Source organism: Topomyia yanbarensis, chromosome 2, assembly GCF_030247195.1.
Source record: "Topomyia yanbarensis strain Yona2022 chromosome 2, ASM3024719v1, whole genome shotgun sequence".
NCBI classification, from domain to species: domain Eukaryota; kingdom Metazoa; phylum Arthropoda; class Insecta; order Diptera; family Culicidae; genus Topomyia; species Topomyia yanbarensis.
In genome coordinates this window covers 179,465,362-179,701,341 of record NC_080671.1, presented here as the reverse complement: position 1 = coordinate 179,701,341, position 235,980 = coordinate 179,465,362, and the positions used below count along the sequence as shown (strand labels likewise).

At 38.2% G+C, this 235,980-nt stretch overlaps 3 protein-coding genes across 12 annotated transcripts; all 3 read right to left on the bottom strand.

Annotated features, from left to right (window-relative positions):
- Positions 1 to 14,667: 14,667 nt before the first annotated feature.
- On the bottom strand, positions 14,668 to 168,887 carry LOC131682281 (uncharacterized protein DDB_G0283357). 10 transcript variants are annotated; one of them, XM_058963654.1, is made up of 8 exons: positions 168,182 to 168,887; positions 164,997 to 165,396; positions 33,414 to 33,602; positions 32,493 to 33,163; positions 25,406 to 25,981; positions 18,933 to 19,148; positions 18,529 to 18,875; positions 14,668 to 18,467 (listed from the first exon to the last, which is right to left on the bottom strand). In XM_058963654.1, the coding sequence occupies exons 2-8, from the start codon at positions 165,158 to 165,160 to the stop codon at positions 18,417 to 18,419; spliced, it is 2,214 nt and encodes a 737-aa protein (XP_058819637.1). In that variant the 5' UTR covers positions 165,161 to 165,396; positions 168,182 to 168,887; the 3' UTR covers positions 14,668 to 18,416. The 10 variants fall into 10 exon arrangements, with proteins under 10 accessions (XP_058819637.1, XP_058819640.1, XP_058819636.1 ...); XM_058963657.1 differs by having other exon boundaries at positions 164,997 to 165,509; positions 168,665 to 168,887; XM_058963653.1 differs by having other exon boundaries at positions 164,997 to 165,434; positions 168,665 to 168,887.
- A 5,702-nt stretch (positions 168,888 to 174,589) lies between these two features.
- On the bottom strand, positions 174,590 to 209,124 carry LOC131682280 (monocarboxylate transporter 10). Its single transcript, XM_058963649.1, has 5 exons — positions 208,301 to 209,124; positions 202,376 to 203,199; positions 181,886 to 183,019; positions 181,746 to 181,823; positions 174,590 to 175,849 (listed from the first exon to the last, which is right to left on the bottom strand). The coding sequence occupies exons 2-5, from the start codon at positions 202,653 to 202,655 to the stop codon at positions 175,824 to 175,826; spliced, it is 1,518 nt and encodes a 505-aa protein (XP_058819632.1). The 5' UTR covers positions 202,656 to 203,199; positions 208,301 to 209,124; the 3' UTR covers positions 174,590 to 175,823.
- Positions 209,125 to 222,456: 13,332 nt separating this feature from the next.
- LOC131682278 (E3 UFM1-protein ligase 1 homolog) lies at positions 222,457 to 229,687 on the bottom strand. Its single transcript, XM_058963648.1, has 5 exons — positions 229,467 to 229,687; positions 227,962 to 229,407; positions 227,444 to 227,905; positions 226,750 to 226,961; positions 222,457 to 222,638 (listed from the first exon to the last, which is right to left on the bottom strand). The coding sequence occupies exons 1-5, from the start codon at positions 229,541 to 229,543 to the stop codon at positions 222,487 to 222,489; spliced, it is 2,349 nt and encodes a 782-aa protein (XP_058819631.1). The 5' UTR covers positions 229,544 to 229,687; the 3' UTR covers positions 222,457 to 222,486.
- Positions 229,688 to 235,980: the final 6,293 nt, after the last annotated feature.

The following is a 235,980-nucleotide window of genomic DNA, read 5'->3' as shown; positions in this document are numbered from 1 at the left end:
ATGAATAAGTTTTCATGTTTCGAATCACAGGGCACGGTTTCTGCTTGATGTCCCTGGGGTCGTCGTAATTTCACTTATCAGGTGTCTTCTATGTGAACATATTGTGGGTGTAAAGATGTGTTATCATCGTTCCTGAAACTTGCTACTGGACTATCTTGAATTCACAGGACTGGATTTTCGCATTCCGCAGTTATAAGTGGCTCAACAGGCCAACAGAGGTGAAAGGTTATCGTTCAACTTGTCAGTTTTTCAACAATATGCAGACAATGTTGTTGTGGCTGTCGAAGTTGGTGTTACGAGTTTCCGATTTCCTGCGCCGTGCCTCTGGCACGTTGGTTGTACTCTGGATTCACGATTGCTGTGATTATAACTATTTTACGAACAGATTCGTCAACTTACTTTCGATATTCCTGGAGCTATTAATCGGACTATACAGTGTATTACATGCGTTGCAATTTCTGTAAGTTATTTATTTCCTGCCCAGAGTGAATCATCGTTTTTGTACGGTAGGTAATTGCGGTCGTTCCTATGCTACCAGCGCCATGCCGAATCGTCATCGTGAGTTTATTTCCTGCGAATGAGACTTGTATTTCGCACGCACGACGTCGTCTGTGCCGATGATTAACCTGTATACGACTTTTGCTCTTCGAAGTGATCTCTGTCTACGAAGTGGTCGTCGAGGGTTCCGTCAGCAGCATTGATACCGGCATTTCCTCCCCAGACGTAGTGTTTTTGGTTTGAGGCGTAACTGTTGGTGATTGTGATCGGGACGCTTGGCTATTGATAGTTGAGTGACTTTTTAGGCATCATAATTCTGGTCGAGTCGGTACAACTCTGCAAGAGGTTGATTATAGGTTGATTTTTCGAACTGCGGGTATATGCATTATTCTTTGCTGTTGATCTAGTATCGTACGTAAATCGTTCGTGCTGTTTCACCGTTTTTCGTCTCAGTTTACCTTCCGCGCAGCGGTTGCGCTGGCCATTTTCCTATTTTTCGTGGATATTTACCATTTCGTTTGGGTTTAAGTTTTCTATGTTTTCTTTCGGTTTACCGAATTTGACAGCGCGAAGTTCATTTATTTTGATTACAATCGATAATGAACATTGTATCTATATTAACCACTTCATTTGCAGTGTTGTCGATTACGTAATAAAAATTGACAAACCAGTGCTGCCGAAACGGCTATATGGAGTCTCACCATTCTTGCATTGGTGAGAATATTACTCAACATTCTTGCAATTTGCAATTTTCTAAAAACCGTAAAAAATTGAGGAAAGCTTCTAAAAATCTAATTTTGTCGTGAATAGTCTTAGAAATATGAGATCTTTCGATCAAAAATAAGAAAAATAGGGGTTAGGTCTGACAAGAAAGGTCTATTCTCGACGGGTCCACAGGCTTCGGTATCTTCAACGAAAATCTTGCTGCCTCATTCAAACTCAATGATCCTGCTTCAATTTACGTCGCAGAATTAGCTGCCATTCAGTATACTCTCGGGATCATTGACACCCTGCCCTCAGACCATTACTTCATCGTTTCGGATAGTCTCAGCTCCATTGAGGCCATCCGTGCGGCGAAGCCTGGAAAGCACTCACCGTATTTCCTGGGGAAAATACGGGAATATCTGAGTGCTTTATCTGAAAAATCTTACCAGATTACCTTGGTTTGGGTCCCGTAACATTGTTCTATTGCGGGCAATGAGAAGGCGGACTCTTTAGCCAAGGTGGGCGCATTAGAAGGCGACACTTACGAAAGACCAATTTGCTTCAACGAATTTTTCAGTATCTCTCGTCAGAGGACGCTCGATAGTTGGCAAACCTCATGGAGCAATGGGCATCTGGGACGGTGGCTACATTCCATTATCCCGAAGGTATCAACGAATGCTTGGTTTAAGGGGTTGGATGTGAACCGGGACTTTATTCGTACGATGTCAAGGATCATGTCCAACCATTACTCGTTTGACGCGCATCTCCGTCGTATAGGGCTTGCTGAAAGTAATCATTGTGTTTGTGAGAACGGCTATCACGACATCGAGCATGTTGTTTGGCTGTGCGCAGAGTACTGTCCCAACTAATAGATTCCCTTCGGGCCCGAGGTAGATCACCCTATGTGCCAGTCCGGGACGTCCTGGCAAGCCGTGACCACCCCTATATTTTTCTTATCTATATCTTTTTGAAAACCATTGATGTCCAAGTTTAATACATTTTCCCCTCTCTCATTCACAGTAGAATCTCACCAACCTATCCCTGCATCTACAATATGGCATTGCTTCACGAGTCTTCGGTGCATACCCTTCTTGATAACCGTGTACCCAGAACATCATGACATACCTCACATGCAGATGATATAGAGAACATCATTACAACACTTTGCTCTAATTTTTCAGTACATATCGCCGACAGTTTTTACTAGAATATTATGCAAAGAGTAGAGTAGTAAATGCTGAATTGGCCGAGTAATGAACAGAAGAGAAAGACCCCAAAGAGAATCTCTCATTGTTACTTACGTCCTATTGAAATTTTTTTCTAGAATTATCCGAAATATCGACCCTCCCCTCGCCCCTGCGATTACAGGCTGGAAACTACAACACTACAACAAAGTGTGCATATCTGCCACAATGATCAATCAGCAAACGACGATGTCAATTACACAATATGTATCCCACTTCCTACCTGTTTCCTTTACTTACATAAGAGGGGAGCAAGTCGCCCCTAAATACGGCTTTCCCTTCCCCCACTAACATGTGACATGTAATTAAAAAAAATGAATTATCGTCCTCGTTAAGCTAAAGCATTTGGGCCTAAATAAACGTATATAAGATAAAAAAAAATATTTCCCGTGTTTTCTGGGTTCTAGTTGTATTTAATGATGCACATTTCTTTAATTTTATTTCATGAAAATTAAAATAAGGATGGGAAATTACTGAGTGCAAATTAACTATTTACAATAACTATCCATCGTATGCGTAGTTACTGTAGTATTCTGCCATCTAACAGCTTTGTGGGAGAAGTCACTTATTCATAAGTATACTATACAGTGGGACTATGAATGAGATTTAGATGTGAAACTTGATTACCTGACTGTTTTTAGCGGACCCTACACGAGCAGAAATCATATATTGATGGCAGGGCCGCAGAGAGAAAATACGGGCCCGGGGGGTCCAACATACGGGCCCCAACCACTGTGTATTGCCTGAGGACAAATAAGTTAATGTTTGAAATCCATTGGAGTTCACTGATATTATGTATAGTGCACTGAAATTTTATATTTATGTACCATTTTTTGCTTTAGTTCTTTGTAGTACCAATGAAGGGAAAAAACGTAGAGTTTTTTATACTTTGGGAGTTTTTATTACCTCTTCGACAGTTTTAGTCTGGTGACTTTGAAAAGCGCCATTTTTGTTAATAGTATTTATAAAAGTAAGCAAATGGCAAGATTAAAAATGTAGTAATCACAATAATTAAAAATATCTAAACGGCTATCAGCAAAAGATATAAAAAACAATAGGAAAACTAAATATTTAAAGAATGCACAAAAAAGCTAAAAACAACAATATCAACCAAATGAACAAATTAATGTCAATTGTCAAAAAAATTTTAATCGAGAAAAACCAAAACAAAACCTATAAAAAATTGATAAAGGATAACAGGAAACCCGAAAAACATATTGCGAAGATTAAAAAAGTCGAACATTATTAAACAAATGGTGAAAATAATGAAAAATCGATAAGAAAGTAGGAAAAAAACGTAGAATCAATGAAAATGAAAAAAAAACTACTGAAAAGAATACAAACATCAATATAAAAAATGCATAAAACTGAAAAACTCGATAAATCAAGAATAATAAAATTTACTTAACATTAAAAACAAGAAATATTTAAAGCAATAGAAAAAATAAATAAAACGATAAGAATGCATAAAACTAAAGGAGTATATATAACAGACGAGAATAAAATAACCATAGATAAATTAAAAAAATGAACGAACCAGAAAATTTTGAAATACTGGAAAATTGAAAAGATGAAAAGACGATGATCAACAGAAAACTTTCAAAATAAGTTAAATGGAAAACATGAAGAAATAACAATAACGAATAAAACCTTAAGAAAAAGGTATAACAAATAAATAAAATTATATTAAATGAACAATTGGAAAAAAATAAAACTACGATAAACGGAAAGCTAAAACTAGAAAATGGGGAAGGAAATAGGAGAAAGTTAAAAAATTAAACAATAAGACAAATCGGAATGAATATGAATAAGCAAAATTGTTTTTGGAAAAGCAAAAAAATATGCAAAAAAAAGGAAATAGAAAAAGGCTATGACAAGAATAAATGTAGTAAATAGACAAATTCTAAAAATTAGATGGAATGACAAAAGATGCAAATAAAAAGCGTGGTATGAAAATATGAAACATTAAGAAAAGAAAATAAAGAAAGCAGAATTTTCTCGAAAAATTGCGAATAAAATTAAATAACAGAGAAAAAACTATTAAGTAAGTGATTGTGGTAGCAATAGAAAAAAGCAAAAGTAAGGAACGTAAAAAGATGGATAAAATAAAAGTATGCAAATAGATAAAACGGCAGAATCTTACAATTGTAGAAATACAAATACAATCCACAATTTGGAAAAAAAATAGATGTAGGAATAAAAAAATGGAAAAAATGAGAAACATGGATCAAATTTCAAATAAAGGTTTTGGTTGGATTTTACGCTATGCTGGTTTTGAAAACATTCATAATCCTATAAAAACATGAATTATTCTTTTATTTGTGTTGGTGTGTTAGCACGCCTTAAAATATTTTACAAGAATGTAGTAACTGATTTCTAGAAAATAGTTCAAAAATAAAATCGTTACGTTCAGGAAGCGACGTTCAAAATCTCACGCTCACTCCTCCAAAACGAAAAGATTTTGTATGCGGATTTAATTTGCTACATTAGTTAGCTAATCTTGCTAACTAGTTGATTTAGTTTGGTAACAGAGTTAAATTTTCTCTTCGAAATCAATCAAACACAATTTAGCAATATAGTTGAACATATACTTCTTAGAATATTTGCAGCTGCAGGATTGTGAACTGAGAGATCTTCTCTTCATGCTCCATGATATATAAAATTCAAAACAAAACTATTAACACTAAAGAGGCTTGTTGTGTACGCAATTTGCTGTTATAATGAAAATGTTCATAAAAGGCCGTATTTGAAAGAATTGTAAAACGTATTTATTTTTTCCATCCCTGGCCTCTTTGCAAGGGGGAATTGGTAGTCGAAAATCGCCGAAAAAAGCTACGTCATTTGAGGATGACCCCTTTACAAAAATGTTTCGGAATCATCTCGTATCTGAATATGATTTTTTATAGATTTTGTATCAATGAACGGCAAACTAAATATATTAAATTTTAAATATATTTTTTTTTCCATGCGTTTATTTGACACGGCATTTGCAAAAGCTTTTTACGCCAGTTTCTTTTTTTACATAGCACGTTACAAAAATCCTTAAGACTTATTTTAACTATACTAGTAATTTGTCTAAAACTAACACTGTTATTGTTTGCTTTTTTCCTTACAATGTTGTATTTCATAATGATCTAGTATTTTCGGATGTATTTATTTACTTTTTTTCTGTTATTGTCTAAATTTGAAAACTGAATATTCTAGGACACTTCAATTGGTGAATGATTAGCCTTGGATGAGAGTATGAGGAGATGAATTTAATTAAATTTTGACAGACGCTGTTTTTAGAAAATGATAGATAAGTTCCATGTATAGAGGATCGCGATACGCCAGGATGTCTCTAACAGGAACATGGATTGGTCTTCCTCGGACTTGTAAAGAATCTACTAATTGTGATCTGGCTTCACGATATTCAGTGAAGGACCAAACAACATGCTCAATGTCATGGTAACCCTCTCCACAAGCACAATGATTACCCTCAGCGAGCCCAATACGACGGAGATGCGCATCTAAAGTATAATGATTGGACATGAGCCTAGACATCACACGGATGAAGTCCCGACTTACATCCAATCCTTTGAACCATGCCTTCGTTGATACTTTAGGGATAATTGAGTGTAGCCATCGTTCCATATCTCCATTGTCCCAAGATGTTTGCCAACTAACAAGTGTCCTCTGTCGAGAAGCGCTATAAAATTCATTGTAAGCGATCGGTCTTTCATATATTTCACCATCTAGTGCACCAATAAATATAAATTTTTGGATTAATTTCGAATTCTTTTGGTATATCAAGAGTTTTTGATGACTCATTTGACCACTTAAGCTCTCAAATAGAGGTAGAGTTACCGCCTCTAGTGGTACTTTGTCCAGCAGAATTTTACTGAGCAGGGGATAGACTTCAAGAGACACATGGGTATGCGTTGAAATCAATTAGAATTTCGAATTAAAGTGATCACTCGACAGAATTTTGGAGCACTTCCATTGCTTTTTATTGTATAAAACGCTTAAGGACATTATACATACGAGCCACAACATAGCTCCTGCGCCGCACACACCCCTCTCCCTTGCCTAACGATGTATCTGACATGAGCAAATATAAAAATACGTTTTTCAATACACTAACCTTGCCGGTGTACCACGAAACTGCTACTTGAGGAAACTAGAACATTTTCCTATACAATCAACCCGAGTTTTTGACGGAAATCCATCTGTAGCTCTTACTTTGTGCGAAAATATCACCCCTCATCACTCGGGGTTTCTTTTCGAAACGCTTTTGTTTTTCTTCTTCTCATTTGCAGAACACTTTTTCAAATGCACTTTAATCACACACAATTAGGGCCTGCAACCCGAGGATGATGTTTATGAGGACTGGGTGCTGGGTGATTCCTGGTAAAGAAAAGGGCAACGCAAAATTGCAAAATAATCCAATGGATTTTTTCGGGCGAATTCGGATTTACCTGAGCGAAGATACGGAATTCGTCTACAAAAACCGGTGGGGCAACCCTAAGCAGTGTTTTTTTTCAATAGTTACTTTCGGTACTAATCCAGCGCTTTCGCAGATTGGAAATTCAATAAATCAAAAAAAAATCGATTTCAAATTGGTGAAATTTGAAAACAACCTCATGACTTCTAATCAAACCATTTAATCGTTTAACCCTTACAAATCTGATCATATTTTTGTTTTGATTATAGATATTTTTACCTTAAGGTTATTCGCTTCTTCATTCAGGTTAGAAATTTTCCTATAACAAATCTCTATTCATATGTGCGGGGTTGGGATTCGAACCCAGGTGAGCTACGTACATGACATTCAATGTACAAATTCCGCCATGCCCGCACGAGTCTGATCTTGTTTCGATGCGAGAATTAGGTTGGTATAAACATAGTTGATATCAAATATGCAGTAGTTTAGAATTTTCGCTATTCTCGTTACCTCATACACAAGATATTGAATTTTTAATTGCATTCTCAAATAAAATTTTGTCGAAAAAGTATTTGCCAAAATTTCAGTTTCTGTTAAAAATCCGGGCCCCCTTCAAAACTCCGGGCCCGGGGGGAAACACCCCGGTCCCCCCCCCCCTCTCGGCGGCCCTGATTGATGGTGCAAGGTCATCTTCAAAGTATTGATTCTGTAGAATTTAATCCTTAAATGCATGGAACTCATTTGTTATTGGTACTCTTTTTTCTGGTTGGATACAATCTATACCTCTTGTTAAGGCTGTTTATATCACAAAATCCGGTATGTTACCAACTTACAACAGTATGCATTTAAGGGTTAAATGGGATTGATGGATTGAATAAATTTATTGACAATATTTCTGTCTCGTGTAGGGTTCGTTTTTTATAAGATTGTGCGACCTTTAGATTTCATCAAATAGTTCCGGTTCGGATATCTCATCGTATCGGCAATAGAGCTGAGAGTGTACGGCCAAGTCCACCTTGGATAGTACTAGACTGACCTGCACAAAATATATTTTTGCTGTGTGCAGTTTGATAAGCTAGAAGCGGATTCCTTTGGGGAGTTTAATATACAGAAGAAATACGTATTGTTTAGTCTAGTAGGATGACGGTTGATGTTTCTTATGGTAAATTAAATAATCTCGGATTAAACGGAATTTTTAATAAGATAGCGACAGGCCCAAGGATTTTTTTGCGGAAATTGCAAGGTTCGGTGCTGGGTATGTGGCCTTCGTCCAGCATGGCCATAATCAGGGCGATGAATATAGCAGGAAGCAGCTGCGTATATTCTACAAGCGAGAGGAGATCGCAGCTCAATATACCGCGCGATACAAGCCCAGCAAAACGGCATCGCGTAACGGAAAAATCATTACTAAAAGCTCTAAATATAGCCATACTACTTGAGTTGGAGTTGAAAGAAGAAAGTTTAGAAAAGCGTGGAATAGGGTCATATGAGCAAGCTTGAAGCACAGAGATCTTAGTGCTTAGAGTTTCCCGGCGACTTAACCTTTTGTCTGCTACCGCAGGAGTCAGGATATTTTGGCATTAGAAATGCGAATCACCTGAGTCTGCGGCATGTCCGGACAAGCGAATAGTAACTTTGTACTTCATGCTGTCGGAAGCGACAGTTTTAATTTTTACATTGAAAACTTTACTTGTATGTCAGTTCTCAGTGTTTTAAGCATGCGTTGTTCTTTTGAGTTTCATTTTGGAAAAAATATTTTTGGAAACACTTTTGAAGCTAAGCAATGTTTATTTATAGACTTTCGAGATAGTGACTCGGATCAAGGTTTCTTATTTGATGTGTTTTATTTATCGTATTCATATAACGGCACAATGATTGAAGACATTTAAGGTTCAAGGACTGTCCCGGTTACAATGAAAATTCCGCTTTTCAAGCCACAGATACAGGAAGCCTGCCAAACCAGATATTTCATGCAGAACTCCAATCACACTCACAGTCTGTTTGTGACATCGGAACGTTTGGGGCTCCGCTTGAAACCGCTAGCCTCGCTTTTTGTCGTCGCTGCGGCTTCCGGCTTTCTATTCCCTCCAATCCAAATCTTTTGGCTATTAATAAACACTTTTATTACGTTGGTAACAGTTAATATGGACACTTATAACGATCTCGCTAACTTGAGGTGGTTGAATAGTTTGTATTTTCGCAAAACGCGAGCGAAAATTTGATACGTTACTTTACTTGCTTGAATACCATTTGTTATAACTGAAGAGCAAATAGTAGGAGTGACCGAGGCTGGTTGTTCGAAGGGACAGGTTGGCCGAGTGCCTTTTGTGAAAAGGCTATAACGCGTAGCAGCGACATCTATAGTTATTTTAGTGCGGTATTAGGTCACCAATGTACCGACGTAATTTCAGATGCTTTGGTGGCATCGTTTGTACAGGAGCACGTTTGTTCTTTTTCCGGCGCAGGTGAGTAAATTTCTGTATCTGTAAAATAATATGTGTAACGCAAATTGTACATCCGATTTCCAATAACTTGATACCGCTGGAAAGGGTATTCAAAACCCAACAAAATAATATAACGGTTACCAGTGTAATCTTATATTTCTTTGTGTAAATCGTGATTGTTCTCGAAAATATGCATTGGGGTACGTTGGCCGAGTTTTGGGCGGGGTTGGTTGGCCGAGTTGTAAATTTAGCGTAAAGCATTGTGCACTTCAATATTTGTGAAATGCCAACCTTTTTCAAAGCGAAATTTGATATGCTAATATTGATGATTATTAGGAAAATATACACGAGAAATATGTAATAAAAATAAATTAAAATTATTACCAAATAGAAATAGGAGATTAGAATCATTAAAATTTGGAAATTGTTTATAAAAGAGTTAATTTCGATATTTTATAAATTAAATGCCAAGCTGGTTTTAGAGTCTCTGGCGTGTGCCCCTTCAATCCTGAAATTTGTCCTGAGGAGTTTCTGGCAGGATTTGTCACAGATCGACCCAACCCTGAATAAAACTCGTCTATTAGCATAGAATCTGCTGGAGATGAAATCCCCTTCTAAAGACGTTAGACCTCTGCACAAGGCGAATGCACGATCTGATTCGAATAAGCGGCACGGTTGTAACTGCCGATCGACTCTAATTTTGACGGATTCCCCAATGAAAGCAGCATTGGAGGAGGAGAAAAATGAAATCAAACGTAAGCGTACGCAGGTGGAGGAAAAAAGCATCGAGAGCTGGTAAAAAGTTTACTAAAGCTGTCGAAACTAAGTTCAAAATAATTAAAAAGACTAAAAAGTGAAAAGTGGGTTTTATTTTCTTTACCTGTATACGAAAAATAATGTTTTTTTAGGTTTCCACTGATACATTTGACGTGTTTAACTTATTTGACCAAACTCAGCCAACCTACCTCAGCCTTGGGGTTGAATAAACCGGGCAGACGAAAAGATCACAAGTTTGTGTGTAGGAGTTGCTTGGCATATAAATTCAAAAAACTACTCAAGTTTGAAAGAAGGAATTAATCCCTATGTTCGAGTAAACCGGTTATATGAGTGAATAACAGGTTTGCTTGCGAGGGGCCGCTTCCAATGGCACATCCTAGGCAGCTTTGCGCCAGTTTTTGAATCAGGTAAGGAACCATCCATAAATGACGTAGCATTTTGAGTTATTTTTAACACCCCTCTCCCCTACCGTAGCATTTCGGCACAAACTACTAAAAACCTCCCCCCCTGGTAACTACGTAGCTTGACGGTAACCCCCCCCCCCTTGTTCACGTAAAAAATAAAAAAACGATGTTAGTTTTATGAAACGGGTAAGACTGTCGTGCCATCAGGTCTATTCCCCTTAAAAAAGCTACGTAGCATGACATGACCCCCTACCCCCTGTCGTCACTCATCATAGCAAAATACAAAACTCCCCCCTCCTCCATATAATGCTACGTCATTTATGGATGCTCCCTAATGCGCAAACTATTGGTGTCATCTCAGCAAATGAATAAAAACATTAACTTTTCCACTCTGCGTCAAATCCACTACTCTGCGTCAAATCCATCTGTATGCAGGCACTCCATTCCACAATATATTGAAAGTACACTTTGTCAAAAACAAATTCAATATCTAGGAATACACCCAAGCTAGATTGCTGAAGCGAGAAGGCTTTCCCGATTAAAATTTTCTACCAATTTCACAGTATATATGCCAAAAAAATTTATCAGCCTGTTAGTCCAGTCACTAAGTTAGTGTCGGATTCTGATGAGACTTAAATGAGAAAAGAATAAAAGTCCTTTAAAAACTTGTGTAAACTTTAAAATTGATAAACGTTGGAAATCCGTGTTTCGCTATTGCCATCTGCGCAACCACTTTTGACAACTGCACTCCAACTACGGTGCATCGCGAGGTGTATACAGGTGTACACATTTTTTTCTATGTGTGCATCAGCTGTCACTTTTTTCGGGCAAACAAGAAGAATGAAGAAGAAAACAGAAGCACGTGGTCTCATACTTCATTCTGATTGGTTAGTGATGTAAACATTTGCTCTTTTGCGATCCTGGACGCCATTCTTATTTTTACGACGTATTTACAAGCTTCGTTTCGATTGGTCGTTTCACACTTAAAATTTATTACCTACCAGTAGGTAATTTCAATTTGCTGTCCTTATTTCACTGCCGGAAAACAAGGGAGAGGGAATGATTTTTTTACTCAAAATTAATGGGATGAAATTTAGTCGGCTTTGGGGAATATCTCATTATTTTTGGGTAAATTTTGACTCCCTCTCTTTCGTTTTTCGTTGGAGGAAGTAGGATGCACAGATTTAAAATTACCTACTGCTAGGTAATGCAAGTTTTCTGTGTTTGTTGATTATATGCTTCGCGGTCCTGGGCCGCCATGATTAATTTCACTAGCAACAAACACACTCAAACTTGACGAATGTGAACACCTATACTATAATGCATCTCGGGTGCATCGATCTCTGCGCCACCTACAAACGTTTGCCAAACGTTTTTCAGACGTCTGATTTATACGAAGTTTCAGTAGCGGGTATTTACACACGTTTCGAATCGAGCCTAAAAGTCTGTTATCTGTGGTTATAGGTTTTGTGCTCTTCACGGGCAAGGATGTCCTCTAAGAACGGTTTGTTTCAAAATCGTTCAATGAAGGACGTTCGTTGGACCAATGTTGGACGACGTCCAAAAAACCGTTCAAAAGATGTCCATCTATGGACCGGTGTTGAACGATTTTGAAACAATTTTTTGGACTTCTCAGTGGGTGGTTTTAAACAATTTATTCATAATGGGGCGTTCTCTTAAATAATTGTGCAAAAAATACCTAATGATTGATAATTTTTTTGAAGAAGTAAAATGACTTAGACATGTGCGCGATTCTGCAAAATGTTTATAAGGGTTTCATCTATAAAATAAAAATTTTCGAGCGTATAGTGTCACAAATGGCGTCCAAAATCCCGGCTTTCTCGAAACAAGATTTTTCGAATCTACCAGTCATCTCGTTTTGAAGCCATTCAACTTCGCGTTTTACCCGCCTAAAAGATAACGACATTCTCCGGCGCTGTAACCTACGAAATCGCAATATTTTGATCATTAACGATTTTTTAGTGGAAAAATCATGCAAAAAAAACGATACTTTATATTCAAGTGGCCACCATTTTGTTTCTATTATGAATTTTTTCATGTTTTTTAGATTGGGCGTCTCTATGGAATATTTTCTTCAGGATCGTTTTGGTTTTCTGCTTGTAGACGACGAATTGCAACCTATACCGTGCCCGCAGATGAGGTCAGTTTTCAAAACATCTTTTGTGGATTTTGGACGTCATTTAAGACACCTTAAGCTCCAAAAGTTTTGATTTTATAGATGCAACCTTAATAAACAGATCGCGAAACACAAATTCCATATCTAATTTAATTTACTTACCATTGAGCATTTGCGTACCATTGTGTATTAGGGTGTCCCAAAATGACATCATGTTAAAAAAGTCATCGGGTTCACTTCTTCAATGAAAGGTTAGGGTATTGGGACCACTTTCTTCTTCGGAGTGAGTTTGCTAAAACGCTTCCTACTGGTGGCGACTTTTGATTTTTTGAAAAATGGGCCGATTTTGGATAAAATTTCAAATTTATGCCTGTTGAAGTGGTCCTGAACTGTCTTAGATTTATTTTCAGCATTTTTAATTTTTCTGGAGATCCAAACGGAGAAGTTTGGTTAGTTAGTTTGTACAAATTTGGAATTATAAGAGCGGCAGGGCCATTAAAACTTAGTAAAAAGTGAAATTTTTGGTGCTTTTCAGTATTTTTTCTTCAAAACTGGGTATCTACAAAATTTTAAAAGTACAGAAAACACTTTATATAGTTGAGCCGAGTTCAGGGGCGTAATTTTGCTGAAGAAAGTGTATAGCTATGGCTAATGGGGTATGAGTTATTTAAGTTTTTGTTAGATAACCTTTGACATTTTTAGCAATTTATCAAAAATAATGCTGTTCTAAAAAGTAAATCAGTTCAAATGTGCTTTGACCACACATTGTTTTTCAAAAAATAGAAGGAAAATCATGAAAAATGACGTTTTCTGTACGTCTTTAGTATGTCAGGACGAGGTTTAATGAGCATCTGATGATTTTTTTTGTAACCTAAATTATAAAAATAACTTTGCTAATGACGCCAAGTCTATAATTATTTTTTGAAGAGTTAATTCTCCATAATTTCTTCTAGGAGGCATCTTCAACAAAACGATTGTGTCAGAAGATGCGCTGTATTCTGTTGTAAAACTTTTTCGAGGATATTTGCCCCAAATTTGACTATTTCGGAATTATGTGATCTAAACAGTAAATATCAGTTTTTCAACACTCACCTCACTCTTCTGCATTTTTCTCCACTTGAAAGTTCCTAACATGAAAATAAGACTTTATATACAAAATGTAAGTACGTTAATCAATTCAGCCTTCAAATATACGCCATAACTTGCCATTAACTCGACATATTTGTTTAATTTTAGTGATTTTCAAACCCGCTAGGTGGCTATTAGTATAGAAAATATTTTTTAAAAAAATCGTCAAATGCTCATGAAAACCGATTCTGATGTACTAGAGACAAGCGAAAAACGCCATTTTTCATCATTTTCCTTCTATTTTCCGAAAAATAATATGCGAACTAAGCCCACTTAAGTTGTTTTATTTTGTAGAACAGTGTTATTTTTTTTGAATATCATAAAATGTCAAAAGGTTATTTAACAAAAACGTAAATAACTTATACCCCATTGGCCATAGCTATACACTTTCTTCAGCAAAATTACGCCCCTGAATTTGGCTCAACTATATAAAGTGTTTTCTGTACTTTTAAAATTTTGTAGATACCCAGTTTTGAAGAAAAAATACTGAAAAGCACCAAAAGTTTCACTTTTTACTTAGTTTTAATGGCCCTGCCGCTCTAATAATTCCAAATTTGTACAAACTAACTAACCAAACTTCTCTGTTTGGATCTCCAGAAAAAATTAAAATGCTGAAAATAAATCTAAGACAGGTCAGGACCACTTCAACAGGCATAAATTTGAAATTTTATCCAAAATCGGCCCATTTTTCAAAAAATCAAAAGTCGCCACCAGTAGGAAGCGTTTTAGCAAACTCACTCCGAAGAAGAAAGTGGTCCCAATACCCTAACCTTTCATTTAAGAAGTGAGCCCGATGACTTTTTTAACATGATGTCATTTTGGGACACCCTATTGTGTTTCCTCTCAACCTATACAAGTGTTCTGAGTTCCAGCTTATTTCGAAGCTCACACATCAAACTACAGCGACTGTATTTATAAATATTAAATATTAACTTTTCTTTATTCAGGACTTTTGATACTTTTTAAAGTTATAATTCAAACTGCTTCGCATAAGTATTATATTAGATAGCATTTCCCCCACTTCGCTTTAATACAGCGAACATCATTCTATCAGATTAATAACACTTGAAACTGTCTAAACTTCATACTAGGTACCAATCATTTGATCGTTCTTTTCAGTTTTGTCATTTCGTGTTGTAATAGGTAATGTTTCGAACGAACTAAATTTAGTGGTATTTGAGTTGCGACATCTGTTATGGATTGTTTATATCGATGGAAAAATAACCATGTATCTAGAAGGAATCACTACATTGTCATTGTTATTCAGAACAAACAGAGCGAACGAGTTACTAAGTTCACTAAGAATTATCCTTGTCTCTCGAATAGAGCAATATTTCTGATCGAATAGTATGAAAAATCCCGCGAATAGCTACTTTATACGCACGCACCACCGTGAATCAAAAGAATTAACATTTCGAAAATTGAATATGGATTCAATAACTACGCTATAACTTCGGCGCTGTTTGCAAAGGAAACAATATCATGATCAGTTAATTTTAAAACTACTCTCTTCAAAGCGCAATAGTTTCAGTTATTTTTTATAAAAGTCATTTTCGAGAGTGACAAAAGGAAGATAAAGACTCTGTAAGATCTATTAACTTTAAACAGTATTTGTAAATGAAAAACTTGACATTTTTTAGAGCATACAGTTTTTGAATCTCAGTTCGTTTGCTATCTGCTAAAACTACTCTTGTTCATTGACATTCTTCTTGTTCTGTAAGGCCTCAAAGCATTTTTTTGCATGAAAGTTAAACTTTTATAACATTCTAACTTGATACATTTAATTTCGATATTTGATCTATCCCATAAAGTTTCCAGTACATAAATGATCTAACGATAGCTAATCAGTTTTGAGTGAAACTCTTGAGCGTTGAGTACATTTCGTTTTGTTTATTAATCAATGTAGTTAGAACAATCTTCACATAGTGTGAAGAGTCCTTAACGTGCAATAACGTTTTGATTGTTTGTTTAAATGTATACGTGAGCAGCACATTGCGTTTTAAGTGTGCAGATCTAAATTTCGAATACTTACTAAATGATAACGCGAATCGTAACGCTGTCCAATTTATTGAAACCTTCGAGCGCGAAATAAAAATTGTTTGTTGATGACGCGACCTCTCATCGATATTCAAGAAAAAGCACGGTTTCTAATGTTGTAGTATTTTGCTGCATTTCTTCAAACTCACTGTGTTGTCTAGTTAGTCTCGGTTACGTATTAAATATCTCTAAAATAAAACACGTGTTAGATAACTTCTATCTCTGAATTACTGTTGCTCAATTTGTTGCTATTTGCTCATTCGATCGTTTTACTCTATACAACCCTTGCTTATGTGTAGGCATGTGTATGTAATTATGGCGACATCATTCTACTATTTTCCTTCCATTTTTGGTTAGTGTATTGTAGGGTTTTTTTTGTTAAAAGCGAAAAACAAAATCTACAAAAATATTCTCAATATGTACACCTACTAATTCGACCGACTGCCTTTCATATGGGACAACAGAAAACATCACACTTCCACAGACTACAAATTCCAAAAAGTTGAAAATGTTTTACAAAAACGTGACATAACTCAATATAAATGCAATTTGTACCAGCAAACGGATTTTGAGTTACTTGTCGTAGAAGTTGATGGATCAAGTGATTGCAAATTTTCTTACAGCAACGAAAATTGGTCACCGGGATTCTAGCATTGAAGAGTTTAAAAGTTGTGCTAAACTATGAATGCATGTATGTATGTAGGTAGCCACCATCCTAGCTTGAGTCTTGCTCTGCATGCGGCTTCTGAGTTCAGCATACCGCTGTATGAAGGGCCAGAAGAGGAGTGGCAGACCCTAGGCAATTACACCTACTCAGTTTCCACGGGAATCAAAGAATTTCCTTCCAACAATACGATCCATCAGATTGAATAACGAATTTCGCGATACTTGTCAAGCTTTCCACGAGATGGTTTGCTTGCGTGAAATTGATTACAAATGTTGGAGAGAAATGTATCTGTCGCGAGCGACAAACACTTTTCCTCTTTGACTCCGATTGGCCATTCACTTCATTGCCCAGTTGTAACTTCAATGATGCCCTGATGCATCCTTCTCACCACGTAAATCATATGCATATAATATAATATATAATTTAAAAGTTGTGCTAAATTATAGGCAAATAAAACCGAGGTGTAAAACTTTTTATAATTCAATCAGCTTTGGCGCAAAAGGATACCGCTTATTAAACAAAAAGAAACCTCAAAGTGACGCTGAGTAATTATGTGTTTAATGAAACGGTTTACATTGTTTTCTGAAACGGCCGTGTTCTTTAGAGGCACTTAGGGAGGAGACAGCAAAAGATCACACATAGTCAATTGAGACAAATTTGTTAACAAATTAAAAGTATCCATTTGCTTATTTCTTGAAGTACCCTGCCTTTGTAAAAACGTACAGTACTTCAGCAATCTTTGCATATTAAAAGTGTTTTATAAGAATTCATCGGCTATGAAATAAGGTTAAACTTTAGGCATAGACATAAGATTTTTATAAAGATGTTTAACCACGAATTACAATTTTTTAAATATTTGTTAGATAATATCGTGTACACTCCCAAAGGACTATCAGAATACTTTTGAAACTGATGCCGAAGGAGCGGCGGAATATTAAAAACGGAAAAAACGCAGCTTCAGAAGTCAATCAAATTCTTATATGAGTTCATTTTATATAGATTATGGAAGAACCCATGATTATTTTCAATCCATAGATTTTATAGATCCACCCTCTTTCTTAGTTGAAACAAAATTACTACTTTATCGGCATACCTTTTCCTCATCCCAAGCCGCTCAAAGCTACGCCATTTCTTCTACCCATTCACTCCTTTCGTTTGTTGTTCTATTTTTCGCCCATTAATTTAAATCAAATGGCATTTAATGACAACATTGTATGTGTTTGAGGATATATATTCGAATTTGAACGTTATTATCGTAGTATTAAGCATAAAATGGCTAATCCAATGCCAAGTTTGCTTAATAAAGCGCAGATTAAGGATTAAACCATAGTGTTGATCCAATAAGTGCACGCGCGTAGAAAAACTGCGCACTTGAGATTCCCTAGAGCAGTCAGTCAGTCTATATCTAAAAACATTTACATCCAGCGGAAATGGACACGAACAATATGTGTCCTCTCGATAATCAATATTTGTAATGGAATCTATCACCTTAATTTTCGGCACATTGGCAATACTCTTGTGACTCTCCTCTTCGTCGTGTATCACACGAAAACGCAACTTTTTTTATTTTCATAAAATCATCTTACTTTCCATAACTGGCTGTATTTTTTTCCTAGCAAATTAAAAACAAACCCACAAATATACAGATACAGACAACCGTATACAACGTATTGCGACGAAAACATCAGTAGTCTCTTTCCTAAAATCGACTCCTCGGCGCTAATAATTGTATTGAAATCCAGTCCAATACATGTCCAGTTAGTGCATTAGAAATAAACTCCTGCTATCTTTGTTCTTGGTACCTTCCAATCTTCTACCGGAAGATAGCTAGTATATACAACATTTTTGTCTTTCGACGTGTTGTTTATATTGGTATGTCACTGAAATCTATACACATATTTCTAATCTATTTAGGAGTTAGGATTAGCCCATGTACGGTTCTACGAAACTACTCATAAGAACGGATTGTTCGAGTTGGACGAAGCGGTCGTGGCACCAGCAGTCTAAAAATGTACAAACAATATTTGTAATCGTAATTTCCAGGCATATTCGTATCTTTCTTACCACAAAAGGATTCCCAAAGTGCCCGAAGTGGTTCAGCGGTTGATGCATGCTAACCGCCGTGACACCGTTAAACTGTGGTGCTACCTGAGAACCGAGGCCGCCCGAGCCGTACGCAGTACTACTCGGCTGGTGGAAGGCATTTGTGAAACTAACTCCGTTGGGCACATTGCCATTGATTAGATTCGCATGCGTAAATCCATTCTGGTACGGTGATGTCGCGTAGAAACCATTTGTAGTCGTTCCAGTCGCCGACGCGGAACCCGGTATGGTCCAGTTAACGCTCTGCTGTTGATGCTGCTGTTGCTGCTGGAACGGATTTGCTGACTTGAAAGGATTCGCCGTAGATGCTGAAAAAAGAGGTGTTTATTATTGTTACCTCTCAAGCCACATTCGAAAGGTCATACTTTGATGAACATCACTGGTATGGTTTCCATTTATCATACCATTGCTCGTACCGTTCACGATGTTGTTATTGTTGTTGTGGTTGTTGTTCGTTTCGCACTCGAGCTTGATCTCTCGGAACTGGTCATCCAAATCTTTCAGTGCAGCATATCTATCTATGGACGGTGCTGCTGCACTGGTAACAGTCACAGACCTTGAGCTGGTTGAAATTGGAACACCTGAAATGAAAAATGTTTGCGTTGTGTAAGTGTTGTACGTTTTACAATTAAGTAAATGCAGTATTAGAAATTTCGAATACTTGAATGGTTATAAAAAACAAGCTAAATAATCTACGAAAAACTTTCCTTTGTGAATTAAATATAAAATTGGAAATAAGAATCAAAAAATGTGTTGAGAGTACTAACCGTCACCTCGTACAATGGCGGGCTGATATCCTTATCTTTTTAAAGATTAAACTATTTCGAATAATCAGCCTCAAACATGATACAAATATACGAATGACCTTCCTACACCTACTAAAGACGTAGAATAGAGTTTGACGATCAAGGGTCGTGTCGGAGCAGTTGCTTAGGAGGGATTTTTCGAACACGCGTATAGCGTGAGTAACACCGTAGCATGCTAACAGCAATGAATTAAAGAAGCTACTAAATATGTTTAGCAGATATTTTCTCATGCATGACAAACGATTCAAGTGTAATTAGCAAGCACATATGACTCAACAATCACTTGAAAAAATGCTGCAAAATTTTGGTTTCAGCTCAGAATAACCTGCTTCCGGTTTCCATACATCTGTAAGCGAATAGCATATAGCATTCTAAAAATTGGCGCTGAGATAAATAAATTTTGCAAAAGTCATCATTCTTAGGTAAACTTTTGAGCTTTGTATTTTTTGAGATTTTCGAATAAATACCTACGAAAATTAATGGTATCAATAGATTGTTACCAGATCCCACATATCAATAAATTGTTAACAAATTCCAGCTCATCTGAACGCATTTCGTACAAAAACGATACTTCTTTTCAATTTGAATAAATGGAATAATATTTTTGGTATTGGAAAAACTGAGTGAAATAAACTTGTAACCAAATCAAGCAAAATTCGTTAAATCCATTACAAATTTTACAGATATTTTACCTGGTGAGTATTCAAAGGATAATAAGCACATTGGACCGTCAATAATTTTGATCATTTTTGGAACCCTGCTAATTCAAATGGTACTAGGCTCCGCAAACCATAACCTTTTTTAGATAGCTCACTTACAAAAGTTTTCAAGTTTCGATAGTAATAGGGGAACCCGGGGCTATTAAGACCGTGGGAGTAATTCAGACCCCACGAGTTCTCAGAAAGACTTTCTGACTGTCGTACATATTCGAGGGAACCGCTATTCTAAAATACTAACTTTGACAGCTGAATCTCATTCTGTAGTTTTTGACGTAGGACTACGTCTTTGTTTTCGATAGGGGGGGGGGGGGCACTCTGCAAATTCTACAAAAATGGTATGTAACGAAAAGTGGTACAATTTTAAACGTATATAATTCAGCCATCTCACGATAAATTTTCAAATTTTTTGCACAAATCGCCCCGAAATACTTCTAAGAATAGATTCCACTAGATAACCCCAAAGATTTTTGATATGATAGCATTGAAAAATTAAATAATATACAACCTTGTCAAAATATCGCGCATTAACACACAGAAGATAGCGCTTCCCGAGCCCTGTACGACGGATTGGTGTACCTAGCGCGCAACGCTTCTATGAATGACGTCATCATCGACTATTTAAAGAACGGACTTGGCCAGACACGCTCAGTTTACTGTTGAACGGCTGGCGAAGCAGATCACTGTGCTGTGTTTTTTACAGCCAGTGTAGCTGAGCTAGAAGTCCGTCACACTGGCTGTGGAGGGACGCTACCCTGTGTCGTCCAACAGGCGACCGCTCTAACTGCTTCCTAAATGCCACTGTAATATTGCTAGTAAATTTTTGGTTTAACTAGCACATGTATTTGCTATTTGCGCTTGAAATTAAGTAATGTAGTGGTAGTAATAAGCTTCCCATTTTGGTTTAAATGCAAGGACAGTTTTTAAAACAGGATTTGATTAATTAGTTTAGCTCATCTAAGCAATTTTATCAGTTCTGTAATTTAAAAGGAATTTTACGGAACTTGGTGAATTTGGCCCCACTTGCAACTGGTATAATCAACCTGCACAAAGTGTTGCACAACGCAGGGCTGTTTTTTGGAACAAAATCATTCAGCCCTTCGCTATGCAAAATCACGATATTATGACAGATTGGCTAAGCGCGGCCGTTCCTTTCAATCGGGAAAGGCCGCGTGGAATTTTGGTGAAACGCGCTAATAGTGTCGTGGTGGTACTAGTTGTCTCTTTCGCTCTACCCATCATCATCAGCGTTGACTCATTTTGCATTGCACGCTTGGGTTCAATGTTTGGGGCGAATGTGTTGGTAGGTAGGGGAACTGGCGGTAAAATGAACACGTTAAGCAAAGTCATTATTTTCCAACTAATAAGTGAATGAGTTATCACCTTATGTTTCTTGTTAGACATGTTTTGTACATATCTGGTAAAAATACTTCGTCAAAAACATATTTTTTCAAACATGATTCTTGATTTCTAAACATGTCCAAAAATGAGACATGTTTATAGCGAGTGAGTAAAATGAACATGTGGCGGTGGTAAAATGAACAGCTTCTGGTGACCTGTAAAATGTCCTGTATGTATGCAATGCGCAGCGTTGGAAAGCATTTTCCGATCAATACTAATATCCCAACAAATCATGAGCTTTGCATACACACAGGGCATTTTGCAGGCAAAAATAATTGTCACGGAAGAATTGAATTTTCATGACGTAATATTAACCATTTTACAATCCTGTGGCATCGAAACACATCTACAAACTTGGGGTTATCCATGGGTGTTTAAACTTTTAGGATATATTTGAGAGCAACTAGAAAGCTTGTTCTATAGATGAGATGTGATTATATTGTCTAAAATTTGATTTTTCTTCATCGGTCCGGGTGTTTTTTCCCACACACTAAGTACTAAGAAAATAAATATTTTACATTAAGTAGTATAGTCCTACGTCTACAGTTCGTGCAACCCCATAGGGCTGCCCCTTGTAGTTTTTTAGAAAAGAGTTAACAAGTGTTTCATTTTTTTTGCTATCCTCAAAACAAAAATCGTTATAGTGGTAAAATCGTGATTAAAGTAACAAATAAAAGTGAAAAAACTAACAGGTAAGTGTTTTGGAAAGTTTGAGGCTCCTATTTTAAGGAACAATCTCGACTGCAACCACCCAAATTGCCTGTAGGCTACAGGGAATTTGGCGCACCGAGCAACAGACGACGGGCACGACTAACTAGTGATTGGTTAGTTGGAGCGAAAAAAGCCGAGCGCAGAAAAGTGAGTGAATGGTCTGTTCATACTGAGGCAGGTTTGGCGCAGCGACTGGCAACCGCGTAAGGGGTAAACCCAGCCACCCCGAAGCAAGCATCTCTATCTTAACGGGTGTTCTATAAAAATGAGAATGATTTCAATACCTTTCTGTAATTAAAGTAAAGAGCGTAATTTTTTTTCTCTCCAAGAAAATTGCTCTCTGGACTCCCTAGAAATGGGTGGCTTTTGTCTTTTCGTTCAGGTGCTGTCAGTTCAATCGAATATGGCGTCGAAACAGCAAGCACTGTTGTACGGTTTCACGAAACGCAAGGTAATCTTGGAAAAAAAGTTTACGGTAGACCACTTTCGGGACGAAAACGTGCCCGTGAGTACAGTTGACCCGATACTGGCATCTCTGAGCGGGGAGCGGAAGGCCAGTAGCGGCCGTTCGGCAAAGATAATGATGAAGAAGAAGGAAACGCTGAAAAAGCTGTTCGACAACAAGGACGGAACGAGTTTGCGTTACGCCGGCCGAAAATATCACTACTCCCACACCTTGATTCACCGAACTCATAAGATGGAGGACATCATCTGTCACGGACACTGACAAGCAGTCGTGAAATCGCAGTGCCGGTGGATGACGAAGAACTACCGCGGGACGTCGTTCATGCTGGACGACGAAAGTTACTTTCCGCTCTCGAGGACCCACATTCCAGGAAATGACAGCTACTATTCCAGCGACAAGTCGGCCACACCCCCTGAAGTAAAATATAAGTTTAAGCATAAATTTGAAAAAGTTATGCTGTTCATCGTCATATCGGACAGAGGAATTTCAAAGCCGTGGCTCCAACCAGGAGGATTGCCTTGAGAAAATTCTTCTGCCGTTCTTAAAGAAGCATCATGCGGATGGGAATTATAAATGAACATCACGCCAAGAAGACGCTGGAGTATCTTGAGCAGAAAAAGATACCGTACGTGCCGAAAGAAAGGAACCCGACCAACTTGCCCCAGTGCCGTCTCATTGAGGATTTTTTCGGCTCCCTCAGTGTCCTACTGTACAAAAATTGGAGGGCCAAGGATACGAAGCAGTTGACCACCAGGATCCGGAATTGTATCCGGAAGATCCAGCACTCTTGTGAGTCCATCGAGATTAAGTTGCGTCGTACGGCTGACCAGGGCCCCTTCTCCTTCATTGACGTTTTTTAGAAGAAAAACATGTTGTTAATAAAAAATACTGAATACGCTGATTTTTTTTTTGTTTTTTAGCTACATGACTGAAAAAATTCTCATCTTTTATTGAACACCCATTATAATAGAATTCGATTATCCCTGTTCTAGTCAATATACGTATTCATTATAGAATGGATTCTCAATTTTTTCTATTATCATTATGCTCAGTAGCTAGATGAGTGAAGACATTTCAGGGTTTCACAAAATAAATCTCTGCTCATTAAGGACATAAGAAATATTTATCCACTATTTCCCATTGCTAGAACCGAATGTCCGCCTGGTTCGACTTGAACAGGCCACACCGACCCGAAAGAGCTGCTTATCATTTCTAAGAGCCGGTGTGCTTGGTCAAGTCTGAATTGCTCCGTAGGGAAGTCCGAATCATCCCTACACTGTAGATAAAAAAAACGTAGTTTTTGCAAATCGTCGTTTAGCGCTGCCATGGAATGGTGCACAAGCATTTTTATGGCTCCAGAATGTAACTGACGTGCGAACTCACTAATAATTAGGACCTTTGACTGATAAATTCTTTCATATCTACCCACCTAAAAGGGCGATTTGCTAAGGTAGGTCCGAATAGCCCGGGTTCCCTTATGGAAAATCGGGAACAAAAACTCAAAATTAAGGATGATGATATAGGAACCCTCCATCAGTGCATGGAATACTCCGTGAACTGCAGATGCTTTTAACAGCAAAGATAGAATTACGTTAGCAACCGACGGATCCACGAACAGAGTCGTTTATGTGCAAACCGAAGGGGAAGAGAATCTTCTTCCAACGATAAGATCCATAAAAATGAATAATGCAATTTCCAATCCTTGTAAAGGCAGTTACAGTTTGTATGAGAAAGGCACGTCAATGTTATTACCGCTTGTCAGATAAGAACGTTAACAGAGACAGCAGGATTCCGAAGAATTTGAAGAATCATTTTGAGATTAAAAGCTCATGCTCCCTCCCAACCCAATTCACAGCAGTCCAGAATGTAAATTTAGCACGAGTTTTAGCTCTTTTGCTGAAACTAGCTATAACAATTGTTTTCGGTGCTATGCATAATATTCAAGCATTCCAAACGACGTTTTGCATCTAGCGGAATAATTAGATACTATACCATTGACAAAATCGACGCTTATGTAACCAAATATAGCATTTAGTGACCCGACCACCGACCGATTTAATTGTTGCTTTAATTTTCATGGCAGTGATGCTGGCTAGACAGAGATGTCTTTCACGATAGGGGGCTTGATACAACCGATCCTCCTAATTAAATCTCCAAATGGTAATCAAACTTTGATGTCAATTTCCATGCTTGAATGGTAGTACATTATACAGTTTTTACTTGATAAGACAGATACTCTGTTATTGACACTTTGTGTGAAGCCAGGTTATCCTAGATTTATCGCCGTTGAGTTAATAATTGGATTTAATGCGTACCTGAAACGTATATTGCCTGACTCACACTTTTATCGTTTTCCAAGAACTCTAATTAGTTTCAAAAACCTTTTTCAGAGTAATCAAATAATTTAACCTATTGGCGAAACTGGGTTCTACTCAAAAAATGACTATTATTATAAAAGCCTAATTCAGAATTTATAAAATCACATCAGTCAAGCGAATGAGCCGATATCATGAATATACATTCGTTCATTATGAAAGATTCAAACAAAAACTAATCAACAGCTACTACAGCTCACGAAAATTCGAAATAAAAACGCAAAAATTAACTATAACAAAAACGCTAATGAATACACTACAGGAATGTAACACAGTGGCATAGGTTGAACAAAATAATTAATAACAACGGCATGCTGGCAGCTAAGCATTTAAGCAAACGAATGACTTGACAACGCAACTTACTCCATCGATTCTGATTTGAGCAATAACGTTGCTGTTGACTCTGCTGCTGCTGTTGTTGTTGTTGGTGATGTCTCAACGAATCGGTCGCTGCCTGTTGACTTTGGCCATTACAACTCAAACTGCTCGCACTACCAAACATGGTGGCTTGCTCGTTGGGAGGCCGCTGATTAAATTGATGCCAAAGATTCCACTGTATATTATTGTTTTGATTGGTGGTGTAGTTGAGACTATTACTTCCACCGCCACCGCCGTTGGGATAATAGTTCTGAAAGCAAACGTAACCATTCGACCGTTGGACAGCTCCATAGTATGGACCAGCAACGTAGGTGTTCGGTTTGTACTCCCCGAAAGCGGTAAATTGAGTGTCGTTACAAGTTGAAGAATCACTGCATGCACCAACCACACCTACAGGGACGGAGGCGGTCGAGCTGGTGCTATTGTTATTGTTCAACAGACTGTAATTGTTGATGAATAGGTCGTTATTCATGCTGTTGACACTGGTGGTACTGCTGCTGCTGTTTGTCGTACTGCTGTCTATATGGTTGCCATTGCTGAAGATGGAGCCATTCAAGTGTTCTATTTTTACCCAGTTTCATCAGAGAAGCCAAACCGGAGTGAAAAAAATAGCAGCAAGTAACACGAAGGGAGAGAGAGAAGAAAATAAACCAGTTAATAGTTAATGTTATTGCACTTGACCGTGTTATGTCGGATATCCGATAAAACATCGAATGACAACAATCAAAAGGATGAAAGTGGGTCGCATGCATAAATCGGTAATTGTCTGATTAAATAGTTGTAACAGGCTTGATCGACTCTTTATGTGTATGCAACATTCATTTATATTACTTATTATTACAAATTACACACATTCAACTTGATGTAAGTGGTTTTTGTATTTGAATATCAACTTTTTTGCGTAGTCCACAAACTATCTGGTGATAAAAAATTTAATCGATTTCAATAACCGATCCAAACTCTTACGTCCTTGAGTAGATTGACAATCTAATAAGGATTGCACAGAAATCAGAATCAGCACGAAAAATGTTCATGGAAACTAACAAAAAGTATGAATTGCAACATGACATGATGTTTGAAGATTTTAGGGTAGTAGTTAGCTCCGTCGAACCTATGGTCATCGCAATACCATTTATATTGAATATTAATAAACCAGTATTTTAAAGCGGATAAATAGTGTGAATTCTCATCAACAGTTTATGGAATGAACAATAATATCAAAAATGAATTGTTCGTATTACATGCAACAATTGATTTACCCATTATACTCACGTTAATCAAATCATGATACTAAACGCAGAAATGCTTGTACCGTAATTGCAAAAGCTATTTTAATTTGTGTTTTGTGTGACAAGCGACCAGGGCTATGAATTGCTTTTCAAATATGTATTCAAACCTCGCACCCGGTTTAATGCATAATCGGTTAGATTTGACTACAGTGCATGTCATAAGTTAAGTGTCATGACTACCGAATTTCGATTTCGATTTGTAATTTATTCATCGTACGGTAGCCTGTTACATGAGTTTGATTTAGGTCAAGGAAGGATCATGATCTAATAGCAGCAGAAAAATCATAAGATTACTAATCACTGTCCGAATATGGCCTCTTTTCCATTCGAAAAAAACACATGTGCTACTTTTAGTATTTAACAAGATGCCGTCGAGAAAAAATGGCCGCCCATTTGTAACTGAATTATTCCATAATGAACGTCACCGCGCACGGATTTCGAACAACGGATTGAAGCCGTAAACAGCTTGCATTGCCGCGAACCCACATGGACCAACATGGCTGTAGCAGCGTTGGCCGTATTATCAAACGATAATGAATGGAAGCGTGGCAAGCACTTGACCAAGGCCTGGGAAGACTTAACCAAGAGAATTTTGAAAAATCATTGCAAAAAATAATTACAAAAGATATACTGTAATTATTTTTTCCATATTGTCGAGATCCTTAGGTAGCAGTAAAAAATTTAGAAAGGTTGCATTTCATAAATTTCGATTTGTTTAATGCATTTCTTTTTAAGGATTAACTGTACTGCTTACATTGCATGTTCACACGTCAAGAAACCAGTCATGTTACTGCTAATTTTGTTGACTAATACTAAAACATATAGACTGATGCTTGAGGTGTGGATTTTTTTGTTTAGACTTTTACAATGTGTAAAAATTAAGATTATTTTTCAACTATTCGTAGGGTCTTGTTGACGCAGCTTGCTGCTGCGTGTTGAGATCCTCTCATTTGGTGGTGAAACATAGGGTGCGCCGTCTGCCACACCTTGGGGGTCATTCGGTCTGTCTTTTCCTGCATTTTCGTTCACGTCCATGTCGTCATCAGTACTGCATTCATAATGTTCACGGTCCGATGCTCTTGTTTGTTTCTTGTACTTACAGGTCGTTGTTGTAAATCCTTCGTCATCGGTATTTGATTCTTTATTGCTGGTGTTGGATGTTGGTTTAGAGGTATTTAGTGTAATCGTTGTTACTTCGCTTTTTGAAATGGCAGTTGGTTTGGTGTTGTTTACTGCCTGGTCCGCAGTCGTTGGTTTAACAACCGGTTGTTGTTTAGCATACGATGATTGCATACCGGTTTTGGTCGTAGCAGATGGAATTTCCTTAGCAGTCTCTGCGCAAGGTTTTCCGTGGTGTAGCGGCTGATCACAATACTGGCATGTAGGAATTTGTCCTGGGTACGTGATTAGGGTTCGTTGAGAATATTGAACACCTAGAGGTGATGTGGATGTGAAAGTCAAGTAAGATAGAATATGTTTTGTCGGACGCATTCTGACCACACGAACGCCGTTCCGGAGTCCTGGGAAGAAGTTCCTCTAAGTATCTTCCGTAACACTATTCACCTCTCCGTATTTTGACATGATTTTTTTGATAACGGAGTCGCTAGTACGTGGTGCCAGGTCATGTATCTTTATTTCAATAGTGTCAACATCTACATACGTCGGGATACTGTATAAAATGTCATTACATTCGACGACGTGTTTCATGTTGTTCTGGGAAGCGAATGATTCTGCTTGACTAATGTTTTTGAACATAATCAGTAGCGCATGACGTAAATGATGGAATTGCACCGCCTTAACTTCTGCTACGTTGAGTTTTATGTTCATTTTCAACATTTGCTCCACTTCACGAATTGACGGTCTTACCGGACATTTCGAGTAGTCAACAGCAACACAGTTTGCCCGCAACGGGACATAGCAGCGGAGCGATTTCTGGCGTCTGGACTGACCGAGATGAGAAACCGAACTCGATTCAACGAACTTGTTAAGAACGAGACTGAAGGCGATTTGTCTTACTTTTTCCCAAGATCTAATTTTACCCCTTTGGAAGTTCGCCTTCCGCTACGAGATGTCAGTTGTTCATTAAGCAATGTGCTGTACGAAAAGGTGCGCTGCGCCCAAGGGATTCGTGCAACATTCCCCCCCGGTAGCCGGATCCTGTTACGAAATACCTACGTTTGCACCGACGTCAAGTACAGCGATGAGTTCGGTTTCTCATCTTGCTCAGTTCACAAGCTATAAATCGCTCCGCTGCTATAGCAGGTCAAGGGATCAAATTTACCAGTGCGCTGCCGCTTTGTCTATTTGCAAAAGCAAAAATTGATTCCTTCTACCTAGTGTGTGAAACGTGAACAAACAATGAGAGATAATACAAAGGAAGAGTATGTCCCCTTGCCGATAAACTCTGTTGGTATTGACTTCTCGAAATGTTCGGTAAGACCATCGATTCGTGAAGTGGAGCAATTGTTGAAGGTGAACATGATGCTCAACGTAGCAGAAATTAGCGGCGTGCAATTCCATCATTTACGTCATGCGGTACTGATTACGTTCAAAAACATTAGCCAAGCAGAATCATTCGCTTCGCAGAACAACTTGAAACACGCCGTCGAATGTAATGACACTTTATACAACATCCCAACGTATATTGATAATGACAGTATTGAAATAAAGCTACATGACCTGGCACCACGTACTAGTTCCGCCGCTATCAAAAAACTCATGTCAAAATACGGAGAGGTGGATAGTGTTAAAGCAGATACTTGGAGGAATTTCTTCCCGGGACTTGGCAACGGCGGTTGTGTAGTGAGAATGCGGCCGACAAAACCTATTCCGACCAAACCTTGCGCAGAGGCTGCTAAAGAAATTCCCCCTGCGACGACCAAATCCGGTATACAGTCGTTGTATGCTAAACCACAACCGGTTGGTAAACCAACGACTGCGGACCGGGCAGTAACAAACACCAGCTCAACAACGATCAGGTCCAGTGCCACTAAACCAACTGCCATTACCAACATCGAAGTAACATCGATTACTGCAAATGTCTCCAAACCAACAACCAACAGCAGCAATAAAGAATCAAACACCGATGAATAAGGATTTCCTGCAGCGACCCGGAAGTACAAGAAACAAACAAGAACATCCGACCATGAGCATCATGAATGCAGTACCGATGACGACATGGACATGAACGAAAACGCGAGAGAAGACGGACCGAATGACCCTCAAGGTGCGGCAGACAACGCACCCAAATTTTCACCACCAAGGAAGAGGATCTCAACACGCAGCAGCAAGCTGCGTCAACAAGATCCTATAAATAGTTGAGTTTATTTTAATTTCTACTTATTGTAAAATTTTTAAAAGACCCACGGCTCAGTTATGCTAGCGCTTTGAGCCGTGTCAAATAGACAAGAAAAAAAAGTACAGCGATGCTTACTGCAGGTCTCTGGTAGATCCCACCTACAATCTGCACCGTGGCTTGGCGAACCTGCCCGTCTTTGGAGAGTACAGTGGCTATCACTCGTCCCTTAGGCCAGCAGTTCATTGGTAGTTTGGGGTCGACGATAACTACTATGTCCCCGACCAAGATTGGTTTAACCGGAGAGAACCACTTTGTCCGCGGGTTATAATGGGAAGGTATACATTTACCCAACGTCTCCAGAAAAAGTTGGCTAGAAGCTGGGAGGTTTTATACGACTGCTTCAAAGTTGCTACATTACCGTCTAACGAAACAAGAGGTTCGAGACCATTGGACGAACTCACCAGAAAGTGATTGGGCGTTAAAACTGGGGATGATTCGTAATCGATTGGCACGTACGTTAACGGTCTACTGTTCACGATGTTCTTGACTTCGATTAGGCTGCGGCAGACGTCTCCGCAAGAATCTTTTTAACGGACTGTATCAGCCTTTTCAAGGAGCCACCCATGTGTGGCGACGATGGAGGATCGAAGACCCATGATGTTGTTGGTGATGTAATTTTTTTCATGATTTTATTTTGATCTACTGCGGCCAATGCTTTTTTCAGCTCTTTCTCCGACCCGATGAATTTCGTCCCTCGATCGCTCATTTCTGGACCGGGACTCCGCGACAGGCAAAACAGTTCCGTAGAGCCATAATGCAGGAATCCGTGTTGAGTAAATGAGCTAACTCGATGTGGATGGCTCTGACTGTTAAGCAGGTTACCAGAACGCCCTACCTTTTCTCGATTCGGCGACCAACTACAACTTAAAGAGGTCCAAAATAATCTATCCCGATGTAGAAAAATGGGCGGACGAATGCTGCCAAGCGTGCTGCAGGAAGGTCACCCACCATCGGTGGTATCGGTTGGACTTGGCGTATTTTACAACGTCGGCAGTTAGAACGGATCTTGCATTCCATTCGAATTCTACGAATGTAGAATTTCTTTATTGCCTTATTCACGACTGTTTCGTTACACTGATTACGATACCTTTCGTGAATGTCTAGTGTAGGTCTCGTAGCATTTAATAACGCCAGGTCATATGCGTAATCATCCCTCTGGGATCGTTTGTAGTGAAACATCTCTGCTCGCAGCAGCTCTTCCTGTGTTAGGGGCCCAGTTAATCGAGCGTCGTCGTCCCTTTTTTCTTGATATTTGCTGGGAGGCGGTATATCAAAGCAGTCACACGAAGCAGTCGTCGCCAATTAGAAAACGTTTCTGGCTGTAAAAAGTCACGAACTGGTACCGCTGTGTACACTTGGGCGCAGTTCTAATTTTGTTGTCCTCTGGCGCGGTGCTTCTACCGGCCAGTCCACTTTTGGGCCTCGTAAGAATGAATTTGCTCTCCTCCAGCGGCTTTCAGCGTCAAGCCTAGGACTACGATACCATTTTGTTCCTTCGTCCGCTACATTTTCTTTACTCGGCACATATCACCATTCGGAAGTTTCAGTCGACTCCAAGATTTCGCTCACACGGAAGCCGATGAAAAGCGAGTAAACGCGGTGATCTGAACGCAGCCAACACAGTACATCAACAGCATCGGTCCACAAGAAGCGACAACGTGTCCTTCTTGAATGCTTTTGGCGAAACGTAGTCCAACCACAACCGTTTGAAGCTCCAGACGAGGAATTAACACGAATTTGAGTGGGGCTACTCTTGTTTTTGCACCTACTAAAACGCACTGGATGCGATCGCCTTGCTCATATCTTAAGTAGGACACCGCACAGTAACCCAGCTCGCTAGCGTCCACAAAGATGTGGAGTTCGATGACCATCTTGTTTCCGGTTGTTTTCGAAAGGTAACCCCGCCCTGTAGTTCATTGCTACCGGAGTTTACGACGCGCCCTTGCAATAGTCTAAAGCAACTTATTACTCCATAGTCCATGCAGTCGGTGCAATCTCGCGCATTCTATTATATTGATCTATTTATCATTTGTCAATAATTTTTACTAAGGTAATACTGAGTTTCGCCTCTATTTATTATTTTCTGTAATGAGATTTCAAACGTGGAAAGCGTAAAATCCGATCGATGAGAAAAGTTTGCCTTATTTTGTGGCATGGGGTCAACCCGATGACTACAGTTTTAAGAATTGGATAATGAATTCTTTTTAAATGTGTCGTTCGAATGTAGGTGCAAAACTTTATTTACTTCGAATTGATGATTAGAGGGGGGATATACTTTGCAATTGTAATGTAAATATGCTTTCGGTCCTACGGAAGTATGTTCGCAGGGCTAAAGCATATTTTAGTATTCATGAGACAATAATCAGCACCAATACACTATTAAAACGGCAAGACAGATCATTATAATTCCATGCTAAACACTTACCGGCAGCATTGTAGATCGCATTATGCTCGAAGTCGGCAAAGTTTTCCATATCGCTATTCGTTCGACCATTACTTAAATCCTCTTTTTCGTTGAACCCATTGCTCAATCTGTTATTGTTATTGCTCCTAAGCCCATTACTACCGTTACTCGTGCCGTCGATATTGACGATGTTCGCGTTACTAAAATCGGCCACGAAATCCGAATCGGGCGTAAATTTGTTGCCGTTGCTGGTGCTCGTCAGTAGCCCATTCCGCTGATTTCGCTCGAAATTGGCTCCATTTACGGTACCATTCAACCGCTGATGGTGATTGCTGGAGTGTTTCTGGGGGGTCGGTGGCAATATTTTTGGTGGTTCACTGAAAAAGTTACCATCATCCGGGGAGAACTGCTGTTGGAACTTTACACTCGTACTAGGGTTTGTGACTGATGACGAGGTGTGGCTTCCGTTGCCGTTGAGTCCGCTACTGGAATTTGAGTTGGTTCTGCTAAGCCGCAACGACGTTGGTGGAGTTAGTGTAATCGTTTTAAGTGGCACTACATTTTCCGAACCGTTTCTACTACTGATATTGCTACTACTGCTGCTGAAACCATTACTGGATGGAAGTGAGCTGGTCGAGTTGGATGTGTTTGTTGAGAGTGATTTCAGGGGACTGGCTGGCTCCAAATAATACCTGAAAAAAGCATGGAGAAAATTGATGTTGATTATACTTTGCAGTATAAAATGAAATAAGTTAAACCTTTGCTACTAGTAGACCAACTTATTAGGCTCGATGGAGTATAGGGGAGAATAGAGTTAGATTAACCTGGCGGCTATCGCAACTAAGAATATCACGTCACATTCTAACTCAGTGTACTACTGACCGACTCATTTAGGAATGTATCGCGAATTAAGATTTTATTATTCCAACCAATTATACCCACCTTTTTCGCTCATACTTGTCAATCATAAAGTCTCGGTGCTCCTGCTTGATGGCCCGCTTTGGATCCCACAGACCCAGCCAGGTTCTGCTGCATGCGTCATTACCGTTCTGACGCACAAAATCAATTTCCTCCTGGGTGAAAGTGGCCATCGAGATCGATTTAACTCGATGTGGTGGAGTCAGACCGCGTCTAGAGGAAGAGAAAAATGGCACAAAATTAATTCGATTATTACTATAAATAGCCAACATACGGCCGTCACCGTATGGGGTAAATATGTAGTTAATTCAAGCCGTCTCGCATTTGTCGGCTTCCCTTTGAAAGATATTCAAGGCATCATGCAGGCAGCTAATCGCCGAGTAGACAAGCAAGTAAACTTTCTAGTCCGTCCGTTACATACTGAGCCGGTTCTTCTGATATTGGGATTAGGATTTTAGCTCAGTATATACAGCATTAGCTAGGTGTAATTCATCTCATTAGTAGCACGTATGTACTAAAGAAATATTGAAAGTTTTATGCATGATTTGTTTGCTAAATATAGTTAAACGATCTGCAACGCTCAAACAATAAAACTTGCTAAAAGTGCCTTAGTTTATTGTAGTTCCCCAATTCGATCTAATTCTTGAAGTGAAAAATTAATAAAGGCCCCGCCGAACCCACACGGAACTTGATCCGGAATTCCATTTGGTTTTCGCCGAAATCCCCGGCTCGAATGAAACAACCGATCCCGAGTCGAAATCGGTTGTAAAAGATGTTTTTTAATTTTTTTTCAAAATGAAATATAACACATAAACAATTGTTGTTTGTTTATTTTGGTAACGTTTGGCATGCAATTTAATGTTTAGGTTACATTTTTTCAAATTGAACAATTGTTATTTGTTGATAGTGGTCGGCATACAATTTAATGTTTTAAAATAATTTCAGGCAAATATCTACTGCGACTACGTTTTACAAATCCGATTCGGTCGGTCTGATTTCACACAACTTGGCCATTTTTCGACAAATAGAGGAGACCGGGGCTAGTTGGCGGTGTTTCAGTGCTAGTTTTCATTTTTTACTGCTTTGATTTTGGTAGATCTTGCAAAATGGAGCACGTTGCATGAAAGGGCAGACTGTTGGCAACACATCTCTGAATGTTATTAGAATTTTTGATACATTGTCCCCATTTCTAGAGACAAAAATATGTGACGCGGAAAAGCCGCCAACTTACCCCAGCCCCGGGGTAAGTTGGCGGTATGTATGGGGTAAGTTGGCAAAATGACAGAAAATAAGTAATTAAATGAAAATTCAATTACATCAGTGGTCCTTATAAAATGTGTCGATTGTCTTTTAAATAAAACTGTATATTATTCGACGCTTTCCATTAAATTCCAGTCTCAATGCCCCGACATTTTGACTTCGACGCGAACTACATATTCAAAAGCAAATTGTAGAAAATCTTCAGTCGATTGGCCGAAGAAAATGTACCCCTGCATTGACGAGACAAAAGAAAAAGATTATCTTACTTTGGTGTGAATTCCAGAAATTAAAATATTTGATGACTATTTTAATTTTTGCATTGAAAATAGTACCGCCAACTTCCTCGCTTGCGTCACCGCCAACTTACCCAACCGCTTATCCATAAAAAACTATTTCAAAAATAACTTTTGCTTGTGGATAAGTGTAATATCATTAAAGATCATTCGGAGAATACAGGGTGCGCCAGCTGGATGTATCCTTTTTCAACATTGAACAACTCCGCCATTTTTCAGCCGATTTTCATAAATAAACAAGTTTTTTAGGATCTTTTATGCCATTTATTATAAACCATGTTTAGAAAATGACCATCGTCGATTAAATGACCACCCCCATTTGATACACAAAAAGCAGCTCTGTTGCATATATTTTGCATGACATTGGACAGCATTTCGGGCTTAATCGCAACAATTCAGGCTCGTATATTAGCTTTAACCATCTAGTGCCCAAATTTTTTTTTGGCTCGAAAAAACTTTTGGAGGTGGGCCTCGTGATGAGAAAAACGAAAATAATGTTGAAAATTCTTGGAAGTAATGAATTTTTCATCAAGGCCTTAAAATAAGTAAACCGCCTAGAGGCGGTGTTGGGCACCTGGGCGAATAAAAAACAAAAACTTTTCTTTCTTCTAGTTACTTCAACATAAGCGAATACAGATGGTTTCTTATATTTTGGACTCCATCAGAACGCAAAATACCTAAGCTGTAAGGAGTATTTCTCTAGTGCTTTGGTTGTTTAATTATTGACTTCTAATTTATAGTAGGGGAGACCAGGGTCTGCTGGCAATGGTTTCACTTATCATGTTTTATGTTTTTAATTTAAGAAGATCGTGTAAAAGTGAATGCGTTGCATAAAAGAGCGGACTATTGTCTGCATTACAGAATTTTAAATATGTGACGCGAAAATCTCGCCAATTTACGACTATACGCACAATGATGCCACCTGGCTACTTTTGATGATAAAGTATGGATCGCGTGAGATGTTTTTTGATTAAAACTGCAAATCAATGATGCTTGTTATTATTTTTCAGCCTCAATGCTCCTGAATTTTAATTTCGGCGCACAATTTGTATTCAAAAGCTAAATTTTCGAATTTTTTAATTTTAAGAAATTCCGAAGTAAAGAAACAAAAAAAAACAAATTTTACTTGAGGTTACGTATATTACATATACGGCCAAGGAAAGTTCTTTTCGCGCGCTATCGAAAAATCTAGTCATTCGTGGAATAGCTTTGAACTCGCCCTAAATAACAAAAATGCTGAAATTTAAAAACGTTACCTAGGGTAATGAGCCTATTTTCGTCATAACCATGTAAAACCGTTGGTTAGAGCGGCGTTAGCCATCTTTGTTCAACGTATTGGTTCAATGGCGATTTTTGATATCATAATGGTTCATAAGAAGAAAGCAAAGATATTGATGCCAATTCATACGCATTGCATTAATTGTATTCCGAGTAATTAATGAAATTGTGAGGCATCCTTCATAATACGACTAAAGTAGGCTCTTCACTCTAATACGCTCGAAAACTCCATATCACTTACAACGTGTACGAAACAGAATTTAATGCAACTTAAACACATTGGAGAATGGATTAAACAGTACTTGAGGTGCAGAACTAGAGACAGCACCATATGTCTAATACTAAAGGAGAAAAAAAGATTCAGCCGACTAGCCCCAGACTCCCCTAAATATTATTAAATGATAAGAATATCCATATTCTAACTGCAACATTCACCCAAAGCTTTTAAAACATAGGTTTTTTCAGGTAAAATTGCACATAATACTAGTTTCGGTACGATAAGTAATCACTAGACTGAAAAAAAATTTCGCTCAGGTGCCCAACACCGCCTCTAGACGGGCAAAGTATTTTACCAAAAAACCTAAACTTCCGAATTATTCCACTAAACCAATTCACATCTACAATGAAATGCTAGCAACAGGCTACTCAAAAATATTTTTTTAGTTACTGAAATTTCCAAAAACAGTTAAAATTTGTTTAATGAAGATTATTACTAAACACAAAATAGTTTTTTTTCCTCGTTTTCCTCGAATTTTCAACTTTGAGCTTCAAATGCCTTTGACAGAAAGCTACGAATATTAAAATAATGTGTGTGTATGAAGGGTGTGAGCGTTGGGAAGAAATGCTAGTGCGGATGACAACATACAATCATGTTTTAGTAGTTTTATTTAGATTTTTATAGAGACCGCCTAGAGGCGGTGTTGGGAACTAGAGGGTTAAGTTTGTCAAGATTCTTAGGTTTGCTAGAATAAACTTTACTTTTCCAATAACCCCACAGAAAAAAGTCTGGTACCGTTAAATCCGGAGAACGAGGAGACCATTCCAATTCATCATTTTTTTTTCTTTATTTACTCCGCCGGAAAGGGTGAAGTGAGCTTCGTCCGTCATCAAAATTTTGTCCCAAAAATAAGGCTCTGCTTCAATCATTCTTGCCACAGCATGTCCATATTCCAAGCGACGTGCCATATCCGTGGCATCATTGCTAAAATGGCACTAAATGACATTTCACAATTGTGTTTATCTGTCAGCGGAGTTGTTCAGTGTTGAAATAGGATACATCCTGATGGCGCACCCTGTAGATTGAAAATCACCTTAAATAACACAAAATGTTTAAAATTAAGAAATTTAAAAAAATGCCCAAGAACGCAATATCGCCCGGAACTTCTACAAAACAAAATGTTTCGCAACAAAAACACATTGGATAATGCGTTGCACACTACTTGAGGTACACAAGGAGAGGCATCGCTTTATATCTAATAGAAACGGAGAAAAAGGGATTCCGACAACTTACACCAACCGCCAACTAGCCCTAGGCTCCCCTACTAGCGAAAATTCTTGAATAACAAGTTCAATGTTGCCCTCTAGCTCATCAGTTGTTTTGCGCCTTTGCGATTTGATGACGTAGAAGAGAGATTTAACAAAGCGCCATAAAAATGTCGAAGGATGTCAAATCGCAAGAATTTTTTTCCTAACATTGCATGGTTGTGTATCGGTACTCGATTCCCACCAACTATTAATTTTTGTGAGTTAATGGTTAGATTTAGCTGAATAATATGTTTAGAAGAAATGTAGTATGTGACACGAGTTATGTTTTGGTTAGAAAATTTTAGTTCCACCTGTTACCGCATAGAGGGCACCACCACTAACTTGTCAACGAAGAGAGATGGAATATCGAGATGTTCAGAAAAATTACTGAAAAATGTCTGTTCTACAACTTTGTAGAAGACATCTTATTCCACGTGTCATAGGTGTGTATTGCTGAGAAAATTTGTATGGCATGTCATAACCGAGCATGGAAAATTTTCCATAGAAATTTTTTTTTAACTTTGATTCATATCATTGGTTTCATTTGGTCTATAAACAATCGGTGAGATGCATTTGTAAGGAAATGAGTCAGAGAATCTAGAAAAAAAAACGTTTTTTTTGGTTACAGTGTTGCCAAATATGCCATACTTTCACTTTAAAACTTGAACTTCATTTTTCTCACAATTTGTGTATTTTTGTTTTGAAAATAATTGTGCCATTCTGTTTCACAGATAGTTTTACACATAAAAAACATCTTATACGTCAAGATAACTTGAGCCAATCCCCAAGCAGAATGTCAAAATTCTGAAAACGCCACTTTGAAGAGATCTTTTAGACAAGTGATGTGGCATATCTTACTCAGTTTACTCCAAAATGGCGTTTGTCATAAGATAGCACAACAGCGACGATTTGGTCACGGTCCTGTTTTCGTTACGATAAAGTTTGATTGTTCCAGAAATCATGGTTAGTTATACACGAATATGAGCATACATTTTCCTGTGCATCAAAGAAGATTTTTTTTTATCCAATGACCAATTAACGTATTATTCTTGAAATAGTATGATACACTGAATCTCGGACAAAATAACCACGAAGCAGATAGTTCAGTCGAGTATAATGAAGAAATTTCCTAGTATATCAACGATGAAATAGTGACAAAGTTTGTTTAATATTTCAACACAAAAAGAGCGTTGGTTTTACTAGCGGAAAGTGTCAAATTGCATGTATAACAGAAGGAAATTTTCTGCTAGCTTTAAAAGATGAGTCGAAAAAATCGTTGAGCAAACGGACGAGACAATGACAGGAATCATTATGATCATAAAACGAGCACAAAGTACGGCATATTGTTATGTCCGCTTAGCAAAGACGTTACACAGAGCTTGGTGAAAGATGAAAAATTAAAACGGATTTAATTAAAATGTTCATTTTATATAACGGAACTTCATACCCGAGGCTTTACATCAGTAACTCGCGGATGGCGCAGTCATTTATGTAATTAGCAAGAGTTGTCATTGTTGGGAACGACATTTTAAAGTACGGGTAACTTAACTAGATTGCAATGTCAAAAGTCTGATATTATATGGAAGTATTTGGGTTGAGTGAACGATTCAGATGGCTTATTTGATAAAACAAAAAACAAATGGTTATCCAATTGATGATATATATGGTATAGTGTAGAAAAAATAAAATTAAAGAATAACCTATGTTTGAATGAGTATAACACCGACTACATCAGCACAGTGTTATATAAAAATCTAAATTATTTCGCTTATCATGATATAGTGCACTTTGCCTGTGTCACTTCGATCCTTGAATCTAAAATCAGCTAAAAAGGTCATTATATTAAGTAATCACGTTATTATTTGACTTGATCTGATTGGCTTCTTTTTCCTCCAAAACCAATTACCAGTTCAATAACTGGAAATCCAGCTACGACCCCGTTGTAACAATAGCGCTGAAAGCTACTGTTGGATAATTCAATGTGAACCCAATGTTTAGTACAGCTGGCAGGATTGCAACAGCTTATAAACAGATTTGCAGCTGAAAAAACTGTTGATGACTTCCTACCATTGAGATTAGTAGACATCCCCTGGGAAATTATCGACAGCTTTTGTGTCAGATGCACACAGTCGTCGGTCGTTTAGAGCTGTTGTTGCAAGTATACATACAGGAACTGTACATTGCGTACTGCCCAATCCAATACCAAGCGGTCACTCGGTTAGATCTGAAGCCATAAAAGCCGAACAAACTACATAACGCTCGGGACGGACGGACCGGTGGAGTCCCCAACGCTACAAATTTCTCCGGCAGCAGCAGCTCAATTAATATTCATTAGTAAAGAGATCCAATTTCACAAATTTAATTACATTAGCAAGATTATTTCGCATGCTCTGGCAAGGGGTGAAACTTCCATTGTGGTTGTTGTTGTATTTAAAACGATGAAAAGCAGTCGAGGAAATGATTACATATGTAGTCGGGTAAACCCCATCCGTACCCGTCTGAATTTATGGCATAGCTTGTAAATAGTTTTGACCTTTCCGTACCCGTAGACTTTGTGAAATTGTTTTATTCCAAATGTACCCGAGCGAAGGTGATTTATCTTCTAGGACTGCTGTAATTTACACTACAATCAATCATTGTCTGGCCAGGATATCTCTCGGAAATAAATAAACGCCTGAAGAATTTCACATTCCATGAAAACTCCTATGTTTAATAGGTTGAGTAAATTCATGTGTATGGGAACGCACGGTAGATCGTTGAGTACAAAGTACCTACACTGTGGCTCACATTCATAGATGCACCCGCTTTTGAGGATATTTTTGCTATTGTATCGAACTCTACATTTTTTTATAGTGGAAGGAGGGATTGAATTACATGGTGAGTTAAATTAGATATTCATTGCTTACTTGTAGCTAATATACACAATAGTGTCAAAAGGTAAGTTAGAAGAAATTTCAAGTTCACTTTCAAAAACCAATTGTTTTCGTGGGGAAACGTAAATAACTTATGAAAAGGTCATAATTTCACAAATTAATTCTTTTTAATGACTACATTTTGGAGAATGGTTGTTATGTACATTTTAGTTTGAAATGACATTAAAATAATCTTTTTTTTTCAAGAGTTGTCTTACTGGAGCTGTAGAGCTAGATTCTCGGAGGGGCTCCCCGTCGGAATCACTTGCAGACGAGACAGGCAATGTCGCCCACTAAAAGACTGCTTTAGGCCGTGATTATGAATGTGATATTCATTATACGGTTCAGATATGTGTAGGCGTAGAGATTTCGAAGATCATCACGAAGGACTCGAGAATTTGTACGTCAATGTGTTCGATCGCAAGGGCGTTTGTATGTCACGTGTGCTAACGTGTACGTAACTACGCGTGTTACATTCTTTTTTTACTTCGATTATAGAGGTTTTAACCTTATGGTCATTCGCCTCTTCGGGTTAGAAAAATCTCTTATGAAAAATTTCTAACCCTATTTGCGGGGTCGGGACTCGAACCCAGGTGCGCTGCGTACAAGGCAATCGATTTTACCAATACGCTACACCCACCCCTGTTAAATTCTGTTTTATAACCGTGTGCCTTTCGCATATTCGAGTGTGTTCCGACCGTTAAACTAATACTTAATTTTTGGTGTGCGGCTCAGATTATAGAAGAAAGTGAGATCTTCCATATCACTAGAGTTCCCGGTCATGTGTTGTCTAGTGGATATGAGCTTTATTTTTTGATTGGTCCAACTGAATGTACGGACCTAAGTTGCTAGGACGGAAGGTAATTATTTCCGGACGTGATCCATGATCGCACTAACACGAACGTTTGTAGGTTCGCGTTTGTAACTTCGTAAGTGCTAAGGCGTTCACCTTATTACCGGGGTGTTTTCAAGTTTGCGCGATCGCGGGCGTATGTTTGCGTTGTTGACCGCGAAGAGCTGAAGCGTTTGTATGTTAACGTGTTTGTCGCGTGTGCTTGCGTGCATGTGACTTCGCGTGAATAAATTCGATTTTGTAATCGTGTGGGCGTTCGCATCTTCACGTGCGTTCTTGGATGGTCACGCGGACCGCCATTATGATACTTAGTTTTTGGTGTACAGTTCACATTCTGACAGGGAGTGAGTTATCCCATGTCTTTAGAGCTCCTTGTCATGTCGCCATGGAATGTGTTGTTCAGTGGATATAAGAGCTTTCTTTTTAATTGGTTCAATTGAAGGTATAGATCAGTACTTCTGGTATCGAGGAAAGAGACCTCCGGACGTGACCGATTCATGATAGCGCGAGCGCGGGAGATTGCAGGTTCACGCTTGAGACCGCGTTTGAACGTTTACAAGTGCCGAGATATTCATATTATCGCCGGAATGTTAACATGCCTGCGAGAACGTGGGCGCAGGATGCGTGGATGTATGTTTGCTGTCGCGTGTATGTGACACTGCGTGTATAAATTTGATTTTTATATCCCCATGGAACGTGTTGTCTAGTGGATATGAGCGTCATCCCTTTGATTGGTCCATCTGAAGGCATTGGACTTATGCTACTAGCACCGAGAATAGGGACTGATCGTTCTCAGCGGTAGGACCCGTTTCCTTCCTTCCAATAAACGGACGAAGCGAACATTGCGCTCTGCCGCAACAGGGACTTCCGGACGAAACCGAGCATTTGGAGGTTCACTCTTGAGACCAAATTTGTGAATTTATAAGTGCTAAACCGTTCACTTAGGGTGTTATTCTGTGTGCGAGATCGTGGGCGTCGGTGTGCGTGGATGATCGCGAAGGATTCGAGCGTTTGTATGTTGACGTTTTTGTCGCGTGAGCTAGTGTGTACGTAATTTCGCATGGAAGCATTATTTTTATAAACGTGTGGCCATTCGCATGTTCGCGTGTTCTTGAATGATCGCGCGCGGACCGTGAATATATTGAATTTTTAGTGTATAGTTTAGATGCTAGAAGAAAGTGGGTTCTCTCATTTCACTATTGTTCCCGGTAATGTCGCCATAGAACACGTTGTCTAGTTTTTTTTATTGGTCCAATTGAAGGCATGTGTCCAGGCCGATGCTTGAGACCGCGTTAGTAAATTCCTAGGTGCTTGCGTCCACTAAATTACCGTAATGTTTGAAAGTTGGCGAGATCGCGGGAGTTCGCGTTTGTAACCAGGTGTGTGTTATTGCGAAGGCCACGTTTGTACGTGTATACGAGAGAATGTGTATAAATAACATAGGGCTTAGATAGGCCACCGCTCTCCTTTTGCTGTTAAATTGGTTGCTGGTTATGCTGCAAGGGCGATGATAGCTACGCACCGAGGCGGTTTGTCGATTTTGTTTTGGTCGAGCGCGAAAGGCGGCCATCAAGAAGGTTAGATAGTGACAGACCACGGTGAAGAAAAGACGTCCTCGATAAACAGTTTCGGGACAGTTGACTGCCACAACAATTTAATGAAGTGCGCGTGTGTGAAGGAAAGTTACCAGTCGTAAAGTGGTGGATCGCCGTCGGGGGAAGCTAATCATTAAGAAGTTTTCGCTTACCCAGCTAACCGCACAGGATCCAGACGCACCAATCCGCCCTCGCTCCAGGCGCACCAATCCGCCCTCGAACGTAGCAGGGTGGACAGCGGCTCCCCCTGGGAAGAACACTGTGGTGTCTTCCGGACTTCTTTGTGGAGAGCAAAGAATCCGGTGATTCGTCACCACCGTCGTTAGGGAGAGTCCAACAAAAGAGCCTTGCTCATCTCCCTGGCTAATTGACAAGGACCGCTGGCCGGAGCAGCTAACAGACCGATCAGGCCGATGTTGTCTCGGCTGTACGAAGGAGCCCGCCCGCCTGTCCGCAAGCAGTAGGCCACAAGGCAACGACGCAGTGTAGTGTGCAGCGAAGGGGATCGGTGGAATAAAAGTTGGTAAATTTAATTTATTTGTTATTTTTGTTGTGTTACGAAAATAAAATCCGAAATTCTGATAAGAAGGGTCCGTCGGGCAAACAAGAACCCGAATAGTGGGTAACCACTACTTACAAGCTTAACCCTAAGCCCACATTGTACATTATTTAATCATACCACAAGTGGGTAATAAAGGTCGCCAAGTTAAGCACTAAATTTGATCACAGTGTAGCTTAACTAAAAAGAAAATAATCGTATCCCAAGTTTCTATGTGATATAATCACTGTAATACTTCTTTGGTGGAAAAGCCCCCGCAGCACATCAAATTACAGTATCATGCCAAGGGCACTTAAAAAAAGCCTTACTTCATGCTCAATACAATTCTTCATTTATTTTCGTAACACAACAAAAATAACAAATAAATTAAATTTACCATGCCCATGTTGTTTGTGGACAACAACGTTTTTAAACAGCTATAGCTTTTGATTGAGACGAGATTTGCTCACAAAAACAAGTAAGGCTCATTAATGTGATTATTGCCTTTAATTTGAGTATTAACTGTTACAAGGATCAGCTCTGGAACTGAAGTTATTGCAATTAATCTGATTGGATTCCGATGGAGCAGTGCTGCCAGGGACAGTTTACGTTGACAATGGAAAATGATTTTTTCATATACCATCGTTATGGTGCAATATTATTGAAAACTGATAAAACTTATCAATTTAGACTGTCGTTGGCTACGTTTTCTACGTAACTGGACTATTGTAATTATTCTAGGAGAATTGTATTGAGCATTAGAAGGTAAAAATTGACCAGCTTCTAGCACTGCCATGGAAGCACCTATCTTTGTGAAAATTGGCTATTCGTGTTTCTTGACTCCACCGTTTTCAAGGAAAAATAGTTTGGAAACCCTACATGCACTAGAAAAAAGTTGGGCATGAAAGGGTTAATAAAAAACGATTTATTCAAAATGAGTAAAATTAGTTATAAAAATAAAACGAATGAAAGTAATGTAAGGAAGCAAATTATGAAAAAATATAACCCTCCGGCCCCCGCGCCGTTGTATTTAGTGCAACACCTTCAGAAACTCTAGTTCTTTCAGCACCAGCGGCTGCTCATTCGGGGAGCCATTCGCGCGAATCCGGAGGGTTAAGATCGTAGAATTAACTAAATAGTGAAGCGCTCTCTCGGATCGAATTCAAACGAACTCGCTTTGCAGCTTTAGACCGTCGCACAGTGGGACGGAATAAAAAAAGCCAGACATTGATATTTGCGACGAAACTATTGGTTATGATATATATAATGTTGGAAAATTTGGATTTAAGAGGGTATAGACGCAGATAAAAAAAATAACTTTGCAAGTTGTTGCCAAAATTGATAGTCATGTGTGGAAAGTTTGTAGACGAAAAGATTTTATGAAACTTTGTTGAAGTAGTGAGTTGCTTAGAATACTCGGTTATATTAATACCTCATTCATCCAATGACGAAGAAGATTTGGCAGGACACTGATGACTTATGAGCATGTTAATAACAAAAAAATTAACTTCAAATGTCGGAATGTATGGAATGAACTATAATATTTCAAATGCTTATTAATTTCGCATAATAGTTTAAAAAACGAAGAGATAGCGAGTTTGTCCTTTCCGCAAAAAGGTGTGTTTTCAAAGCATCTACAACTTTCTAGAACATCGAAAAACTGTAAAAAATCAAATAAAAAAGTTACAATAAAAACACTTTTTAAGGGGGTTTTCCGACATGTACTTCAATTTCACCCAATAACTTTTTTCGCTTAACAGATAGCCATTTCGCTACTTCAATAAAGTTTCATAAAATCATTTCGTCTACAAACTTTCCATACATGACTATCAATTTTGGCAACAACTTTCAAAGTTATTTTTTTTATCTGCGTGTATACTGCCCATGATCGCATATCAGTCCCATAAAGATAGGAAATCCAATAGAAAACGGGACAACTATGCGATCACGGGTAGTATACCCCCTTAAATCAAAATTTTCCAACATTATATTAAACTGCTTAAAAATAAAGAAAGCTTTCCGAAGACATCAAAGTGCCATAGCCAATAGTTTAGTCGCAAATATTAATGTCCGGCTTTTTTTTGATTCCGTCCCACTGTGCGTCGCCCAAATGTAGATAATAGCGCAACTGACGGAGGGTTATAGGAAAAGAACTTTTTGGCGGTGTGTTTTTACAGGACTTATCATTCTTCCATCTTTGCTAAACACAGCATCTCGATCAAACAAGCACGTTTCACGTTATATTTTTGATTATATTTTTTTACATTTTAACGACATTCAATTAGCTAGAGATTACTGGGTAGGGAAAGTTATGAAAATTAAAGCCATAGTACTGAGCAAGGATGTGAAGTAAACAGATCGGAAAACTAGAAGTCATTAGAACAGGCTTAATATCTTACGGGCTTAACTTTTGTCTTCTGCTGATGAGGGTCGAGCTTAGGCAGCATAACTACGAATCACTCGAGTTCACCAGCATGTCCCTTGGCACAGACAGACTTGTCCATCTTTACCGTGGAAACCGACAAAAGAAAAGCCACGCAAGATCACCACTGAATACCTGTCGACGATTAGCATCAATCAATGATGATTACTACTGTTCATCTCTGTTTTGCCTTTCGAATGCCCGGATAGATGTTTTTAGACTATTGTCACTGCGCTCACTGTCGCAGCAGGATTATAATGGGTACCATTTGTACGTAGCAAAATTTGACAGTATTTTAAGACTTAATATGGAATGATGATATCAAAAAAAGCGTCTAACCTAAATTAAATTCAAAATGATCGACCAGTATATACGGAAAAGCTCAATTGACTTCCGACCAATTAGATGTCAGTGCTCAAATCCTTCGGAGACGTGTATGAAATCACATTACGTGTTAAGCAGCCTTTTTAGCACACCCCAGGATTTAAATCTTCGCCTCGACGTACCGTTTACACACGAAAAAGCAACACCGTCGAGTATATGCTATGATACCGTAATGTGTACTGTGAAATACAGCTCGTTTATATTTTGATTGAACCAAAAGCGACGCATTCTGATTTCCCCAACTACGAAGAAAAAATGGAACAAAAGGAAACCATCGCCTATCAAAACAACGGCTTTTACACGAACATAATAAAATCAACGACACTTGTGACGCCCGTCTAGCCGCCAAACACGACAAAATAACAAAAAGAAAAAAATCACGTTTTGGTTCGACGGAAGTCTCCGCACCACGTCAGAAAGAATTCCACACAAATCGCAAATCGTCTTCGAACCCGTTGATAAGTGAATCCCGAACACGAAGAAGTAGTACAACAATGAATAACTTTAATACTGTTGTACTCTAAAAACTCACTATTGTATATTAGAAGGCTCAATGATTTGTTACTAACGTGTGCAACAAATTGATGCGAAGAATGATATTTGAAGCCGAGTAAATAAAACGCTGTAATATATTAAACAGGATTCTGCTAGGCGGCCATTTTTGCCTAGCCAATGTCTGCTTTTGTTAAAATCAAAACAACCCAATGCAATAGCATGGGCGACATGGGCCTAGAGGCGGCTAGGCCCATCATATGTTGACTACTATCAAAGTCTGTATATCTACATAGCGGATGACAGGGATAACACCCCCTGGTATTAAACTAACGACGTAAATAAAACTTACTGAGCAAGTCACATGTTTTATGGAGTGAGTAATTTTGTTTGCAAGATTTTTCAAATTAAATGTATTTTTTGCTTTCACAAAACAAATGTTACTTTGTCGTTCTCGGGAAGGCAATGTTATAATGGTGAGCAAAAAAAGGTTAAAAAATAGCCGGAATTCGTATTGTTGATATTAACGTAACAAAAAATTAGAATTACAAACAAATGATTCTGTGATCAGCAAGCGAAATTTTACTGATTAGCGCGAACCCGCGCCTTCCTGATTGAAACGCTTCGTTGTACAACTGCGCAGTAATTATCAAACAGCTGAACTAGGGGTGATTAATGTTTACAAAACATTCGATCACTAAAGGAACGCCGTCCAGAGTGGCAACGATACGGTTGGCAAGAAGTTTCATCGATCAGTATGATTGAATGCATATTTACGGATAGGTAACATATAACAGCTTATGGCGCTAGGTGCAATGGAAACTATTTGAAATTTAAAAAAGTATTCATGGCGATAGCAAAACGTATCAAAGGGTCGCTGCATGTTTATTTCTTTTTCGTTTGATGTTGCGGTATAAGTATTGTGGTCTCCGATAGGAATGATGATATTTATTATTAATAAGGAATGAATAGGTGTGGATCGATTAGAGCACTTTGTGAACGCAACTCCGATCTTGCAAATGTCGTATTATTATTGATTGCCGACCTAAAAACTGCTTTGGAAAAAATATTCGAACCAAGGACGAAACCCTGCTGCTTTAGTTATCAGCTTCTGTTCTTCGCCGGTATGATAAATCAATGTTTCATGGTTTTCGTAATAATTTTAGAGATAACCAAAAGTCTTCATTTCATACAGCAATAAAATCCGTTCATGCATTATTGCACGTTTACTTCAAATTAATCGTTATAATGACACAATAACAAACCCCACGTCACTTTGTAGTGCGAGTTCTATTCACAGTCCAGACTTCCTACTCAGAATTCGAACTGCACTCTTGACATGCAACGCTTAAGCTCCTTGAATTTTTCGATTGTATCCAGTATATAGGACTGCAAAAAACCAGGATCACTGGAATGTTTCACCGGTGTTGGCATCAATACAATAAAACTAACTCTCCATCTTCCACCGGGACGGGAGATGATCTTCCGGACGGATCTGCATTGTCACTCTGAACATATCCGGAAACATCACTATAGCGGTTTTTCAACGCCACGTGGCTGGGCACAACTTTCACCGTGACTTTTTGGAAGCCATAGTTCAAATTAGTTATTGGAGAGGCGTTTCGAGTTCCTCTCATCAGAATCCGACACTAACTTAGTGGCAGGACTAAACTAGCGCCGGATTGACATCCGGAGGACTACGGGTTTGCTCAGAAGCACAAATTGTGTTTTCGTTTCTTGGAGCTAGCGTCAATCCGGCGCTAGCTTAGTCCCGTCACTAAGTAAGTGTCGGATTCTGAAGAGGAACTCTCCAATAACTAATTTAGTTATAGGTTTTGTACCCGTTACGCGTAAAAGTGGTTTAAAACAATTTTCTCTTTAGTGGAGAAAAATAGTTTTTACCCAAATTTGTCCCCACCAATGAGAAATATAACATAGAGCCATAGTTCATTTTGTAGACCTTTTTCGACACCAATTCCAGAGATTGGTCGTCAATTCTGCCAAAATACTGCTGTATTTACTCTGTAATCGATTTGGTTTTCAGAACTTCCCAGCAAACTGCCCGTGAACATTAAGCCAAGGGGAAGAAAGAGTTTGAGGGGATTAAAAAGAGACACACGTGAAGATCTTTTAACACATCATCCTTCAAGACAATTGAAAAGTGACCTTTTCCAATCTCGATGAGTATTGTGACTCAAAAATACAATAAGCCGAAGCACTATTCGTGTGTTTCTGCGATTAGCATAGCATAGTAGGGTGAAGTGCCTATTTTCACCATACTAAGCAAGGTGCCTCACTAGTTCGATAATTTCTCGCCCTGCAATCAATTGAATTCGTAAAAATTGACCTCAACAGCTTTGCTTCGATGTTAAGAACCAATATAATAACACAAATGCACTGAAAAGAGTAAAATTCTCGTGTTTGAGCGCAACGAAAACTCGAATCGAGTGCCCCTATTGTTGCGCTACCATTTGACTCAATGCGTTGAACAAAGATGGCAGATACTGCTCTAACCAACGGCTTCAAATGGGTAGGGTGATAATAGAAACATGGCGCAAATGGGCTCATCACCCTATAGCAAAAACGACCGCACTCATCATGTGTGGCTGATACAGTGAAATCTTTTTATACGGCCGTATTTTTCACTGCACATCTGGCCATGCCCTTACGATCGCTAAAGGGAGGGAATGTTAGTTGCATACCTAGTGAAGAAGATACGGGGAACCCACGCAATCTCCATAGGTATTACGGATGTTAGATTTTGTTAGTAGGGAAGGAAAATGGGATGTGGGATTGGAGTAATTTTATATATTCAACTAAATGGACAATAACAATTATTATAAATCGGATTGAAATCACCAAATTTATTTAGGTGATGGCACCACCGACAGACTACTTTCTCCGAACATTCCGCTTCCTAGGTTGCCACAGCAATGAAAAGCTTGAGATGTTATTGACGAAGAAGGCATCGATGAGGACCCGGGTGACAATTCCTACTCCAAATCAGTAACAAACCGATACTGATGCTGACGTTTTCACTAAAACCACACTCAAACAAGAATGCTTCACAGCTTTGAACGGTTCATTTCATCAGTATAAAAAGTCAAAACTTGCAGTACCAAGAATTATTTTTCAATTGATGAAAAAACGTGGTACATTAGGAACTCGCATCCAACTTTTAAATTATTCGTGTGTTTCTGCGATTGTACTTTTTTCTTCGCTTTCCATCAATTTTTTTACCCATTCTCAAGGAGCATTCTTCTCGCAACTATCAGTATTCACACCTGATGTTTTGAGAAGCGACTCAATGTGCGACTCGCCGAAAATCCGAAAGGGAGTGGAAATAATCTGCACGCATCAATGGTTTGATTAAAAAGAGAGCAAGAATTTACACTCTAGCAAAGTCCACGCAATTGAATACAATGGTATACTACTACTTATTAAAAATTGAATTATTACACAGTAGAACCGCAAGAGGATGCTACATCCTGATGCTTGAATGATCGAAGACAATGTACTTATGATTAGAAAACGACGGTTCGAGCTGGTTGGGTACGATCTAATTTGCCAACTGATGCGTAATACCGTCAGAGCAGAGAGCATCTAATACCTCCTCTCTGCCAAATCGTGCAAACGTTGGACGATTTCTTACATTAAGTGCAGATTTGTGCTACTTAAGTATTCCATCGACTCGGTGCCTCTCAAATTGATACATGAGCTGCCTTAAATTATATGGTGAGCATTTGCATCACTGCCGATTGTGAGTAGAAACCCATTTCTGCTATAGTATGTACAACCTTTTTCAAATCATCAGAAGGTGATGATTCATTATGCGGCAAATATGCCTAACAATAGACGCATTTCCTGTTTATGTTATCAACAGTCACTGTGACAGCACAAACAGGTGTGAGGTCGGATATAATGTGTCAAGGATACATGCACGCGGCATTTCACGTGGATTTGTCATACCATTATTTTGTTGAAAGCTACGAAGACGTAGGTAGACGTTAAGTAGCTTTCCGACATAGAAGTTTCTTTTATCGAAATACGGTTCTTGAACCAAAGCTATGGAAGCCTTGCTAGCCATTCAGTTCTCGGTACGGAGAAACACCTCGACTTGAGGACTCATGTTTCCAGTTGCCTCTTACGATATGAGAGCAGAAATCCAGTGGATCAATCCTTGGCTGAGATACTTTAATCCCCGCCGGATGCCGCACAGCATCTAGACTGGTATTGTCCGGGAAAAGATAATAGACTGTTATCAATTTCCTAGTGGCCTACAGTTACCTCCTAGTGGACTGTAGCCTGATCATAAATCATAGCTGAGAAAACCGATGACGCATGGTGCGGCAATAATCGATGATCTTCAACTTCTCAGAGCATTGCATTTCAGAAGGTACGGCCCAACTTCTGCCTTAGGTCTTACAAAGCAACTATTTTACATTTTGACTGCGCGGTACTTTAGACATTTGGACAACACTAAGATTTACAAACCGATGGACTATATTATTATCTAAAAATAAATAATAACTAAAAACCGTTCAGAAATATTTCGGGAAAGGTATTTAGTATTTTACAAAGTATTATCTAAGCTAGTTTCACAAGGAGGCTAGTGATTAAGAAGTCAATTTTCACGAGCTTATATCATCTGAGGTATTCCACCAAGATTCGTCCAAAAATCTTTAAAATCGTGACCGATTCCGACGAAATTTTGCACGTTTCACCGGCATAGAAAACTAAACACTTTCCACAGTCAATCAGATCGTTTCGACCCAAGAGCAATTTTTTCAACGGGCGTAGAAGTTTTTACATGCAGCGTTTTCAAAAAAAAGTGTTCATGATAATCGAATAAAGAACACAAAAATTATCCGAAAAAGAGTCACAGGGAATGAATACTTTTGCGTGAAAAAATATGCACTAAAAATGCTGTGATATTTTTCACAGGAACAAAAATTTATGTTAAAAAGTATTTTACAAAAATGTTTTTTTTGTAATTTTACAAAAAAATTGTTTGTTTTGTAATTTAAGTCTAAATTACAAAAAATATTCTTTATTTTTTTTTGTAAACAAAAACCCAAAACGAAAGATTTTTTTAAATGTAATAGCTTTATGAAGAAACTATATGCAAAAAAGTTTTTCTAACGCTGCCTACTAAACATACACTAAAAAAATCTCTCTCGTGTTTAAAACGATAAACATTAGATTGACGTTTATTTAATTTACCATTAATTTTCCTTTTTTTAATAAATTTCACAATTTAGTGTATATTTTTGCGCAGAACTATTTTACTAGGATTCTCTGTTAGGTATATTTTGGAATGTAGACAGTTCACATTCATAGAGTATTCATCGGTACAGTTAAGAAGAATTACCATTTTGTCTCAAAGTTCGTAACTTGCAAAGAACTTTTTTCCGTAAGTACCCTCTCACCAGGGTTGCCACTATTTTTCAAAGAATATCTGACAGATCAACTAAAAATGTCTGGCAAAATCTGTCACTTCACAGCGACCTCAAAGTCATCGAATCTAATCAATCGATTTTTCTTAAATTTAGGAAAATATGCCCCAAATTTCCAAAATGTGTGTGCAATCACTTCTATAATTTAAAAAACTGGCAGAATGAGAAGTTTGTCTTTTTGTCTGGAAGCTGCGAAAAACTCTGGTTGTGCCAGATAAGTCTGGCATAATGGCATCCCTGCCTCTCACAACAAACAACAAACACGATGCATTTAATATTTCAGTTCAATCAATTAAAAACATGCATGACTTGTAAATCACGAAAGTTTTCGTTTACGTCATGATCATAAACTCATCGCAAACAGAAGGAAAAAGCATTACTTGCAGTTTTATCTGTGCGGGTATACGATTGCAAGTATCGCATGTGACATTGATTGATCAGCAAGGGTTCTTAAAGTTCAGCGTCGGAAATTAGAATTCCAGCATCGATTTATGATGAGTGTCGGCAAAAATCACGGGTCTAAACATACGCGGCCTTCGTCAGTAGCTGATTGTATGGAACGCAGGCTTACGTGAATTTTCATTATTCATTTAATTAGCATCTATTTGTGATTGATTGTTTTCAAACTTTGGAATTCGACTAAGTGCAACCCTGAGCGTTGCAAAAGTTTCTGTATAAAAACCATTTTGTTTGTGTAGTACCTAATACCACGCACCTTTAATATTTAAGAAGAATTATCGATACACGTTAGAGTGGCTCGAATATGGCATTTTTCAGCACAGGACTTTTTGAGTTTCTTTTTGTGGTCCTAAATGCCTGTGCAAAGTTTGGGAGCGGTCGGTTGCTCCCCGGGTTTGCGCATTGCATTCAAAGTTTGTATGGGATTTTATATGGGGAAATCAATTATTTTGCATTTACGTTAATAAAGATCGCTATTTCATTCAATTTGAAAAACCAGTCTTATAAACTATAATTCAAACCTTGGTTAACAACTTTGTCGAAGGCGGTAACTAGCTACGAGTTTTCAAAAGATAGTTATAACGATTTTAAAACTTATGGTTCAATCCAAATGTAAAAATTCATTATTTCTTCCAACACTGTCAGTACACCACGCCGCCGATACTTTAAACTTAAATAAATGAGAATATAGCCATCGCACAGACGTGGTACCTTTGAATGAAATGTTCAGAATGAATTGCTGAATAACATAGACGTAGTCAGAAAATAAATAGAAGGGGGTGTGGCTTGTGTACACCCCAGTTCCCTTTTTAGATAGTTTAGTATAACATAAGGAGCACATCTTCAACGCAGGTTTATACCGCCGAATTAAAAATTAATCTTACGTGTTTGAGTGCTACTATTTAAGGGCTCTACTGTTATATCATTTAAAATGGTATAACGGTTTATAAGTTTCACATATTTTAAAACCCTATTTCTTAGCCGTTCACAGCCAGAATTTAAAAAAAATGCATATCCTTAGATTCCTTGAAGACTCGGAATGTTTTCTATTTACGTTTTCGTTTGAGAATCTAGGAACGAAACCAGGATAGTTACTTCAAACAAGCGTTTTTTTATGAAATTTAGTTAGGTTCACGCTAAACAGAGGTGATGTTGGCGAGCCAGAAATGTACTTCAGGATAGAACCCAACGCGATTTCCAGACCTGAGTGCCTCAAGCAAAAACAACACATAAATTTGTAGGTGTAAATCCTAAATATTGTAAATGTTATTTCCCACAACAAAGATTCGTATAAGTAGTATGATTCATATTTGGGTCTATCAAAAAATTAAGAAAGTTCAGTTGTTGACATTTACAAGAACGTAATGATTCTTTGTCTTATACGAAACAATTACAAAGCAATAACAAAAAAGAGACTGTGGAGTACACAAGCCCTCTCCCCTCTGCTTTTCATTTTCTGACTACGTCTATGTTATACAGCATTTCATTCTTAACATTTCATTCAAAGGTACCAGGTCTCTGCGATGAATATATTCTCATTTATTTATGTTTTGCCTTTCTCCTATGGAAAGGCTATGCAATCACTCTGAAAACCGGCTTTGTAACCGAGGGCCGGAGGGTTGAGTCTCTAATACCATTCGACTCAGTTCGTCGAGTTCGGCAAATGTCTGTGTGTGCGCGTATGTATGTGTGTGTATGTATGTATGTAGGTATGTATGTGACCAAAAATATGCACATCGGTTACTCGGAGATGGCTGAACCGATTTTATCAAACTTAGTCACAAACGAAAGGTATAACGTTCCCATAGGCTGCTATTGAATTTCATTTAATTCTGACTTCCAGTTCCGGAGTTACGGGGTAAAGAGTCCGGTCACGCATGAAATTCCCATATATATCGGCATCAGCATGTTACCTAAAAGATGCAAAACTTCATAAAATGTGGCCTAAATTATTTCGATTTGTAGTTTCAGCTCACTGATGTCCAATCAAACTCACGTTGACCAATTTGGACACCTTCGGCGGAACCGGACACTTCGGGAAAATGACCAAGTTCCTGAATTAAATTCACATCTGATTCTTAGAAATGTCTGTCTCAATTTTCTCAAATTTAGTCTCAAATGAAAGCTACTGCATCTTTATTAACTGCTCTTAAATTCCATTGGAATCGGAGTTCTGGTTCCTGTGTTACGGGTTGAAGTATGAGGCCATATGCGAAATTCCCACATAAACCGGTATAATCAATGCATCTAAATTATGTAAAACTAATTGAAATGAATTTTACATTGTTTGAAATTGTTGGTCCTGATCACTTATTGCAAATCAAAGTCTCTATGACCACTTTGGGAACCATCGAGGCTTCCAGAAGGTCCGAAGAAATGGCCAAATTCTGAAATTAGAGTCACACTTGTATCTCATATATTGCTGAACCGATTCTCACAATCTTATTCTTAAATGAAGGGTATAGTATTCACATTGATTCCTACCGATTGTCATTTTAACGAAGTATTGGTTCCGGAGTTATAAATAAAAGAATACGTTCACACCATAAATTTCCCAAATAAACCTTTTTGCCCTTCTCCTATAGAAAAATTATGCAATCACTCTGACAATCGACTTTTCAACAGAGGTCCGGAGAGCCGTAACTCTTATACCATTCAACTCACTTCCTCGAGTTCGGCGAATGTGTGTGTGCGTATGTACATACGTATTTGGCTAACAATCGCACATCGGTTACTCAAGGTAGATAGTATTGCTAGGTTGCTTTTGAATTAAATTCTGATCCGACATCCTGTTTCAGAGTTGCTGGTTGACAAGTGCGATCATACTGTAAATTCCCATATAAACTGGTACTGTCATGATACCTAGAAGATGTAAAACTTATTAAAATGCTTGTTAAATTACTTAGATTCGCTGGCCTGTAGTCACTTTGATCACATTGGTCACCTAGAATGTCTTCATGCCCCGGAAATCTTGCCAATGTTCAGAGTTAATTTCACGCCTATTCCTCAGAGAGCATTCTTGACCGTTTTCCATCATCTTCTATATATGAAGTGATTGGTGCAATGCTTCAATTGGCTGCTATTGAATTTCATTCCGATCTGACTTTCGGCTCCTGAGTTATAGGTTGGTTAGTGCGGTCACATAGGAATTTCCTATATACCTGTACATTACTTAAATGGTTAAAAACCACAAAACGTGATTATTGCAACCACAGCAAATAAATTAATTTCGACCGAAGTTCTGGCAACATTGCCCAGACCGACTGTCAAATGAACTTTTTGTTGCTTTGGTTTTGAGTTAATACTGGATACGCGAAAGTATTGCGAATCTTTTCTAAAATTCACTTTGCGACTTTTCAGCCATGCACCACCAGGTTGAGCGTCAAATTACGCGCTCGTTTAATTTGCACCACTGCGAGTGTAAAAATACTTTGACGTTTCTGCCTTTCTCCTATAGAAAGGTTATGCAATCACTCTGAACATCGTCAAACTAATCCCGGCCTGCAAGGCCGTCTGTCACATACCATTCGAATCAGTTCGTCGAATTTGGCAAATGTCTGTGTGCGTGCGTATGTATGTGTGTGTATGTATGTATGTATGTGACCAAAAATAAGAACATCGGTTACTCGGAGATGGCTCAACCGATTTCACCAAACTTAGTCAAATGAAAGGTACAACGTTTCCATAGGCTGAATTTCATTAAATTCCGAGTTCCGGTTCCGGAGTAACGGGTTTAAGAGTGCGGACACATAGCAAATTCACATTTTTGCCTTTCTCCTATAGAAAGGTCATGCAATCACTCTGAACATCGTCAATCTAATTTTTTTTTACTTAAATAAGTTTTCTGTATTTTAACAGGGTCGTAGTTGGGGGGATACGGTGAGGGGAACCCCCCCCCCCCATATCACTCACCACCCTTCCCTAAACCGCCCTCTACGCGAATAAAATTTTTCACTAAAATAAACTTGTGGGTCTGAAAAACCAGTGAAATTTTTTTTTGAAATGATTTTGAGTTGAGAGACTAATTTAAAATTTCTTAACAATTTGAAAATCTTTGGCGGGGTCCAAACCCCCGAACCTCTTCTTCTGGATCCGCCGCTGGTTTCAAGTGTTTCAGCAACGACACATAGCAACTCAAGTTCGTAGCTGTCGATTCATTGTACGTATGTGTAAATCGCACAGAATATCTAATAGACAGTTCCATCATTATATTAAACATAACCAGCCATGGAATCGTAGTTTGGATAAATGAGAAAGGCACAATTGCACCACTAGGTGGATTAAAACGGGTTTTTAATGTCGATGCCGGTGGTGCACCGACAGTGTTGGAAAAAGTAATAAATTTGGGGCCGTTCATAAACCACGTAGACTCATAGGGGGGACGGGGGGTCTGGCAAAAGTCTATGTTTGTCTACGAGGGGGGAGGGGGGGTCTTTGAAAAAGTCTACGTAGACTTTTATTTTTTGTTATTTTCTTTTTACTAATTATGAATGGGATTTAAAGAGGGTTGTAATTAAAATATCGGTCTATTCAGTATTTATGCAGAAACTTCAAAGCTAGTACACTATTGAGCTAACTACTCATTAAGCGACCACTCAACCCAGAACGCACGATTTTTTTTTGGAAAACCTCACACGTTGTTGTTTCTTGCGTATATTTTGATATAGTTTTGATCTAGGAATAATACAAAATGACGATCGCCCAAAATTACTCTCGACGGAAGATTTTGACAGTGAAATCATCTGAGACACCCCTAGTTAGCAGACATGCATGGACCATTAACCTTCCGGCAGTCGCGCTAGTGCACTTAGTGCATGCTGCTCTGAAAATCTAGCGAAATCGTCTTAGGACACCAGCAGCTGCTCGTTCAGTGGGCCATAAGCGCGACTTCCGAAAGGTTAAATGCATGAACCATAAAAAGTTAAAAAATGATCAAAGTTATGCATTGTAACAACAAAATAACCGATTTTTAACAATAAGTAGATTTTTTTTATTTTTGCCTTTCTCAATAGAAAGGTATTGCAATTGCTCTGAAAACCGACTTTTTAACGGAGGCCCGGAGGGCCGAGTGACATATACCATTCGATTCAGTTCGTCGAGTTCGGCAAATGTCTGTGTGTGTGTATGTATGTGTGTGTGTATGTATGTGTGTGTGTATGTGCGTCTGTGTGTGTGTACGCGAACACAATCTCACTCACTTTTCTCAGAGATGGATGAACCGATTTTTACAAACTTAGTCCCAAATGAAAGGTGCAACGTTTCCATAGGCTGCTATTGAATTTCTAATGGATCCGACTTCCGGTTCCGGAATTACAGGGTGATGAGTACGATCACGCAGAAAATGTCGATTTTAAGAAATTCTGCAATGAATGTATAATGGTGAAAATTTTTCCAAAATGTGACCACAACTGCTTCGATTTGTAGTACTAGGTCATTAACAGCCATTCAAAGTCTCTTTGGTCACATTGGCCACCATCATCGGTTCCGGAAGCCCCGGCGGAAGTATCCAAATTCAGACTAACAGTCACATCGGTTTCTCGGAGGTGGCTAGACCGAATCAACCAAACTTAGTCGCAAATGAAAGATGTTGCGTCCCCGTAAATGGCTATTAAATTTTATCCCCAACCGACTTCCGGTTCCGGAGTTACGGGTTGTGGCGTGCGATCACATAGCAAATTGTGATTCAAACCGATACCCCGATGGAAGCAAAAAAGGTAAAAATTTCGCTAAAATGTCTCTCAAATAACTTAACTTTGCAGTTCTAGGTCACCGACGGCCAAACAAACTTTCGTTGACTACATTGACCACCATAGACGGTTCCGGAAGTGCCCGGGAAAAGCGGCCATCTTTCATAACTAGCAAACTCATATCAGTTTCTCGGAAATGGTTGGGCCGATTTTCACAAACTTAGTCCCAAATGATAGCTATATTATCCCCACAGATGTCTGTAAAATTTCGCACGGACCGCTTGTATGGTTCCGGAAATATAGACTGAACGGGCCGGTCACACATGAAATTCCCATATAAGCCGGAACTCAAAATTTTTTTCAAAGGGGGGCCCCATGAAATTTCAGAAATCGAATTCGTATTTTTGATGCCAAACATCTTTAAAATGCATGAAACGTCGAGATTTTATGTTATCACGAAATTTTTTTTTTTAGAAATCGACTTTTTGGGACTTTGCCGATTTTGCACCTTTTTGCCTTTCTCAATAGAAAGGTATTGCAATTGCTCTGAAAACCGACTTTTCAACGGAGGCCCGGAGGGCCGAGTGACATATACCATTCGATTCAGTTCGTCGAGTTCGGCAAATGTCTGTGTGTGTATGTATGTGTGTGTGTATGTATGTGTGTGTATGTATGTGTGTGTGTATGTGCGTCTGTGTGTGTGTACGCGAACACAATCTCACTCACTTTTCTCAGAGATGGATGAACCGATTTTTACAAACTTAGTCCCAAATGAAAGGTGCAACGTTCCCATAGGCTGCTACTGAATTTCTAATGGATCCGACTTCCGGTTCCGGAATTACAGGGTGATGAGTACGATCACGCAGAAAATGTCGATTTTAAGAAATTCTGCAATGAATGTATAATGGTGAAAATTTTTCCAAAATGTGACCACAACTGCTTCGATCTGAAAACCGACTTTTTAACGGAGGCCCGGAGGGCCGAGTGACATATACCATTCGATTCAGTTCGTCGAGTTCGGCAAATGTCTGTGTGTGTGTATGTATGTGTGTGTGTATGTATGTGTGTGTGTATGTGCGTCTGTGTGTGTGTACGCGAACACAATATCACTCACTTTTCTCAGAGATGGATGAACCGATTTTTACAAACTTAGTCCCAAATGAAAGGTGCAACGTTTCCATAGGCTGCTATTGAATTTCTAATGGATCCGACTTCCGGTTCCGGAATTACAGGGTGATGAGTACGATCACGCAGAAAATGTCGATTTTAAGAAATTCTGCAATGAATGTATAATGGTGAAAATTTTTCCAAAATGTGACCACAACTGCTTCGATTTGTAGTACTAGGTCATTAACAGCCATTCAAAGTCTCTTTGGTCACATTGGCCACCATCATCGGTTCCGGAAGCCCCGGCGGAAGTATCCAAATTCAGACTAACAGTCACATCGGTTTCTCGGAGGTGGCTAGACCGAATCAACCAAACTTAGTCGCAAATGAAAGATGTTGCGTCCCCGTAAATGGCTATTAAATTTTATCCCCAACCGACTTCCGGTTCCGGAGTTACGGGTTGTGGCGTGCGATCACATAGCAAATTGTGATTCAAACCGATACCCCGATGGAAGCAAAAAAGGTAAAAATTTCGCTAAAATGTCTCTCAAATAACTTAACTTTGCAGTTCTAGGTCACCGACGGCCAAACAAACTTTCGTTGACTACATTGACCACCATAGACGGTTCCGGAAGTGCCCGGGAAAAGCGGCCATCTTTCATAACTAGCAAACTCATATCAGTTTCTCGGAAATGGTTGGGCCGATTTTCACAAACTTAGTCCCAAATGATAGCTATATTATCCCCACAGATGTCTGTAAAATTTCGCACGGACCGCTTGTATGGTTCCGGAAATATAGACTGAACGGGCCGGTCACACATGAAATTCCCATATAAGCCGGAACTCAAAATTTTTTTCAAAGGGGGGCCCCATGAAATTTCAGAAATCGAATTCGTATTTTTGATGCCAAACATCTTTAAAATGCATGAAACGTCGAGATTTTATGTTATCACGAAATTTTTTTTTTTAGAAATCGACTTTTTGGGACTTTGCCGATTTTGCACCTTTTTGCCTTTCTCAATAGAAAGGTATTGCAATTGCTCTGAAAACCGACTTTTCAACGGAGGCCCGGAGGGCCGAGTGACATATACCATTCGATTCAGTTCGTCGAGTTCGGCAAATGTCTGTGTGTGTGTATGTATGTGTGTGTGTATGTATGTGTGTGTATGTATGTGTGTGTGTATGTGCGTCTGTGTGTGTGTACGCGAACACAATCTCACTCACTTTTCTCAGAGATGGATGAACCGATTTTTACAAACTTAGTCCCAAATGAAAGGTGCAACGTTCCCATAGGCTGCTACTGAATTTCTAATGGATCCGACTTCCGGTTCCGGAATTACAGGGTGATGAGTACGATCACGCAGAAAATGTCGATTTTAAGAAATTCTGCAATGAATGTATAATGGTGAAAATTTTTCCAAAATGTGACCACAACTGCTTCGATTTGTAGTACTAGGTCATTAACAGCCATTCAAAGTCTCTTTGGTCACATTGGCCACCATCATCGGTTCCGGAAGCCCCGGCGGAAGTATCCAAATTCAGACTAACAATCACATCGGTTTCTCGGAGATGGCTAGACCGAATCAACCAAACTTAGTTTCAAATGAAAGATGTTGCGTCCCCGTAAATGGCTATTAAATTTTATCCCCAACCGACTTCCGGTTCCGGAGTTACGGGTTGTGGCGTGCGATCACATAGCAAATTGTGATTCAAACCGATACCCCGATGGAAGCAAAAAAGGTAAAAATTTCGCTAAAATGTCTCTCAAATAACTTAACTTTGCAGTTCTAGGTCACCGACGGCCAAACAAACTTTCGTTGACTACATTGACCACCATAGACGGTTCCGGAAGTGCCCGGGAAAAGCGGCCATCTTTCAAAATTTACGAACTCACATCAGTTTCCCGAAATGGTTGGGCCGATTTTCACAAACTTAGTCCCAAATGATAGCTATAACATCCCCATAGATGTATATAAAATTTCGCATGGATCGCTTATATGGGTCCGGAAATATAGACTAAATCGTTCGGTCACATATGAAATTCCCATATAAGTCGGAACTCTAATTTTTTTCAAAAAATTTCAGAAATCGAATTCGTATTTTTGATGCCAAACATCTTTAAAATGCATGAAACGTCAAGAGTTTATGTTATCTCGAAAAAAATTTATTTATGAAAATCGACTTTTTGGGACTTTGCCAATTTCGCACCTTTTTTTTTCAGTTCAATATTACCGTGGCTGTTTTTTCTTTTACAAAATTTTAGAACTCGAATAATGATTTATTTTCCTGTATATGGTTGTCATGTGATGTATAATAATAAAATGTAATATATGCATTTAAAAGTTTTTAATGAATATAAACAACGCACACATTCTCGTGATTCATGATTGAGAAAGGCACAATTGCACCGCTAGGTGGATTAAAATAGGTTTTTATTTATTAATTTCGGTGGTTAAAGCAGTAGTGTAGTTAAACTTCTACAACAAAGTGTTTACTCGAGTTAATCAGTTTATCTTGCAGTCATTTACACTGATTTCAAAATCTTTAAACACCCGTTAAATTTTACGTCTTGACCCTATGCAACTCCGTGCAAACCAGCTCTACTATATTTATCTTCGAAAATATTCGGAGTTAAACTTTGATACTTTGCGATAATACTCTAAGGTGATACGGCTATTAATTACATAAGAAATATAAATATTTTTGGGAAGATTTCAATAGCTTCGTTCCCTTAATCAAATAAGGCTAAATTGCCTTATTATCTTATTATCTTAGAAATATTGAAATTTGTTCACGAAAAGTGAAATTTGTGTGCATGTTTGGTTTATTATTTTAGTCTAGATGATAGTACACATTGACAATATTAATTTGTAATTGTTTCTTATAATTTAACAATTTTGAATGCACCAGTAAGGCTCAAAAAGTGTTTAGCAATTCTGCATTGTTGGTGTTTCGCACTTCGGCCAAAATTTAAGCTAGTTATAGCAATATATCTTTTTACATATATTTGAGTGACTAACCTTGAAGGGAAGTATTCCGCTACACAAACGTTGGAAAGCACCTTGAATCGGTATTGATTGATTTGATCAATCATAGACAAAAAACCAATGTGAAAAACCTTTCTTTAATATTCAAAAAGCTTGAAATAAATCTGAACGCTAATTTTTAATTGAACATTATAATGTGCTTCTTGCCAAACTCACATTTCCTGCGAATAAAAAAACAATTAAAAGTCTAGGTCGACTTTTGACGTGGGGGGGAGGGTTGGTAAAAGTCTACTAAGGTCTACTAGGGGGGAGGGGGGGGGGGTTAAAAATTCTCAAATTTCGGTCTACGTGGTTTATGAACGGTCCCTTTCTGCATTTGAATTTTACCATAAGTTTTAAAATCGTTATAACTATTTCTTGAAAACTCGTAGCTAGTTACCGTCTTCGACAAAGTTGTTAACCAAGATTTGAACTATTGTTTTTTTTTCATATTCAGTGAAATAACGATCTTTATTAACGTAAATGCAAAATAATTCATTTCCCCATATAAAATCCCATACAAACTTTGAACGCAATGCGCAAACCCAGGAAGCAACCAACCGCTACCAAATTTTGCACAGGCATTTGGTACCACAAAAGAAACTCAAAAAGTGCTGTGCCCGATAGTTTAAATCATTTTGATGTTTTCCCATACAACCGCGAGCCACTCTAATACACATGTTAGCAACCATATTTATCTTTCCGATAGCTTTCTATTTAACGTTCAGGTCAACGTACTGATAAAATTGATTCGTCATCAACCAATTCGCTGTATTTGAGTTTGCGTCAATTGCTGCCAATGGAAATCGCAAACACAAATAAAATTTGAAACCGCACAGGCAAGAAGCGAAAACCACCACGAAAAAATGTCAGTTTATCAATGCAATTTTTCTCAACGCCTTCCTCAAAAAGTTGGATTTGTGTGAGTGCTGGATTCGCTGTTCATATTAGCGTATTTTATGCGTTCGTGAAATAATGTAGCTGTTTTTTAGGCATTGATAAAAATCAGATTAATTTCTGAATGCATTAGTTTTAACTTAGGTACGTTGCTATTTATCACGACGATATGCTTGGCGAGGCCAAGCTGTCAAAGTAAAAAGCAAAGCCATTGGTGTTACATTCTGTTATATTGACTTATTTGCAGGATTCAGGCTCGGGGATCCTTTTCAAGATTTTAGTGAAAACCAACTCAGTATTGCGATGAAATATTTCTCTGGATTCGTGTTTTGCTCAGGAATAGGATACAATCATTCTCAGGATTTTGAGCAATCTTTCTCATGGTTGTGGTGGCAATCGTTGTCAAGATGGAATTCTTCTCATGTTTATGATTTAATCAGTACGTGCTCATGGTTCTAATGAAATGTTCCCAAATGTTTGATAGAAATCCTTCTCAAAAATAAAATAATCCTTTAAAAGATGTTACTATAAAAAATGAAACCTGCCAAGGAAATATTTTTCATGAACAGATGTTGATAATATTTAACCGTATTTACTTTCACGGTGGACAATATAAATGATATAGTTTTGTTCTATCGGTAAAATTTTGTAGCTCACAAGACTTTTCTATTATTATTAATAGTGGGTGGTCTCAATTTATTAAAATCTGAAAATTAACCTTATAATAATTCGTTTTGAAGTTTTCCGAAAAATTGAAGGAAATCATTTTTTCTCGAGAGTTGTCCTACTGGAGCTGTAAAGCTAGGTTCTCGGAAGTGCTCCTCGTCATAATCACACACCACAATTGCAGATGAGGCAGGCAATGGCGCCCAATAAAACGCTGCTTTAGGCCAATTGTAGCGGGCCGTGATTCTGAATGTGATATTTATTGTACGGTTCAGGTATGTGCGGGCGTAGGGACTTAGCAATCGCGTGTATCATCGCGAAGGGCTCGAGCGTTTGTATATTAACGTGTTCGATCGCGCGTGCGTTTGTATGTCGTTTTTGCTAGAATGGAGGGTAAAGATTTCATGATCGCGCGCGTTTGCGGGTTCGCGTTTGAGACCACGTTTGTAGCTTCGTAAGTACTAAAACGTTCACATTGTTAGCGAAATGTTATAGAGCTTGCGCGATAGGTATGCGTAGATTATCGCGAAGAGCTTATGCTTTCGTATATTGACTAGTTCGTCACGTGTATGTGACTTCGCGTAAATAAATTCGATTTTGTAACCCTGTGGCCATTCACAGATTCGCGTGTGTTCTTGGATGGCCACGCGGATCGTCATTCTAATATTTAGTTTTCGGTGTACGGTTTCGGTTTCGAAATACTTTTAGATATTTCAGATTGCTATTTTTGGTGATGTATAAGACAAAGTATGATAGTCCATATTGCAGCAACGGTATTTACTGTTAAGTACCCTAATCGAAGATTATTTAACGCTCAAAAAGGCAAGCTAAAATTGTGACTTCAAGAAGCGTCTCTCATAAGACTCAATGAAATCAAAAGCCTGATACTTTTATCAGTAAGAGATTCGAAAGCCCGAAAACGTTCGATCAAATTACAAGTTCATTGAAACTGGAGAACTGCACGTAGCTGGGCCTCTGAGACCCCGTGCCTTTTTGAGGGTTAAAAACTTAAATTTTTCATGTAAAGCTTTTCATAACTTAGAAACGAAAATTGTTTAGTAGTTACTGTATATGAACAAATTATGCGCCCTAAAATTAACTTTAAATTGTCCAAAGGTTACTTTAGTGTAAAGTAAAAACTACAAAGGTTATATGAATAATACCGCTTTTTAAAGGGCACACCCTAAAGCTTACATTTCAATTTCTCGTGGAATGGAAAATATGAAAGATAGAGCTTGCGTGTCTTCTGAAAATTTGTCTAACAAGTGTCATACCACTTCATTGAAGGTAGTTATGTTCTGCCTCGATCTGCTGTAAAGTTCAATTTAAGATCTTGTTGAAATTAGAACCACCCTAGCTTCTATTTTAACGAAACCTAAATATATTGTAAGGCTAAATTATTTCGTTATTGAAAAAAGTGAAAATTCGTACTAAATTTCCATTTGGGAGCACTCTGCAATGTGAAAAAAGCCACTAAAATATACTTCAGGACACTGGTTTACTCAAGAAATGCGTTCATTGCTTGTTACAACATAGACACTAAGCAATCCTACAAGCCGTGCATGAAATTCAACAAATCTGACATATCCACTTCCTCCACTGTTTATTAGTACCAGCTTACAAATTGCTATATAAAATAATGTTTAAAAAAAATCAATAAATAAACTAGTCGAAATCGTTATTTTATTAACGATTGTATCGGCAAACAAACGCGGCTACAATTGCACACATAGCGTTTCCAAGTAACACTGTCGCTAGACAGGAACTCCAGATTAAAATTTATGGCCTCTTTTTGTACGTGACTGATAAGTACCCACACACTTTGGATCATATCATATAATAACGAATGGCGAGAAGATGAAGAACGGCTGTGAAATATGATTCCTCATTGTAACACAGCTCGTGCACATTATTACTTCTCATACGCAGCAATATATCCTTCAGGAATCACAGAAAGGCCAAGAATGACCGGCTCGGCAAAACGTGCCACGGACGAATTCGTCAAATTGACAAAATGTACAAATATTAACCATAAATATAATATAATGTAATATTCATTAAAACAGAAAGACAACAGCAAAGATTCTCTAAAAACAAATAAAAGAAATTTATAAATTTTATATAATTTATCAGTCACCATAGGCTAGATAATAGCAATCATATGCAAAAGATGACACATTACTTACACTATCTACGGATAAATTTAAATTCCGCTACTTGAAAACATCACGACTTACCTGAAAGGAAAAAAAGACAGTAGATTAGTTCAATTGTTGCGAAAATTCTCAGTGTTAGCGATGGCATTTAATAAATTCATTTGGGCTGAATCTAACCAATGAATAGATCATGTAAACACCCCCACAGCTATTGATATAGATGTAGCGAAGCCATTAACCTACACGACATTTTGCATCGACATTTTCCCAGTCGATAATAGTGTCGTAGAAATCACGAACAGCTTTACAGCTCGACCAACAGCATCCCACCCTGCTGACATGAATGCACTAAGAGCTCACCCACTTCGACATTTAAACTGCATCCCATAACTTCTCAGAAAGTTCGCCATAGCAGTTTATGTGTTTCTACTCACGATGGCGGCAATACTCGTCCATGGGCGATGGGTAAATATCGACACTGTGCGGCACCGGAGTCATTCGAGCCGTTCGTTAGAGTTGCAACTCGTTTTCAGTCGCAATCTCAGTGGCTCGCACGGTTTACAGTTTCAATGGGCTAACCGTGCAACCAACCGAAACAAACTATCAACCGGCGATAGCTCTTATTCAAGGAAAAAACTAACATTGTGAACTTTAGTAATTTTAAAATTGAGACCCACTAATGCTGCCGTGTTTCCCTGCACTGATGAATGTACGCAAGCTATCACGGGGAGAAATCCAATCATTGAAAGGAGAAATATGATTCATCATTTCCTGAACACAATGCCCGTGAAATCAAAGTTGAGATCTGAAAACTGGACTATCCAAAACAAGAAACGCATGATGTGTTGATGGAAACAGGAATTTCCGTTGCCAAACTTATAAGTACCATGAAGAGTAGGTGCCCGTATAAATGTGTACCATATGTCAACTATATTATCAAACTTTTATCTTACTCGAATAAAACTCATATTTTTAATGTTGTTCAATCAAGAATAGGATGACATTTAGTTGTTTAAGCACTCACTATATCAACATTGGCTTTTTCCATAAATCTTTTGATCATATACTATTAAAGTACCATATAGTATATAGTAACATGAATATTTTAGAGCTAGTGATGCTTAAAATATGATTGTGGAGAAAAACTACAATCCCGTTAGAAAAAAATTCTTTCCATTTACATTTTCAATTCTATCGAATGTTACACTCCGTCGTCTGTCTGTCCGTCGCTTTATCCGATTGAGCTATCGCCGTAATACCGCAAGACGACTTTTCTTCACCATTTCAATCTACAGCGTTTTGGAACACGGTAAATTATCATACGAAAGACAAAAACCGCCAGAGCAGCGATAACCTCTGGTACAAAAGTACAATGTAAGATACAATTTTACAATGTAATGTAGAATACATGAAAATTATTGGAAATGGTAACAAAAATGAGTATGTTTATTGAATATGTAGTTGAATTATAATGAATAGAATATATGAGTAGTATTCCCAATATGAAATGATGAGAATAGTTTGGAAACGGTTCCAAAGATTTATATAATGTTTTTTTACGGGTGAGCCTTAAGTATGGTTTCAATTCGGGTGACGAAATTAATATGAAAATAGGGCAGATGATCTCCTATTAATTTCGTTAGTCACGGTATCACACAATTTTATTTAAGTTATTGTATAACAAAGTGGAAAAATACATTAAACATCATCAAATTTAATTTTTTTTTTAAATTCTTTATAATGTACCCCAAATCTATTCTAGTTTTTCTATATTGTCCTATTTGTTGTTTATGAAATAATATATCAAAATTAGTAAGACATGAAAACAATCCACATGCGAATTGAATCAAACACACCTCGGTATTTGTTGTAAAACAAATTGATATGAATTTCGACATGACATGACATGACTCCTCGATTTTTTCACGTTTTCTTGAACTTATTAATAAAGAATTGGTATTTCATCAAGAAAATCATGAGCGGATATTGGTTGTGTAAGTGAAGGTATTTTATTCATACTAATCCATTTTTATATAAATCTTAGTAATAGTTGCTTTTACTACATTCTCAAAAGTGCCCTCTTCCGCCTACCGTACCCCAACGATGGTTTTATGCGACTCCAAGACGACACAAAACATCTCTGTCGAATGACCCAACAACACGAGACCTACTGCACAACATCCCACGCGCAAAGCGATGTGTTGCCGATCCGTACCTAAGCCGTACTACGAAATCGTCTGGAAGAACCCCTGCCGGCTCGAGGAAGACCGCCCGGCGTCCCAATACATGGTGCATCCGTCCGAATCTGTAATCCTTATCGTTGATTCCCGATGCCGGAAACTGAAAGTTAATCTCTATTTTATTTAAATGTGTAACCCTCTAGTTTTAAGAAATTCAAAATGTAAAACAAAGAAAAAAGGAACCTTTAAACCTTTCATGCCCAACTTTTTTCTAGGGCATGTAGGGTTTCAAAACTATTTTTCCTTGAAGACGGTGGGGTCAAGAAACACGAAAGGCCTATTTTCATAAAGATAGGTGCTTCCATGGCAGTGCTAGAAGCTGGTCAATTTTTACCTTCCAATGGTCGATAAAATTCTCCTAGAATAATTACAATAGTCCAATTACGTGGAAAACGTAGCCAACGACAGCCTAAATTAATAAGCTTTATCAGTTTTCAATAATATTGCACCATAACGAAGATATATGAAAAAATAATTTTCCGTCGTCAACGTAAACTGTCCCTGGCAGCATTGCGCCATCGAAATCCAATCAGACTAATTGCAATAACTTCAGTTCTAGAGCTGATCCTTGTAGCTGTTAATACTCAAATTAAAGGCAATAATCACATTAATGAGCCTTACTTGTTTTTGTGAGCAAATCTCGCCTCAATCAAAAGTTATAGCTGTTTAAAAACGTTGTTGTCCACAAACAACATGGACATGAATGGGTTAAGCTAACGCAATGTGCCTTATCAAATATACGAATTGAATAAAAAAAAGTGCATAGATGGATTTAATTAATTTTTTTTCATATTTTTTTCAATTGCGTCGTAATGAAAAATGGCGCAGTGGGCTTAATCCAACCGCGTTTTTACTATGAAATTGTTTATTTATCAAATTAAAATGTATTTTTATTATGTTTTTAGCACAATCGTTCGTAATTACAAACGAAAGACACAAAAACGAGTAATTGCTCCGATGCAAATGGGAATATCGTTACATGCTACTGCTCGTGATTTTGACATTCCAAGATTGACATAGAATTTCATTTTCTTCATGTTACCATTAAATAACTTAACTTTCATTGATTTATCATTGAAAAATCATGAAATTTTGGTAATATCTGTACTAAATCAACCCAAAACATAGGCGGTCAAGTTTAACCCACCATTTTTTAAAATAGTAATAATGAACTTTTTCGTAAAACGCTTGTATCTCAAAATTTTCCCAAGATGTGCTATGCACGCGCAGAAGCCTAACCTTTAATTTGGTATACATAACGACTTTATCCAGTTGATCCCAAGCAGCCGACGAGGCTGGTACGGCTCTTTACCTCTTTCAAAGAATAGAAACGTGGTGTGTACTCGCAAATGACCAGTAAGTTCAATACAATGGCGAAAAGAACGCATGGTGTAGATTTGCACAATGTGAATCATCAGTTTGTGACAATAACCCTCGAACCGCCAATCGGATTAAATTATATTCGAAAAGTGCTTCTGCTCCTTTTATCGCAATGACCCAATCAAAGTGTTGGACATTTCGAAAACTCTACAGAGTAGATACAAATCTGTAATGGAGATCCGTAAAATGACTGATGAAAAAATAAAAGTTATCATGAATAGTCGCAAAGAAACTAATGATCTTTTGAGGAACCAGAACCATATCTCGACATTCCGTACGACTGTTCCATCTTATTTAGTGGAATCCGATGGTGTCATCGCAGACCCATACATCAGTACGGCTGATGTTATTCGTAACGATGTTGGTGTTTTCAAAAACTCCAACTTATCACCCGTTGTCATCTTGGAAACTCGTCATCTGGCGAAGTATTCTCCAGAAGAAAAACGATTTATGCCATCTCCAGAAATTCGTGTGACATTCTCTGGAACAATATTACCCGATTATATCAAAATTCAGCGTGTGCTGTTCCCAATACGACCATTCTTTCAAAAGCCAATTTTCTGCACATGTTGTAAACAATACGGACACACAGCATTGCTCCCTTAAAATGTCTTGCAAAAATGTGGTGAAAATTATACCAATGATAAATGTGCACTCAACAAAGACGCCTGTTATCAGTGTAATGGTATACATGCAGATATAAGGAAATCTCTAAAACAAAAAGGATTCACGATAATACAAAGAGGATATACCGAAGCAGTCAACAACAATACGAAAGAAGTATCGAGTACTAGTATTGATCAACCTTCAACATCTATTGAACCAGAACCACCTCTAGAGTGATCTTTGCATAGTAATGAACAAATAATTCATCATAGATCATCGAAAAGTGTTCCACGAACGCGATGTCAACAGCAAGAACAATCAAATGATATACCATCTTTAGTCTCAATCCACCAACTAATCAGTAGGGGAGAGAGGGTAACAGTGGATCAGCAGGAACTATGAAACATTCGCAATAAAATCATAACGCATGATCAGAATCGTCTCATTCTCTCATATTTCACGATTTCTAATTCTTTACACGTGTTGCTATATTTTGGAAGAGATCTGATAACTGTATCTCTTTTAATGGATATTTGTTTGTTTTGTGATAGCCAGAGTAAATTTGCAATGAAAAACATTATTCCATCTTTATGAGTTACCATTCATTGAATAAATGTTTAGTCTATTGCTATTTATAGCAAATTTTATGCTCAACATATGCCGCGAACAAAGTTTTTTGGTAACTTCTCATGGTTCTGTGTAATTTCACAATTTTCATGAATAGACCCATTGGGTAACTGTGGAACGAAGGAGTATGGGGAACAGTGATTATTTTTTGTTTTTGTGGTCTGTCTCAAAATGTGAATGGGTTCTGATTTTCAACGGTAAATACTACTCATATAGTGCAAAATTAGTAAATTTGGGCAAGTTTTGTAGAAATTGTCTCTTATTTCAGGATTGCAGCTGATATGCATATATGGTGGTTCAATGTTATAGTGTTATAGTGAATTCTTTCGTAAACAAACGATTTTCGCCTCAATATAACTTAAATTCAAAGCGTTAGGATCATTCTTCGTCAAAACAAAAGAATAAAATTTATAAGTAGAATATTTCCTTATAGACGACATCGTGTTTCATAGTTCCTACCCATGGGGCACACTGATACATTTTACCACCGACTGTTTATTATCCAAAAAATGTTATTTCCCGTGAATTTTACCAGCTGGAAAAAATATATGTATTAGTTAACAACAGAGTGGCACTATGTATCACTTTTGGTTACACAAATAACAAGTATTATCATCAAAATTAAATTGTAGAAAAAATGTGTTTCATTGTTACCCTCTCTCCCCTACAATATGTGACACTCTCAACCAAGGATGCAAAATGCCTACCTTTTCTGCGGCTGTAATTTTTCTGCCTACATTCTCATTTCTCTTTCGACGTTGCTGTCGTTCGCTATTGCAGGACGCCCAGCGCTGTACGGCAGTCTGTAAGCAAAGCAATAACATGACAAAGAAATACTGCCCCCAGTACAGCCACCAGAGGCGAGCGGTACAGCTTCTCTTTCCTTATTTTACACTTTTTAATATTTTTAATCTATTTAATATTTTCAATCACAAGCGACGACAATAAATGCGATTCGTTTATGCTACGACTGGCATCAACGCTTTCGTGTGCGGGCCTCTCCCTTTGAATACGCAGAGAAAAGTGTACAAAGCGAGAGAACAAACTTTACTACGCCACACTCTCACCGAGCAGTCGGAGTACAGCAGCAAAACAAAAATGTATTCTACTGCTCTACGGGAAAATGTACTCGGTTTGGCTACCGTTCTGGCAAGAGCTGTAGTGATGCGTCGCTGTAGCGTGCTGTACGGCTTGTGCAAATGTAAATATACCGAAAAAAATGTAGTTTACCAGTACCTTTGGCATCCCTGCTCTCAACGTAGATGCCAACCTAAGAGTCATTGCTACATCACTAAATCCATTAATTTGTCAATTGAGGAAAGAGATAGTTAAAAACTATCCACTGCATGGTTTTATCATTTCACTTTCGTAAATATACAATGTAACATAAACTAGATTTAAGTTGCAATGTAATGTTAGTATTAGGCTCATTAACACCTTAAAGGCTACCGAGCCAGTCGCAAATAAACAAATTGGAAAAAACAACTTGATCTGATGTAAAATAAGCATTTTAAAGCAAAAACCATTTACTAGGTCGGATGTGCACCACATTACCCTATGTATTGTAATAAAGAACCGAGAAAAAATGAAATGTTTGTTCGTTCTTGAACATTATTCGATTTAATTAAATATTAGCAACAAAGGAAAGCGGCATAAACCGATTTTTTTTTCAAATTATTAAACTAACTTTAAATCATCCAACATAGTCTCAGCAGCCGGTTGCCCAGAGAAATTAATACACGATAACACACGCTTACCACTCAACCACCGGCGTGTTATCGTTTTCAATTTCCCTAGCGTTTCCACCCATTAGGAACATGAAGAAGCAGCATGGAAAGACACAAATCTCCGAATGACATGGAGACCATGTCGCGTGAGCCAATTTATTTTGTTTCCTATGCTACTCATAAATCACCCAGATTTTTTTTACAATCCTTAGTACATATGCACACAAAATAACTCGCATACTAATCTTCCAGTTCGACAATCATTAGTGCGAAAAAATGTGAAATAGAAGAAAAAATAAGTCTATACTATTTATTCTGATTGTTAAATTACCTACGGTAATATGATACCGTTTGCCATAGTTTGCACTGAATCACCGACATTTTCCCATCGAATATTTTGCAGCTGATGATAGGAAAACTAATAAACACGAGCGCGGTGGAATTCGGACGGTTGTTTGCCGTCAATGAATTCCTGCGTGGGATGTTTTCCACAGTCATCATAGTGTAAGTATTGCGTATATAGGGTAGATGTACTAAATGTCGCTCTACTAAAGAAAACTATTATCAATGAAATTATTGAAAAGTTTTCAATAGTGCAATTTTTCAAGCATGCCGGTTTTGTAGTACCATTATTCTAGTTTGATATGTTGAGCCTAAATTTGACAATTTGCATCAGAAATAGGCGTTAAAGTCACTAACACAACTATTAGGTCAGCTACCCTAACGAAGAACGTAAATAAGACGACAAACATTTTATAAAGCATGTAACCTTGGTGAAGTAACAATTCAGACCACGGTCAACTTTAACAATTGCATACTTATTTAAAAAAAATGTACTAATAATCTGTCTCTGAAACGCAGACAAATAAATTGCAACAGAATAAGTGTGCAAACATCGTTTATAATTTAACTTGTCTAGATACATTGCCTGCATGGTAACAGACAGGTGTTGGAAATCGTTGCAATTGAAAGTTTTTCACACATTTGCATTCAATCTGAGAACAATGAAAAAGTACATCTCTAATATTTTATCTCGTTCTCCTGAGTTGATCCAATTACAGTAGGAAGAGGAATGTTTGGAATTCCTACGTGATGTAGTCATGGGAAAGACAGCAGTTCGGTATTTCGATTGCGGAATGATCGTGTCACGCCAGTCAAACTTGTCTTATCTTCAAACAAAACAGGTTCACTCTGATAAAACCACTTGTGGGACAAACTTTTCCAATATATGTGAAAGGTCACTACCTAGAGGTCTTACACAATATCCACTATAGCCTGATGTTCAGCCGAACAGAAAAAAGGAATGTGCTCAACATAAGAAAGGTGGATATGTATGGCGAGTGACCATAACGGTTAAAGAATTAATAAATAACAACAACAACAAAAGAAAGGTTAATTAGGTGTTAGTGAGAAACCATTCAAAACGCCAATACGTAATTATTTATTTGGTTGATGCTATATTCTGCTAGAATCGCATTTTCGACAAGGAACTGTAGATGTAGTGACTTAACTTTTAAATGCATGAATATCATTTTTCTTTGGTACTCATTTCTTTGGATGAATACGATCTATAGTTGAGGCTTTATATCACAAAATTCGGTATCTTTTTTTTTCAATTTGTTTATTTGCGTTAGCTTAAAGGTGCCATTTTTTCATTGTTTTACATTTTGAATTTCTTAAAACTAGGGGGATACACATTTCAATATTATTTTGTTTTATATAATAAAACTAAAAAAAAAACTACAGCTAACTTATACATATAAAAGAGGGTATAATATAATATTCGTAAGATTTGGGGGACGGGTCATTTGTGTGTTCTTTGTATAGTAATTCACTTTATGATTTTTAGAAGGGAGATTATAGAAAAAATAATTATTAACTAAGCGGAAAATTTTACAAGCTTATTAACTAGAGATAACTAGAAAGAGTGGTTCAAGATTAAGGGGAATTAATTAGGACTATTTTACAGTAGTGGTATTGTTGCGCATTTCTTAACGAGATTAAATATTGTTCAACTAAAACTAGAAGATAGGGGGGCACATAAATTTTGGGAAGATATTCAAGGGGAGAAGGGGGTGAAGTCATACATCTGTGTATCAGAGACATGGGAGGGTGGGTGGACAAGGCTGAAGGGGGGGGGGGGGGGGGTGAGATATAAACTTTCAGTTTCCGGCATCAGGAATTAACGGCCAGGATTACAGATTCGAATGGATTGATCAACTAACACTAGAAGATAGGGGGGCACATAAGTTTTGGGAAGATATTCAAGGGCGTAGGGGGTGAAGACATACATCTGTGTATCAGAGACATGGGAGAGAGGGTGGACAAGACTGAACGGGGGGGGGGATATAAACTTCAGTTTCCGGCATCAGGAATCAACGGCCAGGATTACAGATTCGAACGGATGTATCAAGTATTGGGACGCCGGGCGGTTTTCCTCGAGCCGGCAGGGGTTCCTCCAGACGATTTCGTAGTACGGCTCAGATACGGATCGGGAACACACCGCGCTGCGCGTGTGATGTTGTACTGTAGATCTCGTGTTGTTGGTTCATTCGACAGATGTTTTGTCTCGTCTTGGAGTCGTATCAAACCATCGTTGGGGTACGGTAGGCGGAAGAGGGCACTTCTGGGAATGATAAGAGAAAAGATAGGGGCATTTAAATTTGGATATTGATGGTTTTGAGGAACGTGTATATAAGGGACATGTAGAGAATATCGCGGCTTGCTAGTACATCTCGAACCGGGACATTGGGTGATCTTCCTCGGGCCCGAAGGGAATCGAATAGTTGAGATCTGGCAGAACAGTACTCGGCACATGCCCAGACAACATGTTCGATTTCGTGATAACCGTTGCCACAAGCGCAGATACCGCTATCCACGAGCCCAATACGCCGGAGATGTGCGTCCAGCGTGTAGTGATTGGACATGAGCCGAGACATCACGCGAATGAAATCCCGACCCACATCCATCCCTCTGAACCAAGGTTTCGTCGATACCTTAGGGATTATCGAATGTAGCCACCTTCCCAGTTCACCATTGCTCCATGATGTTTGCCAACTTTCGAGGGTTCTCTGATGAGTAATACTGAAAAATTCGCTGAAGCTAATTGGACTTTCATATATGTCACCTTGCAAAGCGCCCGCCTTAGCTAAAGAGTCCGCTTCTTCATTACCTGGAATGGAGCAATGCGAGGGAACCCAAACTAAGGTAATCTTGTACGATCTTGCAGACAAAGCACGCAGGCGCTCCCAGATTTTCCCCAGAAAATATGGAATGTGCTTTCTAGGTTTCATTGAACGGAGAGCCTCGATTGAGCTGAGGCTATCCGAGACAATAAAGTAATGATCGGTGGGCAAAGTATCAATGATCCCAAGGGTATACTGAATAGCAGCAAGTTCTGCGACGTAAACTGAAGCAGGATCATTGAGTTTGAATGAGGCGGTGAGGTTTTGATTGAATATACCGAAGCCAGTGGAGCCGTCGAGGCTTGACCCGTCGGTGTAAAACATCTTGTTGCAGTCGACTTCTCGAAATTTACTATGAAAGATGCTTGGGATCACTTGCGGGCGTATGTGATCCGGGATTCCACGAATCTCGTCTTTCATGGATGTGTCAAAGAAAACAGTTGAATCAGAAGCATGAAAGAGATTGACACGGTTGGGATAGTATGAAGAAGGATTGATATTTTGTGCCATGTAATCGAAGTCCTTGTAGGACATAAATCGGGTTTGAGAATTGAGCTCGATAAGCCTTTCGAAATTTGCAATTACTAACGGGTTCGCATCGGATGAGCAATCGATAGGAGAGTTCCCAAAATCGATTTTTCAGCGGAAGGACGCCCGCCAGCACTTCTAAACTCATCGTATGTGTCGAGTGCATACAACCCAAAGCAATACGCAAACAACAATATTGGATTCGCTCTAGTTTGATGAAATGTATGTTCGCAGCGGAGCGGAAGCAGAAACTCCCGTACTCCATCACCGACAATATTGTTGTTTGGTACAGCCTGATCAGGTCTCCTGGGTGGGCACCCCACCATGTTCCGGTTATTGTACGGAGAAAGTTGATCCTTTGCTGGCACTTCTGTTTCAGATACCTAATGTGACATCCCCAGGTTCCTTTAGAGTCGAACCAGACCCCGAGATATTTGAAAGTTGAAACCTGAGCAATAGTTTGACCCATTAATTGAAGCTGTAGTTGCGCTGGTTCACGCTTCCTTGAAAATACGACTAGCTCAGTTTTCTCTGTGGAGAACTCGATACCTAGCTGGAGGGCCCAAGCAGACAAATTGTCCAAGGTATCTTGCAATGGTCCTTGCAGATCGACGGCTTTGGGACCTGTAATAGAGACCACACCGTCATCTGCAAGCTGCCTTAGCGTGCAGGAATTGACAAGACATTCGTCAATGTCATTCACGTAAAAGTTATAGAGAAGGGGGCTTAGACATGAGCCCTGGGGAAGACCCATGTAGCTAATTCGTGATGTCGATAAATCACCATGCGAAAAATGCATATGTTTTTCAGACAGCAAGTTTAGCAAAAAGTTGTTTAGAGTCGGTGAAAGACCATGCTGGTGCAGCTTCTCAGAAAGAATTTTGATAGAAACTGAGTCAAAAGCCCCCTTTATATCTAGGAAAACTGATGCCATCTGCTCTTTGCTAGCATAAGCCATTTGAATTTCTGTTGAGAGCAACGCAAGACAATCGTTCGTCCCTTTGCCTTTGCGGAAGCCAAATTGTGTATCTGACAGTAAGCCATTTGCTTCAACCCAATTATCGAGGCGAAACAAGATCATTTTCTCGAACAACTTTCGGATACAGGACAGCATCGCAATCGGTCGATACGAGTTGTGGTCGGAGGCTGGTTTTCCTGGTTTTTGAATGGCAATGACCTTCACCTCCAGTCATGAGGGACAATATTACCCTCAAGAAACTTATTAAATAAATTCAACAAGCGTCTCTTGGCAGAGTCTGGCATATTCTTTGACAAGTTAAATTTGATTCTGTCTGGCCCTGGGGCTTTATTGTTACATGATAAGAGAGCAAGTGAGAACTCCACCATCGAAAACGGTGTTTCGTTCGCGTTATTGTGAGGGGACGCGGCGCGGTAGATCTTCTGTGCCGGGGCGGAATCCGGACAAACCTTCTTGGCAAAATCGAATATCCAACGGTTTGAATATTCCACGCTCTCATTGGTACTGTTTCGGTTTCGTAAGCGCCGGGCCGTACTCCAAAGAGTGCTCATCGATGTTTCTCTCGTTAGTCCGTCGACGAACCGGCGCCAGTAGCTACGTTTTTTGGCTTTTATCAAACTCTTCATGCGCGTTTCCGCCATCGCGTACTGTCGGTAGCTAGCTGGCAGCCCGTCGTCCCGGAAGGTCTTATACGCAGCGGCCTTCTCCGCGTACACGTCTGAGCACTCTTTGTCCCACCATGGATTGGGAGGACGCCCGCGTGAATTCGCGTCTGGTACGCGTTTAGTCTGAGCTTGAGTCGCGGTATCGAGAATCAAGCCAGCCAGGAACCCGTACTCTTCCTCCGGAGGAAGCTCTTGTGTCGATTCTACTTTTTCGGATATCGCGGACGCGTAGCTCTTCCAATCAATATTTCGTGTGAGGTCATACGAAACATTGATTGTATTCGGTGGCCCTGAACCGTTAGCAATATTAATTACGATTGGCAGATGGTCGCTGCCGTGGGGATCAGAGACTACCTTCCACATGCAATCTAACCGCAGCGATGTCGAGCAGAGGGACAGATCTAAGGCGCTCGATCGCGCTGGAGGGACAGGAATCCGTGTCATTTCACCCGTATTCAAAATAGTCATATTGAAGTTGTCGCAAAGCTCATGGAGTAGGGTAGATCGATTATCGTCATGAAGGCAACCCCATGCCGTGCCGTGGGAGTTAAAGTCACCTAAAGCCTCGGTGCGGGGAGGAGTTCCGTAATATCGCAAAGCCGTCGGTGGCTAACTGAGGCTCTAGGGGGGATGTAGGTGGAAGCAATGCAAAGTTCTTTGCCTTTAATTCTGGTTTGGCAAGCGACAACTTCAATGCCTGGTGTCGAGGGGAGGTCGATCCGATTGAAAGAATAGCACTTTTTGATCCCCAAAAGTACTCCTCCGTAAGAGTCTTCTCGATCCAAGCGAATAATATTAAAATCGTGGAAGTGTAGGGTTATTTCTGAAGTGAGCCATGTCTCGCATAGGGCAAATGCATCGCATTTCAAATTATTTAGTAAGATTTTAAACGAATCGATTTTCGGGATAATGCTTCTGCAATTCCACTGTAGAACAGTGATTAAATCCTTGACCTCGTTCGATGAATTAGCCATCGAAGGATACAATCGCTGAAAGGAGGGGCCATTTCGCAGTGAACTGCATCAAGAATGTTTTTACTGCGGGGAGAAAGCTTATCAAGATACTTTTAAGGGGGTCAGAAATGTTTAACGCTGTAAGAATACGGTCCACAATGTCAGAGAAATTTATTAAGCCAGCACTGTTTTCTTTCTCTGGCTGAGATATGGGAACACTTGGGGTTTTTGATGTTCCTGGAAGTGCTGGGAACTCCTTTTCTGAGCTCAGGTTACTGAGACCGGGAGCGACTTGCTTCGGTTTTGCACCAGTACTTCCTTGAGTAGTTATTTTAGGGGGACCATGAAGACACACCTTCTGGCCTTTACGACGAAGGTTGGAAGAGGAAATGTTCTTCCTTTTTCTACTACTTCTAGGCACAGCAGAAGATGTTCCCTCCTGGGGTTCATCACAGTCGCCTTCGTCAGTAGACAAGTTGGTAAAGATGTTCGTAGAGACAGGTGGCGTAGCTATCTTAAGCATTTCTGCAAAAGATCGCTTAGAGCGTCCCTGAAGGGAACGCTTAAGATTTTCCTCGCGCTGTTTGTACGCGGGACATGAAGGGAGATCATGTGGGTTTCCCCCACAGTAGAGGCACTTTTCGACATCTCTACCACAGGAATCATCCGCATGATTCCCACCGCATTTCCAACAGCGGGCTTTATTGCTACAATGGGAGGCTGTGTGTCCCAATTGTTTGCAATTAGTACAGTTCATGACCCGCGGCACAAAGAGGCGAACAGGTAGACGAACCTTGTCAAAAAGGAGGTAATTAGGCAGGGCAGAGCCGGCGAAGGTCACCCGATAAGTCTGAGTTGACGTATGTTTTCTTCCCGTCAGCTGCGACTGATGCTGAATGCAAACGTTTGCATTCCAGTATCTTCACTGGCTTAAGCATGGGGTCTTTGAAACAGCCAGTCCCATATTTTAGCAGGTCCTCGCAATTCAGACTCGAATCGGAAACGACCCCACTGACTTCAACCCTGCTAGCTGGAATATACACCCTGTACTCCCTCGTAAAGGGCTCGTATCTAGCAATATCGTTTGCCTGAGTTGAACTGTTAACCACCACCCGAAGCTTATCAGGCCGAATTTTCGATATTTCTGTCACGGCCGAATACCGATCCGTCAGAACTCGAGAAATCTGCAACAGATTCAAACACTTTTTTTCTTTGGTCCGAAAGAAGATCACAAATGGCCCGGTGGCCGAGCTCGGATATACCTTGAGCCGGGGAGCCGATTTTATTTCGACGTCCATCTCACCTTGAGATGAACCGCCGTCAGGGGAAGTCATTTTTGCACGGGCCTATTGCCCAGTGCACGTTATTAAGACAACCAAGAAGGGGAAACGAAAACTAATACTTAGCTTGTGTATGTAACGGTATCCAGACGGCTTACTAGAAGAACACTGTTTCACTTCACTGACCGGCTAACGGTACTCAGAAACAGAAACACAAAAGAAGGGAAAAAATACTGAAACCTCAACTAGGCGCAGAGTGTGTAAATAACCTTGAACGCGGATTAACACTATTTGTCGCTATAGAGTGTACGGACCGATGTCAAAAGACTTCTATCTCGACTGAGTGCTCGATAACGAATGAAATTCGGTATCTTGCCAAATGGCAACAGTATGCATTTAAGGTTTTATGAGATCGATATGTAGCAGGATGACGAACGGCCACTTTATACATGTTGTGGTGGGTATCCAAAATATTGTTCTCAAATTTGGGTGACTGCCGGCAGAGTTCCTCAATTAAACTCTGCCCTTTGTTCTATATACAGGGTCTCAGAGTGTCATTAAAACATAATCGGAAATTTAAAAAAAATGCAACCGAATCCAGCCATTTATATATCATTTAACAGATAAATGAAATAACTTACATTAATTCAGCTCAAATCTATTACCTACTATACTGAGTATCCCATAAATTTGTTTTTTGGTTGTGACATTGTGAAGAATTTTTAAAAATATTTGGACTGACTTATACATATATGGAAACTTTCCGTAACGATTATTCAATATCAAAGGAAAGATGTATCGTGAAATTGACTCAGAGCAATGTTGAATGGAAACAAACAAGAACACATTGATAAGAATAGATTCTCAATAATTCCTTGTAATATAAATTAAAGTACAATAACGTCGATCATAAATTAGATTAAATTTTTGGAGCTAGCGTCAATCCGGTCCGAGCCTTTCACTAAGTTAGTGTTGAATTCTTCTGAGAGGAAATTGAAACGCAAATTCCATAATTAATTTGGCGCAAATGTGGATTAAAACAATTTTCTCCTTCGTGGAGAAAAATAGTTAAATTTTACTGCACTAAGAAGAAATATAGAATAGTGATTTCGTTATTGGAGCAAGCGTAAATCCGGTGCTAGTTCAGTTCAGTCACTAAGTTAGTGTCGGATTCTGATGAAACAGACTCTAAACGCAAATTCCATAACTAATTTATCCAAAGAGAAATTATTCTCCATTTGCATGATTTTTTCAAGAAAAAATAACATTTTGCGAGCAACGAATATTTTTCACCATCTATAGTGAACATAGGAAACTAACATCGATTTGTTTTTTTCTTTTTTCGATTATAGAGGTTTTAACCTTAAGGTCATTTGCCTCATCGGATTAGAAAAACTTTTTATGAAAAATTTCTAACCCTATATGCGGGGTCGGGACTCGAACCCAGGTGCGCTGCGTACAAGGCAATCGATTTACCAACTACGCTACACCCCTCAATTCGATTTGTTTTTTTTTGTAAATAATCGTATACATTTGTGTACATTACATTATCATTATATAACAAATTTGCCCATAGCTGGAAAATATCATGGTCATGACCGATTAGCTGGTTGAATGATTGCATTTGTCTCGCAATATTCACAAATAACGCATTCGTAAGACATATAACACAAATGCTTGTGGTGACACGATACATTTGGCCGTGACATGTCGCAAAAATTGTACATGTTTCAGCACAAAACTGGTTTGTCAAACGAGTGTCAGAACATGCACTGTGACATGTTTGGTTCGTTATGCGACCTGTGGCGAAACTAGAAAACAGGTTAGATTGGCCTGTATTAAATATGGGCAAAACGATGAATACCGTGCAATGTCGGATAACTAGAAAAGGTAGCATGAGCATGAGCATGATGACCGTACAATTCGTAGTTGCTACTCCGTGATTGACCAGAACAAGCGAAATTGCACAGAGAATTAACGAATGGAACCTGGGAGTAGCTATCCATCCTCAATGTGCAAGTTACGAGAGTTCTATACTTTCAAATGTCAATAACGGCGCCGGCCACGTCCTTACAGTCATCGGGGAAGGAAAGGAATGTTAGTGTAGCAGACGGTGTTATGGAGACCGTGTATACCTCTGCATCTCCACGTTTGTCACGGGAAGGAGTTTTTGTTAGTGGGGTGGGGTAAAGTCTTACATAAATCTGGATTCACCTTGATAAGTGATACGGTCTATGCAACTTTCAGAAGTATTATCGTTTGTTTGTTGCTCTGGGCAGCCGGCTGCCGAGAATTTAATAGATTTATCGGTTGCTGAATTAATTCTAAAATGCTCGGTTTGTAAAAAATGTAACTTCAACTCAGGGCAGCCGACTGTCGGGAGTGTTACTTATTTTTAATTGAATCTTTTTTTTCAGGCGGCAGGTGAACGAAAATTACAATAAAATGAAGAAGATAGTATAATAAGCAATGAAACGACAACTATGAATTACATTTTCTCCACTAACAATTGAATGAAATGCCGACTCTAATGCAATCAATATTTGCGCGGGTTATTATGCTGATTGAACTTCACTTTAAACGGTATAAAATAAGCCATACCTTAATACCTAAAACGACCGAGTTTGTGTGTCGGACATACAATCGATGACGCGCGTTTACAGTTTTCATCCATCCAATTTACAAATACATTCTTTGGAAGTCGCTTACTTTGAATAACCTGATGTTTCCGACAGAAAGATTCAACCACGTGTCGTTGAGAGGATAATATATCCTAATGACACTACCCTCCATAAAACTAAAAGCAAGAGAGTCTGTTAAGTCATCTAAAAGTTATAATCACACCTATACATCTATTCGCCCCCGTCGCCGCCATCTCATTCGAAGACCCCAACATCATGAACTATCAATCACAACTATCAATCACAATGCAAACCGCTATGCTAAACAAAGAGAGCATGACCGCAGAAAACGGACATAGTCAGCATGTAAAATAAAGGTCACATTACACCGCAAGGCAAACCAAAGTCATGTGTTCTGCCGGATAACTAGAAAAGCAAATGAGATAAATTGTATTATTTTCCACTGTTCAAAAAAATGCAGAATGTTGTAGCAAGTTACTAGAAGTTGAAAATGAACAGTTATTTTGAACTCAAAATGGGGATGTAAATTCGTCAAAATGAATTTTTTCAACTTTTATAAAGTAGGAGTGGGGTGATACTGAAGGTTACTAGAACTTTAAAATCAATAATTTTGGATAATTAGTCCGCACATATAAATGAAAATACGACAAAATATTTTTTCAACTTTTCAAAGATAACACTAGTTCACAGTGGTTTGTATCCTAACGATATTTTTATAATTTCCGTAGTCAAACGACCCGCTGGAAACGAAAATGCGGTCAGTTTTTTTGCATGGCACAGATTTCATGATTTTTTTTCGTGGGTTGTCCTACTGGAGTAGTAGAGCTAGGGTCTCGGAAGGGGTTCCCGTCAGAATCACTCACTACAATTGCAGACGAGACGGGAAATGTCACCCACTAAATCGCGTGAGAATGTGCGCATAAGTGCTATAACGTTCACTAAATCATCGGAGGCGGGGCGGTGATTATGTTTACAAAATCTTGGGCGTAGTAGTGCGTGGATGATTACGATTGCATATCCGCCTTTATGTATTATTGCGAAGGACTCGAGCGTTTGTTAACGTTAATATTCTCCATAACGTGGGCGTTTGTATGTCGCGTGAACGTTTCTATGTCGCGTGTATGTAACACCGTATGTATAAATTCGATTTTATAACCGTTTGTCCATTCGCATAATCGCGTGTGTTCTTGGATGGTCGCGTGGACCGTCAATTTGATACAAAATTTTCAGTGCACAATTTTTATACTAGAAGAGAGTAAGTTTCCTCATAACACTAAAGTTCTCGGTCATGTCGCCATGGAACGTGTTATCTAGTGGATATGAGCGTCATTTTTGCTGATTGGTCCAACTGAATGCATGGGTCTAGGCTACTAGGGCCGAGAGTAGCGATTTACGAACGTGGCCGATAATTGATCGCGCGAACACGGGCATAGTGAACCTACCTCTTGAGACCACGTTTGTAAACTTATAAGTGCAAAAACATTTACTAAGTCACCGGGGTGTTGTCCTGTTGGCGAGATCGCGGGCTTAGATGTGCGTGGATGATCGCGAAGACTCGAGCGTTTGTATGTTAACGTGTTAGTCGCGTGTGCTAGCGTATGTAACTTCGCGTGCATAAATTCGATTTTATAATCGAGTGACTATTCGCATATTCGCTTCTATACTTCAATGAGTGCGTGCAGATCATGAATCTGATACTTAATTTTTAGTGTATGGTTCATATGCTAGAAAAGAGTAAATTTCCTCATATCACCAAGGCTCTCGGTCATGGCGCCGCACAGTGGGACGAGCCCGGACTTCAGTCCATATATGAAGGTTATGCGATATTCGCACTAGCATTTTTCTCGTATCAGCTGAGCTATCAGAGACATTTTTGCGTGATTTTAGGTAATTTGAATGCAAAATGAATTTTTGACAGCTTTTTGAAGGGAATAACTCAAGTGTTTTTGCATTATTTGACCATAGGAACTACATACGGTTATTCTCGATTTTCAAAGAAACGGATGATTTTATGAATTGCATTACTTCACCAAAATTATCCGTGTGATAAAATTACATAGTAAAATCGCCAAAAATAAGTCACTAGTTGGTTTAGTTAGTGTTTAGATAACTGTTTGTCATGCATTTTTATTGAATTCGAACTTCTAAAACGATAACAACAACGACGCCCGTGAATGCAACGATCACACTATACTCATTCGAATGCTTTTCATTTTCTCTTTAAAATGAGCCTATGCTAGTTTTGAGAAAACTTGCGATAAGCAGTCAAAATTTGAAAAAACTGTGAATGGAGACGCATGGTTATTACTGATATTTAAATTGAATTTTCACTTGATAACTAGAATAATGACACTAATTTATGAACAACTTCCAAATAGCATTTAGAGCATGATCTACAAGGGTTTTACTAGTGATCAAGAGTAAGGAGCCGAGTGAGAAGTATGGTTTTAAGTGGTAAAGGAATTAAGAATGTTCAAAATTCAGTAAATATTCTCAACCATCTGAAATGTGTCATAAAATGTTTCATGAACTATTTTTGCTAACTTACGCAATAACTGTCAAATTTAGTGAACACAGTTGAGTTCTATTCAGTTGCATAGCACTGATATAGCTTAAGGGTATGCGATATTATCCAAATAAAATAAGACCATTTTTAATGAACCATATAAGCGAAAAAAGGATTTTGGATTTATTTTTATTTAAGGTATGAAATATTCAATCTAAATAACTTAAAACACACCTGCGAAAACAAAATCGTTAACCATCTTGTTGATTAGTGAATGTAAATCAATATTCTACTAAGACGCTCAAAATGATTGTTTTGAAAATGAAAGAAAATGTAGTTTTCATACCAAGTAACCCACTAATGAATTAAACGTTCCAAAATAAGTCGATCCCATCTTATTTGATCCTTAAAAATAATATAGTCATTTCTGAAACCCCAAAATGAGATCAATTCGTTTCAATACGGAAAATAAATTCCAAAATTACAATTGAAAGAAATCATTATAAAAGAAAAAATATTTACCTTTGAGCCATTCTAATAAGTAGTAAAGATAGTTTAATCTATTTTTATAACCAACATAGGAATTCAGCGCACAAAAATGTCTTTAAAAAAATTTTGAACTTTCACAACAAAATAATTATTTTTGAGCCACCCTAATGCACAATGAGATTTTTTTTACAAATGTTAATATCAAAAACGATTTAGCACACGAAAATTAATATACACAAATTTTAAGAACGATTTAGAAAAAAAATATTTTTGAGACACCCTAATGAATAGTAAATGTTCATTTTTGAAATGTTTTAATATCGAAAACGAATTCAGCGTACCAAAATTACATAAAAACGTCCTATATGAACCGATACGGAAAATTTTGGACTTTAGTCCACCTTTTGTTCTAAGTCGTGCCACTGTGCGCCGTTGTCCAGTGAATATGAACATCGATTTTTATTGGTCCAACTGAAGGCATGAATCTAGACTGCTAAGGACGAAGGAAGAGATTTCCAGATGCGACCGATGAATTAACGCGCGAACATGGGCATTTCTAGGTTCTCGCCTGAATCCGCGTTTATTAATTCATTAGTGCTACAACATTCACTTGATCACCGGGGTGTTTTCATGTTAGAAAGACCGCGGGCTTCTGTGTGCGTGGATGATTGCGAAGATCTTAAAAGTTTGTATGAATCTATGCTACTAGGGTAATGAACTTTCGAACGCAACCGATTCATGATCGCACAAACACATATGTTTGTAGGTCCGCGCTAGATGATTGCGATTGCATGTCCGCCTTTGTGTATCATCGCGAAAGGCTCGGGCGTTTGTATGTCGCGAGTGCTAGCGTGTATTTAACTTAATGTATATAAATTCGATTTTATTACCGTGTGTCCATATTCGCATATCGCATATTTGCGTGTATTCTTGGATGATCGCGTGGACCGTGAACCCGAGCAAACGAAAAGCCCATAATACCCCCATGCTCATGGGGTTTGTCATGGGTGTTTGAAATGGGTTCAACCCATGAAAACACCATCACCATGGTCCGGTAGATCCCATATAAAACACCATATGTTGGTGTATTTATGGGTTACTGAGACCATTTTATGGTGTTTTGATGGTTGTGAATTTTGGCATGGACCATGTTTAAGGTCTTTTCAAGGGGCTATGTGGTGTTTGAACCCATGAGTATTTGCTCAGGAATCTGATACTTAATTTTCAGTGCACGGTTTAGATACTAGAAGAGAGTATGTTCCCCATATCACTAAAGTTCCTGGTCATGTTGCCACCGATCTGTGTTATCTATTGGATATAAGTGTCATTTTTTTCTGATTGGTCCATCTAAAGGCATGGGCCTAGGCTGCTAGGGCCGAGAGTAGGAATTTATAGACGTGACCGATTAATGATCATGAGACCGCGTTTGAAAATTTATAAGTGCTAAAACGTTTACTAAGTCACCGGGGTATTATCCTGTTGGCGAGATCGCGGGCGTAGGCAACTATAGATGGTAGCAGTTAAAATACGAAAATTTAAAATAAACGAATAAAATTCGTCAAATCGTATGAAATGAACATTACATGGTAATTAATCCATAAGTAAGCTTCGAAATTGTTCAAAGCAAGATCTTCATCATTTTGTGATAAAATTGTGTTAAATTTTTGTTTATTTTTGATAATAAACCAAGACGTGATATGTCATCAACCAAATATACAATATATACAATACAATAAAACTGTTTATTTTTGATTGATTTAACTAATACCTTATTTGCTTTAACAAAAACTGTCAGATAATAAAAATGCGTTATAGTTAAAATAGCGGAAAAGTAGTTTTTGCAGTTTAAGTATAAATATGATAAACACGTTTAACTTCTTACTATTCTTAACATTTGTGATATTATTGATGGTATCTATCGTAGTCCACGCGGTAAACTTTCGAAGCATGCACCATACATTTTGTCCTAAAATCATATTCAGGTGATAGGCATTGACTTGACCGATTGGGAACAAATATGAGCACTGAAATAATCTGGTAGAATTAAGAATGAAGTTCCTATTTAAAATGTATCTCTTTTTCTGAACAGTCGAATGTTCGATTGTGGAATTATTTCCAAAGAATATTCATTCATTTTCAAAAAAGTCCGTTATTCTGTAGCTCTCAATGCATGTCTCACAGGTGAAACACACTAACCGTACGCCAATTGGATGCAACGGTAAACCTTCAAACAAATATACCACAACTGGCAATGATTTCAGGCTGGCTTATAACCACTAAGCTGGCGTGACACTTTGAATTCAGATAGGTTTTTATTGATCAATTGCCATCGAGTCGGTTGTTTGTTTTCGCTTCGCACCTCTCATCCGTGACAATGAGAATACCCGCCGGGTGTTATTTCTCTCACTCACTCACTCTGCATAATGCGTTGCGTTGCGTTGCGTAAGCACGGTATACTTCGTAGATTGCAGACTGATGACTCTCATTTCCAGCCAGACTACTTGAGGAGCATTGTTTGGGAATAACAATTGATCCAGTCCAAGCGAGAATTTCGCCTGAGAGCCACCATTGCGGGCCACGACCATCTTTACCGTAACTTGGGATGAGAAAGGAAGTGTTGATGTGGTACTTACTTAACGGAAGGCCCCGACTCAGTGACACTCCCATAAGTACCACGGATTGGGTAGTGGGTGGGTTGTTAGTCAGGATTCGCTTCAAGCAAGCGATGCGACTGAGAATATACTTTCGTGCATAAGATGTTTGAATAGTTTATTGACTGAAGGATACGTAAATGTTCTAGGCGTTTAAACTCTGGGTAATCGTCTATCGAAATTGTTTCATCGAAAACAACTTGAACTCCGAACAGCCGGCTGTCGGGAGTATTGTCGACAATGTAAAATGGACCGCAAACAATGAGTTTAAAAGTGGTATTGTGGAACATTCATAAATTATGTCACGCAAAGATTACCCAACACTAACTAAGTCTCTGTCATATTACCACGTTATTTTTATCCTTGGTCTAATACGAATCAAATGATTTTAGTTTGTCCTTCATTTTGTAGTAGCACATTAATGCCGCTACTCGCAAAAGTGTTCATGTTCCATGGAATTTCCTATATACATGGCGCAATCGTGCGTAAAACGGCCGATTGCGTCAAAGCACATGACGTGCTTCCCTCCCATTTATGTCACAATTAGTCATATCTCTTCCTCCTAATAGCGTGGCAGAATTTATAAATCGTCCTTAAGCATATTGTGATCCCGTAACTTGAAATTTTCCACCTCGTTCGAGTAAATGCTGCGTTCCTAAACGATATTAATGATGCACGAATCAAACACCCCCCGTTTCCAAATAGTACGTACTTATTCTCAGCTCAGTATAATTAACTGATGAGTTAATGGACTAAAAGTAAACCATTATATATGACCATAAATTTTTTTTTATGTTGAAATGATTGCCGCAAATTGGTAATTGGATTTGAATTGATCTTGCGAATTGTCAATTCTCCACCCCCATACATAATTCAATAGTCATACACTCAGACAAGACCATGCGTATTTCCCACACGCATTAAAGACCCAGTGGATTCGTTACCTAGTTGGTCAAATAAACACTAAACAAACAAATAACTTAGTTTGCTCAGTCTAAAGAAATGTCAGCTCGATTAGCATCAACCGGCGGATACGTGTTCCCTTACAATGCCATCAAATGAAAGTACATTTAAAATTACATACGACAAAATATGTGCAATTCAGAATATAACGAAATGAAGATTGCTTAATTATTTGCATTTAAAAAAAAGACCGGAAAAATTAGTTGCATAACCAAGGTGGTTCATTTTCAAAGATAGCACTGCTGATGAATCACTTTATAAAAATAGGTGATAAGGGACGCGGACGAAAATAGCTGACCACCGCCCACTCACTCACTCTGCATAATATGAATAAAGCCGTTTACCACTTTCCATCGCGTTTGAACTTTCATCGCACGCGTGCTCTCGACGCGGAATGCATGCTTGTCTCGTGTCCTACATTTCGAGTTCCCGCTGCTAGCGTGCATCGTCACAGCTACTGATGCACATTGGTCCGGCGCGGCGGGAGCACTTCTGTGCTATCAAATATTATGGCGATAGCTCTACAAAAGCTGTTGTTTGTATGAGTGAAATACGCGAGGTTCAACTGCATCCCTAATGCATTTTGTATGATAGCAGAAAAAACGGGCAGATTGTTTTTCAAACCCACTGAATTGTGCACACGTGCACAAATCGGTATTCGATCACATCACCTCTGTCCAATCATTGAACTTGTGGAAATTGGAAACTTCTCGGAAACTAGGAACATGCTTATAACGTCAATAACAACGGCAATTCCTTATTTTAGCAGTGAGAATCCTTTACGGGTAATTTAAAATCCCCATTTTAATTGCTAACAGCGATTTCCACGCCGCAATTTCTTTACGCTGTTCACCTTTTATGAGTCATCAAACGAAAGCATTGTTCCGTGTTAGTTATGAATTGCATGAGCTCATTAGGGAGATATGGTTGTCATGGTTTCTCGCTACCTATATATACAATGGATTTGTATGGATCATTTCAAACACAGACAAATCCATTGATAAAAAAAAAACGTCCGTAGTCAGCTGGGCAACATACGTCAGATGACCAATTTGAAACGGTATTTCCAAATTTAGAACAAGTGCACCCTCTACCTTGACCGAATGCCGGTTTGATTTAGGTTTTCCTGCGCAATCTTCAGTGGGTAATAAAGTAAAAATAGCCTTGCTATAATGTGTTAGTGCGCAAATTAGAATATTCGCTTTCACAGTTCATTATTTTGGCAAAATAGACGTACGGTCAAACCGATGTAGTATCTGTGTGTGAAGGGAATGTTGGGTACCTGTTATGGATAGAATTATCCCCACGCTGTTTTCCTTATTTTGGTATTTGGAATATGTGACCTCACTGATGTCGGTTCCATGAGGTCTGGTAGAGAGTGGCAGAGAAGTGGACAGTATATCAAACATTACATATACATTAAATTAAACCTAGTAGAATTATATGTCCCCATTAAAGCAAGTAGTGCTTTACGGATACATAATCGGTATTTACTAGAGGATTTGTCTTTGTCCATATCTCGGAACTATTGCATGTAAACACAATCACTGTGATTGAATCACAAATAGCAGGCCGATTCGGCTGGACTTTGAAATTCCATTCGAGGTTGTAATAATTGTCCAAACTCAATGGCCATCCGATTCCGGAAAGCGTCCTATAATATTAAATTAATTATTATTATTTACTATTCGTTACTAAAGGTTATCCAAGGCTATAAGTTCTACATCGGAGGTCTTTCAAGCGGAGGTATATGCAATTGAGACCTGTGCCAGAAAATGTCTGCTTAGATGCAAATTAAAAGGGCAAAGAGTTGGTCATTGTGTCAGTTTGCGTTAGGCCTTATAGAAAGATTGTACGGATTAGGAGCTCTGGGTTCCTGCAGTCGGTAAATTCTGATAGATCCGACAAGCAAAAGTAAGTTCATTTTGTTTGTCGTAACTAGTTAACTAACGAGCTAACTAACAGAGGAGTAGACTCGTGTTTCACATGTCTTGAGTCAGGCTTTGGATTTGGGCATAGCAACCTTAACCCTCCGGAAGTCGCGTAAATGGCTTAGTGAACGAGCAGCCGCAGCTGCTCTAAGACGATTTCGCAAAATTTTCAGAGCAGCGTGCACTCAGTGCACTAGCGCGACTGTCGGAAGGTTAAAGAAATATTCTATGACTGGGAGCTAGGGATGAAAGTATGATACTCTACCTCTCCGCTCTCAATTATCAAGACTACTTAAGGGGTTACACCACTGTAGAGCACGAAAAATAGACATATTTCGGATATTTTTTTAAGAGGTGAATCGACATTTTGTAAAACGGGATTTATAATAATGCTTCACAACTAGAACAAAAAAAAATTTTAAAGTAATTTTGGCACAAGATGACGGCTGTGAAGCATTTTCCCGTAAACGCATTTTTTTAGAAAGGGGTCCACGGCCGAAAACCTATCTCTCGTAATTTTTAACCTAGAACCTAAAACTAAAGTTTTTTTTCGGTTCCTTATAACAATAGCAAGCGACGATATTTTCCTGTTTTTTGTTATTTTGATTTTTCGCGAGATGGCGCACTTTTAAATGCAAAAACCACTGAAAATGTCAAACAAAAATCCACACAAAATTGTTGATTTAAAAAATTAACTATTAAAAACTTAAATCCTACCTACGTCGCTGGAGAAATCAATGCTGAATATATTCTGGTTGCAGTTGAAAATCGAAATATTGAACTTGCGCCTTTCGCTTTTTTCCCTATTTGCAGAGTGGGCAACTAATGCGCATCTTGTGTACATGTTAGAGAATCAACTTGCGCATCATCTACACCAGTTGCGCTTTAGTTGCACATGTTGAAAATAGGACAAAAACCGAAAGGCGCAAGCTCGCTATTTCGATTTTCAACTGCAACCAGAATATATTCAGCATTGATTTCTCCAGCGACGTAGGTAGGATTTAAGTTTTTAATAGTTAATTTTTTAAATCAACAATTTTGTGTGGATTTTTGTTTGACATTTTCAGTGGTTTTACCGTAAACATTTTAAAGCGATCATCATTTATGCGACATACGTTTCTGGCCACACAGAGAGGGTTTACGAGGAAAATGCGGTGAAAGTTTTTAGTACGCTCGGGGTATATAACTTTCAATACCCCAAAGCACATTTTGGACCAATAAAGAAAAAAAAATTGAAAGACTACAGCGATGTAATCCCTCAATCAGAACTCAAATCAGGAAGACTAGAGGATTTCTCGCCATACGTAAACCTAAACTAAATATAATCACTGACCTATTAAGAGGCCATTGCACAATGGTCCATAATGTAAATTTGATTTTTTTTAGAGCTGTCCCACTGGAGCTGTAGAGCTAAGTTCTCGGAAGGGCTCCCCGTCAGAATCGTGCTCTACAATTGCAGACGACACAGGCAATGGCGACCACTAAAACACTGCTTTAGGACAATTGTAGCGGGCCGTGATTCTCAATGTGATATTCATTGTACGGTACAGGTATGTGCGGGAATAGGGACCTCGCGATCGCGTGTATCATCGCGAAGGGCTCGAGGATTTGTACGTTAACGTGTTCGATCGCGTGTGTGTTTGCATGTCGCGTGTGCTAACGTGTATGTAACTTCGCGTGTATAAATTTTATATTAAAACCGTGTGCCTTTCGCATATTCGCGTGTGTTCTAGAATGATCGCACACGGATCGTGAATCTGATACATTATTTCTCGTATACGGTTCAGATTCTAAAAGAAAGTGGGTTCTTCCATATCACTAGAATTCCCGTTCATGTCGCCGCAGAATGTGTTGCCTTGTGAATATGAGCTTTATTTTTTTATTGGTACAAGTTACTAGAATGGAGGGTAAAGGTTTCCGGACGTAACCGATTGATGATCGCGCGCGTTTGCGGATTCGCGTTTGCAACTTCGTACGTACTAACGTTTACATTATTACCGGAGTGTTAAAAAGTATGCGCGATCGCGAGCATAGGTGTGCGTAGGCGATCGCAAAGGGCTTAAGCCTTCGTATATTGACGTGTTTGTCGCGTGTGCTCGCGTGTATGTGACTTCGCGTGTATAAATTCGATTTTGTAACTCAGTGGCCATTCATATATTCGCGTGTGCTCTTGAATGGCTACGCGGACCATGATTTTGATATTTAGTTTTCGGTATACGGATCACATTCTGACAGGGAGTGAGTTACTCCATATCACTAGAGTTCAAGATCATGTCGCCATGGAACTTGTTGTCTAGTGGATACGAAAGTTATTTTTTCTTAATTTTTCAATTTAATTTTTTTGTTTCTTTTTTGTATTATTTGACATGGACCTAGACTGTTGTAGATTGTAGATTGACGCTTGCAATCGCGTTTGCGAGTTTGAGTGCTGAGACGTTGTGTTTGCGAGATTGTGGACGTATGTTGCTTGGATAATCGCGAGAGGCTCAAACGTTCGTAAGATTACGTGATTTTGTAACATTTTATAAATTTTCGGTGTACGGTTCAGATTCTAGCAGAGAGTGGGTTCCCTTATATAGCTATGGTTCCCGGTCATGTCGTCATGAGACGTGTTATCTAATAGGTATGAGCGTATTTTCTTAATTGGTCCAGCTAATGGTATGGAGCTAAGCTTCTAGGATCGAAGACCGCGTTTGAGAATTTATGAGTGTTAAGACGTTCACTATTACCGAGGCGTAATCATGTTTGCAGGATCGCGAGCATAGGTGTGCGTGGGTGGTCGCGAAGAGCTCAAACGTTTTTTTATGTTAACGTGTTTTTCGCGTGTATACACTCGATTTTGTGACCGTGGTACCATTCACATATTTGCGTGTGGTCCTGAACGATCGCGCGAACTATGAATCTGATACTAAATTTCAGTGTGCGGTTCAGATGCTAGAAGGGAGTGAGTTCTCTCGTATCAACCGTAGTTACCGGTCATGTCGCCATGGAACGTGTTATCTGGTGGATATGAGCGTCATCTTCGACTGACTCAGCTGAAGGTGGCTGTAGAATGGTAGTATAAGAACAGATAAAAGACAATAGATGAGAGATGTAATAGATTAGACAGGTACAAGATACAGCTAAAGTTATGATCATCACATCGTCGCTGTTGTGCTATCTTATGACAAGCGCCATTTTGCACATTTCGAGACAATCGATTTTTAAAGTTTGAGATTGAATATCTCGAAACTTATAAATAGTATAAACAATTGATGCCTCTGTCTATTCTGTGTTAAACACTCAAATATTACGAAGATCAGTTGACTATGTTGCGAGCTTTTAGTATAAATGTAAACAAAAGTCGCTCTCACACGTGTCATAGGTGTGTATTGATGACAAAATTTATATAGCGTGTCATAATCGTGCATGGAAAATTTTCCATAGAAAAAAATCATCAACTATTAACTTTTATTCATATCTTTGGCTTCATTTGGTCTATAAACAATCAGTGAGATGTATTTTGAAGAAAAAAAAATAGTTCAGGGAATCTAACAAAAATAGTTATTTTTAGTTACAGTGTTGCCAAATATGCTATATTTCCAGTTTAAAACTTAAATTGCATTTTTCTCACAATTCATGCATTTTTGTTTTGAAAATGATTATGCCATTGTGTTTCTGAGATAGTTTTACATATAAAAACATCTTATTCATCAAGATAATTTGAGCCAATCCCACTACACAGTCATTTGAAGCAAAAAAATAAAAATTTCTCATCACATTTCTCGTTGTATCGCAGTAACCATGCAGAAAGTCAAAATTCTGTAAACGCCACTTTGTAGAGATTGTTTAGACAAGTAATGTGGCATATCTAACTCAGTTTACCCCAAAATGGCGTTTGTCATAAGATAGCACAACAGCGACGACATGACAAATATACATTAGTACTTCAAACACTACTAATACTTGAATAGCCAACCACCACACGCATCATCCCTAGTAACAATTGAGGTTTTATAATGGTTTTATGGCCACTCATAAAGCTTAGATTGCACTTGTAGCATGCTATAAAACTACAATTGTTACTTGGGATATACTTTCTCAATTATCTATTTCTTTCTTGGTTGATTGTTGGTTGTGAGCTGGTAAAGAGGGAAAAAAGCTCACATCAGCCCTCCCGGCCTCCTCGATACACCACTATGAAGACGTATTGTAATCAACACCTAGAAGCGGGCTTCTTATATGAATCAAATCCTAAGTATTAATGATGATTGGTGGATTATTAACATGAGAATTAATTAACCTCTAGTAGTAGAATTTGGTACAAATAGAAACTAAAAGGAGTGAAGGTCCTTATATTTAGATAACTCTATTGCATCTATTGAGGCTTGATGATGTTTACAATACCGTCAATCCCATCAATCTGCGAGAAGGCTAAATACATGAAAAAACGTTATGAAAACAAAATGGCGGCCACTTGAAGTTAAGTATCGTTCTTTCGCATGATTTTTCCACTTTGGCCAGCTGTAAAAAATCGTTAATGATCAAAAGATTGCAATTTTGTAGGTTGCAGCCCGGAGAATGTTGTATTCTATTAGACGGGCAAAACGCAAAGTTGATTGGTTGAATGGTTCAAAAACGAGAATGCCCACAGATTCCAAAAACACCTTTTGCTAGAGCTTTTGCATTTTGGACACCAACTTGAGTAGTCTAAGTTCACACATTCACAAGTGAAGTAGACGAGAAATGATGAAAAACTACATTTTTGGTTTGCTTTTAGCAGGTCAGGATCGATTTTGATAGCCGTTTGAAGATTTTCTCAATTTTGGCCAAGAAAAAATGGAGATTTACATGAGAAAATGCGAATTTTTACCTTTCAAAACGGTATATCCCTGGATGGGCTCAAATTATATTAAGTTTATAAGTGTTTTTTATGTAAAAATGTCTGAGGAACAAGACGGCATTTGAATTTTCCAAATTAAAATATACGTATTGCAAGCAAAATGAACTTCTAATATTTAACTATGAAAATCGCATAGTTGGCAGTACTGCTGCCAAAAACTAATATTTTCTTCAGACTGCTTTAAATTTTTTTTTAATGACATCTTGGGGTTTGATTCTAGAGTAAATAGAACCGGAGGTATAATCAAAAGAAAAACAAGGGTTTTGGACATTTGTCAAAACGGGGGGGGGGGGGGGGGGGGTGCTTTCATGGCCCGAGGGGTGGTTCAGTTGACACAAAAATTTGGATTTTTATACATTGGCCCTAGGTGCTATATGAAAAATCATTTGTACACCAGTAGTGTTGGCCAAAAAATGATTTTTGGCATTTAATTCCAACTATCGAACTTTGAACAGCTATAACGTTTTGGAGACATTCTAACACCATACATACTTCGGCACAGTTGTTCAGCATATCCTGGGCTATACTTCTATCTATTTAGTTGCATACTGCAGGAAGAATTGTAGTCTGTAGAATTAAAAATGCAAAAAATAGGTTTTGCCATACTAATTTCCATGCAAATTTCAAACGCAATGCGCTACACCGGGTCAAAACCAATCGACCCCAAATTTTGCACAATTATTTGGGACCCCAAATGAAAATAAAAAAAAGTGCTGTGCTGAAAAACGCTCATTTTGCCCCACCCTAATATTTATATTGAATAAAATGGGAGCAAATTGTAAATTGAGTAACACTAGGATGGATATACTTTTTTGCGTCATTTCATTTCATACTACTATATACAATTGCAAAGAATCTCACAAAAAGAAAAATACAAGTATTTCTGTAATGAATTTTATGAGTTAGTCACTAGTGCATTAACAATAAACCATGCAAATCCGGACCTTTGAACAATGTTGTCAAAAATACAAATACCGATTTTACGACGAGGGTGGCTAAATATATTATCTACCTACCCACATCACCTATACACTATACCGAAATCGAATCAGGGAAGTTTTATCGGGTTGATTTTCAGGATATGTTAATTCGTATGTTCACCATGACGGAGTCCAGAAAAACCTAAAAATCTAAATTGTTTTCAAGGTGTGAGAGTTTCGGACTAAGTCATTGTTTGCGGTTTAGAGACGAGTTTCCTATGTTATGGAAACACGACAACGTAATCGCATCACGTCACGTAGAAACCATTTCTTTGTACAGTATACTGCATGATTTTTCCAATGCTGGCAGTTGTTTCTGCTTCCTACGCATGATAAACAATGAACCATAACTCACACATCGTCCATATATTTACCAAAACAAAAACAACCGGCATGCGTCAATGTATAACAAATAGCCGGGAAGCATAAACCGTACACGAGAACAGGGAATGGAGAACAGAACGATACTCACGAAACAGCACCTAATACACCACCGTGTTATTATCTTCAAGCTTGAACTTATGTTTTCCAGGTGAATAATCCGCCGCGGGAAGTACCTATGCATGCCGCACATATTGTTGTTTCCAGAGATAAAGCGCCTAGGATACCTACTTTTTTCCTCCGGTTTACATTTTGCGACGTGCTTGTGAAATGCAAGTCTGTTCGCTATAACTGAACTACCATATTACACAACCACGGCGGCGGCGGCAACTATTCCATTCCGCTGACTCATCGAACAATAGCCTCGCTGTAATAGCATAGTGAGGTTTTCGCGGTGAAGGAAATTTTCACTTTCAACCTAGCCGTGAGACGAAGTTGGAAAAGAAAAGAAAAATTATACTGGTGAAATATAGCTGCGTGTTTTTTTCTGATATGCAAAATACGGACGTGGAAACGGGGTGCAATTTCAGTTGGTGGAGCATTCCTTCCATTCCGAGCGGCATTGCATGGGTGAAAACGATGAATCATACTCACAGCTGCATTCCCAACACAGGAGGCGCACATAAAAATGGCCTGTTCTTGGATATTGAAATTTATCTTGTCACGGCACATAGGGCCAAGAACAATATACAAACAACATGGGAAACCTTTCACAAATTTGATGAAAGCCAAGTATGCATGCAATGGGTATATACATGTATAATCTAGATTGTCGTCGTGGAGAGCAATATTATGTTTATACCTAGCTCCGTAGTCAGCTCAATAAACCGTCCCATAAGTAGAATCATCTGTGATGAAAATCTTTACACACATCTGTTACCTCAACAGAAAATTATTCGTACGAAGAGAGATTAGTTGTATCAGTTTAGGATCCCTCGGGAATTCGGATCTAAGGTTATCTAACAACGAGATACAAAATACATACGGGTCATTCCACGCGAAGTGATCAAAAAAAGATGCAAACTTGAAATCGACCTTCACGGATTTGAACAAAATTTGGAAGAATTGTTCATCCAGGGCCAATATATAAAAACCCAAATTTTTGTATCAATTGAACCACCCCTCGGGTCATGGGAGCACCCCCCGTTTTGGAAAATTGCCAAAACCCTTGATTTTCTTTTGATCATATCTCCGGTTCTATTTACTCTAGAATCAAACCACAAGATGGCTTTTGAAGAAAATTGTTCAAGGAGTCTATAAAAAATATAATTTTTTGCCCACAGTGTTGCCAACTATGCAATTTTTTCAGTTAAATATTAAAAGTTAATTTTTCTCTCAATACGTATATTTTAATTTTGAAAATTTTAATGCCATCGCGTTCCTCAGACATTTTTACAAAAAAACACTTATCGTCCTAATATAATATGAGCGCATCCTGAGATATACCGTTTTGAAGGGAAAAACTCCGATTTTCTCATATAAAAATCCATTTTTATTGGCCAAAATTGAGAAAATCTTCAAACTGTCATAAAAATCGACCCTGATCTGCTAGAAGCAAACCAAATACGTAGTTTTTCATCATTTCTCGTCTACTTCACGAAAAATTATGTTTGAACTCAGAATACTCAAGTTGGTTTTTTAGTGTTGCGCGCTTGCGATTTTATATGGGAAATTGCGGTTTTTTCTCTTCAAAACGGTGTATCTCAGGATGCGCTCATATTATATTGGGATGATGTGTTTTTTATGTAAAAATGTCTGAGGAACGCGATAACATTAAAATTTTCAAAATTAAAATATACGTATTGAGAGAAAAATTAACTTTTAATATTTAACTGAAAAAATTGTATAGTTGGCAACACTGTCGGCAAAAAATAATATTTTTTATAGACTCCTTGAACAATTTTCTTCAAAAGCCATCTTGTGGTTTGATTCTAGAGTAAATACAAACCGGAGATATGGTCAAAAGAAAATCAAGGGTTTTGGCAATTTTCCAAAACGGGGGGTGCTCCCATGACCCGAGGGGTGGTTCAACTGTCACAAAAATTTGGGTTTTTATATATTGGCCCTAGATGAACAATTCCTCTAAATTTTGTTCAAATCCGTGGAGGTCGATTACACGTGCCTTGATCACTTCGCATGGAATGACCCATACACGACTTTCTAATAAACTGTGCAAAAAGAATCAATCAATTCCACAATGTCTAAGCCGTATTATACTTTTAGTAAGCGGGTTGGAGGATAATTGTGGATCGGTAAAAGTGTTCAAGACATGCTGGTATTTATAGTACCAACCCATAAATACAACTGGAAAAAACATTTTATGGGGATGTTTTGGTGTTTATGGGGATGTGGTTTGCTTTGGCTTAATTTATAGAAGATGAAAATTAAGAGATTTCTGAACAAAATTGAAGACGAATAAAATGTTCGATTCGCTGTAAATAAGTGGAATTTGATCGACCACATCACATGTTGTCACCTATCGATATTATCGGTGCATGGTGTTATGTTTTAAAAAGAAATCGAGAGTACTCGGACTAACCATCACTCGACCCATTGCCACTTTGATTAATTGTGTCAGTTTGTCCGGAAACTAGTATTCGAACCTTATAACTAGGGCTCCTAGTACCTGTGTTATCCCTTCTACCACATCTTGAGCACAATTTAGGCCAATGTAGCGGCCTGCTCCTCTCCTCCGTACTCCATGACTACTTCTTCTTGTATATACCACGTCTTCTCTCTCTCACTTGTGCCTTGTTCGCTCATTGGCAACTCAATAATCTCACCAGTAGAAGCGACTCATGCGACTGCCAAATCCAAAATCGGTGTTTGTTCTTTAATAGCTAAAGATTCGGCAAACCGAATACAGACGAGACTTGGGCCACAAAACTAATTATGTCGGCACACAGCGAATAATGTGCAACTAATCCGAACTTAACTTATGAAAAATTCTTAAAAATCATTATGTTCGCCCGTTGTAAATACGTACAAAGCCGTATTAACTATTTTTAACCAAATAGTTAAAACATTCAGTTCAGTGCGATGGGAGCTATTACCATTAATCTTATAAAGTAAGATTCCGTTTTTGGCACGTTCCGTTTTTGGCATGCTCCATTTTTGGCAACAAAAAAGTTCCGTTTTTGGCAACAAATGGGTTCCGTTTTTGGCAACATTATTTTTGTTCATAGTAAATCTTTTGAAAAATGCTCAATAATCATTTTGTTGTAATAATGGATATCGCTTTTGACGTTATTTCTAAACATAGGAGTCATATTTACCATATTTTATGGGGGCGGGCATAGCGAATAAAGTTAAATTTGCTGATTTTTTCTATTGTTTCATTCCATTTCACATATTCTTATATAATTAATGTTCTTGTAACATTTATGATGTCACAAATTGAAAATAAAAGCTTTTAAGGTAAGGTTCCATTTTTGGCATGGTTCCAGTTTTGGCAACTGAAAAAAAATATTGCTGCCAAAAACGAAATCCCACTGTATAAGGGATTATCGTATAGGTTGGGACGCTCTATAGGTTGGGACAGCTCGATATTTTCGTTCCTAGGCAGTGTTACCATCTGTTGTTTTTAGCACATACTAGACTCGGTCGTAGCTCACTTTTTATGCCAAGTTAAAGTTATAGTTCATTCTTGTCACAGCTGCACTGAGCAGTGTCAAAAAAGGGACGAAAAAACTTTTGTGGTGCTGATTTTTGGACCATCTTAAATAGAATCTTTTTCATCGAAATTGCAACGTAAATAATTTTGAAGTGTTAAGAAGTAACTGAAATGTTATTACAGATCCGGGTTTTGCGTTTGCTTCATTGGATTTTTTCTTCGAAAACTAGGTTGGGAAAAACGTGTCGTATAGGTTGGGACACCATGCGTACAAGATTGCGTACAAGTTTTACATGTAAAAACTGAGAGTCAGATTTACTTTGTCAAATGGAAGTAAATAAGTCTTTCAGTTACTTCTTATTCTAAAATGCCAATTAACAAATAAATATAAACCAAAAAATAAATACAATGCATTAATGTTTAAATTGTCTTTAATTATTTAAATTGCTTGAAGTGTCCCAAACTATACGACACAATTTTTTTGGCCATTTTGCCGTCATGCAGAAAATTGATCCTGAGTCTTATTTAAAATTGCAAGTAAACATCTTCCATTCGCTGACATCAAGCCACATAATATATCTACAAAATGGTGTACTACAAGCTAAAAAATATTGTTATGCAAACAAGATATCAGCCTCTAAACAAACCCGTCCCAACCTAGACTACATTTCCTTACCACATTTCTGATCGAGGTTTTGGAATGGGCCTCTGCATTAAAAGATTTGATCAGGAGGAAAAATGCCCCACCAACGAATACCATTGTGTGCTACAGTAAGTCTCCAGCTCTTCTCTTGCGAGTTTACAACAAAACTATTATTAGTAATTAGTAGCATGACAGTTGCATAACTAGTTTTAGGATCCCATCGACACGAAGCAAGCTGCGCAAAACCAGGATAACAAAAGGGATTAGAAACTTATTGAAATTGGTATCAAATTGCTGTCTCCATTACAGATGAACCGTACCCAAGTAACAAATTTAGTTTTATGGTACACTTGAAGATATCTTCAAGATAAGTTTCATAAAACCAAACATAAAACCAATTACTCTACAACACTGCAAGACGACCATAAACCATTCTTAAGATGAAACAGGCCCATACTTAAGAAGGTTCTCAAGAGTATTCTCTAAGGTTTTCTTAAAACTTTTAGGTTTTATCAATACATTTTTATAGTGGTGTTAAAGAGCTGCTTAAAACTAATATAAGACTACCTTAAGTCTTGATAGTTTTATGATTTTCTTCTTCAAGAACACTTCTGGTGAGCTATGAAACTACTTTGCTAGACAGAGGGCTTGGTGTATAGTCGAAAATAATCTGCTTGGGAAAAAATCTATCCATCATGTGACATTCCTTTACCAAAAGGGATACCAATGAAAGTCGATAATATAAGTGACCACCTTTTTAAGCTCATAATTGACAAAAATTGCATGTGATTGCCAGTTTTCCGATGATATGCAATATAAAAGTGCGAAAAATTCAACGCACCGTGAAATAATTTCTAAAATATTAATTTTTATTGGAAATATAAAATCATTTCGAAAATTCAGTAATATATGAAAATGTTCTTAGGGTAATTTCAGGAGAGATGCCGCGTCAGGAGAGATGCCGCACTCTCTATGTCTCGTATATGGGGTCACTTTTATACGGTAATATGATATTGTGAGTTTGTCTTTCGAAGAATTATAACTCTAGAGATGTAAAATAATCCTTTTTAATTACTCACAAAATTTTATTAATAATTTGTGTGTTCAGTTGCATCACGGAGTGCTGAAAATTTTTCAGCACCACATTAAAATTTCGTTTTTTAAAATTGCTCGATTTTTTTTTTGGTAAATCATGTATCGGTTGAATAGCTGGGACCTTTTAGAAGGCATTCTGATCATGAGCACGATCATCCATAATTTTAGAGGAAAATGGCGTCGTGCGGCATTTCTCCCCTACAATTGGGAGAGATGCCGCATCAAAATCGCGGGTGAGATGCCGCACTCAATGGAAGAGGATGCATAGCTAAAATGTATTTTTTTTTCACCCCGGAATGTCATTAAATGATCATTAATATAGTATATCCGCAAACTAACGGACCTAACACAGTGACATATAGGATTATGAGTCTATTTATCTATATATTTAAATGGGCAACATGTATCTAAGTATTAGTTACTTCGGTTTATTCTTTAAAGTTTCAGGCATTAATTTTCGTGAACGCATTGATTTGTAGTGATGTCAATATTGAGATAAAAGCAAAAATTTGAACGAATTGATGCTTTTTCAAAATGAATCTTTCAAGAACAAACCTAAGTTGTATAAATTCATTGGAAGAAACAGCCAAACAGTGCTTTTAAGGAACTGCTACTAACACATAGATATGTATATCGTACAAGCATATAGATAAATAGTGCCCTAAATTAAGCTACTCCAACTTAACCGTTACACAAGGTTGGGAAAGAAAAATATTTTTAAAATATTGAAAAAATGATTCTGGAAATGGTAGAAAAGTGAAGGTGCTAACCGATTTATAGGTGAAATCAAACTTCATGAAACTCAGCTGAAGACACTGAATCACAAAAACATCAATGAGAGCCAAAAAATACTTTTGTTCACCATTTTTCAGTTTGTGACCACGGTGCGGCGTCTCACCCGCACATGCGGCATCTCTCCCGCAATGACCTTTTATTGTAAAATGTTCATGAAAATTTGGTGAATTTTTATTTCATTACAAAACCCATTTCACACTATTTTGGAAACTTGTCGCAATTGGTAAAAATGATTTCATCAATTATTGAATGGTTTACTTTGATGCAGGTCGATTTTTAAAAATGTGCGGCATCTCTCCCCAAATTACCCAAATTGTCATATTTTGGATAAAACGCGTGCATAAACAATTTTCTAGCTCAAAAATGTATTTCGATCAGTGAGAATCAGTTCAGTATATGAAAGAAGGTTATTATTTTAATTCTTATGCTAATTACTACCACTTCGAAGTGATCAAAAATATCCATCCATTTGTCATTGGATTTAACTGAAACTGCCATAAGATCTTATTAAAACTAATTATTCTTGCTTAAGAGTAATAGGAGTTTTTCAAGACCGTAATAAATTCATTTTTATTTACGATACACTTGATGAAGAGTTGTTGGACTTGAATAAAACTAATTGGAATTTTTCAAGACAGAAAGGTTTGATGGAAGATCGTCATAAATCCAGTCCCTTTAATATTAAAAATCTCAATGTCGAAATGAAAATGTCAAAGATTAACTATGGTAATCACAACTCCTTCTAAAAGTTAATGATTTATTTCAACAAGGCATGTTAAATAGAGCTACACGAACAACTAAAGACATATTGCTATATGTACAGCACCTACATATTTGCAAAGTTAAATGATTTATTTATAATCATCGAGTTTTCTGTTTATACGTGATTGAGCTACATTTCACAACTTCTCCGTTGGGATACGTCACATATCTTGTCAGTCGTAATAGTTTGTTTGTTTCTTATAGGACGCTCTTATGCAGGAGTGTTTTTACTTCGTTAAAGCTTTAAGAAGGTTTTATGGTAGCATTCTTAAGATGCATTTAGCTTCAACAAGAATGTCATAAAACTATCTTTAGGTTCCAAGAAGGTTGGAAAACGATGCACAGAGGAGTATTTGACCCAAAAAGCTGGCCAAAAACGAAAACTTCAAATTCGTGCAAAAGGGTCTAATCTAACATGACTGGTTTCCTGGATAGCTACTACACAATGTAGAAGCCTTGTTTGATTTATTTATTTCATTTACAACCAGCATGAGCCGGCAGAGTTGGAATAAAATAAAAGCGATGAATTCTCGTCAAAATAGTCAAGATATTGACTTTGATCTAAGAACCAGTATTATCTATCGGATTGTCCTAAAGTATCTGCCAATTCCATTGGTTTGTGTATTCGAAAATCGAAATTGACCACAATTTTCAATGAATATGACGAGCTGAATATATTGTGCAATATTTCCCAACTATTTTGGTTTTATAAAGTGAAATTTATTGATGTTCTCACCATTACTCTCCTCAAATATCAATATCATTAGATAAATCAGTGTCTGAGTAAGTGAATCAAGAGTAAAATTGTTGCCACTTTGTGTGTAATAGGCATTTTTCAAAACGATGTATTATTCAGTTTCCTACCATTTATTTACGCCATTTTAGAATTGATGGCTTTTTCAATATTTTTAAACAATTAGTCTATTTTCAGAGAATATCTGTGCAAAATTTCAGCGGTTTATTCCAAAGATACAACGTTTTGAACGAAATAGACGGAACACGAATCATGCGCAGCAAAATGGTCTCCTTTGCTCGAAACGACGCGTTCGAGTCATTCGGGCACTGTTACAGAAAGTTGGAATAGCACTTCAAGATGCATAAAAACATAATTACAATATAATTTCATATGAAAACTACTTAGCTTATCTTACTACACTGATTTGCATGCATTGCCGGATCTTATTCGTAGAATAAATTGTATGAATGCTTTTGACCAGCTTTTTGATACGAATACTCATCTGTGCGATGTCTCTTTAGAGCCTCTTACAACTGCTCGTAAGATTATTTACTATTATGAAAAATGTAGTTTTAAGGATATTTCTTCAAGAGTTCTTGAAGCACTCTTAAACCCCGTCAAGCATATAAAACTAAATGTCCTTTCCATAAGCAATGTTAAAACAAGATACACTCAGCAATGCCTTGATAAAACTACCATAAAACTTAAATAAAACCAATTAGAATTTGGATTGTTACGTGGGATAATTTCCAAAATCCAATATTGATTGTAATATTCAATGATAACAATTCCAAGTGAAGTAACTATTTCCAAAGTTACATTAAACAAAACCAGCCATAAAATCATGTTACACTCAGGTTTTTTTTACGCGGGGGATACGAGCCGCGTAAATGAAAACCGCGTAAATTTCAAAATCCGCGTAAATGAAAACCGCGTAAATTTCAAAATCCGCGTAAATTCCAAAATCCGCGTAAATGAAAACCGCGTAAATTTCAAAAACCGCGTAAATGAAAACCGCTTAAATTTCAAAATCCGCGTAAATGAAAACCGCGTAAATTTCAAAATCCGCGTAAAAAAAAACCGCGTAAAAAAATACCGCGCAAAAAAACCGCGTAAAAAACTTGAGTGTATTTATGAGTATATTTACGAGAAAGGCACTAGGTGGATTAGGAGAAGAAAGGATTTTAGCGTGAAAAAAAGTCTTTTTGTGATTTTTTTAGAGCTTTGAGTGAAGCGAATTGAGCAAAACTTTTGTGCATTATAATGTATCATGTCATAAAAATTCTGCAATTTTTTCATGCAAAAATATCGACTCGGTGACAAAGCTTTTTGTAGAACGTCTCTGGAAAAAACACAATTTCAAAAACTACTTAACCGATTTATTTCAAATGTTGCATACACATTCTATGTAAAAAATACGTAATCTACTAGGAAACCTTGTTAAAATACATAAATTTAGCAACAACACATAACACAAACCGTTTATTAGTAAATCATATTAAAAAATGCTTTTCAGCTTAAAAACATTTTTAATGCATATTTTTTTGATTGAATTTCCTAAATTTATTTCGAAATGCACAATTATCGATCATTATGCCAAATCACCCGTGAGTTACGTGGTCTATTCTCCTGATGGAAATAAACAGTTCATCATAACGCTTAACCGGAAAGAGAAACCCCACTTATTGTGAGCCACTAGTGAACGAGAAAATTGATTGAAAGTATGTTACGGCTGGTTATTTTAGTATTCAGTAGCAGAATCAAATCGAAATATTTGATGTGTGCCCGGAAGTAGGATAATCCGAATTAAACAATTCCCCAATCACAAAACCATTCGAAACGGTTCCATCTAGTTAGTCTTGATGTCGGTCCATGAACACTATTCTGCTCCTCGGAGTTCACAAAGCTGGCAGGCACGTGTTAGAAAATCGTACATTAACATATGTATAGTTGTAACCACAGCACATGCAGATCATCATTACCGTAGCGAGGAACGAAGCTTTGCCGTTTATTGCACTCTTGATATTTAATGTTAGCAGTCCTGTTAGTAGGGTAAACGGACATATTTATGAGTATCTATGTTGTATTCACGTGAGCCATATTAAAGATATAGATTAAAGGGTTATATACAAAGTTGAAACTCAAAAAATCGAACTTTTTTTTTTAATATTCTGGAAGTACATACTTTTCCCTCTCCTAGGTTGACGGGTTTGACGGTATCGCAAACATCTTCAAGCATATTTGAGCAGACACCTGCTTTAAGATGGTCATTGCATAACGCCTCGATAGTGGTGCATCGAGGAGACCGAGAGGGCTTATGGGCCTTTTTCATGTTTTGTGTTTTTTCATACTCTGCACCAGCCCAAACTAACAGTCAACTAAGAGCCTGTGCACACTGGCGTAGCCGATTGGCGGGTCGCCGTGGATTGACTTTTTTCTGTGGGCTGTGTTTGCAGATGTTGTTCAACAGCTTAACGGCAGTCTTTGTGAGCACGGCTCGTAGTGGAAGTCATTGTGTGTCGATTTATCGGTCGACCTCGTCAACGTGCACAGGCGCATTAAAAAAATAACAGTAGAACCCTATTAGTTGTGTTTTGTTTTAATAATTGTAGTTTTTGGTACTAGTGTACAATTGTGTGCTAGTCGTGTGTCTATCTGTGTATGTGGGCGTCTGAGTATTTGTGACATATGGACCAGGGAATGGATGCAGAACTGGCTTATATGATGGAATAGTGGGTGATCCTTCTTGGGATTCGTTGGTCACTTTTTACTGGTGTTCAATTCGTGCATTTGATTCGATTTATTCGGATTGGATAAATGAAGGTACCATTAATTTACCGACGCACGTCAATCATACATTCCCGTTCAGCATAGCATGAGAAACTTCTAACGGAATGCAATTGTCGTTAATGGTAAATATATAACATTTTCTGGCATTTAGACGATTCCAAGTAGTTTAATTGCATGGTACATGTGTGTGGTTCAATTAATATTCAATTCGCTAACTGGAAGAACGACCACTTTGTTTTCAACAGATGGAGATGGCTTTTGGTCACGGTTTTAGCCAATATTATTTTATTTGGTCTATCGCCTACGTTTCGAAGGTCTACGCCTTCATCTTCAGGGCAAAACTACAATTAACAACTTGATGACATATAACAATCACAGATTTACAATCAGTACAGAATTACTTACAACGGTTACAATAATATCATAGTCAAGTGATTTTGAACATTGAATCTCAAAACGCAACACGCTACTCTACACTGTAATATTATTAAGTTTGGTTGAAATTAATTTTAAACGGAAATATTTAATTTATCGGAAAGCTTACATAAAGGAACCCCGCGCACATCACTAGCAGACTGAGCAATGAAATGTTTCAATAGAGCAAAAGTATGTGTAATTATCGTCTTGGTACGGAACAGATGGTAGTAGAAACGAAAATTTGACAGATGGGATGAATCCGCAGAGCGAGAGAAACAATGAGAGAAAGAGCAAGTAATGGTTATGCTTAATGCGAGAGAGAATGCAACACACCAGAGTATGCTGCGTTCAAATTATTTGTGTCGGTCCTGAAATTTATCGTCGAACCGTCACTGAAAATATGGCACATTTCTAGAATTTGAAGGGCCGGCAGTCTATTGTCATGATCAAGAATTTTGGTTCTTGACAAATCAAAACTGTGCTCCTTTTCGATCATGTGAACCATTAGCGCCGTCTTTTTGAACTCATCTGCGTTTCCTGTCTCCCGCTCACAGTTTGACGATTTGAAATCGTTGTATCGTTTTATAAGCGAGCGGTGGCCAGCTAGTCGTTGTTTGAGTTGCTGAGTTGTTAAACCAACGTATGAGCTCTCACAATCTGAACACGGAATGCGATAGATCACATTCCGCTTAGATTGTTCTGATGTTGGATCTTTTAATTTTGTGAATAGAGAAGAAATGGTTTTTGTACATTTAAAGCTTAAGGAAACATTTTTGTGGTTTCTTTGAATGATTTTAGAGAGGGCAGGCGTGAGACCATCTACATGGTGGAGCGATCGAAATTCCATTTTTTCGCTCTCGGGGATGCGCTCACTCTCAGCACTCACTTGCTGGTTGATGATTCGGTTTATTAATCTGTTTATCAGGCCGCTGGGGTAATTATTATTGCGTAAATATTCTCGTACCGTCTGCTTCTTTTCGATTTCAGATTTGCAAGTAGACAGCCGAAATACTCTCGCAATGAACCCCATGGCAGTGTTAAGTTAAAACCGTGACCAAAAGCCATCTCCATCTGTTTAATATTCAATAACAGTACTAACTCTACGCTTTATTTCATTTTATTTTATTTATTTTCGGTCTCATGCGTCATATTCCTCTGATGACTTCTCCGAGTTAATTTAACATAAAAGGGCAACATTGCTGTCAACATTGACTATTCGCTGCCATCAGACGTCGCCAGGTTTTAGAAAAATTGAGATGTACTTTCATACTCATTTGAATCAGATAAGTAGGAACGAGCAACAAACTGCAAGTAGAATATTACACATGTCTTATTTTAACATCATGCATATTTGTATTAACATATTATTTACAGAGTTTTAGGCATTTTTCAATGCACGGCTAGCGATCTCCAAAAAAATATAAGAAATCCACTTCAAGATGTTGATTACAATACGCCTCGATAGTGGTGTATCGAGGAGGCCGGGAGGGCTGATATGAGCCTTTTTTCTGTTCTATACCTTTCGTCTATTTACCCTCTCATAGCCGACAAACAACCAGTAACAAATAGATAATTGAGAAAGGGTGTGCTATGTGTGGTGGTAGACTATTCACGTATTGGTAGAGTTTGAAGTACTAATGTATGTCTTTCATGTGATGATCATGAATTCAGCTATATCCTGTACCTATCTAATCTATTACGTCTCTCATATGTTTCCCTTTATTTCTTCTTTTCGAGTCCTATACTGCCATTCTACACCCGCCTTCAGCTGGGTCAGCAAAGATGGTGGTAATGAACGTCTTAACACTCACACATTCTCAAACGCGGTCTCAAGCGGGAACCTACAAAAATGCCCTCGTGCACGCGATTACGAATCGATCACGTCCGGAAGTCTATCCTTGATCCTAGAAGCCTAGGTCCATGCCTTCAGCTGGACCAATTCAGAAAATACGCTCATACCTATTAGACAACACGTCTCATGGCGACATGACCGGGAACCCTATCGATATAGACGACCCCACTCTGCCAGAATTCTAACCGCGCGCCGAAAATTTAATATCAGACTCACGGTTCGCGCGACCATTCAAGAACACACGTTATAAAATCACGTTAGCGCACAAACGTTAGAGCCCCTCGCGATTTTCCACGCCCACGAACTCGCAAACATGATTACACCCCGGTGATAAGGTGAAAATCTCAGCACTCATAAACTTACCAACGCGATCTCAAGCGTCAACCTACAAACTCCCGCGCTCGCGCCATCATGAATCGGGATCGTCCGGAAGTCTCTATCCTCGGTACCAACAATATAGGTCCTTGTTAATAAAAAAAATAATAAAACTGAAAAGTAACTCCCATATCCACTAGACAAAACGTTCCATGGCGACATGACCGGAAACTCTAGTGATATGGGGTAACTCTCTCCCTGTCAGAATGTGATCCGTACACCGAAAACTAAAGATCAGAATGACGGTCCGCGAATATATGAATGGCCGCAGGGTTTCAAAATCGAATTTATACATGCGAAGTCACATACACGCGAGCACACGCGACAAACACGTCAACATACGAACGCTTAAGCCCTTCGCGATCATCTACGTACACCTATGCCCGCGATCGCGTAAACTTGATAACACTCCGGCAATTGTGTAAACGTTTTAGTACTTACGAAGTTACAAACGCGGTCTCAAACGCGAACCCGCAAACGCGCGCGATCATGAATCGGTCACGTTTGGAAATCTTTAGCCTTCATTCTAGCAATTTAGGTCCATACATTCAGTTGGACCAATAAAAAAAATAAAGCTCATATCCACTAGACTACGCGTTCTACGGCGACATGATTGGGAGCTCTAATGATATGGAAGAACCTACTTTCTTCTGGAATCTGAACCGCACACAAAAAAAAAATTAAGTATCAGATTCACGGCCCGCGCGCGATCATTCTAGAACACACGCGAATGTGTGAAAGGCACACGGTTATGAAATAGAATTTATACACGCGAAGTTACATACACGTTAGCACACGAGACATACAAACGCACACGCGATCGAGCACGTTAACGTACAAATGTTCGCGATGATACACGCGATCGCGAGTCCCTGCGCCCGCACATACCTGAACCGTACAATGAATATCACATTCAGAATCACGGCCCGCTACAATTGGCCTAATGCAGTGTTTTATTGGGCGACATTGCCTGTCTCGTCTGTAGTATGTGATTCTGACGGGGAGCCCTTCCGAGAACCTAGCTCTACAGCTCCAGTAGGACAACTCCCGAAAAAAAAATATTCTGGAAGTACATACTTTTGAAAATATCTGTGCGAAAATTCATCCACTAGATTTTAAATTACAGCCGTGCCCTGTTTTCACCGAATTAACACTGCCGTAAAATCGATATAGAAAGATAAAAAACCCACTTTGGATACAATTTACAAAACATTTTCCCGAGATCAGATCACAGGATCTGGATTTGGTACGGAAACCATTTCAACCGACAGGGAAAAATACAACAATAATGTGTCTCAAATGGTTTGATAGAGAACAACAATGCGTTTACTGGATCAGTGATCGAAGCTGCGTCCCGATATTGCCAATCAAAAGCACTAAAAATCTAAATAAAATCTAAATCGGGTCATCACTGTATTTTACTAAATTTTTTTCATCATGCTAGACACGTACAATAATATTAGCGTACGAGTACAGTAATATTAGCGTATGCCCTAGCTTATGTCGTTACCGTATGGCGCTGTATTCAAACACCTAAAACGTAATTTGGCGTTTTGTATTGCAAAGTCCCGTTTGCCATTTGGAGATTATTTAAGCAATTGCTATATTTTAAGAAACGACCACCAAGATTATCATTACACGGATGCAAAGATAGATGATATTGAATCTGCATGATCCCGACTATATATTTGTGTATATGTCACAAATCGGGTTTATTTTGTTAGGAAAGCAAAGAAGTAATTTCAAGTAAGTCTCAAAAAACACATATATAGTTCAAGTACTTACTTCAAATTAAGTAGCTTATTCACTTCTTTAAATATTTTTATCTTGAAGATAAAATTAGGAAGTGAAAACTTGTACTTTGTTCGTCCAACATGTGATATTGAACGCGGGTCTTTCCACATGCATTAAAATATCCTTCTCAAAAAATTGACGTTTTCGCAGAATAGTTTGAGAAAAGTATGTTATTAACTAACTGAAGCGTTTATCTTTTAGATAAATCGCAAAAGTTCCATTGTTATTCCAGCTATGAGCTTCTCGCAACTACACTCAAAAATCGATATGACCAACACATGTCAGCTAGCCTTAGCAAACCACAAGCAGAAGTAATGTACATAAAAAACCAGAAGGCAGTAATTGATCATATAGTTCCGGAGCGATTTATATAAAGAAATTCGAATACTAATTAAATTTCGAACTATCCCATTTAAACGCTCAGCGTCTAACTCGTGTACAGTGCAAAATTACCATACACCCACTTTCAAATTCAACCAAATTTCCGGCCATCGTCACTGGTTAGGCCAAACGACAGTGTCCCCCAAAGTTGCTAATTTTACCTTCATTATTTCCACCAGCGTACATGTTATTTTTTTTAAATATCGTGCTTAGCGTGAAGGGCAATGGAAAACTATTCGTCTTGTGCATTTAACGTAAATCATTCGGGTGGCAAACGTTCGTCAACGATCCGACTGCGACAGACGACGGTGATGAAAACAATATCCATTCTTTCGCTTTTTGCTTTGGAGTCTCCATCGGCGACCCTTGTAGGTCTGTTAGCGAGGGAAACAAAAGCGCAAGAAAATTTCATTCAAATTTTAACCACCCAGCCAGTTGCTTGCAATTTCATTCAGAAGCTTGCTAACTTAGGTAATTATTTTCAATTATATGGTGAAAAAGCCGGATGGAACCTCCAGTTGGTTGGTTCTGGTTCAACCGTTGTACGTTTAGGCATGACACGTTCCAAACACACGAACCGAAACTGCTAAAGCCGCTAGTCGTGAAAAGTCGCTTGATTCCGAAACACAGAGAGTAAGAATAAAATTTTCGTTGGGCAAACTTTCTAGCTGCTCTTGAAAGGTACATGACACTCTGCTAGAGTGTAGGAATAGACACAGATCATGAAATACAACTTTTCAATGAAAAAACTAATTCGCCTCTTTGACGATTGCCACAATGATCATGGAGCTTTAAATGGCAAAATGAAGATGAATAAATTCATGATCAGTAGATACTGCTACTATATTCGCAACTGGCTAACTTACTCTGTATATCAAACAATAGTTTTTTGTACATAGCAACACCAGATATTTTGTTAAAATAAATTACATTTTGTCCCACTGTGTACAGACGAATGAGGAAGGCAGTAGCTAAAAGCTTGATAAATATCTATACAAGAAGTCACGGTTGGTGTGGTAAGGTTCCGTAGCATTGTTTCTCGAAGCGTACGTTCCTGTGCACAATTGAAAAAGAACTTCAAATGTCTCTGTGAAAGTGGTATAGAATCCTAAAAACCTGCAAATCATTATTTTGATAACCACACTAACATAAGTCTATGCGTCCGAATACAAATGATTTCACTGGCCAGCTCATCAACTAAACAATACAGTCTGGGAAATTCCCTTGTTTAAATGATCCTAGACCGAAAGAGATTTTAATCAATCATCACCGAGACACATGTTTGCAATTTATTATACCGAACACGTGTATGTCCGCAAAACAACTGCACTGATTTATTGACACTAATGAAACAAAATGATGAAGTTCTTGTATCTTGTATCTATAGGTATCTTGTTATTGATTTTATATAGAACAACGTTTATAGCTAAATAGATGATACTAAGTTCTTTTGCCCTACAGTCTTCACGATCGACGTCAAGATGGTTCAATCATGAACAATTATATGTTACACAGACACACTGAGCTTGTTGTTTTGTACTTTATACGATGGGCTTAAGCTTCCTGTGGCGGCTTGAATTGATGCGGAAAATGCTGGCGCTATGCCAACATAGAACGTTTTCGTCGATGAGGACAACGCACTGTGGTTCGTTTCAATGCAGGGACTGGCCAAAATCGGAAAAGTTATTGAAACTCTCTGGAAATTTTAGCGAATGAGAAATTTCGGAGCGCTGAGTTCGAAATAAAACGGTAATTTAAATACTCGATGGCCGCTTGTGAGTCCAAATGTATTTTTAATTTACTAAAAAATGCATTTTTCAACGCATACACAGAATTAACAGATGTAAATTTGAATGTAAAAGTTGTCTGTGGTAATTTAATACGATTTCAACTAATTGTTGAGTAGGGGAACATGGGGAGACTTGACCAAGCGCAGAATTCTATTATCGGCTATGACATATTCTATTAAGTTCTTAAAAAAATTTCAAAAATATTTTTATGCTTGTTTCGACCCGTTAAGGTAATTTCAAAAGTTTGGAATGATAAATCCTTTCGTTATAGAAAATATGCCGTAATTAATAAATTTGAGTTAAATGATGTAATTTTTTTTATCAAACTTTGTATGGACATATCTACTCGACTAATAATTACTTTTAAAGTACTTATATCATATTTTATTCCTTATGAAGTAGTGAAACGATTTTACATTAATCGGAACATTGGAATAGTTATTATTAAAATTTGAACGACATTGAACGTAAGAACCCATGTTTGGGAGACTTGAACAAGATTTTATGGGGAGACTTGACCAAGTGGCAATAAGCTGAAGAAAAATAAAAAATTTCTGATATTTACTATGCTATAGTATCTACTACATCGCGTCACACAAAAATCCCGCCTAAAACATCAGTCTATGTCTTTTAGTGTTAGTAATCAAAGTTAGCAGGAAAATTGTTAAGTTCGTAACGTGCAAACATGCAATATAGGCAGCAGTACAGATAATCTTTAGGAAACACATTTAAAAAATTTAAATTTATGAAACGCAACCCTATATTTTTTACTGCTACCTAAGGATCTCGAAATACGAAAAAAAGGATTACAGTATGTTTTAAGTCTTTATTTTTTGTCCTGATAGTTCAAGATTCTCTTGGTCAAGTCTCCCCAGGCCTCGGTCAAGTCTCCCCGCAGTGGAGATCGTTCACAGAAAAACTTTTATAGCTTTTGCAAAAATAAATTAAAAATTCAGCAGAAAATCGTGAACAGGCACAATATCTTTGCACATCATATCTCAATGAGTTTTGAAGGATTGAAAAATTTTTTAGAGAGTTATGCAGGTTTAACGAAAAACCTGGTCAAGTCTCCCCATGTTCCCCTAATGCATGATTAGAGTGTAAAGGTCAACTGTTGAACCTTTACTCCCCGATTAACAAAGGATAAGTTTTCTTATTCATATGCTGATGTGATCTCTGCTATGGCAGTAAGGAGGCGTCCGGAATTTTCGCTAAAAGTGAATTTTGACAGTTGGCTTTCCGAGCTATCTTATGTACCACATTTATAAAAGTTGTCTTTTATTAATAGTCATATTTCCTTTTGCATCAGTGTAATTGGTAAGGTAGCTTTTTCGGCGAATTCGTGCCTGTGGATCACAATTTTAACCCTCAAAAAACGGGCCCGGCGACTAATAATTTTTAGTAACAAAAAATTTTATATGCTGTCAGGGCTTGTACATGGAAATTTCATCAACTGACATTAAAACACTAAAACACACACTGGCTTCACAGGTTCGTATATAGTCTTTACATATGCAAAAACGTAAGGTACGCTGTGCATTTCAACGTCAACTGTACTTAATATGATGCAATTTTATTTCTTAGAATGCATATTTGTGTGCAGAAAGTAGTTTTGATGAAAACATTTCATTTTTTTACAGATATTTTCCAAGTTTTGACAGATTTGTATTAAAATAGTTTAAGTGTCGTTTGACTGCGTCATATATTTTTTCTCGAGGGTCGAACAGTGCACGAATGTCACGAATATCAAGGTTGTGATAAGTGATTGGTTCAAACATAACCTCACATTTTTGCCTTAATAAAATAAGGATGTGGAAATTTTCATAAGAAATTTCACATAAAAAATAATCGCTAATTTTTGTTGTTAAAATAGGACTTTTTTGCATAACGTTTTGTTACATATTATTGAAGGAAGCTTTCAATTCGTAACATGTAGTATAATAATGTAATATAACGGGTGTTTAATAAAAATGGGAATTTTTTCAGTCATGTATTAAAAAATGAAAAATAAATTTCAACGAGTTCAGTATTTTTTATTAATGTTTTTCTTCAAAAAAAACGTCATTGAATATTGCAGAAGGGACCCTGGTCAGCCGTAGGACGCAACTTAGTCGCTATGCTCTCACAAGAGCGCTGGACGGCAATGCGGTCCATCTTCCGGATACAACTCCGGATCCTGGTGGTCAACCGCTTCGTATTCTTGCCTCGCCAATTTTTGTACACTAGGGCACTGAGGAAGCCGAAAAAATCAATGGGACGGCACTGGGGCAAGTTGGTCAGATTCCTTTCTTTCGGCACGTATTTCTGCTCAAGATACTCCAGCGTCTTCTTGGCGTAATGGGATATGGCCTTGTCCAGCCAGCAGACGTACTTTCCATCCGCATGATGCTCCTTTAAAAGCGACAGAAGAATTTTCTCAAGACACTCCTTCTGGTACACTTGTTGATTGATGGCCAGACCACTCGGCTTAAACCACGGCTTTGAAATCCCTCTGTCCGATGACTTTTTTCAAATGTATGCTCAAACTTATATTTTATTTCGAGGGGTGTGGCCGACTTGACGCTGGAATAGTAGCTGTCATTTCCTGGAATGTGGATCTTTGAGAGCGGAAAGTAACTTTCGTCGTCCTGGACGAACGACGTCCCGCGTTAGTTCTTCGTCATCCACTGGACCTGCGATTTCACGATCGCTATCTGCTCGTCCGTGTACTTGGGGGACCGTGTCTTCTTCCGACAAATGATGTCTTCCATTCTGAGGGTTCGGTGAATCAAGGTATGGGAGCAGTGATATTTCCGGCCGGCGTCACGCAAACTCGATCCGTTCTTGTTGTCGAACAGCTTTTTCAACGCTTCCTTCTTCTTATTCGTTATTATCTTTGCCGGACGGCCACTACTGGTCTTCCGCTCTACGCTCAGGGATGCCAGAATTCCGTACACTGTACTCACGGGCACGTTTTCGTCTCGAAAGTGGTCTACCGTAAACTTTTTTCCACGATGACCATGCGTTTCGTAAGACCGTACAATACACTCGCGGAGTTCTTGCTGTTTCGGCACCATCTTCGATTGAACTGACAGCACCCGAGCGAAAAGAAACATTTCTAGGGAGTCCAGAGAGCCATTCTCTTGGAGAGAAAAAATTACGCTCTTTACTTTAATTACAGAAAAATATTGAAATCATTCTCATTTTTTATTGAACACCCGTTATCAGAACTTGAAGCACTTTTTATTTGCACCTGATCGTCTTTACGGTAACTTTTGTCAAAATCGCAAAACATAATAATGGAAAGTACTTTTACCACAAAATAGAGTAAATAGACGTTTCTCAAGGATACAGTTTATCATTTTTAGTCTTGGGGTTAGAAAAAGGCTTCGTTGGTGCTACATGTTTCCCTTAAGTTTTTTTTCAGTTTAGTCTACATTATTCAAATACTTCAAATAGAAAAATCATTCAAACTGTCGAAAGGCTTGTAGTTATAAATAAATTGGATTTTTCATACGTTTCTTGTAAGAGGGGATTAAATTTTACCGAGCCTTAGAGGCCCGGTTTGCCCCTTCAAGGGTTAAGTAATATTGTCAATAGAGCTGGCAATTCCCTGCACTTTTCAATTTCCCGGGATTCGGGAAATAAATAAGTCATTCTCAGGCAAATTCTAGGATCCTGGGAATGCAGCAGAAAATTAAAAAAATCGAATTTTTGAAAACAAAAATTTTTAATGGAAAAGTTAACAAAACTGATTCATAGCATATATTTTTGCTAAAAGAGTTCTCAGAAGATGTCCGTTTGGTGAACTACAGATCATTGGATATTTTGATAACTTGTTACTCAGTTTATACAACGTCAACTTATGTTGGATGATTCCTTGGTTACATAATCTAATTTTGCCCGAAAATGAAATTCATGGCGAAGCATTTCGATGGTATTTGGTCAAGTTAATGCAAAGAATTTTTGTAGGTCGTCTTGCTTCATGAATAAAATTATTCAGCTGTTCCAGATCGATCGAAATCGTTTCCGTTATAGTAGGACCAGTACATCTCCAAATTAAGATTAATTCAAAATTAACCGGATAATCCATAAACTGTTTAGTAAAAGTGATGTCCAAAAATACTGCACTTACGAAAGCGAGTGCATTCGATAATTTCAATATCACCGCATACCTAAATGAAGCCTTAGTACATTGATATTACATTTTTGATTTTATACACATTGCTCAAAATGTGTACAGGCACACTGTTTTAGTCATAGTTGTTGTATGCCACTATATCTAAATCCGAATGTGGCGACGATATTCCCAACCCTTCCCGTATTATCCTTCTGATAGATCAGATAAAAAAATCTAAAAACATTGAGTTCGAAAAACATTAACTTTGCACAAGAAATCAAAACTATAATTTTTGATTGTGGAAGCATTGCAGTAGTTATCTATTTAACACGTGGATGTATTCATGTAGGATTTAATTTATATATATATATATATATATATATATATATATATATATATATATATATATATATATATATATATATATATATATATATATATATATATATATATATATATATATATATATATATATATATATATATATATATATATATATATATATATATATATATATATATATATATATATATATATATATATATATATATATATATATATATATATATATATATATATATATATATATATATATATATATATATATATATATATATATATATATATATATATATATATATATATATATATATATATATATATAGGCAAACTCGGATGTACGTGACATTATTGTGACTGGTTGTTGAATAAACAGTAATGCTATCACCTTCCACCTCCAGGGATAAACTGTTTACAACTATGGAGTATGTGTTAGATTGTGTACACACATATACTTGTGTATCTATTAGCACCAAACTTTCTTGTTATAAATATTAGCACAAATAGTGTTATTTAACAAAAGCGTATACAATGTATACTATACATATTGAATAGGTAAATGAAAATACAATGAAGACCCGATTTTATCATCCCCCGATGTTGTCTACCCCCGATTTGATGAGCTTTTTGACCCGATTTTGTCAGCCTCATATGAAAATTGATAGTAGGTAGCTTGATAGGCTTTAGCAGGCGAACCAAGTTGAATTCGAGTAAATCCTTTCTTGAGCATATTGTTCTTATCTTAGAGATCCGAAATATGCAAAAACAAAAATAATTTTTTTTTTAGATTTTGCGCTGTCAGGCCCACTTAAGTCAAATTTAAACTAAATAATCAGAATGGAGGCTATATCTAGGGACCAAAGAAGAATATTTTAAGAGCTTCGATTTATTAAAAAGAAAGGAAAATAGATGCCCGATTTTGTCCCCGTTCTATCAGCCTAAAATTCGCCAAGGTTCATTATTTTCTCATTTTTCTATGTTGAAATAATGAAAATTGACGGTACACCGAAATTATGTTTTTTCATTGCTATTTTTAGGACTATATAAAAATAGCTAAGTTTTGACCAAAACATATTTGTTTACAATAAAAACGGTATTTTTATGCTTAAACATCTCATCTGATGAAACCAAAATTAATCCATTTTTTGGAGAAATCCACGTCATGTCTGTAACTTATTTTTATTTGCTAAACCCATCATTGGCGTCTAGCTATAAAAGTAGGAAAACTCTTTTTAAAAAAAAACTAGATCAATCCGTTCATCAATTGCAAAGTCATTAATAATAAAATGTTTCAGGGCAATGGTCGACAACTTTATTCATTTTGACATTCATTGATATATTAGACATTGACACTTCAAATATTTGCCGAGACTTTTGGAAACTAGATTATCGTTCGGACTAGAAAAAATGTATAACCCTATATGTCAGGTTTAGAGTCGAACCTAGGTGAGCTGCGTACCAGACAATCGCCTTACCAACTACGCTCTGCCCGCTCCACAAATGATCTATACAAAAATTATTCATTAAAAGCCATGTCCATAGCGAAAAAATCCAAATTCTTTGGATATATTTCAAATTTCGAATTCATATATTATCTTGAAGAACGCTTTAATGTTTGAAGTGTGACCGCCTTTGAACCACTGTGCTCGATTGAAAAAATCGGGCTCAAGATGCAACCAGTCGGGGTGGAGACGTATACTCGTATTCTAGTATTTTCGGTTGGTAAGTATAGGTCATGTGAGGACGCTCTGTGCATTAGCAAAGATCAAACGAACTATAGGAGGGTGTCCCCGATTGAGAAACACGTTTTAATTGTATCGTTCTAAATGATTGTGTTGGGTGATGAATGCAAGGTTCAATGTAGAATGCAGCTAGTGGTTAAGGAAGTTCGACTTCGATGCAACAATGTGACACAAAGTCATAACATTTCATTTCGAGTGTAAGATTATACATATTTTACATTTGATTACATCTTCCTTTGAGCAGTTGTACGACAGTACAGAGGATATCTTCTCATAGACGACGAAACCTATATTAAGATGAATTTCAGACAGGTTTCCGGAAAATAAGTTTTATCTGGTCAAAGCACGGGGCGATGCATTAACCACGCCGAATTTTCGATGTGGATATGCAAGATCAATTTTTTTCTCTCGCCTTTTATCTAGAATAACTTTCAATATGTACTGCCTGTTGCGAGACGAAACTATCACCGCTGAAACACATGTGTTTTCCAACAAATCTTTACCAGAACATTCCAAATCCGACCACTAGAGGCGCTGCTACAGAATAAATAAAGCGTTCGAATTCTAAATGAGACAGACACTATTGAACATTAGGAAAACCACTGAACCAAAATCTGCATTATTGCAATAATTTTGAACTCAACGAAACTGACTTGAAGTTGTACAGAAAAAATTTAAATGATTCTAATTAGCGAGCACAGCACTGTTAGAGATCTTTTTGTGGTCCCAAATGTCCGAGCAAATTATGGAAGCGATTGATTACTAGGAAAATGTACTTTATTGCATCTTTACTCATACGCTATTCCACTGGGTTGACAACTTTGCCGAAAACTGTAACTAGTTAGAATTTTTTTATAGAAATGAAATTACAATTTAAATATATAAGTGTCAAATTAATCACAGAAATTTATTTATTCTGTCAACACTGCAAATGTACCACCAACACCTACGCTTCATTCCTACATATCTCAGGACCTGTTCATCGCAGAAACTTATAATCTTCGAAAGAAGATTTTAGAATAATTTTTTAATTACATAAAGGTAGATAGGAAGTCAAAAATACCGATTCAATTCACCTAACAGCGAGATTGAACTATTCCGATACTATTCATTGTATGTATAATTTGTATTATCGTTTGTTCAATCAATTGCCATGGTACAGGTCTTATAAATAATTCGTTTTTTGTTCGAAATCAAATTGGGAAACATTCCTAGTATCAGTAGAAGCATTGTATTAACCTTGTAATGGCTAAAAATACCCTGAATCATTTTGCGAAAGGAAAATTTTATGCGGTTAAAATAGCCTACCAACTTATTATTAAAAAGGAACCTAAAACATTTCAGAATAATAATTCTAAGGCAAGCTATAAATATTTACACTGGCACAGAAAACCTGATTAAGATTCTAACAAACGGCGGCTTATTTACGTGTCATGTATCGATCATCAGCCAACGCAATAAAAGTGAGAAAAATGATATCAGAATGGTTCAACCTCACTATTAGGTGAAAGAAACTGGTTTTTACGATTTCGACAACTAAGCTCGTGTGATTCAGAAAATCATTCTGAAAAATTCTGTCGAAGACACCAAGCCTTTGTGATGGAGGTATTCTGAGATATTTAGAATTGAAACGTAGGTGTTTCTGGTACATTTGCAGTGTTGACAGAATAACTAAATTTCTGCTATTAATTTAACCCTTCTAAAAATCGGAATACCATTTTTATGAAAAAAAAAATTCTAGCTCGTTACGAATTTCAGCAAAATTTTTAACATTCTGTACAACCTTTTTATAAGGTTAGTTTTCCTGTTTGAATAAATTGCGATTTGAAATTGCCGAAAAATTGTATATGAAATTGCATACTAATTTTCATACAATCTTTAAACGCAATGCTCAAATCCGGGAGCAACCAATCGCCCCCAAAATTTACACAACCATTTAAGACTACAAAAAGAACTCAAAAAGTACTATGCAATATCCTCCCTAAGGAGGAAAAATTGGGTAAACACTAATTTTTCTCCCTAGTGGGAAAATATTCGGTGAAATCACTCTTTGTACGTAAAGGGCCAGGGATATCACGTTAAACCAGTCGTTCGATTGAAATACAATGCGTGTTTCCGTTTTAGGGATTGAGCGTTAAGCCGATGCTAATCTATTCCGACAAGGTTTCTGATGAGACAAAATCGAAACGCACCTATGACTTTGTGTGAAGTCAAAAAGAGCTATGCTGGAAAACGGCATATGTCTAGCCATTCTAGTGTACAGTCGAGCATACTAATAAAGGAACGAAACAACTCATTGAGTACGAATTCTGAAGAGTAACACGAGGTGCAAGCTTCATCGTAACATTTTCTCACGATAACATTTTTTTTGTGTTGTTACGTTTAGAATAGACCGCTTCCTTGCTAATCTTCAAAGTTTTATTTTCCTGCTTATTGCATCCGTGTCCCCTAGGGTGCTGAAAGATGTGAGCGAATGGAACGGATGACATGCTGATCTCACTTCACCTCTTACATGACAACACCCCTAACTACGATTGTTTCTATTCATAAATATCTGTAAACGAAGCTACAAAAAAACCTTTAGAATAAACTTCCTCATGTTGCTTCATTTTATATTTTCATTTTCGTATCATGAAACAAGAATAAGTTACGAATTGCTAATTTGGACCTGCCAGAATATTGCCTTCAAACATGACATACATGAGGCTTACAGGAGGATATTGTTGGACTGTCGAACAAGTTGCCGTGCAAAAATTTAAAAAAAATCAGCTGCTGTGCGAAATCAATGTGTCTCACTGTTGCCATGTCAGTAGGATATCCGTGCCAAACGGATACTCACACCAAGTTGATAGAGTCCAAGTCAAGGCAAAGCTACCGGTGCAGTGTCAAAACATAAATGCGACGGACCGGGACCTTGCCTTGCACACACACAGTTTTCTCCTCTGAAGCTGATCTGTTCGCCTGGTATCTCGAAGCCGGCATCAAAAGATGCCGACAGCAGGACCAATTTTCCTCCCTGAACATCACTTGTTTGGTTGGGTAGGTTTTCGATTCATTTAATGCGATAATAATTGTTACGCTTAAAGCCGAAGGGCGTGCTTGTACCGGCAATTTGGGTCGATTCTCAGACGAGATATAAGAACGGAACATAGACTAGATTTGTTGTCAGCATTTTGACGGAAGACAGAGACACGTCATAGCGGTGAGAGGTGAATTAATGGACTCACATGACAATATATAACATTACTGTTATTATGTAATACGATGGAAAGAATATTTATGACAGAAATAAAACAAACCTTGATTGATTTGGATAAGATCGACGAGTTAACTTACCTGAAAATAGAAGATAGAAAAAAATTAGCAAGCAAGTTATAACTTTCGGTAAAGAGTAGCTACGTTTGTTCCATAAGGGGTGTTTATCCCATGTTTATCATATTATATTTCGTCACTGAAGTGTTGTGAAAATGACGTGTTGGTTTAAACTGAGTTAAATATGCGAAGTTACCCGATTCCAAAATCACTATAATGTAGTATTTCCACGATTACGAAATTATGCTTGATTATTGATGTAATATTGATTGAGCAAAATTCCAGATAGCCTGTCTTCTATCGAATAAAGCTTAAAGTAATAAAGTTTATAACATTTTCATGTGATGTAAGTGATGCTTACTTTATTTCCCTAGGGTAATTAGAAAATGACCAACGGAAAACAGACTGCTAAAAAGTGATCGAATCGGAAAGAAAGAAATACCACAAAAATTCACCTTTTTATTGAACACACTAAAAAAACTATGCCCTCGAACAGGAATCGAACCTGCGTTCTTCAAGTCTCTAGCGTTAACCACGTCACCCTAGAGGAACTGTGAAGATTGTCACCTGTTTCGCAATCACGACACAGCCCAAATAGTATGCCATACTTATCAGCTATTTTCATGTCTCGGAAACAAATGCTTTTTTTTTGCTCATAGGGTTAACTGGTATGCCAAATGATTGAATGCATTTCTATTTGAGATTTTCACTACTTTTGGAAAGTATTTGAAAAAGTTTGAAAGTATTTGAAAGTAAAATTGAATGATGGATTATGAAACAAGAGCATTTTTTCGTGGAGATTTCTTCTCTTTAAACCGATTACGAGCAAACAATTTCTCCATTTTATATGTTCTGAAGACATTCAATTAGCAAAGGATTAAAAGATGCAAAAGGATTATTTTAGTTTTTTTTTTCGACTAATATGTAGTCACATTTTCCTTTTTACTTTTTAGCGACATTCAATTAGTTAGGGATTACTGGGGGAAAGTTATGAAAGTTTAGAACCATAGTACTCAAGGCTTAAAATCTTGCACACTAATCTTTTGTCTTCTACTGGCAGGAGTCCAGCTTAGGCAGCATTACTACGAATCGCTCAAGTCTACCAGCATGTCTCACGGTAAAGACAGACTTGTCCCTCTGTACCATGAGAACCGACATTTAGTTCCATAGTATTCAAGTATAGCAAAGGTTTGAAAAAGAAAATATATAAAGGTAGTTTAAAGCATCAGTTCGGCGAACTGAGTCGATTGACAAAATAAACTAAAGTCGGAATGGTTTCCATTATAAAATACGAAAAATGTGTGATAGCAACGCGTTTCTCCTAGGTACGATTACGTATCCCATGCATAGAGTAAGCGCAAGCAAGTTTATTCATTGATTCGATCTTTTATTTTCTTCGTTGGACATTACTGAAAACTTCAAAAAAAATTAAATTAACGATGAAAAACGCTAATTTTAAGAGATTTTCAAAAGATGCAAACTCATCTCGCAGCACCACCACGTATGCAATGATCAACCAAATAAGTCCACTTTGCGCTTAATGATAGCAGAAACCGGACTATACTTTCACCTTTACCAGCACTAAATGTCTGGAACACTTTCTGTCACCGTCATCATTGCAGCGGTACACCACAACGGGTTTTGATACAGATAAAGCCATGCATGCTATGTTATAGATACCCGTATCACACTCTTTCATCTAAACTGCTGGCCACCAAAGCATCAGCCAGCAATTGGTGAAACCGGCACATTTCGTATGCAAATCAGATTTGCTTCAAAGTTTGCAGCAAATAAAAATGTTAGCACGCTAGCACTTTCTCTACTTTTTGGTCACTCTAATAGTTTTGATGTTGGTCATCAGGTACTGGCAGTATTTCATGAGCTTTGGTTTGTTGCAATTTGACATTTGTCGTCACATGCATGTTAAAACTAGAACTGAGAAAAGGATAATTAAACAAATACGCAACGCATTTGCGAGTTTATAGATACCGTAAACCGGGGTGGCTTGTACCAATTTAACCTATATTTGTAATTATGTTATTTTAATAGTTTGTATGAAATTGAATTCTAACTTTTGTCAAATCATGCATTTTGATAGTCATGATGTTTACAAACAACGTTTTTATACAGTTATTGTTAGCCAAGATAGACCTACAAAAACAAGTTAAGCCAATCAGTGATACTATTTCCTTTTACTTGATCAGTAGTCGCTATTGCAGTTAGTCTGATTGAATTTCGATGGAACAGTGCTGTCAGATTCAGTTAAAGATATAAAATGACGGTTTATATATATTTTCGTGTTCGTGGAATATTTTTGAAAACTGATAAAATCTATTAATTTAACCCACTACGAATACTTTTTCCATGTAATTGCGCTATCATAAATATTCCAGGAGCATTCTATTTAGAATCGAAGCCAGTTTTTTGTGCTCTTTGGCCCAGTTTTAGGGATAAATAGTTTTGGAACCACATACGCGCTAGAAAAAAGTTATTTCCTGAAAGAGTTAAAGCAGACTCAATATAATATCAATAACAAACTAAATCTAATTTAAATACTTATATTTCAAACCAGATTTACTCCAAACAGATGAAATATTTTTCAATACTTTTCAGAGGCTCTTATCATTTGTTATGTTCAAAAACAACAAAAACCAAAATGCTACTTCTGCTCACTTTTCCAATATTCTTCTAGTTCTGAATGTGATACGAATGTACGGTGCAGATACGTGCGGGCGTAAGGACTTTGCGATCGCGTGTATCATCGCGAAGGACTCGAGCGTTTGTACGCCAACCACGTTCGACCACGTGTTCGTTTGTACTTCACGTGTGCTCGCGCGAATGTGACTTCGCGTGCACAGCATTATGACCGTGTGTTCTTTCCCATATTTACGTGTGTTCTGGTATGATCTCTCGCGAACCGTGAATCTGATACCTAATTTTCGGTATACTGCTCAGATGCTAAAAGACAGTAAGTTCTTCCATATCACTAGAGTTCCCAGTCCTGTCGCTATGGAACGTGGTGTCTAGTTAATATGAGCGTTATTATTTTATTTTTATTAATATATGGGTCTACGTTGCTAGGACGGAGAGTAAGCATTGCTGGACGTAACCGATTCACGATCGCGCGAACACGGGTGTTTGTGAGTTCGAAATTTTTCATTGAAGATTTTTCTAACCCGAAGAGGCGGCCCTAAGGTTAAAACCTCTATAATCGAAATAAAAAAAAATGGATGAGCGTAATTTTTTGTTTGGTCCACCTCAAAGTATTGGACCTATGCTACAACCTACAACCTACAACCGATTGCACGAACACGGGCGTTTGTAGGTTCACTCTTGGGACCGTATAGTTGTAAGTGCTAAACCGTTCACTTAGTCACCGGGGTGTTTTTATGTTTGCGATACCGCGGGCGCGATAATTGCGAAGGGCTCAAGCGTTTGTATGATAACGTATTTGCTGCTTGCGCTAGCGTTTATGTAACTTCGCGTACATAAATTCTATTTTATAATCATGTGGCCATTCGCATGTTCGCGTGTATTCTGGAACGATCGCGCGGATCGTGAATCTTATGCTTATTTTTTTGGTGTATGGTGCAGAATCTGTTTCCACATATCGCTAGAGTTCTCGATCGTATCGCCGTGTTGTCTAGTAACTGTGAGCGTTATTTGATTGGTTCAATTGAAGCCATGAGTCTAGGCTGCTAAGACCGAGGGTAGAGATTTCCGGACATGACCGATTCATGATCGCGCGAACGGTGGGTTAATGCTTGAGAGCGCGTTTGTAAGTTTATAGCTGCTACAACGTTCACTTAAATGCCGGGATGTTTTCATGTTGGCGAAATCGCGGGCGTAGTAATGTGTAGATGATTGCAAATGCATGTTCGCGTTTCTGACCAAGGTTGCTAATATGGGTTGTGTTATCGCGAAGGCTATGAGCGTTTGTACGTTTGTACGCATATGAGAGAATACCTAATTAATTGTGTTAAGGAGTGTGTTTTAGTATGAATTTTATTTAGTAAATAGTAATAAAAGGAATCTTAACATGCCGAATAAAGAAAAAAAAGATGCAGAGATTAATTAAAAGTGTATAAATTGACCGTTGCTGATTTTGGTATACATGAGTAGTGGAAAAGCACACTAATAAAAGTACACAAGACAGACTAATGAAGTAAAAGAAAAGAACGCATGTAAAATGCAATCAAACTAGTTTAACTTATTTAAATGCTAGCAAATGATGTTTATTTACCATTAAGTAAAGTTTCATCATGCTATGCTGACCGGGAATGGATGATTCACGTGCGTCGGTAAATTAATTGTACATTAGTTTATCCAATCCGATCTTCCCGAATGAAAGAAATCAAATTGAACACCGGAAGGATTACCCACTATTCTATCATATACGCCAGTTCTACATCCATAGCTATCTCAAATACTAAGACGAACACATACACAGATAGACATACGACTACTTATAGGTCTGTACTTATACATTTATGTAAGGAATTTAATCAAATTATCTTGTGCACGATGACGTGATAAATGGACACACAATGACTCCCACTTTGAGCCTTGTCCACCAGCAATGCCATTAAACTGTGGAACAATGTCTGCGAGCACGGCTCACAGCAAAAGTCAATCCACGTCAACAAACCAAGCTGCCACGCTAGCGCGCACAGGCTAATGGTTGAGCGTTAGTTGGGGCTGGTGCAGAGTATGAAAAAACAAAGCATAAAAAAGACCCATACGCCCTCTCGGTCTCCTCGATGCACCACTATCGAGGTGTATTGCAATAACCATCTAAAAGCAATTGTTTGTCAGAGAATGCATGCACGCAATATGCTTGATGATGTTTTCAATGCTGTCAAAACCCTCACCCTGGGAGAGGGCTCTTCTACGTGAACCTGAAATCGTGACAAAAATTAGAGGAAATGAAGACTTTTTTTCCAATAGGTCCAATCTGCAAAATAGAGCCTCTCTTTGTTTATTTTCTCTTCCGCGAATTACTCGGTCACCTTTATGATTTCCCTTCAACTCTATGTATAATAAGTTAGAAAAAACCTTCATCTTTCGAAACATACTGATAAATGTTTAAAAAGTTTTATGGGTTGGCAGTAATAAGCGAAAGAGAAAGCGAAAAAAGAGAGCTCTGATTTGCAGATTGGACCTAATGAAAAAAAGTCTTCAAATATTCTTATGTAAAATAAAAATCTTTTTGCTTATCATATGCTGAAGTTATTGAATTTTTATTGTTAAAACACACCGTTACACCATTGCATAATTTAAAGTATTAAGCTTGCAAACAAGCATATTGTTTAAAAAATACGCTATTACTACTTCACCCCGGTGTACGGTACATAAATTGCGTTTTTCTTGCCATACCACGTAATGTTAACGACTTTGCTCCCGTTCGACGAGTCCATTATCTCTATTCTGGCGGCGACGTATATTTGTAATCGACGCTGATGCACTGCTTACTGTATGTTGGGCAAGGTCAGGTTCGGTGGTAGGAAAATGAATTAGAAGTGCGGTTATTGATGCTCACTTAGATTTTAGAGTGGTTCCGCGAAGACAACTTAAACATCAACTTAAAATGAAGCAGTGCTAATATGACTGCTTCAGTAACCACTTTACTGTACGAAATCGAACTTTGAAAACGGACCACCCTAGAAAATGTTGGCGTATGAATAGCACAATAAATAATTAAAGGCAGTAACCGCACATAAATACGCGCCAGTACGACTCGACATCCGCATGCAAGGTCTAAATATAAAGAAAAATACACACAGCCCGAGCTCCCGGGCATCCTCGCGCTCAGGACTATGCGATGCTCGGGTGATAGCATGTGCAGGGAAATGCAGTAACCAAGTCACGTTCATCCACGGGAACAGAAGTGCCGTTTCAGACCTCAAATGGTATTGTTGTTTATTTTCAATAGCTTCCGCCATGTGTAGGATGTAACTGCCTGCTCAGTATGGTGCATGTTTTCACTGCCACTTATTTATGTCAGCAAAATCAGAGCAGTGGTCTCCCATCATTGAAGGAGAATTCGTACAGTCTACTGATAACGATATGTATAGGGAAATGCAGTAGCGTGGTCGAGAGGAAACAATTTGATAAAACTCGACTTGCTATTTATTTTTTTGGAGAAGAAAGCGAGACCTCTCTTTAAATAAATAACATACAAGTTTGGCACTACATCCCATTCAAGACCAGATCTCCAATTAAACGCAGTGTTACTTATATTGTTCAAAAGCAGCTATCGCAATTGGCAGATTTCTGTTTCGATCGTAACAATCTTTGCGAATAATTTCTTCGACAAAGTGTGTGATAACCTTGTATTTTGTCCCGTGTCCCGTGTGTGTTACAGTCGTATTTTGTCCCTTTTTTTAAAAGAGAAAAAAATCGTTCCAAAAAACTTTTTATAGTACTGAGTTCATCTATTCCGTTTATGTTCATACAATAATACAACATTTGAAAATTTTCCAAAATTTTTAATGCGAACTGTTGAAAATTAGGCGAGTGATAGTGAATCCACGAAAAAACGGGGTGTATATCATAACTCACAATGTACTGCACAGATTGTTTTGAAATCTTGCGCTGTATTTGTCCCCATAATTCTTTAGGTAACTTCCAGCGCTTTTTGTTTATGATGTTTTTTGAATTTTTCATAGCACTTGCTATAAATAGTCGGTTAACATTAGTGATCAAAAAAGATTTTCGTGCAATTAGACCCCAACTGAATTTTGAAGATATAAGCGAAACCAAGAAATTTAAGCTATTTCTTTCATTAAAATTCCAACCGTAACCACTCGCACTAGTCACTTGATTTTCACACATTTACCAAATTAACAATGTTTTATTCGGTTAAATATATCGTAAAAACCGACTAATTCCACCTAACAGTAAGATGATACATTTCTTATCTATATCACTGTTAGATCTTTAATTAGTGTGCAAAAATCATGCGAAGTAGGTACACAACTAGAGGTGAGATGAGCACAGTTTCGAGTTCTGCACGAATAAAACTTAAAACAAACTGAATAAACTATGAAAAATCTAAAAAAATAAACGAAATTTAAAAAATATTGAGCAAGAAAAGAATAAAAAGTTATTAAATTTATAAAACGATCAATATAAATCAAATCAATTAGATATTATTCGAGACCCACGGCTCCTCTAAGCTAACGCGTTGAGCCGTGTCAAATAAACGAATTAAAAAAGATGAAAAATTAATGAATAAAATATATCAAATTAGTTTGTATCATTAAACAAACAATTAGACAATATAAAAAAACTTATAAAATCAATAAATCGATTGATTCAAGCTAACAAATTATACAAAATGAATAAAAGCATTTACGGAAAAGAATCAATAAAATAAATCAAATGTATAAAATGAATAGAATAAATGTTCATGCATTTCATTTCATTCAAATAAAATTAATTACATAATATGAATAAAATTAATAAAATCATAATAAAATAAAATAAAATCGTGCAATAATATAAGATGAAGTTAATAAAATCATAATAAAATAAACAAAATAAGTAGACCTGATAAAATTAATAAAAAGAAGAGAAATATAAGCACAGTGAATTAAATGATTAAAATGAAAAAATAAGCCAGTTGCGTCAAAAAATGATTTGAATGAAATAAATAAATTCACTGACTGAAAAAATGAGTCAGACTATAATATTATTACATATTATTTTTCTGAATACACAAGGATTTACTTAAACACTCATTACATAATTGATTTAAATTGGAGTTAATGTAGTTTTCGATTTTTGGTCCTTCATCTTCAGGAGAGAGATAGAGAAAGAGAAAGAGAGAGGGAGAGAGAGAAGGACACGAACGGAGTGTGAGGAATGGTAACTGATGATTAGTTTTTTTATCGAGAGTTGTTCTACTGGAGCTGTAGAGCTAGGTTCTCGGAAGGGCTCCCCGTCAGAATCACACACTACAATTGCAGACGAGCAGGCAACGTCGCCCACTAAAACACTGCTTTAGGCCAATTGCAGCGGGCCATGATTCTGAATGTGATATTCAATGTACGGTTGAGATATGAGACTACACGATCGCTTGTGTCATCGCGAAGGTCTCGAGCATTTGTACGTTAACGTGTTCGATCGCGTGTGCTAATGTGTACGTAACTTCGCGTGTATAAATTTCATTTTAGATCCGGGTGCGTTTCGCATATTCGCTTGCGTTCTTAGATTATCGCGCGCGGACCGTGAATTTAATACTTAATGCGCACGAACACGGACATTGTAGGTTCGCGTTTGAAACTTCGTAAGTGCTAAAACGTTCATTTTATTACTGGTATGTTATCAAGTTTGCGCGATCGCGGGCTGAGCTATGCATTGTAGATCGAGTAGGCCTTAAGCGTTCGTATGTTAACGGGTTTATCGCGCGTGCTCGCGTGCATGTAACTTCGCGTGTACAAAACTCGATTTTGTAACCATTCGCGTATTCGCGTGCGTTTCGGTGTACAATCCACTTTCTGACAGGGAGTGAGTTACCACACACGTGCATATCACTAGAGTTCCCGATCATGTTGCCATGGAACGTGTTGTCCAGTGGATATGAGAACCTTCTTTTTTCAATTGATCTAATTAAAGCTATGGACCTAGTCTGCCGATACCAAAGGTAGAAACTTCCGGAAGTGACCGATTCATGATCGTGCGAGCGCGGGAGATTTTAGGTTCACGTTTGAAAATTTATAAGATCTGAGACGTACACCTTATCACCTGGACGTTATCATGTTTGCAGAATCGCGTGTTTAGGTGCCGTGGATGGTCGCGAAGGGATCAAGCAATACTCAACTGCATATTTTGCCTTCCATTTGAGACTTGGTTTGAGAAAATTATTTCAGTCATCACCGAAGAACCGATGTGACTTGAATTGTGGAATATGACCGGGATCCGGGACTTTCGGAATCGTCGATAGCGGACAATATATTCAAAAAATATTTGATTGGCAATCAGCGATCTAGATCTGCGATCAGATGTAATTTGGTGACCATTTCAATAGTTTTTAGCCTCTGTGGCATTACGATTGTAACAGTTTACATGGGAAATTCCAGTGTAACCTTACTAGCCAAGCTGTCACTCTGAACCAACAATCAGAACCGAATGAAATTCATCAGCACTCAATGGAATTACTGTATCTTTCATTTTAAATCAGGTTTGCAAAAATCGGTAGAAAATTGGCTGGGGAATAGGTGTGATAATAGCTTAGAAATTTGTCGAGTTTCCCGGAGGCATCATGAACCATAGGTGGCCAACGTGGTCAAAGCTGCTTTGATTGATCATTAGTGCTCCAGACCCGCAAACTAGAGTAATGTTGCACCCATTTTAATATGTTTTACATCATTTGATGTGGTTGCACCAGTTTATATGGGAATTTCTTCAACCCGTAACTCCGGAACCGGAAGTCGGATCGTTGCGTTGTGACGATGATGTTGGCGGATTGCACACTGACCTTATCATGTTTGACTGCTGGTTATCTAATAAGAGTTGGTTAGGAAGTGGTAAGTAGGAACTCATACCAATCCGACCCATATTAAAACCTCAACAGCATGATAGCCATCATTGCCGGCCGCCCCCATCTCCATCGTTCACGGGAAAGGGTTAGGGATAAGGTAGACGGTAAGTGTTGATGTTCCACCTACTTAACGGAAGGTAGACGACTCATCAGATTCTTCCATATGTGTCGCGGAGTTGGTGGTTTGGAAGCGTATAAGGTCTAGGATTCGCTCCAAGCAAGCGATGCGACATGTAAAGCATGGTTTATTAGGTAGTAGTTTAGTTGGTTTTCGGGGACACGATCATTCGAAAAAGAAAAGATCTTGTTTAGTTTTTGACTTTTTTTAAACTCTGGGTAGCCGGCTACCGAGAGTATCCTATATTTTCTAAACAAAAACAATTTGAACTTCACACAGCCGACCGTGGGAGTATTGCCTAGAAAAGCTAATCTTATCTGCATAATGGGCTGAATCACTATTGCGATAGTATTCAGATAAATTTCGCTATTCCTACTCTACAATATAATTATTGGGTTGAAAACTACCGAGTGCTAATATGTTGTACAGACAAAAAGTTATGATAGCTCGAGATGTTATAAATCAAGTAAAGGATTTGCTATTTTCCATATTGGATTGTTAGACAAATACACGTATACGAACGATAAAATTGAACATTGAAGGGAAATACAAAGGATCGTTAGCGTGATGCAGGGCTTGTTAGCAACAACGGAACGAAATTAGATTCATAAAAACAGACGCGGCGAATTTTCAGTACGAATTAACCCGTGATCATCGATACTAGTCAGATTGAAGTTTTATTGGGACTAATTTCCGAACAACCATTTATTGAGAAAAAATATTAATCGAGGTTTGTATACAAACGGAACCGAAAGGTTCACTCTGCAAGACAAATATACTAGCAGTTCCACGCGCGCGTTGTTTATCCCTCTTCTCTGTCAGCATACGACCACAGATCCTAGCCGATCTTCACTAATGCCACTCCCGTTCGAACCGAAACTTAGACAGGCTCCAATCCGTCAACCTGTCGAAGTGAACGAACTGACAGTGGTTGGGAATAGAACCCGACCCAGTCCCGAGTTTGAGCAAAAAATGGCAAAAGGTGGCCTGTACCCCGGTTGGCACCGCGGGGAGGTAAGGGATCAATTTAGTATATACAGGTATGGCGAATTTGGAATTCGTAAGATGAATCTTACATGAGGGGTAAGTGATCACAGAATAAATCGACTTGCTTTCGTCATACCGTTCGTTCCGCTACCATTGAATCGTGTGAACCCGTTGTGCTTCTGGATTGTTTACATTTTTTGGTTCCCAACACTAGCAAACCATGTGTTCTGCCACACCTCATTGGTAAGGGATAGGAGTTCTGTATTAGAGGTGAATGGCGACAGCGATTGGCCTCATGTTGCACGATAATAAGCTTTGCCAACCTCCGGAACCGGAAAAATTGACTAAAAATTTGAAAGCAGCTTATGGGAGCGTTATACCTTTCAGATGAAACTAAGTTTGTGAAAATCGGTTCAGCCATCTGTGAGAAAATCGAGTGAGTTTAAATGACACATCCACACATACACATACAAACATTTTCGGATCTCGACGAACTGAATCGAATGGTATATGAAACACGTCCCTCCCGGCCTCGATTAAAAAAGTCGATTTTTATAGTGATTGCATAGCCTTTCTTTATATGAGAAAGGCAAAACGTATAAAAACCATACTTAGCTTGCAAAAATTACATAATTTGTGAAATTCCAGCGAAAAAATTTGAATGTGCACATTTATTATTATTTAACACTTTCATCGAAAAGACACTTCGAAATGAATTCGGCTATATGATCTTAAACGAAATGATTTCCAGTGATACACCACTTGGTTGGCGAAACGGCGAAGTAATTTTACAACTGATGCAAGAACTTCCAGCCACTACATACCTTAGCTAATGTGTAAAATGAGAAATAAAAATATGTTTGCAAAGTTCAATGTTTTCTTTCATCAACTGTTCGAACCCACGAAAAGCAACACTGACGCAGTTAAACAACAATGACGCGAACAGTAGACCAGTTTCTGACATTTCCGCCCGACGAGTTTTCGAAGAAAGAAACCACACTCATCCGGCTCTTCAGATCGCATTCGTCCACACCCAATGTACAGCCAAGCCGAACGAAAACAAAGCCAATCGACGGATACCTGACGCGACGGCGGCACCATGAGCCGTAAAACTAGAAAGCGAACTCCGAAAGCAATCAAGCGGTAAATGAGTATCCTCCGCCGGAGTAGTCAGTCATGTGCGAAAACCCTCTCCGCGAGTGACCTGCCATTGGCACCGTGTTGATGTAACTTTGTTGCCTATCTCGCCTTTGAGATGTTCATTATTGTAGTTCGGGTTGGAGAGAGTTTTGAAAGGCAAATTGTGGCTTTATCTTGATAAAGTCAATTATAAATTATTGCCTACTCAAACTGGTGGGATGATCTCTAACCTTTTCATATGCAAACCACATAATGCCTATTTACACTGTCGTTGAACGCGAACTCACCACAAAAATATTAACTCAAGTGTCGTACTCATTAGCACTAATAAATATTAAGAAGAAATAAAAGTATAATTTATAGACTTGAATCAATAAAAGATAAAGAATTTGATTCAATTGAAAAATAATCAAATTTATCATTTTTTATTAACTTACGGTTTTCTTGTGCACCGCGATGAATGAAAGTCATTGATTTTTACAGCAAACGAAGGGTTCCGATTATCCATTCAGTACAGTACTTCAGGTGTAAACCAGTGGATAAATGTGGACCGTCAACGTTAAATGCAATTGGATACATTTTCAAATTTATTATTCAGAGAGAATCTTAAGTCAATTGATTGTATTGGATATTTAAACTATCTGGATAATATAAATAAAGGCAAAAAATCATTAAGGCATTGACATAACCAAAAGTGTTAGGCATTCTAATCGATTGAACGTGGGCGTTTAAAACATAATCAATTGACCAAACAGAGTTTAGTGGAAGAATTTCGATGTCATTTATAGCTTCCGAATAACAAAATATCCGATATGGGACAAGTCGTAAACCGGTTCACGTGTCGTCGATAAAATAGCACATTGCACAAATCGAATCCCCAACCCAATCCAGCATCTAGTCGAAAGAGGTATCACATTTTCCAATCATTCCGCAATCATCGCCACGTCGAACACATGAAAAATTGAAATGCATTGAAGCAGGTGTAAACGGGTGCACGGAAAGCTATAGCCGTCACCCTAAACAGTAGTGCTTTTCACATTTGATGGTCGTTTACTCCGAGTATATCCAACCAACCACCAATGCACTAAATCCCAATCGGGAAGGGTTGTGCAATTTTCCGATCGTCATCGATGCCAAACTGGCATTGCTATAGGCAGCGAACAAAATCGTGCAAAACGAATAGCCACAATCTGATGATTGACGAGTTTGCAAGAATACACACAGACACACTGCGGTAAACACTTAATGTGTTGCTGACATTTCAATACTCAAAACCGATGGGACGCTGACAGTTTACTACTAGAATCAAATCGTTTCGGTGCTATTAGATTTCAATTCACAGCGGCAGTATTCATCATTGCACCATGTAGGAACGATTCTGCGATATTTTAATTAGAGTTGTTGTAAACCAAATAATCGTGAATATGAATTTATATCATGCTCGAGAAGGACACACACACATACACATTAATGGTTATGATGAATGCATCGCAGATTTAAATATAAGTGCCAAATATACAGACGTAAATGTTTGACTTGTGAGAAGAACAAAAAATCACAAGAACCGGGGACAACGGAAATCAACTTGGCCAATTCACGATCGTTATATCAAATTTATTGCAATCCGGCACTTAAAAGTAACATTACGTAAATTTTCGTTCTAATTTGTTAATTGAGAGGTTGAAGGGTGTTATCATATGTTGTCACTAAGCATATCAAAAAACTTGTCACTAAGCATATCAAAAAAGCATGTTGTCACTGAGCATATCAAAAAAATATTAAAGTAGTAACAAACTCAAGCATCGAAACTTCCACTATTCACATTGAGACTTTGCGTACCCAAACAAACCCGCAAGTTTATAGATTACTAAACACAGACCCGTCCCGAATACTCTTTCAAAATATAGAAAATACCCACGACACGAAGCCGTGATTATTCAGACAGTACAATTTTCATCAAACTTATTACTCATCACCAAATCAAGGCTGATAGCAATCTATAGTGTCGATGCACGAACATGTGTAGAGACGAAAACCTTCCTGTACCTTACAGAACTTCTCTGAGTAGCACACAACTTCTCTAAAGTATGTAGAAGTACCCTTGAAACCCATAGAACTGTCATAAAAATAAACGAATTTTTTTCGATGGTAGGTGCACGTACTATCGAGGCAAAATGAACGTATGATGGAGGTATACTGCCCATAAAAACATAAGAGTCCCATATTGAAAAACAGCAAGCCGAGAAAAACACTATTGAAGATTTACATTCTCATTGAGCCTTATGGATAGGACAACCATGTTTTGGTATTTTTTCGGTATTTTCATAACAAACCTGGTAATCTTATTTGTTCATTGTGATTCGGTGGAGACAGAATACAATCCAACGGATAACTCATTTTCGTCAAAAATCCATATGGGACTCTTATGCTTTTATGGGCAGTATACCTGCACCTTAATTCCTTTTGTTCGGATGAGAAAAACAGTTAATTATTAAAAACGACTAGATCAATGCAGCATCAATCCAAGGTATTTCAACTTAAATCCGAATAATTGCACGATTTTAAAATCATACGTCTGTTATGGATTGGAGAGCGATGTGTGCAAAAGGTCATCAAACGGACACTAAGTTAAAAAGGAATGTGTACACCATTTGAAGAAGCATACTACAACAAAGTACGATAAAAGCGAAGACTTCATATTAAGAAGACTGATATCTCTTTCCTTTCCCCATGCAAACGAGAAGCGACAGAGGTTACAGTGCCTCTATTGGAGGAAGGTAGGAAGCTTAATGTAAAAGTGTATATGTGTGTGTGCATCACTATGGGAAGTACCACCTTTACCCGCAAGTGGCGTGGCTGTCACTGTCTTCCGATTCCGGACAGAGTTGCCAGTCTTCTTGATATGCAGTCTTCGATAAAAGCAAATAGATTTAGGCCATCACTGAATGATAAATTCTGCGTTTGAGATGTACCTCCCCTGGTTGCCAGACGAATACTGTCCATGATCGCAAATTTGTCCCATTTTCTATGGGAGTAGCGACTGACTCAAATGGCACGTTCCCCATGTTGATCGTAAATTTGGGCCTTGCCATGATCTGCTTTTTCATCATTTCCCTGATGAGAAGGATTGGGGAAGTGGTAGGATTATGGGTAAGGAAAAGAACGACACAGAACAATTATAGCAGAGCATTCTGCACCCCCGGAAGGATACTGATTGCTGAACGATATACAGGTGCTACAATAGCAGAAATAGAACTTCCAACCCCCGGAGGGATTTTGGAATTTTTATTTAGACAATGAGCGGATATGTCAACACCCCCGAGGGGATATTGAGATAACGGAGCAACAACACCCCCGAAGAGATATTGTCATTCAAATATGACTTAAACTATAGCACTATAGCTAACCGCACTGGGTTAGGAACAATTCACATCCTTGGCTTTTAGCTCTCTGTACATCGATTCATCTATGTATGGAGAACCAAAAATCCGGATACTCGATTGCATTACTGCTGGGAAGATACATATCAAATGATATGATGTTCCGTAATTGGATTCACAAAGATCACACGAATAATACCCAGCACGCTGAATAGTAGCCATGCGATAATTGAGTTTGCAATATCCAATCAGTGCATTGACTAGAATACTGCAATTGTGCTTGGAAAAATGCAGCAAATTCTTTGACATTTTCGGACTCACATCCGGCAGTAAAGTCTTTGTTTGAACGCAAATTTGCAAGCTACGCCAATGGTTGGCATGTTCGGAAGCTGCTAAAGAGCCATTCTTGTGCTTAATCCAACTTATCGAAAGTGGTAAAACTGGCTCCGGACCAACGAAGTCCGTCGCTGCGCCTGCTCTAGTAAATACGTCTGCCCATTCATTTTCAGTAATACCGGAATGAACCATAGAAGGTAGATAGCATATGCTAAGTTCTTCGATTTGAGTTGGACATGCGATTAATAATTTCGATCTCGAATCTGCCGAACTAAGCGCTTTCAGGGCAGCCTGACTGTCAGAGAAAAAATAGATCCTTTTGCCGAAATTCCTTGTTGAAGTGCCGATTGTACGCCACACAGAATCGCAGAGATTTCTTCTTTCAATACGGTACAATATCTACCACGCAAATGAGACTGGTTTAATCTCATTTCATGACAATAGACACCAGCACCGACGCGGCTCTCCAACAAAGAACCGTCAGGATACCAAACTACATATTCTTCAAGTTGTCGCTCCTTCCAGCTAGATAGCCATTCCTCGCGAGGAGGAATTCTCACATTGAAGGAAACTTACATGTGAGTGTAAGGTTACTGGGAGCAAGTGTAAACTCATCCCCAGTAACCGTTGCACGATCTATTGGGTTACTGTTTCAAAGCCCAGTAACTTTAAGATGGAATGCACAAGGAAGTGCTTCTTATTTCAGAAACACATATTGTGGTTTTATGATCAAGACTGCCTCTAGAGCAGCAGTAGGTGTTGTCGAGAACGAACTAGCCGTCGCCATCAAGACCATTCTCTAAAGATGGTTTAACTTTGACTGGATTGTCATAACTTCTCCCTTCTGCCGCCAAAGAATGCACCCGTATGCCAGAATTGATCTAACAATTGTTATGTAGATCCACTGAATGTACTTGGGTACCCAAGACTTGCCGAAAGCCCGTAGACATTGGCCGAAGGCCATGCAGCCTTTCTTGATTCTGAAATCGATTTGAGCTGTCCAATTACGTTTTGAGTCGAGAATTACCCCAAAGTACTTAACTTGATCTGCGACAATAATTTCAGATCCAAAGAACTGCAACAAACGAGCTCCGATTGTAATCCTTCGTTGCGTGATAAGAACCATTGATGTTTTATTTGGATTTACTGACATAAAACCACCATTGCTCAACAAAACATACGGCTTGTTGCATCAAATCAAAAAGTGTTTGATTGCAAATAATGGTGAAACCATATGTCGAAAACCCAAGCTCATTAAGTTTCCCCCAACAAGCCATCGGCGACAAGGTTCCATAGAAGTGGTGACAGCACACCACCTTGAGGACATCCATAGACAATCAGTTTCCTTATCTCTTGTCTTAACGATGAGCACAGATTCGGTTGCTAAGCATAGCGTGTATCCAGTTCCTGATATATGAAGGTGATATATCCATGACCTCTTGCTGCTTCCAAGATGCACTCGAAAGACACGTTATCAAAAGCACCTTCAATATCAAGAAAAACTCCTAAACGTGATTGCTTTTGCGGGTGCTCATCTAAGCTCACATCCCGAATATAGTGGTCGATTAAACGTTCCTCTGATTTGAGAAGGAAGGAGGTTAGACTGATCGGTCTAAAGCTCTTTGTCTCCTCATAAGAGACGCGACCACCTTTGGGAATGAATTTTACAGTTATTTCCTGCCACACTACTGGAATGTATCCTGTTGCAAGACTACAAGCAAGAACCTTTTTCAAAATATACTTCAAGTGTTCATATCCTATTGGTAGCAGAACTGGAATGATTCCATCTTTTCTCGGTGACTTATACGGAGCAAAACTTTCAATCGTCCATTTGATCAATTCGGTTGTCACAATTCTACGAGCAAATGCTCAAGAATCAGAGCTACCTGAAAAGAACTCTGGAGCAGACGCCAGTGATGGCTCCGTACAGCCTGGAAAGTGTGTGTCAAAAAGACAGTTGAGTACTACGAGTACAGACGAGTATTCACCATTAGCAGTTCAAATCGAACTGACATGAAAGTCTTTTGATTTTGAAAGTAAATAACTTATTTAATCTGCTAGTCTCGTTGAGACTTGAGACATTTGTGCGGAGTATTTTCCAGTCACTTCGCTCAGAGGATCGAAGGACTGTATGCTTTGCGAGCCAACTTAAGTGCCTCCGACCCGTCGCTGCGTCGGCGATTCCAAGCTTCTTCATAACTTTTTGAGTCGAACAAGTTCAGTATTGCACCAAGGTGTTGCTCTAGAAGCACGCATAACTCAATGCGGACAAGCCTCTTGGTATAATGTTACTAGGATTGAGTTTGTTTTATCCACGGCCTCATTGAAGTCACATGGAGATTCAATCGTCGGAAGATACTCCTGAAACCTAGTCACCAAGCCCGATATTTAGCGAGACCTTTAAATGATCGAAGACGATGTACTTATGATCAGATAACGACGGTACGAGCTCATTCGGTACAAGCCAGTTTGACAACTCATTAGTAATACTGTCAGAGCAGAGTTATATCCTCTTCTCTGCCGGTTCGTGCAAATGTTGGGCGATTTTCTCCATTAAAGAAGGGTAAGGGTTTCAGTGTGAAGAAAAAACTTTTTTGCGATTTTTTTTAAATAAGGGTGAAGCGAATGGATCAAAACTTTTGTATATTATAATGTATCATTTCAATATCATTCTATAATATTTCTATGCAAAAATATCGACAAGTTACGAAGCTTTTTGTAGAACGTATCCGGGAAAAACACAATTTGCGGTGTCATCTGCCATTCGAAAACTGCTGAACCGATTTATTTCACAAATTTGCATACACAATCTATGTCAAAAGTACCTAACCCTTATGTTGAGTTGTAGATAATGTTTCAATTAAGGGGTTTATTTCCTCACAAAATGGCGGAATTTTTCATGAAAAATAAAAAAAATTATTTCGAGTAATTAAAAAACTATCTTGATTGACAAATTATCTCAAAAACTTTTTTACATAGAATATGTATGCAAAGTTTGAAATAAATCGGTTGAGTAGTTTTTGAATGGCAGAAACTTAAGTATGTGCAGATTTGTAGTATTCCATCAATTCGGTACCTCTCAAATTGATATCTGAGCTGCCCCAAATTATGTGGTGGGCATGTGAATCACTGCCTATTTTGTGGGGAAACTCATTTCTACACAGTATGATACAACCCTTTTGAAATCATCAGAAGGTCATGACAAATATGCCGAACAATAGACGTATTTCTTGTTTATGTTATCAACAGTCATATTGACTGTGACAATAGAAATATCGCGAGTTGTGAGATCGGATATAAGACATGCGTTGTTCACGCCAGCTCCGGAAAATGCCAGCACATTCCATTACCACCGTGAAAGTCCTCGAACCAATATCAGATACCACCAGAAGCATCGCGAATCACCATCAGCCAATAGAACAACACCGTAGCAGCATCACGCGCATTATTTATCTCACTCGCGCTTGCTTCCATTCAAGCGCCATGCACCGTTCACAGCAATGATACATGCTGGAATATTCCAGAGTGTGTATTTTCAATATATATAAACGACACCGCTTGTTTGTGAGTCAGTTATGTATTTCAATTGCGCGAATAAACATCGTAGTGAGTAAACTAGTGTTTTCCCAAATTCTGATACCGTCTTGTGCCTCTAGTTAACAGCGTGTTTAGTTGTGTAACCAAGCAGGCTGAGCGCACTTGTGGAACCAATTCGCCCTGTTTAGGGAAATAAATGTGCAAGTGAAATTCCACAACCCAGCGCGTCAGTCTCCGTGTATTTCCCTATGAAGCCGGGCTAGCGCTTCAACATGCGTCAATGGCACTATTCGCAAGTATACATGCACGAGGCATTTCACGTGGATTTGTCATGCCATTTTTGTTGAAAGCTACGCAGACTGGATTAAGTAGCTTTCCAACACAGAAGTTTATTTTACGGAAATACCAAAGCTATAGAAGCTTTTTCTTTCTGCACAAGGCGGGATAGATTCATAGTTGCTGTACATTTATGCTGAAGATTATTTTTTGAGCTACTCTAACCATACTCGATCACAGCACTACACATTTCATCCTCAGCATTTGTTGTACAATAGCTAGAAAATACCAAACACGTTGGTTTTTAGTCGCCTATAGCGAACCCGGAAGTGGATAATGGGGACATGACCACAATTTGAATACCGCGATTTGCAAAGAAACAAACGTCCACTGTGTCAGAAATTCGCTTAACACAGTAAGGGTAGGACTCACGATACTCCGTGCGCGACTGGCAAGTTAGTCCTGCCAGCCATTCAGTCCTCGGCACGGAGAAACACCTTGACTTGAGAACTCCTGTTTGAAGTCGGCTCTTACGACATGGGAGCAGGAACCCATTGGCTGTTATTATTGCGTGTGACTTTGTATGTATAAGTCTAATTGTGAGTCCTACTGCAGTGATATATGCATGGAAGATGTGAGTTTTAGCATTCGTGTCCAGGGGTACAAACCTGTCTGAGTTGGCGTGGGTGTTTTTTCGACAGTTCTCCTACTGAAGCTGTAGAGCTAGGGTGTTGCTACAATTGCAGACGAGACTGCTTAAAGCCAATTACAGCGGGTCGTGATTCTGAATGTGATATTCATTGTACGGTACAGATATGTGCGGGTACAGGACTCCACAATCGCGTGTATCACCGCGAGAGGTTAGAGCGTTTTTGCGTTAACATGTTCGATCGCGTGGTGTTTGTGTATATCGTGTGTGCTAGCATGTAGGTAACTTCGCATGCATAAATTCGATTTTATAAACGTGTGTCCATTCGCATATTCGCGTGTGTTCTTGGATGATCGCGCACGAACCGCGAATCTGATGGTTAATTTTGGGTGTACGACTCAGATGCTAGAAGAAAGTGAGTTCTATCATATCACTAAAATTCCCTGTCATGTCGGGATGGATCGTGTTGTCCAGTGGATGGGCGGCATTTTTTTTAGTCGAACTGATGGCATGGACCTAGACTGCTACGGCTGAGTAGGGATTTCCGGACGTGACCGATTCATGATAGCGCGAACACGGGCGGTTGTAGGTTCACTCTTGAGATTGCGATTATAAATTTATAAGTGCTAAAACGTGCAGTCAACGGGGTGCTACCCTGTAGGGTCGATGGTAGGCACTTCCGGACGTGACCGACCCTTGATCACGCCAACAGTGAAAATTTATAGGTGCTAAAACGGTCACTTGTTTACCGGGGTGTTAAATGTTGCCAAGATCGCGGGTGTCAGTATGTGTGGATGATTACAATTGCATATTCGCGTTTGTGTTATCACGAAGACCCCGAGCATTTGTATGTTTGGAATGAAGATATTGTGAGTATATATGAAAGTATATATGAACGAAGATAAACATGCAAAGAGATTAAGTAGCGTACAAATTGATAGATGTTTTGGTATATATGAGTAGTGGAAAGGCAAACTAATAGAAGTACAACAAAAGCAGACAAATGAATTTGAAGAAAAGAAGAAATGTAACATGCAATCAAACTACTTGAACTCGTCTAGATGCCAGCAAATGATATTTATTTACCATTAACGACAATTACATTCCATTAAAAGTATGTCACACTAGGCTGAGCGGGAAGTGATGATTCACGTGCCTTGGTAAATTAGTCGTACCTTAATTTATCCAATCCGATCTTCTTGAATGAATCGGAGCGAATGCTCGAATTGAACACCAGAAAAAAGTGACCAACGAATACTAGGAAGGAAAAAAAATGCACACAAGACAATAAATTACCCACTCTTCTATCACATACGCCAGTTCTACATCCATTCCCTGACCCGGTTGTCACAAATACTCAGACGAACACATACACATAAAGACGACCAGTACATGACAATTGCACACTAGTACTAAAAACTACAATTTTTACTACATTAACACTAATAGAGTAATAGAGGCGTAATGCAATAACCATCTTAAAGCAATTGTCTGTCACATGTTTTACATTTCTTATATTTTAAGACTGATGTTTGAAATTTGCTTAGTGATGTTTGCAATAGGGATGGTAACGTCTTAGTACTAAAATCTTTAAACTAAAAAAAATAATAAGCCCTTAACATTGAAACTTTTTTTAACCACGTGCATAGATTCAGTATGATTTTGATACATTATATGATAATACCCGCTAATTGTTATTTTTCGGATGACAAAAAATTTCATTATTCAAAACGACAAGGTTTATGCAGCATCGATTGAAGATATTTCTACTTAAGTCCAAATAGCTGTTATCTGTTCACGAATTCATCAGCTTTGCTCATTTGACGTTGTGCCCCAAGATAATTTCCAAGCTACGAACTGGAAATGACCACTACCTTTTAGGGTATTTGTTAACAATTCAAACTGCCACCTGCCGAACAGCAAAACTCGAAAGACTGCTTTAGAAAGAGAAAATCAGATATTATATGAAACACTGAATTAAAGCTGGTGCTAAAATAAATTCACTCACACAAAAAAATTTCAGTTAAATACCAAGTGTTTTGACCAAGAACACAAGAAACAATTTTAATCCAGTGTTTTGTATCTAATGTAAGAAGGTGCCAAACAATACGAATTATCAAATTATCTTCTTTTCACTTTCAGCTGAATTCAGGGATAATGTACAATTGAAACACTCCGATGAATCAACTGTATTACAACAGTCAAAGAAGAAAGTGGATCTTGACGCGAAGAAGCTATTATTTTGCTCATCTTGCATCTCCGTTTGATAATGCTTCGCGATTCAAACTGTTACACATTGTTCATCGGCTTGGAATGGAAAAAACCTACTCGAAGTAGATGCAAAATGAAAATTGAAAAATGAAGATGATGGCATACAATACACAATCGAAGTAAGTCTCACGTGTAGACCTCATTGAATGTCCGGATTCTCTACTCGAAATAGCCCCGGGTGGTTGGCAGCCGGAAAATTATACACGTTTCTCCGTCATTTTCAGTATAATTTTTTGTTCGCTTGGGCATTCATTGCTTCATTAGGGTTGCAAAATATCACAGACATCGAGAACGTTATCACATTATGTCCGAGAATTTCAAATCACTAAATTCAAATTTTTGTTATGATTAATCTTCAAATTACTACATATAAATAGTTGAATATTTCGTGAAATTGTTAAAAGAAATTCTCGAAACCGCATTCAAATATTTTTTTCCAAATTTAGGAAGAATTGATGGCTGATACAACAGTAAAAATTTCTCATATCGCTCCATTTTTTCAGTTTTAATTGATAGTAATCGAGCTAAGCTGTGACTTGTCATCATGGTAATGTATGTATAGTAAATAGCAGCAAACAAGACTGAAAATACAGTACACATTTACTATTTTTCGTTCGGTAACCCTACTACCCTCACGAATCGGCGATGATTCATAACGAAAGCAAAAGTGCGAGCTTTTATGTTTTACTCTTTTCGTTTTGTGCAATTCACTAAGACTTTGTGCCGGCCGTTGGCCACGGGCGGGAAAGTAAAAGTAAATTGATACCAACTGACTGGCTAGCTGGTTTGACTTTGCACAATTGCATTGTGGAAGTAATATAACAGACCAAATGGACTCGATATCCGTGCGCTTCTCCGGTATGCGTTATTTGTTACTAATTATCATCGATCGAAATGGTTGAAAGTGATGGTGAGGTAAGGCTGCATGGTTTTGGTTTTAGGGCTGGAAGGAGAAACTGTGAGTCGTGTTTGCCGTTTTTGTACGTAGGTTAGCTCTTGCGGAATCGTTTCCGCATTTTTAGTTTAAGTGTTGGGAGTTCCACGACGGCGAAAAGCGAGCTTGGCCCCTAATAAGAAAGATTATGCAGAATTGTGTTCTCAATCTCATACAGAACTGATCTTCAGTATTAAGCTCAATTTATAAATAACAATCTGGGAAACTACCTTTGATATCTTTTCAAAATAGTCTTTTCTATTAATTATTTTCAAGGTGCACTGCAAACCGGTTGACGGTACATGTAAACTACACTCGTGACACAAGAGTTGACATTGCTATCGTCCTACTGGGTGCACTGCTACACGACAACCAAAACATTAGTATCAAATTCGCCGGATGCGTAGAAACCACTATTTATCCAACGTGTCTCCCTCGCTGGTCAGAGGGCGCACACGCCGCATAACCGCGTTATAAACTGTAGGTCAATATTTAAACACGCTTCACTGTTGATTTTAGAAACTCGTAGTTATCTGAGGCCGATGCTAAAACTAACGCCGTGTGGTTTGCTGCTATTCGGTTTGGTTACCGTTGTGCCGAGTCTAAATTTCAAGGACATCTCGATCCATTCCTGTCTGTAAGTGATCGATCGTCTGTTGATTTTTCTTCGCCTTGGCCGAAGCTGAAGCGTTGAGACTCACCACCGTGGCGTGCAGTTTATTAGTTTAACTGGGTTGTAAAAAATCACACGGATAATGTTTACCGCATCTGAAGAGCTCAAAACCAAACAATCGAAAAAAAAAGTTCATCAAACAAATTGGGTAAATCGCATCGCAAGAGCTTGGTCGGTTCGTGACACGCTCAAGTAGATGAGCACAGCTGGATGGAGTTGAAAAAAAATCCAAAGTCGTCGAAAAGCGAATGATGTTATGTACCTTGAACGAATCAAATGTACTGTACAGCTCAGGAAGCGATCTCGAAAGCTTTACCTGAACTTGACAGGCATGTACTCGTGACCGATCGTTAGTAAATTGGATTTGTCATTCAGCAAGTGTAGCCAGCACGATGACGAGCTCTGTATAGGATGTAAGATTCATCATTACATTTTTTTTGAGACGGTAGAAAATCATGCTAGCCGAAAAAACCCTTCTACAGATATGATCGTCCCTAAATTGTTACAGAGCTATTGATCTATTACTGTATTTGACTTAAATTAATCGTGGAATTTGCATTTCGACTTTTACATACGATCTTTTACTGTAATTGACTTAATTAAATTATGGAATCTGCGTTTCGACTTCGTCTCATCAGAATCCGTCACTAAGTTAGTATCGAATTCTGATGAGAAGAAGTTGAAATACAAATTCCATAACTAATTTATTTAAAGATTTTGTATTCTTGGCGTGAAAACTTCACGATCGCGGGGGTAACAAGCGTTTGTATGTTCACGTTAGAGACCGCGTTTATAAATTTCAAAAGGGCTAAAACCTTCACTTATCACTAGGGCGTTTCCATGTTTGCAAAATCACGAACCTTTGAGATCGCAATTGCACGATCGCGTTTGTGAGCAAAGTTATATTGTTGCGCAGAGCTCGAGCGATTGCATGTAAAAGGTCTTTGATCAGAAGGGCGTGGTTGCGTAGCGTGTGTGTAAATTTGCGTGTCTAAATTCGTTTGTATACTCGTGAAACCGCTTGCATATTCCTATGGGCTATGAATGTTCACGCAAACTTTCAGCTTTCAAACGCGGTTTTCGGTATACGGCTCAGATCTGGAAGGGAATAGGTTTCCCCATATCATCAGAGTATACGGCCGTGGCGCCCTGAAATTTATAATGTATGCGTTTTTTGAGACGAAGATTGAAGACATGAACCTGGGTTTCTATGACCATCAAAGTGGTACTACAGATATTTAAATATTACTAAAAGTGAGAATCTGATGGATACGTTCATTCATGGACTTTTTCAAAATCTACAAATCTATAAAATCATCCATGGATTTTTTTTTCGATAGTTGTCCTACTGAAGCTGTAGAGCTACCATCTCGGAAGTAGGGTTTGCAGTACCGACCCTTTTTGGCGAGAACCGGTACTACGGTACTGAAGTTAAATTGAATGCTCAAACTGATGACCTTATTCTCAGATGATTGATTTATGCTGATCAAAAAAATGTGTTTATTGTTTGTAAATGCTTCGGAATGGCATGACTCATTTCACAGAAGATATTTTTCGTATGCGTCACCCTCTTTTATTTCGAAATCTAGGCCACTTTGAAATCAATAACTGCTAAGCGGTACGAATTTCGTAGACTTCAACAGATGGTAACTGTAAGAAACCCTCTTAACAATAGTAAATCAAAGCGAGAATGGCAGTAAATCCGAGCAGGTAGCTCGCATTTCCTCTCTTTTCTGTAAATTAATTTCAATATTTATGTCGTTTGCTTACTATTCTCTAATGCATACCAAGGCCCTTGCTTTCTTGTAAACTATGGAGTTTTGTCAAATTTTCCGATCCCCAATAATTACAAATCGCCCCATTTTAAGCAGTTCACCAAGTCTGAAATTGTTAGTTACTAAATCGCTGTTCGATCTTTTATAGATAAAGGTTTAAGAGTAAACCAAATACAGACATGACTTAGATCATAGTCTTATTACGCATCACCCAGTGAATAATGGAAACCAATCAGATTGTCGGCAATAAAAAAAATCGTGGCAAATTTTTACGTCTTATACGACGTAAAAATTTGCTATGGCGACGTGAATATTTTGAAATTTAGTACAAGATCGTTAAAATTTAATTTCGACCAAATCGTGCAGGAATTTAAACATACCAGTCAGTACAACGGGAGCTAGTAATGTTTAGCTTCTAGAATTATTATGATGATGGCCCCACCTCATTCCCCCACAAAGGTGTTAGCTCAACGGTTTATCCAGAAGGTAATTAATATAATTAAGTCATCTCGCAGACCGATATTATGAAACGGGTCCCCCTAAGGAGTCCACATATTTTTCATTTAAAAAATTGTATGGTACCGAAAATCCCGGTACTGGCTTTTGTTCAGTACCGGTATTACGGTATCAAAAATGGGTCGGTATTCCCGGGATTTTCGGTACCAGTATTACCGGTACCGCAACCCTACTCGGAAGGCCTCCCCGCCAGAATCACTCGTTACAAATGCATACGAGACGCAAAATGTTACCCTGTAAATCACTGCTTAAGGCCAATTACAGCTGGCCGTGATTCTGTGCGGGTATAGGGACTTTACGATCGCGTGTATCATCGCAAGGAGCTCGAGCGTTTGTTTGTTGACGTGTTCGATCGCGTGGGAATTTGTATGTCGCGTGTATGTAACTTTGCAAGTATAAATTCGATTTTGTAACCATGTATCCATTCACATATTACCGTGTTTTTGAATGATCACGCGCTGACCGCGAATCTGATACTTAATTTTCGGTGTACGGTGCAAATGCTATAAGAGAGTGAGTTCTTCCATATCACTAGAATTCTCTGTAATGTCGCCATGGAACGTACTGTCTAGTGGATATGAGCGTAACTTTTTTCTTATTGATCCAATTATAGGCATGAACCCAGGCTACTACCCAGGCGTTTGTCGGTTCACTCTTGAGATCGCATTTGTATATTTATAAGTGCTAAAACGTTCACGTAGTCACCGGGATGTTTCCACCTTTGCGAGATCGAGGGAGCAGTTGTGCGTGGATGATTGCGAAGGTATCGAGCGTTGGTATGTTAACGTGTTTATCACGTCTGCTAGCGTGTATGTAACTTTGCATGCATAAATTCCGTGGGGCCATACTCGTGTATTCTTGAAAGATCGCGCGGGGACCGTGAATCTGATGCTTAATATTTAGTGTATGGTACAGATGTTAGAAGTCAGTTTACCCATATCACTAGAATTCCCGGTCATGTCGCCAGTGTTGTCTAGTGAAGGCATGGACTTAGGATGCTAAGACCGATGGAGGATATTTTCGGACGTGACCGATACATTATCGTTTGTAGATTTCCGCTTGAGATCGTCTTTATAAGTTTATTAGTGCTAACATATTCGTTTAATCACCGGGGTGTTTTCATGTTTGCGAGACCGCGGGCTTTGGTATGCGTGGACGATCGCGAAGGTCTTATGCGTTTGCATGTTAACGTGCTGAATGCTAGAAGAGAGTGAAATTCCCCATATAACTAAAGTTCCCGGTATTGTCGGACCTAACCGTCATTTTAACGATTGGTCCAACTGAAGGCATGCTAGTATACTGCTAGGGCCGTAGGAAACTTTCGTACATAACCGCGCAAATTTTGAAGGTTATAAGTGTTAAAAAGTTCAGGTGTTTCATCTTAGTGGATTCGCGGACGTGAACGAAGCTCATGCGTGTAGTGCCGTGACCAATTCATGATCCCGCGAATAGTGGGTTAATGCTTGAAACCGCATTTGTAAATTTATAGGTTCTAAAGCGTTCACTTAATTACCGGAATGTTTTAATGCTGGCGAGATCGCTGGCAAAATTATGTGTGGATGATTGCAATCACACGTTTGCGTTTGTGACCAGGTTTGTGTTAGCGTGAAGGCCACGAGCGTTTGTACGTTTGGAATGGGTGAGATTGTAAGTATAACCGAGAGAATATGCAATTAATTGTGTTAGTGAATGTAAGTTTGATTTAAATTTAAGATGCAGCAATAAAAAGAAAAATAACATGCCAAATAAACAAAAACAGACGCAAATAGATTAATTAGAAGTGTATAAATTGACCGATATTGTTTTTGCTACACATGAGTAGTGGATAAGTAAACTTATAGAAGAATAACAAAAACAAACTAATGAAGTAGAAGAAAACAACACATGTTACGTGCAATCAAACTACTTGAAGTCGTCCAAATTCCAGCAAATGATGTTTATTTACCATCAACGATATTGCATTCTGTTGAAATTTTATCATGCTATGCTGATCGGAAATGGGCGAGTCACGTGCGTCGGTAAGTTAATTGTACCTTAATTGATCCAATCCGATCTTCCCGAATGAATCGAATTGAATGCACAAATTGCACACCGGAGGTATTACCCACTATTCTATCATATACGCCAGTTCTGCATCCATTTCCTAACCTAGCTGTCACGAATGCTAAGACGAACACATATACAGATAGACATACAAATAGCACATAACTATTGCACACTAGTACTAAAAAACTACAATTATTACAAAACGACCACTAATAGGCTTCTACTTTTACATTTATTCAATTAACCTGTGCACGATGACGAAGCCGATTATGCAGATTATGAAAAAAAAAACATAAAATATAAAAAAGACCCATAAGCCCTCTTGGTATCCTCGATACACCACTATCGAGGCGTAATGCAATAACCATCTTAAAGCAATTTTCTGTCAGAGGTTCTCCAAAACTGATGCATGAAATATGCTTGGTGATGATTGCAATACCGTCAAACCCATCAACCTAAGGGAGGAAAAAAATTGAAAACTGCAAGTTACATTAAAAATTAGTTTTTTCATAAATTGGTAATATATTTGAATTACTTTAACGGAGGATAATATAAAAGATATAGATTTATTATCGCGATAAAAGTTTGCACTTTGCAAGACTTTTTTATTATTTTAAATAGTGGGTAAGACGCTTCTTTGTCTTGTACTTTTGATTTTACAAGTTACCAAATAATAAGGTGTTTCATAAAAAATGGTTTTATTTATTTAACGTTAGCAGTTTTGATTTCTCGTTAAGATGACTTTAGAAATGCTTTCAGATATTTTGAAAGAGAACAGTTTATTTGTTATACATACTTTTTACTGAAAATAAACTATTTTTTTTATTAAATACTGCAAGATATAAAAATATCATACTCACCATTTTTGGTGATGTATACTACAACGTATGATATTTCATATGGCAGCAACGGTATTTAGTATTAAGTGTCCTTATCGAGGATAATGATATTTGAAAAAGTTTTATTTTTATGTAAAAGTTCTCATAATTTTAAAACAAAAAAGCTTAGTAATTGGTCAATATGAACACATTATGCGCCTTAAAATAATCTTAAAGTTGTACAAAGGTTACTTTAGTGTAAAATTAAAACTACAAAAGTTATATAAATAAAACTGCTTTTTAAGGAACATCCTAAAGCTTATATTTGAATTTCTCGAGGAATAGAAAACATGAAAGATTGAGTTTGCGTGTCTTTGGCAAATTCGTTTAAAATTTATTGCTCTACAACTTCATTGAAGACAGTCAAACTCTATATCGTTCCAATAAAAAGTTCAATCATTTGAGTATCGCCAACCACTAGATACTAGATATTGTAAAAATCATGCGCAGAATGACAAAAAATTAAAATTGAAGGTGAAAAAGGCAAAAACATACTGCACTTGACAAAAATTCATTAGTATTCCGGACACCATACAAATATAACTCAACATCACAAAGCATTTTGCTGTTAGGTCAATGTGAAGAGACACAATTATAAAAGAATAAGAATGGCTAGTGTCCTAGCTTGCATACAGATTTACGAATAAACTAGTATTAAACTAATTAGCTTTATTCAAACTACGTTTTTTGTGCGGTATTTTTACGCGGTTTTTTCACACGGATTTTCAAATTTACGCGGTTTTCATTTACGCGGATTTTTTTTTTAATTTACGCGGATTTTTTTAATTAACGCGGTTTTTTTAATTTTCGTGGATTTCTGAATTTACACGGTTTCCATTAACGCGGATTCTTTAATTTACGCGGTCTTTATTTACGCGGATTTTTAAATTTAAGCGGCTTTCATTTACGCTGTTTTCATTTACGTGGCATGTATCCCCCGCGTAAAACAAAACTTGAGTGTACATGTAGTATTGCTTGATGCTATTTTCAATACCGCCAGTCCACTGAACATATGGGACAGGCGCAAATAATTAATGATTTCAATCCTTCTCGCGAATTGACATTTCTCCATTCTCATACATGACTCAGCAGTCATCATTGCACTCAGACAAGACCACGCGTGTTCCCCACGCACATTAAAATCCCAGTGTATTAATTCCGGTCAAACAAACACTAAATAAACAAAGCAATTAGTCTGGACAGTTTAAAAAAGTGTCAGCCCGATTGACGTCCACGCGTATACGCATTCTCTTACAATGCCATCAAATCAACAAATATTTCAGATTACATGTGTCAAAAAATGCGCAATATTGAAAATAATCAAATGAAGACTGCTGCTTATTTGCAATGAAATATGATAAAAAAATAGTCACATAACCACATTACCGTATGAAAAATAGGTCATCAGTTGACCACCGCCTGCTACGTAGAAACCTAATTAATCTATGATTGAACGGTTTGATGATTTATCTGAAATGACCTGCCACCACTGCCTGTACAGAGCTCACAACATCACTCACAGCATTTTTGGATGTCGTGGTGTTGTCAGACGTGAATTTCCGCAGTCACTGTGCTGCGGAAAAAGATGCCTGGAATTTCATAAACGGAATTGAAAGACCGGTTTTCTGCTGACGGCAGCGATGTGCTTATTTTTCCGTTTTTTTTTCCTTTCAATTCATACCTTTAGTTGGTGTGTTTTGCGCTAGCATTGCTCGTGTGCTCAATTCTTTTCGCTTTTCAGCCGCCAACTAATATTCCGACTTTTATTCCGAGCTGTGTGGTTGCTGTAGATTCCTTTTGATCGAGTCATTCCATTAGAGCCAACACACCAAAACAACTGTTGACGTGAGCGTTTTAGGGTGCGAAAAGGGTTGAGGAAGTACTGCGATCTCACTCATCGCTAGTTCGCTATGATGGGATTCTGCTGGCCATTTGTGTTTCGTAACAGATAATACGTTTCTGATATATTGGCTGTAGAAGATACCTTTGTGGAAAATTATTACTTGCTATGTTAGCGCTTTGCTATAGGAAATTCTTTTGTACACCTTGAACTATTTTTGTATTTATTATGGCTATTCATCTTGAAGATTGAAGGGTAACGATGGGTGCTTTATATGCTACCGTAGACGTAATATCAAAAGGTCACTTGCCAAGGAGTATTACATATACGGGCAATTCCCATCATCTAAATACGTTCCGGATAGCAGTCTCCAATTTACATAATATTCAACGTCCCTAGTACTCGAAAGGGTAACTGAACCTGTTGTGATAACAGGTAAACACGGTTGCTTCAATAGGAAACAAGGGGTACATCAATTCCGTTGCACTTGATTAAGGATTCTGAAAATCTTTAGCTCTGATATATCATCTGAAATCATCAAGTGGTTTGATTGAAAATGAGAAATGTTATAACTGGTACTATTGCCGTAACGGATGCACCAACCCTAGCCATAATCGTCACATCGCATACCGTTCGCATCAAACCCACAAATGAAAATGTTGTTGAACGCAATGAAGCCTGCAGAAAGTAACTTTGATAGGGTTTAATGGATATAAATCTAACCGATAAAATATAAATCTCTTCGCTTGTAGACAATTTTCTGCAGTGAAATACTCAAGAGCGTCTTTATGTATATGAGAATTATACTAGAAAAGCCAAGATTAATCCAGTACCATGAATACTGAGTCAATCCATGTATATCGAAGCCGTTTGAAATTTACTTCTTTGAAACACAATGAATTCTAGCAACTCGAGGGAAGTTGTAGAAAACATCGATTGAAATAGTTATAAGCTTGCTAGCTCAGTAACGAAAATCAACATTTCCTTTCGGTTTCAAACCAACAACTGACATTTCACTTAAGGCACCTTAGATACCTGTTTTCAAGTGTGTATTCAAGAAATGAGTGCACATAACTGCATCCATCTAAAGGTGCTCCGTTAGCACTGGCCATCGACACCCGCTCGTGAAAGTCATCAAACAAGTGAGCTACAACACTCCCTCTGGCAAGTGTGGGCACCAGGCGTTCATCATGTTACCGGTCGAGGCCTCTGTGCCCGGTAACTAATACCGAAGAAGAAGAAGTAGAAACTTTCCCGGGCTTCGATTTCTACTAACAAACGTAGTCTTTCTGAGCTGAACTGATGAATTTCCTAGCGACCGCAAAACAAAAGTGAACGGAAATATGCTTCTATCGAACAGGAAATCAAAGGACACGAAAAAAGTGGGAAAGTTATTTACCTATCCGCCAGATATACCATTGTCATTGAGAATCAATATTGTCATATGCATATTTAAACAGGCACAAAATCAAAGTCCCGGTATACCGATCGAAATTAGTACGTTTCCGCCTAGGAGTGGAAGGGGAAGTATGTTTATTTTATTTCTGCGCACACACCGCAGTTCCTTTGTGGTGATACCAACCGTAACGGCGCAGAGAAAATCCATAAAAATCCATCGCGTTTTGCGCGTGACGACAGGCGGATGACAGTTACGAATATCTAACTGATTAGTATGCACGGCATTGTTGAGAAACAATAAAGCTAACGATTTTGCATTGCAGTGATGTTGATACGAAATCTAGAGAAGATGCACGTATTTCCAGCCTGCAGAGCAGAAATTTGCTATTCTATTAAAGTCCTTTATTTCACATGCGCAGTTGCTAGCACTACAAAGAAAGTTGGAGAAGGATTGCGATCTATTAAGGAAGCTTCTGAAATGTAATACCGGTATTAGAAAGTAGTGCACACCAGGGATATCTTGACAACTCTAAACCTTTGGGCACCATTGAATTACATTTAATTGTAATTCAAACGGTGTAAGTAAACACATGTAGATGTACATCCGATGATAGTAAGAAAACAACGCATCCCAGAGATAATTAATTGCAGTTTCGTGTTCTAATCTATATTTTCTGAATTGCGACATCTGCTAATGGCAATTGGATAGGCAACAAAACATATGAAGGTTGGAAATATGTTTGCGTTGCGTTTGTATGCTTTCACATAATTAAATTAGCAGCATGCTGACAGAATTGACATGTGGAAACCAGAGTACCACAACTACATTCTTTAAGGATGAGGAGTGCCTTGACTAAGTAGGAGGAATAATGAGCTGAAAGCATATTTCGTATTTTAACATATTTCTTCATACGAGGTAACGGTTTTTTTCGTACTTTATAATGGGTTTAAGGTTGCATCGTAGAGAAAACATTGTACTGTTTACGCTTTCTTAATTACTACAAGTACTTACTACATTAGAGTGGCTCGAAAAAGGCCATTTTTCAGCACGGCACTTTATAAGTTCTGTTTGTAGATCCAATTGACTGTGTTAATTTTAGAGTCGATTGATTGGTCCTCGAATTTTTGCATGGCGTTTAAAATTAGTATGCGAACACTACTTTATTACACGTTCAGATCGCTATTGCAGTCGAACTGATAAACCAATCGCATTCAAAAATCCTTGAAACACTGAAACAATATATAAAGACAAATATCCAACGGGAAAGTTGAAATAACAAGTTAAAATTTTCCCCGCAACATTCACCCCCTACAAACGCCTAATTCACCCCCGGTTGAAAACCACTATCACAATAAATTTCCATTAGCTGATTATAGATCTGAGAGTCAAAACACGTAAATAAGCCGTGATTTGCTCGAATTTTCTGTGCCAGTATAAATATTTAAAATTTGCATTAGAATTATTAGCCTGTGAATTGTGTTTGGTTTCTTATTAAGAATTGGTTGCAAGGCTATTTCAATCGCAAAATATATTCAATCCGCTGAATGTTCCAAACAAACTTTTGGCCATTACGATGTTCATACAATGCTTCTAAGGCACAAATCTCCGATCAATATGGGAAACGTGCCATTTGAGCCAGACGCTACTGAATGCTTGTATCGATACTTGGAATATTTACCAATTAAATTTCGAACAAATGTCCAGATAAGTGCAAATAACACGTGTGATAATTAGTATCGGTATAAGCCTGGCCATTTTTGTAACATCACTTGATCTCGAAGAGCGCCGGGCTGAAAAAAATTCCTTTTAGGCTAAAAAAATATCTGAAAAATTTGAAGCCGATCCAAGAAAAAATAATGGACACGAAAATGGATTGAAGTGAACCAAAGGCAATTTTATTGAAATTTTGCATAGAATTAAATTAAGTTTTGCATGCGAAGAATTAAATTAAGTTTTATTGTTTCGAATTCATCTCATCAGTGACTAGCACCATAATGTCTGGAGTTTTCCAGTTGGTGCTATTTACTGACGAGATGAATTCGAAACACAAAAATCAAACTTATTTAAGTTAGGTCTTGTGCCCTTAATGTGCAAATTGGTTTAATCTAATTATCCCTTTTATGGGAATTAATATTGCATAGGACGAAGAAATTATTTTCAAATGTTATGTCTGTTAATCCGTGATACAGGTATACCTCGATGGCACGTACCCTCGATAGTACGTGCACCAACTGACAAAAAATTGGTTTTGTTTGATTTTGTAGACATCAACAAAATGGGATACATTTAAGGAAAGCTCTATGGTTCGCTACCTAGTCCAAAAACTTTTCAGTAGATCAAGAGGACCCTGCAGGCTTCAGGGTTGTCTCACGAATGTTAGGAGTTTACTAAACATCAGATTCAGATTCTTAGAACGCCAGACAATTTATACGAAACTTGGGTCTATCCTATTCCAATATAGGTTCGGACAAATCAATCAAATTTCAAGGTTTTTTAGGTCAACCTCAAGCTCCAGATAAACCTTACAAATTTCAGTGTAGGTGAACCAATAAATACTGACTTTGCGAATATCCTTCAAACTTCAGAGGTTATCTAGCTACTAATACATCGAGCATATTCTACTAAACTCAGAGTAGCCCAGTGGACTCCAAAATGTTTGCTGACTTTCATAACAACCTTACGACCTTGAGAGAATCCCTCAGAATCACTGGAAATTCCTAGAATAACCTAAGGCATTCGTGGAGCTTCTTCAAACTTTGAAGGTGTCTAAAAGATTCACACATTTTTTTCGAAATGCGAAGATACCAATTTTTATTAGGCGGCGAGACAAAATTTGCGAACGAAGTGGCAACTGTCTGCCAAGTAAACACCGGTCCTCGGGAGGGAGACTAAATTTTGCACCTGATTGTCTCGAAGTGTGTAACGTCAAGTCCTCTATTTTGTCTAGTCCAATGTACAATGCTTCTAACAACTCGTGCTAAGTCGTCATTGATTTTTTGAGGTCAATAGCCGTGCATTGAAGGATGCCTCCGACTGAGAGTTTCCCGACAGCGGAATTTCTCTCGTTATCGATGTCTCTTTAGTGCGCCAATTAGCTCCTATTTTTGTCACGTCGGATAGTCCACAGAGGCGAATCAACTCTACTGTGAACTCCCAAGCGGTTCTCCCGACACTATGTTCGTTTGTGTGGGCCGTTTAGCTCCCTGTATCATCCCGTTGTTTTTGGTTTTGAACGCGTTCTACACCGGCTAATCCCCGGGATCTAACGTACTTACGAGTGTCCCGGTAGAGTCGAGGTTGGTCCGACGATTCCGGTTAAGCCTGATGTCCGATTCACCGACGACCCGAACCCGGTGCTACGTCGCGTGCTACTCAACTAGTCCTCGGCGGTGAACCTAGTCTACATCGACGGAGAGTTCCCCAACGGCGGAATTTCTCCCGAAACCCGATTTCTGGTTTCACAGCGGCTTTCTAGCCGTTAACGCAACTTTGTTGGTCCCTTGGCGACTTTCTCTACAGTTCGGAGAATATACTCGTAACCATTCTATTAACAGCATTCCAGATATGCTCGTCGTGGCCCATCTCTTCGACGATATTGTCCTTCTGTCACACCAGACATACCTTCGAACTTCTTCGAACCCAGACCATTCGAAGACCACGTGTTCCGGTGTCTCTTGCACGTTCACGCGCTCCGGGATGGGCTGACAAAAACTGCGTCAAATGGAAGTCCACTTCGCCTAAGCATTCCTACGCACCCACACCGTGTGACCTGTGATTTCTTAGGTCACAATATCGTCGCTTTGGTCACTAAGCCCAGCTTGTATATATTTGTAAATATTGTTATTTTTTGTCGTGTAAATAAATAACAGTGTACGGTCTATATCGTGTATTTGACGACGCCTGTTCTTTGTTTATACTTCGAAATTATTGTTCGTAAATGTCTAAGTAGAATTTAAACGTCAAACCATTACTACTCTGTGCTTGTGTGTTTGAGTCACGGTTAAGTTCTGCTTAATAACCCAGATTGGTGTCAAATGTAGGTTTTGTTATTTGTTTGTTCAGAGATTTATTTATTTATATATTTATTTATTCATATATTCCTTTATATGCATGTTTATTTATTTATATTTGTTATATATTCATTTTGCTTCTTAATTATTCATTTTGTTATTATATTTGTTATAATTGTTCATCATAAAAAAATCAGGGAAACAAGTACCGCACGTTTAGCATGTCAATACATTGTATTAAAAATATTTCGTGACACCAACCAAAACGATAAAATTTTTGTAAATGTCAACTGTCATCGTTCTGTCATCTCATCATCACTGTCATCAAATGCGGGGTGGAATGCGAGGAGGCGCGGTGGGTATATTTTGGAAAACGGACGGTCTCTAATAGTTCATCGGCCCGGAGGAGTGAACACCAGCAGCAGCGATTGTCACCGACATTAAGTGACCGCGCGTTTCGTTTAAGTTCTCGGTTGTGTACACGTGCATCCATAGGTTCTAATTTCCCGCCGTTCCGAACCGCCACACGAACGCTAAGTTTTGTGGTTTTTGAACCCTTGAGTATTTGCTCGGGAAGTCCGCCCAGTGTGAATTTCTCCAGGAGACAACCGTGAAACGACCCTAATAGCTGGTGAGTACAGTCTGGCCCCACTACCACAAGCAAACGTTACAAAACAGGAGGTAACAACCGCCACATTTGGGATGAGTCGGTGGGTCCACCTTCCTTTCTCCGTGAATTTTCACTCTTAATGCAACTAGCCAACGAGTGTACTCTGACCAGTCTCCTTGCATTTCGACGCACACCGTCTCCGACGATATCGTTCTGTACGCGCTCGCGATACGAACAGACATTAGGCGAAACGTGCTTATCAACTTCCTCTGGTTCCGCTTTGAGTTCAGTGCAGCAGCCCAGACCGGTACACCATGCCTTAATATTGGGGATGAGACACCCGTCAGGAGACGTCTAGTGCTACATCTTACTCATCCGATGTTCGGCATGATCCTTGCCAATAGGTTAGTTATCCTCGCAGCGTTTTCACATACATAGTCGACATGGCAGTTGTAATTTAACCGATCGTCGACTATTACACCCAGGTGCCTCAGCGCACGCATCGATGAGATTGAGTGTACGTCGCCGCTGATCACGACACGCTGGTTTTGCAACCAGTTGCAACTTGACATCAGCCATCCAGGTTTCCACGATGCCTATTTTCTCTACCGTCAACATCTCCACTTCCTCGAGGGTCTCGCCGGTTATTGTCAGGACAACGTCATCTGCAAAGCCGAAGATCTGGACTCCTCTAAGCAGTTGCAGTGTTAAGACTCCGTTGAACATTATATTCCAGATCGTTGGGCCGAGCCCTGAGGTACTCCCGCTGTGATCCTAATCGACCTCTGCCCCATGTTCGTCTTGTAGACCAGTACTCGATTCTGAAAGTAATTTGTAAGAACCTTGCGACAGCCACCCAGCTGGTGCTGTTAAACGCATTCTTCAAGTCGATCGTAACCACGGCGCAGTAGCGATTACCCCTTTTCTTTTGCTGCAATTCTTTGTCCGCACTCGCAAGGACTGTGTAGATGGCGTGCACCGCCGAAATCCTTTTCCGGAATCCGAACTACCTTTGCGATAGTTCTTTCTCACCTTCAGCGTAGCTCGTCAGTCTGTTGAGGATGACCCTTTCCAGAAGTTGTCCAAGAGTATCCAGCAGGCATATATACGATACGATGCTGGATCTGGTTGCTTCACTGGTTTTGGCAGCAATACTAGCTCCTGGATCTTTGATCTGTCCGGGAATAGCCTCCATCTAGGTATTTTTGTAGAACTATCTTGAACATATCCGGAAAAGCCAGGATCGTGGAATTCAGTGCCACGTTGGGAATACCGTCTGGACCGGGAGCTTCTTCGCCTTCAGCCCTTTTACCACTATAATAAGGGCATCGTTGGAGACTCGATTGTCATCAATATTTTCTTGCATGTGTTTTGAGTTGCTTATGAAATGTGGGGTTTTAAGATTTCTTATGTATGGAGCCTTAGTGTTAGTGGCGTAGCAGGATGTTATGACACGTTTTCTAAATAAATTCGCTTATATTCCCTATCAATCTGGAGTGGTTAGAAATGCTTTAAAAATCTGCTTTCAAATAACACTTGCAATACCGGTTATATCAAAATGTCAGTCCAAAAAATAACCGACATAATTCTTCCTGGAACTGTCAGAACTATCTTCATATAGATAAAATCATACGATACTTTTATCGCTAATAAACTCGTTGTGCGTTCGCGCGCTTTTAGACAAGTTGCTTGATATTTTGTCATATGTCAAAGCCAAACTCTTCAGAAACTCGCTGGACATTAGGCTGGCTTAGGAGTTTGTGAATTTATTTTAGATGCAGTGAATTTACTGAATATTTTGTGAACGAATAAACATCAAATTTCATCCCGATGTACACAACCGGTAATGCATACTACATCGCTCAATACAAGAAGTCCTTTCAAATCAAAAACGGTTGATCCGCATAAATCAGCTCTATAGTATCAACATTGCACAATATATTGGCTACATCGAAAAGCAAACATGTGTATTATTCATATTCGTAGTTTATGGAGACATATACCCCATAAGACAGGATTTGTCATTGTAAGTAGTACATAAAGTAGAGATTGAAATCCAACTGTTTTGACAGAAATGTGGGAGTCAATTCTATCACCCAACCGTATTTCACATATACTGGATATCCCATTCAAGCATAAACTATAGTCGTACATCATAATAAATTACGCAACTTTCCCTATCTCATCTGCCTTCGTAGTGATGTGCTAATCAATGCCCAATGCAGCTTTTATGATTTTGTATCTCATCCAACTTCGTTTGCATAGCACGAGTTACGACCGGTCGTTTTTTCCTTTTCGAAATCGTGCGGCAAAGTTTGAAAACACACGATTTCCAATCCCAACAGCAACGAATCACATAGCTGTCATATTTTTTTGGTCCCATGTATCCATTAACCTAAAAGCGCAACACAGGAAAAAAAAACCAATCCTGCGAGCGGAGAGACGTTGCGAAAAAAAATCAGTTACATAGAAACTGTATTTAAAAATAGACCAAAACAATGAAAATGTAAAACGACAACAAACTAAACTCGGAGAGTTTGCCGAGCAAGCTTGAAATCGACTTTCGACGCTCGGTTCATTTCCATTTTTCTTTCAAAAAAAATTCGTAGGCCGTACAATTTCACATTCGGTGCGATCATGCGTTCACTAGAGACAAAAGCGAAAAACTTGAAATGCACGACGAGAAATGTCATACCTAGAATACCTACATAACTTCACCCAAAAAACCAGTCTGTATCAGAAGTGAGAGCAGAATATGGAATTTTGAGAAAGTTACGGTTTCACATTTTTTAATTGGTTATGGACTTCTTTTCAAACTCGGGACGCTACGGGAGTTTGTTCAGATGCAAAACAATTATTTTATCGGTTATTCTTTCTGCGTTTTTCCATGATAAGGGGAATCCCGAGCAGAGTCTGATAACAAATTGAGAACTAAACTTGATGTTGTGATGTAGTAGGGAATGATTACTCAGGTTGCTATCATTTTGGTCGTTTTAACGCTTAAAAGATCAAAATCGAAAGCAGAAAAATTGCCCTATGATATCAAACTGAAAACTATTTATGCTATTAGTGAAAGCAAATTGAAAACTCATTGAGATGGTGAAATATTTCGTTGATAACAAAATAAGTAATCGATTTGATGTTTGTCAAAGAAATAGAAACAAACATTTTTTTCTAAAAATGTAAGCACATCAAAATGAGATCAAAATATGATGTCATAACTGAAAAAGTTTAAACTGATATCAAAATAAGATTTCAATTTGATGCTGGATATCAAAATATGTTGTCTATTTGCTGTAATTTTGATGTTGGACTTTGCTCGGGAATGCGTATCCGCTTATCGCGAAACTCAACAGACATTTTGTTATCATACAAATTAGCAACTATAGCGGAAGTGAGTTTTCGAAAATTATATTTCGAGTATAAACAGCATTTTTATCGAGTTGTTTTGGACCAAATTTTGTTGCGGGTGTAATTTAAAGACTAAAATATTTTTAAGCAATTTTTTTACATTACGCGCGCTTTGATCGATTTATTGCTAGTAGGTACTTACAGTATTCCAGAACAGGTCGTACAGACGAACGAGCCGATGGTCATGTTAATGTAGGTTGGACCCTTCTGACCGCAGTCGAAGCACTGCTTGTTGCCACCGATCCCGACCAGCTCCCGGAGCGTTTTCAGGATTTTGTCATCCTGTTTCTTCCGGACCACCGCCATGGCCGTTGATGATTTATGTAACTTATGAATTTTGCAACCGTTTGTGCGCCTTTTTCGCGCGGTAATTCACTGAATCGATTTATCGGTAATCAAACCGATCTTCACCCCACTTAACACCTCACTCTGCACTCGTTTATGCCAACAGAAAATTATCGAACGATGATCACAGTGCACTGTGTGCGATTCTTCGCGTTATCAAGCCTTTTTCACGCAATTCCCAAATGGACGCCTTCCGACTGTTTGCCAAAGAAGAGACCGGAAATGATGAAGTAATCTGCATCGAATTATTCAATCAAACTGTTTAAAGAGTACTATCGAGAAAGGTATAGGAATGCTTGGAACGGTTTCCCTAAAAGAGCACTTGACTGATTGAAAACATAATCCGCAAACCATTTACGTCTGTATTTACATAAACAAATCTATCGAACCTAGGCGATCATTGAAAAGAAATTGCTTCCATATCGTAATACTGGTGCACATATTTGTGTAGCTTCGAGTTTGTGAAGATACTAGATATTACCGCGTTATTTTAAATGAGAGGAACAATGCACACCTCCTACAAATGCTAATAACGATTTGGGTTTCCGGTTTTCGATAGGCGTTACATTTTCTAGCTAGAGTTGATTCATAGACTATCATGTGAGTATGTAGTGTAGGTGAAAATTGACTAAATATTCGCCAAAGCACGCCAAACAGAAAGGTTTTGCTCGATTCCTTACATTCGCTGTGTTATTAGCTCTCATTAGTTTGCAATTCAAGAAGGTCAAGATAGACACGTGCGCCAGGGTAGCCAGACAAATGTTTAAACGCAAAGTGATACATATTTTTGATTCATGATAATCAATTGTGTTAGAGCATCTGTCTTAACAGGAATAACAGGAATTGTGAAATTCCACTAAAACGCTCAAAAAGTTTTGAATTTTATAAGAAATTATAGACATAACTACATCTTATGAATCTTTCCTGTTTAAGGTTCGATCAAATCACGAGCGAATTTTAAAAATGACGACTTACCAATGCTTTGCCATTTGTTTGAAACTGTAGGCTTATGTGACACGAAATCAAACCAACCATAAAATCAAGAATAATTTTCAAAAACAGCGAAGCTTGAATTTGGCTCAAACACAGAAAAAAGCGATGACATTCTCGAGGTTTTTATTTAAATGATTTATATGTTACTTAAAAACCATATCGATTTTCATATAAATTATTCAGCCAAAATGCTCACCAAAGGTGACTTTTCATTGAATGGAACGAGCATTCGCGAACAAGACACTCAAAAGAGCGTCAAAAAGAAAAAAAATACGATGTTATTAGTATCACGCTCACAGTCTCGTCATTTTAGTTTGGTTAGTTTTAATATGTTTGTTGGACTTTCGTTATTTCAGTTTCGTCGATCTTGATGACTAATCTCATCATTTTTTAATTAATTCAGTGACAAAGCGGCCGTATTACAATAAGGAGAGCAAACATTTGTTGTTTGTCAATTTTGACCAGTGTATTTTTATTTGTCTTCAGACAAATAAAAATTACTTTATTCTACGCACCCTTCTTAAATTTTCCACCTTTTTCAATTAGCCGGTTTTAGTATCTCATTGGTTTGGTCTACTGTAGGATAGATTTAAATAATTCACAATAAAATGTGCTGTAAGTGTATCAGTGGTGCCTGACCTGTACTCTTTTTCTCTATTATTTTATTCAGGACTAAATAACTGCGCGCTCTCGTTTACCTTACAGAATTACTTATATTGAGCATTTCTGTAGAATTGTAGTATGATTTAATGATTTAGTTATAGAAACCGATTAAACTAAAATCACGTATTACAGCAGTATCAAAGCTCTACTAAAATGACGAAACTGTATTTATGTTAGTGTGCCAGTTGCGTGTTCGTTATTATTTCGAACATGTATTTTCAACAATATTACCGTATGATGAAACGAATGTTTGTCAGTATGTACATTCAGAGGATTAGAATGTGAGAAGTGTCAATTTCAGTTTTACTTTAGCTGGCTACGTATTTTTGAAAATTAAGCTTGAAATATTGTTACTTATGATCAAAAGACATTCAATTCTAATACTACAGAAATTTCAAACGTAAGAAAGTTTACGTGTTGGTGTTTCAATATTCGAAAATTTAGTATTTTGTATAAAATTCATATATATATTTTAGTTGCATATACATACGAATCAAGTAATTCGAATAAATCCTTTCTTGAGCATATTTTTCTTATCTTAGAGATGCAAGATATGTAAAAATAAAAATATTTTGTCCTAATTTTTGAATTAAGACCCCCTTAAGGAAAATTAATGGTAAATTACCAGAAAGGTGTTTGAGGCTATGTGTAGTGACTGTAGAAGAACGGATACTCATATGAAGATGACAAAATCGGATCTTCCCTGTTTTTCCATCAAATTAAGATCAAGATAAATAACTAAAGTAATGTCCACTCTGGCGAGATGGATCAATCATGGTTTAGCCAGTCGGAAAGACAGACTCAATGCAAAAAAAAATCCACTTGCAATTAGGCTGTGCACGCTGACGTCGACATAATTTTGACTTTTAATGTGAGCCGTGTTTACCAACATTACTTCACAGCTAAACACGGCTCACAGTAAAAATCAAAGTTATGTCGACTTTGTCAGCGTGCACAGCCTAATAACCCCAATCCGCCACCCCCATTAACCAACACTCGATCAGCTGTTCATGGTTGCGCATTCCATCGGTCTGGCCGCCCTGGTTTCATTCGGATTTCTTTTATGCGACATACCTACACGATACGACCAGCCGTATACATTCAAACAAACCTGTGTACCTACTCTGTACAAACTATAAAGCAAGTTGGAACACTCAAGTGTAGTGTGTGAAGAACGATGGCTTAGAACAAAACACTGAACGGATACAGCCAAACTAGCACAAATTATAATTTAATTTATTACACTTTATTATTCGGCCTGTTTCAACATAAGAACCAGCAAAACACTAGCCGTTCTTTTCCGTCGTTCTTCTTCGCAAAACTCACGCAGCGATTGAACTTCCTTTCACACTAGCACTATATTGCTCGATGCAGGTCGAGATTTCTTTTTGTGTGGGTAGGTTTATATCATTTATTTATTCGACTGGTAAATGATGACTTCTTTATTCACACACAGCTAATTTTTATTAACCCAAATAATTCCCAGCTTTTTGAAACTGCTCGAACCAATGGAAAAACAAAACACGAATTTAGGTTATTTTCCTACTCGCGAACACATCCGCTATATCCACACGAAAACATCCGAAAGTTTGGTTTTTTAATACAACACCACCTCGCACTCTGCGATTGATTCCTCAATTTTATCTTTGTTGATTATCAATGTTCTGTCGACAATATTGTAAGGAGGGACAGGAAATATACGACTGACCATTTCCCTTCTGTTATTATCCAAGTTTTTGCCAATGTTCTGCTAATATGATTCACCCTGATGTTCTGGCTCTGGCAGGTTACAAACACTTGGCTACTTACTGCACCCGGTAAATGACCTCGAGGCAGCAACGCTGTTCCTAATCCGCGGAACCGTATGGATTGTTGTGCTTAAAGTATTTCTCAAGGACCGTCGACGGACACGCTTCACAATGAGAAATAATCCACCCAGAAGGGGAGCCAATCGCTCGCGGAACAAAAACGTAACACAACGCAGACCAACCGCAACCGAGGAACACTGTACGCAAAGTGAGAGCTGACGTTCGAACAACCGTGGACGAAACTCGGTAGTCACTTCTGCAGTCTCACCGTCGGCACACAGATCTCACCCACACTGCTGTGTAAGAATACTGTGAATGAATCGGAATTTGCTTCGTGTTCTCTTTACGAGCTTTCATTCATTAACGGTTGCCAGCAGTACAATTTGGGAAACAAGAAAGAGACGTCAATAGATAGAGTGGCAGAGTGTCATATAGAAGGTGGGAACATTTTACTATGTGTCAATCGATATTATTTTTCATTTTCGAACAGAGAGGACGATGTGGTGCCGTGTTGATTACTGATGCTAATATTTAGCATTTGCGTACTTTTATTTTTGCCACGTGCTTATAAGTTTTATTATAAATGGCTAATTTCATCATTTCTCAAAACCGATACTCGTTCACACCTTTCTGATCGGCTCGTGGTATGGCTGGTTCTTACACGCTAAAATTTCGTTACTTAATTCAAATTTCATTCCGCTACGGGAAACCAAATGCAGAAAGTATACTTGAAATTGAATCTGATCAGTCGAGTTTAGTCGATTCCTCCTCTCTTTCGTTTTGCGCTGGAGGATGCACGGTTAAATAAAACAACCTGCATAATAAGTTATTTTAACTTACTTTTGAGTTGTGCGTCGCTTTCGCACTTATTAGTGTTGTCAAAAACAAAACGAGAGATTCGACCTAGTCGAGGTCTTCCGTGGAGGAAGGTACTTTTGAGTTGTTTGGGGTATACTCACAATTAGGTAAATTCAACTTAAATTTATGTATAAAAAACCTATCAATGAGTTGTAATTTTTGCCGTGGTTAAATGGAAACTACCTTCAACACGGTTTACCTAATTTTAACTTCCCCCACGAGATCCATGGAGATTGAGTCAAAGGAACTCAATTTTAGGTAGTTTTTCGTTTCCGTGTGGATCAACGAATGCACAAATTAATGGCGATTTCGCTTGAACCTGAAACTGAGTCAGGTTCTAACCCCAACCGCTGTCAGTTCATACATTTTGACAGCAGTTGGGGTTAGGAACTGACTCAGTTTCGCCTCAAACGAAAACCACATAAAAACATAGGTATAGTGCACGATAACCGTGTAGGAGCGTTAGCGTTTGTAAAGCGTACACTGAAAAAATAAATATTTCCAATTTTCGGTCGGTTTGATAAAGGCAATTATATGTTTTATTCTTTGAGTTGCTTTTCAAGCCTTAACGATGTTAGTTCATTTTTAATTGCTTCAAACTAATCAAAATTCACCGTTCAAAAAATGTCATTGAGAAAGATTCATAATACCACGATTGCATTTTCACAATGGATTTATATGTGCAATTTATTGGTATTTGGAATGATTTAATAATTGTGTCTGTCTTTGAAAAACACATTTTACGAGTTTGAAAAAATTCCTTTGTGAAATTGTTGCTAAAAGTATAAATAAATAATATGCAAATATTTCATAAAATAATTGGTATCAATTTATTTTGTCCTGCTGCAATAACTGAAAAGTCAAAAATTAAGTAACGATAGACCGAATGCAAATTTTATTCGCGATTCGTTTCAAATTAATTATCAAATTGGGAGTGGGCGTAGCGTAGTTGGTAAATCGATATAGCATCAGTGTTGCAGAAACGAGCTATCGATCTCTGCACAGTAATAGCACTATATTTCTGGCATAATACCAGCATATCAGTATTTAGGGCTTCATGGCTCTTTAAGACAGCTTTATATGTGGATCAAAAGCAGATATTAGGCTACGTTATAATGCTTATTGGTTACTTTCTGATGGAGCGTTTTTCGTAATAATGTCGTTGCTAAGCATTCGCTACTAACTATAAACGTAGTTTCCAAAATATATTCAACATACACTGATAAAATTAGCTATATTGAACCTATTGATTTCACACATGATTTTTCGCAATTTGTAGCAGCACATTAAAATTATCTGTCACACATAAATAGCTTGTGAAGACTATTGAAATTCATGTGGCGTACATCAAAATTATAAAATTTTGACGCATACAAATTTGTTTCATATCAGATTTCACATCAAATGTATGTGTGTGATTAATATACAATTTATATTTCTAGCACATATTTATGCATATGCATATCATGTGTGCGGAATACATAAAATATAAGCACAGAGAACAGACATCCATGATCGAACAAAAATATTTAAAAAACGTGTGTAAAAAATTGAATTAATATACGATAAACACTAGCGCCGCCACACCAACCTATCACAACTATCCGTCAAATCCATTCCGGAACCGATTCGAAATCCTGAATGGATTCAGTATGGAATCTTGCTCAAAGAAAACAACCGATTCCGACTCTATCGGTTAATGCATTTGAGCTGGAATTCATGCTGGAAGTCCGAACCGGTTCCGGACTAGTTTGACTGGGTAGAGGAATAACCGCTGTCAATTCTGTCGCACTCAGCCACAAAAAAACGTGACGACAGTAGCGCACCTGGTTTGGATATCCCAACTACCTTCGAAACCGTTAGAGATTTTACACAAGTTGAATGCTGAAGATGGACATCTGTTCTCTGTGATATAAGTTTGGATTTTTGGCAGTATATTCATATTTTTCAACGTTAACGTTAAGTCACTTCCTCTAGGGTTCCAAAATTGGTTGGGTACCCTTTTTGTCAGTACAGCGCAAGTTCGTTAGTTGGGTCACTACTGCGCCCAAGAGGGTGACATGACGTCATATTATCGTAGTCAACATAAGAGCATTGTTTGTAACGAAATAAACGAAATTTGTTCAACATACGAAGGAGAACTTTTGTTTTCATCAAATTAAAGAAAGTGTGCATTGTTTTCTTTTGTTTACTGCAACTGCTGTTTGTTGATGACATTTCAAGCGATTTTGACATTGTCAAACTGACCTCCATCGATCGGTGGAAAATCGATTTTGCCTAATATCAAACTCAGTATGTAGAGATAGGGACATCAGATGGCAAAAATTACCCGAGGGAAGCGCTGTTTGTTTTTTTTAATGAAAAAAAAACAGAAATATTTTACGGTTTACGAAAGTTGGTTGTTTCCTCCCAGTTTAAAGTTGATTTTTTTGTAACGAAGTATGTCATTAGTGTTCTTTTTGCCATTAATTATTTTGATAAATTAATTTTTTCTCCCAGATCTCAGCTTCTTCGTATTTGTTACCGCAATCTCAACAGCTGAGATCTCAGTAAACAGTAGTTTTGCTGAGATCTCAATAAAGATAGCTGAGGCTCAGAAAATATTTCACCGAAAATCAGCAAACTAGTATCACTTTACTGAGTTTCTGAATTTGCTGATTACACGGATGTTGGGAAATTGCCGAGCCGAATTGAGTGCGTGGTGTCCGCGACGCTGGAAATAAACATAAAGATCCGAACGAGCATCCTGATTCTTTGGTGCACGATGAAAAGAGAAAAAAACTGAGACACTATTTTATCAAGAAATTACCGATTACAAATAATTATGACTGAAACAAACCCTCTGGCCACAGAAAAGCTTATTACGTCATTTGTTTATGTTTTTATTCTTCACATCCTTTTTTATCGGTTTTATGGAAGCAAACGATACCCGAAAACGTTACCGCCATTTTATCTTATGCAAACTAAAGACGCTGAATCCCTCTGAATATAGACTCACCATCTCTATCTTTTTCTTATTATTCCTCTGGTGGTGTAATTCCGCTTGAGCACGAGACCTATCAAAAGCACTCAATCCGAAGAAAATCGCAGCGAATCCTTCTGGAACGAGGGTCATTGACAGGTCTCACGCTCGATTGGAATGACACTGACAGATAAATGGTAAACAAACGATAGATGTATCGAGTCGAGGGATTCAGCGTCGTTAATGCGAACCAAAACAAACAAAATGGTTCGGAAACATGAAATGTATTCCTGTCGAAGTGTCCAAGGCAGAAATTGTTCAAAATCATTTCATAGTTTCCCGCATCTTGAATTTAACTGGTTCGGTGTATCGAAACTAACCGGATGCAATGGATTCGAATTTGTCGGTCACCGGAACTGATGGAGAAATTCAACGTTGGTGGTGTGCAGGAGCTACGAAAACTGAAGACACGCTCAGACCATATTCAATCTAAATATATTTAATGACCCGTTGCCACTCAACAGCGGGTAAAACAAGTCGTGGGATTAATATGAATGATAATTACTACACATTTTGGATGCGTCAGAATGCAGTTCCGTATGAGACCAGCACATCCAGCATACTTTGTACTCAAAGTAGAAGCAAAGCTTTTGTTGAAAGGGAAAGTAGTACCAGGGAAAGTAGTATGCAGAATCATCGTAGTGAACCATCAGTTTAGAATTTTATACAATTGAATTTGCACATAGCCTACATGATCAGCTTTCGCCTATGGACAACGTAAGAAATGAAATCATTAATGCGAATGTGATTCATTCTGGTAGGGGCAAGAAAATTTTGGGGGTTGGGTCTCCTGATCTCTTGATCTAACGATGTCCTCGATAGCACAGCAATTTTTGCAATTTTTGTATTTCGCGCTTCAAATTTAACAACTGCGACAAATCTCCCACCTTTCATTTATCATCCTGCATTTGACAAATGGTGTGGCCATTGTTGCCAGGACTTCGGTTGAAAAAAATTTTTTTTTTGACAAAAGCACTGTTTTATGTTATATTTGATGGAACTATGATAGAAAATTACTTCAAATACGTGTAACATGAAAGCGTTTCTTAAAGCCCTGGATTTTTTCTCGTTTTATCTCAAATAATCATTTTTCAAAGTACGAGTCACTGAATCGATCAATAGAGTCGATTCATTTTAGTGAGTGAATCGGATACGGTTCACTCATCTAACTGAATCCCCGGTCCGGTTTGCCCATCTCTAGTACCCAGGGCCCCAAGTGGTCCAGGCACTGGGTCGAGGTTACAGAATCTAAAGAAAAAAGCACTAGACCAATAAACATATTTGCGCGATCGCGTGATCATGAAACATACAGGGGAGGATAGGCTTATTCTACATTACGACGTATCGGTTTTTCGAACGAATGTGGTTTTCATTCTCAATAACGGAGTCAGATTCGATCGAACCACATTCGTTCGAAAAATCAATCCGTCGTAATTCTGAATAAGTCAGTGTCTTATTCCGCATAACGATGGGATGAATGTATGCCCATGTTGTGCAAAAAATAAGCCCTACGTTATGCAAAGTTGTGTACAGGTTCAGTATACCACGTGCAAGTGTTGCCAAATATTGCGCAATGCTGTATTTTCAGTGAAATAAAAATATCCTATGCAGATTAAAAGCGTGATAAAATTTGCCGAATACTAGAAGATTATCAATCTTGCTTCACCATAACAATTTCCGTTACGTATAAGTCAACAGACTCAAGAGACTACATACTTTACCCCTGAGTATTTATTACAAAGAAATTATTGCAATATGTTTGAACTATTTACACAAACATTACTGGTAGTTTACCATTTTTTTTAATTAAGCAATTATTGCGATGCAAACGTTTCAGTTGATACTTTTACGGCTGATTCAGATTGTGTATGGTTGGTGAAAGTCGTATTACTAAATTCACTTTGATGATAAGTGTCAATCTGAAATCTTCGATTAGCAATGCAACATTCTGTTAGTTGAATCATCGTCAACAATTTAATAGCACATAGGAAAAGATAACCAGTTTTCTTTTAAAATAAATTTTCAAAGAAGTCAACATTCCTGATATTTTTCACATTTATTAGTTTATTATAATAGAATTTCTACTAATCTGTGTACAAGATCATTTCAATCGTTACCTATTTATTAAAACATAAATATTGTACATCTTTTCAGTATATTTTTCATAAATTTGATCCTAGCGTTGAATAAACCGAAATGCACTGAATGAGTAACATTTTAACTAAATCGATGTCTCAAGTATATTTTCAAGTGGTCTAGAGGTGGCAGTTTATATTGATCTTTGATTATGCCCTGTCTACTACTATCAATTGTATCACTCGATGAAAAGGTAGCTTTCATTTCTATCTAATGCTTGATCTAATGCCGTTTGTGAACCGTTGATGGCTGAAAAATAAACTTTTTCGGGTACCTACTATTTGGTTTTCAGTGAATCTCTAGTTTAGAGTTAGCAATGCTGTTTCAATTCAGCATTGTCATTTCGTGTGGGTTGTTTTTTACAACAACTATTGTATTATCTAAGTTTATACTTAAAGTAAAGATTTTTTTCTTTTTCATTCTTCCATTTAGATTCATGCTCAACTGAATTGTAAAAATAACTCACTTTTAAGGCAAATAAAAGCAACAATCCGACTACTGCTAAACAATAGTCTTAATATTGTCTATATTACATAGAAAACATGTGTAACTTTCCATGAAGAATTTTTGAGCGAATGCATTATATATCCAAGATTTCTACCAGGATTGTGATATTCAGTAAACCTGCATAGTGAGATGATCGGGAGGAGGGGGTTTCAAATTTACTTCAGGATAAAAAGAAAACCCTGCCACCATAAGAGACTTGGTTTAATTACAGTTACTTGTTCACTCACCCAAACGAACCGTAACTAATTGACTGGACAACGTTGATTGAGAGTGCATGGGAGCTTATTTTTTCTTTGTTTGGGATCCTCTTCCTGTTGGAAAACGTCGATTCAAAATATTGTCATCAGGTATTTCTAGACTAATTAAAAACTATATAAAGAAGAATGGTCCTAACGATTCTTTTTTTTATGAAGAATGCTTACTAGTACTAATCTAGCAATGTAATTAATATCAGCATTCAGATAAATGAACTTAAGCTGCACCAGTTGTTGTTAGATTCTTTTGCAGGATACCAACCCAAGCTACTAATTTTGATCAAATCACGTTTCTCAACGTTTTTGTTTCACGCAGATACATCAGTTTTATGGTTCCAATATCATTTTGTCTTCTGGTACGCGTAAAGATATTCATTGTTTTTTTATTTGCTCTCTGTAGTAAGTGATTCTGAAAGATTCGATAGAAAAAGTTAATATTTTCGATTTATGTTTGTGTGAGATCATCAAACTGGCAATGAGAAAGCTGGTGGGAATTGCAAGCATGGGTATGATAATATGTAGAAAGTATCAATAATATTCAATATGTGACACGAAATTGATACTTTTTGAAAAAAAAGCGAATAAAAATTTCACCTATTTTACAGCAAATAATTGAAAATTAAAATAAATCCAAACAAAACAAAAAAATACAAGACCTTCGACGGTGTGACAAACCCACAAATTGTCACACAACGCTTCGTGACATGCCACTGTGCCGCATTTGTGTCAGAGGATTATTTCTATCACACGCTTGATTCGATTTATGGTATGTGATCTCAATGGTCGGTATTCGCTAATCTAACAAACTTATTACACACACGCGATCAGTTCGAGAACTAGAATATAACATCATGCTTTCCTCTAACAGGTCAGTGAACAAGCCAGCAGTGCCGCACAATCAACTGCAGCCTCTGCCAATCAAATTATCGCGTTACAAAGAATGGTTAGGAGCTGTTGACAACAAAAACAAAGATGATGCAACTCAGCTGTTCTGAAACACGTGTGCTACAAAGGAATGGGAAAGTGGTTCACAATTCCATGGCTTGCTGATAATTGAAGCGATTGTGCAAATATTCAGGACAGGATCGTTGATCTCTATGAGGGTGGCCTGGTTTACGTTGCAAAAATGAAGTTGTTTCATAGTTAAACACAGAAAATATCACAAAGATTAAAAAAATGAATGTTTCGCGATAAAATATAAATGTGTTACCACGAAATTGAAGATTAAAACTCAGTATCTATTTGGACGTTACGAGACGAAAATTGAATTTTGAAGAGAATAAACCATCCTTTCAATCAATCAATCAATATAACATGGTTTTGATATGTTTTACGCCAATTCAAAGGAATCTTAACCAAGTTAGACAGTTTCAGAAAAATGTAGTGCACGGGAAATGGCACTTCCTACCACTACGTTCGTCCATGCACTCACGTACCTGCTCGGCCACAGTGGTTCATAACATGTAAAAGTTGCGGAAAATAACTCTTTCGAATTCAATGAAAATCCGACTTTATCTGCCCCCGAATTTGTCTGGCCTATTTTTTTTTGCCAAATTATGCAAAAAAGATAATGTCAATTTTATTTATATTGCACTGAAAATTAAATTAGGAGGGGGGGGGGGTGTGGTAAGGATTTTGGCAACAAAAAAAAATCACTTCATTTTAAAACTTTGGGTGAAGCGAATTGACCAAAACTTTTGTGCATTATAATGTATCATTTCAGTAACATTTTGTAATTTTTTCGTACAAAAATATCGACAAACGACTCGCAAAAAAGTGATTTTTTTTTCTTGCTGAAACCCTTACCCACCCCCCCCCCCCCCCTTAAATAATCAGAAACAGTAACGAGGCTATGTTTAGAGACTAAAGAGGAATGTTTTACCAGCTTTGGTTTATTAAAAAGAAAGAAAAAAATATAGCAAGATTTTGTCAATTTCCCCATTTTGTCAGCCTAAAATACACCAAGGGTTGATAAAACCAGGTCGTCATTGTAATACACTTTAGACAAGTGATATCTTTGTGAAAGTTTCTGGATATTAAAAGTTAATATTTTTAGCACTGAAAGATCAAGCGAGATTTTTTTATGGTATGTGATCAGAAAATTCAAATATTTTTAAGCAAGTTTAGTGTCTTTAGAGAATATCATAACAAAAAACTTTACCGGGCGCACTTTTTTATATTCATCTCATTGTTTAAAGGTACGATGCAAGCGACAAAAGTCAAGAGTCCCTAAGCCAAAGTGTTTAGCTATGTAGCTACCGAGAATTGGATGATTGTAGGTACTGGAAGGTTTAGTCTGTTCACTATCACTATGGGTTTAACCCTGACTGCGTTAACAGCACTGTAGCCCCCCCCTTTACAGAATCTCAGTATGCCGCCCCTTTTGGCTTTCTTTTTCAGTTCGTCTTTTGAACAATAATTTAGTATATAATCTTGAAAGGGCACACTCCTGCTAACTTAATATTTAATTTATCCTCGCTTATTTTAAAAAGCGGATCAACATTTCTGCGCTCTCTACGACTGGCGCTCTTGGCGAGGGCCAATCCGGTCAAACGTCAATCGAATCTCTGACTCGGTGGATGTTTATTATTTCCCGTGGAAATCAATTGGAGATCATGTCCCATTTTAACTTTTCATCTTTCTCTATAAGCAAGTGCGGGTTCTTGACATCTTCTAGTAGCTGTACAATATGCATTGAAAATAAAATACACAGACGATGTTGAATAGTCCCAATGATGGATTTTGAAAATCAAAAAAACTTACACGAAAATAGTTCGCCTACTGAAAAACTACTTCATATAATTCGATCTTTTGATGATAAAGTTTGCAAAGTTTGTTTTCCAATAAAACGGCTTGACAAATATACGTGACATGCCTCGTGCATGCATTAGGGTTATCGTAGCTAGCAACTCGCTTTGATCATACTGTCACAATTGGTCTGAGGTTGTAAGGAACCCGAACTGGATAAATGTTTACATACATCAGATTCATCAAAACAGCTGGATTCCATTCAAATGCTGAGCAAGTTTCCACCATAGTCCTAGACGGAATTTCAACAAGACTTCGTCAGAATCTAACTTGAACTGATGGTAGCTTTGTACTACATGCACACATACAAAAGTAAAAATCAATTCATGATTTAACCATACGATCAACGATTCATGATTTAACCATACGATTAGTTGACCTTTGTCTCAATTTCTCAGAAATGGAACTGTCAATCTAATTGGATACATTTTTATTACATTTATCGTTTAAAATTTGTACAGATCATGTACGATTTTGGTATGGTAAACATTCTTAGCCCTTTCCCGCTTATTGTGTCTGTAGAGCACCATAACTTTAAAAAGGTATATACTTTTGATTTCCTCAGAATGTCTTTACAAAAATAGGTAAGTTTAATAACTAGGGCTATCACCTTTCATTTAAGTACCCACAATTGCTAGTATTATTATTAGAACTGAAGTTATTGCAAATGAATTGGTTGGATTCGGTTGTAGCAGTGCTGCCAAGGACAAGTCCAGTTAAAGGTGAATAATGCAGTTTTGATATAGCTTCTTGCAATCATATTGAAATCATATCAATTTAGACTGTTTTCGACTATATTGAGCATTGAAATGTAAAAATTGAGCAGCTTATAGCACTGCGAAAGAAGCAGATATCTTGATAAAGATAAATTTTTCAGTGAAAGCAAAAATAGTTTTGAACTCTATATTTGGTAGAAACAAACTGGTCAAGAAAGGATTAACAACTTATCGTTCGTATGGTCGAATACTAAAAAACTTTGCCCAATATTGTCAAAACTAAATCCAGCTATAGTTTGTGTTTGGTTCATAGTAGCAAATTACGAAATTTAAAGCATTGCTGATGCGGTTATGGTATGGTCCGCTTGTATTCGCATACATTTTATGGACCTAAGTTCAAAAAGTATAAAGCGCTTCACATCCATTTTGGGAAGTCCAGAAATGTTAAAGTTGACATCTTCATTTTTTCACAAAGCTCATTCCAGGACAAAACGCCTCTCGTTAGTCTAGAAGGAATGGCCCATTCATGACTTACTTGTAAAATACCTATTCAACCAATGGTATTTAAACAATACTAATACTACTGTTTTAATATAATTCGAGATTTTCCTACACTATTTGCCATTTTTTAACTACATAAGCGTATCACTTGATGGGCGGATGGATATTATACTACTACTGGGACGCTTTGTCTACATGTAAAAATATTAGGCATAGTTTGAAAATAAGTACTGATTAGGCATTTTATCTCTATGAAAAAAATGAAGATGCCACAAGAATGTAATTGCCGCGAAAGTACCATATTACGCGTACATTAGGAATGTAATCTACCCTTTTATTGTCCAAATTTTTCCTAGTGAACAACATAGACTTGAAGAAGTTAATTTACTCTTTAGGGAAACGAAAATAACTAATGTTTTTTTCGTGTGACACGGAGAACTGTCCACACAGTTACAAGAAAACTCTAGTCTCACTTCATAATGATTAAAAACCATGCATGAATTATAAACCAACCTTTGTTATGCAATAAAGTTAACAATTATATATTTCGTGTAATAATTCATCTGTAACTGTATTACGGAGTAGCATCCTCAAAATGATGATAAATCAAGGTTCAAAGTTCGTCTTGTACTAAATAATAATTTTTAATTCTTTTGTTTACGAGGTTGTTTCTTGTTATTCTTTCTAAGCTCAGGTTTTTTCCTTTACTTTCGGTTTTCTTCAGTTTTCAACTTGTAGTATTCAATTCTTCCGCGCAATGTTAAAACTGTTCGTGTGAGTGTTTCAGGCGATTCTACGAATTCAGCAAGCACATACTTATTATCATTATTTAGCTGGGATGTGTCGCTTGGATTTGCCAACATATAGTTCGCAGAATTAAACAAATTCAAACTGCAAATGTTCATCATGGATTTCAGAAGTCTCCTCTTTGGTCATATTCTGGTCTTCATGGAAATGTTCCTCAACTGTTTGATTGGAACATATTAAATTAAAGCAGGCGACCGTCGCGAAATTTTTCACTTTTTGATTATTCTAACTTAATAAACAAATAATTGTCAAGAAAGAAAATCTAAGAGTGTCCAAAACATATTGATAGCATTTTTTAAGACATAATGTGGACACCATGTATTTAAGACTTTTTAGTTAAAACATTACGAAGAAACCTTTTCAAACACGTAACATGTATAATACCAAGTCAGACAAACTATTTAAAGGAATAAAAAATATTACAATTGTACATTTAAATCCAATTTGAAAATATTTGACTTCCACCGGTTCCTCTTGGGTATCGTTGAAATATGAAACGTTTTCGGTGATATTTTTTTAAAACTGTGGATTCTGTCTAATTTTAAACAATTAGAGATGAACTGATGATATTGAAACGTCATAGACAACCCAAGGAATGCAATTGTTGCATCAAACCAAACAAATGCAGAGAAACCTGACAGTGCAGGAGGTAAATACATTAACATGGTCCAAAATATATAGGGGTCCAAGTTAGGTTGGTAACCCTACGTATCTTGATCCTTGAACCATGCAAATTTCATTTGATTTAAACGTGAATTTAACGACTTGCTCACAATGTTTTCAATTAAGTTTTTCTGGTAGACCTTGAACATTTGCAAGAGTTGCCAAAATTTTATTTTTAGAATATTAATTGTCAGTATCTTCACTATTTATGTAGTGACTATCCAGTTTTACATGCCATAATGGCAGCCTTCGTCTTGTTCCTAATTTGTTTAATAATCCTTATTTTGACAATATTTGTTTGCGCTAGTTCAACAGTAACATTCCATTAGGAATATCGGGTATTCATTGAACAAATCTCCTATGCATTGGACCAACATAGGATAACTTCCTCTTACTGGGCGGAGTTTCTACATTTACTTTTTATCACTTTTATGATGCATGATTTAAAATAAGTAATTCGGATGAGATCTCTAAAACACTGCTTTCTATCTTAACTACTGATTTGAATCCTATTGCATTATCGTATGGCACTGAGGTGTGCATTTAATACACATAATCGTCATTATTTATATTTAAAGGATGATCACATTAACGAAGCATGATTGATTAGAACAGTTAAAGCATCCAAACGGTAAATGAGTGATTAGCATATACATACATAGAGAGAAGAAGCTACTACTGTGAAATACTACAGATAGCTATAGCTATATTTGCGTTCGCGATAAGAACCGAAATAGCCGGTAATATAGGATTCTAGCATCAGCGAGGACACGGTTACACTAGTAACCAAAGGAGTTTTTATGTTAATACCTGTACTCGCTAACGTCGCCCGTCGATCCTCTCGAACATGCCCGTTTAGTTTTCCATGTAGCCGGTCCGATGGATTTTCTGTAAAATCAAATTGTTAAACAATAGAAAACAATAATCATTTAAAATGAAATTCTTATTACCACAATCCCAGGCTGGTTGTGCTAAAGGTTGTTGCGTAGGATCTTTTAGTACACACTCCGCACTCTGCGGTGAGTCTTTAACACATCTAATTAAGAACATCGTGCTAGCGCCAAAAAGCGGTGGAATGCCAGCCAGAATAAATGGCACTGTGTATGAACCCAAATGGTCGTATAACATTCCAGCTATGGGTGGCCCAACAGTCAGTGGAACAGAGCACAATCCTAGCAAGAATCCGATCGCCTGAGTTGCGCCCCGTGGCCCGCAAATATCGTAAGCAATGGGCCCAAGCAGTGATATGAAGCATCCGTCAAATAATCCCATCGCTAATGCTATAAACAGTAGTACAGGGAACGATCCGGTGGCAGGAAGACACATTGTCATAGTTCCAATCATAATAAATGACATTTGCTGAAGCAGTACCCGATTCACTCGAGGAAGATCTGCGATGAACCCGAAAATCAGCCGGCCCAACCCAGAGGTGATTCCGATACATATCACTGGCCAATTTTCCCCTTCTCCTGGGAATGAATCCTTCACAAACTTACCCATATGGACATAAGGCACAAAGTATCCAAATAGCGCAATCGGAATGGACAGTGCCCATATAATGTATTTCTTCTTTTTCCAGTTGTCAAAATTGATAAACGATCGCAGCATAGTGTTAAATTGTGATCGGCCCGGTTTGATTTTCGGTGGCGGTGGCGGTGGCTGTAAAGGCTTGTACAGTAGTGAACAGAATATCACAAAGCTTGAAATCACAGATAGGACACGGAACGAAGTAGCCAGTCCCGTGCTTTGTACTAATTTGTCTAGAAGAATTGGCATGATGGCAGTGAAAACGCTCGACCCCGCCGTCACAACTCCATTCACTAATCCAAGATATTTTTTAAAGTAATGACCAAGAATCGCTAGCGAGGGTGTGTATGCCAGTGCAGCTCCCAATCCAAACATTATTCCATAGGTGAAGTAAAGTGCGGAAACGTTATGCGTAACAAAAGAAGACAGGAACATGCCGCCGCAGGTAAGAACTCCACCACAGAACGTGGTCCGCCGCAGGCCAATCTTGTCCGTTAGGATGCCGGATACTGGTGACAGCAGGAAGGTGGTTCCGATTGTGAGAGAGCCGACCAGGGCTGAAAAAAATGTTGGAATTAAAAATCTGCATGCAATGTTTAGTCCATATAATTTTTATTCAAATATTTATCAAGGTTAAAAACAAGGTAGAGTTTTACCAACACACGTATGAAGGCCGCTGTAACAAATTGTTTCATCAAAACTTTCAAGAAGGCAAACCTGATTCTGCCAACCGAAAATCATTGAAACTGGTCTGATTTGTAATGTATTCGGAAGGAAAATGTAACATTTTAACTCTACATAATTAGTCTGCTTTAAACCACCGATGACAACGGTCAGTAAAAACGATGAAGGCAACAGTAAAGAGTATTTAGTTTGCCATCTGCGTTAAGTACATGTGCACTGTGCAAGGTAAATAAGAAACAAACCACCGTTATTCTCATTTCTGCAGTGAGGATTGCATCGATCGAAATGACTCGGAGAGAAAGTCATGGGATTTTTTCACTACTGTAACAGCCCTTGTGCAACTAGTACAAACGGTCGTTTTCTGAAACTAAAATGATTTCGAAAACGACAGATCACTCATTTACTTCATATGTATATGCGTTGTCCAAGATTGAAAAATTTAATATTATTTCAAAATAGTTGGATTGTGTTTTCGGCTTGCGAACCTTCTGCTCAAAGCTCAACGCAACAAATCGTCTTAGGTATCAGCTGATGAGACGATGTCCAAAACACAAAAGCCGGCTTTAGTGTGCCCTTCGTGGATTATTCCAACTTTTCACCTTTATGAGAAACGTAATAGTCTTTAAAATAAAGGTAATATAAAACAACCGCCATATGTCTATACCATTCTGGAGCATAAACATCATTTGCTAATACTTTTATGTAGTCTGATGACTTTGTGTCTATTCTATAAGCCATAAAGTAACACGGTTGTAATCATTACACGAGTTTCCATATTTACAAATATCTCCGCAGCCCAGAGGACACAGATTGACCGTTCCATCCAATTAGAGTTGTAATCAATCTTATCAAATTCCTCGCCTCGTACATGATGACGGACTGATTCATCCTTCGAGCTCCAAAGGCAAACGGTTTAGTAGCAAAATTGGTAGCGAATAGACCCGCAAGCGAAAAAAAACTCGATGTCGGTGTGATGCTGTGGCCTGTACATCAACAGGTCAGATGAAACCACATAGAGCTACCGGCGGTGATAACAGAGTAATCCTACAAAATAACTAGTAAACTTCACCAATAAAATCCTTGTTAAGGGTTAGGTTATCAGTAATCAACGTTAGAAACACCCAAATATATGTGTGATAATTTAGCAGAGCAAAACCTCGCGTATACCGTACATCCCGTTGCGGAGTTTGACCTCACGTTTAGACAGACTATGTACGACGACGATGGTTTGCAGTACACAGGATAATAGCGAGGCTAGTGCAAACTACTAAATAAAACTGAAACTAGTTCCATTGGTTTGTGCAAAATAAGTATAACTTATAGTGATATATTTCACTATTACCACACACAGGTTACCTCAACGATAGTAGCTTTTCGAATACGCTTATCATAAATAATTATAATCAACGTCAAATCGAACTACATATCTTCATTATTCGTTTCCCGTTTGTCTCGGTTAACACCTTGACACAACAAGGTTTGCTTTCCTGCAAAACAGTCGTTCCTTCTGAAAGCAACACAAACAGGTGCCTTATCACCCTTCAAAAGAAGGGTGATTCGTGCATCTTGTTGATATAATTCAACGTTTTGCTGGATCAAGAATCACTTCACTGCAGCTTTAGTTCATCAGTTGTATATAGTGGTTGAAGGCAAACTCACAGTTAGCAGGACACGTGCGTCGCGCTTCATGCTATAAACAATTTTAACCCGTTCTTATTATTGCATCTAAGCAAACAGAATACATTGTTTTAATGACATGCAAATGTCTAGTTATAATTTTCAATATCTATAAAGTTATACCCCGGTAGATCGGATACAACACCGGGCTGGTTAACACGTACAAACGGCTTTAAATATTACGAATAATAATGATGTTTACACACAGGTTGGTTGTCTGGTATGTAAATAGTAGGAGGTAAGTGGTTTGGTACGACATATCAAATATTCGTTTGTGCAATCGTGTTCATATTATCGATCTCGATGGTTAGTTAGAAAAAGTTAATTCCTTCTAAATTCACCGAAAAAATTGGGTATTTTTTCAGTTCGATAAGGTTCAACTGGCCATCGAAAAAAAAGTTTTAACGCCGAATGGTAAAACACTTATCATCACATAGACTGCCCATAATCGCAAGTCAGTCCCATGTTCTATGGGATCCCCTACCTACATGGGACTGACTTGCGATTAATTCTAACATTTCTAACTTCAGTATGAATGATGTAATCAAAGTTTGCTTAAAAAATATCTTTAGAGAATTACTGAATTGAAACTATATTTTTGTGCGTTTTCGTTTTTAACCGGACTCGCAACACTTAAATTAAATTTATGAACACTCTTAAATTTAAACTAAAATATGGCTTGATTTATTGAAACTTCTTCTCGAAATTCGCATTTCCAGAAAGGGGGTCAAATTATGTTTCATTTCTGTTTGCCCTAACATTAAAAATACATGAGACCATTATACGTTCACCCTATTTTTTCAGGAAAAATTTTTTTCTATTGAGGGATTTGATTCTAAGCTTAATCAATGATGTTTCTTGAAATTTGGAAACCCTGGTGCGTTTTGTTCGTTTGTTATGGCAGTTTAAATGAATAAAGTGGTGTCCCGTATTTATACGTTCACTCTAATTTTTTCGAACTATTTTTTCTTCAATCCAAACTGCATCAAATTTTCAGTGCTTATTTTACAGCTTAATCAACGATGGTTTTCGAAATATGAATATACTGGTGCGTTTTGTTCGTTTGTTATGGAAGATTAAGTGAAAAATGTGTCCCACATTTATTCGATCACGCGATATTTGCTCATTGGGGTTTGAAAGAGTATGCACGCTTCCACCGTTCTTGGTACATTATCATTCCCGACGAAGGCAGTTTATAAACAAAAACTCAGACCTCCGAATCCATAGTAGGGGAACATGGGGAGACTTGACGAGGTTTTCAGCTAAAACTGCATAAATCTCTAAAAAATCCTTCAATCCCCCAAAAATCATTCAGATATAATGCACAAAGTTATTGCGCGTCTTCATGATTTTTTGCAGAATTTTTAATTTAATTTTTGAAAAGTTACAAAAGTTTTTCTGTGATCGTTTTTTCTGGTCAAGTCTCCCCATTGCGGGGAGACTTGACCAAGGCGTGGGGAGACTTGACCAAGAGAATTTTGAAAAATCATAACAAAAAATAACGACATAAAACATACTGCAATTTTTTTCCCTATTGTCAAGATCCTTAGGTAGCAGTAAAAAATATGAAAGGGTTGCATTTGATAAATTTTGACTTTTTTAAATGCATTTCTTTTTAAGGATTAACTGTACTGCTTGCATTGCATGTTCACGCGTCACGAAATCAGTCCTACTATTGCTAACTTTGCTTACAAATTTTAAAATATAAACACTTATGTTTGGGGTGAGATTTTTTTTATGGCGTGATTAACATTAACAGTAGATACCAAAGCATAATAAATATCAGGAATTTTGTATCTTTCTTCAGCTGATCGCCACTTGGTCAAGTCTCCCCATAAAATCTTGGTCAACTCTCCCCAGCATTAGTTATTGCGTTCAATTTCATGCAAATTATAATAATAACTATTCCAATGTTCCAGTTTATGTAAAATAATTTCACTGCTTCACAAGAAATAAGATGGTATATTAGTACTTTAATAGTACTTAGTAGTCGAGTAGACATACCATACAAAGTTTGATAAAAAATTACATCATTTAATGCAAATTTATTAATCACGTAATATTTTCTGCAAGGAAAGGAGTTTATACTCCAAACTTTCAAAATTACCTTAAGGGATAGAAACAAGCATAAAAATATTTTTGAAAAAAAATTAAGAATCGAATAGAAGACGCCATAGCCGAAAATAGAATTTTGAGCTTGGTCAAGTCTCCCCATGTTCCCCTACCTTTCTGCCCAAGTCTTCTGCTACAGGAACCGTAAAAAAAATTTAGTTTACAAATTAAATGTCAAAAACCTAATGTTTCTCAATTTTTACCGATTGCCAGTCTACTTCTATTTTGTTCCTGAGGATTTTTCACATTCAAAGTATATTTGATATTATTTGATTTATGAATTATTGAGATATATGTATGAGAAAATGATTAAATTTAATATTAATGACAATGCTCAGCAATAACTCCAAAAATTGACTTTTCAACCGAGGCCCAGAGAGACGAGTGTCATAAACCATTCGATTCAGTTTGTCCTGAGAAACTCTTGCAATTCGTTCCGCGTACCGACAAAGCTGGTTCCGTTATCGGAATATATGTCCGTGCATCGTCCCCTCCAGGACACAAATCGTCGCACTGCTTGAAGAAACTGGCTCATAGAAAGATCTGTAACGAGCTCCAAATGAACGGCCTTGGTGCAAAGGCAAATAAAAATGGCTATGGTATGCCTTAACTACTGCTCGTCGCGGGACAGGGCTTATATAGACAAAGCCGAAATAGTTGACTCCGGAACGGGAAGACGGACGGTCGTAATTCGTGATGCTGGTAGGTATCCTAAAAAATTGCTGAACTGGGGGGGGGGGAGCCTGACTACTCCCAATAACAACTGCGGACCAGCGTGGAGTAGTCGCTCGTGGTAGTATCGTAAAATCAGTCGGGTAAGGTGGTGTTGAACGGGTAAAGCGATTGGATGCTTGGATCCTCCGATTCGAGAGAATGTTGCAATCGCCTTCCTTGTCTGATTAGCTGATACTTCGAAATAAATGGATTGTACCAACGTATTGAGGATCCCAATGAAATTGCGGTACCCTTAGATAAAACCTTCCACTCATCTGCAAAAACCTCCTTCTGCACACGACGGATCAGTGTGTTCTCCGCCTGCCTCAATTCGTCCGTGGTAAGAAATGCTGCGCAATTTCGATCCCTTGCTGGTACTTGTAGAAGATTCATCAATCGCAGCATGCAGTACGGCGAATGAGATCACTATACGATGAACATTTTCCTATGTACTCTTGGTTGAACTTCTCGTGTACGTAAAAAACTACCGTGCGTCGCTTCTCTTCTTCTACCTCGTCTACCAGTTGGACCACGAGATTTTTTAACCCTTCATGCTGCTCCTTCTCCAACTAGCATGACGCTTGCACGCTTGATGTTTTGAATAATATCTTCCGAACTGATTCCTCTAGATATCAGATCTGCTGGGTTTTAAACTCCTGGGGCATGTCCCCATTGACAGCCTCCGTAATTGTTTGAATTTTCGCCGTTCGATTAACGACACATGTAGGCCACGTGGTTGGAGTCGTTTGAACTCACCGTAATACACATGTCGAATCGGTCCAGAAGAAAGTTTTTGTAGGTATCCTAAAGGGCGAACACATTCAACAGGGCATAACTTTTTTACCATTGGGTAAAATCAACCAAATTTTGCACACTTTCTCATTGATGTGTACATGCTGTCAAACTCGAAGTCGTGTTTTTCGATTCAACGAAAATGGAGGTGAACCAACGCGAGTCGAGAGAACAAATTCTTTCCAAACACCTAGAATTTCCTGACCTGTCACACCGGCAGTTGGGAAAAATGTTGAACATTCACCATTCAACCGTCTCCAGAGTGTTGAAGCGGTTCCAGGAGCGGTTGACGTTGGACCACGGCAAAGGAGCTCTAAGAAAACCGGGACCGGAGAACAAAAAGACGGAGGGAAAGGTGAAGCGGATGATTAAAGCAAATCCTAACGTCTCAGACCGTGATTTGGCTAAAAAGTTCGGCATGTCGCAAAGCTTCGTCCAGAATGCAAAGAAGAGAGCTGGACTACATACATGCAAGGTACAGAACTTCCCAAACCGCAATGAGCGGCAACAATCGACGGCTAAAACTCGGGCACGGAAGCTCTACGAGAAGATGCTGACAAAATATGGCTTCTGTGTGATGGACGACGAAACGTATATAAAAGCCGATTTTAAGCAAATTCCGGGGTTGGAGTTTTTCACCGGCAAGAGCAAGTTCTATCTGGACGACAAATTTAAGAAGAAGAAAATGTCGAAGTTCGCCTCCAAATATCTCATTTGGCAGGCCATCTGCTCTTGCGGATTGAGGAGTAAGCCTTTCGTGACAAAGGGCACAGTAAATGGCGAGATCTACAAATCTGAGTGCCTCGAGAAGCGCCTTTTGCCGTTCTTGCAGCAGCACGACGAAGCTCCGCTATTTTGGTCAGATTTGGCATCATGCCACTATTCTAAAAGTCTCCTGGAGTGGTATGAGGCCAATTCTGTCCATTTTGTTCCAAAGGACATGAATCCGCCAAACTGTCCGGAGCTGCGCCCGGTGGAGCAGTACTGGGCAATGATGAAGCGGGAACTTCGGAAGAGCAAGAAGACAGTCAAAGACGAGAAGGACATGTTAAGAAAATGGAAAAAAAACTGAGAAACTGGTACCGGATGACACTGTAAAGACTTTGATGGAGGGCATCAAGCGAAAATGCGTTCAATTTTACATTCAAGGCTCCATCGATTAACTTTTCTTTTGATTTTTGAAGTAAATATATGTATAAAACTACCCTAAAATTTTAGTTTGATTTTAAACATTATAAGAAAATTGGCATGACATTTTCGGTGTCGCAATAATTTCGTGTTCGCCCTTTAATCGACTGCTTCACATTCTCATATAACTGGGCTGCTAGTAGTGCATCGCAGAGCTCCAGTCTAGGTGTAGTTTGGCACTTTAGAGGGACAACTTTTTATTTGGAGGATAGCAGTTGGACTCTAATCTTCTCTTTTGCATTATGGGGCCATTCAAAAATTACGTAACGCTTTATGGAGAGAAGGATGAGGTACGACAAATTGTGACATGTTGTGACATATTAGGGAGGGGGAGCAAGCTAGAACGATACGTAACATGTTTTTACTGAAGAAAAACATTTTTTTAGGGATTTGTTACGTAATAGTGGAGAGGGGATAGAAATTTTTTTTAAAAATTTATTACATGGGAAAGGAGGGAGTCAATTTTGGACAATTTTTGCGTTACGTAACTTATGGATGGTCCCAATGACTCCTCAAGTACATGCACCGTAAGCTTTCTCCTAGGGATCTGAGAACCAGTGAATCTCGATCATCAAGGCATAATCGCATAACGATCAATTTGGAATTGGTTGAAAAACGGTTTTTGGTATCTTTCCCAGGACTCACTTACCGTTGGAGGTAATGGCTGGCCCAACCTAATCCGTTATTGGTTTCTCCTCGTAACGTCCACAATAGCTGCATTAAAATCTTCACCGACGCAGTAGCAAATTCCAAAAGCCCCAGAGGGTCAAATAGAGTCAATCACAGACAACACGTTGCATTTAGTTAGCGGTGTTGCAGTTTCCAGAGTCGGAATCGTGAATTGGAACTTCAACGTATCCGTGTTTGACATCCATGTGAATCCCAAGGTTTTAACTTTTGGGTCTGGGCTCAAATCAATTCCGTTCGAAGTCCGAATTGCTAGCTCATCCTCGGAAATATCTTCTAGCTCTGAAGGGCAGTTCGATGCCCACTTTCGTAATCTAAGTCTTCCCCTTGGCATCATTGTGTCCAACTGCACTCGTAGCTTCAATGCTGCGCCGGCTTCGTGCCAGTGATCACATCATCTATATACGTGTCGTCTGAGAGCGTTCTTGCAGCAAATGGAAAGTGGTTCTCCTCTTCCAAAGCCGTCCTGAATCGTGAATCGTCCTGATAGCCAGAAACGGTGCTGGTTTGATACCATATGTAACTGTATTCAGCTCGATCTTATCTGTTGGCGCGGCACGCTAAAGGATACACTGGACTGATCGATCGTGCGGCCTGACATTGATCTGCCGAAACATTTTCTCCACGTCGGACACAAGCATGATCTGTTTGGTTTGGTATCCTCCATGAAGGCAGCTTAATAATCCCGTAGTGATGAGACTGTTGCCAGCCTACGTTCCGTCCCCTGAAGTCGTCGGATTACGATGTCCCTCGACTCGCCCAACCGTGTAAGCACGTCTTCATCCTTGGGTAAAGCAACTGTGCACCGACCGTCTGGATTCCTTTGAATGTATATAGATACAGATCCTCGCAGCGTTTCTCCTCCAGTGAGTGAGCTTTACCAGGCTCTACCTCCTCACAAGATCAAAAGCGAGACATCAACTCATCAAGCCCATCCATTGTAGATACGTTGCAATTAATGCGTACGGCTTGGGTTGAAACCGAAACGCGGCCGTATATAACCCATCCGAACACGGACTTATTGAGCGTCGGTAGGCCTTCCCTAATGGAAATTCTTCGATCGGTTTCGAACAAATCAAACAAGGATTCGATGCCGGGCACGAGGTCCACTGCGCTAAACTCGAAAAATGCAGGATCTGCTAATTGCCTTCCATCCGGGATTATCCATCTATCTGAGTTGAACTATATTTTGTTCACTTAAACTAACACATATCAAGTAAAATTGCATGTGGGTCCACCGCGCATGCTTCCCGGTGAACTAATCGTAGTGTGACTTTGATGGTGATTTATCGGTGCTCCAAAGATGGGTCATCATCAGACCTTCAGTAGCTGCGCTGCGATGTTTCCCGTCGGGCGTGGGAGCGGGAGATTGTTGTCAACTCTCCCCACTCTTATCAGTGGCGTCTCTGGGATAATCGGCCGTCCTTATCACACGCACGGTTGATGGTTTCTGTCGATTTGTTATTGGTGATCAGCGGTCGAAATCGTCTCTGGTGCATCTCGCGCTGCTACCTGCGATGGAAATCACCACACGTATCCCCATAGGTTGGTTTTACTCACAGTAATTCGTACTGGTGTGATAGAATAGGAGGGTATTGGTGTAGAGTGGCTGGTTGTACTTCAAATCGGGTTTTTATAATTTTGGAAAAATGTACCAGTAATGCACCAAATCGGGTTTTTATAATTTTGGAAAAAAACCCAAGATTTTTTCCCGGTTTAAACAGGTTTTTCATGGGAAGATTATTTTGCAATTTTTTGATATTTTTATAACTGAACATTTATGTATTGTTTTCCAAACATTTTTTTATTTATGAGCATTATTGTCATTAAGTTTTGCCTAAATCTGAAAATTCTGATAAGTTTTGATCAATTTAATCATTGTCTAATCGCAGATCTCACATTTATTTACAAATTTCGTAGTTAACTAAATGATATGTTAACTTTTCAATATTGCTAAGTCGATTGCGTTTCTCACTGTGAAGGTAGGTATTTTGAGTGAATACCTACCTAATTTTGTTAAAAGTGAAACAGCCCCTAACATGAGAAACAAGACCAATAAAAGTGGCTTGGGCACTATCATTCTGATTTTCACTAGTCAGAGTGACTATGATTATTGTTCGCCATATAAAATTTGTTTATATTAGATATCTAAAACGAGCTAGAATTTTTGGCTACGGACTAAATAAGACACCGAAAATAAAAATCGCAAACAGAACATGCTTAGTACAACCCGTTTTTAATATAGTAGAATGTATATATAGGATGTAAGCTTCATGCGTAAGAATCATACAGGAGCTCTTGGATATAAGTGTCGATTAAAAAAACCTTCAGTATAGAAACCCTAAAAAATATATCAGATTCTTACAAAGGACTTTTCTTTATTCGACTTTTTATCTTGAAGGTAACGTTATACGGATTTTCTTGCGAGAGAATTATACTGGAGGTTCATCCTTGCCTATTTTTTTGGGTGAGAACTTTCTAAGCGATTTTTATGCTGAAAGACTCCTGTTTGATTTTTACGCTTGATATTTATATTCGATTTTTACATTCTAAGATATATTTTAAATGGGTTTTGCATGGCATTCTTGCGACTTTTATTTTCGGTTGATCGAATTTAAATGGTAGATCTTTAAAAGCGTCAATGGAACCTCATAAAATCGATAAAACGAAAAAAAAACCATGTTTCGGTCGGGTTAAAATGATTTGGGAAAAACCCGGTTAAAACCCAAAAATAAAAACCCGTGAAGATGGTTTTTTTCCCAGCGGTGCATCACTGCCTATGACGAATCTTGATACCCCATGGAGCTCGCCAAGTTCCTAAGCTAATGTCATACCTATTTTCCAGGGAACTCTTAACTGATTTTCACAAACTTCAAATGAATGATATAATACTTTCATCGACAGCTATTGAATTTCATTCAGTTCTGACTTTTGATTCCAGAGTTAGATGTTGGTTTTTGCGGACTATTAATTATTCCGGAAGTCCCGGGTTCTGGGCATATTCCAGAACCCACTTCGGTGATGACTGAACCAATTTTACTGACCTAGTCTCACACGGAAGGTATCAACGCATCCTGCCCCTCTCATCATCCAATCTCCACCACTCCGTATTTTAAAATATGTTAACATGAAGACAACAAGGGACTCACGCTGATTAAGTTATTTAATTTTTTTTTGTTTCAAGTATGTCAGCGTCGACATTTTGCTCATCAGGTTCGTGGCAGTCGTGCACTTATATACACTCAAGTTTTTTACACAAGGGATACAGGCCGCGTAAATGAAAACCGCATAAATTTCTAAATCCGCGTAAATAAAGACCGCCTAAATTTAAGAATCCGCGTTGATGGAAACCTCGTTAATGAATACCACGTAAATTCAAAAATCTGCGTGAATGAAAACCGCTTAAATTTCAAAAACCGCATGAACTCAAAAATCCGCGCAAATAAAAACCGCGCAAATTCAACATTCCCCGTAAAAAATCCACGTAAAAAATACCGCGCAAAAAAGCAAAAAAACCCTGAATTTCCACAATGTTATATTGAACGTAACCTGCTATTAAATCATAGTTGAATCATAGTTGAGAAAGGCACAATTGCAGCACTAGGTGGATTAAAACAGGTTTTATTGATTATTGTTTCAAATTTCAATTCCTTCGTTCAATCATTGTGATTATAAACAAGCCCTGAAAATTTAGATTGATTACTTCAACGCTGCTCGAAATATCTTGATTACCTCGAGGTCATTTTTCGGAAAAGTCAATATTGAGATAATCGCCTTCATAGTTTGAAGCATGCACACATGCACATCAGAGGAAGCGTGCTAATAAAAGCTATAACTAGAGTGCTACTGCTCAGATCGCCAAGAAAATTTAAATGAACGATTTAGAAAATACTTCAAATACCGTAATGAGCTGTATTATAAAAAACGGATTTTAAAAAAGCTAGCTGCAAAAAAGCAGTAGCAAAATATACGTTAATAGCGAACTACAACACCATAGACTGAAAAGTGGTTATTAGTATATTAATCAACATTTTTTAGATTTTATGAGAACTAAAACTAAATGGCTGGAATAATTCCGATCAGAAAAGTGCAATAACAAATAATACACTTCACTGCGGAGAGACTTGACCAAGAGAATATGACGTAAAACATACTGTAATCCTTTTTCTTCATATTGTCGAGATCCTTAGGTAGCGTAAAAAATATAAAAGGGTTGCATTTCATAAACTTCGACTATTTTTAATGCATTTCCTTTAAGGATTAACTGTACTGCTTACATTGCATGTTCACACGTCACGAAATCAGCCGTTTTACTGTTAACTTTGTTTACTAGTTCTAAAAGACTAGACTGATGTTTGATGTGGGATTTTTTGTGAGGTGATTAACATTAACAGTAGGTACAACAGCACAGTAAATAACAGAAATTTTTTATCTTTCTTCAGTTTATTGCCACTTGGTCAAACTTCCTATAAAATTTTGGTCAAGTCCCTCCAACATTAGTTAACGTCATGCAAATTTTAGTAATAACTTTTTCAATGTTCCGATTTATGTAAAATTGTTTCACTAGTTCATAAAGAATAAAATAATGTATGAGATGAGCACTTTAAAAGTAATTATTAGTCGAGTAGATATGTCCATATAAACTTTGATAAAAAATTACATCATTTAACGCAAATTTATTAATTACGGAGTTTTTTCTATAAGGAAAGGATTTTCCATTCCAAACTTTTAAAATTACCTTAAAGGACCGAAACAAGTATAAAAATATCTTTGAAATTTTTTAAAGAACCTAATAGACAACGTCATAGCCAATAATAGAATTCTGCGCTTAGTCAAGTCTCCCCATGTTCCGCTACTTATTTTTGTAGAGTTGAGCATTTGAATTAAAATAGGAGTTTATACTCCAGAATTTAGTAATTTTATCCTCTCGGTTTCACCATAATGTAAGCGAAGCTTCAATTCACCTACATAGTTTCATAATCATGAAAACGCGCAATATTATGAGGGGGTTAGCATGGAACATCTACCCGGAGTAAAGTACGAAATGTTGCCGTCAGGCACGAATCAACGATAATTGTTTCAATTTACAATATATCCCTTTTTGATCCGCCACTGGAAGCCAATCAATTTACCAATGGACACTACATCACAGGCTAAAAGTTTGAACGGTTTTTAAGACAATCTAATATTTTTCCATAAATAGCTTGTAATATTTACATTATTTTAATATGTGCAAACTTGTTTACAATTTTCTGATCATAGTAACTGAATTTTGATGGACTCTGAGAACTGCGGACAACTACATGTGAAATTGTTACTATCTTATTACTTCATGGTATTAATGTAAATGTAGACCATCCAACAAAAGCGAACTACGTTTAACGTTTATCTACAAAAGCATGTAAAACTGTTCATATCTCTTCCATTCCAAAATAATGGAGGATCCGTTAAATATAATTAAAAAAGCTTCGCTAGATCTCAGTATTCAAATTAATGGCCTGTACTGTAAATCAATATATTTCGCTTGCCCGATCGCAACTGGAGAAGGATGCGAACGCGACCACCACAGCAACTATTTAAGATTTCATCTCTGACAATTGGACAGGATATTTATATTGGAAGCAGAATTGTAAATTGGTAAATTAAAAAATGCTCGTGGCGATTTATGGATTGTAACAAGCTTCCCAATAAAAATAGATCTGCGGGTAAACAATGATGTGTACATTTCTTTCGCGCGTAACTAAAGACAAAACATCCGACAACTTCCTCTCCGTGCACCCTTATCAGTAAGGATATACCACGAGTGTCTGTTTGAGAAACTCTTCGGCAACTTTTTTTTCTCGTCTAATTCGTTTTTATTTTCTCTGTCCAAACATCTTAATGGTTCGCATTTATGTTTGTTTTGTTTGTGTCATAACTGCGAGTTGAATATTTTTAGATGGACGTGCCCCTTCATTCAGTCCGTTAGTATTTACGACGTAAATTATCTAAAATAGATCGAAATGCTCGGATGTTCCAACATGTTTACGTCTATCGATTCATGCATTTTCGCAGTAGGTAGCACAAAGCAAGATCCGGCGCCGATTGTTGGAAGAGATGTCAATCAATCAAACACCGCCTGTGACAATTAGTCGCCTTTTCGGTATGCACGCAAATGGAGACGCGTAGTAGCTCGTGAGGATAGATGCGACACAGAGAACCAGCGGAATTGGCTTGAGATTCAGTGAATTCACTTAGAATAGAAGAGCAAATCGATAATTGATCTGTGGGACGTATTGTTCAAATTTTTGTCGTGTCTCGACGTTAGTTTAACCTTCGGGAAGGGTCAAGTAAGCTCTAACCAACGTAGATGATAGAATAGTCACTGCGTGAATAATATGGGTGGTAGCGAGTCGAAAAATGGAAGCATACTGCACTATGTGATATTGTTATGAAACTTGACATGATTTTTATTTAGATCTGAACAAAAATTTTGTCCGAGGTTCCAAATAATTGGTAACTTAGAACCTCCAAAAAGTGAAACCTGATCCGATTTCAAAATAGTTGCATAAAATATATAGAAGGTATGTAGGGTTATGGCCCTAGTTTAACTATTAGGGAGAACTCACAATTTTGATTATTATTTCGCCTACAATTAAATTGGTACTAATAATTATGAAGTAGACCTGGATGAGCGCAACGATAACTAGAATAGAATAGAATAACTTTTGAAAACCTGTGACCACTGGAAACCCACCTCAAATGAAAAAAAAATCTTTTTATGCTTCAACTTCATCGATCTATATTTCCAGAAGCAGATGTCGGCTCTTTGCGATCTGATTTAATTTTGAAAAGTTATTAGGGTAAGAGCGTATATTACGCCCCATCGGGACAAAACGCTCCACTTCTGTTCCAGAATTATTTGTAACTAAAATGACCAATAATAGTATCATTTCATGAAAGCAACCTACTAAGTTAGCTTGACATTTTCAATATGCCGCAAAACAACAATATACACAAAAGTATTGTATTGGAGTTTTAACCTCGATGGGTCATCCTTAAAAGTTCGTATTTTACATTTCGTGTTTACATTTTAATTGCCTTAATTCTGCTTTATCTGTTGCCATGGTTGACTAGGTGCGCATTGATGTGCACAACAGTTTCAAAAGAGCTCCCACTATATTTCTATAAGAATTTCAACCAACCATACCAGCTCGTCACTGGCCAAAGCGCCTCACTAAGTTCTGAATGGTATGCCCCATTATTATATAATATACATTACATTACATACATATACGTTATATATCCGCTGTATAACTACATAACCGCTTAAGAGCTTTAAAGAATAGTAATACATATTTCTTTTAGGTAAACCGAAGTTTCACGAATTGTATGACCTTCTTTTAGCATACTGAAAATTTTAATAATTCGCTAAGAGCACAAGACCCCATTGTTGTGGGCCATTCTACCCAATTGATATGGGACATTCTCATCGATTGCTGTGGTGCATACCCTCCTTGTGTTGTGGGACATTTTTTCTGGGTGATCGAAGAAACTACAATTTGACCAGTTTTGAAAAACGTAGAGTTGAAATATAGTTAGCTTGGCTTAAGAGAGGAGTATTAGACCCATTTTTCCTACTTTAATATTGAGTTGGTGGCAATGTAAAATATTTTTGGTACCTGGAACTCATATGACACATAACTTATATATGTTTTAACTTTATCAAATGAACGCCTAAATCAAAGCTTATTACAGATTTAGAAAATAGACAAAATTTCACGAAAGGTTCAATCAACATTACCTGAATATACTGGAAGAGGATTATGACGTATTATCAAAATAGTCAGATCATCAAATTCTAGTATATTCAGTTTATGTTGATTGAATGTTTCGTGAAATTTTGTCTTCGTTCCAAATCTGTAATAAGTTTTGATGTAGGCGTTTATTTGATAAAGTTATAACATATTTGTCGAATGAAGATTCGTCAAATCGTTGTAAACGTCACGAAAGAATGTGTCATATGGGGGAGGGGGAGTAAGTTAGAACATGTTTTTACTGAAGAAAGAAATTTTTTAAGGAATTTGTTACGTAATAGGGGAGGGGGTATAGAGTAATTTCTGACAATTTGTTACATGGGGGGAGGGGAGTCAATTTTGAGCAATTTTTTGCGTTACATACACACTTAAATGAGATTCCGCTGTTCGGTAATTTTGTTGACGGAATATTTCGGTCAATGCGTCAATCCACGAAAATGAACTGTCAAACCGCAGCCATTTGCAATTTGAAAATAATTTTGTAGATACCGGTTGTGTCTGCTATTTAGAGTTGGTGATAGTGAAAAACAGACAACCAGATTTAGTGTAGATACTAAAAATGGAAAAAAAAAACTGTAGGAGCATGGTGAGCGCCTCATCAAAATTTTCCGTGAGTATTCCTTTAATAACCCTATCCACTTCCTTCTTTTCTTTCAGATAGTGATGTTTTTACTGTCGGGAGATTCGCTTCACATGCGTATCCGACTGTACGATTATTTTTATTGTATTTAACTTTATGTACTGAGCGAGCGCTATATAAAAAAACAAAAGCATGAATGTTATACATATCGTAATCCAAATCCAAAATATTAATCCGAATCTCCTTTGTATGTTTTTCATTCTAAATGTAAACCGAAAGTACCGAAAAAGCCCGGTAGTTATTTTCTGAAATTACTGCAAAAATCCAGTAATTTTTGTACTGAAATTACCAGGGGCGGATCCAGAAAAAAATTCAATAAATAATAAAATTTGGTGGTCGAATCCGGTTTGGAATGATTTTGAGTTTAGAACGAATAATAGAAATTATTTAAGAAATTAAGTTAAAAATTTTCGGGAGGGATCCGGATCCCCAAGACCCTTCCCTCTGGATCCGCCACTGGAAATTACCCAAGCCTTCGGTAGTGTTTGACAGATTAATGAAAAATTCCAGCACCGAACATTCGGTAAATGATTTATTTACCGAACGTTGAGCTGGTGAAAGTTCGGTAAAAAATTACAGAATGCAGCAAAATTTTCTAAGTGTGTAATTTATGAATACTCCCATATGTAGTTATCATAACACAACAACAATTGTGCGTAAACAGTTGCATAAGAGTAGGCGTTTTAGTGTTTCGTTCGCCAGGGTGAAAAGTGATACACAGTTTGCCATTTCAGTGCTGATTGCTTCTGGTAATTTAGGGAGATCACATTTCGGATTATCTTTAGTGTAATTCAGAAAGACTTGGTTTTCTCCGCGATATTCCGTTAAAAAGCCTAAAGCGCGCGAATTATTTCAAAACCAAAAATGTACCATTTTATCAGTTGAATCCTTTTAGGAAGCCCTCATATTTAATATCTCTTTTACGCGAACGGTACATACGTAATACTAAAATCGGCAAAGAAAAACTATTTTATGATTCCATCTGCAAATTTTAGGCGTAGTCAAACCACTGATGGAGATTTTTCCATAACATTCTGTAATCTCATTTTAACTACTTTTATTCTAATTTAACAAGCATACAATGTTAACGAGAAATGATCACACAAAAAATCTATCCATAAATTTTTTTCGAGAGTTGTCCTACTGGAGCTGTAAGGCTAGGGTATCACTCACTACAATTACAGACGTGACGGGTAATGTCACCCACTAACGCACTGCTTAAACACAATTGCAGCGGGCCGTGATTCTGAATGTGATATTCATTGTACGGTTCAGATATGTGCGGGTACAGTGTCTTCGCGATCGCGGTTATCATCGCGAAGCGCTCGAGCGAATGTACGTTAGCGTGTTCGATAGCGTTTGCATTCATATGTCGCGTGCGCCAACGTGTATGTCACTGTAGAAATTCTATTTTATGATTTTGTGTCCTTTCGCATATTCGCGTGTGTTCTTGCATGATCGCGCGAACCGTGAAACTGATACTTAATTTTGCTGACCGGAGATGGATCATTCACGTACGTCGGTAAATTAATCGTACCTTAATTTATGCAATCCGATTTTTCCGAATGAATCGAATTGAATGCGAGAATTGAACACCGGTAAAAAGGCGAATGAATATTACAAAACGACAACTAATAGGTTTCTACTTATGTATTTATTAATTTAATTTAATTATTAAATTAATTTAGTTAGCCGTCGACTGATCAATAGACAAACAATGATCCTACACTGCTAGCTGTACCCACAAACACTGCCATTAATCTATTGAATAATGTTTGCAAACACAGCCCACAGAAAAAATCAATCAACGGCGACCCGCCAGTCGACCGCGCCACCGCCGTTAGTTAGGGCTGGTGCAGAATATTAACGAACCCAAAACATAAAAAAGGCCCATAAGCCCTTTCGGTCTCCTCGATGCACCACTATCAATGTGTAATGTAATAACCATCTTAGAGCAGTTGTCTGTCAGAAGTTCCTTAAAACTGATGCTCAAATATGATGTTTGCAATACCATCAAACCTGTCAACCTGGGGGAGAGGCGTTCACCACATTGTTTCTCAGTGTCACAATAAGCGGATATGTGAACCAACAGATGGCAGTTGCTGCAGTTCATTACAATCATTCAGCGTATTTTGTTTACATCCTTTCAAGAGATACAAATTGGTTTTAGTAAATCTCGAAATAAACCAAGAAGTAATTGAAGGTGGCCCAATTGAAATGTACGCATAACATTATGATCGTGATAATAAGAAGGTGACAGACCAGAATGCAACGCTCAATATTCATTATCATGATTTAGACACAATATCGACGGGGTCGGATTGAACCCCTAAAATGCACACAATTTGGTTCAATCAAAATGTATTGGGGTATCATCATAGCTGATCCAGCATTGTATCTCGCGATCGGTACAAACTATATAAAGATTATAAGTTTTTTTATGTAAAAATATCTGAGCAACAATAAGGCATTGAAATTTTCTAAAAGTACAATATATATGTTAAGAGAAATATGCACTTTTAATTTTTAACTGGAAAAGTTACATTTTTTGCAGCACTGCAGCTAATAACTAGTAATAACGTGAAAATATTTCACGGATTGATTCTATAATAATCAGTATCGGAACCAAAAGAAGTTCAAGATGTTTGACAATGTGTCAAAACGGGGAGTTGGATTTGGATTTTGATTTATTGGGCCTAGAATAACGATTCCTCCAAAATTGGTTACGATTCGGAAAGTCGATTCCGATTCAAGTTTTTTTTTTTCAATCACTACATGAAATGACATAATCTATGCCTTCAGCAAAGTTGTTCAAAATTTATGATATTATATAAAATTGTAACAGAAAATACAATAATTACGCTAATACATTAAACATACAATAATCACGGTAATATACTTTCATGACTTTTTAAATGAAATTTTAAATTTTGGGGACGCTATTCCTGGATGGCGAAGAATTTTGCAAATCACACAGTATTTGGAATCAATCACTTCGCTAGGATTAGTGTTAACTTATCGTACGATTGAGAGCCTGTTGCGTATGTTCCCAAAATGATGTTTTCGACCTATTGTTCTCCCAAAGAATATTATCTTCAACCAACCTGGTTTTTCCGGGGAATTTGACAAATCATGTTGGGACATTGCTATGATAAAACATCGGCGACTGGAGATTCTTCATTTATTAACCGGTTGATTACTCTACCTACGTTAGAGAAAGTGCAACATGCTCAATCTTACTTGAATTTACTTGCGATTTTGGTTTTATGAGTACTACAATCTACTAACCTTAAAAATTGCAATGGTTTACAAAAACGAGTTATCCCGACAGTAAACGCGTTTTTACTGGAACGCTTTCTAATCCAGCAAAGTAAAGGGGGCAACTCCGTGCTTATCCCTAAAGTCGGTAGTCGTACTACTTACACGTTTCTTGTGTGTACTTATCGGATTTCAGATCCGATGCAGCAATGGTATCAGTAATGTGAAAAACTTAACTTTTGATCATAGTAAAGTAGGCATTAAATGTAATAAGAAGCTTTACTGGATAGAAAGAGTTTGTGAGTAATTTGAACCACAAAAAAATTACATTAGCTAGCTTATCACAATCCTCTTCTACCACTCACCTGCCTTGCTGGATGCTTCGGTGTCACCAAGATCCTGCAGCTGCTTCTGCAAGCTTAAATAAATTACACTGTAGGTGTTTATTACACCGAACAGTACTCCATTGCACAGAAAAGCACCCACCATCACCAACCATGCTCGGGTTCCTCCGTCCGGAGGATCGTGTATGGCTTCCACAGTCACCGTTCCATTTTTCGCTTTCGTAAAGCCATTAGGCGCTGACACATGCACAATTGCTCCCACTGCAGAGGTATCGTTTATAATCCTTACAGATTCTGCCATTCGTCAAATTAAATTTGATACTTGAACAATTGATCGATTCGTCACTATTCACAATGACCAAAAATTAGTCAGTGATAAAAGGATTGATTTATTTACCGCCTGCTGTTTCAACGCATACACCTTCCCGGCGATAAAGGGATTTGAAATAAGTGAATTTAGTATACGTTGAAATAGAAGTGCCACAAATTACAACACATTGGCAAGTTTCTAATGTCTTAATCTCGTAGAGAAATATTTCGCCCACTCACTGATCGAGATCTCGATTCTTATTATGAATTTAAACGAAAGGTCCACTAGTTTGAGCTCTCACAGAAAACAATCACTAATCACAATTTAACATTGATCCTCAAGGCAATCCGTAGCTCATAATTACGATTAGAACAACTGTACAACTTGGCACTGTCCTTTTGAAGAGGTTGACATCCGCACGACTATTCGCATCAACTGTTCGGCAATATCTGTAGTCCTGCTCGCTGACCAAGTGAATGACCACGCGTACCGGCAACGTCTGAGATCCATTCAGAACTGCGGCACGTCCTAGTCGCTTTAAATAGAAATGGAAACTGAGTTAGTGCTTTGTCGCTCCACGAGTACTACATGTATTCTCCGACGATTACATACAAGAAAGCTATAGCTACTACTATGATTGCCGGTCAGTTCAAAATCGCACATGGTTGTCAGATAACGGGAACGAAAATGGTTATGGATGGTTTACTCAATGGAGGATGTGATAAAATTACTGTAAAATTTTCAAAATACAGGTATTATTTAATGCATAAATTATCGTGAGTATAAACAATGCGTATAAAACACAAACGAATTTCCTACAATCAGGAATCTGCAACCACTGCAAGCGGTAAGAAAAAAAAATACTCACCGCGCCAGTAAGTTGAAGTTGATAGCAAAGCAGAGAATTTAATATGTGTGTAGCGTTGGCACACGGAGAGTATTGTAGCGCGCGAAAGGAAAACAACACAGACCACGAGTGAGAGAAAGGAAAACCGCAAGAAAAACCGCGCGCCAAGCTCTCGTCGTCACGCAAACGAGTGGGTTTCACGTGTTGGAACTCAGTTCGTTTCCTCATTCTGTTTTGCGCGCGCAGTAGAGACGACAGAAAAACGAGTCTGCGCAACAATCGGAAGTAAATAACGATTTAACGACACGATTGGTACTACTAGCATTTCGAACTACTATTTCATTGTGAAACAGAGCTCACGTGAACGCTAATGTTTTGTGTACGAAACATATATTCTAACGAATCAACTCGGAAACTCGACATCTATGGGAAATGCGACAACATACACACTGTTTTCATTGACCCCACAACAACTATATGTCTAAAAAGAAATTCCGCTAACGTAAGTAAAGCTCTGTCGAAGAATGAACAGTCTATAGTATTAAATTTGTTATCTAAACGAACTGACTTTGGATGCAGGACAAAGTAGGTATAGTTCATGTAGTAAAACACGTAAACGTGTGGAAACCAAAACATTCTTCTATTTACAATAACTTAAATTTGAATGAGCCGTAGGATATTTTTTAATATGAATATCCTCATTCAGATAACTACTGATCATCTGGACAAAACCCCTACAGTCACTTGCTAGCGCGCGATCATTCTGTTTACACAAAGGAATTCGGTATAACTACGACTATAGTGAAAGTTGTTAATTTCATGTATAGCAATCTGCACCGCAATGTTATTTATTGATTTCTAACTGTGTTAATCTTCTATTGCTGGAGGTCAAGCTGAACGGCAGCCTAAATTTGACAGACACTAAATTGATGGAATACCTGATTAGCACGAGTCTTGACATATTCATACAGAAAATCGATCTGGAAGGGAAAAGGCGTTAGATTTAACTCTTTGCTCTGATGGATGGTATAACGCAAGAGTTGCGAAACTAGGTTATCCCGAACAAGCTCAAACCGTCATATTTGATCATAGATAGATCTTCATTGATCATTCAAATATATCACTAGATTTCGTATTTCGTACCTTTACGAAGAGGGCTTTATAGGCATTTTCCAAAGATTAATTCTTCGTATGTCTTGGATAAGGCCGTGAATACGATAAACTCACTCATCAGGAATCAGCAGCGACTGACTCACTGCCTTGCCATGATCTGCGTTTTCAGCATTTCCCTGATGGGAAGAATTAGGGAAACGGTAAGGTTAGGGGTAAGGAAAATAACAACATAGAACAATTAAAATAGAGCATCCTGCACCTCGTAAGAATGCTGAAAGATCTGAAGGTGCTACAACCCCGGAGTGATTTAGAATTTTTATTTAAACAGTGAGCGGATATATCAACACCCTCGAGATAACAGAACGACAACACCCCCGAAATGATATTGTCATTCAAATACGGCTTAAGCTCCACACCACGCTGGGTAAACTGGCACAATATCACATCATTGAGTTTCAGCTCTCTGTACATAGGTTCATCTATATATGGAGAACAAAAAATCCGGATGCGCAATTGCCTTATTTCTGGGCAGTTACATATCAAATGATATGAAGTTCCGTAAACGGATTCACAAAGATCACACGAATAATTCTCAGCACACTGAATAGTAGCCATGTGATAATTGAGTTTGCAATGTGCTGTCAGTGCCCTGACTGCTGCTATTGTGCTTGAAAAAATGCAGCAAATTTTTTGACATTTTCGGACTTATTTGGAGCAAAACTTTCAATCGATCATTTGATCGATTCGGTTGTCACAATTTCACGAGCAAGTGATCAAGAATAAGAACTAGCTGAAAAGAACTCAGGGGCAGTCGTCAGTGATGGCTCCGTACAGTCTGGAAAATGTGTGTCAAAAACACAGTTGAGTATTACATCTTCGTCAGACGAGTATTCACCATTAGCAGTTGTAATCGAACTGACATGAAAATTTTTCTATTTCGAAAGTAACTTATTTGATCTGCGAGTCTCGTTGACACTTGAGACATTTGTGCAGAGGTTTTTCCAACCATTTCGCTCAGAGGATTGAAGGGCATTTTTGTATGCTTTGCGAGCCAATTTAAAAGCCTCCGATCCGTCCCTGCGTCTGCGATTTCTAGCTCTTCTACATATTTTTTTGAGTCGAAGAAGTTCGGTATTCCACCAAGGTGTTCCTCTAGAAGCACACATAACTCGAAACGGGCCAGCCTCTTGGTATGCTGCTACTATGAGTGAGTTTGTTTTATCCACGACCTCACACAAGTCACGTGGAGATTCAATCGTTGGAAGATACCCCTGAAACCTAGTCGCCAAGTCCTCATCGTAGAGGTCTCAGTTCGTAGATTTGGAATTACGATAGGTGACGATATCTAGCGGAACGTTTAAATGATCAAACACGATCAGATAACGACGGTTCGAGCTCGTTCGGTACGAGCCAGTTTGCCAACTCATGCATAATAATATCCGAGCAGAGAATTACATCTAACACCTCTTCTCTGATAGTTCATGCAAATATTGGACGATTTCCTACATTAAGTATATGTGGATTTGTACTGTTTCAGTACTCCATCAATTCGGTACCTCTCAAATTTTAATCTGAGGTTCTCCAAATTTGCATCACCGCCGATTATGAGGGGAACTTTTTTAAAATTATCAGAAAGTGTTGGTTTGTTATGTGGCAAATATGCCGAACAATACACTTATTTCTTGTTTATGTTATCAACAGTCATATTGACTGTGACAGTAGAAATATCGCGAGCTGTGAGGTCGGATATGAGACATGCGTCAATAGCACTACTGGCAAGTGTACATGCACGAGGCATTTCACGTGGATTTGTCGTGCCATTTTTGTTGAAAGCTACGAAGACGGGGTTTAGTAGCTTTCCAACATAGAAGTTTCCTTTATGGAAATACGATTCTTGAACCAAAGCTATAGAAGCTTTTCCTTCCTGCACAAGGCGGGATAGATTCATAATTACTGTACGTTTATGCTGAAAATTAATTTGTGCTACTCTAATCATACTCGATCACAGCACTATACATACAGCAGCTAGAAGATATAAAACACGTTGGTTTATAATCGCCTATTGTGATCCCCGAAATGTGTATTAAGGACCACCATTTGAATCCCACGATTTGCGAACAAACAAACGTTCACTGTGTTAGAGATTCACTTAACACAGTAAGGGTAACCCCCTCTTACGACATGGGAGCAGGAACCCAGTGGCTCAATTCTTGGTTGACAAATATCAACTCGCCGTATGCCACACGGCCTCTAGGCTGATTTTGTCGATCGTTAAATTTGGGACAATGGCGTCTTCGGAAGAATATTAGTGTTTTAATGATTAATCTCTCTAAAAGTGAAATATAATAACCAACTTTCTTGCAAGTGCGTATGTTAAAATTATGTTTTTGAAAAAGTTCAGAGCAACCTTTTGTCAACAACTTTGTTGAAGACACAGTCTTTTTCTTTAATATCTTCAACGTTATTGCTGGTTGGTTGTAGATGATCCCTTAAAAGCAATTTCATTAATATAAATTTTCAAATGTCATTCTGACAAGTTATGTTCAGTAAAAAAATTTGAAATGAACAACTGTCTATGTTACAACAACGGCTTCTGTCATGTATTTATTATATTATATCGTGTTTCAAATGGTGAGTTTACGTCAATAGTGTTTTCAGACTACTCATTAAAAAGTATTAAGGTTTGCCATCTGCTGCCATGATTTTCGTGATGTGTGAAATTTCTCAACATTTTTTTTTGTAAATGAAATGAGCTAAGGTTTTTGGAAAACTTATGAACGTTTTCACGAATATCTTTGCTGAATTAATTTCAATTACAGCTCGTTATATTTGGATGCCCCCCAAAAATATATTTTTAAAATATCTCATCAATTGTCATTTCCGCATGTGTCATATATTCTACGAATTTATTTCAAACGTTGAAATACGCAAATTTTATTAACGCATATTTTTTCATATCTAGAGTATGTTCGAAGATATTGGACATTTTTTTCAAATCATCTTTAACTCTACTGGAGACAACGAAAGAAAACTTTTATAGTGTTGATGTAGCATTTCTAATTGCAACTAGAGCTGGCATCCCGTTTTGCTCGTTCATTATTACCTTTAAAACTTTTTCTAATGTTACCAAAACATATCCAATAACTTCTAAGTCGCAAGAGATAGACCCATGATTTTGTTTGGAAAGATAGGTATCTTGATAAGACGAACAATTTTCTAGAATATATTTATTTAAGAAGTTATGTTGAAAGAGTTTTTAAAGGGTCATTCACAAACAACGGTCAATAACTTCAAGAGTACTGTAAATAGAGATTTAGAGAAGAGTACTGTATATAGAGATCTTCAGTAAAAATGCTCGCACAAACAAGTTCTTTAACTTTTTTGAAGACTTCATCTTTTTTCATACTTTAAAAAAAATTGTAGCGAATATCTCATTTCAAGGGGGATTAATCACTGTAACTATATCATGAAAATGTAAGTCTTGGATCATCAGAAAACATCATCATTGCTGTATGCTTTACCATTTTCGCGTGAATAATAGTGTAGTATAGGACCAATAATACCTATGTACTATTTCTAAAGGTAAACGAACATACCGGCAACGATGGTAGTTCAGCTGCAAACGAAGCAGTACAAGTATATAGCCAAGAAATTGAAACCGTGTCAGAGCACTCACGTGTGGAAACACCAGATTCCCCGCTAATCCTGTTACACAATAGTCATCAATGGAACCGCACAGTGACTAGTACATCAAGCATGACAAATTCGCCGTCACCAACTTCCTCGAGAGTTCCATTCGCAGTATTGTTCTAATCAATGGCACTGCCAAACAACACGTTTGTCCAATCAGACTTACACGTACTGATGTATCAAAATTTGGTTTATGATGTTCCATCACTACGCATTTATTCGACTATCTTATCACAATGACCATTTTTACAACTAGAACGATATCGAACGCCGAATGCATTTATACCACAATAAGCACGTGGTGTTCTGCGCTTCACATTCACATTGGGAAAAGGAAATCCTCCGTCGACGCGTCGTCACGATATAAACTGTGTTAGCAACGTGGGCAGTACAATGTTTTGGGTCTCCGTTGAATTCTGTGTTGCGATGAAGCATCACCACCCACTTCCACCGCTAGACACTAAATTTGTTCGAGTTGGCGCGCAAAGTCTCATGGTTGTGCAAAACCTGATGCAACATTCACCGCCAATTGAATCATCCATCTTGTCAGCTGAATTTAGCGGATATCGACTTAATTGAACGAGTAAACTTATTGACTTGTTACGCTGTTATTTTTTAAGTGGAATTTCAGAGCGACCGCCGATCACTATTCAATAGAATCGCACATAACTACACATGCGACGCGACAGAAAAAAAAAGTGAAAGAACGCTAGAGTTCAAATATTTTGACGTTGATGGTGAGTGAACCCGAACTCCGCGGGAACCGATACAATACACGTATTTCACGACGATAGCACTGAACCGGACGCAAAGACACGACATTTGTAACTGCCACCATACTACCTAGCGTTGTACTCAGACACGATTGTACACATGCGGTGTCGCTCAACGGTTAGAGCAAAGGAATCAATTCAATCAAGAAGAGCAATAATTTGATTACAAAGCAAGTAAATTTGCACTAGCTTGGCGTCGCACAGGTATGTGTGAAAAAAGCCAATTTTCCCGATGCTCAAAATAGCATTTTGCGAACGTCTGCCCGATAGCAATCCATCATTTCTGCAAATTCAAGTGTTTGAATGTTTTCATTTCAATGGGACAGCGGTTACCTGACCACAAGCAAATAATCAAAGTCCACTCAAATTATGAGTGGCTCATCGTCGCGTTTTCCTTTCGCAATTCAGTTCAAGAAAGGAAAAATTCTCTCTCCTTCCTCTCTCCAATATTGACAGATTCGAGCTAATCTCTTATTAAATTTTGAATGAGCACTCGCGCAAGATTTGCTACAATGCATAATCGGTGCCCTGTACAACGAATAGGGTAACGAGGGTATTTTGGACCAGTACTATATTTTAGACCACCTGACGATGATTTGTACATTTTTCCATTTAAATCTCATAACAAATTGAAATATTGCTAATGTAACACTTAAATTATCATGTTAGAAAGCACCTCCCGTTATATTCTGAGTGAAATGGTTTAATTGGAAGCAATGAATTGAAAATTTTTAATCGTGTTTTCACATTTCAGCTGAACTGGTCCAAAATCAGGAGGAGGTGGCATTGTTGTAACCAGCATCGAAGAGTTATTATTTCTAAAGTGTAAACATTTCATTCATGCAAATATCGTTTTTATGCTTATAAAATTCATAAGAAATTGATTTTAGGTTGAAAAAACCAATTAGATGTATGTAAATTGTTATTTTGGGTATGTCCAAAATATGTTAGCTATTTCCAAACGATAACATATTATCGCCATGCTCCCAATCAACTCTGACAGCTCTTTGCATTTAAAAAAAAGTTAATTTTTTGTTCTTAGAAACGCACTTCTTAGTCAATCATGTACAAATTCATCATACAAAGTAAGATATGTAAACATTTAGATGGTCCAAAATCTGCTGGTGTCAGTTTTTGGATTTAGTGTCATTTTTTATTGTTGCGGTATCCCATCTAAGTGGAATGCTCGGGAAAAGTGCCATAACGGTGGTTTCGGAAGCCTGCACCTGTTACAGACCAGCCAGGTGAATTTGGTGAGATAAATCTAATTTATAATTAATTTTTATTATCCATATAGTTGAATGTTATATGAATCACTCCAAACCCATATCTCAATTCCCTTCCCTACTAACCAATTCTAACATCCGTAATGCCTATGGAGATTGTGTGGGTTTCCCACATCTTTTTAAGCAGGTATTCAATTAAAATTTCCATCCCTTTGCCGATCGTAAGGACATGGTCAAGTGTGTAGTGAACTATACTATTGTATACAAAGATGTCACTGTACCAGCCACCCATGATGATTGCGGTCGTTTTTGTTATGCTATGCTATGCTATTTAGATGGTCCAAAATCTGTTTCGAGATTTATTCAAAATATGTTTGCAGCAATGGCACAAAGGATTATCGATGGTCCAAAATATACTTTGTTTACGGTTCAAAATAAAGTTGAGTGGTCCAAAATAAGAAAAATGCGCTTTAACGATTTTTCATTTTTCCCAAGTATTTACGTTTATTTGACTATTTAGAACACTACTTATCCAAAAAATGATAAGCCCGTACATATTAGCCCTGTTAAATGATCCAAATTACGTAGCCAAACTGTATTTTTTCAGACTGTTTTTCTCATGACTTCCTAAAGCGGTCCAAAATACCCCTGTTACCCTACTTAGTTGCAGATAAGGTGGCGGTTCGTAAATCGCGCTATGATGATATAAACATACAAATAGATGTAGGTAGCTAGAAAGTAGGGTTGTCATCGATGAGTTTCATGAATGCAAGAGTGTAGAAATATACAAAGTTCCACACATTGTTCTTAAATAATACAGCCTCAAGGGCACCCCAATCATCTCCGCCGATTACAGAATAATAATTCCCGTTATTTAGAGCGAATTTATCGAGTTACAGCAGATGGAATGGAAAATCACAAAGGTCTTACAAAGGGCATTAGAAAGAGCCGAGTTTTTAAAAGTATGGAGTGAGCGGTTGTGCGAAGCAACCCAAGGCGTGATCAATACGATCTGAATGGAAAAATACAGGTTTTGGACTGGTTGGATGGGCTTATATGCACTAAATTAAAGCGAAATGTTCCAGATAATGCCTGAGCATAACTTTCTGACAAATTTTTTAAACTTATTCGTATGATACTGAATAAGTCAAAATCAAGCGACTGATTCATGGCGTTAGATGGATTAAAGCAGAACTACAGGTTTCAAAAGAACGGCATTATTATCTTCTTGGCTTCGCGGACGACATCAACAGTATTGATTGCAGTGCAGTGGAAGAGGTGTTTGTGCCCAAAATGGATGCCATAAGAATCGGACTGACTATAAACTCTGACGAATCAAAGTAAGTGGTAGCTGGTAGAGAGTAAGGCAGTCCGAATAGTATTGGTTTTCAAATTAAATACGATGAGGTATATTGTAGCTGACTGTTGCAGGGATGACTCGCAGGACCGAAGACAGTAACAAACCTCAGGAACATACCACAAAACTTCTATTTACTTGAACTCAAATAACATGTGACTTCCTTTTTCTGTGTCAGTTAATAATGGTGCACAATATACTGTGCGACGGTATATATCACTCTGCTGGATAACAGCCAACAGTGCTTTCAGAATATATAATACAGTACACTACGAGGTTACCGATTAACCCATTATATCCTAGCATATGAAATTTCATACGCAGAACTACCCATCGTTTAACGCGTATTTACTGCAGAATTTTGGCATCTAACTGCTTTATTATTGCACTAATGGGATTATTGCACCTCATATTTCATTGTGAAACAAGACAACTGGCATTTTTTATAATTTTGTTTACATTTTTGAACCGTGTATAGTTGGGGCAAATGGCGGCTGAAAAGTAAGCAATACATTTAATTGAATTTTTTTGTTGGAATTCGTGCTAATAATTCCACTATGTGACAAAACGTTCCTACAGGTGTAACAGAAGTGTTGTCTATCAGAAAATCCGAAGAAATATGTCAAACAACTTAAAATTTGTTGTTTTTATTTAATCGTACGAAATTTTTTGCACGACATATTTTCACTCTCAAAACCATTTTAAGCGGTGATTTTATTTTTCCCATAATCTTTGATACATTTTTTTGTGGAATTGAAGATATCACTGCATTTGGCTCACTTTTTGAAACCCCTGGGTTATAACGGGTTAAGGGCCGATTTCTTCACCATCGCTTAACGCTTATACGATGGTTTAAACGTACTGGTGAACATGGTTTAAAAGTTAAGTGAGGGGGAAGAAATCGGCCCTAAGTCATATATCTTGGAACGATGTTAGCCGCGAGATAAAAAGGCGTGATGCGGCTGCGAACAGAATTTTCTCTGTTATGCGTAATCAACTAATGTCCCGTAGCCTAAAGATGCGCAAAATTTTCTCTATACAAATCGCTATCCCTATTGCTCTGTACGGCGTAACGAATACATTGTTGTAAATATTAGTAAATATTATTACGTTTAGTGTAAGCTGTAACTGTTGCATGTTTTCCATTAATTGGATTTAAATTGAGTATCTCTTATTATGCATGTTTTCCATTAATTGGAAGCATTGATAATATAATGTTCAATAAATCGAGAGACAAACAGTAGCACAAAAGAGACTTCTTTAAAATAGACTTGCTATAATACGAGCTCGATGATTTCCCGTCATTTTTTTAAAGTGCATTGCCAATTTGTTGTGTCTAGCGATGCCGCTGATTATGAGATAGATTGGGCTGTCAAAAGAGGCCATCGACGCTATGCTGATTTTACGACAGTTTGGCAGAAATGGTCGCTACTGACCACTTCTTGGAAATTACGTTAGATCCTCTGCCGAAAATCTCCAAATCGCAGTTATTCTGAGACTTACCCAAGCCCAATAAATCATTTTGAACTTATCAGTAGAAGAGGCAAGACTGATTCAACGCGCCAAATGTTTCACCAAATCGCTAATCAGTTTCACCCCCAAATAGAAAGTTTTGATAGTGTAGCTATAATTAGCTCTGTGGATGTGGAAAATATTAATTTCTACGTCATATCTGAGTCTGTAGATGGATAAATCCATGTGAAAGCGCCTAAAAGTGACTTCTTGAGGTCTTACGAAGACTCCACTTTTTGGCCGGATTTGAAATGTTTCATTCTGCCTAATCAGTCTTATACTGGCACAAAACCAATAATGGTTTTTCATAGTGCATCCGCCCTATCTAAAAAAAATCCATCATGAAGACAAACGTTCATGAAATCCCACAAAAAAGATTGAAAATACTCTTTTGAAAGTATTTACACATATCGAGCTTGGCTTCACCTTTGTTTTGATTAAATGAGCCACGGCAAATGTGCATGCGCTTGAGGATATTAGAAGAGCCTCGAGCAATTTGTAGCGTAAATATTTTTATAGATATTCTGGTCTGGTGCTTCAGACAAGCAGTTCTCCTAAATAAATTCAAAACCTCAGTTTTTGGACAAATGACGAATGCTAGGCGTCGCGGCAGAGTTTTTTCTCGTACCGTTTATTTCGTAAACTTAAAAGTAATTTTGCACATTCGAATGTGTTTGAACCTCTTGTGTACAAAAACCCGCAATCTAATATACATAATCGCTTAGTGGAAACGTTAGTTCCAGTCATCGGTTCGGATTTACTACTGATTGTGGAGTATTATCCTTCGGAAGCAGTATTCGGATATGGATATGAAGTTTTTGGATCGGTGAATATCCGTCTGCAATACATAACTTGAAATGAAGACCAGTGAAACTGCTGCGCTTGAAAGAGCTGCTGCATGTAAGTAGGTGCATTGGCGTGAAGTAGCGACAGCTGACTTGAGGGGAATTTGCGCAAAAGAATTGCACGTCCGACTTGGCATAAATTTTTTTCTACCGATCATATTGATAGATTCGAGTAATTTTTTGTGTCGGTTTGAAAGCAATTTTAAACAAACTTTACTAAGGTATTGAAAACTTCTTATATCGAATAGTGAGCATGTTAATGATTGTCTTCGAAACACCAATTTGTTGAATAGGAATACTGTTATTATTACCAGTTAGCTTTCTGTGCCTCCCCAAACCGGTCGTAATAATCGAATGCACAAAACGTCTGTCGTAATATATAACAAAAATCTACGTAACCAAAAAAAGAAGTGCGTGCAAAAGGAGACAATATTGCAAAGAACCGTTGTTTCTATTCCGGCAGAAAGCAATACTGACAAATTTCGTGACGATTTGCACGCTTAAGGCCTATTTACACCCTCGGTGAAAATGAACGTGAACTCGATGCGAACCAAATTGTTTTTTCCAATATCTCACTTATTAGTGCATAGAAGTTGATGAAAATGGAACTAAACGATAGTTCATTAATATACTTAGCGAATCATTGCAAAATTATTCGATATAATTGAACCTATGTAATAATATTCGAATTCCCCGATCATTTTAAATATTCCACGGTGAAATATGTTCGCAGTGGATATTTCACTTGTTCACCAGGAGTGTAAACGAGCCGATGGACGGAATTAATGCGGAGTGGTGAATATAAGTGTCATCGCTGTTCACGGTGAACGTTCACCTTCGAATACCAAATTGCATTCTGACAAACTGTAAACTGCCAGTTGAGCGTGAAATCGTTGTTCGCTGATGAAACTGTTCACGACGTCCTCCACCGTGAACAATTGAAGGTATTCAACACATGTTCACGTTCATTTTCACCGAGAGTCTAAATAGTGCTTTAAACTCCAAATAATACCCAGGCTTCATTTTACTCATCTTTGCAACGAAGAGATAGAGAAATATTTTACCCGCATATAACATGAGTCTTATTTTGGTGCGCATTTTTTGCCCAGTAACTAGGAGAGCAGAGAGAAACCACATGCTCTCATTACTGAATCCTCTTGCTTGTGATAGAGCAAACCTTTATTAGATGCTCTGCTTTTACCTCATCATAGTCTGGTGGAGCAACGGAAATAAATTGCTCAGTTGGCAGATGAGAATAAAATAGTTTTCTCTTTACCCCCAAGGGAACCAAATTTAGTTCGCTTCACATCAGTGTTCGAATATTTAACTTGGTTTTCATGATAAGTATCCATGTTTTACCTTCTGGGAATAATAAAGATTGGCAGCTTCCAGTTCAAAATCGCTGAACAACATTAAGGGGTTACACCACTGTAGAGCTCGAACAAATGGGCATACCTTTATAAAAATTCAAGTTTTTCCCTTTTTTCCCGCATATGTTTTTGACGACATTCGATGATGTTTAACTTTTTGCCGAACAAGTTAGTATTTTAATAAATGGTGGATAATTTATCGAAAAAAGCAAAAGTAATAATAAATTCAATTAAAAATATTCCAGGTTTTAGCAGCAAATTACTCGTAAATCTACCGAAGTCGCTTAAAAATAAATACGCTTTCGCAATTTTTTAAATCAATTGCTGATCTCCGTTAAATATTACTGTGCAAATCGTCAAATGAATTTACTGAACAACTTTGGGTTGGCTTAGTGTGTACATATAAATGGCTGGTTTGAATATGCAAATCCTAAATAAAGCACTCATTTGATATAAAATATCGCCATTCTGTTGTTTTCGAAACCATCTTATTGTATTGGCATTTTTTCAAACATGCTCTTTCTGTAACTGAGCATCTGATGAGGAAAACTCCCTCTTCAATTGGGCAAGAATTAATACTTTCGCATCCCACCTGCGTGGTAGAAAGATATGCGTGAAACTCTTGATTCTCGAGAGCGTGTTCTCTCGCTTACGGTGGGAGCTAGTAAACAGCCCTACTGCGTTTAACTGCTTGCAAAAGAGAAAATGAGCTAATATCAAGAGCATTAAGGATGCCTGATAATACCGATTGATTTCAAAGGTTCCCAAATCCATCTGTGTGGAAAAATGTGTAAGTAACAATTAGTATTATATAATCGTCTTTAATAATTTGTTCAATTAATTTAATGTAATTTTGAAGTAGAAAAAAGTCGTTCTCATTTTTGCTGATTTATTGTTTATTTTTCATAGTTTTTTCAAAACAAAGGCTCGCAAGTATAATTTGCGCACAGTAACTGCTGTAACAGTAACGTTGCGTGTTACCAATGTATTACTGGTCAGATTTTTTTTCATTTCGATTTTACCCCATTTTATGGTATTTTCTAAAACCCAACTTTTAAACTTTCGCTCTTCCAAATAATTGCACTTTTTCAAAAGTACCGAAATTCCATTTTATACCGTTTCTAGACCGTTCCTTCAACTTTTAGAATCATTTGAGTTTTTCAAATCGGTTGAAAATTCGCAGTTATAATAGATTTTGTGAAAAAAGTGAAAACCGCTAGTTTTTCACTTTGTTTTTGTTCAAACGAAATTTATGTGTCATTGATTCATAATAATTCCGTACTTTCACTTACACAGCTGTTTTCGCAATTAAAAAACAAAGAAAATGATGTATTATACATTTCTTTTGTTTGCATTTTTACCTGCGAAAATTGCGATCAAACACGTGGGGCACTTTTGTACCCTAGTGCAACGTTCTAGGGTGGAAAACGCAAGTGCAACGGTTAATGAACGAGCATTCCCATTAATTAAATTTAAATGTTATTTAAAGTCATTATTAAACTTTAAATTCATTAAAATTTTGTTAGCAAATTCCCACCCAATTTGAAAAACTGCAAACGTGGAGGTAGAATTTAACATAGCAATCATCAGCCGGTATCTTAAATATCTGCTAATTCGCGTTATTCACATATTGAACCGAAACTATATGCAGCGGCAAACCCACGAATACGAGCGGTCAAATACCGCTTAATATTTCGTTGCACTTGCCCTGATACATATCTTGATTTAGGCTGGAGAATCTATTTAGGATTAATTCACAATAAATGCACTCGTTAAACGCTAGGATTGACCTAGTGTTATAACACGTGATTCAACAATATTTATTTATTTATTAACAGATTAAGGCCGAAGTGGCCTGTGCCGTATACAAAAGATTCCTCCATTCCACTCGGTCCATGGCCGCGCGTCGCCAACCATGCAGTCTGCGAAGGGTCCGCAAATCGTCTTCCACCTGGTCGATCCATCGTGCTCGCTGCGCGCCACGTCTTCTTGTACCGGTCGGATTGCAATTGAGAACCGTTTTCACCGGGCTATTGTCCGACATTCTGGCTACGTGCCGGCCCACCGTAGTCGTCCGACTTTCGCGGTACGACAGATGGGCGGCTCCCCCAACAGCTGATGCAACTCATGGTTCATTCGCCGTCTCCATGTGCCGTCTTCCATCTGCACTCCACCGTAGATGGTACGCAGCACTTTCCGTTCGAAGACACCAAGTGCGCGTTGGTCCTCCACGAGCATGGTCCAGGTCTCGTGCCCGTAGAGAACTACCGGTCTAATCAGCATCTTGTAGATGGTCAACTTCGTACGACGGCGAACTCTGTTCGACCGAAGTGTCTTGCGGAGGCCAAAGTAAGCACGATTTCCTGCCACGATGCGTCTACGAATCTCTCTGCTGGTATCGTTGTCGGCGGTCACCAGTGAGCCCAAGTACACGAACTCTTCAACCACCTCGATTTCGTCGCCACCGATGCAAACTCGAAGAGGGCGGTTCTCATTTTCTTCTCGTGAACCTCTTCCTATCATGTACTTTGTCTTCGACGTGTTGATGGCAAGTCCGACGCGCTTGGCTTCTCTTTTCAGTCTGATGTAGGCTTCCTCCATCTTCTCAAAGTTTCGTGCAATAATATCAACGTCATCGGCGAAGCCAAGTAGCTGAACGGACTTTGTGAAAATCGTACCACTGGTGTCGATCCCTGCTCTTCTTATTACACCTTCCAGCGCGATGTTGAATAACAGACACGAGAGACCATCACCTTGCCGTAACCCTCTGCGTGATTCGAAGGGACTCGAGAGCGTCCCTGAGACACGTACTACGCACATCACCCGATCCATCGTCGCCTTCACTAATCGCGTCAGTTTGCCTGGGAATCCGTACTCGTGCATAATCTGCCATAGCTGATCTCGATCGATAGTGTCGTATGCGGCTTTGAAGTCGATGAACAAATGATGTTTGGGCACATTGTACTCGCGGCATTTCTGCAGTACTTGACGAAGAGCGAACACCTGGTCCGTGGTAGATCGTTCGCTCATGAAACCCGCCTGGTACTGCCCCACGAACTCTCTTGCAATTGGTGATAGTCGACGGCATAGTATTTGGGAGAGTACCTTGTAGGCGGCGTTCAGCAGGGTGATTGCTCGGTAATTACAGCAATCCAGCTTGTCGCCCTTTTTGTAGATAGGACACACAACACCTTCCATCCACTCCTCCGGTAAAATCTCCTCCACCCAAATCTTGGTAATCACCCAGTGCAGCGCTTTAGCCAGTGGCTCGCCACCGTGTTTTAGTAGCTCGCTTGGTATTTGGTCAACCCCAGCGGCTTTATTATTTTTGAGCCGGCTAATCTCCTCCTGGATTTCTTGGAGATCCGGGGCCGGTAGTGTAATGTCTTCCGCGCGTGCTCCCAGGTGCGTTACCGTGCCATCCTCGTCGTCTGCTGCATCGCCGTTCAGGTGTTCTTCGTAGTGCTGCCGCCACCTCTGGATCACCTCACACTGGTCCGTGAGAAGATTCCCGTTTGTATCTCTGCACATGTCGGCCTGTGGTACGTGGCCCCTGCGCGAGCGGTTCAACTTCTCGTAGAATTTCCGTGTGTCTTTAGCGCGGTACAGCTGCTCCACGCTTCGCGATCTCGGTCTTCCTGCTGGCGCTTTTTGGTCCGGAAAACCGAGTTCTGCCTGTTCCGTGCCTGTTTATATCGCGCCTCGTTCGCCCTCGTGCGGTGTTGCAGCATTCTCGCCCATGCTGCATTCTTCTCTTCGACTAACTGCTCGCATTCGCCGTCGTACCAGTCGCTTCTTCGGTCCGGGCCCACCGTACCTAGTGCAGTGGCTGCGGTGCTACCTATGGCGGATCGGATATCTCTCCAGCCATCTTCAAGGGCAACTGCGCCTAGCTGCTCTTCCGTTGGTAGTGCCACTTCCAACTGCTGCGCGTATTCCTGAGCCACTCTGCCATCTTGTAGCCGCTCGATGTTTAGCCGCGGCGTTCGGCTTCGACGAGAGCTATGCACTGTCGAAAGTTTTGAGCGCAAGCATACTGCAACCAGGTGGTGGTCCGAATCTATATTCGCACTGCGATAAGTGCGGACGTTTGTGATGTCCGAGAAGAATCTACCGTCGATTAGAACGTGGTCGATTTGATTTTTTGTTACTTGGTCCGGTGATCTCCAGGTGACTTTGTGGATATCTTTGCGAGGGAAGAAGGTGCTTCGGACTACCATTCCACGGGAGGCTGCGAAGTTCACACATCGTTGGCCGTTGTCATTTGATACGGAATGCAGGCTGTTAGGCCCGATCACCGGTCTGTACATTGCCTCCCTTCCTACCTGTGCGTTCATGTCGCCGATGACAATTTTCACGTCTCGCAGAGGGCAACCGTCGTATGTCTGCTCCAGCTGCATGTAGAACGCTTCTTTCTCGTCGTCGGTCTCCCTTCGTGTGGGCAGTGCACGTTGATGATGCTGTAGTTGAAGAAACGGCCTTTGATCCTCAACTTGCACATCCTTGCGTTGATCGGCTGCCACCCGATCACACGTTGGCGCATCTTGCCCAGCACTTTGAAGCCGGTTCCCAGCTCGTTGGTTGTACCACAGCTCTGGTAGAAGGTAGCCGCTCGATGCCCGCTTTTCCACACCTTCTGTCCCGTCCAGCAAAGTTCCTGCAGCGCCACGATATCGAAGTTGCGGGGGTGTAGCTCGTCGGAGATTATCCTGTCACATCCTGCGAAGCTGAGCGATCTGCAGTTCCATGTTCCGAGTTTCCAATCGTGATCCTTTATTCGTCGCCTGGGTCGTTGCCGATTGTTCTGGGTCGTATTCTCTTCTGTATTGTTCGTTATGTGGGTTTTTTAAGGGGTGGCTTATAGGGCCTACGCCAACCACCTGTCTCGCCGGTGGGCCATCGTGCCAGGACTGCTTAAGGTCCCACCTGGGCACCAGGACAGGTTTACACCTTCCGAGGAAGGGTAACCCCCCCTTCCCTGCCAGCATACGACCAAAGTTCCCACCGGGGTTGGTTACCCGATCTTCACTAAGGTTACTCGTATCCCAGTCGACGCCACGAGGAGGCCAGGGCTAGGAGTTACTGGGCAGGAAGCTAAGGACCGCAAGTGGGGTCTATTTTATGCCTTCATGTACAAGAGGCTTACGCACTGCCCAGTCATTGTCAACAATATGACGGTTCCATTTTCGCCATGTGTGCTTCAGATATACTACCACAATCAAAACAATCATTCTGCATCCAGCACACAGGAAAGAATCAACAGTGTGGCCTGTTTGGCATAATAATAACATAAACTAGAAAATATATTGTAATGCAATTTTATGTATAAGTAATCAATTATTTGTAGTTAATTGCAGAGATTTTATTTATAAGTTCACATCAAATTCGGCTCATGACAATGCAATAAGCTCGTTAGTCGTTACCCTATGTCACAATTTGTTATACACCTCTCGTTTAATATATGTGTGAATGACTGCCTAGTAGTGCCATATGACTCCCATATTATTTCTATTTCTTGTTTATCTACTTATCGCCAATAGGACGAGCCCCTGAAAATGCTTGGCATATATATTCATTTCTATTTTTAAAAATCGGTGACGTCACATTGCATGAGATTTCGTAACAACAATGCGCAGATCTCTAACAGAAATTGAACTGAGTTGATCCTACCGACGAAAATAATTTTCACATTAACCGCCTCCGTATTTAAACGTCAATGTGTTGGCCGTGAATATATCATGCTTAGCACGATGACGAGACACAGTGCATAACCAGCTACCCACATAGGTTGCTATTTATTTTTATCTTTCACTAGTTTACTCGAAATCTCTTCTACTCTGCCTTGGTATTCGTCACTAGATCCTAGGAACACACATAAGAAAATGAGGAATCGATGCCGCTCAGATCAGCTAGCATATTATGTACTTGCATTGCTTTGAGGAGCGATGGCTTCAAAAAATAAAAAATGGTTAAGTCCGACCTTGAAATCATATTGCACATACATTGGATGCTCCACAGGAATGTATATTTTGTTATAAAAGGCGGCTATCGAGCGAGTCTCAAGGGTCAATATGGCCTGTCTCCTATAACAAGTTAATACGAATCATTCGTATAATACTGTGTGTGCGTACCATGCCCTGTTGACAAAATATTTTTGCTATGAAAAAAAATAATGCGCAAGCCTTCAGAGAAATTAATTTTACAGTAAAATTTTGACCGCTTTATTAAATAATTTAAAAAGTTTAACAACTGAAAAATAAATAAAATTATCAGATTCGATATTAATGTGTTAATGGTGCAAGTGCTGCACTACGTTGCTCAAAAAAATTATTTAAAAATTGTAATGTAGTGTAGGCTGCTTTCTCCCAATTCCCAAAGTTTGTGGGCACGTAGTTTCTCCTAGTCTTCGCGAATGCTACTGTCTTGTTTGATAGGCATTCGTATTCGCATCGAATTACGAACGAATATGATCTAACCATTCTCGAATTTTCGATTCCGTTACAATTGTTCGCATTAGAGTCCGGCGAGATATATTTGGATGTCGTCTAAGGAGTGATTGCCAGTATCGTTGAACGAATTATTTTCACATATACGCCACGTTCAACCTGGAAACTAACTTTTGCAGTGTCGATTATTTGACTATTTGTATTTCCTCTTCCATCGTCGAACAAGGATGTCTTCCGGGATTTTGAAAACCTTGGTTCGCTTTTAGCATAAAGCGAATTGTATTCTCAGGAACATTACATGCAGTTGCTACCCGATGGATAGAGATCACTTCTAATAAGCTTATTTTTTCCACTTGCTCAGATGAGTACCATCTCTAATTGCTGCAAGACTCAAAACTATGACTTATCCCGCATATGCCTAAATATTACCTGCACTGGACACACTCGTTGTGTGCACACAAATGTTTGAGTCAAAGTTTGAACACCGTTGGATTGACTGATGTTCATGAGGAAACTGATTAAAACTATTTACAACCGAATGTGTATGCTTTCTTTTTGTTGTTCTGCAAGGTATAAAAATCGTTTCCGTTTTTTTTTTCAAAAAAAATAGTCGATTTTAATTTATTGTATAGTATTGGATTCATCACTCAGCATTAGTAACACCTACTTTCTTGAAGTTTACCGCAATATCCTTGACAATTGGTGTCAATTCTTCAAGCTGCTTCGTAATTGCATCCAGGTTGGACTTGTTGTTTTCAGCAGTACTTTCAGCGCTTAGTAATTTCAGTACCAAATCTGGAAAAACGCAAACACGGTTAATTAATTATAATTTCCATATTGGTGTGGCATTGGCAAATGTGTGGCATGTTGGTGCAAATCAATGAGTATTTCTGTACCTAGTTGCCATACCATAATTCACATTTTTAGAAACATGTCAACCCTTTGATACTATGCCTTTTCTAGTGCATATACTCGATCAGCAAGAAATAACAAAATTATTACAGACTGTGTTACTTTGTTATGATAATAAGTTGTGTTATAAATCTGGTCTCGTTAGTTGGTAAAATAACAGAAAATATAACGGAAATTCTTCTAGTGTATATCAAAAACTAGCTAATACCCATGTCCAACTAATAGCACACTAACACGCCACAGATAATGTCCAACTAATAGCACACTAACACGCCCCATAAGAAATACCTAATGTGTATAATTTTTTACGGATATCGGTTAAGCCGTTTGGGAGTCTATAAATCATATACATACAAACTTTGACTTTTATATATATAGATAGATAGATGTAACAGCCTGTGAAAAATGTCATATGCTGAGCCACTCTAATGAGCACTCTTTGGGGCACGGCCCGGCATTTGCGAAACCGAAACAGTACTAACGAGAGCGCGGAATATTCAAACCGTTGAATATTCGATTTCGCCAAGAAGGTCCGTGAGGTCCCCTCACAATAGAACGAACGAAACACATTTTCCGTTGGTGGAGTTCTGACTTGCTCTCTTGTCGTGTAACAATAAAGCTCCAGGGCCAAACAGAATCAAATTCAACTTGTTGAAAAATCTGCCAGACTCTGCCAAGAGACGCTTGTTGAACTTATTTAATAAGTTTCTTGAGGCTAACATTGTCCCACACGATTGGAGACAAGTGAAGGTCATCGCCATCCAAAAACCAGGAAAACCAGCTTCCGACAACAATTCGTATCGTCCGATCGCAATGCTGTCCTGTATCCGGAAGTTGTTCCAGATTCCGTTGTTGTTGTTGATCCTATTCCGCCTCGACAATTGGGTCGAAGCAAATGGCTTATTGTCATATACACAATTTGGCTTTCGCAAAGGCAAAGGGACGAATGCATTGCTCTCAACCGAAATTCAAATGGCCTATGCTAGTAAAGAGCAGATGGCATCAGTGTTCCTAGATATTAAGGGGGCTTTTGATTCAGTTTCTATCAACATTCTTTCAGAGAAGCTGCACCAGCATGGTATTTTAGCGACTTTAAACAACTTTTTACTAAACTTGTCGGAAAAGCACATGCATTTTTCGCAAGATGACTTGTCGACATCACGATTTAGCTACATGGGTATTCCATGTCTAAGCTCCCTGTTATACAATTTCTATGTCAAGGACATTGATGAATATCTTGACAATTCCTGCACGTTAAGGCAACTTGCAGACGATAGCGTGGTGTCTGTTACGGGACCCAAAGCGACGATCTATAAGGGCGATTACAGAATACCTTGGACAATTTGACTGCCTGGGCTATCAAGCTGGGTATCGAATTCTCCACGGAGAAGAACGAGCTAGTTTTATTTTCTAGGAAGCGTAAACCAGCACAACTACTCAAACTCGAACGAATTCAGCATCGTTGTTTGCGTATCGCCTTAGAGTGCATGCAGTCGACCCATACGATGAGTCTCGAAGTGCTGTCGGGCTTTCTCCCGCCGAAAAATCGATTTTGGAAACTCTCATATCGATTGCTCATTCCATGCGATATCTTGAAACTGGAGGTGATCGAAAAATTCGAAAGGCTTGTTGAGTTCAATTCTCAGACCTGTTTCATGTCCCTGTACTTACTATCCCAACCGTGTGCATTTCACAAATACTTCTGAATTTACTGCTTTCTTCAACACATCCATGAAAGACGAGATTTGTGGAACCTTGAAGGGTCCACTGGATTCGGTATTTTCAATCAAAAGTTCACCGCCTCCTACAAACTTAGTGACCCTGATTCAGTTTACGCCGCAGAACTATTACTCATCAGAGAACCCTCAAAAGTTGGCAAACTTCGTGGAGCAGTGGGGAGCTAGGAGGGTAGCTATATTCGATAGTCCCTAAGGTATCGATGAAACCTTGGTTCAAGGGCTGGATGTGAGTCGTGACTTCATTCGTGTGATGTCCCGACTCATGGCAAACCATTACACGCTGGATGCACATCTCCGGCGTATTGGACTCATAGATAGTGATATCTGCGCTCGTGTCGACGGCTATCGCGACATCGAGCACATTGTCTGGGCGTGCACCGAATACAGTTCCGCCAGGTCTCGGCTAAAGGATACCCTGCGGGCCCGCGGAAGACCAAGCAACGTTCGAGATGTACTGGCAAGCCACAATCTCCTCTATATTTCCCTTGTATACACCTTCCCAAAAACCTTCAATATACAAATTTATCTGCCCTTTTATTTTTATCATCACAAAACATCTCTGTCGAATGAGCCAACAAACACGGGACCTACAGCACGAACATAACACGCGCAACTCGAAGTGTTGCCGATCCACATCTGAGCCGTACTACGAAATCGTCTGGAGAAACCTCTGCCGTCTTGAGGAGGACCACCCGGCGTCCCAGTACATGATTCTTCCTGATGAAGGCCTCCCGAGTCCGTAATCCATGCCGTTGATCTCCCGATGCTTGAAACTGAAAGTTAATACTTTTCTCCCCCCTGCCATCTTTGTCCACCCTCCCTCCCCTGACTCTTATACTTAGAAGTATATATCTTCCCGAAGCATTTAGCTGTTCTCTTCATGTCTCTTCTAGTTTTAACTATTATATTACATAATCTCGTTGAAAATGCCCTACTCTACTACCACATAAAATAACTCTAATTAATCTCCCCGAATCTTTACAAAATTCAATCACGCGCTCTAGTTATTCCTACTTTTAAGATAGTCGTAAAAATTGTCCCCCTTAGTCAAAAATTATTTGCTCCAATAATCTCCCTGCTAAAAATGTCAAAACATATTGCCATAAAAACTAAATGACCCCCTTAATCCTACGAAAATTATATTACCCCCTTGTGTAGATGTATAAGATAGCTATAAAATCTCCTTAGTTTCATTTTAAAAAAATCGATATGTAATCACCTAGTTTTAAGTAATTTAAAATGTAAAACAAAACAAAATTGGCACCTTTCAGCTGACGCAAATTTGCCTTATCAAATGAACGAATTGAATTAAAAAAAATGTGTTGAGTGACTGCTGCGGCTGTGTGTGATATCGCTTTAGAGGCAGGATACGAACACTGTCGCCAATGCGACAGTTATGTGTTCTTTCTGGAACGTATAAGGGTTCGTACATTGCATAAGGGTTCGTACATTGGGCCGGAGTCCCAAGGGTTACAAGTTCAAAGCTTGCCTCTGGGGGAGGGGGGGGGGGGGGGTTGTAATTTTTTCACATACTTGCTTTCGCTTAACTCGCCATTTCGATCTATTTTCCCCATGTTCCAAAACTGACAGCTGCGAAAAACGCGATTGAAGACGTAAATTGTAAATGTGCAGAGAAACTGTGAAATAAAAATGTGTTTCCAATGTAAACAGTCCAGTTTTTCATTAGAATTCAATTAACATAAGTTTTTACAAAAAATGTAATGGGACTGTTATACCAAGAAATCAAATAGAAACCATAAAATTCTACGCACATCGGTCCCATCACGATCTATGCAAATGATGGTTATTGTTCCTTTTGTTTACAAACGTGTGCGTCCGCAGTTTTAAGGAGATTTCTGACTACATCAAAATCGGAAGTGAATGCGTTCGCCGTGTAATAGTGATGAGGAGCTTAACAGGATTGCTCTCGCTACTGCAATTCCATATTAACTTTTGAATAGAGCTAATAACTATAAAAAAAAACTTTCGTTTTGCTGATTTTTCTTAATTTGTTATAATTTCAACCCAGAAAACAGTTGAAATTGATTCTACGAAGGGTAAAGATGCTGAATTATGTGCATTTTCCATAAAATTCAACTCGTAAGCGGAATATTGAGCGAAATAAGTTTGTATACAAAAATATCTTTAGCCCTTTTGAAGAATTAATATTGAATTATTAAAATCACACCCATCTCTTTTTAGAACGGCAGTATATCAATACGAGGAATTGGTTCGAAAGCACACTGCATACTCACCGTGATAAGTGGTCAGCGTTTGGGCCTGATCGGGACTAATGCATGGCTGCAGAAAACTTAGAACGGCAGATACGTGTCGTCCAGAAACGTGTAGCATGCTCTGGGTAGAAATTGTGAAAATAATAAGTACGACCAAATGCAGAACTAGCGCCGGATCAGAACAGCTCGTCAACTGCTCGAGCAAGCCATGCTTGTGACAAAGAATTAAATTCCTGGAAGAAGAAAAAAAACATTGCGCAGATCATAATTTAATAAATAATAACGAGATATGAGGCGGTAAATGCTGGCTCGAAAGGGTTTATTTTGCTAAGCGCCGTTGCGTCCTGTTTCGGTTCACTACGCGAGTGAGGCGGATCAGCAGATATTTCAATAAGGTGATTTTGTTGTAATTAAAAGTTGGATTTAGTGGATAGTTCTGAATACGTATGTGCACAACAAATAAAGAATATAACTTGAGCTTATTTTTGCACACCTGTTTTAGCCAAATCGATATTGTCATTATCTCATATGCTTGGTTCGAAACCAAGGGGTACGAAATAGGGTCACAATAGGCTCTACTGCCATAATAGGCACATCACCCTAGTTCCAATCAATAAGGCCTCTCATCTTCTAGCAAACATTCCGACTTTATTGATCGCTGCGTGAGGCCAAATTAAAATAACGCATTGATGAGTTTTTAATTGAAGATAATTACCTATCTTTCTTCTTGTCAATCTTCTTCAATATCATACTGCACACTTGAAGAGAATTTTCCGCAACTACAAGGAAATCGTCGATAGAGGAACTGCCGCTTGTGGCTTTACTCAAAGCTTGCAATGCAGCTTTGTATTCTTGGTTGCAGTCTTGAGCGATTTTAGTCCGCTGTTCTATTGTAAGAGTCGCACCATTGCTATTGAGATTACATTCAGCTGCCACGTAGAAGAAAATTTCATTGCAAAACTCCGTACCAAACGATTTCAGCAAATATTTCACCAGCTGAGGCTGGACATCCATAGGTAATTGCTTAATTCCTTTGTCATATAGACGAATATCGTTGTATAGATTGTTAAGCTTATCTTGCAGATTAGCGTGCGTTTGACGACGATTTTGATTATTTTGGTGTAACGATATTTCATATAGCTCATGAGCCTTGGCCAGTGCGAGTTGGGTGAATTGACTATAAATCGCAAATGAAATCAAATAATGTATATTAATGGACTATCAAATACTCACGGATGATAATAATGTGCCAGTTGCTTCGACAGATCCTCCAAGCCCTCTGGCTCCAGCCCAATTTCTAAAATCTTAGCAATATCTTTCGTTGTTATCAGCTCAAGTGTTACGACCTTTGCTCCTTTTTTAGAAGCATTGCCGGTGGGCGTGTCTTCATCCGAATCCGAAATGTTTCCGCGATGACCTCTGACATGCTTTTTAGTCGATTTAGTCTTCGTTTCACGACCTTGGGTACCACCACCACCTTTTCCACCAGCAGCTTTTTTTCTACGATCCTCTCGCTTATCCGTTTTATTTTCGCCGACCGTTTCTTTATTTGGAACATCCTGATGTTTCATCAACTTTTCAGCCATGTACTGCTGATAACTTCCACTGTCTACCGATTTTCTGGCATTTTCATTTGCTATATCGTAACACGGTTTTATTATATCATCAATAAATTGATTAGTCAAAATGATGCTGCCAAAAATCAAGGTTTGTTTTTGCTTCGCTGGTGGTAGGATCATGGCTATAAGCTGCTCAATATCTTCATCACTCATGATTGACGGTAGCACAGTAGAAATATCCAAATAACCATTGGTCGCTATACATTCGTCCAGCGAAGCTGATGCTTGGTCGATGAGTTTGTCTCCAATACTACATTTCTTCAAATGGATAATTTTTTCATTCGGTAGTTGATTCGAAATGAAATTTTTCACGTCGTTGACACCCAACCCAGCAACCGAATCATGTTCCAGGTATCCATTCTGTCTGTAGAAACTTTGGACCCATTCAACCTGTGTCTTAGTGTAAATGCGCGGAATGTACAGAGCGCCTGGAGTTCGCGATGTTACACTACCTTGGGTTGCCACCTCGTTAACTAATAAATTAAACAACCTGTCTGGTATTCCACTTTGTGCAAGAATAGCAGATACAGGAGTCGGTTTAGTGATTGCTGCCAAAGCTCCTCGGATTTTTGCCTTACTCCTAGTAATGTACGACTGTGTGAAAAATATATTGGCATTCGACGAATCCTGCTTGCCCATAATTATTTTGTTTAGATATTTCAAAATAATATGATTTAAAATAAAATCTGCTGGTAAATCATATTGTGTCGTCAAGTCAGCCACATTTATCTCCCCAGCCTGAGATAGTTTTTCGTTGATTTCCGAAGCTACCCGTTGAATGTACAAATCATCTAACAATTGGCCGAGAACTAGTTTGATTTTTGCATCTTCCATAACGATCTGCTCCGCTATCCGCTGCACCTTGTCAAAATCAACATTCAAAGTTTTGGCCAGATCCACTATGTTAACCCGACCACCACAAACGAACATTTCATCTTTGACTTCCTGCTTCAGGTGAGCCTGGGTCAGGTATTCTTTACCATCGGTGGTGAAAATCACCTCCAGTAGACCTTTTGAAATGAGCAAGCTGACCACTTCGATGCAGTTACGTTCCGACAGCCTGAAAAATAGGTTTTTAACAAAAAAAATTATATCCTGTAATCTGAACACACTGCGTACCTTTGCAAACTAGTAGACAGTTGAGCTTTCTGAAAATCGGCAGCTAGGCGCTTAATCTCATCCCAATCCGAAGACATTTTTTACCGCAATTGCACTAGTTTCGTAGTAGAAGATTAAGAAAATGTAACTAATTTATAGTTTCACTTGGATCTGCTTATTCCCCTTATTCCATTCCACATAAGCAAAAATATGTCAAAAACTAGGACGTCAAACAACAGTCATCCATCGAATACAAAATTTAATGTGACAGCTCACGTTGAAAACGTTCACAGATAGCATTCACAGTGTTGCTGATTTTATTTTGTTCTGTCATAGTGGATATATTTTCTGTAAACATCAATAATAAAATAACTTTTAAACAATATAATATTATCACCTCTTAATTTGTTGATCATTGCTTACCAAAACTCTATACCATTTATTCAAAACGTCATATCTAACAAATGTAAACAAATTGAGTTTATTATGCCAAATACAAGCCAATGTCGTTTTCGATTGAGAACCTTCACGCCACCGAAAAACTACCTGAAATTGATGAATTTTGACTCAATCTCGTGGCATCCTGGCCCAGTGAGCAAATTTTCTGGCAGAGACAGCTCTGCTAGATTTCTGTCAGTCTTGGTTTGGCAGCTCTGTCAGATTTCTGCGCGTATCCTGCCGGGCGAGATGCATTATAGTATAGGTGTTCACATTCGTCAAGTTTGAGTGTGTTGGTTTGTTGCTAGTGAAATTAATCATGGCGGCCCAGGACCGCGAAGCACATAATCAACAAACCGACCAATCGAAGCGAAGCTTGTAAGCACGTGGTAAAAATAAGTATGGCGTCCGGGATCGCAAAAGAGCAAATATTTACATCACTAACCAATCAGAATGAAGTATGAGACCACGTGCTTCTGTTTTCTTCTTCATTCTTCTTGTTTGCCCGAAAAAAGTGACAGCTGATGCACACATAGAAAAAAAAATGTGTACACCTGTATACACCTCGCCTGCCGGGTTAGTTGAGCTAGGGCGAACTCGGTTTCGCTCAACTAACCCGGCAGGATACGCGCAGCAGAAAGTTAGCAAAAGTTGAGTAAAGCGAAATTGATGCTGGCAGAGTTTCTGCGATCATTTTGCGCGATTTGTGCGAGAATTCTGGCAACGAATTCGCTCAAATGCAACAACCGTTTCTGACAGAAGCGGTTAAACCAACCGATGCTGCTCACTTTTATCCAGAATATAGCCAGAAATGTACGCCCAAGATCTCTGCACGCTTCTTGCCACATCTTTGTCAGATGTTTTGCTCGATTCATGCTAAATTCTACCAGGTAGGAATTGCCAGAATCTTTACACAGTTTATGTCCGAGTTATGCCAGGGTTTTGCTCGGTTCCTGTCAAAATTTGCCAAAAAACACAAGCGAAACCGAGTTCACCCTAGCTCAGAATCACCCTAGCTCAACTAAGGGTGATTACAGAGTGGCGGCGAGAAGCTGAGCTGCGCTGGAACTGACATTAGAATGCGAGAAACTTGCTTGCTGCAAACCAAAGGGATGATGTCAGAGTGAAAGCTGAGCGGATCGGGGCCGACTGCCTGCTTTTACTCTGACAGGCTCCATTTGATATGCTGCGAGCAGGTTTCTCGCATCTCGCACTCTAATGTCAGTAACAGCCCCAGCTCAGCTTCTCGCGGCCGCTCTGTAAGCACCCTAACCCGACAGGATACGCACAGAAATCTGACAGGGCTGCCAAACCAAGACTAACAGAAATCTAGCAGAGCGGTCTCTGCCAGAAAATTTGCTCACTGGGATCGTGCAGGAAGCTAAAATTAGGTAAACCGTGTTGAAAGTAGTTTCCATTTAACTACGGCAAAAATAATAACTCAACCTTGAGTTTAATTTACTTAAATTTAAGGTTGCACAGAGAATGCGCAAAATTCGCAAACGAAAAAAGCAGTTTTTTTCCACACCGTATGTCAGATCTTCATAAAAATCAATCAGCAGTACTGTAACAACATTCTACATACGCTGATTGATTTTTATGAAGATCTGACATACGGTGTGGAAAAAACTGCTTTTTTTGTTTGCGAATTTTGCGCATTCTCTGTGCAACCTTAAGTTGAATTTACCTAATTTTTAGTATACCCCAAACAACTCAAAAGTACCTTACTGCACGGAAGACCTCGACTGAGTCGGATCTCTCGTTTTGTTTTTGACAACACTAATAAGTGCGAAAGCGACGCACAGCTCAAAAGTACCTAAATTTAAGTTGAAAAAACTTATTCTGTAGGTTATTTAATGGTTGCGTGTAGAAAGTAACCTAGTTTACACGCAGAATTTTATTTATGCATCGATAGCATACTTTTCTATCTGCCTCTCGTTTATTCTGTGTAAATTTTATGCATTGGACATATTTACGTGAAACGATCTACATGCGTCCTGCAACCGTCAATGAAGTAATTTTATTAATCAATGGTCTCAAGAAAATCCATAGCTGTGGTCCCGATAATGTTCCCCCCAGTATTCTGAAAACTAATTGTACCGCGTTTGCCAACATCCTCACCCAAATTTTCAATATAATACTTGAAACCGGCTGTTATCCAAACTGTTTAAAATTAGCTAAAGTAATCCCCATTTTCAAATCTGGAGACCCTTGCGACTCGTGCAACTATCGTCCGATATCAACAGTCTCAGTTTTCAACAAAGTTGAAATCTCTCGATTACTAGAATTTTTAAAGTTGTTGATCTCTCGATTACTAGAATTTTTAAACAAACACAAGATAATATATAACTTCCAGTAGGCTTTAGACAGGGTTGTAGTACCTTGATTGCATTAACTGAATTAATCGATTCTATTGCAAAAGAAACTGACGAAAAAAAAGTTGTTGGCGCCCTTTTCCTGGATTTAAAAAAAGCGTTTGATACACTAGATCACTCTATTTTATTAGGAAAGTTGGAATGTTATGGTATAAGGGGTTTAGCCAATGATCTAATTCGCAGCTATTTGACGAATAGGATTCAATGCGTGTCTATTGGAAATGTATCTAGCTCGTATAGAAGCATCGAAATAGGAGTTCCACAGGGCAGCAATATTGGTCCATTGCTATTCTTGCTTTATATAAACGATTTAGGAAGGCTTAAATTAAAAGGTACACCTCGTCTTTTTGCGGATGATACCGCCTTGTTTTATCCAAACACCAGCTGTAGTGGTATTGTGCGAGATATGGAATATGATTTAAAATTGCTTATAAAATATTTCAACGCTAACCTTTTCTCCTTAAATTTATCCAAAACCAAATATATGATTTTCCATTCATTTAGAAGATCTATAGCCCAACACCCTGACCCGTGTACTGAAAACTACATGATCGAGGAAACGAAAGTCTTCAAATACCTGGGCCTTTGTCTTGATTCCACACTTTCTTGGAACGACCATATAAAATCACTTGAAAAAAGATCGCTTCATTATGTGGGGCTATGCGCCGGGTTTGTTCTTTTATCCCACAGCACGTGCTATTGAAGTTCTACTATGCGCATATCCATTCCCTTTTAAATTACCTTGTATCACTGTGGGGGCATGCCAGCATATCCAATTTAAAAAAGCTTCAAACACTTCAGAATAGATGCCTTAAAATTATATTCAAGAAGCCAATCATGTATCCAACTATCCTGCTTTATAGTAATAATACTCATAACATATTGCCCTTGCTTGGATTGACTGAATTACAAACAATATTGTATGTTTTTAATGCACAGTACAACCCTCTAGCACATAATAACATACGGTTTACTACAGGCATTCGTATGTATACCACTAGGCAAGCCAATAATTTACAACGCACCAGGGCTTTCAGCAACCTTGGTCAGAAACGCATTTCCTTTGCCGGGCCAACGATTTTCAATCAGCTTCCTACTGAGTTAAGACAGATAACAAATCGCATCCATTTTGAAACAAGCTTAAAACGTTATTTGAAAAATAAAATTAGTGTGTTTTTAATATGAACTTAACATGAACTGCATAAACTTGATGTTCCCCCAAAAAGCTTTCTTTCTTTTCCTTTTCCATTTTCTTAGAATGTTAATATTAAATTTAAATTTAGATTAAATAGTTTAGTTTAAAATCCGAATCTATTTAATATTAATACTACAGCGGGCCCCTTAAAAGGAATTATCGTTCCACTGGGTGCTCTTTGTAGCTATTATTTGTACATTATACTGTAATGTTTGTGCCGGTTACTTTCACGTGTTAATTTTGTCTATTTTTTTCGTTCTCAGCGTCTTCGCGAATACCTTTTTTTCATTTTTGTGCTGACCGAAAAAAAATATTCGGTCTATCCACTCACTTACTAGAAGTATATGCATGACAATACATAAAAATCACAGCAGAAGAAAAGCGACAGGAATAGAAAGTATGCTAACTATGCATATTTTTGTTTCTCAGTGTAGTTGCTTCAAACGAACGTTTTTAATGAAACTGAGTTGGGTTCTCGCAAAACAGCGGTGGTGTGGACGAGCCCGAAATTTTCAGGTTAGAAACCCAACCCGGTTTTCAGTTCAGTGGCGCATAACCTACACTAATGTCGTTTTCGATTGAGAACCTAGAAACTAACCCAGGTTAGTTGCTTCAAACGAACGTTTTTAATGAAACTGAGTTGGGTTCTCGCCAAAAAGCGGTGGTGTGAGCGAACCCGAAATATATTTCAGGTTGGAACCCAACCCGGTTTTCAGTTCAGTGGCGCATAACCTAGGTTGGAAACTGGCTTCAAACAAACGGTTTGACAGCAGTTAGGTCCGAAACTGAGTTAGTTTCTGCTTCAAGCGAAAACGACATAAAAAATCCAAACGTTAATTCTATTTGCTACAAACCGCTTAAAATTCATATGAAGAAGAAATGCTATTGTTATCACGCGCACACATCCCGTAAAAATGTGTTCCATATGCCAACCATTGCATAAAACGTTTAAAAACCATTTTCAATATGGTTCGTTCAACAATAGATTAACCATTGCCTGGTATAATATCGAACATAACCATTATCCTTTTTCCATACTCGACCATACAAACAACGGGTTGTTAAGAACGGTCACCATACCAAAATATGCTTTTTTCCATATACATTTTGACAATATACCATTCAAGAACCGTATAGTTTATGGTGGCATGCATTATTTTAGATCTAGCGATGCATAAAATATTAGGTGCTGAAAAAAATCCCTTCCTCTCCACATTTTAATTCTATCGATTGATGAAGTTTTATTTCGTTGCACACCATCTACTGAAGAAAGCTTCGTAGACACTAAATGGACTGACGCCTTATCCGATTGAGCTATCGTCGTGATATTGTAAGAAGAGGATTTTAGATCATGTTAGTCTACAGGTTTTTGGAGCAGGGTAAACAGATATACGAATAACAAAGATCGCCAGACCAATATTACCTTCTGGTACAAAAGTAAAATGTATTATACAAATCCTCAATATAGGATACACGTAAGATATTAGAAATGGTAACTGAAATCAGTATGGTAGTTTAGTAGTTGAATTACAATGATGGAATATATCAAAAGTGAGCAAATTTTCTGGCAGAGACCGCTCTGCTAGATTTCTGTAAGTCTTGGTTTGGCAGGCCTGTCAGATTTCTGAGCGTATCCTGTCGGGTTAGTTGAGCTAGGGCGAACTCGGTTTCGCTCGCGTTTTCTGGCAAATTTTGACAGGAACCGAGCTAAACCCTGGCATAACTCGGACACAAACTGTGCAAAGATCCTGGCAATTGGGTCATTAAATGAGAAAAAAATCTTTTTTTTGTTACATCGATAAAGCTTACTTTCGTGATTACAGCAATGTTTTTTTCAAACTCAGGAAACAGTCTTGATTTGACAGTATCAGAAGCATTTGGCATATCGAATTTCACGACAAGTGGGGCCCTATTCTCACAGTCACGTCACTATACAGGTATAAAACAGTATTTAAGTACATGCATATATAGTCATTTAAATATCTACATACTGACTTACATATGCATACTAAGATACGTACATATACATGTGTATATACACAGATACGTGCATACATATATGGATATATAAGCGTGATATAATCGAAACATTACTGTATATAAAAAAGATAATAAAAAACTGGAAGAACGGTCTCTAATATGAATCAAATAAAATTTGTCTATTCTAGCTCACCTGCCACTACGTCGATACACTTTGAATTTAGCGTACTGTTGTATTATCGACGAAGACTACCACGCGAACTATACAGTAGCCGCTAGTGTGAAAATGTATTTTAATTTAAACTATTGGGACAACATTTGAGGCATTTTTTGTCCCATGTGACACGTCGGTTCGTCGGTAGTAGACGTTTCCGGTGTCTTTTCAGGCATTCGCACTACATGTCCAGCCCACCGTAGACTACATGCCGTTTGTATACTAGGTACAGGGTATGTGCATTTTTCCTTTTACTATTGTGCCGAGTATTGAACACAGAATTCTTCTCTCAAACACATTCGATAGTCTGCTTCCTTCAACTCTCATGGTCGT

What these genes read in the sequence shown, in the direction of transcription:
- LOC131682281 (XM_058963654.1), bottom strand. Translation starts at nt 165,160, where the DNA reads ATGGCGGTGGTCCGGAAGAAACAGGATGACAAAATCCTGAAAACGCTC. An exon ending in GACAAGTATGAGCGAAAAAG is followed by an intron (nt 33,164 to 33,413) that starts GTGGGTATAATT and finishes TGCTTTTTTCAG; the next exon opens with GTATTATTTGGAGCCAGCCA. An exon ending in TACCAGTGATGTTCATCAAA is followed by an intron (nt 18,876 to 18,932) that starts GTATGACCTTTC and finishes CTCTTTTTTCAG; the next exon opens with CATCTACGGCGAATCCTTTC.
- LOC131682280 (XM_058963649.1), bottom strand. Translation starts at nt 202,655, where the DNA reads ATGGCAGAATCTGTAAGGATTATAAACGATACCTCTGCAGTGGGAGCA. An exon ending in ACAACCAGCCTGGGATTGTG is followed by an intron (nt 181,824 to 181,885) that starts GTAATAAGAATT and finishes TTGATTTTACAG; the next exon opens with AAAATCCATCGGACCGGCTA. An exon ending in GGCGACGTTAGCGAGTACAG is followed by an intron (nt 175,850 to 181,745) that starts GTATTAACATAA and finishes CGAATCTTTCAG; the next exon opens with AATCACTTACTACAGAGAGC.
- LOC131682278 (XM_058963648.1), bottom strand. Translation starts at nt 229,543, where the DNA reads ATGTCTTCGGATTGGGATGAGATTAAGCGCCTAGCTGCCGATTTTCAG. An exon ending in CTGTCTACTAGTTTGCAAAG is followed by an intron (nt 229,408 to 229,466) that starts GTACGCAGTGTG and finishes CCTATTTTTCAG; the next exon opens with GCTGTCGGAACGTAACTGCA. An exon ending in ATTGACAAGAAGAAAGATAG is followed by an intron (nt 226,962 to 227,443) that starts GTAATTATCTTC and finishes TTCTTCTTCCAG; the next exon opens with GAATTTAATTCTTTGTCACA.